Here is a 261,527-nt window from a genome sequence, read left to right on the forward strand (position 1 = left end):
CTGAGTGATTCCAAGGACTTTGGCTTTTACTCAGAGCACTTGGGAGGCCCCTGGAGAATTCTGAGCAGAGAACAACATGGTTTTTTGCAGCGCTTCTGGTAATTGCTTTCAGAATAGACTGGAGGGAGCAAGGGTACAGTTGGGAGAATATCCAATAATCCAAGTAAGAAACGACGGTGGTTCAGACCAGGTCTAAGATTACAATAGATACTGTCAGTTCTCTAACAAATTTCACTCTCCTTTTCTTCCATAGTAACAGCTGAGCACGTGGTTGATCAGCTGGGGACTACACTTCCCAGCCACCCCTGGGGCAAGATGGGATCATGTGACTAATTTTTAACCAATGGAATGTGAGGAACAGTAATGGATTTAACATTACTACATTTGCTTAGAAGAAAATTGCACTCAGAGTTCTTTTTCTTTCTTCCGCTTTACAGAAAGGTGTACGGATGTGCTTGGATGTGGAGGAACCATGTAGATGAGGACAATGCAAGGGAAGAAACCTAGACCCCTGGCTGAGGGTGTGGAGCAAAGCCCTGCATATCCCAACCGGCTCACCTCAGGCTGTCTCATGAATAAGAAATGAACTCATCTTTTTTAATCCACTGCATGTGGGGTTCTTTGTTACAGCAGCTTAACCTTTACCTCAACTAATACACAGACTTTTATGAGAGATATCAGGAGTGCATTACAGCACCGTGTGAAATAGGAAACAACCAAAAATATAATACTCAACCACCTCCATCTGCAAAGCTCCTTAAGGAAGACCCTGCAGGAAACATCTCACTGTCCTTCCCCTCAGCTCCCTGCCTCACGGCATTTCTGTGTATGTGTTCGCACTGCCCCTGATGGACACACGCAGCCAGCTTCCCCATGCCAGAAGACACCTACAACATTTTACTTGGTTCAGCAAATGAGTACTTTTTTCATCTCCGTTGCAGACAGGCCCCAGGACCTTCCTCGGCATTACTCAAACTTCTGGATGGTGCATCCTCAGAAGAGACAGACACATCTAGCTCACATCTCCATCTCAACCCCAAGAACCAGCAGAAATTTCAAAATCAGTTTTCCTTTCATCTACAGTAAATGTGCTGGTCGTTTTTCCCTTCCTTGAAAAACACCCTCCATGAGCAGAAGGGAGTGGAGGTGAAATGCAGGAGGAACTCTATTTTCCTCTAGCCTGAGAAGACCTTCGATTTTTAGATTTTCTCTCTCATTTGCTCAGACACAAGTGTTTATATGCAATGGGCACCCCCAGATGGGCGTGCACGTGGTGCTTTCTCACGTGCACACGCTCAGGCACACGCTCAAACACGCAGGCAGCTGAGCTGTGCAGCAGGTGCTGGGATGTCCAGTCTGCTCTCTGCTTTCAAACTCCCGCTGCCACCCCCCTCCCTGGCCGCCCGCTCTGTGTCCTTCCCGCTGACGGAGTCTTCTGGGGTCTCACCCACATTCACAGTGGGGGACATCACGCCGCCTCATTGCCTCCCTGCTTTTGCAGTCTGTCCTGTTCATTAATAACACTGCAAAACGAGATGTAGAATGCCAGAACAAGGCCTCATCTCAGGGCACCCCCCTGGAGCCAAGCCTGATTTTGGCATAGCCGGGCTTTGCTATTGTACCTGAAAGGGCCACCGTCTCCCCAGGAGATGGCTGTGGTGTGCTGAGTGACCCCACCCCGACCCCCAGCACCAGCGACTCGAGGTGAGGAAACACAGCCCATGGCGCCATGGAGAAGGCCCGCTCCCAAGGCCCGCTCGGGGTCTGGCCGGGATTAACCCCTGCCGCCTCCTGTGGTGTGAGGGAATGGAGGGGAACCAGTGGGGTTTTCATGTAGTTTTTTTTTGTCTCTGTATGGACAGATGTGAATGCACATTGTATACCCACCGGGTGGGTTCTTAATACAGATGTGTCTCCGTCTCTCTCCCTTCCTGTGTCTGTCCGTCTCTGTGTTTCTCTCTTTCTCCCCCTATCTGTCTGTCTGTCTGTCTCTCCTCTCTCTCTGTGTTTATGTTATTGGTCCCTGATTATTTCTGCAGCCCGTCTCATACCATTCTTCTTGCGATCTATGTTAAAACACACGCTCTTCTTCAATTCCTAAATTAAATTCCTCAACTCTCTCAGATCCCTGTCCCTCTCTCGGGCATTCTCTCGGCTTCTTTCTTTCTTCGTCTCTGTTTCCTGTCTGCACCTGTCTCACTTCCTCTGCTTTTCTATTCCCTCCTCCCTTTCCCGCCTTCCCCTCCCCCCAGCCCCCTGTCCTCCCTCTCTCTGGCCTCCACAGTGTCTTCTACCCCGCCCTCCGCAGCCGGCTGACTCCCCCCCTCCCTTCCCTGCTCAGCTCAGCCACCACTTCTGTCTGCCTGGGTGCCTAGACCCCCCTCGCCACCTGGCAGGTGCACCCGCCCCCCCCCCCCCCCCGTCCCACTCCTGCAGCCCTCACCATCTGCATTCTCCTCCCTCCTGCACCCCCTCTTCCCTGCCTGGGGTAGCTTTGCGCTGTGTCATCTTAGTTCAGCTGAAACCACTTCCCCAAATTACCTTCCCTGCGGGGTTCTACATTTGAGTTGTTGCCAGCAGAACTTCGGGTGAGCTTTGGAAAGCAGACATGAAGCAGCAGCCGGCCCTGTTTGTGCTCAGAGGGTCCACAGAAGTTCAGGCAATGTTCCGGCTCACAGCCATTGCCCTGGATCTGGTGACTCGCCTTGTCCGGGGCTTGGGGGCAGCAGACAGGTCCCCGGCTCCTCCACCTCCTGCCACTCCTAGTCCATTCTTTCTCCATGCCTAGTGCCAGGTCTGGAGGCGGCTCCAGGGTCCTCCGGCAAAAGACAGCATCAAAGCAGAGACACTGACGTGGGTCCCAGGAAAAGACAGATAGGGGCTCCAGCACCTTCTGACGGGTTCCGCTGCACCCTGGCTCTCCTCCACCTTTCGTGCACAGTCACTTTCTGACTGCGAGCCGCGCTGACTGCAGGCTCAGCATCCGATGCAGACAGATTTACGTGGACAACACCCCTGCCCCACGGGACCCCATGATCATATAGGGTCTCACCTTATAGCGAAGCCCTTCCACACTCAGAACAGTTCTGCTTCTCTGACAGGACACACGGCCTAAAACCTCCCTGAGGACTAGATTTCGACTCAACGCTCGGGCCAACCCCTTGTTCACTGCCGAGCCCCCAGGGCTTAGGCCCCCCCCTTCATTTGGAAACAGCCCGGTAAGAACGTGCCATGAGGACACGGACGTCCCCACACCGTGATACACGCATGTGTGCCTGCGCACACAAGAGTTTCCATATGGTCCTCACTGGAGCAGCGGTCACACACTGGCAGCCCCGGGCGAGGTGTGTCCCACTCAGGGAAGTCCCAGAGGTGAGTCGCGCACAAACCCCGGGTCCAGGCCAGCGCACACACGGTCCTTTTCTTTATGTCTCAGCCACACGGAGTCCGCAGGGGTATAGGGATGGGAGGGGCCACTCTCCTGTGTTCGGCTCACTGCCCAGCACTCCCACGGGCGTGGGGTCTTCGTGCTGGACTCCTGCAGCTCCCGTCACCCCCTGGGAGCCCCCCTGTCCCCTCCCTGCAGCAGGGGACGTGGGCACCCTGCCCGCTGCCCCCTCATCACAGGCCAGCACATGCCTCTCCGTCCATGGCGAACGCCTCCGACTCACCCTGAGAGGTCTGCACGGTCACCTGGCGTCAGGGCGGGGCAGGTCAAGATCACTGAGCCTGCGGTAAGCCACAAGGATCCCTCTCAGCGTGACAACCCAGGAGTCCCTGTCCCTTCTCATCTTGAGAGGCATGATCTAGATGCCCCTCTTGGTAGCACAGCTTTGGTGTGCACCTGATAGGGGGTCTATATGTGTATTTACATGCATGTGCATTTCTCTATGCATCCTTCCGTAAACATGTAGGGGCTGGTGATTCCGTAGTACGTGTGCTACATGATTCGAAAACACACTGAGTGCGTGTACGTGACACTGTGTGTGTGGGGGGGTGTATTTATGAGAATATCTGTGCATGGAGGGGTTTTCTCTAGGCCTGGAACTGTGCAAGACTCCCTCTGATCTCATCTGATTTGCACAAGCACCGCACAACACAGGTAATACAATCTGCATTTTATAAAGCGGAAATTAGCCAAAAGGGAAGAGTCTTTATTTTTGTTTTTATGGATTTGAGAGAGAGGAAGAGAGAGGGAGGGGGGGAGGGATAGAAACACCCATTTCTTGTCCCACTGATGCGCTGATGCATTCATTGGTCGATTCTTGTGTGTGCCGTGACCGGGATCAAACCCACAGCCTCGGCGCGTCGGGGTGACGCTCTGACCAACTGAGCCACCAGGCCAGGGCCAAAGGGAGCATCTTTCAGGCAAAGTGATAGAGCTGCAGATGCTAAGTTGTCTGCTGTCGGTGCCCCTGGCACCACCTCCCTGCTCACAAATGCTTCCTTTACCCACGTGCCCGTCACCCAGCCCCTGCACGGGTTGGCAGCTGACAGCTCACACCTGCGCGGCCTGCTCAAAGGCCTGGAAGGCTGCACCGCTTCTCAGGGAAGATTCTGGGGCCGCTGGTGGCCTGGTGTGATGGCCAGTCATTTCCTTCCAGGAGAAGGAGAGAAGCAGAGGGAGGAGCTAGGCAAACATGAAATCCAGTCTGAATCCCGGTCTTTGGCTCTGCTTTGGGGGATCCCAACCTACACGTGGCTGAACAGCAGTGGAGCCCAGGTTCCGTCCAACTCCGGAGCCTGGGGGTTGTCTTCCACCCTACCCCGTGCCCCCTTGGTGCTGGCGTCACAACTCCTGCTCATCTGGGCTGATTGTCCTACACCGTGCTCCAGAGGTAGCCGTGAAAAGGAATTGTTTGTTTGTCTAAAAGCAGAGTGGAAGTGAACTGTTTTAGACGGTGACGCGGTGTAATGGTCACTGTGCCTGTTACATTACATTTTATGGGTTTATAGCAATTACATTGCACTTTACGGTGTCATAACATATTACATTTTATGGCTTAATATCAGCTTTAACACAAGGCACCCTGGTCCAGAATTTTAACAAGGGGAGGCATCTCCTGGTGGGACAGTAATGAGCTTTCCACGTGACCACGGGCCCTGCAGCAAGAGGCCAGGAAGGGGAAGCAGGGACAGGGTCCCCTCCATCGGCCTCGATACCTCCCCCCATCCTGGATTTCTTGCCGGGGCTCCTTGTGTAGACCGGTTGGACAGATGCTGCTCTGAGCCTCCAGCAGCCCGCATCGCTCCCTCACTCCCGCTTTCTTCTCCATGCAAAAGACAGGATGATCTTCCCGAAGCGCAGAGCTGACCATGACGCTGCACTGCTCAAAACCCACCTATCGCTTCCCGTTGCCTTCAGAGCCAAGTCCACGCTGAAGTCCAAACTCACCCTGTGGTCCACGGACCTTCATGTTTGATCACCAGCCGAGGCTCATCCGTCCCCGCCCCATGCACCCTGTGCTAAGACCACAGTGAGCTCCCTGCCATCCTCAAATGTGCTGTGACCCTCTTTAACCCCATGGCCTTGCACATGCTGTTCCTTCAGCCTGGAATCCCTTCCTGGATCTTTATTTTTCTATGTATCCATTCAACAAGTATTGATTGAGCACCTACCATGCTGGACATTGTTCTGACTGCTAGGGATGTAGCCATAAATGAAACAGTCTCTATTCTCACAAAGCTCACCTTCTAAATGGGAAAAGGGGATAGTGTATCAGTTCTTCAAAACCCAACTCATGACACCTCCTCCAGGAAGCCTGCGCTGATAAGCCTAGGTAGGGAGGCATGCATTCCACACTAATGCAACACACTTATCAACACAATTATAGTCATACATTCCCTTTTCTGCCTCCCCCCAAACAGGGACAATGTCTCCCCCATCTTTACTCTTGTATTACCCTTACCAAGCAAATTCCCTGGTGCTTGGAGTGTCCAGCAAGTTGGCCATGTGAGTGAGCGAACAAAACAAAAGAGAATAAATGATTCGAGAATAAATGATTTCAGGTGCCGGTAAGACTCCACCCAACCAGGAAATGGCTCTAGCACAGACGCCTCCAATCCTGTCGCTCTGGGTTACGCGTTGTCCACTCTCGTCAGTTCTTTTGAATGCAAGATGTTTGCGTGAATGATTCCAGCAGGACATTTGGCAGCTGGCCAGAGAGGACGAGGCTGAGGTGAGCTGCTCACCTGCACCGGGACGTCGAGGAGAAAAGGAAGGGGGCTTTGCCTAGGCCTCAGGCCCGTCTGAGCTCAAAGCATTGGTTGCGCACATCGGCAAATACGGTGTCTAAAAAGCTTTGGCACTCCTGGCCCTACCACAGAGGTGCCACGGGCCAATGGAACAGCTCTGGGCTCGGCACCAGGGGTCAGCCCTGGCTCTGCTACTGACTTGCTGTGCTCCCCCTGGAAAGACCCTTTGCCTCTCTGGGCCTCAGTTTCACAATTTGTAAAACAGGGAGGCTGGGCAAGATATAACCCAAGCCTTTCAGAAGTTAGCAGAGTTCAGAAGTTCAAATTCCAGCACGGCCTTCACCAGCGGTGGCCTTGGGCAAGCTAGCTAATTTAACGTGCCTCCGTTTTATCATCCATAAAATGGGGAGAATATGCACAGTCCTCAGAGGCTGGCGTAAGGATTTAATGAGTTTACAGAAATAAGGCAATCAGCCCACACCCTGGGATATTATCAGCATCCTGTAAATGAACCACAGGGTCAACACTGAAATCTGTGTTAACCACAGGAGGCCAGGGCCAGAGGAGATTCTAATAAAAATAACAGCAGATTGATGGCAGGCACTGTGCCACGTGCTTTATTACAGCATCTCCTGGGAGCCTCACAGCAGCCCCTACAAGCTGGGTCACTGGGTGAGTCCCGGCTCTCCCAATCAAGCCCAGAGCAGGTGAGTCGTGCACCCAGGTACTCAGGTGGTAAGTGACAGGGCCAGGCTCAAACCAGGGTCTACCTGAGGCCAAAGCCTTCCATCCAATATGGTAAATTTTCAGCCATTCTCTCTTCAAATATTTTCCAATCCCACCTTTCTCACCTCTGCCTCAGGGAAGCCAATCACACGTAATTCACACTGCTGTCCTGCAGCTCACTGATGCTGGGTACTATTTTTTTTTTTAGTTCTTTTTTTTCTCTGTTTGACACTTTGCCTCATTCCTATTAGCAGATCTTCAAGTTCACTAATCTTTTCTTCTGCAGGATCTAATCTGTTGTCAATCCCATTCAGTATGTTTTTCATCTCACACATGCAGTTTCCATCTCTAGAAGTTCAATCTGGGCCTTTTTTTTTTACATCTTCTGCATCTCTACCTAACGTTTTCTATGTATGGAGTACAGTTAAACGTTAGAACAGAATAACTGTTCTAACGTCCTTATTTGCTGATTCTAATTCTGTGTCTGTTTGGGGCCAATTTCAATGGATCGATATTTCTGCTTATTATGTTTTATATTTCCCTGCTTGTTTTTGTGCTTGGTCACCTTTGACTGGATGCCAACCAGGAGTGGCTGAATTCTGGCTAACAAACCACTGGTCTCAACCAGTCATAAAAATTCCATTTGCCTAGCAAGTGACTGGTTTAGGAGTGAGCATGTGACCCAAATCTGGCCAATGAACCATGAGAAAAATCAGCAGGGAGAATTTTGAGAAAGGCTTTCTCACTCTTAGGCAAGAGGCCGGCCCCTCTGGATGGGACCCTTTTGGGATGAGACACCAGGAAGTCCCGTCCTCATTGAATGTGAACAGCGTCCCAGGCCCTGTGCTAAACGCATCACGTCGTTTATTATTATAACCGCGCACCTTTGACATGTTTAGTATCATGACGCCCATTTTACAGGTGAGGAACCAGGTTCAGAGTGATGAGTGCCCTTTCCCACGGTGGCGTGGGTGGCGATGGCAGGGTTACAAAGGCAGAGATGGGATCAGAAGCCAAGTCTCTCTGGCTGTAAAACCAGTGACCTTAAACTCCTACTCTGTACTGTCTGTCTAAAACACCAGACCCAGGCGAGCCTCCCTCCTCTCACTGATCCATATGCACGTCGCTCAGAGCGGAGTAACTGGGGCTGCCGGAGGATGCCGAGAATCCATCCTAATGAGTCTGCTCAGCTCCTCTTCTGAAAAACCGCATCCCCTGCTGGGCCGCGGGGCCTCTTCTGTCAATATTGACACCTGCCTGAGACACTTGGAGCCTGCCACAAACAGAGGAGCAACTGCTGCTGAGATTTAGAGAGAGACATAGAAAGAGAAAACTACAAGACCCCTCAACAAAACTTCCGCGTGGCAGGCGCTGCAGACCCTGCTGACCCCTGTGCATCTGGGGAAAGCGGGGAAGAGAAGGCTAGAGCAGGGGCCAGCCCATCTGCAATGTGCGTGGCGGGGCTCCTGCACACGAGGTCCCACTACCTGCCTGTTCAGGAGCTTCGGGGAGAGCTGGGGAGTTCTGATCTGCATGGGGCTGAGGCTTCCTTGCCAGACACGCTCCTGGAGGAGCCAAGAGCCCAAGCTCCTAGACCTGCAGCCCCCGGAGGGCCCTATATACTCCAAGAGGGCATCTGGGGAGGAGGGATGTTAAGAAATCAGGACGCAGAAAAACAAGGCCTCCTTTTCCAGAAGGATAATGTATGGCTGTGGAGTCACACGGCACTGGGTTTGAATCCCGTAATGAGTGAATGATCCACTCTGGCAAGTGAGATTTATCCACTCAACACATATCCAGGCCTCCGGAGACAGTGGCAGGACAAGGTCACGGGCATATAAACAAAATGCCAAGCAGAGCGCCGGGCACCTAGTAGGTCCTCAAGAACTGCAGAAACTCCAGCTGGACCAAGCAGATGCCACCGCGCCATGGCTGTCCTGTCCACAGGGATAGTCGCATGGCCGTGTAAAAAGAGCCTTGCAGACAGAGCTTGTGCTCCGGCTCTGCCACAGACACTGTCAGGCAACCTCGGGCGATCATTCCACGTGTCGGTTAGTTTCACGTGTCAAGGGGCCCGGGCCACAGGGCGCCCAGACCCTTCACCAGACAGTATTCCAGGGGCGTCTGTGAGGGTGTCTCTGGACGAGAGGCACATTTCAGTGCACTGACTCCATCCAGCAGACTGCCCTCCGGAATGTGGGTGGGCCTCGTTCAATCAGTTGAAGGCTGAGAAAGGCGGGAACTTCTGCCTGGCTGAGCTGGGATTTTGGTCTTTTCCAGCCTTCGGACGTGGACCGGAACATCCGCTCTTCTTAGACCCGGAGCCTAGTGGTTTGTGAGCTGGAGCTTACGCCGCTGGCTCTCTGGGTCCTCAGGCCATTGGGCTCAGACAGGAACTACGACATCGGCCCTGCTGAGTCTCCAGCTCGCCAACTACAACTCACAGGGCTTCGCAGCCCCCTATTTCTCTGGAGAACCCCGATGAAGACACTCCACTTTCCTAGTCCTGTTTCTTCGTCTGCAAATGGATGGCAATCATCCCTCCTCAGTGGAGCTGTGAGGACAGGCGATTACAGAATGGTTACGATGTAGTTTGCAATGTGCTGTGACATGGATAGGTGCAGAAAGCTGGGGGGGCCCAGAGGCACATGTGACCCAGGTTTAAATAACAGCTTCTTATAAGAAGAGAGGGGATGGAGGAGAAGTTCGTACCAGCAGAGGGGGTGGAAGGGGTGTTTCAGAAGGAGGGAAGAGCATGTGCAAAGGCCAGGAGGCCAAACCGTACATGGTCTTCTTATTGGAACACAGAACAAAGCCCAGCATGGCTAGTGCCAGAACACAGGGCCCTTTTGCATCGCGCTAATAGCTCGGTCTTTATGTGGAAGGTGATGGGGAGCCGTGGAAAGTTTCTTAGGCTCAGCAGTGACGTGAATCTATGGGGCTTTAAACCATTAATTTTAACCTGCCTGGTTATCAGTCTCCTTTCCACTTACGTCCAATAGCTCCACCTGCCTTGCCACAGTTTTGTGAAGTTTGGATGAAGTTGCCTGCCTGAAAGAGTTTTGCAAATCACTGAGTGCTTGGCAAATAGAAGGCAGGGGTATCAGCCAGTAAGTCAATATTGTTACATCAACTTCAAGGTTTTTGTGTCCTTGGCAGTGTCTCCAAGCAAAGCCACAAGTCAAATAAGATACTGGGCAAGAACATACTTGGAAAACCCCAGAACTTTTGATTAAAGGTGGAGATTTGTTAGTTGACTCCCTTGCACCTGTTCATTCGGGCCTCCCAAGAAGCAGGTGCTCAAATGGGGTCACACATGCAAGAGGTTTATTAGGGGAAATGCCTGTGCGAGGTGGAGAGGGACCTGGGGGAGGCCGGGGGAGCCACCACCTCGCTGCGGGTCTGATCCCACGTGAAGGGTGGAGAGATGGAAAGAAAGAGAGTGGACGGAAGCATCTCAGATGGCTACGCCAGGCCACTCCACCAGGCCAGAGGGAGTCCGTGAGCCAAGGTGACCTGCCAGAGGATCCCCATGTCCCCCAGGAAGGAGCCTCCCTTGGTCTGACTTCTGCACTCAGCCCCCGGCTGGGAGCCGCCCAGGGGGAGCGTGACCCCACGCAAACACAGGGCTGGATTCCAGAGCACAGCGGCTGAGGCCCTGGACCCATCCTGCTTCCTGCAGAGATGTGAGAGGTGCGTGGCCTCACTGGTCCTCACTGGATCCATTCCCCTTCTTGTGACCACGGCCCTGATGTTTTTTTAAGAAATTTGTTCCTCCCCTGCTCTCAGTCCACATGGCCCAGGTCTGAGATAATGACAGCACCACAGTCCCCTGGCTGCATCTGCAGCTTGAATAAAGCCTGGAAGAGTTGGATATTTGTGCTTCATAGGTCCGACACCACCACCCCCCAAAATTGTGTGAGTTAGGGCATCAGCCCAAAGGTTATAGGGTCAACAACCTGGAGAGCCTAACTTGTTAGATCAAAGCAGAGAACCAGGTCATAGAATTGGTTCCCACGTGGGTATGTGGGTCTGAATTATCCAAATTGTTTTCCTGGACTGTTGTGAGGACAATGTCAAGCATTGTGACTGCCCGCCCGACCACGCAACCTCATAAAGGGACATGTCTCACCCCCACCCCTGGTTAAGAGATAGATGGGCCTAGGCAACCTTGACCTTGGCCCACTATTGATTGGACCACACCTGATCAGACCTACTCTACGCAATGACACCTGACCAGGGGCAGCCACTCAGGGGCTGGCTGGTGACACAGGCCTTCCCCTGGAGAAAGAGATGAGCTGAACCACTCCCAGCCTCTCTCCTGGAAATGTGGAGTAGGCAGTACCCAGAGACAGAAACAGTCAGAATACTTGCATTGAAGTAGCAAGGTCATGAGCTTGACCTCTGGCCAGGGAGGCTCTGCTGGGCCATGAACCAGAAGTGGCCTAGTGGAAGCTGAACCGTGTATAGCACACAGCACAGAGAACAGAAGAAGCAGCTCCGAGGGAACCTATGGAGAAAAGGGGTCACACCAGCACAGACCCCAGCTAGTTCCTGAGCTTGCTTTGACTCCCCAGTGTTTCCACACGTATCCCTGGAAGTAACTTTTTCTTTTCTGAACAGAAAACGTAATGCATTATCATCGGGTAAAAAAGTAAGAAAAGAAAAAGCTCAGAGAGGAGTATGGAAACAACGCCGATTTTCGTGTTCTCAAAGTATCACATTTTTCCAGTCTTTCCCTGCTCTCATAACTATATATTTTTCCCATAAAGCTATGATTGTAGTATTTATTTTCTTTCACTCAACAACATATCATAGACTTTTTGCCCCATTTAATAAATATTCTTCTCTAATATGCTTCAAAATTATTTCCTAACATTCCTTTCGAAGAATGGGCCATCATTAATTTATGTGATTCCTTGTCATTGGACAATTGGGCTTTTCAAGGCTTCCCCCACCCCACCCCTTTGCTTTTATAAATAATGTTGCAAAGCACACAGCTGTAGTTAAATCTTTCCCTTCATGATTATCCCTTTATAATAAACGATTAGAAGGCTGGTTGCTGGGTGAGTGGGCACGCACATCTCTTAAATCTTTTGATAGACATTATTAAATTACACTCCAGGAAGGTTGCAAGGATTTATGTGGCCACCAGTAATATATGGATGTGTTTGATTCAAGGAGGTTTTTTTTAATCTTCACCCAAGGATGTGTTTATTGATTTGAAAGAGAGAGAGAGAGAGGTGAGAGAGAGATCAATGTGAGAGAGAAATATGGATCAGTTGCCTCCTGTGGGTGCCTACACCAGGGATCGAACCCACAGCCTTTTGGTGTTACGGGGTGATGTTCCCACCCACTGTGCCACCCATCCGGGGAGACCCAAGGAGCTTTTGGATTGGATTCCACCACATCTTGGAGACCATATCTTCACTGTTTGGAAATACATGCTGTCTTGGTATACAGCAGGCACTCAATACGTGTTGGTGAAGTCCCCAAACTGAGGACGCCAACAAGGAGTGCCGGAAGAGCCCTTCTTCTCCTGCGCCAACCTGAGGGGTCTAGTGGTGGTCCTTGCAGCCATCCTGGCACCTGACACACTTCCCAGCATGCTCTGCTCTGGGGAAACCACTTCCGATTTCCCAGGCCAGGCAGAATCCCTGGGCAACGCCGAGCAGACCCAAGCCAGAGGCCCTCCCCCTCCTGGAGTCCACGACCTCCCAAGAGTGGAGCCTGTTCTCTCCTGTCTCTGAAACCCATTACTGAGCAGAGACAGGAGAACACGGAACAGATGGAGAGCTCATTAAAACAATCAATCACCGCGACGCGTGTGGACATGACAGGCGTACACCGGGGCGCGTGTGGCTTTAATAAGGCCTGTGCCAGGAGAGCAGCCGGGGGCCTGGCGGGCGGAGAACGAGACGCTGCGTTCTGGAAGGCGCCTACTGTGAGAATGTCACCTGCCGCGCACGCCGCAGCAGAAAATAGATGCGGAATCGGGGAACGTTAAATCTGAGATAATGGGTTTTTTAATTGTTTTCAAATTTTGGATGAGCCTTTTAATTGAAGTGGTTGGGAGGTTAATATAACTTTGGTGTTTGATTATCTGGCAAGGAGCGGAGGAAATGGAGAAAAGTAGGGGAAATTGAGGTAGTCTCCAAAGAAACTCTCATAACACGTTGCATGATAAATTCCATCTCTCCACAATCGTTTTCATTCTATGCGGCGGAGGCAAAGTGATTTCTGTACCTAATTAGTGCCGAGATCAGAGACAGGCAGGCAGGCAGCCCGAGGTTCAACGTTAACCCTCTGCATGCTGAGGAGGGGAATCATCACTCTTTCAATAAAGTTTCGTTAGGAGTTGAGAAGAACCTGGTGTGTTGGAGTGGCCGCCACTGATGGACACAATGCCAGGCCCTTCCATATTCTCTTTTATGTGACTCACAATGACTCTACGAGCCCTTTTATTGCCGCTGCTCCAGAGACGAGGGGCTCAGCCTCAGGAAGGTGAAGAGACTTGCTCAAGGTCATACAGCTGGTAAGACAAGGCTGGAGCTCTGACCCAAACCATACTGACTTCAAGTTCCGCACGATGTTGAAATCACAGAATAAACTCACACAGACTCAGAGTCCAGCCCCTCTCTACCACTGCCTCCATTCTATCTTCAATAAAGTAGTAAAAATAGTTAAAAATAATCATAGTGCCTACCACCTGGGCTTTGTTTTTCACTTTTTATTTTGAGCGCTTGCTGAGATGATAATGATCAAGTACCCGGCGTGGCTCCTGGGACGCAGTAAGTGCTCAGTAAAACGGGACCCTGCCTGGCTCTGTATGAAACTTCTTTTCAAGCTCTCGTGGGCTGAAGAGGTTCTCAAAGGCCTGGTTCCCGACCTTGGGGAGTTTACAGTCTGTTCGGACAAGGAACCGGGGCTCCACAAGGCTCCAGTCTGGGAGTGGACAGAAGGAGGGTGACCAAACACCCCTCCCCCAGTGTTCCAGGATTTCAAATATTCCACCTTAACATCCAAACATGTCCATCTGCCCCCTTTCCCACCGTCTCCCTAGATCTCAATTCTTTATTTTGGAAAATATGACCCCTTTTATCCCTGGAAAAGCGGCTGCAGTGTAAGCCTTCCTCACCTGTGGACAGAGGCCTTTGAAAAGCGACATGGGAAGCCTCTAGCAACCATGGAAGGTTGCGCATTTCTGCACCGGGAGGAGCTTTCTCTGTCAGGGTTCAAGGGAGCAGGTGGTGAGCTCTGTCAACTGGCTGGGGACAGAGGACCACTCCATATTTAGAACTTTCGAAGCTTCTAATCTCCCCCCAAAACTGATGCCTCAGGCAAAGGGGGCTCAGGGCGGCACGTCTTGTATTTGAGCTCCATGACGCATGCAGGAGTCACGGTGGCCGTTTATGGACCACCCACCCTGCGTCAAACTCTGGCCCCATGAGTCCAGGGCTAGAAGGACCCGAGGGAATACGGGCCACCCAGCTGGTCCCTGGAGAGTGCAGGATTTGAACCCTCGCTGGCCCGGCACTGCAACAGCACCTTCCTGCTGTTGCTTCCATCGCCAACGCGGTGAGCCGGGGCTCAGCCCCATTTCTGGCCCCACGCCTGACTCTTCAGGCATGGCCGGGGACGCTCTCCAAAGACCTGAAACCAAACGGAACTCCTCTCTTTACGGGTCTGTTTCCCACACCAGGGAGGGAAATTTCCAGCCTGATGGACATTCGATGCTCAACAAGTGTTTGTTGAGTGACTAAATAAATGGCTACTTCAGATACAGCCCCAGGACGTCCAAGATTTTAAATGCAAATGTTCTGGTTTTGAACATTCTGCACCGTTTTTGATCATTTCATGTTGCTTTGGATCTGGTGAAAACAGGTGCGGTGGGTCTTCAGCTGCAGAGGAAAACAGAACCCGGGGGATTCGAACACGAAGGAGATGGTCCTGGGCAGATCACTGAGCCTTTCTGAGATTCCACTGCTTAAATCTGAGAGAAACTGGCCCTGCACCGACCCCGAGGCCTGGGACGAGCTCCTGTGGCCAGAGGAGGAGGGCCAGGGACTAAAGGAAGCATTCACAAGACCTCTGCTGACTGGACCACGAGAACAGCAATGGAGCCAGTGGCTTCTGTCCCCACCACTTCATGACACGAGGTGCCATCCTGCACCCCCAAGACCGGAAGCTCTGGGAGCCCCCGGGCTTGGCTCCCAGGGAGGGAAGAGTGAAGAAAGAAGAGGGAGTCACCACACTCAAGCTAACAGAACTACCGGAAGGAAACTTGAAGAGATGATGTTATCTTACTCCATGTTGCCTGAGGGCTGACACTCCTGAACTTTCCGGTTGTGTGTCAATGCCTGGAGGGACAGGAGTCCCACAGAGAGCCGTCTGAAGAACTTGGAGAAGAAGGTTCCTTATCCAGGTCACCATCTCGGACCAATCCTGAAGCAAAGAATGCAAGGCTGACTCTCCTCAAGAAGTTGCTTCTTTTAACTATAAAATCTCACCTTTTTTTTCTTTGGAACACTATTGGGGTTTCTGCCCGGATCAGTGCCTGCAGAATAGCTCTCCGTTTGGATCTCAAATAAACGCTTGTTGCCCCTCACTCCGGCCTTCTATTTTCAGGCGGCATGGACGGTGGTATTCTCGCAGTGAGCACAGTGGGGACCAGCTCACTGCTCCAGGGGGCTTCAGGGCTGAGGACACATGGAATCAGAACAGGAGGCAAGGACAGCCGGGTGCCCTGCAGTGAGGGCATCTGCCCTTTGGTCTTTGGGGCACAGGGGAGAGCTGGAGGGCACCTGGTGGAACGGGGCGGGCTTCCCTTGGGGCACAGGTAGGCTGGGGCTTGGGCTAAGCCAGATGGGATACAGGGCCCCTCCACCTGCACCAGCCCCCCTGTCACCAGCTGGACTGAGCTGCCATCATCTGTCGCGCTTGCCGAAGCTCCTGATTGGTCCTCCGGCTTCCTCCTTTGCCCGCATCAGACTGTTCTCAGCGCAGCAGCCAGGGGGACCGGTAAACCCTAAATCAGACCGGATGACCTCCCTGCTCCGGATTCTGCAGGGGACTCACTCAGGATACAAGCCAGCGTCCTTCACCTGTGCCCTTTCTCCCCTCAATCCCTCTGCCCCGGCCACTGGCAGCCTGACGGTTCCCTGGTCCCACCAGGCCGGCTCCTGTCTCAGAGCCTTGGCATCCGCTGCCCTTTCTTGCTGTGACACTCGTCTCCAAACGATGTAGAGAGCTCAGTTTTTGCCTTTTCCGGGTCTTATTCTAAAGTCACCTTCTCAGGGAGGCTTTTCCTTGCCATACTTCTTAAAACTGCGACCTCCCCCACCCCCACCCAGGCCCCCGCCCCGGGCTTTGTGTCTCTCATAGCCCTGCCCGCCATCTGCTGGTTTGTTGCAGCCGGCCCGGGGAAATGTCAGCTTCACACGCAGGGAGGAAGATGTCGCAGCCCCTCTGCTTCTGTGCCGTGTCCCCAGGGCCTAGAACGCCCCGGCCACATGCTAGGTGCTCAGGGAACATTTCAGAATAAATTGAGTGCATGAATGGACCCAGAAAGCGTGACCTTTTTTTTAACTCAATGACAGGTTGGTGAGGGCTGACACACAAGGGCATCAGGAGTGTTCAGTGAGCTGAGGTGTGTCACGCGCCTGGCACGTAGTAGGCACTTGTTCGTGGTCGTCGCTGTTGCGGTTCTCAGTCTCCGAGGAGCCACGCCCCTCTCGGTTCCTCTTCTGATTGGCTCTCCCCTCTTGCCCCACCCCCACCTTCCTCCCTGATTGGTTCTCACTGGGTCTTCTCTCCGCGTTTCTCAGTGTCCATCAGCCCCCTTGATTTTCCTCCCACCCAGCTGCTCCGGGGAGCAGGCCAGCCCTGCAGGTCCCCCACTCCGCGCCCCCACTGCGTGTGCCTCACTCCCCGGAAAAGCAGATCAATGAGCGTCGCTTCCTCCCCGGACCGAAGACCCAAAGCCTCCTTGACAACATGCACTGGTCCCGGCGACCGACAGACCTTTTCAGAGGGGACGAGCTGCAGATCAATTCTCATTTCTTCCAGGTGAGAGAGGAAAGCTGTTCGGTGCCTCGTGGGGCCTCCTCGCGAACCTCCCGCAAGAAATCACTTTGGCTTCGACTTGCCTGCTTAGCTGAGCTGCCGGCTTCTCGGCAAACTCGGATCTTTTTCCAGATGACTCACAGAAACAAATGCTCCCCAAAGGCGGGGGTGGGTTCACCCCTGTGCGCTGGCATCCGTGACAGAGCGGCGCCGAGCAAAAACAACAGCAACGTCACGATGGTGATAATAATAGTTAATCCTCATCGGCACTAACCAGGTGCCAGGCCCTAGACATATACAGGAGCTTATTTAACCCTCCCCGTAATGCTTCATGATGGGTACTATTCCCCCCTTGATAGAGGAGGACATCGAGGCACAGAGAGGTTAAGTAACTTGTTCGAGGTCACAGCTGGTGGGTGGAGAAGCCAGGATTTCGACTCAGGCCAGTCTGGCTACAATGGTCACACAGATACCATCTGGCCCGACACCGGATGGGGTGGTAGGACTCTAGAACAGGAAGCGCAGGAAGAACGGGAAGTGCAGAAAGAACAGAAAGTGCAGCCCCTGCCCACAGGGAGTCTGTGGTCTGTGGGGTGGGCGGGGGCACTCAGCCATGAAACATACAGATCAGTCAATTTCAGTGTGTTCCAGGAGGGGAACAGAGCAGGAATTTGCTGGAATTCACTTTCACTGGGACCCACAGGCAGCTTTCGGACCACAGAAGCCTGGGCTTAGAAAAGCCTGGTGGCTTTTGTTTCTCGGGACCCGCCATGTGCCTGCCGGGTACTAGACGGCATGATTTATGCCCAAACTCCCTTCAGTCATCTCAGAGAGGGAGCTGTTTTTGTGTCCCCTGATGGACAGGGAACTGAAACTCAAAGGGGCGTGGGGGTACGTGCCCGAGGTCGCCTGCCAGTGATAGGCAGAGCCGCCGCCAACACAGCGAAGTCCAGTTCTTCCTACATCAGATTTCTCAGCCTCAGTCCCGCTGGCATCTTGGGCAGATGGTTCCTCATTGTGGGACGCCCTGTGCAGCAGGAGATGGCAAGCAGCACCCCCCTGGGCTCCACTGGCTGGATGTCAGCAGCGTCTGCTCCCCAGTTGTGACAACCGAAAAACGCCTCCTAATAGTTCCCATTGACCCCTGTGTGTGTGTTTTTGGGGCAGGGTATCACTGCTCCTGATGCCCACTCATCCCCACCCCCGGACTCTGTTGACTCGTCCCTGACACCGAACACCCAGCGCCGTAACCGGCCCATAACAGATGCTCAGCCACAGTCTGCTCAGTGAAAGGCTGGAAGGGGGGAAGGAAGGGAGACAAGAGGAGAGGAGGCAAGGCAGGGAAGAAGGGAAGAAGGCCTATGTTCACCCAGTACGCGTATTACTACTGCGAGTCTGCAGCGAACTCAACCCAAGTTGACTTACTCAAGTTCTGTTTGGAGCACCCTGGGGGAAAGTCAAGGTTCGGGGGGATCTTGTGAGGAATCTTGCACGACACGAACAATCTTCCTGTGATATGACTCAGGGTACACACACAAGCACACACTCACAGCACGCGCACATGCACACACACACAGACACACACACACACACACACACACGCCTGGCGGGTCTGGCCTTTCTGCAGTAGGTTTGCCTACAGCCCGCCACTCAGCACGCTCCCTCCTAGAAGCGATTCAATGAATTACCCATCTGAGCACACATCCAGGGACTCCTCCTCCAAGCTTCTTCCGGAACAATACCAGGGACCGATGGTTGTTATGACCGAGAGGGCCCTAGCGGGACAGCCACCCCAGCCCTCCCATTTCCAGCTCCGCAGGATGCGGCGGATAAAACAATGCCAGAACCTCCGCTCAGAGTCCCGCCCCTGCGCTGGAGGACGGCTCCTCCGCCAGCACATTCCCATCAGCAGTCGCACTGGTGTTCCCCGGGCACCGGGCAGATGTTTCCTGCCGCTACTCCGTGTGCATCCCGAGCAGGTGGCCCCGCCGCCGCCGGAGCTGTAATGCTGGACAAGCCTTTCAATCAAGTCTCTTATTCTGGGACCTGAGCGACGGGCCATAGCAACGGGGAGCACTGATGTCAAATCCAGGCAGGAGAGAAGAGCGTGATCCGCCGCCCTCCACGTGCTGCCGCCCGGTGAGACCAGGGCGTGTTCTGGCGTCCGGCGCCTGGGGAGGAGCGCGTGGTGCACACGTGGACTCAAATCCCACTCTTCACACTCGCCAACTGAGTGACTTTGGAAGCGCAACCGTAGCTCTGGGTCACAGTGTTCTCTTTGGTGAAACAGAGACAGCCCTGTTACCAGCTTCGTAGGGAGCTACGTGTATTAACCTTGGCCAGCTCCCAGCGCTGTGGCAGTAGGTCCTTCTTGCTACCGTGAATGGGGACCCTAGAAACAGCGGTATGAGCGGGGAGACGCCGGCCGATTGACTTAGTAGGGTGTGGGACTGTGAGACTTGCTCCTGCCCAGCCACTTCCCGTGATAACACTGACAGGAATTCCTGTGTACTCAGGACAATGTCAACTATGATCTCGCTTCTGTTAGGGTCTGGAGTTTGGGCTGTATGTTTTGAATGTTCGTGGACAGGAAGTTCCCAGATCAGCATGAGGCTCATGAGTTTCCCGGTGTTTTCCTAAGAACGGAGCTGGTAGATGACTTTGAAGAATAGAGGGAAAATCCTTCAGGATTCCAGAGAAGCCTGGTGCTCCCAGCACAAGATCTGAGACAGGACTCTGCGTTTACAACTTGGTCCCACAAGTCAGGGTCCGGGGGACTTTGCATGGGCCTCTCAACTTCCTCACATCACTGGGCAATGGGCCCTTGGGTTGTTTCTCCAGAACGTGTCCTCCCCTCCCACCAAGAGGACTCATTCACATTTTCCTGTCGGCACCTCCCCCGCCTGCCCCCACTTCAGCTCTGCTCTGCTGTTTTCAGTGGAATTCATCCCACCCTCAGCTCCAGGGTGGGCCCTGACTGGCTTGAACTAACATGTGCACATATCCATCAGCCACTGTGCTTGGCGGAGGAACAGGCACCTGACCCAGGCCACGTCAATGACATAGGAGGCAGACGAGGGCTCTGCTTGCCATGAGACCTGCCAGAAGAGCTCATCTGTCTCCCTCTGGGGCACTGTGATGTGAGGGTATGAGAACACAAGGCCACTGTGAGTCAGTCTCAGGAATAAGCCAACGGAGCAGTAGAGAGAATCATCTAGAAACAAAGCCAGATCCTTCCTGAGAGCATGAACCCCTGGATCAAACCACTCCTGAAGGAGATTGTCCCAGGGCAACTCAGTTATGAGAATCAGCAACCTTACTCTTCCCACTCCCCAATTCACTTTTTTTCCTTAAGCAATGTGGGTTTTCTGTTTTGCCTGCAGCCAAAGTATTCTCAACGAGTACACGCCATTTTCTCTGACCCACTCCCTCTCCAAATTTCTGGAAAAAAGTGAAACACGTTAAAAAGGAACGTGGAAGCGATATGTAAACTGTAAAGCGCTGTACCAATTAGACATGCTAACACTCAGAGCAACTGTTATTGCTGCTTCAAGGGCTTCCCGGCCAAGAAGACTCCAATCGGGAGCAGGTGTGGGATATTTCCTCCCATTCCTGTGGAATATATTAGTTTCATTATGTTGAAATTATTAGATCATGCATTGATAATGGTGCTTAATGGGGCTAGCGGTCTTATTCTCCTACAAACAGAAATGTACGTAATTAATAACTCCGTGAAGACGCCTTGAGTGCACTGGCCCTGACTGCGCCCGAGCCCGCGTCGGTGGGAGCAGCCTGAGCGAAGACGGACACCCAGGACGGAAGGACGGAAGGAGGAAGCCTCAGCGTCTGCATCGCCTGCCAGGTGGCAGCCCTTGTTTGGGCAAGAGAGCCTCCTAGGGGTCCCGTGTGTGCTGGACAACGATCCCTCTCCACCTGCCCCTGCACCTCTGGCGTGCTGTTATATTACTTCCGTTGACCTTGACGAGCCTGATCACGTTGGGAAATTGGAACAGTCACCCCCCGTTACAGACGAGCCTCGCGTCAGCTCCAAGAGTGAAGGAATGTCTGTGAGGTCGTCATGCAGCTAGTAAGCTGCAGAACTGGAAGCCAGAGCTGAGGTCTCTTCTCCGCTCTGCATACCAGACTGCAACCGCGACGTGGCTCACTGCCCTCTACCAAGAAAGGATGGACAGAGACACAGAGAGAGAAAAAGCCCCAGACACCCCAAACCTGGCTGGCTCCAGGGCCAGGCTGATTAAATCCGCCTGAACAAATGCCTGCCCCATCCCTGCCGGCTTCTCTCCCTCCCGCCTTCCCATCCCACTTCCCGGTGGAACTTGATTAATCCATTAGGATTAACCTTTCTTTAACTTCCTGATTAGTTACATTTATAAAACTCCATTTGTTTTTGCTTTCTCATCAAGCCAAGCCAACATCCTCAGGAGAAAAAAAATTGGCCAATTTTCAGTGCCACTGATTTACTGTAATTTCCGAAAATCAGACAGAAGTGAGGAGAGACACAACCGGAATGTCAATGTCTCTGGTCCCCGGCGCAGGGCAGGGCGTCTCTGCCGAGTGGGAGAGAAGGCGGCAGAGAGAGCGGCCCAGGAAGGGCAGGCTTCCGGGCCGGACCGAGGTGGCCGAACACCAGGTCTAATTAATACAGATGGTCAAAGAGTTCTGTGATTCCCCTCCTCTGGCCGAGTCACAAAGCCACAGAGGACAATGACAATGACGACAAGCACTGAAGCTGAGAGACTCCGGTTTTTATCTATGGCACTGATATCCGATCTCCTCTCGTAATAAGATGTGGTTGTTGTTACAACACCCCGCGGTCATGACCAACTTGAACCAAGGCCCTTAACAACAGCCATGGCCCTGGGTGTCCCCCCACAGCAGTCTTTGTACCCCCTGATGTGAAAACAGACACCGAGGATTTCAGTGGTGCTGGGACCCCCAGAAATGCCGCGTGAGTGGTGCTTTTCCCTCCTTGAGCCTGGAGGGGAACACAGAAGCTGGGACACAGGGTCCCCCAAAGCAGGGTCTCTCACTACCGACCTTTGGGCTGGAGAGCCCCAGCCGCGGGGCTGCCCTGTGGGACGTGAGCAGCAGCCCAGGGCTCTCTACCCACTGGACGCCGGCAGCACCTGCCTCTAGTGGTGATGCCAAAAGTGTCTCCAGGTGCAGGTGTCCCTTGGGTGCAGAGCCACCCCTGGCTGACAACCACAGGGCTACTTTGGATGGTTGATATGTTCCTGCATCAGCCCTCCACATTTTCGCAATAAATTTGAAATAGAGGGCATTTCTTTGAGGTGATTGAAGGTCACTTTTTTTTTTAAAGATGAGGATGTTTTTAAAAAAGGGGCGGGGAAGGGATATTAACTCCTCACCAGCCACAAAGTTCATTCCCTTTATTTAAAAAATTTTTAATTTTATTTTAGAGAGAGAGGAAGGGAAGGAGAAAGAAGGGGACAGACACATTGATTGATTGCCTTCTGCCTCCTGCAAGCACCCCAATGGGGGCAGAGCACAGAGCCCACAACCCAGGCATGTGCCCTAACCAGGAATCGAACCAGCGACCTTTTGGTTTGTAGGACGATGACCAACCAACTGAGCCACATTGGACGGGGCCAAAGTTCACTCCCTTTAGACCATTCATGTGCACTCTCCCAGGCAAAGGAAGATGAAATGCTGACACCTTCAGTGGGGCCTGCCCCAACATCACTAATCAGAGCAGGCAGATTGGGCCTTCTGGAGTGGATACTTCATTTTCCCAGAACCCTTTGCTTCTTGACTTTGGACATTTAAAACCAGGGGCAGTTCTGAGCCTCATCCTGCCGTTTGGGGCTTGCTCATGGCAATAGTGTCAATGACTAAATGCTCCACCTGAGAAAGTCTGAGCAGGACTTAGCCTCCCACAGAGTTATCTACTCTTTTTAAAGAGTCATTAATGTTAAAAAAAAAATACAGGTACCGCGGTATAGCATGAATGAATGAATAATTGGATGCCTATGTATATTTATCCATTCATTATAATAGGAAATTATAATAAAATTAAAATATTGTCTTACTTTCGGTTCCTCTAAAACACAGGCCCTGAGAGGAGAATTAGGGCGCAAGACATTTATCTGGAAACAATCCCAGGATGCACGGCAAGGGAGAGGGGACAATGAGACAGGGAGGACAAGACTACTCAGGGGGCCATAAGGAGCCGGCTGCCCCTGGCTGCTGGGGTTTGGTCCCGCTGGGGACTTCTAGCAGCCCCTGGAGAACACGCTTCAAAATCTCCCCCCCCCCCAGGGGCAAGGTAGCTGGGGCAGTTGTCCACCTCTCCTGTCCCACACTGGTTGAGGGACGCCCCTAAGAGGCTTCCTCTGAGGAGGGCCAAGCGCACTGCCACGGCCAGAGGACACGCTGAGGCTGAGAGACACGGGAAGCCATCGGAGCCCATGTGGTCAGTCTGCAGACAAGGTAAGGGGTAGGCTAGTGGGTATAGGGCGGCACCCACAGCGCCTGCCCAGAGTGAGCACTGAAGGCTGAGAGAGCCTAGAAGAGCTCCCTGCACTTGGGCCAGAGCCCAGCCCAGGCCGTGGTCTCTGGGGTCTCTGTAACAGCCTCCTAGTCTTCTGTCTTCACTTGTCCACTCTCCTCCCGGCAGCCGGAGCGATCTTTCTAAAACACAAATCTGGTTACTTCCCTCCCTCCTCTTAAAACTCCGGAGGGCCTTTAAGATGAAGCCCACACCTTTCAAGACTCTAGTATCCCTGATCTCAGCGGACTTACTTCTCAGCACTCACCCACTTTCTCCGCGGAACCACCTGAAGCCCCCAGACACAGCACCCACTCATTCCCAGAACTGTACTAAGCAATGGGGTTGGAGAAGGCGGCGAGATGCATCCCCCATCCTCCCTGAGACACCGTGGTCTAGGACGCGGTCTGCTGGAGCGGAGGAGGACCAGCGGGACCACAGTGACAACCAGGATTTCCACCACCGCCTGTGCCCAGGAAGCCGCCACCAAAGGAACGAAGGGATGAAGGAACGCAGGAACGCAGTACCTAGATGTCATCCCCAAATAGAGACGCACCGATTTCAAGATTAACCCTTTCTCCTCTGGAGCTACCTGACAGGAAGTCAGGGATGGGGCACAGGGCTGCCACCTTTGAAAAGAGTCTCTCCTGACGGGTGCCACAGGTAGCCATGGGAGGGTGGCTGCAGAGAAATGGGCGTGCTTTCTCGGCAGCCCACCCAGTTCACCAACCCAGCTCAGCCCTCTGGGGACCCCACAGCTCAGCAGGCTCCTAGACCTTCCACTGATTAGCCTCCACGGTGGCTGGGTGGCTCCGGAGGAGGGGGGAAGCGGGGAGTGGGAGGGTGGATGGGCTGGCTTAGACGCAGGAGCCATTTTCTGTTGACATAAAAATATCTTGAGCAATCAGCAATGATAAGCAAGAGATGGAAAGAACCTGCCCGAGAGGCTGCGCATGTTCTGATCAATTAAATACCGTCTTTCCTAGCATCTGCGGAGAGGGGTTTGAAGGTGGAATTGACTTTAATTTGGCAAAGAAAACAGGAAGTGCTTTTCCTCGGGGTTCCAAAGTGCACGCGTACCTGCCCAGCCTACGTGGCTGGCTTCACAAAGGGTGCATATTCCCTGAGTATGATCACCTCTGTATTTTTAGAATGAATTGAAAAAAGCTTCTTGCCCTGACTGGTGGCTCAGTGGATTGGAGCATCATCCTGTACCCAAAAGGTTGCGGGTTTGATTCCCAGTCAGGGCACATACCTAGGTTGCAGGTTCTTTCCCTGATCAGGAAGTGTACAGGGGGCAACCGATCAACGTTTCTCCTTCTCTCTCTCTCCATCTTCCTTCCTCTAAAAGCAATAAACATATCCTCAGGTGAGGATTAAAAAAACACTCCTCTATATGAGTGCCTACTCTGCCCAGCATTTTGCAAATATTTTTAACCTTGTAAAAACCCCATAACAACGGGCCTCTGTAACTCCACTTCACAGGGAAAGACACTAAGGCTCCAAGAGAGGAAGCGACTTGCCTAAGGTTACCCGGGAAGCTGGAGGGGACGGGGCAGGTCTGTTTTCACAGCTCTGCAAAGTTGGTGTCACTGCCTTGTCTCATGTCCAAAGTCACTGGGCAGCTACACACTCACCACCATCCCAGAGGCCAGAGCTGGCTTAGCACAAGGACCCTACGGTCCCAGCCAGACTCTTCCCTCCCTCACTTCACGGAAGGCCAGGCTGGGTGTATGCTGAGTAGGCCCTTCCGGACTCCCGGGACCTCTGCTTATCACTGGGCTCGGCCGTAGCCTTGGTGCCAAGGAGCAGTGCGTGTGCCAAGCAAGCGGACAAGGTGGAAAATACAGGCACTGGAAGCCAGACGGACCCCATGCACAGGCAAGGGGAAGTTGGGTGGGTTGTCCAACCCCTCTGAGCCCCCATTTCCACATGTTTGAGCTGGAGCTCGTGTGTACTCTGCACATTCAGTGCAACAGTCAGTGTGACGCTGTGTGCCGGGCACAGGGTGGCTGTGATCAAGGTCAGGCACCCCCTGCCCTGTTCCATCCTCCCCAGGCCAGCCCCTGCCTGGGTCCCCATCCCCTGGATGTGGTACAAGTGGCCTCGTGGGCAGCGCTGGGTTCAGGGAGCGTCAGGTCTGTGGGCGCAGCCCGGTCATGCACAGAGGTCACGGTCAGAGCACAATGGGAATTATTATCATGTCATAAGCATCTATGAGAAGACTCACTCTACTTATTATCACCTAAAAATATAGCCCTACCATCCAAAGATGACCCCATTACATTGTCACACGTATCCTTACAGATATGTGGAGTGAGAGACAGGGACCATGCTATTCACATCCAAGTCACTGCATCGTCCACTATGTTTCTAAGTCATCGGCCTCTTTCGGGGTCCACCAACATCCATCTGCACAGTTCTTTAAACAAATAAACAACAACAACATAGTATTCCAGTGCGTTTGCAAATCCAAATACTTCTTGGACATTTCCGTTTACGTTCTTTTAAAAAATGTTTTATTGATTGATTTTATTGAGTGAAAGAGAGAGAGGGAGAGGAAGAAGAGAGAGAGAAACACTAAGCATTCCTTGGTTGATTCTGGCACGTGCCCTGACCGGGAATCAAACCTGCAACCTTGGCATATCAGGATGATGCTGTAGCCAAGCTAGCTGGCTGGGGCCCTTAAGTTTGCATTCTTTTTGCTCTTTCAATGAAAGCTGCAATAAAATCACTGTAGCTGAGCAGCTGTGTACCTGCTTACTTCTATTCATCAAACACAGTGTTTCAAAGCCCAGAAAACGAGGCATGCCGTAATGTATAAATCCATTCACTTATTTAAGCCAGCATCCTACTCTTAGACATTTAGGTTATATACACTTTTTTGACTCCCACATATAATACCAATATGAGCACCAGGATCTTATCTTCACATCTTATCTGTATGTTTCCTTGGGATAAATTCATAAAAAGGAGAATGAATGGAGCCAGGGGAATTTGTATTTTTCAGGCTGTTGACACACTCAGTGACATTGCTCCCATAACCCTTTCGGTTACGGGAGTTGATTCACCCTACCATCTTACTCAGCCACTAGCATTCATTCAACAAACACTGCCTTGTTAGGAAGGGCTCCTAACCGACCCTTCCCTTCTCAGCAGGAAAATGCAGTGATGCACTGAGGAGGACCCAGCTGGCTGTGTGTTGCAGGTCTGCCCCCTTTTTAGGCTGTGTGACCTTTGGGCAAATCGCTTCACCTTCTTCATCCTCCCTACCCCCCCCCCCCGCCCACCTCCAGGTGCGCCGAGAGGATCACATGAGCCATGAGATCTGCAAGAGCTTCGAGGACTTGAACAAATAGTTGGGGCTTACTGCCAACACAAAGGGAATTTCTCATGCAGCATTCTCATTATTTTGTTTTTTTGCAAACACTTTAAGTTTTGCCTTGAGACTCCTTATTAGGTTTTCTTAACTCTCCCCTGCTGTGGTTACCAAGACACAGACTGAATATCATTTCTGAGGGAGAAAACAGGCCCAGAGAGACTCGGTGGCTTTCTCGGGACCACATCGGTCTCGGGACCACTACCCAACTCATCATCAGGCTGCTCTCTGAGCCGTATTTCCTTTTGAGATTAGCGGCATAAAAATGGCTATTACCCCCAAAAGATACACTTGTATTCATAGTGAATCTGATGGTGCCAGCAATTTAAAACGTGAAGGCAATTTACCGTTTCATGCTTTGTAGCCAAATAAAATGCAGTGATCATTTCTTTTGCTTTCCAGAAGATTTGGACTTCTCTCTGAGCGTCGGCAGGGAGGAGAGGAAGGGAAGGAGACTGCAGATTCCTTGAGCATGGAGATCGATGCTCATTTCTGTGGTCGCGGTGGCATGCAGACAGCCGTGGGCCCTTGCCAGGGGCGTGTACTGTGCGGAGGTAGAAGCAGGAGTCTCCAAGCCTAATACCTGCAGCCTGAATGGCTTCCTAGCAGATCAACCCATACCTAACTCACCAGCTGCCTGCTAGGTGTCAGGCACAGCTCAGGGCGCTGGGCCGCTTCGGGCAAGCTAGTTCACCTCTCTGAACCTTTGTTTCTGCTTCTAGACAATGAAACTAGTAACTCCTGCCCAATAAGAGAATGGAAGGAAAGGATAGAGAGAAAGGTCGGGTCCCATGGCGGAGGTTCAAGGAGAAATCGGCATGTGAGGAAGACACAATAAATGATTGTTCAAAGGACACAATAACTCTTAATTGTGCAAATGCATAATGGTGCATGCTATGCGGGGGCTCCCGGGGGGTGCACCCCAAACCTCAGCAAAGGGAAGTGTGCCTGCACTCCTAGAGTCCCTCTTCAAAGCATGTAAACAACACAGGGCCCGTGACACATGTCACACACGTGCACATGCCCCTTCCCTCGCCCACAGCAGACGCTGCTAATCAAACACACTGATCTTTGCCGGCGTCCCTCTCAATAGAGACTTCCAGCCACAAGCCACCAACAGAATGGGGTTGGCTAACGTGATGAACGCGAACCCACCCCAGATTCAGTGGATCTTAACGCCCCCTGGAGAATTTTCTTCCTACAGTTGCGAAAATACAGTGCCCCTTTAAAGAGGACGTTGGAGCAGGGCCATCTCCTCTGTGTTTTGTAACCAATGGGTTGCAAAAGTAGCTTCTTACACACACCACGGAGGGCCAGAAACGGCTCAAGCCGGAAGCCACCCAGCTCAGGCTTACGGAAGACCGGGGTGTGGTCGCAGCTCAAAATGACCCTCTACTGGGCCCACCCTCCCCTCCTCCAGAGAACGTGTGGCCTTTGTCCTAGACATCTGGCCTTGGGCAAGTTGCACAACCCCTCTGTCCCTCAGTTTCCTCATGGAGTATCTGCCTCGCAGAGTGGGTGAGGATATTAGATGAGATGGTGCATCGAAAGCCCTGGAACGCGGTATGTGCTCCGTTAGCGTTCCTTGTTATCAGCTCCTATTATTAAGCACAGCCGAGCGCTGGGCATCTTTCTGCATTATCTTAATTGTCTTGAAAACAACCATAGGAGACAAGTTTTGCGTTGTTGCATTTTTTTAAACGAATTGTGGCTGAGGGAGTTGCACAAGCATATGGTGTTTGTTGATATAAAGCATTTAATGATGAGTTTGTTTTACTCCCGGGCCCACACTGACTCGGAGCCCCCGGCTGCGGGAACGCGATGCGGTAGATGGGACAGCCTGGGTTTCGCGTGGCATTGAACACCTGGTGCGGCAATGACGTGGTGGAGTCATAATCAGACCCGTGGCGTGTGGGTTCTGCGGTGCCACGAGGCCTCCTCAGGTCCTCCACGGCCCCCCACCCTTCACAAATACTTTAACAGAAAACAAAGCCGCAGACAACGACCTCAGAAACCTAGTGTTTGTGTTTGCATGGGGTCATGTCCCATGTGTGGGTCTTCTCTGCTTCAGGTCATTGTCACAACAGCCCCATGTGGTAGCTATGGTGCTGTCGGCGCCCCCATTTTCCAGGAATCCCAGAGACGATGTGGGGGGAAAAAGGAGATAATGGCCCTTGGGAATAGCGTTTCTGGTCTCAGGGCCTCCCCTACTGACTCGATGTGGGAGCTTGGGTCATTTCTTGAAGACCGGAATAACTACCTCTACCCCACAAGACTCTCACTTGGCCACATGTCCACTAAACATGGATTGAACATGTATCGCCGAGAATTGTGCCTCGTGCTTGATGTATACTGGGAAGCAAAGTGGGTATCATCGTCTCTGAGTCCAGGGAGCTTCCTGTCCAGGCTTGCACGAGATTATTTGTAAGAAACTCTTAGCACAAAGCCTGGCAAAGAAAACACGCTCAATAACAGCGAATGTCATCATGACTACTATTATTCTGGCCCAGTCAGGATTGGAACAAAAGCCTTTTTGACTCCACAGGCCTCTCCATAGAAGTAGGGTTTTGCTGGGGGCCAGCATGAGATAAAAACAGAAGAGGCCCTGGCTGCTGTGGCTCAGTGGATTCAGCACTGGCCTGCAAATGAAAAGGTCGCCGGTTCGATTCCCAGTCAGGGCACATGCCTTGGCTGTGGGCCAGGTCCCCAGTTGGGGGCATATGAGAGGCAACCACACATTGATGTTTCTCTCCCTCTCTTTCTCCTTCCCACCCCTTCTCTCTAAAAATAAATAAATGAAACCTTTAAAAAAAAGAATAGAAGGGGACTTGGGACTGTCCAGAGAAAACTTCCAATGCCAGGTCTGTATTGTGTGGAATAGCAGCCTGCATGATTCCTTTTACTTCCCGAGCATTCTGGGACTTCTCACGCTCTTTCCCATCACCCACCCCTGTCAGACCTACGCACGCCTTTAAGCTTCCGCAAACATGCCGTTCCCTGCGGGGATGAATGCCCGTTCCCTTGCAAGTGAACCCCGTGTGTGCGTGTGTGATTCCCCCAGAAAGGTGTGGACACCACCCAGACGGGGTGCTAATGGGATGTGGCAGAACTCCCGGCATCTCCGGGCCTGGGAGGAAGAATGTGGCGGAGGAGAGCTTAATGAGCTTCCGCCCACATTTCAATTATCCTAACGAGCTGCCAGAGGAGCCCCGTTGGCGGGGCTGGAGCTGGAGCTGGAGAGTTCTGACAAGCCCGGGAGGGATCTACCTCTGTGGAAACTGAGAATGCTTCTTAAGGAAGGAGAACAGTCTTCCTCCAGGAGAAGCGTGTGCAGATGACAAGGCCCAGCTGGCAGTTAGCTCTGTCACCTGGAGTTTGAGAGGGCCCTCTGCTCGAAAACACCTCCTTTGGGAGCTCGGCTCATGCCCTTGTAGCAGCTGTCACCCGCCACCGTGACGCTGCATAACACACAAGGACAAAACCGCAGGGGCAAACGATAGCAATGATTACTTTTTAATCCTCATCCGAGGGCACAATTAGAGGAGGACAAGGAGGGAAAGAGAGGGAGAGAAACATCCGTCAGTTGCTGTTCACATGTGCCCCAACCGGGGACGGAACCTGTAACCTAGGCGTGTGCCCTGACCAGGGATCGAACCCACAACCTTCTGGTTTATGGGATGACACGCTCCCACCAACTGAGACCATAATGAGCATTTTTAATCACAAGTCAATGGGTCAGCTGGGCAGACCTGATCACCTGAGCCGAGTTGAGCGGAGTTCATGCCTGTCTCTGGGGCCAGGTAGGTAGCTTTACTGACCGAGGCTGGCTTTTGTCACCTGTTCAGGACAACTGGGCTGGCTTAGCTCTTTTCCGCACGGTCTCTCACATTCCCCTCGGTTGCTCCCAGCACAGCGAGAGGCCGCCAAGAAAGAGGCCAACATCATCAGGGTCTCGTGATCCCGGGCTCAGAAAACGTGTAATGTTACTGCTGCTTCCTTCCATTGCTCAGAGCAAGGGCAAGGTCAGCCGACATCTAGGGCCTGGGAAATAGACTCCATCCTCTGATGGGAGGGGCTGCGAAGTCCCATGGGCAAGAGTACAGAGACGAGAGACCGCTGATTGGGTGGGTGCATGGATACATTCGATCCCTCGCAACAATGCGCAAATAACCACCGCCACGGCTGGGCAGCAGCCCCCGCCTGCTGTGCGGACAGAGCAGGATGGCAGCACGGGATGCTCTGAGTCTTGGTCTCCGCCATGACGTTCAGACGCCTGACGTTTCAAGTGAAGACCCCGGCCTTGCAGAGGTGCCAGGCGAAACATCGATGATTTGTGTCCCTTGGTCCGACACCCACCCGCGGGGCATGAGAAGGCGGACGTGGGAAACTGTAGAGAGGACTTTTTGGGGAGAAACGGTCCATTGTGAAGTGAGCCTCGGTCCCTCTTGGGGACTTGGGGAGGGGGCAATGACGGCTGGCCAGTCCTGTGAGAGGAACTTCAGGAGACACCCCGAGTTTGCTGTGTGTCCCCTGGGATCTGGGGCACTGGTGTCTGACTCGGGCCTGACAACCGTACAAATGATGAGCAGAGGTGGCTGGAGGCTGTCAAGGCCAGAGCGTGAGGACAGAGGGCAGCGGTGAGGGCAGATGGCACGGCCATCTCGGGGCACCAAGGATGCATGGGCTTCCCAGGAGCTGAGCAGGTTGCAGACCCTGGGACGGAGGCATCTTAAAAACCAGCCTGCCCCAAGTAAGTAGAGAAAGGGACGGACACCCACGGCCTGGCCCACCATGTCCCATGGTGTCAGGGGGCCAAGCCATGCAGAAGCCACTAGGAGGGGCCCCGAAGAACACATAACACACCTCAAAACACAGACTCCACTTCAAACACCCCCCGAACCCAGAGGAACTGTGAACACCTGCCGTGCAGAGGGCGCTGACACCGTCCCTGCCCTTGTCATTCTCCCTCTGTGTCCTCAGGCCCTGGGGGACATAGAGAAGCCAACCACCCCCCCCCCCCATGCCTGGGCTGAGGGGGAGCAACGCAGGACTGCAAATGCCCACACGAGCCACCTCAGTCTGAGCTAGAAAACAGTGGCCCCCCTGCAAGCAACTTTCCTTCCCTCTGCCTGAAGTGTGTCCTGCTACACTGTGTGAGTTATCTATCATGGCACAACAAGTTTCCCCAAAACCTAGTGGTTTCAAACCACAGCATCTATTGCCTCCCAGTTGCTATGGGTCAGGGAATCGAGGCGCATGTATCCGGGGCCTCTGGCTCGGGGGTTTTCACCGAGTCACAACCCTGGGCGTGACCTGGGCTGTGGGCTGAGTGGCAGGCTGCACTGGAAGAGGACACACTTCTGAGTTCGCTCACGGGGCTGCTGGGAGCCTGCCGGCCTGAGGCCGCACTCTGGGGTCCCGGCCACGTGAGCCTCTCTCCACAGGGCGATCTGTCTGGCAGCTGGCCTTGTCAGGATGAGCACGAGAGCAGAGCGGAGAGGAGAGACCGGCCAGGTGGAAGGCTGTCTTTTACAATCTAACCTCCGAAGTGACATTTCAGCACTTTCACCGTGTTCTATTAGAAGCACATCACGAGGTCACACAGGGGATAAATACCAAGAGGAGATCACTGGGGACTATCACATACTGATTTTATAATCCACTTTTGCTGTGTTTTATTTTTCATTCATTCATTCATTCATTCTTTTAAAATCATCACCGGAGGATATATTTATTGACTTGGGAGAGGGAGACAGAGGCAGAGAGAAAAACATCGATGTGGGGAAAACCGATCAGTTCCCTCCCACACCCGCCCCAGCCAAGGATCAGACCTGCAGCCCAGGTATGTGCGCCGACTGGGGGTCCGATCCGCAAACTGTGGGTACAGGGGACGATGCTCCCACCCACTGAGCCTCCCGGCCGGGGCTACACTGGTTTTCTTAGGGCGATCCACCTCTTCTATCGGCCGAAGACGTGCTTCGCACACAGACCTGTAATGTCTACGACAGGAACAGCGCCGGCTAGGCCTATGTGCTCTGCCACCTGCCAGCCGCATGGGGCAGCCTGGAGGAGTTGCTTTAACATCTTTTTCAAATGTTTCCTTGTAGACATTTCCGACCTTTTACAGAGGTGGGGCAGACAGTGAAAAGCAACATGGTCCTTCTCGTGTCACGGGTGCCCCAGCCCTTTCTCAGCAAGCCACCAGTTATTACTGAGAAGCCTATCTCGGCCACCACAGTATCTCACCTTTATTAATTCGACGCGGATCCCCACACGCCACACGTCCCACTGCACCATTAGCAACAACCCCTCGGCGTCATGCACTATTCAGTCGGTGTTCAAATGTCTCCAATTATTTCAGAAAAGTCTTCGCCAGCTGGTTTTGTTGGAAAGGACCTTTAACTTGAAATGAAGTTAAACCCCTGAGTTTGAAACATTCCTTCCGAGGCGGCATTTTAATTACTGACTTGGAACTGCTCTGTGGGTAGGAATGACCGCGGGATGTTTTACGCTCCAGGAATGACCGGCAAAGTGGCGGAGGGGGCTCAGGATCCCACCCAGGGATGGAGGGAGCTTCGGCTCCGCTCGGCCCCGCCCACGGGCAGGGGGGAAGTGAGGGAGACCGCTGTCTTGCTGAGCCTCAGGGCGGGGACACCCGGGCTGTCTCTGATCCTCACTACTGCGCTCCGAGGTCCTCACTCCTGTCCTCCAAGGTGGGTGTTACAACCCTCACTTGCACCGGGGAGCAAGTGAGGATGCAGGAGAATTAACTTGTCTAAAGTCACTGAGCTATTCCTTAATACAGCCGACATTCCAACTCAAGCCTGGCTGCCCTTTCCAAGGGACTCTGGGAGCAAACGAAACGCTGACACTGTCACAGCTCCTCGGACATGACAATACTGTGAATGCCTTTCTACTTAACCGCCTCTCCTCTTCGTGAAAGCTTTTTCGACCTGACACCCCTGGCAAAAACTCAACCATGTCTGCCACTCACCTTGACTTCCTAGTCCCTGGCATAGAGCGGGGTACACAGGAGGTGCCTGATAAATGTAGCCTGCGTGAAGTCCGGCCTGGCCCTGAAGTTGCCATCACACAGAACCCTCTACCAGGAAACCCAGCTCGAAACGCCAGACCACCCGTGTGAGGAGCAGTTGCACTCCACGTCCCAGCCGCCTCAGCTTTAGCTCAGCCCTTGTGCCCTTGGCAATGGGGGTGGCTGTGGGGGGAACAGCTGTGGGGGGAGCAGCCGAGGAGGTGAGCGACACAGATTCACGCCCACGCTTTCAAACTCGGAGGACATTCGATCTTACTTGCTTTCTGGAAACTAGGTCTTGAGAAGTGTCTGGTGGAGGAGCTCCCAGAATTGTTGCTTTTTAAAATTTTTTTTTAATCCTCACCCAAGGATATGTTCACCAGTATTTTTTTTTTAGAGAAGGAGGGAGGGAGGGAGAAACACACTCCCGTATGTGCCCCAACCAGGCATCGAACCCGCAACCTATGTGCCCTGACCGGGGATCGAACCCACAACACTCTGGTGTACAGGATGACGCTCCAACCAGTGGAGCCCAGGGTCAGAATCATTTCTTTTGATGGGGCAGCTATGACCAAATGAACTGCATTCTTGCATTCCGTGAAAGCTTCTCAAAAGCTGTCTGAGACTCCCCACACACCCCACCCCCGTCTCCTTGCCTGACAAACTCCTCAACCTCCTCAAGAGCTCAGCGTAAATCTCATGTGCTCCGTGGAGCCCTCTCTGTCTTTGCAGGTGGACCCACCTCCCTCCATGCACCCGGCGTGGGCTCTGCCTGCCCCTCAGAACTACATGCCCCATAAGGCAAAGGCGGCACCTGTCTTGCACCTGGGCACTCAATAAATACTCGTTGATGGATTTTATTTAAAAAATAAGAAAGCCATTTTAAAACTGCACTTTCTGAAGCCTCTTTAAAAATAGCACCGAGCCCAGAGGCATCCCACTCATAAAATAGAGCAAAACTTGAAATTCACTTTTTTCACCCCGTTACTGCTCCCGCTCCACCAAAGTCATTTCATCTATTTTGTAAACTCCCTATATCTCCAGACCTAACAGAGCTGGCTGTTTCTGTGTCCTCTGTCTTTCTCTTCCTACACTGCTCATTCTCTCATAATTAACTTATAGTTTCTCTTATCATCCCTTCTGTCTAATCTGAGCTTTCATCATCCCGATTCTGGAAAGCCAACAATTCGACACCCCATAATCCAACCCCCTTAGAATGCGGGGCGGGACCGTGCCCTTAGAAGGCTTGGATTTTTGCCTGTTTGGTTCCCCCCTGCCGTGTTCTCCTGCTTCAGGCGGCGCCTGGCCCGTCGTTGGTGCTCAGTCAGGATTTAGTGGTTAAACAATGTAAGTGCTCTCAAACTGGTCACGCATTTTTGTCGCTGTGGTTAAATGCGCGGACGAATAAGTACCAAGAGGTGTTTCGGGAGAAGACAGAAGGGAAAGATAGACAGAAGATGTTTTCTGGGTTTGGGAGTCTACGGTGGGAAGTTGGCTGGAAGAAGCAACTAGCCAGACCACGCGGGGCACAGTCCCCTCCTGGTCATTCTCAGCTAGAAGGGCCGTCTGCTGCTGACTCAGCAGGACGCAGCAGTGGGCACACGGGTGGGCAGGGTGCAGCTTGGCGGCGCGGCGGCCGTTTGGCTGACAATTCCCCTCTATGTTTCAGCGTAATTGAATTAGCATCCATGGAGACCGTCTCCCCGACATCCGCAGATGTAATACCGGGAAGCAGGCGCCACCATTCATCTGGCATTATGAGACGTTGAATTGCCATCCAATCCCGCGCCTCTCCTCGTGGCTTTGTGTGTGCTCGTTAGAGGAAATTAGGTGGATGCGACGAGCCTGGGAACAATTAAAACCTTCCCACTTAGCCGGTTCCCAGCAGCAGCGGTGCCCGAGCTCTCCCGATCAGCACTCCGGTTTCGCTTAGCCAGCGTGCGTGACGGTTGGGGGGTGCTCCCTAATTCTGTGCGATGGACAGCGAGGCATTTTGCTCCGGCCCGGGATACGTAGGGATCGCTAGGGAGCAGTGAAAGAGGACAGCCATGACAGGAAGCAACCAGAACATCACCCTTATCAGACCACAAGTCCTGGGGCTCCGTCCAGCGGGAAAGGGTATTTCTCAAGACGAGTCTAAGCAGTGGGGCTTGCTGGTGGGCCAAAGTCAAGGCCAGGAAGACAGCACCCAGCGTTGAGCCCAGAGGGTGAGTTAAGACTAAAGTTGAGGGGCGTGGGGAGCAGGATGAAGTGCGGAGTAGGCCATGGCATTGGGCAAATGCTTCAGTACTAAGGTCGTGAACAGTAGGACAGCCCTAGGTGGACCCCAGTGTGAGGCTAGGGGTGGCCGCAGAAAGGACCGTGTTTTACTGGCCAGAGGGAGTGGCTTACAGGCCCTGGGGTTCAGGAAAGTGTGGGAGAAAGAGCAGATTTTTGGAGAACTAGGGACCTGAGACTGCGTCCTCCCGTGTCCTGCCACGTCCGATGGTTACACTGCGTCACCCCTTGGACCTTCTGCTTCCTCAGTGGAGACGAGAAGACACCCTTACTGCGAAGCGTGCAGAGGAGCAGCGCCGTGCGAAGGGCGAGAGGCTTTCCCTGGGCAACGGGGCTTCGCCTCGGTTTGGGTCCCACCAGAAAGGGCCCTTGAAGTAAGGATCTGAGTGCGAGTAGTTTACCTGGGAGATGACCGAGGGGAGGGGGAGGGGAGAACGAGGCAGGGAAGAGAAAGAAGCAACGGGGGTTTGTCATCTCTCCGGAGACCACCGTGGGCACCGGCAATCACCCCCCGGGGAACTCTGGGAAACCGTGCAGAACACGTGGGCGGAGTCATCCCAGCTCTGGAGGGAGGGGTCTGGGAACTGGTGGAGAGCAGACCAGCTCCCATCGGGCACCGGCTGGGGGCTGCCCCAAGGGGCTGTCCAGTCCGGGGCACTTCTGGTCTGCCTTGGACATGCGCAGACTGGTCAGACTTCTTCATCCTCAGAGAAAGCCCCCCGGCACACAGACGCCAAAACTGGCAGACAAACGTTGACATTTCAGCCCTGACCTGGTGAGTTCTGATGGGGCACGGACAACTGCTACCGCTGGGTGACACGCTGTCCCCATGTGAACTGGGTCCCCCACACAAGCCAAGAACCAAACATCATCTCATGTTCCAAAGGGAGACACAAGACCCCCGACAGGACTGGCAAAGGACTCAGTCAAAATCTGTTTCGTGACCCTTCGCCTCTCACGTAGCTCAAGGGCACGAGAGGTTTCACGTTGAAGTGTGAGGGCGAGTACGGGGCTGGACGGAGGACTTCTTCAGGGAGAGCTGATGGAGTGCTGTGGCAGTTTTTTCTCGCCAGCCCCACGGGGGAAAGGAGTGGGATCCCCTCACCCACAGCCCAGTGTGGGGGGGGTGGAGTTGGGGGAGGACACTGAAGGGAACGCTGGAGAGCAGGAGCTGTGCTCCCTGAAGACCACAGGGCCCTGGGGACTGGGTCGGATTTGCGCCTGAGAAATCTCAGGGGCTCAAGGGCTGTACTCTGTCTGGCAAGAAACTACACTCCCACCAAAGGCTGGTGTTCCCCTTGGGGGAGGAAAGGGAGAAGGAGATTGGGTGGGGGGAAGGAGGGGGGAGAGAGAGGGAGGGAGAGCAGCAAGCTGACCTACGGATAAATGAAACATGCTTTGCCTACGAAGGCCTCCAGGAGGAATGCCGAGACCCCAGGCCGGGGCGGTGGACCATGGAGACCCAAGGTCAGAGGGAATACATCCCTACCAGACAATCAGAGAAGGCACCTTGAGCACCAGAGAGCTACAGGTGGGAGACGTGCACCCCAAGTCCCTGCAGCCAGGTGCACACTCCGTGCACCAAGCAGAGGCTCAGGCTCAAGAGGGTGGGAGTGGCAGGAACCCAGCCCTGGTCAGCTCTCAGGTGCACACACCTGCATGCCCGGGAGGAGCTGGAAATGTCACCGCACCTGGGCGTGTTGTCCTGGGGACAGCCGACTCCACCTGGGGCCTGTTTCTCTTTCTTAACCGTCGTCGTTATTTTCCACTGACACCTTCTCATTTCCTCACAGTTACGTTCAGACAGCTGTGGTACTCGCACAGAATTGAGTGCAGAAAAGGCCAGATCATTTATCGACTGAAGACACTTCCCATTTTGGGCACAAATCCTCAGCTGCGCAGTCTGTAGACAGTGCCGGGGCTGAAAATCACTTCTTCGGGATCAGAGAAGAAGACCTTCCCGTCCTTCCTGCAGGCTGTGCAGGCTCTCCCCCCGCTCCCGGTCGGCCCTGCGGGGAAGTCATGTGGCAGGACACCGGCTTTACAGCCAAAGTGTCATCTAGCATTCCAGTGCCTGAAGGGGCAAGCCCGGCATTTTCACACAACTCCACAATGCCAAAGAGAAGAGACACATTTTTGTTTCGAGCCAATTTCATCCAAGTCCATTTTCTACAGAGTGATGGATCTGAGCCTTGGTTGTTCCATCTGTGAAATGGAGCCAACGATGCCATCCTCTGGCAGGGTGGTTCTGAGTGACCGGAGGACTCGCGTTATTCCCATGGTCACTTCCATCAGCCTCTCTGTGCCAATGGAGGAAATCAATGGGTCTAGTTCATGGTAGCTGGTGGCCAACATTACATTTGGGCTGAATTGATCAAATCCGCTCCATTAAGCAAAACTGACCGACTACAACGCTTTGGGTGAATTCTGATCAAGTACCCCATCTGGTGGTGTGACTGCCAGGTCCTGCTTTGTTTTGGCCGTTTAACCGCTTCTGGGCTCTGAGAGCTGCAGAAAGAACCTGACAGAGAGGCTGAGTAGGGCACCAGGCCACAGGGTCTGTGGGTGAGAATGGGTCAAGGCAAAGCTAAAAGAAGGCAGGATGGGACCGTGAAGGTGAGGAGGCCGGCTGCCTGGTGGAGGTGTCCCAAGAGTCTCCCCTAAGCATCAGGGAATGGGGAGAGAAATCAGACCAGAAAAAAACAGACTCAACCCAGTGATCACAAAAGGAAAAGTGTGGAAAGTCCCCAAAGCAGGAAAAAGGAGAGTGAGGAGACTCCACCTCCGGGAGCCTCGGTGTCCCCATCTGTAGAATGGGAAGCATGTCCCAGAGTGATGGTGAGGACCCTGTGCTCAGGACCCCATGCACAGGAAATGCGTCTGCTGTCCACACACCTCCCCTCTCGGGGGTCTCCCGCCTCATCTTTGCTGCCCTGTAGGAAAAATAGAGACCCAGAAGGCCCTGCAATGGTGAAGGAAAGGCTGTAACTCCCTGCCACCAATAGTCTGTGGGACCCAGAGGCCGGGGCTAGGTCTCATTCATTTCCTTTCCCCACAGGGCTGGTCCCAGGATGGCAGTCAATAAATGTTCCTTCTTGAAACTCACATACACACATGCACACACATGCACACACATGCAGAAAAGGAAGGAAACACATCGGCACATCCCCATTATCTCTGAGTTGTGGCACTTTCTTTTTTTCCTTTCTCATTTGCATCTTGACATTCCTAGAATACACAGGTATAATTTGTGGCATTTTTCATGACCTTGAAAGACACCCTCCCTGGCACTGGGGGGGTTGCCTCTAGGAAATGAGATGCAAAGAACCAGTGGATTAGGGTAGGTTTTCTGTGTCTTGTTTTGTGGGTTTTTTTTACTTTATGTGTATCCTTGCTTTTTGCATCGCTTTTGTAGTTTTTGTTAAAGAGGAAAACGTACACCACGTGCACACGATGGCAGATGGAGCATCGATGTTGGTGGGTGAAACACTTGCCTTCAAATCCTGGCTCATCCATGCAGTGACCTCTCTACACCTTCGTTTCTGCATCTGTGAAATGGGGGTAAAAGGCTATTTGATAGCGCTTGCTGTAAGAATTAAAGATGACGTGGGTAAAAAATACTCAGCATGTAGGAAGTGATCGATAGCTTAAAGCGGATGTTAAGGGCTTATTTGGGGGGTATTTTGTCTGTGTGTTTATTCTGCACAAGCTGGAGCTTCTCTAGGGGCTGATTGGGTGAAAAATAAACCTTTACCAAACACCCAATCAAAATTCTACATTGCACTATGGTAAAAAAAAAAAAAAAAAGCATTAGAAAACTTAAGGGGCATTTGAAAGAAAGTATCTATTTATGTTCTCTAGTATCAAACCTCACCCCTTGGCCTCCCTCAGCTTCGGGGGTCAGTGATAGATCTTGGACTTCTCCAAGGTGGGCGGGAAAATCTGGCGTGTTTTATTTTGTTTTGTTCACGTTTATTCATTGCTTTTTCTGTTCCATCACAAAGTCTTCCTTTGGCTGGAGGATGCATGGAGACCCTCTCCCCTGATCCCCAAAAGATCGCCAGGAAGTGAGCTTTATCCTGGATACAGGGGCAGGGCTGAGCTAATCTCTTCTATTGTCTTTGGGAATTTGCTCGCCTGTGCACCTGGATGCCCTGCGCATGCCCACAAGAGCCTTCTGCCAAACTTCATTAGCCATTTAGGCTTCTGTGATACTATTCCTGGTCTCTCATTTCTCTGGAATTGATTTAAAGTAACATGTTCTCACCTCTGTCAGCAGGCTTCCATGAGTTACACACAGGCTCAGAAATAGACTTGCAACGGGTTTTGTCGCCTATTGCCTAAAATCAAAATGTTTGGTTTCATCTCCTAGTTCATTTCCAAATGATTAAGCCATAGCTGCCTGACACACCTCTTAGCAAGGATGCTAAGACTGTTCCCAGACTAAACAAACAAACAAACAAAAAAACCCACAAAGACAAACAAACAACAACCAAAAACCACCACAGCCCAATCAATGAATGTTTCCCGCCAGTGAGAGACTGATGGCTGCCAGGGGCTGGTGACAGTATATGACATCCCGAATCTAATAAAGCACTTTCTGTTTTCACCTCGAACAAGAGAACTGGTGGCAATCCCGTGTGACACGATGTGGCAGTGACGACAGCTATTGCTGGTGGAGTGCCCTGTAAGCTGGGGGTTTTCCGTACACGGTGCATCGTACAGCAACGCCCCAGTTCTCAGGACGGTGGTGGTCACGAGTGCCAGACAACCAGCTCACAGTAGCTCAAGCAATAAGGGAATCGGTTGGGTTCCTGTAACTAAAAGAACTGAGATCGTGCTTAACAAGGAGTGTTCCAGAAACCAACCTCTATGACTGGCTCCAGAAAGTTCTTCTCTCCCTCTCTCATTTTCACTTCCCTTTGTCTTTGTCTATTGATCACACAGCCTGCTACAAATGGGCCGATTCCATAGGAAGAGGAATGTGGCTACCATTCTCCCAATGGATATACATCAATTCCAGGGAAAAAAACTAATTGGACCATTTGGGTCACATGCCCATTCCTTGGACCAGTCGCTATTTGTTGCCAGCTGATTTGGCCAGAACTGGGTTATAGTCTCATCCTTTCCGCTAATGGGTCTGTGCCTGTTCATAAAAGAAAGGCTTAAAAGTTTCATAGGCAGATAGAAAACAAGGTCACCCTGAAGAGCTGTGCAGGTTGCATGCTGCCCAAGGGTGCCAGCAGAGGGACTAAATAGGGATAAAATCCTGCCAGGGATCTGCTCAGCAAGCCAGGGCACCCTGGGCCCTGGACGAAGGGAGGCCTTTGTCTAGCTCATACCCAGGTGTCCTGTGGGCCAGCAGCAGCCCTGAGCCAAAGCAACAGCAACATCCAGCCACTATAATATCTAGGAAGCAAACGATGATTCTCCCATTTTCCAGATGAGAAAACGGAGGTCCACAGAGGCAAAGTGACTGGTCCGAGGCAATGCAGCTGAAAACAGTAGAATCAGGACCGGAACCCACGTCTGTCTGACTCCAAAAGCCCACGCTTCTCCCATCATAACGCACTCAGCTATGTCTCGGGGGAGTGGGGCTCACCAGGCTCCCAACAGCATGAGGAAGAAGTGGCAGAAGTGGGTTCTTTGTGCCTCTTCTCCCTGAAAACCCAGCTGACAGCACAGGAAGGCAATCGAACCAAGAAAGCCGAACCACACCCGTGACGAGATACATCACAAACACTCTGTTTTCAAGCAGCTTGGAAGTCACGGTATTTCCCTTAAAAAGGTAATTTCTTGCTTGGAACAGTGAGAAATTAGATGCAATCTGTTTTGATTTCTTCCCAATTTAGGACACGCTTTAGTGACCAATCTGAAGACATGCCAGCATCCTTCTGTCTGGAAGAGACGTTAGCTTGGTTTATGTCTCTGCTCATAAAGGACACCTAAATCAGCCAGCAGTGAGAGGGGCCCAGAATTTATACAGCGGCTGTGGAGGCAGGCTGAGTTGTCTCTTCCTGGATATTAATAATAATTATTATTATTGTTGTTCACTGGGCATTTACCATGTGTCATGCATGGTGCTGAAGACATCGATCACCACACACTCCTATTAGAAAGTTGGGCAGGGGCCCTGGCTGGAGTGGCTCAGTGGACTGAGCACCGGACTGCGAACCAAAGGGTCACCAGTTCGATTCCCAGTCAGGGAGCAGGCCTGGGTTGCGGGCCAGGCCCCCAGTATGCGAGGGGTGTGCAAGAGGCAACCTCACACTGATGTTTCTCTCCCTCTCTTTCTCCTTCCCTTCTCCTCTCTCTAAAAGTAAATAAAGAAAATCTTTATTAAAAAAGAAAAGAAAAAGAAAGTTGGGCTGGGGGTAGGTTGCTGGGAAGGGTTTGGAGTAGGGGGTGGATCCTGGCTATTCAGCATCTGAACACTCCTCCTGTTGGAAAATCCTTCACTGGGAAACTCTTGGTGGGAACTGGACCCATTCCCACCATGGAATCAGAAGAGACCAGACCCCATTAGCCTTCCAGAACATTCCATTTTGCTTAAATATCTATCTCTGTTGTTTGCATCCAAGCACCTGCTACATAAAAGTGTTGTTACAACCATTTTATGGACAAGACTCTGACCCTGGGATAGAGCAGAAGACTTAGTCAAAGAATAAAAATAAAAAGCAATGGAAGGGCAAAGCAGAGCCACAGGAAGGGGCCAGAGACATCATGCAGCCAATAAGCATGCCTGTGTGGTCAGGGTGACTTGGCCACCAAGGCCAGTGTCCTTGACACCGCTGGCGGACCTCTAGCAAGTTACTTAACCTCTCTGTGTGACTCTGTTTCTTCACTCAAAACATGCAGTTGGTTATGTCAATAACATAGGATTCTTGAGAGCATTAAATCATGCACGGCTTGCTCTCAACACTGCGTTTAGAACACAGGAAGCGCTTAACACACGTTAGCAGTTGTATCTGTTAGTGCTGTTACACTGTATTCACGTTCATCAGCCTCCTGCTATCTGTCCTAAGTGAGGGTTCTCTGACTGTCGAGTAAGATCGTTCACTTCATTTTTGTCAGCCCTCCCACCTCCCAGAGACGCGGCTGAAGGAAAAGGGAGGGTGAGTAATAATTCTTCGGGGAGTAATACTCCACCTCGATGTGAGGGTGACTTCTGAAACCAGACCTCCACTCTGGTTCTCTGCCGTGTCTCGGGAGGACACAGGCCAGCAGGGGTGCAGCCTGAGCTCATCAATCACACTAATGACGATGGATGTCCATCCCCTTGACATGGATCAGCAGCTGCCTGGGGTTTTGCCACCATTTCCCAGGGCAGAGCGGACCACCCCCAACTCCTGCCCGGTGGGATTCTTTTTTTTCTTATTCCATGTCACCCAGAACAGAGCCAATTAAATAACTCATTTCTCCACCCTCCACCCCTTTAACTACAATGGGGGCTGAGAGTTGAATAACACAGAACAAAAGACGAATGCATTTACCCCAGGATATAAAGAAGATTATCGGAAACAAGCATTCAGAAGCTCTTCTCCTGGGGGAATTTTAATTGGCCGACCCCTGCCTTCCAGAAATCCCTGGTGGTTTCACATAATTATAAAACCCCAAGAGTTTCGTCTGCCTGAGTCATTGGCTGGCACGCACTCAGCACCCCGGCTCCTTGCTCCCATTGGCCAATTACGGGCCTCTCCACTGGGGCTTTAAACCAGGCCCTTGGCGACAATGCAGGCAGCCTGAAAGAAAGGCTGTTTTCCTGGTGAAATTTTCTACTGCAGGCCACCTGCAGTGACTGAGGGAAAATTACACTGGTCAGCATGCTTCTGGTTATACATCATTGAACTGCACAGCAAAAACAGCATTAAGCCAGAAAGGGACTCTATTGGCTCCTGTAACTGCAAAGTCAACCACTGCAGCCACCTTCAGGCACGGCTCCACTCAGGGGCGTGAGGCCTGTCACTGGGCTCCGTCTCTCTGCCCCAAGTCTCACAGGTTCTCCTCTGGGCTGGCTTCCCTCTCCTGGGGAAGATGGCCCCGAGCACTCTCGAGCTTCCGATTTAGACTCGCGTCTCATTGCATTAGCTTGGCCCTGTGCCCACTCTGGAACCAACCGCTGGTGACCGGAGGATGAACGGCACCGACGGGCGAGACCTATGTGACCGGCTGGACCTCACTCACCCAGAAACTGTTGGGTACCCCTCCTGATTCTGTCCTGAGTGCCGGCTGGAGCCAGGCTGTCTGACGAAAATGGAACACTAGCCACCTGTACAAACGTGTGCAATTTTTGATTTCTTGGGAGCCACTTTAAAAAGAAACACTCTTGTAGGGGAAGTTAATGTCGCTCATATATTTCATGTCACTGAATATCAAAAACACCATCCTTCAACACGCACTCAACACGAAAGGCAGGGGAGATGTTCTGGCATCCTTTCTGCCTTTCTCTGAGGGCCGCCTCTGAAGGCCAGCGCGTGTGTCTTACAGTCAAAGGCCGCCTCGGTTTGGACCATCCTCCACACTCCGAGCGCTCGACAGCCACACGCGGCTACAGCCGCCTCATCGGGCAGCCTAGTTCTCAGTGGTCTTCCGGAGTTAACCACCCGCGGGAGGAGGACAGTGGACCTTGGGGAGATTCCTTTCAAGGAAACGTGGTAGAAGCGCCCTCCTGGAGGCGTGCGTGGGGCGGGAGCAGGAGGAGAGAGATGCCCCCGCTCTCGCCGCTCTCAGCCTCAAGTCCAGGAGAAAGGTCCGAAAACAGTGGCAGAAGCTTCTGGACCCGGAGCACCTGCAGATTTAACCGGTTCCCCACCAGGTCCTTTACCCGCATCACCGCCATCCCCTCCTCACTCAGGGACGAGTTATCATTATCTCCGTTTCCCAGACGTGGACACGGAGGCTTCGCAGGAAATTCTTATAATAAATGAACAGAGGCTATGGGTTCTGTTTGTTTGGATTTCACAGAGGGCCACGGGGCCACACCACCTCCCTGGGGCCGGCCTGCCCTGAGGAGTGGGAATCCCCACGGACCGACATCCCGAAATGACCTCAGACCACAGCGTGCAGAGAGGCGGGGCTCAGGCCGCGTGGGAGGCGGGTGCCAGCTCCCAGGCCGCCAATGCCCCCCACTGCCCCCGGCGCTGCAGGTGCCGGCAGGGTGGAGGCAGCCCTGCAGATGTCGGGCCCCTGGGCTCCCCTGGCAGGTTGAAGCCACCCTTGATATCTGCTTCCCTCCTACCACCTGGTGCCCCCAGTGAGGTCCGCAGAGAAGTCGCCGCCTGTTCTCTGCTGCCGCCGCCAGGGGTGGCGAGGTCCCTCCTGTGCTCTGGGGGAGGTGCACAGGGCGGAGCAGCAGCTGGAGCAGAAGCCGGAGAAGTGATGGGCGGGGAGCCGCGCCCCGCGGGGAGCGGGAGGCGGTGGTGGTCCAGACACCGCCCCCGGTCCCCCACCCCCTCCCGGCCCGCGGAACTGACAGGGAGGACGAATCTGTGAAAGGCGCGTGTGCTTCCCAGTGAGGGAAATCTGGTTTACAGAGGAAAATAAAAAGAAAAGATGGAGAAAAAAACAGAAGCGAACTGTCCAGCAAACACAGTGGCAGTGGCATGGCCTCTTAGGATCCAGCCTTAGAAGTCACACAGGGTCATTTCCACCATACTCTCAGGCTCAGATTCCCGGGAGGAGCCAGAGGCCTCACCGCCAGGGGGAGGAGCGTGAGCGATTTCCCAGCGAGCTCATCACACCACCATAATGGCCCCTAAAGCAAAGACAGTTTTTTAGCCCTGGCTGGTATAGCTCAGTGGATTGAGCGTGGGCTGTGAACCAAAAGGTTGCAGGTTCAATTCCCAGTCAGGGCACATGCCTATGTGGCAAGAGGCAGCTGCACATTGGTGTTTCTCTTTCTCTCTTTCTCCCTCCCTTCCCCTCTCTAAAAGTAAATAAATAAAATCTTTTTAAAAAGACAGCTGTTTAATTTTGCTTACCCCACCTTTTCTCAAGGCTCCACTATTGTCCAGAGTTAAGTATTGTGTCTCCCCAAATTCATTAAAGTCTTCACCTCCAGTATCTCAGATTGCGACCTTATTTGGAAATAGGATCTTAGCAGGTGCAAGTAGGTAAAATGAGGTCATACTGAAGTAGGGCGGGCCCCTAGCCCAATGACTGAGTCCTTTTTAGAAACGGGAAATTTGGACACCGACAGGCATGCACACAGGGAGAACGCCATGGGAAGACAAGGCAGCCACCGGGCGTGTGCATTTACAAGCCAAGGAACATCAAAGGTTGCCCGCAAACAAGCAGATGCTCGAAGAGAGGCATGAAGGGGATCCTCACAGCCCTCAAAAGGAACACACGTTGCCAACACCTTGATCTTGGACGTCTAGCCTCCAGAACTGTGAAACAATGAACTTCTGTTGTTTAAGCTGCCCAATCCCTGCCACTTTGTTACTGCGGCCCTAGGAAACGAACACAAGTGTTAGTTCCATTCAGTCACTCACTCACTCGGCCAAATTCAACGCCCTTCACCGCAGGGCCCTGCGGATCGCCACTCCCTTCTCTTCCCCTCACTTTGTTTTCTAAAGTTTACATTTTTTGTGAAGATGAAATAAATAATATACTCTAAATATGCCATAACTAGGAAATGCTGTTTGTCCTCTGTTGGTCATTCCCGTGTGTCCCAGCAGCCCTGTTCCACGGGTTCGCCTCTCTCTCTCTCTCTCTCTCTCTCTCATCAGGCCTTGCATGGAGGCACCCCCTCCAAACACCCAAGCTCCTGTCCCCTAAAGAGGACAGAGCCCAGCTCCTCTCTCCCCAGGCCAGCTCCTCCTCCTGTGAGCCCCAGGCAGCCCCAAGGCCTGGAGAGGGGCTCCCAATGGCACGGGCTGTGGGAAGGCTGGGGGCGGGGGCTGGCAGAACAAGCCTTTGGGACCTTTCTGGGTTTGAAGGAAGCAGCAGAGGGAGCCATGTGGAGGGAGCACTGTTGAGCCACAGCAGGGGATTGTGCTCGGTCCAGGCGCTAATGAAAATGAGCTGTGTGACTTTAGGCAGGCCTCAGAACCTCTCTGGGCCTCAGTTGCCTTTCTTATGCAACTCACATCTGCGGGGATCCTCTTTCCTTTGAAGTCCAGCTGAGGCTGATTCAGGCACCTTTTGTACAAATTGTAAAAGACCTGGTGTCCCTGCCCAAGGTTTCCTCCCAGAGGGGCTTTCCTTTCGCTCTTCGTTCTGTTTATGGGTAGATGAATTTACAGCATAGTAATACAAGTAACATAGGTCCGATATTAGGTATGCTTGCTTCTCGAAGTTGTCTGTTTTGTTACCTCAGGCTCTGCCTCCCTCGGCCACATGGCTTACTGCTCCACTCCAAATTCCTGTGTATTCCCTGGCTAGACTGGTTCAGCTGCCCCCCCTGCAGCACCCCAAACCCCCACAAGTGGTTATAAAGATCGTTCCCCAGAGAAAATCCCCCTCCTGCAGGGAGTGCTACCAGCTATTGAGAAAATACAGTTTTCACCCCTTTGCATAGACAATGAAGAGGCCGGACAAGACCTCCTTCCTCCGTGACTCCTGCCACACGAAGGCTCCGGAGCTCACAACACAACAATAAAGCCATCAAAACTGTGGCCTCGGAGAATGTTTTTCAAAATGCAAGTCACAACCCATTAGTGGGCCTGGAAATCAATTTACTGAGTCATAACCAGCATTTTTAAAAAATGAAAGAGAACGAAACAGAAAATAACAGAGTCCATTATACATAATAGAGGTGAGCAGTGGTTCATGAAACTTTTATTTCAATTATAAATATAGAGGTACCCAACACATACTACACTGGGTCACAGTTTAAAGTATATTTTTTCACGGCGGTGCCAGGAGTGTGAAAGCTAAGGGTGCAAACTGCTACTTGCTGACAGAGCGAGGTGTCAATAAGTTAAAAATCAGTATATTTACTGTGATCTAGTTTTTGTAAAATCGCAGAAGGGATAAGATAGAGCTGTATTTGGAAAAATAGGAAATTGTGTATACCAAAAGGCTAAATTATTATCCCTGGGTGGAGAGATTACGGTGTTTCATTATTTTTTTTAATTTTCGTGTGTATACATTTTGCGTTATCTAATTTTTAAAAATAGATGTGTGACTTCTACAATCAACATTTTCTTCCGGCTCATTTGGAAAGGTAAGCATACCTCTACAAATATAGCTAAAAGAAATACATTCGCCGGGCTGTTTTGGCTTGTTTTCATTTCCCAATTCTTCAGGGAGAGAAAGAAGTTTGCAAACAAAACGTGGGGCATCCGAAAACACAGTCGGGAGCGAGGGGAGGTCCCGGCCTGGGCCGGAGGGTATGCCCATTCTCCGAGTGAAGTGTCCACCTCACCAAGTTCCCTTTCTTCTCTCAGCTGCTGTCTTCTGGCGGTATGAGCTCATATCCAGCCATTATATATTCCACATGTCATACACCTCAATGCCTGGTTTGAAAGAGCCTATGTGATGGAGAAAGAAGTGTCACCGAAGCTAAGAGAAAGAAGGGCTGTTTCTACCAACGTGGCAGGAGCCAGGGGACTGCCAGACAAGCATCGATGTGTGTTTCTGCAGCGGCCCTTGAAGAGCAGGCAGACAGCTGCAGAGGACAAAGCCAAAGAGAGAGGCAGAGAGAGTGTCTCCGAGGAAGATATTGTCAGGAAATTGAAAAATTGGGCCACCCCATCCAGACTATCTAAACCACGATGCCTGAAAGAAAGCAAGAGCGGGAAAATTGCCTCCCGAATGGTTCGTTGACTCGTGAGTTCAAAATTATCAGTTATACGGAGAAATTACAGGGGGAAAGTGGGGTGGGAGGGTTGGTAAGAGAGAAAGCGGGGAGAGAAAGAGGAAACCACAGCGGTAAATGCAATTCTTTGCTGTCATTTTTTCAGAAGAGCAGGGAGAAAGCAGGAGCGGGGAAGAGCCGTGTTTGGGGTCAGATAAACACAAATCGATGGGCATTTCAGCCTTGCCTAGGCAGTGATCACTGTGGCAGCCTCATCGAGACCCCCCAAGCTTTGAGCCTAGAAGATGATGCCATTTGTCCTGTTCTTTTTCAGAAGATAACACTTTTCTCTCTGCTTCTGCGTGTACCATGGGGGGAAACTGCCCCTTACTAGTATTTGTACATCTTTAAAGTAATACACGCGCATGGGTTAGAAAAAAAAATTGAAAGAGGGTGAAAGGCTATCCAGGGTGGAGGAAGTTGCACTTTATGCTGGACAGTCTTTTGCTTGCCCAGCCCCGCCCCCAATCCACTGTCTACCTCTATTGCACCCACGGGCTCCCAGGCCCTTGGGCTTGTAGGTGGGTTGAGCCAATGGGAGGCACTGAGATCAGAGAGGAGAGCCTGTGTGTGTTAAGGTGTCCTTCCTGCAAGGTCGCCTGGGACCGGCTGTGTCCCTCAACTGCAAGTCACTGTTCCTCTGTCCTTTAAGGGCTGGTAACCGCTGCCTCCTCTTCTCCCCTTAGAAATGGTCGCAGCATCATTGATTCTAGTCGTTGGTCACTGCACTTTCTCCTCTGTCCCACTTTGTCCACACCTGTGGTGTCCATGGCCCCTTTGTCAATAAACCCTCCTCATATGACCCTAATGTGAGTCCTGCTGGGCCCTGGTTCACACCCCTTCCTGTTCCTAACTCCTCCCCAGGGCTACTGCTCCCGGCTCCAAGGTATCCACTGGTCTGTCTGTCTGTCTCTCTCTCTCCCCTTCCTTCCCTTTCTCCCTCTCTCTCTTTCCCTCCTTCTCTCTAATACAAAGTTAGCCCATGGTATACCTTGCTTTCCTCTTTTGGTTTTTAAACCGAATACATCTTGAAGAGTGTGCTGGATGCTTGCTATGGGCACAATTTCTGTCCAGCCCATCCCCCACCCTCTTCCAGGTCCATGCTCAGTGCTCCTGGAGGGTGACCGACAGGGACCGCACTGCTGGGCTCCCTTGCCCGGGGCATGGGGTGGGGCCTTGCCCGTGGGACTGGAGGCACTTGTAGAAGAGAGGGCAGGAGGAAAGCGAGCCCTGGGCACTCATCCCTCGGCCCGCTCCAGGTCAGGTTGCTATGGTTGGTTGCTTGCTTGCTTGCTTTGCTCTCCAGCAGGGTGCAGCTCAGTTGCTGGAAGAGCCCTCTTCACAGGCTCTTCTCATTCTGCTCACCACTCCCTCCCTTTGCCCCTGCAGGTCTAGAGTTGGTAACAGCTCCCCCTGTTGCCGGCCTTGAGGAATCGCACAACCCCCTGCCAGGCACCGCTAACTTTGCCTACACCTTTGTAAGCAACCCCTTAATTAAACGCCCCTCAATTACGCTCTTTTGACTGTGTCGCTGTCTTCTTCCCGGGACTCTGACATCTCACAGCAGTGCTTTTGAATCACCTCTTTCTTTTTTTTTTAACAACTGAGAATGGAACGTAGTTTATTTCCCTATTAATCGATATTTGAGTTGAAAAGAAGACTTATTTACAACCTGCCACGTGCCTGGCATATTTTTATATGCATTGTCTCATTTGGCCCTCACATCTATCCGTTACATACATTTTTTGAGAAGAGGAAACTGGGATTTATAGAAGCAATGGTAAGACTCAAGGTTACATGTGTAATGAGTGCAGGCACAGGATTTAAACCTAGCATATTGGGTCCTGGTGTGAAGCTTAAGATCTGCCCTCCATCACAAATGTTGGAAATTTGTTTTATTGTTCTATTGTTAAATGAACTTATTTACTGAATATTACATACATGGAGAAAAAAATATACAAATCATAATACACAGCATTCAATGTTTCCAAAGGGAACATGCTCCCAGAATCACCACCCTGATCAAGAGGTAGAACAGCCCTGGCTGGTGCAGCTCAGTGGACTGAGCACCGGCCTGTGAACTGAAAGGTTGCCAGTTCGATTCCCGGTCAGGGCACATGCCTGGGCTGCGGGCCAGGTCCCCAGCTGAGACCGTGTGAGAGGCAACTGATCAGTGTATCTCTCACACGTTGACATTTCTCTCCCTCTCTTTCTCCCTCCCTCCCCCTCTCTCAAAAGTAAAATCTTTTTTTAAAAAAGAGATAAACTATTACCAACGGCATTCCAGTTACCATTCCTCCCTCTTCTACAAAGATGCTTTCTATTCTCTCTTCTTCTTGGTCTGAAATGATGTTATATTTGTAGCGTACTTAGCTGTAGCTGTGTCACTGCACAGTTATAGGCTCCCTGGGCAGGGTGGAGTGGTAGGAACTGAGTGCGCCCTTCTGCCCCCAAACATAAATGATCAGACAATACATACGAAACAAGAGTTTTTAAAGACACTAGACATGAGGCAACAAAGGACAGTCATCCCTAAGAGACGGGAAACAAACAAAGTAGGTGAGTCCTGTGACTCCCTCGGCTGACTGATGGAAAGTGTCCAGATGACAGACAGCCCGAGGAAAGGACGCAGCGGTCCTGGCACCGGGGAGATAAAGCTGGGAGTCCGGGGAGGGGAGGACATCTGAAGGTCACAGGGAAGGGTCCTGCAGAAAAGGAGGTTGCCCTTGAGTGTCCGGCTGAGCACTGACCCATGTCTGCATGCAAGGAAACTCCCTGAGCCCGTGAGAGAGCCATCCACGAGGACTCGAGGGAGCAACATCCACACTTCACATGGGGCCGGGAGTCGGGCCTGCTCCCACGAGCCAGGCTGGAAAAGCTCATAACCCACGGGGGCATCCGCCTGAGTACTCAGAAGGGGTTTCCTCAGTAAAAGGGCAAGGACAGCCCTAGGTTCAATCTGGGTAACCAGGCGTAAGCAAACACACATCTCAAAAGGATCAAACCCAACTATGTTCCAGAACAAAGTTTTTCAGCATATATAGGAATAATGCAAAAATAACCGGCACCCAGCAAGGTAAAATTCACAATGTCTCGCATGCAATTGAAAATCATCGGGCATACAAAAAAGTAGAACAATGTAATGCATAATCACATGAAAGTCAATCGGTTGAAACCAATTCAGATATAACACTTATTAGTAGTAGACAAGGACCTTAAAACAGACATTAAGTAGCTAGGGGGAAGACCGAGCATGTTAAGTAGGGACGTGGTAGAATTTTTAAAAGACCTGATTGAATCTCTCGAGAGGAAACCTACAATGTCTGAGACAAAAAATACACGGCGTGGGATTAGTGATCACTGAAGAGGGAAAGATTAGCAAATGTAATGACACAGTAACATCTGTGCTTTAAATGCATTAGTCCTAGTGATTGTAAAGCGAGTGCCTGATAACTTGTAGCTGGATAACCTTTGGGTTTGCTTCTGTGGCTCCCTGTTTCTCCTGGTCTTTTGTTGTCTGAGCCTGTTTCCTAGTGGCGGGCAATTTTGTATTGATTGCCAATGGGTGTAACAAAGAACGCCAATATTTTGAGGCTCCAAATAATACTACCATCCTTCAGAGAAAAATACTTTTGATTTCTGGCAGTTAGAAGAGGGAAGATCACCTTAATGTCTTCAGAGACTGAGTTAAGTTCAAGCTGGTTTTTTTAGTCTTTGCAAAGGTTGGTCTATTTCCTGTCTACCATCATTCTTAGAGGATAGCCCATCAGTGGATTCTAACTAGAAGGAAGGAGGGGATGTGGGACGGAGGGATAAAGGAGCAGAGGGAGGAAGGAAGGAAGGAGGCCTTCCAGGAGGATAAAGAACTTGAGAGCTGATAATAGCTAACACTTATTTTGTACACATTACATGTTATGTTTTAGTGTATGTATTAACATGTTTTATCTAATATATTAGATGACAGGGATAAATAGACAAAGATATCGATAATTACATCATTTTAACCCCCTAATGGCCCTTATAACTTTCACGATTTTAGTTTTCTTCTTTGTCATAGGAAAACCGAAGCTTACGTAAGTTAAGAAACTGGCCTAGGCTCACACAGCTAAAATACAGCATTAAAAATCAGGATTTAAATTCAGTTCTGTCCAGCTTAAATCCCAGGTTTCCCGCCCCCTATTCTACATTGCCTCTCGGTGGAACTCACCCCCTGTCCAGGTCTCAGGATGCTGCAGTCAGGATGGCCTGCCCCCCCACCCCTTCGTGTGAGAGGACACTTGGGGAGGCTGGGGCAGGGAACAAACCTTCTCGCAGACACGAGTTAAACTGGTCCACACTTTTCAGTGCGGGTGACAAAATACCAGCTCAAATCAACGTACAGACAGTAACAACCACCACAGCCACGGCAACACACTGTTATTCTCAGACTCGCATAAATGGAATGTTTGGGTGGTGCCAGCCTCACGCCCACCTGGATCCAGACACACAGGTCTCACCAGAATTCGGTCTCTCTCTTCAATCTGCTTCTCTGAGTGTGCCTCGTTTTCGTCTCGTACAGAAAGGCCTTTCCTCATGGCACAAAAACGTACCCTTGAACTTAGCCCACCTCGCGCCCTTCTGGCTCCATGACCTGAGAGGAGGTCCCCTTTCCTCGGAACAACTCTGATTGGCCCCGTTTGGTTGAAATCCTTACCTCCGGTCCGGGCACTGTGGCCAGACGGAAATGGGGATCTCTGCTGGCCAGGCGTGACGATACTCTCGCTGCCGTGACCCGCATGAAAATCCCACGACCCACGTAGGGTAGGACTCGTTCCCCGCTGGAAGTGCAGATTCTGGACAGGCAACAGCAGCCGCTGTCCACCACGTGACGTCTTGGCTGAGTCCTGGCACTAGGTCCCCCCAGTGCGGGGTGGGATAACCGGCTAAACGTGATCTCAGGTCACTGCAACCAACAGAAACAGCACCCCACCCGCATGAAACTACCTGGTTATGGATCCGAGATTAGAATAGACTGGTTCCTGCTGAAAACTAAGGAACTGTTTGGACAAACTGCCAGACGGCCACAACCTTGGGACTCCACCTCAGCAGGCGCTCACTTAAACACCATGTTTAAACACATGCATCCCTAGAAATGAAGGCTGTTTGTACCTTGTTAGGTGAACAAGGAGCTTGCGACCAGGATGTGTGGCAGGGGTTCCTACCTGTGTGTTAGAGTCACCTGGGAACTTTATTTAATTGAAAATTCACTGATGCCTAATGTTTAATTTTAAGCTGCCGATTCTGCAGAATTGTGCCGCGGCCTTCTCCTATTATCCCAGCCGGGGCGGAGAAGCAAATGAAGCTGGAGCAAGATGGGTGGTGTGTTTCTTTCCTGGGGCCGCTGTAACAAATTACCACCAACAGGGGAGATTAAAACAACAGGAATTTACTTCCTTACGGGTCTGGAGCTAGAAGTCCAAACTCACGGCACAGGCAAGGACATGCTCTTTCCGGAAAGCCTAGGGGAGGATCCCTCCCTGCCTCTCCCCAAGCTTCCAGTTGTCGCTGGCAACCCCTGGCATCCCTTGGCCTGTGGATGCGTCACCCTAGTCCCTGCCTCTGCCGTCCCGTGGCGTTCCCTCTGTGTGTCTTCTGTCTCTGTGTCCCAGCTTTCAATCTTCTTTTAAGGACAGCAGCCATGGGATTAGGACACACCTCAATCCAGCATGACTTCATCCTAGCTTGGTTATATCATCTGCAAAGACTCTCCTCCCAAATAAGGGCACGTTCACAGGCACCAGGGTTTGGGACTTGAACGTGATCTTTTGCAGGACACGATTCTCCCTGGACCGGTGGGAAGCAGGCTACAGCAGGGACTGAACAGGACATGACGGGCTACTTGAAAGTCCATGGCAGGGAAATTTCTTCCTACCTGAGATGGGGGTTTGAGAGGTCTTATGTGGATGTTAAAGCAAAGGCTCCTCCCAGAAGTCTAGAGGAGCTAAAGTCTTCCAGGTGGCCCAGAAATCCCCACTGCCTTTGTGGGGTTTGCAGAGACCACCCTGGGGCCATTCTGCTTAACTGAACACACACACACATACATACATCCCTTTGAGTGAGAGACCATCAAGGCAGTATGAAATAAGTCACTCACTTCGGAATCATGAAACCTGGGTTCTCAGGCAACCTCCACCACTAACAAAGGGCTACATCCCAAGGGCTGCAATGTCCACCTTTGTAAAAATGGGATTAATGATTCCACGATTCCAATTTGTCCTGCACCCGGGCACTCTGGGAGATAAAGCATGTGAAAACGGGAAACATCATCCATCAAAACCACTCAGGCCACACCCTAGGTTTCGGGTGGGGGTCACGTACTCAGAATGTTCCTGGAAGCCCCCATCCTTCCTGTGCCAAAGTAAAGAGAGGAAGAGGAGGGGTGGGAGGGTGATATAACATTGTCTTCTTTGTGTTTACAAAGATCCAGCTTCACCTCCCCTTCTTGGGCGGTGGTTTGGAGGTTGGGGTGGGAATGTGATACGGAACCACAGCGCCCCCAAGAGGCCAGGAGGCCAGGAGTGACCGTTCCATCTGGGGAGGTACGGGAACGTCTGTGGGGTGGTGCGAACCCACGCTGCCCAGTGTGATTCATCCGGGCACTAATTCATCGATAGGCTGCCAGCCACCAGGTGTCGGGGGAACCCCAAGATTTCCTGTTGCCCTGGGCTCCACAATTTGTAAATGTGATGCTGACATTTCAGGGAAAATACCCAGAAGGCATTCTCTGGGTGCTAGATGCAACACAGAGAAGTATTTTAAAGATACTTTTAAAAATAATGACTTTTCCAATAGGTTTTTAATGCCAAACATATGTATTATTGACTAAAACTCGTGTGTTGAGCAGACTTGGAGATTTCACTTAGCTACCCCAGCTGGTGTCCGACACATTCCAAAAATGTTCTTCTGCTTGATACATACATTTCTAATGCGTTCGGATGCCTCTCCTTTTGGCAAACGGGGAGGACAGAATGCCTGTCACTTCGTGTCTTTCAGCCTACATTTTGCATAAATCAACCGGGAATTAGGAATTAAACAATCACTTCCCGTCTCAGTTGTCAAATATTTCGCTGTTGGGGGAGTGTTTGCATATCTGAAAACACGTTGTCCTTTCAGGGTTTAAGGAACGTGGAGAGTGTCGAGAAACTCCTAGAGATATCGGAGACAGCAATGGGAAGGCGGTGAGGACGGGGCGGGGCAGTCGAAGACGGGAGGTGGCAAGGTCACATAAGCAGGTGAGGGACGGGGAAACGTCACAGCCTGCCTCCCGTCTGACCTCCCGAGTTACTCCAGTCGACACTGACCTAGCTTGGGCTCCCCAGAAGCAGGAACAAGGAAGAAGATTCTGGATTTAAGTGGTTTATCCGGGAGGCCGTCTGGTCAGTACCAGAAGGGAGGTGGGGATGCAATGGGAAGAAGCCAGTACCGGGTCACTGAGGAGCAGGCAACAGCGTTGCCTCAGAGTCAGTCCCAAGGGGGTCTCTGGGGGAGTACAGAGCACGCTCCAGAATTGTCCTCCCTGAGGGGTGAGGGGGTGAAAAATCTGTCCACATGCTCCCATGAGTCTTTGCTCTCTGCCTACTCCTGTGGGCTTTAACTTCGTGCATGTCCAGGCTGTTCAGCTCAAAGACAGAAAACATCCTTACAGCTCCATGGCCCCCAAACCATGCACCAAGGTACGCCATGATGCCATGGAAAATTCACGGGAGAAGGTAGGGATATTTTAAATCTGGGCCCTGTGCCCTATACATTCATTTCACCAGTCCTCCAAACTGCATACGGTGGGCACGACCATCATGGTTTACGCACATGGTGAAATCGAGGCTCGGAGAGGTGAAGTGACTCGACCAAGATCTCGTTCCCAGTAAACGGCAGAGGCGGGATTCGCACACAGGTCCTTTTGATTCCATAGCTCCTTCTACTCCCAGTTCTCACATGGCTCTGACAGGTGGGTATAAAAGAAATGAATGAACATATACGGAGCACTTCCCTGCTCAATATATGAGATGATATAATCCAACACCAATAGGTTATCCATTCGGTTCTCATCACAGTGCTCTGAGATGATTGCCAAGGCTACCCAGTGGTCAAGCGCGTCTGACTCCAGAGCTCGGGCCTTTGAAAAGAATGCTCTGCTGTGGGTTTCCTCACGCTGAGCCAAAACCCTCTTCCTGTGCCCTGGGCTCACACGGAACTGGTTGAGCCCTTCTTCTGCAAGCCTGTCCCTCAAAGCCCTGTGAATGCAGCTCGTTGGTCTGCTCGGGGCCAACCAGGTCCCATTCTGTCTTGTTCTCCTGTCCCTTCACCCCCCCGCTCCATCTTCTGAACACAATCCAGTGCATCTGCATCCCTCTGAGAGCCCTTGCTGCCTGCTAATGCTGCCCACAAAGGAAGAGGGAAGGAGCAGAACTTCCTGTGAATGGGAAGGTCAGACTCGGCTTTCAGACAAAGGCAAGGAAACAATGGCTTCCAAGCATCAGCATCGAGCTGTGTCCATAGGCATTTTGTATTCTGCGGAGGGTCATCTTGCCCCACGGGGTCTTCTAAAGAGAAGATGAGCTCACTGTGCGGCCGTGATGACATCATAACCCTCAGCAGCTCGAGGTTTCGAGATAAAACATGAGTCAGATTGATCCGGCGGGAAATAACACCAAGGATAAAGCATGCAAATCAGAGCACGTGTAATAAATCTCCCGCAAGCTGGCGATCTACCCCTGCGGGGTTATTGGAAGGATTAAATTAATTAATGTGTGTAAAGTGCTTCGGCGAGCACCCGGCACAGAGGGAGTGATCGATAAATATGAGTATTAATATCTGCTGTGAAATAAACACCGCGCTGTGAAAATGACGATTTCTTCCTGGGGACGGGGTGTCAGGAGATCACGACAGTTGCCACTGAATTAGGACTCCTCGCGCACTGGGACTGTACACGCATGGTCTTTCTGAATCCGCGACAACCTGGGGTAACATTGTTTTCCCCGTTTGAAAGCTACGGCAGCCGAGAAGGCTTCAAGAAGTTAGTCATCTTGTTTGGAGTCGTGCAGCTAGGCAGTTAAGAGCTTGGGTTTTAGAAATCAAACAGGGCCGGCTTTGAACCCCCGCTCAGCCACTGTGTGTGTGGCCTTAAGTATGTGATTCAATCTCTCCGCACCTTGGTTTCCTAGTCTGTAAAGTCGAGTCATAAAATACCTTCCTCGACGACGTTTTATGAGGATGGAATTAATATAGGTAACATAGAGCAGGGGCTAGCACCTTCTAAACGCTCAATAAATGTCTTACACACACGTGTGCGTGTGTAGGCTTTGAAGGGTGGGTAGGAGTTTGTCGGTGGAAAAAGAAGAGAAATAGGCACCTCAGGTTGAGGTAGTGGGGTTTGTGGCAGAGCAGAACAGAGTTGGAAAGGAACCAGTCACTTGTGGTTAGACAGACGGAATGGGTCGAGGTCCTCAGGCCTAAGAGCAGAAACCACAGTTTGGAGAATGTGGCTCCCTGACCAAACAGCCACCTGCTCCCAGCCATCCATCATCCCAGCGCCCCTCAGAGTTCGTAACCCCGCCCCCACTAGTCCCAGCCAATGAGAAAGCCCTCTACCGCGTCTCGTTGCCAGGCAACCCAGTCGGCCGGTCTTGCAGTTTGCAGCCGTTTTCTCTCCCCTGTAGGGAGAACCTGAGCTGCACACTGGAGCCGCCTTAAAACGGGGCTCTGGGGGCCCCTCTACCGGGCCCCCCTCGGACTTTATCAGTGGAGTTTTATTTTTTTTTAGTTCATATTTTATTTTTGTTTATGAGAGAGAAAGATACCTCTTTTCAAAGAGAGGGACAGCTCATGAAAGCCTGAAACTTTCTGAAAAGTGAATAACTTCCGGCGCTCCTTATCCAGTCCGTGTGGACTTCCTCACCCCGTTGGTGGGAAACTTAGATGTCTTGTTTCCCATCGCTCCTGGGTCGGAAACCTCCTTGGAGTCTCCACTTGGCACCCGGGAGTCGGGGTACAATTGCTGGAGCTTCTCGCACCCGTGGCTACCGAGGTAGAAGATTCTGGAAACACTCTTCCCCTGTGGGCACAGGTTAAGCCTGAAGGACTGCCGAGATGACCAAAGCACTAGCCACCAAGAAGACACAGAACCCCCCCAACGCGGGGGCCCTCTGTCCCTTTTACACCTCAGAACTGCCATCGCAGGTGAGTCCCTTCCCCTCTGCCCCAACCAAACCTGTCTTCGGGACCCAGTGAGAGAGGCAGGAGCCTCCAGACCCACGGGGGGGGGGGTGGGGAGAGAGAGAAGAGCTGTGGGGCAACTAAAGTGCCCAGACGCCTGCCTGTTGCCGCCCGCGGCCGGTTTCCCGTAAAGGATGGGAACGGCAGCCAGAATGGTCAGCCAGACCATCCTCTTAGCCAGCAAGTCCAAAATGATGGGGTCAATCGCCAGCGACACCACAGAACGTCAGAAAGAAATTAAGACGAATTGCAGGTTTGCTGTTGCGGAAATCACTTTCAGAGATCCACGGGGCTCGAGGTAGAGGCACATCCTCCCTCTTGTGGAGGGAGTGCGGCGTGCCAGCCTTCGCGTGGTGGAGCCTGACGTTGCCACTCAGCAGCGATTGACACTAGACGTGTCGCTGAGCATCCGTGAGCCTTTATGCCCGTGTTTGCGGGGCACAGCAACCGTGTGAGGACCGAGGAAGGAAAGATAGGGAGATGGTTTAGTGTGATACGAACACTTGATACTGTGTGGAAGTGACATGAGATACTGTTGTGGATTTAAGGACCGGAGTCAAGTGTTTCTATTTTTAGCACTTGAAAAAATGTTTATTGGTTTTAGAGAAAGAGGAAGAGAGGGAGAGAGGGAAGAAGAGGGAGGGAGGAAGGGAGAGAGAGGAACATCGATTGGTTGCTTCCCATTTGTGCCCTAACCGGGGATTGAACCCACAAACTATGTATGTGCCCCGACTGGGAATTGAACCCCCACCATTTCCGTGTACAGGACGATGTTCAACAGAGCCACACTGACCAGGGCCAAGTGTTGTTGTTTCCAAATGATTGTAACTGGGTGGGCCAGTTTCGTCTTTGTTAAGTGGGTCTGGTGTTGCACCCACAAACCCTGACGTCACCACCAAGGTAGGTGATCGGTGGGGAAGAGGCCCCAAGGCCACGCTGGCCCACAGAGGTTCAGGAAGGGGCACCTGGGGAAGAAGTCAGAGCACAAACGAGAGCCTAAAACTCAGCCAGGCTCATGTGGAGTCCAGAGTGTTCCTCGGCTTCCAGTCTCTAAGGGTTAACACACCTTTATGCGCCGTTCCCGGTGAGCTCACTCTGCGAGATGCCGTCTTCACGTGTCTCCTTTCATCTCCAAATGCCACACAGAAGGAGTTCCATCCTAAGCAGCCCCCCCCCCCGGGACTGACCTTTCTCTGCACAGCGGCGGCGGGAGGGGAGTGAGGGAGAGGACGAGGCGCAGGGCGGCCGCCTCAGAAGCAGGGGTGAGTGGGAGAGCAGGGGCAGGGGGCTCGGAGAACCCGGGTCTGAGCCCTGCATCTGCTTCTCAGCGGCCCGGGGGCCTGGGGTGGGCGGCGGCACTCCTCTGCTTCACAGCCTCCCCCCCCCAAAATGGGGACAGCCTAGTGCCTCCCCGTGGGATTGCCGTGAGCACGCGGCGATGCGTCCAAAGCTCCTGGAACAGCACCTGTCACGTAATAAGCACGCAGGGGTGTCCAACCTTTTGGCGTCTCTGGGCCACACGGGAAGAAGAGTTGTCCTGGGCCACACATTAAGTACACTGTGATATGTAACCACCCAAAAATCTCATAATGTTTTTAAGTAAATTTACAATTTTGTGTTGGGTCGCATTCATAGCCATCCTGAGCTGCATGCTGCCCACGGGCCGCTGCTTGGACGCCCCTGCTAGATGTTAGTTAAGTTGTGTTTTCCTTCATCTGGCAAACATTGATTGAACCCTCGCCACGTGTTTTTGTACCAAGTGTGTTCTTGCCTTTCAGGATTTCATAATCTGTCGTGTGTGTGTCTGGGATGGGGAGTAAAAGAGGTAATGAGCAAATAATTACATGCAGGTTGATGAATGGTGTGCCGGGGACATATCATTGGGTGTTGTGGGGACTGAGGGAAGGCCAGCTAGCTCAGGCTCGTGTGTGTGTGTGTGTGTGTGTGTGTGTACATGAGAGAGAGAGAGAGAGAGAGAATCTGAGGACGGAAGAAGCCATGTATTCAAGTAAACACGATAGAGTTTTCTACCTTGAGAAGGAGAAAGTAGAGGAAGACACAGAGGTTAGAATGACATCCATTCTTTGGGACGAGGGTAGGTGGGACTCAGGGATGTCAGGAGAAGGGGAGAAGGATCTGGGGAACTGTCAGATCAACTAAGACCTCGGACACGAAAGGCTCATTGAAATCCCACTGCCCCGCACCACTTTCTGGGGAAATAATGAATATCCTCCAGGGAGCCCTGGGACCGTGCCTTTAGAAATTTCAAGTCTTTGAGCTACTGTAAAGCACAGATCAACCGAAACCAGGCTAACTAGAAACTGACAGGCCACAGGAAAGGACGTGGAGATCAGGACTGACTTCGGGTGAGAATCAGACCAACCGCAGCTGCAGTGCTGGCAGGGGCCGTGATGATGTTGGCATGTACTGAGTATGCACCACGTACCAGGTTCTGAGCCAAAGTCTTCACCTGTGACACTGCAGGACCATCCACAGTACTTCACCGTGTCAGCTGTCACCTCCTCATAAGAGAGAGACGGCAACACCGAGGCTCAGGGAGGACAGGCCCCTCACCCAAGGGCACCCTGCCAGCAAGGAACAGCGCAGGGATTTGAACTCCACTCTGTCTGGCTCCAGAGCTGGAGCCCTCCCTGCCTCTCATGCCAATCATGCCGGTGATAGACAGCACCCGACACCGGGGGTACAAAAAGAAGGGGTGAGGCGCAATCACTGGCTTCAAATGGTTTTTATGTTTGTTTGGGGGGGGGGCGACGTATAAATAGAGAATAACAAATGCCAGGCAGCCGGGTAACTGTCCAATGAGAACTGTTCTGGGGAAAGATCTGGCTTCTGGGGGGAGGAGACTGAGGCCACACCAGGCTACATGATAACGTCACTTACTAGAAGTCCGCCATGCGTTAGCACAATAAGTGACACTTGGGGAAAGCCCCCGAATGGGACCGGAAGCCCTCTGAAGCTGGTTACTTTCTTTTTCCAGAGATGGAAGCTGCGATATCATAACTAATGTCACAGCGGCACCCTGCCTGGGATAACACCTTTATGTAGTTTCTTCCAGTGGCAGGGATATGAATAATTTATGCAAATGCTCTGCTGGAATGTCTTCTCCTGATGAGACCTTCTGTGGGGCTCTGGCTCCCTAACCTGCTACACAGTCCCCTCTCCCTCTGTCTCCCAAGGAGGCAAAAACAGAGTCTGACCGGTCGGCGCGGGGAGCGGGGGCACCGGGCGTGTGTAGATGCCATGAACCCACATTTTCTTCCTTGGAAAAGTAAAAATAAAGGAAGGGCACTAAGAATATCCTATTCGTATTCTGGAATGAAAATGCAGACAAGAGGTTTTGCAAAAACTGTACAAGAGTGCAGAATCGTTTATGCAAGCTCTGTCTCCTGCGTCTCTTGGTGCCCGAGGTTTCTACCTCACTGTCACTGAAAATCCAGACGGAAAAGGGGCTCCTCTGATTCGGGGCAGACCCTAAGGCAGCCAGGAGCCCTGCCACGTGCTCGGCTTGTGTCCTGGCGCGGTGGTTGAAAGGGCAGACCCCTCGGCGCTCTGCATGGGCCCCAACCCCAGCTCCGCCTTTTAACTGGACTGTGTGGCCTTGAAGGACTCAGTTCCTCCCGGTGCCTCAGTTTCCTCTTCTGTGACATCGGCACGCCATCGTTTATCTAATCCAATACCATCTTCCATTGCAGGGTACATCACCACTGCTTTGTACCACTAAAAAAAATATATATATATGCTAAAAACGTGCCCCAGGTTTAGAGATGTTAAAATGTGGGAAGAAAGTGCATGTCTCAGAATAGATGCAATACAGCTGAAAATCCTCCTCGCTCACAGGGTGTTGTGGGGATCCGACGGGTTTCATGTGGGCAGAGCTCTCAGAACAGAGCCTGGCACAGAGCAAGTATATTATGATGTTGTATTTGAGCTTCTCATCCACCCTATGACAGGGATGTATTATTAACCCCCTTTTGCACCTGGGTAGACTGAGGCTTAAAGAGCCCCCAGGGCTTGGTTCTCTGCTAAGAGGGGAGTTGGCAGGCTGGGGAGATGGGAAGGAACCAGGCAGAATTCTAGGTACGAAGAAGACCTGGGTGTGAGCCCGTCTGGCCCCCAGCCCCGTGGTAGAAACGGCGATGCTCAGGGAAGCGCTCAGAAGGCCAGCCCGCTGTGCACCCGGCAGGCTGCCTAGCGTCAGAAAAGAACCCTCCGTGGCTTTAGAAAGACTCCCCCCAGAAGAACCTTTGACTCCCAGCACAGTGTGTTAGCGCAGCAAACGTGAAGTGACGTTTCTCCTTCTCCAGACGGGAGAAACTGTGGCCCAAAGTGGCAAGCAATGCCGGGCAGTCTCTCTGGCCTCTCCTCACTGAGACCACGCCCCCTGCACTGAAGCACTGATCACCCTAAAAAAAAACAAAAACAAAATCTAACCACCACGTGAAATTCAGTTCTGAAGAATGCCCGCCAGATGCACCTTCACTTTTGTTTCACTCGTGACGTAGGCCAGGACAATAGCAGCGAGTCCTCTCTGTCCCAGGAGTTTTTCTGGCTCCGTCGTTGCAGCGGGACACAGCTGCAGGAGTCGATCTGAGGTTTCATCTAGTTCTCTAGCCCTGGTGCTCTGCATGGGTGATGCTCGCCTCTGCAGGTCTTGCTGTGTCCAACTGCAGGCCCGTTCGAAAGCCAGGGCTCTCCACCGAGAGACATCAGGATGCAGGCAGGCTCATGTCCATTACCTCCCGAGACAGGAAGAGCAATGGGCACTTTCTTTACACTGGACAGAAGGAAGCGAGCTCTTTGTCGGCAAAGAGGCCGCTGGTCCCCCTGGGAACGTGACGGTCGAGGGGGGGCGTGCAGAAGAAGAAACACACCTGTGTCCAGTTGATGTGATGTAAGGTTAGTGACAGAGCAGGAGCTCTGCCTTTGAACTCAGACAGAATCGGGTTCAAAGACCCTCTTTGACACTCTCTAATGGTGGTTCTGTGAAGTCGGCTGAACGATACTAGGATCTCCTACTCAGATGTTTTGGAAGGATGGAATAAGATCATGCATGGGAAACACTGAGTGTGACCCTTGGCTCACTGCTAACCCACAACAAGGACTGATAGGGGTTATGATTATTACCTGTGCTCCTCTCTCCTCTCTGATTGGACGACGGTGCCACCATTCCCATCTCAAAGACATGGTCGTGCCCAGGTGTGAAGTCTGCCAGAAGCTGGCATGAACTGTCAAGTCACATGATAAGAGTGGGGTCCGCCATCACAGAGACCACATCCCAGTTGAAGGGTTGAAGGGAAAGCACGGGTCTAGGGATGCTTTCTAGAACTAGTACGAGAGCCCATTTGCAGGAAGGACGAGGTACCTTGTGGGAGAGGGGTCATCCTGATGGCAGAAACGCTTGACTCAGTTAAAAACCTTAGTTGTTGAAAAGGGGCTGCCCCTGAGCATGATTTGAGTCCTCTGGATTTAATTCTCAGTCCGGTTCCATTACTCCTGTTTGAATCCCATGGAGAACCAGAGGGAAGTAAGAAAAAAGGAACACCCCGTGTATCTGTTAGGATCATTTTTGGCTGTAAGATAAAAACTGAAAAGCAGTGACATAAACAAAATGAACTTCTTTTTCTCATATAAGAAGTCTGGAGACGGACATTGGCATTGGCTCAGGAACTTGCTAAAACCAGGATTGGCAGGTCCTTTACCCTCATGGTCACAGAATGGCTGCCCTATCTCCAGCCATCACAATCTCATTCCAGCAGAAAGAGGAAAAAGTGAAGAGTAAAAGCTGTGCTTGTTCCTTTTACAAAGCAAACAAAGGCTTTTGAGAAACCTTTGCAGCATGTTTTCTACTGTCTCAAATGCCAGAGCAGTGTCACCTGCCTTTGCTAACTGTAAGAATGGCCGGGAAAGGATGTATCTGACATGACTGTGGAAAGCAGTGACAAAGGGGAGAAATGAAAGCATGGAGGATGAGTATCGGATTGACTCATCAGCAGTGGCTGGCACAAATGATTTCACCAAAATCCAGACATGGGGGGCCCCAAGCAATACATGGACAGAGAGTAACCTATAAAAGGGAGACATCCCCTACTCTACACAACTTTTTAGGAACCTCAAGAGTACCTAGCCATCGCAGTACATTTAAAAAAACAGCGCAGTAGCCATGAGAGGGCTGTGGGGGTCTGGGGAAGAATATCAAGGCCCCCAGTGGGGACAGCCATTCATTCAACTAATACAGGGTGGAGCAAAAGTAGGTTTACAGCTGTTCCTGTGGAAAACAACACAATAAGTAATGAATAATGATACAAGAATAAACTCCTTCAGGACTCACAACCGTAAACCTACTTCTGCTCCGCCCCGTGTTCACCGAGCTCCAAGGTTGTGTCCAGCGTGATTCCAGGTGTTGGAGATCCTGAAGTGGACACAGACAATCACATGGAAGCCCCCCTTCTGGAAGTCTGAGAGATATATGAGTACATTTGCAGGAAGTAACGTGAAGAAAGAGCTGAGACCATGGGACGTGTACCGCCTTTATTCTTCTGACCTCCCTCTGTTTCCACTGCTTGAGGGGGGTGGGGCTTGAAGAAACGCTGGCTAGACACGCTTTTGCTCAGCTTATAGGAAGAGACCTGTTCTTGACCCCTTTCTGCATTTCCATAGGCTCCAAAGACTCAGCCGTCAGCTGTTATTGTAAATTCACGAGCTGCGGGATGCACGTGGGGTTCCGTGGCAAGCGGCGCTTCCATAAAATCTGACAGGAGCCAATTAAACCCTTCTTGCACTGAATAAGCCGACATATTTTTCTCAGGGATCTTTCTGACAGCTAAATTCAAAACCATCATCGCTGGTAATGGGATACCTTCTATCACGAGATGGTGGCATTTTCCCTTCTAAATTCCTGTGGTTGTTTGTTGTTTTTTTTTTTTTTTTTCTAGACTCTGCTGAAGAAATTTCTTACGGGGCTCAGTTTTGATCGAACGTATACCTGCCTAAATCGGAATGTATGCAATCAGTAGTTTTATCGAATACCTTGAAAATTAGTCACGTCTCGTGGTCTGCAAGCCTGGAAGTGCCTGGGGGGTTCCTGGATTTCACAAAGGGGGAAGGTCATGTAGCTGTGGTGGTCTCTGGAATGGGTTTGGGGTGGTCAGGGGGCTCAAGGGGTCCCTGGTGGATGGTAGCTTGGTGGTAGAAGTGACAGAAAATAATGCCCATTGTAGCATGATATACATGGTCCAGGTCACCTTCTGAGGTCTATAACAACCCTGCATCATAATCGCCTCGTTCTTTGTCTGATCCCACCACTAGGCTTGGGGTTCCCTGAGGGAGAGGACCATCATGCCTTGCTCACAAGTCTGCCCCCGGAGCCCGGCACAGTGCCTGGCACTAGGTGGCAGTTCGATGTTCTCTGGTGGTTATTCTCAGGGCCAAGGACAGCTCCGGCATGACAGATGTTGGGGGGCCCTGAGATGAACCAGACCCGGGGTCTTCTCCCGAGGAATCCACAATTCCATTGGAGAAAATTCATAAATAACCACGAATCAAGATGGCAAAGAGGAAGTGGCACAAAAGAAGACAAAGAATATGCAGGAGTTATAGAAGCTGTATTATGTGTGTGTGTGTGTGTGTGTGTGTGTGTGTGTGTGTTAGAAAATATATGTTAGATAAGCTCTACCACGGGAAGAAGCGTGCAGCAAAGCCATCTGGCCTGAATCTCCAACACTGGCTGCGTGCAGGCTTGTCTCCCGTCAACAACACACTAAACCAAAGCGGAAACGTATTTTCCAATACACGGGGGATGGGGGCTTACTACCATTCCCCTGCAAGAAACCAGTTCTTTCTTGGTTCCCCGACTGACAAAAGGCTCCCCCACGGAGCTCCAGCTCGATCCTTTAATACTCTTTCTCTCCGTGCACAAAGTCGGCTAAGCTCTTCTGTCCCACGGGGCTGTCACGTTAGGGAGGACTTTGCTCCGTGAATTCCCTCTAAAGTCAATACCCAGAAAGGTCTGACATGTCCCTTCCTCCAGAGCTTTGCATGTCAGCAGAGTAGGGTCTCTCCGCCTTGGCACTGTCGGCATTTGGGGCCGACAGGCTGCCCCGTGCACTGCAGGGTGTGGAGCAGCAGCCCTGGCCTCTACCCACTAGATGCCAGTAGCATCTCCAGCTGGGACAAACTGAAAACGTGTCCCGGTGTGGCCAAGTGTTCCCTGGGGGCAGGATCCTCCCCGGAGGAGAGCCACAGCAGCAGGGGACTGCTGAAGTCCGGAATGCCTCCCCCTGGTTGAGTGCTCGTCTGACGATGAAACGTTCCCCATGTAAAGAAATAACGCTGTGGTGGACCCACATGTTCAGGCAGAAGCCTGAACTCCCTCTTGACCCTCCCTTCTCCGTCACCCCTGAGGTCCAATCGTCCAATCAGCTGCCTCAGGGTAGCTGTTCTGTGGGCGCAATCTCCTTCCCCCGGGGCCCCGTCATCTCTGGCCTGGACTATTCCACCTGCTCCCCAAATGCCCACTTCACCTTCAGTCTGACCTTCTTCCAACCCATTCTCTTTCAGTGCAAGTGTGACACTGTCATTCCTCTGGTTAAAACAGTTAAATGACCCTCCGCTGCCCTCAGAATGAAGATTAATGCCTTTCACAAGGTTCAAAGGCCCTGCATGGTCGGGGCCTTTGCAAGCCTTGTCTCCCATTGCTCGGTCTACTCAGAAGCCAGACTGGTTTCTGAATATGCCGTGCCCTTCACCTGCTTTCTCCCAGAATGTCCTCATTCTCTCTGTCTATCTGTCTGTCTGTCTGTCTGTCCCTCTCCCCCACCATCTCTGTCTCCATCTCTCCTTTTCCATGACACGAAGTTCCCAGAGCTCCAAACAGTGGGGCAGGCACAGCCCTCATCTGCCTAACCCCACGTCTCCCACTACCCATCTCTATGGCCCCAGACAAGTCACTTAACTTCTCTGGTTTCTCCATGTTCGTCTGCAGAGCCGGGGAGTCTAACCCGGCAACTATGAGGCTCCCGGCTCGCCCTGCAACCCTGGACACCCAATAACGGCTGCCGCTTACCGAGTGTCTATTGCACCTCAGGTTTCACATATATTATCAAAGCCACCTCCTCGATCCTGTGGGGCAGGTGCTGTCATTACCCTTACTTACAGAGATGAGGAGGCGGAGTCTTGGGAGGGGTTCTTTACGTGGCCCAGAGAAACCCAGATAAGAAGCCGGTGGAGAAGGAATTTTGAATCCAGGCCTGACTAACCAGTCAGAGCCTTTCCAGGGGTGTCGACTTTTGGCGTCTCTGCACCACGCTGGAAGACAAAGGGTTATCTTGGGCCACACATGAAATACATCGTGACACATAATTCACCAAAAAAAAAAAAATCTCATAATGCTTTCCATCAAGGTATGATTTTGTGTTGGGCTGCACTCACGGCCCTCCGGGGCCGCATGTGGGCCATGGGCCGAGGGTGGGACACCCTGCAAGCTCAGGGGCAGCCCGGTTGCCTGCTGTGAGAAGGGGCAACGCACCAGCCCGTGGGAGCAATTTTAAAGTGCCGATCTGAAAGTCTCCGGCAGAAAAGGGAAATCGGACGGTTTTAGCTGTCGGCGATGCGAACGGGGATGTGACTGTGCCCGTGACCTCAGACAAGGACGTCTGGATCTTCTTAAGCTCTTGGTAAAATATGCCCGGGAGCTCCTCTGGAAGAGAAACACGGCGAAGGATGGGGTGGGGTGGGGGCGGGGGAAACTCTGCTCGAGGCTCGGACTCATCTTTCTCCATTACGCTCATTTCAATGAAAATTTATAAGCCATTTCTAATCAAAGTCGCATTTCTGAGAAAGGCCCGTTTTGATGCTGGGTCAGTACGCTGCCAAGACCCACTGGATAAAACAGAGAGGAAGACCGGCCCTGCTAATGAGGAATGAGCTTCTGGCTGAGATGTTGATAATTGTGAACAGCTTAATTGGGTTCAGTAATTTGGACAAATAGCTAGGTAAATGGGTTTCGTCTGAGTCCAGGCTCTGACCCACTGTACTTTTCATTTTCTTCAAAAAAACAAAAATCCCTGCATCATAAGTGCCTATTTCTTTGTCTTATCCCACCCCTAGACATGGGGCTCCCTGAGGGCGAGGACCATCATGCCTCGCTCACCAGTCTGCCCGCGGAGCCCAGCACAGTGCCTGGCACTAGGTGGCAGTTCAATGTTCCCTGGTGGTTATTCTCAGCGCTAAGGAAAGCTCTGCACACAGAGCATCCCTCCGTTAACTGTAAATTCCATCTGGACAAGAGCCACACGTGCTTTAATCGTAGATATATCCCCAGCACACGGTGGGCACTCCCTGGAAATGGACACCACCCCCAAACCTACTATGTATGTGACCTTGGGCAAGTTACTCTCTGTGCCTCAGTTTCCTCACCTCCCACAGGGAAATAACGAGTTCCCGTTCTGAAGGGCTCTTGGGAGGATCATTGAGATAATGCCAGGAACAGCCCCTGGCACATAGCAAGTGCTCATTAAATGTTATCTCTTCCTATTTCCACTTAGGGAGGGAAGCCATTGGCACCCAAATATCAAGATTACAACATTTACATGCTGACATTTCCAGAGATGATAACTCACATGCTGATCATTTTTATGCATTCAGGGGAAGGCAGCCAAAAGGGTAACATGATGAAAATGTTGCATTTCCAAGAGCCCTTGAAGAAAATGCCCACGAGGCAATTAGCACACGACTGCCGCCTCTGTCGCTGCTGCTTGCTAGCTGATCTTATCCTCTGCTAATCAGACTGCTTCTCTGGTATTTCCGGACCTTTTAAAAGAGGTCTTTCCAAATGCAGGAAGCGTTGTTTACGGACAGGTAGCAAGGGATTTGAGAGGATGTGAATCTGGGGTCCTCCCAGGGGAAGGCAAAGTCCTGGAGGGTGGGGCGTGCTGCATGGTGCACGGGAACCAGGGTGCGCAGCCTGGATGGTTCTGTAACCCCAAACGGCACCCCCACCTGCCTTTTCCCTTTTTGCCCTAAACCCGTAAGTATCCCTTTTCCTGCAACGCCAGGGCTTGGGATTTAAACTGTCTCAATAAAAGAGAAGTCGTTGAGTTTTCTGGGCGGACCAGACAAACTCATATCAGGGCTGACTCAGCACCTGGGCTGCGGGTCCCTCCAGGGTCTGGCTGCCGCTTCTCAGCCTCTCTGCCTTGCTTTTCTGAGGCTGAGTTTTCTCGCCTGCAGATGAAGAAATCAAGATGACATCCAGAAAGACGGGGCTCAGAACAATCACTGAGGCTGATTTATGATTCATGTGTTTCCACCTTTTGGTATTTTAGGCGCATCCCCCATGTTCTGTCATGTGTAATGCCAACATTTTTTTTTTTGCTAAAAAAAAAAAGATGGTGTAATGTTGAGAAACATATCTATTTCCTTGTGAATCATCATTCTTTCAAAGTCATCCTGGGGACAGCAAAGTGAAGGATGCTTTTGTGTCCTCCATGCGGTTAAAAAAGATGTGGATGTTTTAAAGTTAAATAGATGGCACATTATACCTATACAAATGGCCTGTGATGATAATAAAATAACTGGTGGTTATTGGCTGAGTCCTTAGTGTATGCTGTGTGCCCTTATGGAAATCATCCAAAACCATTCACTCCACAATGCCAGGAGACAGGCACTATTAACCCCATTTTGCAGGTGAGAAAACTGAGGCTGAGAGAGGTCGAATAACTTGATTGGAGTCCCACAGCTAGTTGCGGACCATCTGGCTTTGAATCCAAGCTGGGTCAACCTGCAAGGTCCCCATTTTTAAGCATTATGTATTACTTAACAAAGCAAGCCAGACTCCGTCTGGGGCTGGGTGGATTGAGGGAAAATATACACCCTGCTCCCAAAAGAAGAGCATAAGGAAGAATGACCACCGACTTTAAGGGGCTGCGGGGAGGAAAAGAAAAATCCTGACTGCATCCCAACGTCCACCCACTTCTGGCTTGTCCTCACTCCCCAAGGTCAAAGTCCAGGGGGTGTTTCAAGGACACTCCACTCAGCCCAGAAGTCCCTGAGGTCAGAAACTGGCAAACACTCCACTGGACCCTCGGTCCTCTCCAGCCAGCTGCCCAAAACCGCACGCAGCCTCCGTCCTATGGCCCGCAGTGTGCACAGCCGCAGAAGTAACCTGTCCAATGAATGAAGCCTGGGATCCGGCCAACATAAGAATCCACCTGGGCCTCTCACTGCTCCATTCAAGTGTGCGCAGTGGGGGAACCTCTCCTCCGGCCCCTGCTGAGAAAAGCGGCTCCCAGTGCCTCTCCGTGGGCGGCAGCCAGACTCACAGTTCAAGTCACAAGGTGGAGTCGTGATGCAGAAACAGGAAGCGTTGATCCCAGATACTATAATATATGAAGCAGCACTTCGACCTTCCTCAAGGGGAAGGGTGTGCTCCCTCTCCTGCTTCTTAAGGATGGCTTCACGCTGGCCACCTGCCCCAGGGGTGGGGCTGGGGGTGGGGCGTGTCCCCCTCCCCTCGGCTTCCTCGCTGTTTGCCCGAAGGGACGATAAGGGGCGCCGTCACCCAACGTCTCTCTTCTCCCCAGACCGGCAGGTGTCTGAAGCCGGTCTTTCTCCTGTCGGCCATTTCCTTCTCTGTGAGGTCACCAGCCCTCCTTAAACACTGGTTTTATTCTTATCTTTAAGCATTTTCCAGTTGCACTGGGACATAAGCGACAGGTGTCACCGTATGTGTTTAAGGTATGCAGCACCACGGTGTGACTGGTGAAGTGGTTGTGAACGTGGACCCCTCGGTCTGTACTGTTCCACCTGTTCGTCTGTCTCCTTCTGAGCCGATGACTGAGGGTTCAGTGTACCAGGTGATGTACAGACATTACCTGGAGGCCTTACAACAACCCTGTGAGGAAGGTGTGGTCACCTCCACTTTGCAGATAAGAAAACGAGGCTCAGAGACACAAAGTCTTGTGCAATAAAGAAGCCGAGACTCAAGAGCAGGCCAGTCTGGCCCCAGAGACCCATTTTTCTCCTTCTGCGAGATCCCTCCCGCCGCTAAAACTCGCCGGACGGAGACCTCTCGGCTGCACTCTCACGCACCCAAGTCCAGTGCCGGACCGCGCCCCTATGGCTGGGTCCTCAGAAGCCTCAGGGGCATTCCGGGGCGGATGTCACGCACCACCCACAGAAATGGCACCAAATCAGCCACTTCGAGGTTCCTGACAAGACAGCATGCCCTTTTTCTTCCTCTTTGACATTGAACGTGGTCCTACTGCAAATTCACTTGAGAGGAAGCCAGACCCCTTTGTCCCTTGTCCACCTGTGAGGGAAGATGGCCCCTTAAAGGACCTGCATTTAATCCACAGGAGGGGCCTTAGTGAAGGGGCAGGGAGGGGGATCAGAGGTCAGGCACCCCGAGCAGCCAGCCCTGAGGCAGGAAAAATCAGAAACTCTTTCATGCTTCCTCTCTGCCTTCCTCTCTCTCCGCCTCCTCCTCTCCTTCCCCTCCTGCCTCTTACTCTCCCTTCTCCTTCCTCCTCCTCCCTGTCTCTCTCCACCTCTTCCCCTTTGTATTATGGCACTGAGTATTTGCTACCTCTTCCTACGCTTCCTTTTAGCTTCGTTAACTATTGTAACAATTCCGTCTGTTTCAAAAGACAGAGCAAACCCTCCAGACAGCCTTTCAGACCGACTGCTCGGCCGTCCGATCCCAAAGACTCGTGGTATCGTCCGTGTTCTTCCGTCTGCCCTGGATTATAACAGAGGCTGTCCTGTAATTTTGTACTTTGGGCAAACAGGTCGTTAGACAGGATTGGTAACGGAGTGGCCCAGGTCACGTTTTACACCCAAAGCAGACGAGCATGAGGGTGTCTCCACATGTAAATGACAGACAGGACCGCAATTCACGCAGTTTCCGTTAAGGGTGTGTCGGGGTTTTCCAGCATAAATTGCCATTTTTCTGAAGGCTTGCTTTTCTGCTCTAACAAAGAAAAGGGAGACTTTCTTCCTAGCTATCCACACAGAATAAGGCTTCAGGCAAATGGGGGGGTTTGTCTTGATAATGAACTTGACATTGAGTTACAATTCAGTAATAGAGAGCAGGCAATGGCATTGCAGCAAAGAACGCCTTCATTTTGCAAAGCCTGGTTCTCAACAAAGCCCAGTAGTGGCTTCAAATGAATAAAAAGTAGAACAGTAGATGCCACAAAGGCCCAGAGGGTTCAAGGTGGAGACAGCACAGCCGTGTGGAAAGCGTGGATCTACCGGCGTGCTGTTGCTGCTGACTCAGCCGCGTCACGAGGCACCCAGACGTCGCCTCTGTTCTCACGCACGGGGAGACTCCAGGCCGAAGAATTCCTCTCCAGGGTTCAGGAGGCAGAACAAACCACACCAAGAGGTTCCCCAGTTCCGAGAAACTCTGGAGACGAGGGCCCGTCCCTTAGAGTCACGGAGACACCTGTGGATGGAATCCCACAGGATGAACTCTTCCCGTGCCCCTGGCTCCTCCCATTCAGCAGGCTTTTGCGGTGCATCCGTGGCGCTGGGCACACCGGCACTTGGGCCCCTGTTCTGCTGCATCGCGTTCCGTCGTGTGACTATGTCAGTGCTGATCCATTCACCCGTCGACGGACCCTTTGGGCTGGTTCCAGTTTTCCATTCTTTTTAATACTGGAACTGCTCTGAGACATCTGCTGGCGCGTCTTCCTGTTGAAACGCATCCTGGCGCACAGAGCAGGGTGTCCGCCCTCGTGGAAGCCCTAGAGGGGGAGATCCGTATCGGACAAGCAATTCCAAGCCGACAAGTGTTGCAGAAAGGCGAGCGCAGGCTGTCAGGGGAGCGAACAGCAGGCCCGTCTAGCTCAGTCCTGGGCTTCGGGGAACGCTCCCTGGAGGAGCTTTCGAGATGAGAATCAGGGACGCCCGGGAGGGAGCACAGTGAGGATTGAGCCTGGGTCTCGGGTGCAACAGAAAACTCGGTGGATGTGGAAGGCAGACACAAATTAGTACATGGTTGAAAATCGACACGGTGAGAGAGAGGCGATAGGTGTTTTTAAACACATATTATTTCACTTAATCCTCAGAACAGCTGTGAGGAGTGTAACAAGCTCCATTTACCAATGCGGAGGCCGAGCTGCAGGGGGATGAGATTACTTGTCCCAGGTGACACCATCAGGGGGTCCATGCAGACCTGGACCCAGCGCTGTCTGCTCCCAAGCTCGTGCTTCCTCCGGGACCCGAGGCCACCCCGGCTCGACTGATTTCAGGGGACACAGAGAGGAAGAGACAGACGAGAGAAGCATCGACCCGTCTCTGGCACATAATGAACATGTTAAAATGCACACCTACTCATTCATGAATGGAACACTTTAGCACCTTGTGTGTGTCTCCTCAGGGGCTTAAAAATATCTGTGAAGAGACTCCACGGAGACTTCCAGATGGGTCAGATCCCACCCACTCTGCCCTCACAACACCACATCGTACAAATGCGGACTGGGTGTGTGTGTTTTGTGGTCGGAGGCAAGAGCCAGAAGAAAGTGGGATCAGAGACACGCCGAGAGCTGTTTACACGGCACAGGGCAGGGGGCCCATCCATTCACCGACGCGAGATAAACAGAAGGGCCAATTACCTCCCTGTCCTCCGACGCGGCGGCGAGCAGAGCATGCTTCCGGAACCACGAGCGTGTCTCGGGCAGCTTTCATATCTGATGTCGCCTGCGTGTAATTGGCTCCCCTTCACACGGAAATACATGGTGTTAACTGGGGGATGTGATGAGAATGCCGGCGGAGCCTCGCTTTGATGGGAAACCCAGGCAGGCGCCGAGCCGCCGGCGGAGATCAGAGACCGTCGCTCTCCGGCAGACTCCCAGATTGCAGGCACCTCGTCTGCTCACTGAGTGGAGGGCGCTGGGCCTGAGGTCACAATGTTTAGGAGACCCAGGCCTCCCACCAGGGGTCCGGGCCTGGCAGCAACAGTGACAGCTAAGAGGCGGATACTGTGGGCCGATTACATTGAGGCCCATCACATGAGCTCACTCATTTTATCCTCCAGCACACCCAGAAGGGAGGCCATCTCATTCTCCCCATTGCAGGGATGGGAAAACCGAGGATAAAAAGGTTCAGTGACTTGGTCAAGGAAGCCCTCAATGTTGGCCTTTGCTCTGTCCCGTGTCCACACCTCGCAGGGCAGAGGGATCAGGGCAGTGACAGGGTGGGGCATATATATAGGACAAGTTCTCCCAGGCAGGGGGTCCTGAGAAACCCCACTCCCGTGCAGACAGAGAAATGTGCTCTGCGGAGCGGGGGTGTGGGGTGGGCGCTCCACGAGGAGCTGAGTCATCGGAGAGAAGCTAACATCCCCATAAAAGGGAATCACATCCAAATACGAGCGCTCCCGGTGACGCTTTCACTGCCCAGGCAGCATTCTCTGCTCTCCGCTTCGGAGAACAGGAGGTCAACGGCAGAGACTGTGGTCCGGAGCAAAGATGCAGGGCGGGAGGGTCTGCCTCTTAGACAAACAGAGTTTCCAGGGACCCACCTCCACGCACCTGTGGGATCAAGGTGGGCCACCCCAGGAGACGGCCCCTCGGGAATAATAGAAGTGACAGCAAACTCTCCTGCCGTACTCACTATGGGCCAGGTACCACTAGTCCACCCTCTTGTACGAAGCATGAACTCATCTAGGCTCCAGACAACCCTCAAGGGTTAAATACTCTTGTCATCTCTCTATTATACACGAGGAAACAGGCACAGAGCAGTTAAGAAGCCTCAAGTTAAGTCTGCCCCTCCCCTTCTGCACAAGAGCCTTCTGCCTCTCCAGAAAGAGCCCTCAAGTCTTCATCGTCCCCTGGCTCCGCCGTGGTCACCATAGCTCCCTTTTCCTGCAGGATAATCTCACACGTCACTACCCCCGGAGCCGCCAGCACTCTGTGTTTGCAGTACAGGAGCTGCCCACGTGTCCTCTGCAACGCAGAACGAGAGATCCACTTTGGTATTTGTGAGCTAAAGAAGCAGACCTGGAGGTCTGAGTCCCAAGTTTGCCCTTAACTGTGACCTTCAGTAGAGGTCAACTGATGTAGGGGTCGACGCGTGGGCTCTGCCCAAATGTCCCTCAGCTGGCCGACGGATAAACAAGATGTGGCATATCCATGGGGTGGAATATTACTTGACCGTGAAAAGGAATGAGGTCCCGATACATGCTACAACATGGATGAACCTTGAAAACAATCTGCTCACTGAAAGAAGCCAGGCACAGAAGGACACATTTTGTAGCGTTCTACTTATAGGAGATGTCCAGAATCGCAAATCTGTAGACAGAAAGATTGGTGGATGCCGAAGGCTGGGAGACTATAGGATAATGGGCTGATACTTAAGGAGTTTCTTTCTGAGCTAGTGAAAATGCCCTACAACTGACTATGGTGACGGGTGCACATATCTGTGAATATACTAAAAACCACGGAATTGTACACTGTAATGGACGAATCATGGTACGTGAGTCGTATGGCATATCACAATGAAGATGCTGAAGAGGGAGGAGGAAGTGGGGGTGTGGGGGGAGAGGGAGAGAGGGAGGGAGGGAGGGAGGGAGGAAGCTCAGCAAGACTGCCTGAGTTCAAACCCCAAACCTGCCACTTTATTTATTTTTTAAAAATATTTTATTTATTTATTTATTTTAGAAAGAAGGGAAGGGAGAGAGAAGGACAGGGAGAAAAACAGTGATCTTTCATTTGTACCTGACCTGAGGCAAAGCCACAACCCAAGCCTATGCCCTGGCTGGGAATTGAACTGGCGACCTTTTGCTTTGCAGGACGATGTCCAACCACCTCAGCCACTGGTCAGGGCACAAGATCTGCCACTTTATAAAGCTGTACAGCCTGGAGCCAGTTACCTGAGCCTCCCTTTTCCATTCTAGTAATAGCCGAGGGTGAGTGCAGGACAGTAAGATGTTTGGCAATCACTAGGCAGGGACTCCGGACTAGCTGTTAACTCTCTTGCTGCTGGATCATGTGGAGGTCCAGGGGGCTGCTGGGACGGACTGGGTGGGGGAGAGGGTGATGCACAGCGCCTAACTCTCTGCCAACCAATAAAGAATTACGCCTTCAGACTCCTGTACTTCGGAGCTGGCAACCATGAGAGAAGCCACCCGAAATTCAGTTTGTCATCAGCAGTGGCCTAAGCCTTGACTTGCAGGAGTCCATTATGGCAGCCAAAGCCCAGTTTTCCATGTCATGAACACAAGTTCATACGTGTGCCCATCTTGGGTTTCCATGGAGACTGCCTGTGCTTAACCAACGTGGCCGGGGCTCCACCTGTTCCTCCATCCTGGCTAACCCCACTTCCTTGCCTTTTTCTCTTTCGTATCCCAAATCTGACCTGCGCTAATTCTTCCTCCTCCTCCCCTACCGCTGTTACCCTGATCACTGTGCCATTCTTTTTCCTCTTTCTTCTTCTTTCTTGCTTCTCATAATTAATAGCTGAGAGGAGAAAGAAAAAAAAGATGGAGGAAAAGACAAAACCTGTTCTCTTTGGGGACGGAGAAAGAACCGGGGAAGGGTGAATTGGCAGCCCCCAGCACACCCCGACTTCTCGGCCGACACAACTCGCCGTGGCTGCAGGATTAGGGAATCGGGAGGTAAAGCCAGGCCGGCAGGCTCGTACAAGGATGTGAAAACCACACAGCCGTGACCTTATATGGGGCCTTTCTTGCCTCCGCTGGAGGAGCAGACGCTCGATCCAGGCCTGAGAAGTCGCCATATTTGGAGAGATACCGGGGAAAGCGTGAAAAAGATTTACAAGGCTCAGCCGAACGCTCTCTCTTTAAGCCCAGAAAGGGGCGAACACGACAAACAGAGGGCTGACAAATGGCATTCCTCGGTGGGCGGGAGGGGCGGTCCATGTCTCCTGGGTCAACACACCCGTGCATCACACTGTGTTTCTCAAAGCTGCAGAGCAGGTGAGAGTCAGAGGACGGCAGGAGTTGAGAGCCAGACGGATCCTTGGAAGCTTATGTAAGCTCCCCCGCAAATCAGTCTAGCCAGAGAAAAGTGACGTGGGCTGGGTAAGGACACGGCCTCGCGAGCTGTGCCGCTACAGGCAAGTTACCTCGCTTCTCTGAGCCTCGGCATCGCCATCCACAGAAGGGGGACCATGCCAGTGCTTAACTTGAGGGGCTCGTTATGAGGATAAATGGATCAGCGTTGAAGCGAGTAGTCACCACCGCTGAGTGTTAATCACTATGGTCCTCCCCCTCGCTGGCGCCCAACCCCCGGGGCACAGAGGAGGGGCCAGTAAATGGTTGTCGAGTGAAGAATGACTGTGAGGACATGGACATCTGGAGGCCAGCCACGGGCATCGGTAAGTGCCTCCGCTGTGCAGACACTGGTTTCCTAATCCACTTCCTGAAAACAGGGATTTCAGATTTAAAGGCCTTCAAGGTCCAGGCAGGAAATACAAAACAGTCGAGTCCGCTTGGGGATGAGGACACAGCCCTCTCTACCAGGCAAGTCCAGGCCAGACCCAGCCTTGGGACCCCAACAGAAACCGTGGTCACTCGCCCTGTCCGGACCCGCCTGAAGCTGCTGAAACCTGCCCGACGTCTGCCTCCGTCCCACGCCCCAACCCCGCTCTTAGATCGTTTCAGACAACGTAGCCTCCACTTTTAAAGTTCAATTTCTCTCCAACCCACACCATCCGTAATGCATTAAGGAAAGCATATCAAGTATAAGTGTGCGTTATTGTCAAGTTCTCGGTCAAGTTGCCAAACATCAGGCAGCTGGCACGCCCATGGTGCGCCCCCCGTCCGGGACCACGGTCTACGTTGTCACAGTAATGAATGGCCATGGTCACTTAGCCTTGGGCACGGAGCCAGGTATCACATTGGGTTGAGAAAACAAGCCTGTCACACAGGTGACACCTTGTGCCTCATTTACAGGGCAACGACCCCGCACACACTCACGGTTGGATGGGCGACAGAAGCTTCACTCGGACACAGCTCTTTAAAACTGCACGGGAGGGTTCTGAAATCTAGGAGAAGGGGTCTTGTGGGCGGAGCATTCTGCTCCTCCCTGCCCATCTTGGCGACGTCCAGCTCTGACGTCCCACCGTCGGCCTGGGACGTGAAGGGTGGAGGGCCGTAGGTCATGATAACGTGAGCCTGGACGTGGTGAGGGCATTGGCCCAAACACTCGCTGTCCAGGTGGTTTCAAGTATGCGGGCAGCTTTTAACCAGCTGGAGCCCTAGTACCTAGAGGTTGGGCGCTTTGACCCTCCCTACCCGATTCCATGTCTTGAAACTTCCTCATATTTCTTCATTCAGAAGAAATGTCACTAGGGAATTGATTCCCTCTCTAGGGAAGCAAGATCGTGAGGTTGTGTCTATATCAGCAAAATAAATACTTGAGATCATTAGTAAAAAAATGCAGGACTGCCCCCCCTCCGCCACCAAGGGATGTCTGTGTCCGGTAGGAGCAGGAGGTGGAGAGGCTTACATCAAGAAAGCCCAGACAGAGCAGTGGCTCAATAAACAGTCGTGGAGTGAAGGAAGGAAGGACCTACATGTCAGGAAAACAACTGCCTTCGTGGTCAGACCTGCATTAGAATCCCAGGTCTGCTACTTACAAGCTATAAAATCTTGGTCAAGGTACTTGACTTCACGGAGCCTCGGTTTGCCCACTGTCAGGCCTCGGCAACTCTCTTAAGCTGCCACTTTGATTTTCTAAAACAAACCCCAGCATCCCCAAGGTCATCCATCCATCTCTTCAGGAGTGCATTTGCCTCTAGACCTCAGGAAACAGACTGCCTTGGGGTTCTTCCTATCCCTCCCGCAGCACCTGCCAGGCCCGCCTCCCCGCCTCTGGGAAGACCCCAAAAGCCACAGCCTGCATCCACTATTGAAATGTGCTTGCGCTGAGTTCTTGTGATGGTCTCTCCCGCTGATCCCCCAGTATCCAGTGATCCAAGGTGGGAGAAAACGTCAGGACAGGGGCCAGGATGCGGGCTGAGCATAATATTTAAGAGTCTAGTTCTGACGTTGAGCTAACCTGGCTGGCAGCTGGGCTCCCCACCTTGCTAGCTGTGCCACCGTGCCTCTCTGATCTCTGATCTGTGAAGCCGGGGTATAATGCCAATCTTTCAAGAGTCTGTGCAGTTTAGAGCTCATGCATAAGGAGTGTGGTGACTAGGAGACATCCTCACATTGCCACGACCTCCAGGGTTGCAGGGGAACATACATCAAGAGACCATCGTCTGAGAAAATCTTAGACACCTAACTGACACATGAAGAGCCCTCCACACCATGGAAGTCAGGCAGTGCCTTGGTCCTAACCTCCTTCTTGAAAGCCTTCAGCATCCTTCCTGGAATCCCCACTCTAAGGGACACCTCGGTGCTTGTACCCTCCCGCCTTGTCAGCAGGCACGACACAGATTTCACACAACACCCAGGCCATGTTGTCTAAAGTTTACGATACAAGCCACCAGGGGTAAACAGGATGATCTTACATGTTAATAATTACATGGTAATTGTGATGGTGCATTAGGGACACTCTAGTGAGAACTTCAAGGGCACAGCATCACGGCTACTAGTGCTTAGGAAGAAGCTAAAGTAGGTATAGTTTTTGGTTTAGCCGTAGAGGAAAATACTAAAGTAAAAGAGGTGGTGCGTGGATACCACCACAGATTGTGATGATCGCACACGAATGTTGGGCAACTTGGAATCAGGCAGAGGGGAAAACGTCAGGTTTAAGTTGCAGAGCAAAGTTCTGACAAGCACGCAAGGTGACTGATCTTGTCCCTGCCCCAGAGCAATTTTAACTCCCCAACGGGAAGTGGGGTGATCAGACTACACCTCTGATTTCTGTCTAGTCATGAAAGGTCTAGCACATAATCTGCACTCGATAAACAATTGTGGTTCTTATCCTGGTGCTTAAGAGGAGGTGGTTGTGGCCAATCGACCTAATGCAAAGTTGGGCTCCGATCTCATTCAGCCTCACCAGCAGGTTTGTGATCCTGAGCAAGTCCCTTAACCTGTTTGAGCCCCAGTCCCCTCATCGGCAGATGGGGGCGTCCGTCAGGCCAGCCCTGCTTGTCAGAGTGAAGGCACTCTCATGAGAAGTTTGCTCCCAAACCACTCACGATATGCATATTCATGTGGCACCACCTGCCTGGCACCAAAGTAAGCAATTTCTGCCCAAGTCGAGCAGTGTGGTGGGATTGAAACCACACTGATGAGAGTTTATTGACTGTCAGTCGGTAGTTATTGGCATCAATTCAAGGCCAACAAGAATCCCCAATTTGGGGTGTGATGCAGAAGGAAACTTGATTCGGTGCAAAACAGCTCAGTTGAGGTGCAGCATGGCTGTGGGACAGCACAGCTGTAGAACGGCTCTGGGGCCAGGTGGCCCTGGGGCCAGGCTCCTCCCGGGCTAGAAGGTCCGCTCTGCTTTGTGCCAGCCTGCTTGGCACGGCCCTGGCCTGCTCCTCTCCACCATGGTCTGGTGCACTCTGCTCTGGTGAGACATGTGCAGTGTTTCAGCTCCGCCGGGGAGACACAGTCTTTATTCTTTGGTGGGAAGGGAAATTGAGCTCCCTGAGCCAGAGGGGAGCTGGCTTATAGGGCCAGAAGGCCCTGCCCTGGTCTCTGGCTGGTCCATCTTCATGCAAATCAGGACTCTATATTGTCACAGTGTGATTGGTCCAAAGGCATTCACCAAAAATAGCACTGCTCTAATTGGTCACAGATGCACAGTTCTGATTGGGTGAGGAAAGTCTCAGTCCTATAGGTTGAAACAGGATTCCAGGAACTCCTTTATAAGGGCTGGCTCAGATGGCAGGAACACAGTGCAGGCAGGCAGTGTAGTGCAGAGGCTTCTCCGTGAAGTGCAGTGTGCATGAAGGCCCCTGTGCAGAAGTGGCTGCTAGGCTCTGCTTTGTTATCTGAGCCCGGTTCACCACCAACAGCCCTCCTTAGAACGTGTCTTTTTCCCTTTTTTCCTCAATGTTTACAAGACCCCAGCTCTGCCACCAAAAATCCATGCACCCTTAGACAAAGTATTTTCCTTCTGGAGGTCTCGGTTTGCTCATCTGTAAAACAGAGGGGTTTCCCTTCGTTTCCACAAGTTCTCATTCAGGAAAGCTTGGCTTGGCCCCTTTTCAAGCCATTCAGATGCCTCTGAAACACACCAGTCCTGACATCGCAGAGACCAAACATACTGCAGTTTTCACATTACATTTGTCATCTAGACAGGCTTTAAGGACGTGGGTAATGAACTTGGAATTCCAAATGAACTTAAACCAGCTTCCTTCTCACTCTCTCACTGAGGCAAGAAAGGTTTCTCTGAAGGAAATGAGGAAATAACCTTCTTTGAAGGAAATGAGGAAAACCTCATCTTTTCTCTGCTCCCGGCAGAACACCTGAGCTTGCCCATGGCTGAACGATGGACAGCTCACTTGCCAGAGGGAGAAGACAGATGCTGCAGCGGGAGCTTAGTGCGATGGTTAGACACAGGCCTTGGAGTCCCCCAAAGCGCCGAGTTCTAGTCCCACCTCTGCCCCTTCCTGGCTGTGACACTTTCATCCAGTTCCTTAAACTCTTGGGGGCTCACTCACCTCCCTCATGTGGATCATAATACCTGTGTCCCTGGGTTCTTATGAGGACCAGCTACCTTAGAGTATTAACTACCATGCATTATACCATTCCTCCATGGCAACCATGACGAAACTACCCTATAAGCTTCGAGGCTCTTACAGTCCCCATTTTATAGATGAGAAAACTGAGCAATGGAAAGGTTAACGAACTTTCCCATCCTCAGAGGTGGTAGGTGGCAGAGCTAGGAAAGGAAACATCATAGAAAGAATAAATACAGGGTGGGACAAAATAGGTTTAAAGTCGTTCATACAGAAAATGACATGGTAATTAGTAAATAATAATGCAAGAATAAGCTCAGTGTTTCGCGTACTCACAACTATAAACCTGTTTTGCCCCAAACCTGCAATCACAGACGATTCCAGTCTGGGAGGGAAAGGGTGTGAGGAGAAGTGCTGTGAAGGGATGGCGGGGTTTAGGAAGAAGGCAGCTCAGGGACGGGTTTACACGGACAGAAGCCTGTGCCCCAACGACGTGCTGGTAGATGTTGACCAGCTCTCTGGGAACCACAAAAACACCCCAGTTTGCAGTGCTCGCCAGTTTCTGTCGTGTAAACACTCCCGCCGTGACCAGCTTTGAGTGGCCGAGGTGACGTCACTGAGCACCGAGTTGGGGAGGGGGCGGGCACGGCCACCGCGCACACAGTCGCTCTCACGAGCGGGTTCCCCGTGCTTCGTTCCCACCTGCCTCCTGGCCGTTTCCCTCGAAAGAGCCCTCCCAGCACGTGCTGATGCAGGGGAAGCGCGTCCACGAGGCCCCGCATGAGCTCTCCATGGGCAGCTCGCTGAGGGCTGGGTTTGATTTCCAACAGTCCAAATAATGGTGTGTGGGCTTAACGGAGCTGGGGGTCGGGGGGGAGCAGTGTCCTTCCTTGACCTGAACAGCCAGCTCCCTGCACGGGACAAAGACATTTTTCAGCACCAGGCACAGCCATGGGGCCATGCAGGGAAGTAAGTGGCTTTGCTGTCATTTGAATTTCATGCACTCCTGGTGCATGCGGAATGCAGCGAGGGGTGGCGGGGTGTGGGGGGGGGGGGGGGGCGCTGCCTGAAAAGCCCAGGGGCCGGTGTTCAAAATGAATCAAGTCTGTAGCCCCTTCCTGCGACGGCCACCGCCTCCCTCAGAGTTCTTAATGTAAAGCCTGACGCATGGAGAGCCGCCTAATTAACTCGCCTATTGTCTCCTAAAAATACCTCTGCTCCTGGCTTTCCCTTGGCGAAAAGAGCAAAGTGGTAATCCGACGGAAAGGTCGAATTACACCACGAACACGGCCTGAACACCCCCTCCTCCACCCAGAGCTGCGTGTTGGACACAGGTCCTCTCTGTGTTCCGTTAATAATTAAGAAAGCACGGCTGCCTGGGTGGAAACCCACTCACTGCTACCCCAGCCACGCTTCCTGGAGAGACCCCTCTCCGAGCAAGACTGGGGTTTCCCAAGCTGCCTTGTACCGTGGGGCGGGGGAGGGGGCGCCTTCCTCAGCCACCCTGCCTCCTCCCGTCCTGCCTGTCCAGGAATGCCTGCAGGTATCTGATAAACCAGGATGAAGACGCTGGCTCACTGCGGCCAGAGGAACGCAGGGGGCTGTGTGCATTCGGGTAACCTTGGGAAGCAGCAACGACCCCCATCGTTGAGACAGTAATGAGGACAGGAGGTGTGTTGGGGTTAATGCATGTGATGGTTGCAAAGGCGGTGGGGACTGAGCAGGGAAGCCTCAGAGCCTCTGTGATGAGGTCCAGCACCTGGGACAGGGGGACTGAGCAGAATCCGTGAAGAGGTCGGACCGCAGTGGGGTCTCAGCCAGACGGACGGAGAGCTCCAGAGCAAAGGCTGCCCATCGCAGGAGCCCCGAGCTGGGCAGAGACGGCCAGGCCCTGGGACCCTCTCAGCACTCCGTCACTGGCTGGGGCTGTCCATGCCGTGGGTGGCCTCAGCTCCCACGCTTTGTTCTTAAATAACTCAGGCGACCCACCCAAGTACAAGGCAGAAGTCATCTCAGGAGGCTGGCTCCATTGGGTCCGTTCCCAACCCTCCCAGGTTCCTATCCTTCCAGCAATTTTTCCCCGTGTATTCCCAACGGTAGACGGCCACTCTGTAGGCAGTGTGGTTCCAGTCGCTGGGGGTGGGGCCGACTGCCCCATTTCAAAATGTGGGGGAGGTGCTCTGTAGCTGCAAGGACTGGGGCTGGAGAAAGACCTTGCCAGGCTGTGGACCAGGGAGTGTCTGCAGACCACCACCAGACCAGCCAGATGGAGATCACCCCTAAATATTCAACCCAAGTCACGAGAGACAGAGAAATAGAATCTGAATGACTTCCCAAACATCAGAAGGCCTCGTCTATGGGGCCCATGAAAATCTGGGGAACGCTAACCAGCTCTGTTTTCTTTTTACTCCCAGCATTTTACACACACACATGATAACATAAGCACATGGCCCTTGAATGTTGCCAATAAGGCTGAGATATCTCTGACCGTCAGCCCACACCAGTTCTCAGCCCAAAAGGAGGAGTCGTTCGCCATTTACTGTGATCTCTTCATAGCCCGCCTTTTACGTACAACTAGTAAATGGGAACACTTGCAATCAGACCCAGGCCATTTGGTTCCAAAGCATTTCCACTTCACCCCTACGCATTTTCTCCTGCACCCAGCGTAGCCAGCTGTGAACGCAGGCTCTCACGCGCTTTCCCAAGGGGCATAAAGAAGTGCCTACCGCCTGCCAGGCACGATGCTGAGTATCTCAATTGATCTCAAGGTGTGGTGTTATTGGTCTCCTTTTATAGACGCATCAACTGAGGCTCAGGAAGGTTAAGTAAGTAAGTAACTGGTCATGGAGCTAGTAAGTGTCAGAGATGGGATTTGAACCGAGATCTGTCCATGCTCTCAACAAACACTGCCCCTGCCTCCCAACACATGGCTGCAACTTGATCTCCCCCCAACAAGCGACAATGCATTGTTGAAATCGACTTCTTTTTCCGGACTCCCAAGGCACAAGCCTAGATAACATCACGGCCAAAAGCAGCAGGCGGCAGGCTTGCTGGACGCGCACACAGAGCCTGGCCCCGTGACGAAATCTGCGCCCGATGGCAAGCCGCTAATCTAAGATGTGGGTAACAATCCAAGCTCAGCCCAGAGCCCACAGTGGGTCTGGGACCCAGGAGTAGGGGGGCACAGTCATCAGACAGCCTGCCTTACCCAGCAGTTCTCCATTCATTCTGGAAACCCCCAGCTGGGCCTGGTGAGGTCATACCGGACAGTGGCCAATTCCAGAACTGAATGGGGAAAGAAAAAAAAAAAACCCACAGTAACAGGAGCTGGTCCAAACCTTTGCTAGGGAGCTAAAAATAGCTGTGTCTGCGGATGGCCGCAGATCATGAGACGCATATGCCAGCATAATAGGCCTGTGTCAAATCGCCCCATGCGGGGTGTCCTCCAAGCCGCTCACAATTAAGCTTAAGTGACGATACAGCGAACATCATTTTCCAGGTGGAGGACACCCAAATGCTCTGTGGCCCAGGTACCCAGGGAGGTGGCGGGTGGACAGGACTGGACCGAGAATGGCCAGGGCTTGCATCCGGAGCCATCCGCAGCCCCACTGCCATCCGTGAGTGTTGCGTGGGGGCCCACAGGACGCACAGCACGGCTCTGGGCTTTGTTTATTACAGGATTAAAGAGAAAGCACAGGACAGCTCAGGAGAGGTGGGTCAGCATCGTATTTCATCCCCGTCGCAAATCCGTGAAACAGACACTATGATAATCATGTCTTGCCTGGCGCATAGTGGGCCCTCAATGAGATGTTCTTTAGACCGGATCTTCCTTGTAAGTGTTTGCAGTGAAATGTGCAAACGGATCAGACGAAGATTTAATTGCCGCAGTAATGCACGGTGATTCACCTGCATCCAGATGCAGATGGTAACTGACACGTGGGAGACGCCAGACCTTGAGAGGTGACGGCTGGTGTGAACTGACCCGGGGAAGCTACTGGAGGGGATAATAACTTAAAAGTTAAGCAGGCGGGAGCCTGAACACCTTGCATGAATACAAAGCACAGCTACAGTTGAGAATGCACAGGAGGTGAAATACAGGCGTGAGTTAAACACAGATGTGCATCAAGTGGACAGACAGAAAGTCAAGTCCAACTTGGACGGTCACTCGAAGGTCTGTGTGGGGAGGCAGGCAGGAAGGCGCCTCTGGAATGGGCATGAATGGACTCGGAATGTGGAATGGGACAACGGGAAGTCCCCTACTCTACCTCTCTCACACGCACGCTCTAAGAGATGGCCAAGTATCTCAGAGGCATTTTGGAAATTTCCAAGTATTGAGTCTAAATCTCTCGGATGCTTACCACTGGGAGGGTCGTGACAGAGGAGGGGGACTGAGCGTATTGAGAGCTGTGGGAGCACCTCACTGGTGAGGGGGTGGAGGGGAAAGTGTATCTGGTGGGGGGGTGGGATCTGTGAAGGCCCCGAGGCGGGAGAAGAGGTCCAGGATGGCCCACGCTCTGGGCTTGGCCCACAGCAGGCACCCAGTAACGTGTGAGAGAAAGAAGGAAAGGAAAGGAAAGGAAAGGAAAGGGAAGGGAAGGGAAGGGAAGGGAAGGGAAGGGAAGGGAAGGGAAGGGAAGGGAGGGGAGGAAAGAAAGGGAAGGAAAGGGAAGGGGAAGGAAAGGGAAGGGAAGGGAGAAAGGAGGGAAGAAGAGAGGATAAGGCAGAGCAGGAGATGATGAGGATGGAGATGTATATGTCGGCCCGCCATGAGGTCTTTGAAGCCTGCTACAAAGAAGTTTGACCTTGATCATGACTTCAAAGACAGGCCATCTATTTGCAGAGGGGTGGCTTTTCTAATTTGCACAAAGGTGCTGCTGGCATCGGTCAAGGTTGGTGACGTATTTTACAGCTAACAGCTTGTTCGTCTCTGACAAGGAGAACAAAGACTTCATGAGGGCGGGGACTGTGGTGGGGATATTCCCCTTGCCTCTCCGGGTCCAAGTGCCACCGTCCCCTCCTCCCTGCTCTGTGCCCTGGGGCGGGGGTGGGGGGGTGGGGAGGACCTGTATTAATGAACTCCCCAGCTCCGTGGCTTCTGGTGTCTGCCGTGTTGACACGGTGGGCCGTGACTCTCTACCCAGGGCCACGGCGCCTGCGCCCTGGAGCTACCCTCATGGGTTCTGGGCTAGGCCTCCCCGCTTTGCTCTTCTCAAATGTAAAGGTGGGAAAGGCTCCTGACTGTCGCTAGCGCGGGTGCTGCACTCTTCATTTCTCTGAGGTTTCGTCACAGCCCGCCCCTGCCTTTCTAAACAGTCCCTGTACTCAGCTACCCTCAAACTCCCAATGTAAACATGCCATCTCTTTCCTACCGAAAGAGACGCTTTGCTTAATCCCCTGCCATATCCCCAGCAGCCAGAACAGCGCCCAGCACAGACCAGCCCCTGCATTTGTTAAATGAGTGCATTCTGACCCCTGAGGTGGGGACAGACCCTCAACATGCTCCCTGCGGCCACGGCCGGCCATCAGACACTGGTCAGTGGGGCCATCCCTCCCACCCCCTCTGTCTGTGCTCAGCAGCCCCCAAACCTCCCCGCTCTCATCCTTATATTTCAGGCGACAATTAGATCCTGCCTGGAAGACTTCTGCTTCTCTCTCCCTCTCTCGCTGGAGGGTAAAAAGAATAAGTGACATTCTTAGAGAAACATCCTTTCTGGTTTTCACAAAAATATTTCCTCCGACATGCCTCAACACCCGTTTGCCAGGCCTCTCCTCCTAACTGAGCGCCCACCGGGGCCGCCCACCAGGGTAACCTCACTCCAAAGAAATTCGGGGTCGCACCGCACCACGGAGCTGCTTCATCTAGGGGGACATTCATTGTGCCATCACGACAAAGGCGCGTGCCTTCCAAGGCAGCCAGTTGGAGGACTGTTGGGCTTAATGACCAGGCGGCGGCAGTCCAGTCCCGGGGACTACGCTGTTCTCCCTCCAGGGTCTGGCGGAAATGACACACTGTCAGAGAAAACAGTGATTGAAAGGCTGCATGACAGGGGCCTTGAGACTCACGGTACCCAACCAGGAACTCGAGCCCGGCAACCGTGGGCGACAACAGGAAGGCAATTACGACACAGCCCGTGCCTGCCGCGCCGTCATTACTGTCCATCTGAGCATTGCGGGAGCCTCCCCCTCCGCAAGGTCAAACCTGCGTGGCGCCGAACAGTGCGGGGAAAGAGCTGGTGCTGGGACACGCCGGGCAGATCCTTCTACACAGATTTCCCCAGAATCGGCCCATCCACCTGCTGTCCCTCTCTCTGTCTCTCTCTCTCTCTCTCATTCAAGTGGTACAGCCCTTCCACTTTGCACACCCAGTTCCTTCGTTTAGGCAGGCGAGGAGATGACTTCGCCTACCAGACAAGGAGCTTTCGGTGACAAACACGGAACGCTGCCCGAGTCCTTGGGCCACACACAAGACAAACACGGGAGGGCCTGGGGGGGGGGGGGGTCTGTGCTTGTTTCCAGGAAGCCTGAAATAGCGGTGGAAATACATAAATAAAAGACCTCTAGCTTGCAGAGTTTGAAACGTCCATCTGTACCTTCCAGCGTTTGCTAGACTTTTCTGTAACGAACACGTGGGGTGTTTTCTGTCCATGGCTTTTGATGACGGAAGTCATCCACGAAATCCATTCGTGCTGCCAAAGGGCAACGGCTACACGTACAGTAAAACATGAAGGAGCGGTCTCCTTCGGCTCTCACTTCCTGCCCGTCTTCCGCCTTTGCGGGTAGTTCTTGTATGTGGCTCCTCCCACACCCTTTCTCTATATGCATCAACGTAGATGGATCTTTGCTTTGAGGATTATTTTGCTTGTTGTAAACGGAGCTCTACAGCATGCGGTAGTTCACAACTTTCTTTTTTTAAGATTTTATTTATTTATTTATTTGTAGAGAGGGAAGGGGGAGAGAGAGAGAGAAACATCAATGTGCAGTTGCTGGGGGCCATGGCCTGCAACCCAGGCATGTGCCCTGGCTGGGAATCGAACCTGCGATGCCTGGTTCACAGCCCATACTCAATCCACTGCTGCTTGAAAACTTACTGCTTGAATGCTGCCTGGAATTTGGTAGTGTTAGCACACCCTTGTTTGTGCCTCCAGGTCACAACCGACGCACATCCTCACAGGGAGACATCCAGGTGACTCCTAACATCCCGGGCAATAAAACACTTCTACGTTGTCTTCCTGGACACGTGAGCCCCTATTTCTACATGGGGGAGACCATTAGGGTACTTTGCACTCCAAATAAAAGAAGACCCAATGGCCTAGCAACCAGGGCTTGTTTTCTTCATGTGGATGGGAGGTCGCATGTAGGTCAAATCCAAAGGTGAATCATTCAGGGGCTCAGTGCCGTCGCCATGGGCCAGGTGCTTGCTTTCCATGTGTATGCACCGCCGTCCTCAGTGAGTTGGGAAGATCTCGCCCAGGGATCACGTGGTGACAGCTGGAGATGTTCTAGGTGACATGTGCAGGCACATCCTCAGCTTCCTCCGGTCCCATTGGCCGGGACTGGGCTGCCAGTCGCTGGCGAGGGGAGTGGGACCACCTGATAGACACTGACCATCCTCACTCCTCCTCTGGGTCTTGGAAGATGAAGAGGAGAAATCATGGATTTCACTAACCAAAGTGCCCCCCGGAAATGTGCACCAATTTGTAGCCTCCTGATAGTGCCCGAGTACCAGTTTCTGACCATATTCATGTACTCTTAGTAAGGTGTGTCAGCTCTTGCCAGTGTGACAGGAAAAGAAGGCACCTCGTTGCTGTCTTCATGCACTCACCTGCTTTCTGGCCAGGCTGCCAGTCCTCCATCCGTCTGTTGTCCAATTATATTTCTCTTCTAAGAAACACTTATTTGTATCCCGCTTGCCTTGTTTTCCATTGTGTATGGTTTGCTATGTTTTCATCGATTTTAAAGGTTGTTAAGAATACAGAGCTCTTAGATCATCTGTCTCTGTCCTTCCTTGGAATCTCAAGGGCCCCTGTCCCCGTTCCGGGGACAAAGGAAGAAGTCCCATTTCATAGAAAAGGTGACGGGCACGTGCTTTCCAAGCCGCGTGCTTCAGAATGAAAGCTCCCGGCCAAAGGGTAAAACTCGATTTGGAAACACCCCATAATATCTCAGTCTTTCAGAGCCCCACGGTGCACAGACGGCACGGAGGCCAGCTCCGCCCCGGCGTGCCCACTGGCTCACTGTGTGAGCCCAGGCCCTTCGGCTCACCTCTCTGAGCCTTGCTCGACTCGCTGTAAAACAGCGCTCACAGGGCTGATGGGGACTGCGGCAGATGCATCCCAGTTCTTCCTGTATCCCCTCGGCTCTTGTGCACACATACGGCTTCCTACAGCGGCACCTGTGGCTCTCCGCCTGGGGCCCAGGCCGTCCAGAGGGGCGGGAAGGTCGAGCCCTTGGGAGCAGCCCTCCTCCGAGGGCAGATAAATGTCGGTGGGTAAGCACCTCGGTTGCACTGCCTGCATGCTCGACTCTGAGTCACGTTCCACAGCCGGAGTCAACAACCTGGAGCTCGCCAGCCCACGCCAGCCCTGCACCTGCTGGTAGAAGTAAAGTTTCACTGGAGAACAGCCACACCTGTTTGTTCACACGTGTCTGTGGCGGCTTTCACACTCTGAGGGTGGCGCTGTGCAATGAGCCGTTTGCCCTGCAAAGCCCAGGATATTGGCTGTGTGCGTCCCTCTCCAGACTCGGGCTCACTGCTCCAGGCACGGAAATCCATGTCAGAGCTTGGACCCTAGTCTCAGACTGGTCTGGACAGGAATACCAGCTCCCACGCTGCACGGCTGTGTGTCCTTGGGCAAGTTACTTCAGCATCCTGAGCCTCAGTTTCTGCCTCTGCACAGTAACAGCGATAATAATTGCTCCCAAAAGGGCTGTTGTGAATGTCACGTAGAAAAGTGCGTGTGAAGTGTGTGGTGGGGGGTCCAGCACACGGCACGTGTCAGCAAAGGACAGCTGCTGCTGCTACTGTTACTGTTGACGTCACTGCTGCTGCCCCTGGGAAAAGCTCAGGGCGTTTTTATGTGCAGGTTGAAGCAGCCCTTCTGCATGAGGATAAGTGAAGGGCTGGTGTCTTTTTCTTCCTTCTGAGCCTTGGAAAATTGGTTGACCCGGGGTTGCCACCGCTGGAAGCCTTCTGCGGTGGGTCCTGCAGCGTGCCAGTGGGTTGCCTGGTGTGACTAAGTGACAAGACGCCTACCTGTGTGCTCCGCTGCTTTGCTCCACTGCAGAGCACGGAATTGCAAAGGGCAGAGGCCAAAACTCCGGACAGGGCCCTGGACATACTCAGAGATCTGCGATTTCAAGATCAGCCAACCCAAGCCCTCTCGGTGATAAGCAACACATAGCGTTTCAGAGAAGCTGGATCAAAAGGGGGAATTTATCCTAAGAACAGGGCTGTCCTGTGGAGTTCAGGGGCTGAAGGTGCAGGGGGGGCTGCTAAGAGTGGTCCCGGACCAGGCAGGCCCTCGGTCTCCTCCCAGCTCAGCATCCCTGCCCGCGTACACCCTCTGCAGACCAGCGTATGTGGAAGGAGGCGACTGCTCCCCGAGACCTTGCTTTTGTTGAGAACTGCCTTCTCTCCCGGGCTGCAGCCAGCTTCGAACTTGGGGGCACAGTTCCTCCCTCCTCACCCCCATCAGTGCTTCCCTAGGAGTTTGGAGTTGAGCACGCGTGGCTGGTTTTCTCTTCTGCAAAATGGTGATGACAATAGTAACGTTTACCTTGCAGGACTGTGGTGAAACGGGATGAGAGAATTCATGCCGAGATCTTAGCCCGACACAGGGTACTCAGCACGCGCTCAGTAGAGCATGACTGATACTATACTGGGTTGGCCGAAAGGTCCATGTGGTTTATTTTATTTCCCTAAAATAAAAGACACAGTTTTTTCATTTTCACCAATAACTTGATTGATGTGGATATTTTGAGTACATCAGCTTTCTCCCACGTGGTATAACATTGATTGTTCTCAATTAGTGCCTTGATTTGATTGCTGTCAGCTTCAACGGGTCTACTGACCATGGAGCATTGTCCAGAGAGAAGTCTCCAGTATAAAACTTCACAAACCACTTTTGACACATTCAATCAGTCACAGCACCTTCTCCGCACATTGCACAAACCTTCCTATGCATTTCAGTTCAGTTTTAACCTTTCTTGAAATAGAAAAACATAACATGCCCAAAATGTTGTATATTTTCTTCCACCTTCAATATTAAAATGGCTACACAAAAATTCACCAGTTGTGATAAATTTTTTAAAAAATGCATGCTGATATATCACAGCTGCCAAATACAATCTAGTAAAATTGTTTTGAATGAAGTTAAAGACAACTAAGCGCTACTAGAGCCATCTTACATGAAAAAAAAAAAATTAACTTTCTGACCAGCCCAACGATTGTCATCCCTAATACCAAGCACCCCAGCACAGGGCCTAGCACACAGTGATGTTCAATAAATATTTATTGAATGGATGAATGAATGAATCAGTCAATCAAACAATCAACCAATTAACCAATAAAAGAATGCCATAACCTTCAGCCACCCAAGTTCTTTGATGACGCTCAGGTATAAGCAATACACTCACTGAAAATTTGTGCAAAATTTCTCCCTTCCAAACACTAGACGTTGCCTCCCAAATACAGCCAAAGTAAACATCCCCAGCCCGGGACCTTGAGTCACGAGGTGCAGGCGCTGTGTAAAAGTGTCGAGTGTTGCCAGGCGTTCACGATACATTGTCCAGGTCGTTAAACCTCTCGAGAGACAAACTCAGTCACGTGTATCCGCCAACTTGAGATGCAAGCCATGTCGAAGGTTAGGCCCACAGTGCAGGAAGTGCAGTTCACATCCTCCTCCGACAGGGGGAGGGAGAGAACGCGTTCCACCAGAGCATCCGGTAGCCCCGCAGCGCGTTTCTCGCCGCCGTATATAGCTCCTGCGGTCCTTCCCGGTCTTCCGCACGGTTCCTTGTTCTGTCTTCGCTATTCCTAAACGGTATTTACTTTGTCTGAGTCTCCACCGACGCCGCAAGTTCAAAAATGCACATCCTGGAGATTTGTACTGGCATTCGACGGGAGAATGTTTATATTTTTAAAATGTGGTTGCAACAAACGACTTTTGAAATCTGCCTTGAACGAATACTAAACCGACATGATTAATCAGCTCGCCCCTGGACAGCCAGTTGCAGGGAAGCTTTGCAAGGGGGATTTTCTCCCAGGTGTTTAGAAAACAGCCTTCAACAGGGTAAATACCTGTGCCCACACCTGGGCAGGTTTTCAGAGGACGGAAGGGTCGGTCTGTAGCTTCCTGCTTCTGTGTGACATTTTCGGCGAATGGATCCAGCAAGGAAAACAGGACTCATGTAAAGGAACTCCCCTCCGAGGGGCGGGCAGCATGGAAAAGGTCAGAGGGCCTTTTCTGGTCCAGCCGGGGCACAAGGAAGCCATCGGATGCTAACAAGTGCTCTGAGGAAGAGAGCGTCCTCACACACCTCCCTCGGTCTTGCAAACAGTATTTGAACAGCCCCAAGCATCTTGGGCTAAAACACTTTTGATCCCCAAGACTCCAGAACAATAGCAGGTCCTTAATAGACCCCCAGAAAATATTCGTTGAATTATAATACTCTTATCACACAGACACACAAAGATAACGTTTACTGACCGCTCGCTACCTGCCAGGCACTTTGCGTACAGCGTCTGATGGTTACACCACGCTGCAAGGCAGGTGATCAGAGCGTCTTCATCACCTTTTTACAGGTGAGAACACAAGAGGCTCAGAGAGGGTGAAGGGCTCCCCCTAAGTGACCTTAAAGTTCCAATCATCCCCTTTTCCTCTGTTTACTGAGCAAAGCGGTCCCAGATGCTCCTGAGCGTGGGGACCAGTACTTAACCAACAGATAGATGATCAGTCTTGAGGATCCCTTTGCAGTCTTAAAGTTGTCCCAGCGCATCCTGGCTCCTTCTGGCAAGGCCTGGTTTAGACGAGGCCTCCAGGGACTGAGGAGCGTGTTGGCAGAGCTCATGGCTGCCCTGAGCACCCACGAAAGGCCAGGTGCTGTGTGAGGGGCCCTGAACTCACTCGCTGTGGTCCTCTCCACATCTCCAAAGAGGAAAAGCCACGTTATGCATGTCCTCACTTTCCAGGGGAGGAATCTGGGGCTCCGTGAGGCTGCAGCTTGCCCACAGCCTCAAGGTGGTGAAGCTAAACTGGAATCCAGGGCCACGGGATGCAAAAGGCAGTTTTTAAAATCACCATCATCATTCTACATTAATAAAAATACATAGGGGGATGGGTTATGAAAATTGGATTCATTCAAGTGGCCCCAGTTCATCTGGACGGCAAAGAAGTCTCCATGTCCCTGGCTTGGGATTAAGAACCAGTTCTAGAAGGGTGAATGACAAAGTAGGGTCACCCCCGCCCCCAGGTCTGTGGGCGACGGAAGCGGAGTCGCACACGGGACCCCCGCCGTCAAGTGAGAGGCCCGGGCTCCAACTTGATTAATCCCCACCTCCCCGCCCGCATCTCCCTCGCCCTCCCGTCTGCTCGTCTGTGCGAAACAAGCCTTTTCCTTCTCCCGGAATTCAGGGACCTTTCCAGTTCTAGCTTACTCAGAATAACGTTCCTGCAAACGAGTGGCCAGTGTCTGTTTTGTTTCCCTTCGAGCCCGATGTGGGAGCCGGCTGTTGAGTCAGGAGACTCTGCCAGCGGAGCCGGCCGTGCCCGGAGCCTATGTGATGTATGCTTGAGTCGGTTTTCTTCTCGTTAAACCCATACCGTACTGGCATGGGTTTTCTTTTCCTTCTTAATTATTATTATTCTTCAAAGGGAATCTGGGACTTTGATCAAAAGATCAAAATCCCAAGAGGCACTGAGTCCCTCCCCAAGGGCCCAACAGGACTCTGCAGACGTGGGGAGAGGGCAGGGGGCACGGTGACGCCACCAGCTCTAGTGACCTCGGCTCTGCCCGTCCCCCAGCTTCCAGAGCCCCGACACTGCCCCTGGGCACCCCAGCCAGCCTTCTGGCCCCCTTGGCATGGCCAGAGTGGGAGGTTACCTTTGGGGTGTAATCTGATAGAGCCAGCATGGGCTCACCCTAAAACAGTCCCCAACACACTAAACCTGGTGCACACCTGAAATCACCCCGTGCACCAAGCAGCCCACTCACCACGTTAGCGTTGCCTATGCCCTGCATGCCCATGTTCAGGGTGAAAATGCTGCTAGCCTGAGTGGTACCTGATGTCACCCCCACGTTAGTATAAATCAGTCTACAGGTTGGTTCCCATAGGTCAGAGCAGCATGAAGATATTTGGCACCTTGGGGAGGGAGGGAAGGAACAGTTGATGTGGGAGAGTGAGTATTTAGACATCCCTAGAGAAGGAAAGAAGAAAAGGGGCGTTCCCCCTCTTGTCTGTGACCCCAGAACTTTCAGGTACTGTAAGCTCCTAAGTGATGCCGATGGGCCACGGTTTGAGACTCGCAGGTCTAGTCACGGCAACCGTATTCACCCGGCTGACCATTGGTTCGAGGGTGGGCCAACCCAGGCCTGTTCGGGCCAATGAAACATGAAAGGAGACTCTCCAGGAGCTTCTGGGAAAGAAGCCTGGACCCAGACTGCTACTGGAAGCCGTTTCACAGACAGGAGAGAAAGAGGTCCGAGATCAAAGCTGACCGCACGAGTGGCTGACTCAGGGGGCAGCTCGGTGCTGTGACACCGCCTCTGGGCCACCCCCCGAATCCTACTCTGACTCCCCCTTACAGGACGTAATGAACCTCCTCCATGTTTAAGTGAGGGTAGGTGGAGTTTCATGTTACTTTTAGCTCCAAGCATCCAGACATTAGTACCATTTTCAAGTAGGAGAAAGGTTCAGCCCCAGCCCTGGGAACCCAGGTCTGTCTGATGCCAAATATGTGTCCAATTTGTCACACTGCCTGAGTGCCTTTTCCTCCCATACCTGAGGTGACTCCCCTCATCTACTCTGGCCCACGTACTTGGGGCCACAGCCATCTAACCTTCTATCAGCAAGAGGTTAACAATTCCATCCATCCATCCATCCATTCATTCATCCACCCATCCATTCATTCATCCACCCATCCGTCCATCTGCCCCCTCATCTATCTGCCGGTCCATCCATCCTTCCCTTCATCGAGCATTTGTCCTGAGCCCGCCGCACCTCCAGCTCTGTGTTCCCTGCTGGGGGTCCGCTGGAGGACGTGACTCACCCTCAGCCCTGAAGGAGCTCAAACCTGAAGACAGAGACGGCCCCACAACCTAGGCACCCCCTCATACGTTCCCGAGATGCTGGTGTCGCATTGGCCCGCTGGTGCCCAGGGGTCCCGTCCTCTTGGGCTGGCAGTAAACAAAAGCCCAAGCCCTGGCTGGCGTAGCTCAGTGGATTGAGCGCAGGCTGGGAACCAAAGTGTCCCAGGTTCGATTCCCAGCCAGGGTACATGCCTGGGTTGCAGGCCATAACCCCCAGCAACCGCACATTGATGTTTCTCTCTCTCTCTCTCTCTCTCTCTCTCTCTCTCTCTCTCCTCCTCCTCCCTTCCCTCTCTAAAAATAAGTAAATAAAATCTTTAAAAAAAATAAAAATAAACAAAAGCCCAATCTTCTCTTCCTCAGCTCGAATTTATACACCTTTGCAAAGCTGGGTTGTTTTTTTTTTTTTAACATCAGTGGAGCAATTCCAGATCTTCAGTAACGGGGATTATATAAATATTCAACCATCACATTTCCATGTTTATAGAGCATCAAAGTGCACCGCACATTATACAACTTCTAATTAATCCTCGTAATGCTCTGGTGTCGAGAGTAAAGGGCGGATAATAACCCTACTTTACTGAGGGGACCAACGGCCACTGTAACTCAGTGACTGGGCTGCCGTCGTGTGGCAGATCACCTGCATTTTACACCTTCGTTAACAGCACAGCTTATTAATTATAACAGTTACATTAACAGCCAGAGTTTATTGGCAGACCCTGTAAACCAGCGCGGGCCTGAGGCCTGACACTCATTAGCGCGCTGGATCTCCGTGACCACCCTCTAAAGTCGGCGTCAGTGCGGAGACTGGAGCTCTGAGAGGTGCCCTGTTTGCCAGAGACCCCGGCCAGTGACCTCGGGTCTGTGTGGCTCCAGATGTCACACGCTGGCCTCTGGTTTGCTGTACGTGCTGGTGGCATGCTGGGAAGTGAGGACCTTATTCTCGTCCTGAGCCTTCTGCGGCTTTACTGTGTGACCTCAGGGAAATGCACCGCCTCTCTGGTGTTGGGGCGGCTCCTCCGTTCGTGGAGCCGGGAGAGCCCAGACTTTGGAGCCAAACCGCAGTTTGGATCTGAACTCCACCTCTGTCCCTTGCTTGTCGTGTAACTGGGGACCTGTCCTTAACCCCTCTGTGACTTCCTATGAGATGACATTACGATCAGTCCTGTCCTGCGGGACGTGTTGCAAGGGTGGGAGGGGCTGATGCACGTAGAAAGCCTACAACAGCCCCGGGCACTTAGGAAGCACTCAGTGAACGTCGGCCCTTTGTGCGGACCTATCATGTGACGGAGGGGTTGTGTTGGGTAATCAGTCGCTCAGCTGTGATGGTCTCTGATGACTCTAACATCACCCTGGCTGGTGTGGCTCAGTGGAATTGAGCGTGGGCCTGCCAACCAAAGGGTCATGGTTCGATTCCCAGTCAGGGTACATGCCTGGGTTGCAGGCCAGGTCCCCAGTAGGAGCTGTGCAAGAGGCAACCACACATTGGCGTTTCTCTCCCTCTCTCTCCTTGCCTTCCCCTCTCTGTAAAAATAAGTAAATAAACTCTTCAAAAAATTAAATTAAATGAATGACCTCCCACGGATTTTGGGTTAGCCACAAGGGAATAGTATAACTCTCCTGGGCTGTAGTTTGAGGTCCTGTAGACAAAATACTTGCAATGCACCAACAAAATCACAGCCGGGACCCTTTTCATTGCAAAGGATAGAAAAACCCAACTCAGCGTGGCCTGAGCGAAAGAGAAAATGGTCTCAGGTAAACAAGAGCCCACAGGTGAATCTAGCTGCAGCTGACGATGCCTGCCTCTCCTTTCCCATCACTACCCACCCTTGCCCCATCTGTGTGCCCCACTTGGACTGAACCATCTTCAGGATCAAGTTCACGGTCACCCCCAGATCTTTGCACACACCATTGCTTATGCCTGGAACACCATCTTCCTGTTAGACCCCTCCTAGTCCTTCAAGACTCTGCTTGGACAAAGAAGTCACTTCCTTCACCCCTGACGGCCCCGTTGCCCTTGCTCGGTGAGACGTGTCCACAGCCCCCAGCCCACTGCCCCCACAGCCTATGTGCCACGTACGGTAATCTGCCTGATCGTCTGACTGCCGCTGTGAGACTCCGAGAGGGAGCACTGGGAAAGTGTGTGCATCCTCACACAGGGCTGGCACCCTCCGATGGGCTCAGGACGCCTTTTTTGCGTGAAAGAATATCCAATACACCCTGGAGAGTGGGGATGAGTCGGTGACAAGTCCAAGGGACAAGTCCAAGGGCAAGGCACAGAGTGTGAGAGAGACATGAAAAGACCCTCATGATTGTCAAGAGACCCCAACGCGGATGGAGACAGGCAGGCAGGTTTGCATGAGGTCGTGCAGAGAGGGTGCCCTTGAACCCCAGCTCTAGACAGGATCTTAGCCCAGCCCAAACACCACATCCGGGGAAGATCTAAAAGGTGAGCCCGGCAGGGGCCCTTTGGAACAAGGGTCCTCCCCACCTGCCCACCAAAGGCACATCCCAGAGGGTTTTACAGAAATCTTTGCAGTTCCCGCATAGAACTGTGTGCTCCAAAAATACAAATGCCCTGCGCCCACCCCTGCGGAGTTGGGCCCACCCCCTTCTCATTCGCTGGCTCCTCCCACACTTGGCCCCAGGAAACCGTGAGATTGAGCTTTTGACACCAGCCAGGGGGCGCGCACATCCCCCGAGGAAGGGCACTCCGTTGGGGCTGTCGCGTTCAGAAACCAGGAGCAGGTTTCGCTTATCACTTCCTCCACCCCGTGCCGGGAGCCAGCCTTCTCCCGTCTCTCCTCACCCCGGGGGCCGCGTTTCCTGCCTACGGAAGGAAGGTGTTTCGCGTCGGCCAACAAGCCTGAACCCCAATTAGTTTCTCAGCGACTTGATACTCATTGGTGGCGACCGCGGTTTCTCATCTAGCGTTGTTTATTGATTTGGTCAGAAGTAATTAAAGAGATAATTCTCACTCAATTACATTTCCCTGCGTTTCCTGAGGTTGCTAACTCTGCCTCCCCGGCTGTACGCTCTTCTCCAAATTAATTTTGTCCGGGCTCCGAAATGAGAATGGATATTTATGTTTGTTAATTTTCATAGGGCGAGAACGGGGGGGGGGGGGGGGGAGGCTCTGTATTTTAATTCCAACCAGAGCTCTCACATGCCTGTCATTTCTTTTTTTTTTTTTTAAAAAAAGGTCACGTAACAGACACAGGTTACAAAAAAAACTAGCCAGGAGAGCCTTTTGCCAAAGAGAAGGGTCCCTCTTCCTCGCCCACTTCTTACCCATAATGCTCTTCCCCGGGCAGCCCCTTCTAGTACTTTCCGTTGTTTCTTCCAATCATCCGTGTCTCCAAATTAGTTGTTTCACCTCAGTTTCTCAGTTTACACATTTACGACTTTAACGACTACCTGCTCTGAAGGCGGAGGATCTGGCTCCTTTGTGCCCTAATGCGCTCCCCACCCCCAGCTCCCGTTCCCAGCAACAACGGAAGTTCCTCTACCGGTGAACTATGCAACTTTGTAAAATTCATCATCGGGGCAGTGACACAATTCCGTGTGATGCTGTCACGATGGACACACGTCCTCACTCCTTTGCTCAGACCCACAGCACGGACACCAGGAGCGGGCCTTTAATGTAAGCCACGGACTCCGTGCGACAAAGACATCTCCGCGGAGGTCCCTCAGTTGTAACAAGCGGACCACTCTGGTGGGGGGTGTCGATAACAATGGGGGAGTCTGTGCGTGCGCGGGGTCTGGGGCAGATCCGAAATCTCTGTACCCCTGTCCGATTTTGCTGTGAACCTAAGAGTGCTCTGAAAACAAGCCTTAGAAGAAAAACAACTAGGTTGCACTTGCATTTCCGGCCCCGCTCACCACAGAGTACCTTGGACCCCTTACTTGGCAGAAGAGCTTAGCTGCTCGTCAGCTCTGTGTCTCTCTCCGCCACTTCTGCATCGTGGAGATTGAGGACGCCCACATTCTGCCCTGCGCCCATCATCCGCTCTCCCGGGCTTTGTCTGGGAGCTGAGTCGAAAAGCTGAGAATCAACGGATGCTACAGTTTCGTTCTCACCCGTCAACCACTCACTCAACGAACAACTGCCAAGGAGCCACCTGTGTTCGGCAGCGCGCCAGAGACCAAAGACACACAGTGACAAGGTCACACTCCCCGCACGCCTTGCGAGGCTGGCATTTAGAGAAGAGAGAAAACACACAATTACGATGTACGCATAATCGCTGCTTAAATCAGCGGCTTTGAAACCTTATGTTAAAAACACAAATGTGGAGCACCAGACGGAGGCCGGCGGAACAGGACAGCAGCAACACTGTTTCATGGGAGCTGCTGGATCTCCTCTCGACCACGTGTGAACGCGAGCGGGGCCCGGCTGCTCGAGCCTCGGCCCGTGTTCCTGCTCCAGTGACCCTCCGGCTGGAGCCAGGGCACGAGAGGAGTCTGCACACCGGGGAATGTGTCCTTCCTCCAGGGGCGGGGCCATGGCGAGCTGTGTGCCGGTGGCAGTTTTGGCTTCTCGTTCACAGAGCTCCTCCGTCCAGGGGAAGGCTTTGTGGCACCAGATGCATCTGTCCAGGACACGGTGACTGGAAACGCCACTCTGAGGACAGCAGGGCACAAGTGTCAGCTTATCCAGGAGAGGGGCTGGACAGTCATGACGATGCCCGTGGGGCCAGCACAGGACACCGAGGGGCGCTCCGGAGCCGTGCAGGGGAGTCGTGTGATGGCCCTTGGCAAGCATGTCCCACCCAGGTTGGGGGAGGGGGGCGTGTGAGTGTTTGCTTATTGTACAAACCCCCTCTGGGAGGACACACAAGAACCTGGTGACTCCAGCCACCTCCAGGGAGGGGGACAAACAGCTGGAAGACAAGTGGGGGAAGTCACACTTTTAAAAACTACATCCCCTTTTGTGTGTTTTTAAACCATATGGAAACACTACCTACTCAGAAAATACAATTTTTTAAAAATGAAATAAAACTTGATGCTTCATCATGGTCCTCAGCTGGGAGCCTCGTCATGACACTATTTTGTGGACACAGCTTCTGGTGGCTTCCGGTGGCTTCTCAGCAGCCCTGCCGGCCTTAGGACATTCTCTCCTTAGTCAGATGGCCCGAGGAGCTTCGTCACCGCCCCCTCCTCCTCATCCTCTGCGTGCCATGTCCCCACGGTCCCCTCTGTTTGAAAGCCTTCTCCCTCCACTTCCCTGTTGTTCTCAGTCTGAACCTCCGAACCCTCAGCTCCAAGCTGACTCCGCCGCCAGTACTCGACCACACTGGCGTTCAACACTCTGTTCCACGCCTGTCTCCTCCGCCCACCTGTGAGCCCCTTGAGGACAGGAACGGTGTCTCGTTCAATGGCATGTCCCAGCCAGTTTCTCACTCGCAGTAGGTCGTTAAGAAATAGCTGAGCTGGTCTTTCCCGACACCCGGGCTCATGACATGGTCTATGTGACTGGGCGCCAAATGGCAGCCCGCGGTCAGCCTCCTGGAACTCACATCTCAGCCACCTCGGGGTCTCGGGGAGGCTCCTGCCACAGGAACTCGAGCCCCAACCAGGCCGTCTGCATCTCGGCTTAAACTGGGCTCTGCTTCCGTGTCTCAGGCGGTAAATGGAGTTAACTGCTATCAAGCAATGAGAGGCTGGGTTTCTCTGGGCCTTCAAAGGGTTCACTTGATTTCTGCAAAAAAGTCGACTTTATCCGCTTCCAGGGAGAGAGGTGCCGAAGCCACATGAGGAGTTAACCCCCGACCCACACACGCTCCCCAGCAGGATGCTGACACTGCGCAGGGGGACCGGCGTTCTCTGGCCGCCGCTCACTTCGCTTCTCCGGGATGAATTGCTGAATTGCTTGTCTCACTTTCAAGAAGGGAAGTAAAGTGTGATAAGTAGCACAGGCAGCCCCCCAGTGCTCTAGACCGGCGAATTTAGGATCCTCCCTCTTACCAGCTGGATGCCCTCAGGCAAGTTACTGAACTAATCTGAACCTCAGGTTCCTCGATCATTTAAAACATGGGAACGGTAATAATGACAACACTGAGCTTTTGGGGTGGTCGCGAGGATTCAGGGAGAAAAGGCGGGTAAAGTGCCCGGCGAGGGAATGGCAGTTGTGTGTCAAGATGCTGCTTTTCCCTCCCGGGACCAGGGCAGGCATTGCTAATCGATCACAGAACACTTTTCCGAGGAGACTGCACCGCAGGGAGCTGCAACCAGCCAACGCTACAAATGGGTAGATTGGCGCCCCTCTGCCGTCTCTGCCCTAGCACGTTTCTAGACACGTGGAAGGTGCTGAGCAGTTAGGCACGTTATGGTCATCCAACAGAAGTATTGCTGGCGAGGTGGTTGTTACGTCCTGGCGCCGGCGGCGTCTGGGTTTCCTCCAGGACTGAACAGCCAGCGGCCCACGTGGATTCCCGTGTGCTGGACTGCCAGCCTCTCATGTATTTGATTAACGTGTGTGTGTGTGAGTGTGTGTGTGTGTGTGTCTCTCTGTCTTTGTCTTTAACTGGGTGGATAGCACATTGGCTGCTGCTCAGTCCTAGAGCTAACGGGGGCTCCTTGATGCTGGTAGCCAATCTTCATTTCAATCATTTCATTCCCACCTGCGGGAGGTGGGAAACGCAGACTTGATTGAAAGCCATGGCATCTAGCGCCACCTACTGTTATGTTGCTGCGTTGCTACCACTGCTGACTGTCTCCGGGATGTTGATGGCCTTTATCAGTCTGCCCGTAGTTTATTTGGTAATCTTTTCATACCTCCATGTTATACTTTTCTATTATAATTTATGATTTCATTTTGTAAAAACTCCAGAGACTCATGATATAGTGACAGTGATAGTAACGTTTCCTTGGCATCTTCACAAAGCCCTGTGTGTCCCGCCCTCCTCCTGGTACCCTCTCAGCGTTGGGCAAAGGCTGGTCAGGTGCCAGGTGGGAGCCCTGAGGTAAAGGGAAAGTGACTGGCCTGATGCCGCGCGGCTGCAGTGCCAGGGGCTGGGACTCTGAGTCCTCGCCCTATTCTCCCCCTGCCCCTGCCACTCCTCCACCCCGGGCTCACGCCTTGCCTAGCCCTTCAGAGCACATTTCCCCCATACAACAATGCCGGCACATCATGTAGACTTTACAGAGATAAACGGGAGGGTTGCATTGCCTCGCATGGAAGAAAGACCAGTAAAACAGTCCTTTAAAAGTGGCACTTTATTTTCTCCCCTGGATGTCAGTTCCTCCCTCCCCCAGCCCCGGGAACCCCTGCCCACCCTCCACCATATATACGACTCTGCCTTTATCAGCCCGACCCATGCATCCTCACTCCGTGCTGCTTCACACCCATACTCCACACTCATCTTCCTCCCCTGCAAGCCGATCACCCACCTTAGAAAACAGGGAGTATTTAAGAAACAAATAATGGCATAATGTCTTTCCCGGGGACATGAAGGATTAGAAAAGACTGTATTTCCAGGGAGGCTGAATAGTTGAGGACCCAAGTTTTAAATACACAGAGACTGGATGTGTCAGTTGGAGTTCTTCAGAGAAACAGAACCAACAGGATGCACAGAGATGACAGATATAGCTACAGGCACAGAGAGGTTTATCGTAAAGAATGGGTTCACATGCTATGTAGACTCACGAGTCCCAAGATCTGCAGATGGCAAACGGGAGACCCAGGAAGAGCCCATGTTTCAGGTCATGTCTGAAGGCAGAAAAAAAAAAATACCTGATGTTCTAGCTCAAAGACAGTCAGGCGGGGGAAGGTTCCTCTGATTGGGGGCAGTCGTTTGCACTAGTCAGCCCTTCAACTGATTAGACAAGGCCCACCCACTGTAGGGAGGACCATCTGCTCTGCTCAGTCTATCGATTTAAATGTTGCATTCATCCAAAAAACACCCTCAGAAAAACACCCAGAATAATGTGTGACAAAATACCTGAGTGTTCTGTGTCCCAGTCAAGTTGAAACACTAAATTAACCATCACACCAGGATTCTAGTCTTGGCTCTGACAGCTGACCAGCTCTGTGGCCTTGAATAACATCCTCAGTGCTTCCATTTCTCCTTCCGTAAAATGGGTTTATTAGTCACCATCTCACTGGGTTGTTCAAAGAAGCAAATGAGACTGATGGCATAAAATGCTTAGCGTAGTGCTGATGGGTCGCCATTCCACAATAACCTGTCAGTTTAGGAGACTTGGAGACTCCCTCCTGCCCCAGCCCACCCAACTCACAACGAGGCCTGCACTCTTCGCATTTCCTGCAACTGTTTTATGCCGCACAGCTGGAAATCTGGGTGTGTGAAAGACCACGGTTTCTAAAGGTAGAAATGAAATTCAAATAATTATAAAGACTGCATAAGGCTCTGGCTGGTGTAGCTCAGTGGATTGAGTGTGGGCCTGCCAACCAAAGGGTCACCGGTTCAATTCCTAGTCAGAGCACATGCCTGGGTTTGAGGCCTGGTCCCCAGTAGGGGGTGCATGAGAGGCAACCACACATTGATGTTTCTTTCCCTCTCTTCCTCTCTCTACAAATAAATAAATAATTTTTAAAAAAGATTGCATAGATCAAACAGATCATGCAGGCCCCCAAACTGACTGACCTCTGTCTCTGGTCCACTGCCCTCACTGACAGGTGGGAAACGGAATCTCCTCAGTTTACAATAGTGGATGAATGGGTGCAGCTGTGCTCCGCCAAAACTCCAATGCACAAAACCAGCAGCAGGCCACAGTTAGCTGACCCCTGCATTAGGTGAGGGTGGGGGAGGGTGTCAAGGAGGACCAGATGATGAGCTCCACCACTTACTACCTATGTGACCTTGAATAAGTGGCTTAACCTCTGGGATCCTGGATCTCCTTTACCATAAAATAGGAACAAGGACAGCTCCTCAAGGTTGACATGAGGATTAAATAGAACAATGTAAAAAAAAAATGCCCCACCCCCAGTCTCACCCCCCCACCCCCAAGTCCAAGGCGAGCCGCTCACGTGGTTGGGCATTCTCCGTCAGAGAGATGTTGCTAGTAACAGACACGGGGAGGGTTTTATGAGATTTACAGGGCCCTTTGATGGCGGGATACAACACTGACACTCACAGAGATGAAAGGCCCGAGTCTTTGTTAGTTACAGCTCCAAAGAGAGGAGGCCTCCAGGCGGGGCCATGCAGGGAACTGTGCCAGGGGACAGGGTAACAGCAAGCTGTGCTGCCGGTGGGAACTCTCGCATGGTGAGCAGGCTGAGGCTAACGGCTTCGCAGGCGCCCTGTGGTGTGGCTGACCGCAATCATTTCATAGGCTCCCAGGCACAGGGGCTGGCCCCAGCTGCCCAGTACCTGGCCCTGGGGCAAGTCGAACTTGTGCATGGTGCTGCCCACTCCCTCATAAAGGAACTGGCTGAGGTATACGAACTCAGTTTCTCAAGAAGGGGGAACTGGTCAGCCTCTAGCCAGGGCTTCAAAACCTGACCAAGACAGCACTGAATAAATGAATGAATGAATGAATGAACCTACATGAGAGGTAGCGACTTATATGATCTGACGGCCCCCAATTTCTCCAGCTTCAGGAGCCTGGGCTCTTTCTTTATTTCCCACCTCCATCCAGGCTCCCACTCTGAGTGTCAGTAAGAAGCCCAGACCCCACCCTTATTCCCAAAGCCCCCTCACCCTGTGAGGCACCCCTGCTTGGCTGACACTGAAGGTGACCCGAGGGAAGCAGCAGAGGGAAGCTGGAGAGTGAGGCTGCGATCACTTATCTTTTTTCCCCCAACTTTATATTATAAAAGATCCTCAATCTGCAGATAAGTCATGGGAACAGTCAATGGGCAATCACATAACTTTAACCGAAATTCACTGTGGTCACCTTGCTGTGTGTTGCTTTCACATTTTGCCACGGCATTTCACACATGTATGGATGCATGCATGTATGGTGTATGCATGTGTGTGTATATACTGTATGTGTGTGTGTAATTTTTTTAACTGAGCCCTTTCAGAGTCAGTTGCAGATACTTCGCACCTAAATATGTCAGCACGCATTAGCTACGGCCCTCTCCTTTACAACCACAATACAATTAACATGGAAATTACACTATTCTCTAATACTCAGGTCATACTCGAATTTCCCCACCTGTCCCGGGAATGCCCTCTCTAGCCTCCTCTTCAGTCCAGCATCCACTCAAGGGCTCATGCATTGCATCTCCTCCTCACGTCCCCTTGTTTCCTAAAGGGACAGGTCCTCCGCCTTTATTCCTCATTCATTCATAACACTGCGCAGGCAAGAGCGGTGTGTCCCCTGGATCTCTGTCCAAGAAAGCACTTGACATTCAGCCACAAGGAGTGCGGGGAGCTGAGAGCCTCCAGCTGTGGGAGATTGCAGGACCCACCGTGGCTTTGATGCTGAGGCCAGGATCTGCCTTGCAATCCCTGGTCACCCAGCTCTGGCCATCTCAGCCCTAGGCTTGGACGCCCCCGGCGGGGGGTGTTTGGCTGAGATCCTGTCAGATCCCCATTGTGGTCTGAGTCTCTCCCCCTTCTCTCCCTCACAGGCTTACCCCCAATTAGCCCCTGGTACTCCTGGCCCAGTGCCTGCTTCCCAGAGGCCCCAGCTGACACAGGAGTTGCCATTTTCTAGGAGTCCGGGCCATCCATTTTGCAGGATGATGCTCACTTTCATTTTTCGGATTGCTCCCTCCTGATCAGACCCAGACCGGGCGTTTGGGGCAGGAAGACAGGGCAGGTGTTGCTGTGTCCTCCCGCCTGCTTCCCTGGAGGGGCACACACGACACCCATTCCAGTCACGGGCGACGCCCAGTGTGCTCACGCTAGTTCGGGTGGTGTCGCCAGACCTGGCCATTATTGTGCACATAATTCATTCCATTTGTAATTAATAATTAACCTGCAGACTGGGACGCTGTCTCCTCTCCACTCATTCAGCAGTGACCAGCAGAACTCGGGGTCAGACCCTGTGTGAGGAGCAAGAGAAAAGCGTCTTTCTCCCGGCAATCGTGCCCTCCTTCTCTCCCCCAGAGGGTGTTTGCTGCTTATTCTGCCCTTAGGTTCTCCGCAGGGGACTCACCACCGCCCCCTCAAGATGAGTCTGCCCTCCCACCACCCCTCCCCACCCATCCCCAACCTCCTTTCTCCTGGGTCCACAGGAGGAACATGATCAAAAAAGGGGCAAGGGGGTTGAATCAAAGCACTTTCTAAAGGATGCACCCTGCCTTCAACGAAGACGGTCTTTAAAGAGTTCAACAGCACACGTCCTCACGTTTCATTCAGCGTGAAGGGTCTGCAGGTGAAAGAGGCCCCCGGTTCCAGGTTACCTGTCCTTAGGCAGGGGCCTGCCTTACATCCTTATGAAAAAAAAAAAAAAAAAACCTGTCACTCTCCCCAAAGGAAAACACCCATCACACCATACAACCAACAAAAGCCCCAATAGCGGTGTGCGAGCTAAGGTCCGTGGGCTCATGTGTAGATTCCTGCCATGGATGCTACCCACACTGTCTCTCTCCACCTTTGCGGCTACTCCAGAAGGAGCCTGGGATTTGTGAACCCTCCCGCTTGCTCCTCCGTTTTCTCTCTCCAGCGTTCCCCCTCCCCGCCACCACTAGACAGAACCTCCCAGCTGTCCCCCTGATGTCTGCATCCGCCCAAGTGCATTTAGCAGGAATTCATTTCCATCTTAATCTGATTCTGTGGAAGTCAATCATATTATGAGAAATAGCGAAGATGGGTTTGGAACATTCTTTCATAAAAGACACGAGAACAACAGATATTTAAAAGGTCGGCTTCCCGGCCGTGACCTTCGACAAATCATTCTGATTTTCTGTCGTATAAAAATGTTTATGACAGAATCTAACAAAATTCAGCAGGCAAGCTTTGGAGGTAATATCTTCAAATTGATAGCTCGCAACTGCAATCCCTTATGTGCAAGAAGGGGGGGGCGGAGAATGAGGTAGAATCAAGAACACATGCTTTCATGTCACTTGAACTTGAGTTCATATCCAGACTAAGCCTCTTAATTGCATGCCATTTTAACCTTCTGCAGCTTGAGGTTGCTCCTCTGTAAAACAGGAAGAATAACACAGCAAGGCCTAAGTGGAATTGCGCGTTTCAAATAAGAACACGCTTAGGATCGGGTGTGGCCCACAGATGAACCATAAATAATGTTATTGGTACGCAGCCTTAGCTCCGTTTCACAGGCCGGGAACCAGACTCAGGGAAGGCAGGCAACTTGCCCACGATCGCTCCACACCTCAGTGACAGAGCCAGGACTCCCACCCGAGTCTTTCAGACAACAAAGCCCTTCCCATTATTCCTGCCACCTCCCACTGCTCAGCTGCCACGTTAAACCAATTCGCTCCCAGATGCTACTATTTAAATAGCCCCAGCAGCACGTGCATGTGAGAAGTGAACATATCTGCCCCCAAACCTCATCCCCGCCCAAGTCTTCACTGTGAGTCCTTGCGCTCCCCACCCCCCACCCCCACACATATGCGGCCGGCACCAGCTTCTCCCCTGACACATCCCAGAATGTCACGAGGCACTTCTCAGAGCCCTGCTCTCAAAGACCCCCTTACAGATCAGCTGGAGGAAGAACACGCACTGGAAAAGGGGAGACTGGGCAGGGATTTGACTTTGTTTCCCAGGAGATAAACAAACAAACAAACAAACAAACATGGAGGCATCCCCCCCAAGCTTTGCAAAGCGTTGGAAACACGGAAGGACCTCGGGGCCCATGGCCTGCCCGCAGGAAGCAAGGACGGAAAACTGCAGTCAAGTGTGCTACGGCGGCTTCGGTGGAACCCGGCTGGGAGCAGTCCCAGAAAGCAAGACAACGCATATCCAAAGAGATGGTGACGGGGTTATACTCGCCTTTTATTTTCTCCTAATTATTTCTCTTTTCCTGGTTTTCTGCCATGTTCATCAGTTCGTTTCATAGCCGGAATACAATCTTACACGTAGAGTTGAATCGCAAATGTGTTACCTGGGCAGGGAGACCCATTCATCAGTGCCAGGAGGAAGGAAATGTTTAGCACCGTGTTGATGTACCAGGAACAGGGACCCAAAGGCTGTGAGCCCCGGGACACACGTTCTGATGCGGGAGGAGGCGGCCCACAGAGACCTGCAGCACCCAGGTCTTCCCGGGGAAAGACGCCGGCGGAAGGGGGAGGGCTCTGGATTCCCCAGACACGCGGGTCTCATTAATGAATTGGACTTGGGGCAGGAGTGGGGAGGAGGGAGAAAGAATTCTGGATATGCCTCTAAGCCATGGAAAATTCTGGGCATCTCAGGCTTAGGATCAAAAGGTCAGGAGGGTACAAAGTTCCCATCTGCAAAACTGTCAGCCAGCTTGGCAATGCAAAGTAGCTGGTCAGCACCCGGACCCAAGGTATTTGCGTGAGCTGTAACCACAGTCATTTGTTCTTGACCTTCATTTCCATTTCCTGCACCCCACAGCAGGGAGCTGGTCCTCATAAACTGCATTTCCCAGGCACCCTTGCCAGCTGGCTTGCAGGGAGGTGGTAGAACCTTCCTTTGCTCATTTCTGGTTTGTCTTGCCATCGCTTATGGGGCTTTTCAGCCCTTCCAACACCTCTGGAGCTGGGCCCCTATGGTAAATTCTTCTACTGAACTACCCGCCAGAGCTCTGGTTTCCTGCCTAGACCCCGCGTGAGCCAGCGCATTAAAATAAACTATTAACTCACTTCATTCCAGACATTTACGTTACACAATTTAAAATGGCAATGAAAAACTACACGTTGCTTGTATTGGTAGAATTAGTCAGAATTGCTTTATAAACATGAAAGACGCTATTCTTTTATTACAGGAGTAATATATGCAAATCATTTTAAAATTAGGAAGAAAGATAACCCAAATTAAAAATTATTAATGTGTAATTCAAACACCCTGAGATAATATCGGTATTGGCAGTTTGCTTTCTTTACTTCTCGCTTGTTTTGTAATTATACACACACCTTGCCATTTGTCACTATTTCAAAACATAATTTGGCCCTGGCCTATAGCTCAGTTGGTTAGAGCATCATCCCCATATGCCAACATTGCGGGTTTGATACCCTGACAGGGCGCGTACAGGAACCAACCCATGAATGCAAATGCATAAATAAACAGAACAACAAACCGATGTCCCCCCACCTCTCTCTTTCTCTCTCCCTTCCTCTCTTTCTCCAGTCAATTTAAAAAACACAATTTGTATCAGGTTACATAAAGTTTTAGAAATTCCTACAGATTTCCATAAGTATAAATCTTAAAACTCTCTATGATCTAAGTTCTTTATATTTTGTAACGTGTGTTTTCACTTGAAATTGTATTCCCTTTCCACATTGGCAAGTACACATCGACAGTGACATTAAACAGTAGCACCAAGTTCAAATGCATCGTATACCGTTGGTTCTCAGTGCCCCCACCCCCAGTGCCTGTTGCTGAACATTCGGATGTTTCTCACTATTATCCGCATTCTGGTACAGACAGCCTCGTGGATGTCTCTTCATCCTCACTGTACAATTTCCTTGGATAGGAGTGGAATTGCTGGGGTAGAAGGAAATGTATTTTTAAGGCCTGTCATCCACATGGTGAAATTGCCAACCAGCAAGGTTGTAGAGAATGTGCTTCCCAGGAGCTCCGTAAACTTCTAAAACACGTTACTAGCAAATGCCATCCACCCGCATCCTGACCAGCAGAGCTCCCTCACTCAGGGCCAGTGATTACTGCTGGCTCACTGTAATTGTCATTAGACAATGGCCGTGATGAAAATGGTTTCCCTGAGAATCCACTGAAATGCCGGCATAATTGCAGGGCTTGTGGGGAGGCTCTTGTCCTGCTGAAGTTCAGTGTCGAGGCGAGGAGACAATTTGGCTTTGCCGAGACACATTGTTCAGCGCCGATTCCGATCGATGCAAATTCACTCTCTTCCCGTGGCATGAATTCCTGGTGCACAGGCCACTAACACAAGGTGGGATTTGAGGGGGAAGTGCTTGAAATTGGGACAGCATCACAGTTTCTTCGTGGAGCGGGTGAAACTTGAGACATATTTCGGAGTGGTGGGTACACGACTACGACCTCAAGCAGGGTTCTGATCACGTGTTTTCAAATTACCTGGCGGGGAGATGTGAGCGCGCTCATTTTTCCTTTGTTCATAAATATGTTTAATTCACAGTATCTTTTAAGAAAGCCACTTTGGTCCTGAAGGAAAGAGTTGATGGGGTGCTTTTAAAAGAGAGAGCGGGATGAGAAAGAGAGGCAACCTGACTTCCTGTGTTTGATCTCAACACTGCCTGTCTCTCAGCTTTCACTACAGAATGCACCGGAAGAGGGTCATGTGATGCTGACATCCCAAGAGGGGGAGTGCAGGGCAACGAGGAACTGGTTAAAGTAATTCTTGATCTGTCCGCTGCCTTGGCACACCGGGGGGAGATATTTCAAAGCAAGATCTTGTGGTTGCAGGAAACAGAAAAACCAAGTCCAATTGGTTTAAACAATAAAGGAAACCTCATGAAAAGTCCAGGTGCTAGGAAAGCTTGACCAGTTTGACAAGGCTCCAGGGATGGCATTTTCTTTGAGTCCCCCGTCTGTTTCCCCACGGCTTTTTCAGCTGCAGGATGGCTCCCCTCATGGTCACAAACAGGCTGCCAGTGCTCCCATGGATGTCTGCTCCTCTGATCACAGTCAGTGAGGCTCCTGAACAGATCTAGGGATCCTGCTTCCTCGAAGCCCCTGGCAAATGCCTGCTTGCATCTCATTAGCTCAAACAGGGTCACATGACCACCCCCAGACCAATCACTGTGATGAGGGATGGGCTCTGCTGTTTGGTTTCAGCCATTCAGGGCCCCGTGGTACCCCTGGTGCTGGCACCACCTAACCAGGGAACTGGTATCAAGAGAGAAGGTGAAGGAGGGGAGGGGTGGGGAGAAAATACGGATAACTGTAATTGAACAATAAATAATTTAAATTAAAAAGGGGGGGTAAGGAATAATGGGGGTGAGAAAAGGCAAATGTGTATTACACAGAACTTTGTAAAAGTCCTCCAGGAGATCCTTGCATGCCTCCTGGGAGGTCTGTCTCCCCACCCATTTCATCCATCCCTCAAGATGAAAACCGATAGGTTGGCCATCTGTTTTCAGCCCAGGGTTCAAGTTGAAACACTTCGGTGTATTGAGATGAGCAAGATGTATTACCTATGTCATTTCTAATAATAGCTCAAGAGATGAAGTTTACAAATGATTACATTGTTTCATATCTCATTGAGCTTATTCAAGGCTACCCCAGACATTTCCCTTGGACCCTTACACACTTCATTCAGTGGGTGGGAAGGAGCTGCAATCACGAGTGCTCTGGGGGACGGCCGTGCACTCTCGGCCCTTCATCTGAGCTGCCCGTGCCCAGCCCTGGGTGAACCAGGAGGGAAATGGGCGAGAATCAGACAGTCCATTCCCTCCACTGAGGACTCCAAGCTCCAGCCCACCACCCTGGCGCAAACACCATTCAACTTCCCTACAACGACACTCCTTACCTTTCACTTCAAAGGCCCAGAGAAGCAGGCGCCACGGCCCACTTTCATTGTCAGGACAGTGAGTGAGGGTGCCGCGGGAAGACACCACGCCCCCCTCCCCATGCAGCCCCGTTATGACCTCTGTCAGTGAGTGCCTGGCCCGTCCTCCCCTCTGATCGTTAGGGTTAATGTAATACTGACACCCGCCATGGTGTACTTGACCTTCACCTGGCCGCTTATTTTAAGAAATCTTTTCTCTTTGTCTGTTATTCAGTTGATTCCTACTCATTGCACAGTAATAGGAAATTCACATAAGCAAAGAAAAAAATAAAATTTGCCCAAAATCCCAGCCCCAGAGAGAATCACTGCATTGGTGGGGGAGCAGGGGGGCTTGGCTTCCCATATCTTTCGATATGCGTGCATCCACACCGATCATTTTCCAAAAAAACCACAAACAGAATCACGCGATACCTACCCCTCCGTGACAGGCCTTCCCGCCCAAAGATGCAAACATCTCCGTGTGTAACGATGAGCGCACCCACATCATTATCTTTAATTGCTGCACGGCGTTCTATTGCTTCGATGCAGCACGATTGTTTAAGACGTGTCGGCGGCTTCCCAAGAGTTGGCGCTTACGAGCGGCAGCGTCCCGGGGAACAGTCTGCGGATGAACCTTGGGGCCCACGCAGGGCTGTCCCCTCCGGGCGCCTGACGACAGTGGAACCGTGAGGCCCGAGGGCGGGCACGCTGCGGCCGCATCCGCAGGGCACTGAGGGAACCGCCCTTCAGAACAGCCAACGGGCAGCATTCCCCCGTAAGGTCTTGGCATTTCCTTTCATGTATTATTTTTTTTAAACCTTAACGTTGCAGAAATTAATTTCAGGACAGGATCGTTCAGATAATAGTTTTGCTATTGTTTTGCCGAACTGGTGGCTGAGAAAAGTATTTTTATGTTAAAATCCGGTTAATTTAACTCTCTTCTTCACGGTGGCCTGTTATCAACTTCTGGGTAATGAGTTTACGTCTTGGGAGGTTTCCCCGATGGCCAGTCGAGGCAAATGAGTGGAGGAAAAACCCATAAACAATTACCTGGAAAATCCACTCATAAAACCCTGCCCGAGGGGTGGGGGCAGCAAGGGGGAGGAAAGCACATTTGCATCTTTACACTGAGGAGCTCGGGGCCTCCGAGTCAGCCGCCTGTGCCGCCAACATGGATGATTAACATTTAATGCTTTGCTCTGGTTGGAATATAATACTAACAATAGGAGCCTCTATTTTATAAGCGCTTGCTATGAGTCAGGAATCTGACGACAGTTCGTTTAACTGTCACAACAAGGTAAGAATTAGGCCCCAGTTCTGCCACTCAAACGGAGGCCCAGAGACATTGAGTAATTTGTCCAAGGTCACACAGCTGGTCACCGGACAGAACCAGAATCAGACCTCAGGTCTTTCCAGCTCCAAAGCCCTTGCTGTTTCTCACACAGCTCCTCATTGATGCAGAAAAGGACCCTGTGTGGCCTGAGACCCCCCCGACCTGCTCAGACATCTCAGAGGAACGGGTGCGCCTCCTGCAGCGGGGCCGCGCTGGTGGCAATCGTACTGACACTTCTTTCCTTCACTTCTCTGCTTCCCAACAGGTCCTGGAGAAGCCAATGAGGAGCATCAAGTACATGGAGAAGGAAATAATAAACCTCAAAAAAGACCTTAGACGAAGCCGGTGGGTGAGCCCAGCACGGAATGACCCATAGGCAGCCAGACGGGGCGGTGAGGCTGTGGGGTGGTGCCTACGAGTCCTTGCCGGGTCCCGGTGCCCCCTCCAACCCCGAACATTAACCAGAAGACGTACCAGAGGGCAACCCTGCAATGATGATTCATGCCTTGTCCCTGTACCAGACTCACAGCCCCACTCCTGCACGTGCCGGTCCCTCCCTAGAATCCCCTCTGCCCTCCTTCCCGGCCGTGAGTCCAACTCTACAGAGTTCCCAAATGCTCCAGAAGTATCTTCTCTTTTCACTCCAGGCCTACAGCATGGCAGCCAAGGGTCGGACAGGCTTGGTCTCAAATACTGGCCCTGCAACCTGCCAGCCTGCTGCCCCTGGAGGGGTTACTGAACCTCCTCGAGTCCCTGTCCCCCCCTCACCCTGTGCAGTGAATGTGGTACGGGTTGTGAGACTGTCCTCGGTGAAATGATGCCTACAAAGTGCCCCTGGTGCGGCCTTGAATACGGTGCTGTTCACATCCCTCCCCGGCCCGCCAATTCCCTCCCACAGTGATAGTGTGAGCACATTCAGGTCGGGGGCCACGGCTGACTCATCCCTATAGGGTAAGATGGGATTGGGTTTCCTCCCTGCAACTCCTTCCAAGGAGCTGGAATGATCCAAGGTGGGATTATAAATGATGCCTCGGGCAAGTAACTCAAGGGAGAGGAGGAAATACAGACCTCTTAAGCACAAAACGCACAAGGATGTGTTCACGGGGGTGTTTCCGCAGCACGAGGTCTGTTGACCTTCTGCGCCTCCCCGTCGGGGCCAGACCACAGTGACCATCACAGTGACGCACTTCACCCACATCCCCCCACCCCGTGACCTGTCCAGCAGTACGACATAACGGAAGCCGAGAGGAGGTGGGAAGGTGTGGGCAAAGCAGGTGGGGAGAAGGACAGGGGTGAAAGAGACGAGGGGAGGGGTCAGGGCAGGGCCCCGGAGAATGGCATCTCCCACTGACCACAGGAGGAATGGCCGCGTCAGCCCTTGGCAGGCGTTTGGACATCCACTGTCCGGCAGAAACACAGTGCAAACCATGACGGCAGTTTAAAATGTTCGAGTAGCCACGCTAAAAAAAGTAAGAGAGGCTGGTGGAAGTAATTCTAACAATACATTTTACTTAGCCCGATACACCCAAGGTATTACCATTCAAAATGTAATCAACATTTAAAAAGCAACCGTGAGAGACTTTGTATCCTGTTTTGGATACACAATGAAAAGTGACGAAAAATGATGGTGAAAAATCGAGTATATTTTGACCCTTGGAGCACATATCCATTTGGGCTGAACGTATTTCAAGTGCTCAACTAGTCATTATGAATTGGATCGTGTCCCTGTTAGAATTCATGTATTGAAGACCGAACCCCAATGTGACTGCGTGTGAAGGCAGGACCATTAAAGTGGTAATTCAAGATAAAGTGAGGTCATAACACTAGGGCCCTAATCCGATAGGACTGGTGTCCTTATAAGAGGAAGAGACACAGGAATATAAATACGCTGTGAAAAGGCTACATGGAGGACACACAGAGAGAAGGTGCCCTTTGCAAGTCAAGGCGAGAAGCCTCAAGAGAAATCGACCCTACTGACACCTTGACCTTGGGCTTCCAGCCTGCGGAACTGCGCGAACAGCTGCTGTTGCTGAAGCCACTCGGTCTGCGTATGCGGTATTCTGCGACAGCCCGAAAGCACTAGTACTCGAGGGTGAAACAAGACCGCAGACGATGTTTCCAGCTCGAGAGGGGCCGACGGGCCTGAGTCTCAGAGTCTCCCACGAAGCCACGCTCGGGGAGGACACGTCAGCTGCGTGGCTGTCTGAACGGAGAGCTGGGACCCAACTCAGACTCTTCTGTTCCTTGTGGACAGACTGTCCCTTCCGTGTTCGAAGCAGGCTGGAGAGCTTTGGAGGCTGATGCCGGGGGAACACCCCCAGGGAGGGCAGAAGCCAGGAAGCCAGGAGGCCTGTGAGTGGGGGTCGCACCCATGCTGGGCAGCAGACACGGAGGAGCGCGTGGCTGATGATGAGCCTCCCGATGGGATTTGTGCTTGGCTCCGCCGCTGTGCCTGGAGGAGCATAGCCCAGGCTTCGGAGAGCGTGGTGCAGAGGGGAACTGGATCGGAGTGAGGGTCGAAATACAGAACCACCTACACGTGCTGGCGTTGGTCAGTCAGAACAGACACTAACCATGCACAGCCATCACGACCAGGTCGGTTCTAAACAGCGGGACATCATCACCCTCGAGGTAGGGGATTCTAGCCCAGATTCCTGGCTACAAACACATCCCAGACTCTCCAAGCCTGGGAACTGAGTGCCTGCAATACTCTTTACAGTAGACGAGAGCTGACAAGGAGAGGTACCAATAGATGCTTTCGTATCTGTGTTAAGTCCCAGATACCAAGTCACACTCAACCCCGCCTGAGGTGACCAGCTTGTAAGAAGAGCCTAGTGCTCAATTTCAGGAAACTTGAAAGCCATCATGAAACAAGCTGTTGTTAAAAAGTAAATTACATAAACTTACCATGAAATAGGTGATATTAACACAAAGGTAATAAAAACTCAAAACTCATTGCTTCCTGATGATTTCCTACATTTTACTGTTGTGACCTTCGCCCTTGAGGTTACTGCTGGTCAAAGTACCTGCCTGGTGGGAACGGTATCAGCGGGGCCGCCGCAAATCTCTTCCCACCTCCGACATTCATTGGCCTTGTACGGCAACTCAAAATCAGCACGGAGGGAATATTTACGTCACAGAAACCCAGCAAATGCTACAAAGCAAGGCTTACCTGTCTCCCTCCCCACCCCAGACATGGCTGTTGAACATCCCAGGACACATGACCCGCCCCCCGCCCCGGAAAATGACCAACGCTGAACTTCCTGCTAACCAGTGGGAAAGGGGGGTCTTGGTTAAATGGTGATAAAGACAGGGTTTCTTCCTGCCCACCTCGAGTTGACAGGCAGGAATCTGTCTCTCAGGACAGATGCGCTGACCCTGGCTCTGAAACTAGCTCACCTTGAACATCCTGCTTGAACAGGTTAGTCTGTCCAAGGCCCGGACATGACGGACAGAGAGTGTGGGAAAGGCCAGACCTAAAAGCCACAAGCAGGAAAACAAGAAATGATAATAAAACATTCCGTCCTGGCCACTCTGCTGGGTCCCACCAACACAGGACCTGTCGCTTCCCCTTCAAAAAGAAACACCCTGTTTTCCCAGGCGTGGGGGGAGGGGGGGGCAGGAAAGTCACCTGTTGATAGAGATGCAAACACCATGGCCCCAGTCTCCCAGTTTTAAATGAGCCAAATTCTTGGCAAAGAAGATGTCTTTTCCACTTAATGTTTTTCAAATCTGCCTTGCCTTGCCTTCTATTAGAACTTGGCCAAACACCTTGACTCCCTACTAGACTTTATTTAATATTTCAGCCCTCTTATAACTCAATCGCACCATCCCTGGCTTCATGGCCAATTTAACACGCTGCTAAAAAGAATAAAATTCTAACTGCTTTCCCCCCACGCCTGTTCCACCAGATGTTCGGCGGCGCTAAGCCGCACGCTGTGCCCTTACTCGCCGAACTCCTCCCCGCCGCCGCAGTTGACAGCAGCGCGTCTGCGCATGCCCAGTTCTTTGACCCCCGGTGACCGTCGGAAGCCAACAACGTACCTTCGTCCACAATTGCTGGTGTTTTTTTTATTGGGAGTGTTTTACGAGAAAAAAAAACTTCTGCAGCTAAACAACTGAAAAGTCGAATCTGAAGCCATGATTTACCCATGATAATGTTTAGTTAGGTACCGGCAATCGCAAATGAACGGTGAGGAGCAATGCCCCCTCCCCCAGCGGACCGTGGCAGGGTGCAGGTTACGTAAGTGTGTGTGAGGTCTGAGACTTTGCTTTCTGGCCACATTTGATAGACAGTTCGAGGCAAGGCAATTAGAAATAACAAAGGTGGGTTTTGGCAAAGGAAGAAGCTATTTCCTCTGTGTGAAGTTAGGCACTTTTTGGTTCCTCCTTGGTTTTCTGTGCTCATTCATTTTCCTCAACGAATAGTTCTTGAGTCTCGGGTCTTGCCAGGGTACACCTGGCATCGTTGTGTATACTGAAAACACAGCAGTGACAAAACAGACAAGGTTCCTGCAAATGAGAGGCAATGATGTGTTAAAATCGGGCAAAGACAACACACACACCAGCAGGAAAGGGAGGATTGGGGGGGGGAGGGTGTTGGCTATAGACCATGAAGAGTATAACACAAGGTGATGCTGTAGCCTGTGACAGGGAGATCTCTGCTGCTTTAGTCAGAGCGGGTAGAGGAGGCCATTCTGTAGAGGGTACCTGGGACCCGACACCTGAATGGTGGGTGAGAAGGAACCAAAGGTGTCGGCGGGGGTGGTATGCAGAGAGTAGTTCAGAGGACAATAGGTGGGCGGGTGCCGAAGTCGAAACAAGACGGAAATGGGGAAACAGAGGGAAGGCCGGCGTAGCTGGCACAGAGTGAGAGAGGGGGAGAAGGCCGGCGTGTGAAATGAGAGAGACGGGCGAGGGCCAGATGGCACAATGCCTGGCGCCGTGGGGGTGTGGTGGGAAGTGTGGGGTTTCAGTGTGAGCGCAATGAGAGCCCATTGGAGGGAGCTGAACAAGACAAGGATAGAATGTGTTTTTTTAAAAAGAACATTCCACCCTGGCTGGCATAGCTCAGTGGATCGGGCGCAGGCTGCGAACCAAAGCATCGCAGGTTCGATTCCCAGTCAGGGCACATGCCTGGGTTGCAGGCCATGGCCCCCAGCAACCGCACATTGATGTTTCTCTCTCTCTTTCTCTTTCTCCCTCCCTTCCCTCTCTAAAAAAAATTTTAAAAAAATAAATAAAAGATCATTCCACCTGCTGTGTGGAAACCAGCTGGGAGGGTATGGAAAGAGCTGACAGTGGCTTGGATCAGGCAAACAGCCGTGAACCGAGCAGAAGTGGACAGACTCAGGACTAGCTAATGGGCCGGATGCGGGAGATGAGGGAGGAGGCGGGATCAGCGTGCTGCAATGACATGCTTTCATCTCTGCCTCCCTCCCTGGGATGTAAAATCTGTCACAGCCTAGATTATACCATGTCTACTGTCATGCCTTGAGACGAATTAATTCTTTTGTCCATCCCAAGAACACAGCAGTTAACAATAAGGGGGGAAGCCTGTATATTAATGTGCAGGGGAAGTGAGTAAGGGAGACGGTTTCTATAGAAACCTGTTGATGAGACGGTTGGTCCATTGCTCTCTCCATCAGGCCCTTGAGGTGAGCCTCCTGATCTCTCCCTTCTATGCTGCCAGTCCAGCAGGACTGTCCACTCTGGTTCATTGGTGAATGGCCAGTGGCTGGCAGGACAAGGTTGCCCTACAACAGAGTCAGTCTGTCCTATGAATCCTGAGAAGCCATAAAGTAGGCACTCAATAAATATTTGCTGATGCTTCTATTTGCATAACATTTTTAAAAAATCTTCCCTGAGGGAGGCAGGAAAGATCTTGTTGACCTATTTCACGGAAGAGAAAACTGAGACTCGGAGAAGTTCAGAGATTTGAAGTCATTGTATCAGTTAGCTATTGCCTCATAACAAATGACCTCAAAAACTCAGTGACTCACAATAAGCTTGTATTACTGATGATGAGTCACCAGTTCAGTTGGGAGGTTCTCTGGTCTCAGTTAGGCTCCCCTGAGCTTTTGTCATCAGCTGAGAGTTGGGTAGGTGACTTTGCTGATCTTGGTCAGGCTCCCTCATATGTTTGGAGGGCCGGCGGCCAAAGTCAGGTCTAGGGCAGCCTTCGCCAAAGCAACATGGTCTCTCGTTCTCAAGCAGTTTAGCCAGGGCTTGTTCTCAGGGTAGCAGGACTCTGAGAGTGGACGTGTGTGCAATCTCTTCAGTGCTAGGCTAGGAACTGACAACACCTCACTTCCACTATATGTAGTCTTGTGGCTAAAATCAGTCATAGATGAGGCACAGGGTAGAGATTTGGGGTCACTTTTCCCTCTCCCACAGTCAGAGAGCCAATCTGAGCAAGCCTTTGAGACATGAGCTAGTATCACAAAGATAACCTGTAGAAGCCACCCTTGGGAATGTAAAGTAAGAACGACGTGGAGAATCAGGCAGGTAGCAGTGAGAGCGGAAGCTGCAAGGCTGTGAGGGAGGGAGGGCTGTGTGGAAGCCGAAGGTGTCGGGGTAAAAGGACTATGGGTGATCAGTCAGATGCTATAAATAGAGGGAAGAGGGGGAAGAAGCCCAAGGGGAAGTTCGGGGAGAAAGGAGCAAGCACAGGAGAAGAAAGTCCTTGAGTAATACCCAACTTAAAGACTTTCGAACTCCTGCCACTGAGGGTTCCTGAAGCTATCTTCTGGAGAAAATCTCCAGTTCCTCTTTATGAGGTTCTTGATCTTGGATTCCTGTGAGACTTTTCGTAACCTCTGTCACCCTCACATGTCCACTTACAGCAAACCCCTCTCAGCTGAACCGGTTTACCAGCTAAGGAGCCAACTAAAATGATTTCTCAGCCCACAAAGGTATAGAAATCAGAGGAAACATGGCACTTTTACCCTCTCACCCCTCTCCTTGGGGTGCTTTCTGAGGTAACGGGGTTTTATAAGGGTCATTCACTCTGAGATATGGTTTGAGTCTGAGCTCGTAGGTAGACCGAGATTCTCCCAACTTTTTTGAAACGAGAAGCCATGAAACTAGTAATTCGTTAAAAGTCAGGTCCAGAATGATAGATGGACATGTACCCGTGCTCCTCTATCCTGTGCCCAAAGCAGACATCACTAATGGATCACAGCACTCTTTCCATTTGAACCCAGACTTGATCTCAACATTTCTGTAACCCTGGCACTCCAGGCAGCTGCTATCAATTAGAGTTGTTGCATGGGGTGAAATTTGCTTGTCATCTCTAAATTAGAAGACTCAAAAGAAGACTCTGGTATCTATAATAACACATTACCGTATTTTGCTGTGTATCATGTGCACTCACGTTTTGGTGCACATTATGCACAGGATAATTATACCCATGGTGTGAAATCATTATAACCATGTATATAATATGCATCCTTGTTTGTCCCTCAAAGATTTGGGCAAAAACATGCACATTATACACGGCAAAATCGGTAATTCAAATAGAAGATTGAAGTGTAAGAGACCAGCAAGAGAAACAGACCTGACCCAAATCCCCTTATGAATGAGGCTGACTTTAATTAGTGAATCTAAACAGCTAGAAAAATGGTTCTTGGCCTCAGACATTTATTGACTGTTCTCAGTAGCTTCTACATTCCATCATTCAACACCCAGCACCTCCGCACCTGTAGCCTGTAACACAGAACTTCCTCATTTAGAAGTTCAAGCCTGATTCTCCCCACTGCCCCTCCCCTAGATGTAAGACTTGCCTCAAAGCCCCAGAATGGTTTCAGATCGTGGATTTATATACCAGTCAATACCTTGCATGCAGGCGAAGTGAAGGCTTCGGAATTGCACTTTATAAATCATTCAAAGAAGACTAAGGTCACCCCCGTGTCCCATCACCCCCATACCCTGTAGCCAGCAGGACAACATTAATAAAGGCAAGTGCCTGACCAAGTGTCCTTAGCCCAGAGCTGGTAAACACAGCCACACACCCAAAGGGCAGGTCACCACTGAGGGCTGGAGGAACTTGGCTCAAGCTAATTGCATTTTTATCATCTTGAATGTGACCTGGGTGCCCTGCCTATTTTTTCCTCTGTTTCTGGTGCCTTCCTGTGTCATTGACACCGCCACTTAACCATAGTTCCAGGGCAAGCGTTCTCATCTCTGCTTTTCTCGCTTCACTCTCCACCGCAGGCAAATATCACTTTAATCCCTTTCCTGGTGGCTAGGGCTGCCTCAGAGGACCCCACATAAATAAAGGATTTAACTGGTAGAAGATCATGTACTCAAATTTAAGCATCAACATATCTTGAGTCCTTGAACCTTTTGCTACCTAAGGGTTTACACAAAACTTTGCTTTCTGAAATTGTTTCCCAGGTGACAGGTAGCATGCTCAGTCTTACAGTCAGGCTTGGAGGACGCATGTAGTACAGTGGAAAACTCACGGGCTTTGGAGTCAGCTGTGGGTTCAAGTCCTAACTCGACCAGTTACTAGCTGGCTGGCCATTCGCTTCCGTAGACCTGTGTTTCTTCGTCTGTGGTATGGGATATAACATACTGGGTGGCCAATATGTATTCATTGAATGGATTAATACATGCTCGTTTCAGAACCCCTCTGGCATCTTCTAGGCCCCAGGCTGAGGGAAGAAGTGGGAGGGTGACTAGCTGCGTCCTTGAAAAGATCAGCAGTCTGGGCCAGGAAGGAACCCAGCTCAGAGCAGCAAGCACAGGCCTGGCTTCTGTGCCATGAGCCCACACAGGCCTTGGGCCAGGCTGCTCGGGTTCAATTCCCAGCCCCGCCACTTACAAGCCACGGAGTGATGAATGACCTACCTACTTTCTCTGATCCCCAAAGCGGAGATGACAAAAACACTTTCTCCCTCTCCCAGGGCTGGTGTGGGGGTTAAGTGAGTTAATACACATAAAGCACTCAGAACAGTGCCCGGCCCATGGTGAGTGCTCAGCAAACGGGAGCTGTGTGTATTACATCATTCATGTGCCCCAAGGGACTATAACAATTTTACTGATATGATGAGCTCATGGATTTCTCCCTGCCCCCAACCACGGGGCTACATAGCCAGCATGTCACGCCCGACCCCAGATTCTGAAACTTGGAAGGCTATGGCTTAGGCACAGCTGGAGCAAATAGGATTGGGGGATGGGGGTCAAGTTCATAAGTGGAGGCTGTGCAAATGCAGCTGTGAGTACTGGATTTCCATATTAATTTTAATTTTAAATCTCTTCCTATTAGGATTGTTCAACAAGCCATTACTCTAATGGATGCAACCACAGGCTGGACGATAAAGCACTAATCCACCACTTAGCGTAGATGCGGCATGCATTAAGCCCTGTAATTTTTTTTGAACTTTTTATTGAAATATAACATACCACAGGAAAGCACAGAAATCTTTAAACACTCAGCTCAACAGAGTTTCACAAAACGAACACATCCACGTAACCCACACCCACGTCAAGAAAGGGAACATGACCGAGACCCTCAGAAAACCCCTTTGAGTCCCCTTCCGGTCACTACCCCACCCCAGAGACCATCACTGCCCTGATCTCTGGGACTCAGGTGAATTTGTCCTGCTCTGACCTCGACATACACGAAACTGTGCAGTTAGCTGCACTCCCGATGTGTTTCTGAGAGTGACCCACGCTGTGCCACTAGGGCAGGCCGGTCCTCTCTCAGCTGCTGCATAATTTCCACCGTGTGCAGACAGCACAGCACATCCGCTCCAGTACTAATGAATACTCAGGTCATTTCCACTATGGGGCTGTTACAAAGGGAGCTGCTATGGACATTCTTACACATGTTCTGCTTGTTTGTTTCTTTAGGGTTTTTTTTTTAATGAACATATGTATGCATTTCTCATGGGAATATACCTAAAAGTGGAATTGCTGGCTCACAGAGTTTTCATAGGTTCAGTTTCCAAAGTACCAAAATAGCCCTATCTTTTAAAGAACTTTTTAAAAAATACACAGATAAAACAATCTTGAAAAACTAGGAAACACAAATAAGCAGGTTAAAATAAGTAATAGAGAACCACACACAATTACATCACCCAGGAATAATCCTTATTCATATTTTGGCATATCAACTTTCAGTATTTTTCTACATACACATGTTCTTTCTTTCTTTCTCTCTCTCCCCCTTTCTTTCTTTCTTTTCTTTCTTTCTTTCTTTCTTTCTTTCTTTCTTTCTTTCTTTCTTTCTCTCTCTCTCTCTCTCTCTCTCTCTCTCTCTCTCTCTCCCTCTCTCTCTCTCTCTCTCTTTCTTTTCTTCTTTCTTTCTTTCTTTCGTTTCCCAAAAACCGTTCTGCACATACATCTGCTAATCTGATACCAGGCGATAACGTCAGGGGCAATAACGGCAATCAACATGGCAGGCAGCTTAAACCCTGTTACTCCAACATCAGTGCTTGTAACTGTATCTCAACAGGTGTTAGCTCCTTCAGGCTCCCAATCCAAAAGCACCTAAGAGCAAGCATCATCTTGAAAACCAGTCTCCCAGCCCCCCGCCGCTGGCCGGCTCCAGTGTACTGACAGGGAGTGTGCCGGATCGGAGCCACGAGAACCAGCCTGAACCCTGGCTCCACCAGGATCAAACTGTGCCAACACAGGCAAGTCACCCCATCTCCCTGAGTCTCAGCGCCTTGCTCCGTGAAGTGATGAAACACACCTCCCCGGGTGGCTGTGGGAACTGAGTGAGTGAAGGTGCGTACGCTGGGCACCTGGACGACAGAAGTGTTCAACACACGAATGCAGCCAGAACAGCCAGTCCTGATGGCTGGTGGTTAGACTTCACCCCAGCTGCTGGACCATGCCACCCTTTGGGTGAGATTTTCTTATCACCTGAGCTGTCTTATCCATGTGTGATTGGAAACTCAGATGCTGGAGAGTCTACAGCTAAGAAGCTTAGGGTGCTATAGTCTGTGCTTGGCCTTGAAAGACAAAGAACGAGATACTTTTCCATGTGGCTTTTAAGATAACATTAGTCAGTACCTGGAAGGGAGTTGCCGCAGTAATGGTTGGCTCTTGGCATTAGTGCTTTTCTTATTACTATCGCTTTTGTTGGAGGCGGAGTCTACAGTTTGACTCAAAGGGGAGAGAAAAGGCTGGATAAATGCTGAACCAACCTATGTCCTCCCCGCATACCCACAATCCCACCACTGAGCAGCTACAACATGCAGACCATTTCTTTTGTAACGTGAACGAGGCTATAAATTCAAGTTGCAGCTAAGAAAACCAGTTACCTGCACGAGTCATCCCATGAATTATTGGCAGGGAGACTAGTATCTCCTTCTAGAAGCTTCACTTCCCCTTTAACTGTCTAATTAACAGAAGGTTCATGGCTTGCCTACCTTACCCAGAGGAGAAAGTTGGAGCTCTTTCCTCCGCTGCCATTGCTTCTTCCTGCCACAAGGCGTCACTGCAGCGAGCAGGTCCTCCAAGACCATACTGGCCGTTCTTCACCGACATCTCACTGACCCTCATCCCTATAGCTCTCAAAACCCACAGGGTTTGATTAGATGACCTCCCCGCCCCCGCCCCAGACAGTCGGGTACCTGCATGTGGGCAGTTACCACTAGGGGCTCCAGAATGTCCTGGTCATGTCCAGTCTGAGGGAAGCTGCCCTGGTGTCTAACCAAAGTGGTTTTCTGGTTCTTTTCTTACCGAGAGCTTGTAGTAGGGAGAGGGTTTTTTTTGTTTGTTTGTTTGTTTTTAGACACTCAGATATATCACATAGGTCTTTAAATAGATTGGCAATGATGTGGAGTGACACCTTTCCCCAAAGTCAAACCTCACCACAGTTTCACCTTGCCACACCCCACTGGACTACGGGGATCCTCCACAAACCAGCTCAGGCTCTATCCTCCCAGAATTCCCCGTGATAACAGGAACAAAGTCAGCAAGAATGCTCACAAAACTACTTTTCTCCCCTGAGCTTAAAAAAAAAATGCAGGACAGCCAAATCAAACAGCCCGAGAAGTATTGTAAACAATGCTTCAGCGAGTTCCCTTACACGGCGTCTGAGGCAGACAGAGTTTGGGGGTCAGGAGATTCCAGATGCCCCAGTACTGCTGTGTCAGGCCCGAGAGCCCCATTTAAAGAAAGTGCATGGCCTGGCCCTTCAGCACACCCAACTGTGGGTGTAGCTTCAGCAGCCTTCCCAAAGTGGATTTGCTCCAACACAGAGCTTCCTGGCGCAATGTGGGCACGAAGTTAAAGAAACCAACTACAACATTGTTTTTGCAAGATAGTTCTTTAAATCAGAAGAGCTTATGCAAGAATCCATTGGAGAAACAGCCAGTTCAAGCAGACTCTGAATCTCCATTTGCGCCCCGAGTCAACCTAAAGTGCACATGAGCTGCGAAGCCCCTCTGAGACCCCGTCACCTGTCCCTGAAGGCCTGGGGTGGGGGCAGCGTCTGTTCAGAGCCGGACTGCCCCTTTGCACAAAGCCAGGGCCCACCTTTCACAGCCGATGCTCCAGGGTGAATGGTGGCCCCAAAGTGCAATTGCACAATACGATGTTACTCACGCCCCTGGGGCTGCACAGCTGAACGGTGCACCTTTGGTGGTAGTTACACAATAATAAAAAGGGGAGCTTAAAGAGCTCTGGGGAGAGGGGAAAGGAGAGAGAAAATCACAGGCCAAATTATTGGTTCAAGTGTCTTTAGTGGTTTGCAAACTAGATACAGCCTTAGAAGCTGTGTGCTCAGGTTCATTTACCTATTAGCAACGCCCCTCTAGTTCCTCGAGTCTGCACCTGTTTGGTCTAGAAAAGTGCATAGGAAATGACCAGGTAAAGGCATATATGGATTTGGGGGAGGTACCCCTCACAGAGAAAAGGATCTACCCATGATCACAGTCAGGACAGGACCTGGGAGGCTGGGTGACAATGGACACTCTGTACTAAGTTCCTGCTCTGTGGCAGGCACTGGGCTGGGAACTGATATAAGGCTGTCTCAGACAGGAGGGGAAGATGAGAGATGACTGCCCGGTCTGGGGGACCAGAGAATTCAGAGCCTGGTTTCGGGCTAATATAGTTCAGCAGACCCTGGAGGAACGGGGAGGGAGCTGGCCCGCAGTCCTGGACAGAGGTTTTGTATCTTCTAGGATTCTCTGAACGTACCTTGCCATTCACAGAATGGCAAGGACAAACAGTAGCAGATGACCACCCGATGTCCAGGGGGCCATCAGAAGCTTCTTCTCATGGTGACAGGCAAGCCCCAAGTTGTGAATTCAGAAAGGAAGCCTTTGACCACACCCCCTGCCAACTGCACCCCATCTCAGGCCCTCCGATCTCCCCTGGGCCGACCCTCAGTGAAAACGCCAGTGCAAACCCCTGCGGGTTCTGGGTCTCCCCCAACTCCTCCCCGCCATCAGTTGAGCAGGAGAACGTGGGTGAAAAGACCACAGGCTGGTGGTCTCACACCTCGTTCCACTGTCTGTCGTCTGCTTCGGAGTCACAAGCCAGGAGTGCTCTGCAAACTGCTGGTGAGCTCCAGCAAAAGCCTCTCTTCCTGCTAATGCATTTTTTATGCCCACACTGGCAGGTCCAAGAAGAATAATCCTCCCATTCATTCCATTTAGCCATTAAGCACAATAGGTAATGATGGGTATTGCAGGGCGGCGGGGTTTGCATTCTTTAAAAAAAAACGCAAAACAAAACAATTGGTTTATCTCGGAACTGAAAATGGACCGCTGAACTGCCTCCAAATGCTATGCCGCGCCTGTCTTCTCAGGCGGCATGACTGTGTGCTGGCAGGTGGCAGGAGGGGGCGTAGCTAAGGTGATGGCCCCTAGATTCAGAAAAACCAGAGCGCAGGTGCTTGCCTCTTCCCGGTCTCATCTGGTGCCTTTGGGCAAGCGACTGCAATCGCATGAGCCTCAGTCTCCTCACCTTTGCCACGGCCATACCTGCCTTGTCGGTCTATCGTAGGGTTTCAGTGAACTAACGCTCGTGGGGCACTAGGGCCTGAGAACACAGAGAAAGTGCTCTTTAAGTGGTGGCTTCCATCAGGATGAGTTCATAAGCCTGAGTTCTCCCCAGAGCTCTGCCCTCAAGGAAGTTGAGCTTCTTGTGCACCCCCTCCAAGCCATAATTTGCTGCTAAGTAAGATGGGGTGAATAGACCAGAAGAGGGACGGGGAAGCGAGGGGAGCAGGACGCGGCACATCAGGCTCCTGCACGAGGCAGGCTCGCCAGTACTCCCTTTCCAGCGAGGTTCAGAGCCCCTGATAGCCGTTGCCTAGAAACCAGAGCCGCGGTGGGCTTCTACTGCCTTCCAGAAACCAGCCTAATTGGGAGGCACGCAGAACTGTTTTGTTGACACTTGGCAGGTTTTTCTTCTTCTTCTTCTTCTTCTTCCAGGAGAGGCGCAGTCCTCCCTCAGAACGCTGCCGACTCACGTTAATTAAAGAGCAGCCCTGGGCTAAGGCACCTTGTAACCACCCAGCAGCCGGCGAGGGCGGCAGCCTCGGTCAGCACCCTCTGACAGAGTGGCCCCTTCGGTCACTATGTTTGCATTTCAGGACGTTGATGAGGTCTGAGGGGACTTACAGGGGGCAGAATGGGTGTGAATGCGGGGGTGTGTGTGCAAACAGTGAGGACACAGAAAGCGGGCAAAGTCCGGGGGGTCGTACCATGCTTCAGAGCCCAGCACACACCTCCCGGGCAATCTGGTGCTGAACGCTGGGTCTGCGTTCCCTTCCGGGGTGTGAACGCCGCTTGTAGTTGTTTGGGATGCGGGAGGCCAGGGACCACGTCGTGAGCTAAAGAAATCATTTTCCTGAGAGGCACGTGGGGTGGGGGGGGGGCTGTTTCCTCTGGTCCCTTCTTCCAGATCACAGCTATTCTAGGACCTATGTTAGGTCCCAGCTGATATACATTTCAAAGGCATCCATTTATCCCTGTCCTGTTTGGGTGATTCAACTTCTGTGTAGACAGCGCTGTACACCCGCTCCATCCAAAGAGAACTGAAGGTGCCACAGCAAAGAGGGCGGCAGCGCCATGGTTCCATGCCCCAACGTAGCACGCATTTAATTAGGGCTTTGGATGCAAGAACTTCTAATGGTTCCGTTATTCCCGTAATAAATATTTTCACATGAGGACTCCCCACGTGCCCGTCCTGGGGATGCAGAAAAGACTTAGGAATCGCTCCTGTCCTCAAGGAGCTCCGTCTGGGGGTGAGGGCTGGAGGGCAGAGTTCACGGGCGGACAAGTCCACCAGTAAGCAGTCCAGGGCCGCACGGACCGGGAGGGAGTGCTGAGTGCAGCCCGGGGAAAGCAGAGGTAGCTTCCAGTCCACAGAGGGGTTCAGGCCCGAGCAAGTGCTGAAGGATGAACAGAAGTTAGCCCGGTGAAGAAGAAGAAGAAGAAGAAGAGAACATTCCAGGCAGGCGCACTACAAGCAAAGGCACTGAGCTGAGGAAGAGCGCGGTGATGCAGCAGAATCTTTGGCTTTGCCAGGGCGTCACGTGGTAAGGAAAAGACCAAGGAGATGGGCCAAGTCCAGCTCACGCAGAACCCTGCGGGCCATACTGGGAGGCTGGACGCGATGTGCACAACGTCGGGGAAGCATGGGAAGGGGAGAAAGAGGTCGGAGGCAGGGAGGCCAGAGAAGAGGGAGTGGCGGTTATCTGGGGGAGAGACAATGGCAGCCTGACTTTCCAGCACAGCAGCGGGATGGGAAACTTTGCTACCTCCCCCACAGAGGGGTGGAGCGCCGAGACAAAGCAGGGCGGAGCCAGCATGGATGGAGGGGAGACGCCGGAGGACTCCCGTGAGCGTGTGCTGCACGTTTCATAAGATGTGCATCTTCACACATAGACGGAAGATGACTCTGGTGCACCACGGGGGGCCAAAAAGTCAGGGGGACAAGCTAAGATGCAAGAGCATTTGGGTCATTCCACTGTCAAGATTTTTGAACCCCAAACCCCCTTGAGTCCTAAGGTGGCAGACGGTTTAGAAGAGAGAGCCTTGGACTGGGAACCCGGAGACCCCATTATTGTCTTGGGTCTGCCTCTGACTTGCCATGTGACACCTCTCCTCTCCAGGCCTCAGTTTCCTCATTTGCAAAACGGGGACTCGGGGCACTCCCCATGGATCTCCTGACCTCCAAAATGCTCAGTCTCAGGTCAGAACCATGGGTCCCAATGCCCAGCTGTGGAGGGGAGAGCTCTGGTCTTCAGGCGCCAACCATAACGCAAACTCTTTGAAGGCAAAGGCCCAATCTTTTAAATGTATGCATCTTTTCTCGGCCTCCCATAGGACGTGCACATAGTCAATGCTCAATAGGAATGCCAGTGAAGAAGGAACTAAGTGAGGTGCATTGCAGGTCGGGCAGGATGCTTGGGAACCGGGCTGGCGAGCAGTGAGGAGGTTTACATTAAACCCTTCCCGACAGTACGTTTGGGCCTCATGAGGAATGTTGCCTGAAGGTGTGGCCTCTCATTTCACAGATCGACAAGCATAGAATTGACCTTCCACAGGAGACCAAATAATCAGCATGATCCTCCTTCTTGGTTTCCCCCTCGACCCCCGTCATTCAATCAACTCTCCATCTTCTTAAATTGATGGTCGAAAATATAATGTTAGGTCCCCACCATATAGCCCCAAACGGGGAGGGGACAGAAGCAATGAGTATACTACGGTGTCTGCCTTCAAGGAATTTAATTTCTGGAGGTTTGTTCGGCCGAAACCCTAAAGCTGCTCTACAGGGAGAGACAGCTCTTTTGCGTATTTGGTTCCCTCGTGACCTACTCACCTGTGCGTGCGCCCTGCATGGATGGGAGGGCTTCCTTTTCTAACTGTGACCCTGGCAATTAGCAGCAACTGGTCAGGAGGTAAGGACCCATCCTTCCTCTTTATGAGGCAGTTTTTTTTTGGAGGGGGGGTGTTTTTTTAAGATTTTATTTATTTATTTTTAGAGAGGGAAGGGAGGGAGAAAGAGAGAGAGGGAGAGAGAGAGAGAGAGAAACATCAATGTGCGGTTGCTGGGGGTCATGGCCTGCAACCCAGGCATGTACCCTGACTGGGAATCAAACCTGTGACACTTTTGGTTTGCATCCTGCGCTCAATCCACTGAGCTACGCCAGCCAGGGTGAGGCAGTTTTGAATATCCAGTTTGGAAATGTGCTTTGTGCTGGCATGACATCTCTTTTTAAATGCATTCATGTCTACTTCCTCATATCTCACCTTTCACGAAAAGTCGGATAAGGCGGTGTTACCTCAAAGCACCGAGGAGGAAGACAGGCCCAGGCCTGGGCACCAGTCCAGGCTCCACCTGAGCCAGGTAGCCTTGCACAAGTCACTGAACCTCTCTGAACTTCAGTCCCCTCACGGTGACATGGGACCAATGATCTTGCTGCCAGCTGCCTTGGAGGATTGCTTAGAGAAGTCAAGGAGACCAGTAGCTTTTCTCACAGTCGTCGCCACATGTTAATTCTCATCTTCTAGTTGTGATGGGGGTGGGGTAGGGGTGGGGGTGGGGGTGGCAGTCCTTCCTACTTACTAGGACAGAGTGGTTCATTGTTCTGCCGGAGTCACACACACAGCCAGTCGCTGGTAGAGTTAGACTTAGAACCTGGGTAACGGACATCAATGCACGTCCCACATCTGCCTGGGCCCGTACAATTCACTGTTGTCAGCAGTGCCTCCCTCTGAACACTCACCGGACTGTGATGCGGGTGCTTGGGATTGCTTTCCCCCTCCCTCTCCCCCCTCCTCCTCTTCCCCTTTCTTCGTTTTCTTTAGTGAAAATCTGAGACGGAGATTCAATAAAGGGGGAAAAAAACAGGAAAGAAAACCACTTCTAATTAGAAGTTTCCTGCATGTCATTTCCTATTCAGCAGAGCAGAGGTTAATTCCCTGGCCCTTTAGCTTAATAAATGCCATTACTTACACGATAACCAAGCATTCATCCTACCGCCACCATGGACGGTAGATTCACAAACCTTTATGAATTACTGAGTAATGCGATTTACCAAATCCCAAAATAACTGCGGTCTAATTAGACTGTTTTGGCCGCCACCCTCAGAGAAGAGAACCTCCTAAGCTTACCACTTGAACCAAGTGCCACTTCCCAGAAGCCTGCGGGGCTTAGAGCCAAACCACCGTCCTGGCTGGGTGCAGAGTGAGAGAGGCTAACAGGCGTTGTTTGTGGCTGCGCTGGTGGCGGTGATGAGGATGACTATGATGGTCATTGTTACCAGGGACTGGATACCTCCAACGAGCCAGGCACCATGCTAAATGTCTCTCATGCATGATTTCCACAATATCTTGGGAGGGCCATTAAAGTATCCCAGTTTTACAGGTGAGGACAGTGTATCTCAAACAGGTGACAATGACTCACGTGAAGTCACAGGCATGGAGTGACAAGGAAATGATGACCATTTAAAACTAGAACAGACCTTTTCCAAAACCAGTGCTTGTTTTCTCATGCAACACTTTAGAATCAGGCTACCCGGGCTTCAATTCCCATTGCACCACTATTAACCCTATGGCTGGACCCCTTGCCCTCTCTGAGTCCTAGTTTGCTCATCAGCCAAATGGGGAGAACAGCGCCTAACTCACAGGGGTGCTGTGAGGATTCACGGAGATAAGGCACAGAGAATGCCTAGCTCAGCGGGTCACCAGTCATTACCAAGCACGCACCTGCTCCCACCGTCCCAGACAGCACCGGCCTCCCCCAGGGCGCCCATGCCTCTGCTCTCCCAGCCCTCCCTCCTGACGACAGGCTCAGGTCCGCCGGTCCCCCATGTCCCAGCTGCCCTAGCACCCTCCGTGGAGGCTCCACCAGACCTACTTCTCTTGGCAGAGCTTCATGCTTCTGAGTTTCCTTGCCCCTTCCCCATCATCCAGACCAACATCTCCCTCCCATTGCATTCCCCTTGTCCACGGCCATGGATTGAGCCGAGGAAGATGGCATTTTAAATGGGATAATCATGACAGATTGGTCAAGGGAAAAGAGACAGCGGGAGACAGACAGACAGAGAGAACAGAGAGATTGCCAGCTGGGACTACATTCTGCCACAGAATAAACAGAGCTCTGCAATTACCATGACTTAAAAAATAAAGGCTTTCCTCCCTGGCTGGTGTAGCTCAGTGGACTGAGCGCGGGCTGTGAACCAAACTGTCGCAGGTTCAATTCCCAGGCAGGGCACATGCCTGGGTCGCAGGCCACAGCCCCCAGCAACCGCACATTGATGTTTCTCTCTCTCTCTCTTTCTCCCTCCCTTCCCTCTCTAAAAAAAATAAATAAATAAAATCTTAAAAAATAAAATAAAGGCTTTCTTTCCTCACATAAAAGGATTTTACCTTCTGGAGGAAGTATGGGTACGGTGGCTTCATCCAGGGCCCAGGTTCCTTTTATTTTTTTAATCCATTGCCTTAGTATTTGCTTCTATCTGCAAGTTTTCCACATGCTCACACAGGGACTGCTGGTGCTACAACCATCACAGCTAAGTTCCAGGCAGCAGAAAGGAGGAAGAAGGAAAAAGGGTGGGTAAAGGGAATACACCACCCAGCGGTGTTAACTGCCTTGACAGAGCTTTCCCAGCAGCCCCTCCCAGTGACTTCCACTGAAACCTCCTTAGCCTGTCCAATCTGCCAGGGCAGCTTGAAAACGTAGTTTTGTTGTTGTTTTGTTTTGTTGATTTTTTTTTGTCTAATGACCACAATAATGTGATCTGTTCCTAAGAAAGCTGGGGAAACGGACATTTGGTAGCAAATGGCACCTTCAGCCATTGGGAAGAAGGGAGACAGGGAAGACCAGCAAATTCCGGTCGCCTGCTTTTAACACCTGTCCTCAAGGCCCCCCCAGTCTGCTAATATAAGCAGACGCTGAAATAGGCATTCGCCATACAGTGTGATGAGCGTACTAATGGGGAACACAGGCAGGGGGAGCTGTAGGGACACAGAGGAGGCACGTGACCCAGCCTGGAGTTTGGGGGGGGGAGGAGGAAGAACAAGATTGAGTGGTCAGCTGTGGACAGTTTTTCCCCCAAGCTTTGAAGGACAAACAGAAATCAGCCAAGTGAAAAAGCAGGAGAAGGCACCAAGCGGAAAAAGCAAAATCACGGGGAATTTTGAGGAACAGAGAGACTGACGCAAACGTCTGGGTAAGTGGTTTGAGATAAAGCTCAGACCTTGGGAAGGAGCGTAGATTTACTTCATCCTGAGAACAGCGGGCAGTCACCCAAGGGTGTGGAGCACCCTGGCAGAAATGAGGAGATCTGAATTTGGGGAGGAGCCCTGGGGCAGCCAGGTAGATGATGGATCGATGGATCCATGGATTGACGGATCGATGGATCAGGAACAAGAAAGACCAGCTAGGAAGCCACTTAGAGCAACAGGAGCAACAATGGCAGTTTCGGGCACGGGCGGCAGCCGCGGGAAGATACATCAGGTGATATTTAGGGAGCAGAGCTGACATTACTCATGATCAATGAACAAATATGAAGGAAGTAAAGGGAACAAAAGTCACCTCTCCATTTTACAGGTGGAACCAATTTTGGGGGCCACCCTAGAGTGACACCCTCCAGGTTGTGCCTTCTTCCAACTGGAACAGCATCTCCTAGGCACATGTTTGCCCAAACCTCAGAAATGCCACGTAGGTTTTGCAGAGGAGCCAGAAAGAACACAGAGGAGCAGCCCAAGCGACTTCTCCAACGAGAGTCAAGCTCCCTGAGCCTTCGTCACAGTCCCCAGGGCATCCTCCTTCCACCCGACTTGTGATGGAAAGGAATCCGTGACCAGACCCTTTTCTCTCTGGGCTGGGTCACGCAGCAAGGAGGGAAACCCATCCGGAACTTTTGATCAGAGAGTTGAGATCCTGACTCCACTCGGCAAAGCTCACATTGTTGAGCATTACAATTAGCAAATGACCTGGGGATGGGAAAGAGATGTTCCGATGTGATTTAATAAGAGCGCGGCTGCCATAAGCACTCGGAATATGTTTGCAGTCAATTTGCTGCACACACAATATGCTACCAGAGCAATCTTTTGTGCGCGGTGTTGACCTTTATCTCTGGCAATCTTGTCCTATAAAGAAGAGTGAAATCTCCATCGCAAATCATTAGCACTGCGGAAATGACTAATTTGCATGCTGACAAAGATATTACCTCGCGGGGTGGGGGGGAGCGGACAACACAACCCGTCCTTTTGTCTGAAAGGCAGTTCAAAATCGGTGTTGTGACTACAGTTGACTGAAGTTCAATTACTGTAATAAATGTATTCCAAATTTCATCTCAATTGTATTTGCATTTTAATGAATGATTCTCACCTTCTTGTCAATTTGGCAGCCGGGCTAGATTTATTAAGTTATTGTATAAACAGGACATTCTAATGCGGGAATTTAAATGCAAAATATTTGCTTGGTGCGCGTTTGAACTGGGGCTGCGTTGTGAACTCGCCTGTTGTGTGGGTTGCCTGAACGTTCAAGAATCTAAGGGCGGAGGTTCGGACCCCCTGGGCCCGTCCTGGTTGCCAGCCCCTCCGCTGAAATCAGCGTGTCCGGGTGGGCTGACAAAGCAAGGTGAGAGGCAGCCAGCCCGGCGAAGGGGGCTCTCCAGGCCTCCCTCCTCCACACACGGAGGAGACACTGGATTATTTGTGGCTATGTGAAAACAATAAAATTTGTTAAGCGAAAATTTCCCGTGTAGGCAATTCCCTTCCGCGAGAGCAGGACATCCCTGAAGTCGGATTGCTGGGAGTGTTGGTTCATAAATGTCAGTCTGCCTTCTCCATGGAAGCACTCCTGGCTTTATAGCCCCATATTTCTTGCAGGCAGAGGCAGAAAATGGGAGTGGAAACCAGCTGGATGCAGAGTCGTAATACCATGGAAAGTCCTTTCCTTGTTGGTATTTGTGTGTTCGTGTGTGTGTGTGTGTGTGTGTGTGTGTGTTAGTACATTTGGGCTCTTGCTTTCTAATGAGGTGATTTTCAGTGGTTAATCCCATGTCCCTCACGATGGAAAGGTTGAATGCAAGTTCCGTGGCAGCCTCCAAAGTCCCCAGTACTCAGAGGCTTCTTGCAAGGCCCCAGGGAGACAGCCGGGACCGTGTTTTAGGTGACAGGCAGTCCTCACTTCCTGCAGGGCCCTGAGGATAGAGGTGGATTCAGGCAGTGAGACGCTCGTGGCGAAATCAGCCCCATTGGCTTCCAGCCCCTGCTTTGCCCCTTTCTGGCAGTGGGACCCTCCTCATGTACTTGACCCTTCCCCTGGTTTCTCCTCTGTAAATCACTCCACACTCCCAGGACCGTTGGGTAGACTGGCGATACGATAGTTCCCAATCACGGAATCCTTTGTATGGATACCAAGCACCCCACTTAATCATCCCACTTGATCCTCCCCACAGCCCTCTGTGGCAAGAACTAGTGTTTTCCCCGTTGGAAGGTGAAGAGGCCATGGTTCGGAGAGGATTTAAAACCTGCCGAAGGGGGCGGTGGAGGAGAGAGCCCGCCCAGAGGCCTTCCCCTCAAGCCTCATCGCTGCATCCACCTGCCTGCAAGGCTGACGGGGCTTGGGAGTGAACCCTGGGCCGCCTCACTTCCCTCCCGTTGGCCTGTCTCGGCGGAGTCCCACGGAGAGCATCCCCATGGCTCACGCGAGCATCCTCATTCATCAGCTCATACCCAGGCTCCCGCTCTGGGCACGCAGGTCCCTCGAAAATAAAAACCCAACCCCACGCACTGGGTAAGAGGAAGTCGCATTGGATGGAGGGAACTTTTCATTTTATAACCTGCTCCTTCCTCCGCTTGCCTGACGCAGTTAATTATTTCACTCCCCACCGTGCCTCCCGAGATGTTAGCCAGGGGAGTTTTCCATCGCGAGGAGCAGCGAGCAGGCGGCCCTGCGTGAGCGGATTTAAAGGCGAAAACCGCTCTTGCCTGCAAATAGCTCCCCTCACACAAATAGTCTGGCAATCAGCAATAATGATGAGGAAAATGTAGGGAGCATACAAGGGAATTAAATGGGAATTTGCTAAAATATTAAGCATTTTTTAATGGGCCTTGGTGGTGCCAGGGGAGCACTTGGAGCTCGCCGAATGAACGCCCTGCAGCCTGAAGTTCCCGGAGTTCTGACTGGTGCGTCTGACGTGGGGGCTCAGACACCCCCCAGTTCCGGCTACCTCTCACCCAGGTCTTCCCAGGAATTCTGGCCGCTGGGAGTTGGGCTGCCTTGGTTGAAGAGGGGCTGCAATTGCACCCTAAAACTTGCTTACTAGATTTCCACGAACTGGTCCACACCCCCTCCCCGATCCCTTTCCAGGAGTCAATTGACAAGATGCTTTGTCACCCTGTCTGCAGACTTGGCTTGTCATGGTGTCCCTCCCATACAGGTCTTTGAAAGAAGTCTCTTCCTACGTTCAGCCCCAGGAATAGCGGGCCATCCTCTGAACAGCTTTTTAAAAAAATCTCATGGTCATTGGGATTGTATTTCCCTCTCTGCATTAGCCACTCAGGTGCTCCAGGCCGAATGTGCGCATCAGACCATGTGGCCTGGGTTTGGAGACTTGTCTTAAACCTGATTTTGTTTCGTTGGTTCTTCCTGCCTTTGTGACTTTCTTTTTCTGCATCTAATTTTTTTTTTTTGGAATAAGGGCATAAGTAGAGAAATATCTTACCAACCTCCTAATTAATACAAAGAAAGCTGAGATACTGAGGTGAAGATTGCGGATTCTTGCAGGATAAGTTCACCTTCACAATGCCAGTGCCTTAAACAGAACTCAAAACTTAAGAAGTTCCTAATACAGAGCCTGACACATAACAGGGACCCCGCCCGGGGCCTGGAACATAATGCTAAAGCCCCTTTGACTTACTGTGACATGGACCACCAGCCTGTCACTTACTATAAAATTAATAAGCACATTGTTAACATCAAAGAAAAAGCAAATGCATTAGGCTGTTCCGTGACTCGAGGCCCAGATACTGGATCAGGCCATGCTCTTGTCCTGAGGCTGCCAGAGCAGGGTCCTGCCAGTCGGGCAGCTCACACGACAAGAGTTTACTGACGCACACTTTTGGATGCTAGAAGTCCAAGGTCAAGGGCTACTTGAGAGAGAAGTTGCTCCGTGCTTCTCCCCCAGCATCCAGCGGTTTGCTAGCCGTCTCTGGTGTTCCTTGGCCGGTGGAAGCTTCACTCCATCGCTGCCTTCATCTTCAGATGGCATTCCTTTTGCATGCTTGTCTGTGTCCAAACTGTCCCTTTTCATAAGATACCTGTCACATGGAACTAGGGGTCAACCCCACTCCATATGACCTCATCTTAACTCATTATGTCTGCAATGACCCTATTTCCAAGTAAGGTCACATTCTGACATACTGGGGGTTAAGACTTCAACCTAAGTATTTGCAGGGTGGGGTGGGGGCGACACAATTCGACATTTCAAGATCTGCAAGGGAAAATGGATGCTTTTGTCCAGTCTCACTCCGAAATCAGAGCCCAAAGCCCACAGAGCTGGCTGGGTCCACGGAAGGTCCCTGGAGCCCCTGCCCCTGCCACGCCCCCGCATCACGCACACGGGGAATGCTCTGCTCTCTTGCTTCTGAAGACGGTGGTCATCACGGGACCTGGCAGGTCTCCCTGACAGCCCGTCACTCTGTGACAGACTCTAAACGACAGCACAGAGGGCTTCACGGCAAGAGGGAGCCCAGACACCTGTCTGTCAGTGACAAGACACCGAGTTACCCAAGGACCTAGTGGCCCACCGACCCTCCGAAGTCGATGAAAGGGGTTTCCAGGACAAGCTTGGGAGACTTTCCGTCTAGAAACGCCCTGTCAGTCAACCCACCAGCCCCGTGTGCGGCCGGGCTTCCCAATGAACCCCTGCTCTGTTCCGTTTCGGCTTTCTGAGCCTCTGCCTCCTCGTCAGTAAATGAAATGCTAACAACGGCACTGACAGCCTACAGTGGTTATGAGGATAAATAAGTTAACTCATGTGCCCAGAAGTGGGGGGTTGGGAGGGCGTGGCACAGAAACGGGGGGGGGGGGGGGGGGGGGGCGCAGGGCCAAGTCCTGCCGCAGGTGTGAAATCACAGCATGGCCGGCCGAGTCCACCACTAAAGCCTCGTCTGGGGAAGGTGTTTGAAGAGCTGTGTCTCGAGGGCATGCTGGACACACCTGGCAAGTGTCGCTGCAGTCCACTGGCAGAAAGGAACCTACCTCTGTAACGGGGGTCCTGCACGTGACAATGTTAGACTGAGGTATTAGCATGAGCTTCTTCATTAAAGTGGTAAAATCTACTGCCCCCCCAGACTAGCACCCCAAGACGGGGGGGGAGGGGAGCGGGTGCCCAGAGCAGCAATGTCACCTCACACACAGTAGGTACTCAATAAATGTTTGATGAAGGTTGGATAGGGACGCAGCTATTCAGGCAAACACTCGAGTCTGAAATCAGGTACGAGAGTCTTGTGATAACTGAGCGTGGTGCCAGGTGGGCACGAAAACATGAGGGGGGCACTTCGCAAAGTATGATTGTCTAACTAGTAAGATGTACACCCAAAACGAATACAAAATAAAATTGAACGTAAACTGCAATTGAACATATTTTTAATTAAAAAAAACAGTCTGGCTCCATTTTTTACGTGACTCGGCAACTTTCAAGCTCTCCCTACCTCTTCGTCCCACCCTGCCCCGTGCCTGGGCAAGAGGATAGAAAGCCCCGCTGCTCCTTCTCTCTCCTTCTCTCTGAGCTTGGCCGTGGGGCAGGGGCGGGGTTCAGACCACGAACAAGGTAACCCTCACCCCAGCCCCTGAAGCCCTCGGCCAGTCTCCCTCCCTGCTCTCGCCAGCGGACTTCAGAACGGTGGGGCCTGCCTGTTCCACCCAGAAAGCCTCCCTCTGTGAGTCACCGCATACCCTCTGGGCGCATGTGGTGTCAGCCTCAACCTCTGAGCCAAATTTTGAGCAAAGGGTCTCTACGAAAGAACGGAGCTGCTGCCACGTCAAGCCCCAGCTCCCAGGCAAGCTCTGCCTTTGCTTTGTTTGCACCACACCACATTTGGAGTAATCCTCATTTGTGAAATTAAGGGGTTGCAAATGGGAACAGTTTTCTTCCTGTCGGGTGACCCTGGAACCTCAAGACACTCTTTGATGATTGGTGGGTTCAGAAGCTTGAGAGCCAAACAGAACCCTCGGGCGAACCCCAGAGAAGGCAGCCTTGGCTGGGCGCCCAGGCCAGAGAACACCGACCTGGTACTGGGGACCAAGGGTGAGCCCCTCTTCCATACCAGGCACCTCGCCAACCCCTTTCCCGGCACAAAGGCCTGTGGGGTGCAAATTGTTATGTTCACTTCACAGCAACTAGCAGACGCCTGGCATGGAGTAGGCACTCGATAAATACTTGCTGAGTGATGGAGTGATGAAGGGACTGACACCTGCAGAGGTGAAGTCACTTGCAGACCCAGAATTCAAGGTCAGGTCTGACTCTGGGATTTTCAAGGTGGAAAGGCTCCTGCCCCACAGGCGCGAGCGCGACCTTAGCAATTACCAGTCCCGAGAAGTTCAGAGAGTGTCTTTTTTTTTCTTCAGGGAGCAAATTCATTTGAATAAATTTTCATTAATGCTTTTTGATTGAGCAAAGAAAAAAGTCTATTCATTTAACTGTTCTCACTCTTACAAAAATAAACTGTATTTTATACACACACATAATTCTATTCACTTATACATCGTAAATTGAAATATATTAATATTAATCAGATATCACAACTAAGGCGCACTTAGGACTAGGCTAAAATTGGTATTTATAATAGTAAAAGCCATTGTACAGTTAAACAGGTAGTTAAAAGAGGTAGAAGATATTCCTTGTGGGTAATCCCACCTGAGGGCGAGGCGTGAGAATAGTCGAGCAAAGCTAGTAGCTCAGACTTAACCCTCCGTGGGTGTAGTGGGCTACACGGTTTACCTTGGAGACACACGTCTGAGTCTCCACCCCCTACCAGTGTCTCTAAGCTCACTCAGAAACGGGGCTGCAGGACAGGTGCACTTGACCTCAGTACGAGGTCTTCCTGCTGTTGGGTCAAGTCCTCCAGCCAGTGGCGGGCGCACTCACAAGAGAAAGGAACGGGGCACTTGCCAGACTGCAGGGAAAGGACCCTGTGAAAATGGAGGTGAAGGTCGGAGCACGCCGCCACAGGCCAAGGAATGACTGAGACCGTGTCTTTCTTCCCAGTCAGCTCGTCTCTCTGTCCCCTCTCTGTCCCCCGCTCTGTCCAGCTTCCTGATCCAGTCCGTGAAGATAGGCCGCGGGTACTTCACCATGCTGCAGGAGGAGAGCGCCTGGAAGAAGAGGCAGCAGCAGCTCCAGAAACAGAGAGAGGAAGAAAGACATAAGTTCCAACCGGCCAAAAGGGTCTCAGACCTCCATTACAGGGATATTCTTTTGGCGTAAGTGGAGGAAGGGCAGCGGGCGGCAGATATGCCTGGCTGGGGGGAGGGGGGGGCGGCAGCTGCCTCACAGTGGGAGCCCCTTCTCGGGCGGGCGAGTGTCTGCAGACCCCACATTATCTGGACCAGCCTACCTTGTGGGCCTCGCCTTCTGGCAGTCTGTGGAATATTTCCTGCTACCTGTGTCTGTCCTCCTTATCCAACTCCAGGAACTCCACAGCAGTCTTGCTGTTCCCTAAATGTGCCTCCTTCCCTCTTCTTCCCTGACTTGCCCCTACCTCTAGGCCTGTTCCCACACTTGGGCCCCAAATGCTCTTCCCCACGTCCTCTTCCAACGAAAGTTCTACTTATCACTGAAAAGCCCAGCGTAAATGCTGCCCCTGTGATGGGAGGTTGGCACTCCCATGGTGTATACCATGTCAGTATGTCCCCGAACCCCATACTTTCGAAATTTTTACAAAGGCTCCAGGGTGTAGGCATGACCTGTCCTTAAGTCTGAAAGTTCCAGGCTCCCAATCATGGCTCCGTCTTTGGGAAGCCACCAGAGCCCACCCAGAGCGGGCTCATCAGAGTAACAGGCAACCCTGTCAGCCAGGAAACGCCAAGGCGTTTAGGAGCCGCCTGTCAGAAGCCAGGATCTCAGACCACAGAGGGGGACAAAAGACGTTCCCAGTGTGGCCATCGCCCAGGACATGGCAAGGGTTTAAGGAGCTCTGTGCCAAGCGCCAGAGGAAGAAACCGATACACATTGTCTATCATTTCACGAGCTCCTTTAGGAAACCGGGAAAGAACCCCCAGGGCTGTGGCTCTGGAACGGGATCTTTAAAGCTGAACGGGAGGCCATCTGATGACAAAAAGACGGCGTGGCTAGACAGACGCCTGTCAGTCCAGCAGAGGTCCCCGCAGCCGGAATTCCCTGCAGGAAGGCCAGGGCTGACGAGGGAGGGTCTGCTGTCTCTCACCAGAAGTCAGAAACAGTGTTTCCCGAGGGGGAGAAAAAAGCAGGCAAGTCTTGACCTGAGCCGCCTCCCTCCGGCCACTCAACAGACCGCCACCGAAGAAGTGTCCCCATGGGACCTGGGAGGGGCGTGTGGTACAGAGAAGGCGGCTCAGTGAGCAGGGGCGCTCTTGCCCTCTCCATGAGCACCCCACGAGCTCAGGGCAAAGCCCGCCTTCCCTGCACCCCATGGAGCTCTGCTGCTCCCAGCGACACCAGCCAGCTGGCAGCCTTTCCTAGATAATGGCAGGGAAGGAACTCGGCTCTTTTTTGCAGGAGCTGTGCTCAGATTAATGGGCGAGGGAGTGGGGCGCTGCAAGGAGGGGAGGGGAGGGGAGCGTCTGTTTAAGAACGCCCCCAGCCCCTACTCCTTAAATGGTTCATGGTAACGACTCCCCTGTTTGGATGGAGTTTGTAGTCCGTGGTCACAAAACCCAGCTCTCCCCTCTCCAGATCCGTGTTTCCGTGTGAGAGACATGGTTTATTTAAAGTTTAATAAGTTTAAATATGCATGAGGTCGCTCCTCTTGTAGACATTGGTCTGGTTATGTCTTATCTGGTGAATTCTATGAGCTGTACAAGGCTGGTTATTAAAATGTAACTGGAGGCAATTACCGTGATGTCGCTGTCAAATGCAGGTCCGGAGGCAGGGGGTATAACATAGCATTGATAGATTATCCTGGCCAATCCAGAATAGCACCTGGTTCAAATCCTGACTTCCCCCATAAGCTGTGGAACTTTGGGCAAGTCCCTGTGGCTCTCTGAACCTCCTTTTTCCTCGCCCAGACGAAGGATGCCCAACTCCGAGGTTTATTACGAGGATTAAATGAAATAACGCTCAGCACAGAGCCTGGCCAATGAGACGTGCTCAGTGACTTGTTAGCTGCTATTATGCAATAAAGAGAATTTGATCTCTCTGGGCCCGCATGACCTAAAATCCTCAGCTTTATGGCTAAAAACCGTAATTTCCAGGCATGCTTGAAAGCCTCTCTAGAAGTCTAATTCCAACCTCGGAAGTATCAAAAATACAAGGGCGAGTTTTCTGAATACTTTCTTAAGCAAGGTGTTTGATCTTGTGCTTTGTGAAAGCAGAGGGGATTATTTTTCTCCCCTCAGGTCTAAGACCACAGGATAAATTCTTTCAGACGGAAGTTTTAAGTCTCACAGACTGTGCGGGGGCGGGCAGGGGGCGGGGCGGGGGGGGGTAGGGGAGAAAATCGAGCTTGTCCCCAAAGATTGCCGCCCACAAGCAGCCTTCCCCACTGTGCTCAGTGACCTGGTTTTCCGGCTGCAAATTAAGCTGAAAAGGTGAGAAAAACAAGGCGTAGAATCCGTGTTATTACCAAGGTGGAGGGGAGACATGAAACCAGAGATTAGGGAGTGCAGACGCTGGGTTAACAGCACGTGTTCTAAGCCTTTGGGGGTAAGCGTGGAGGCCATGAGACTGGGCACTGCCATGGTGGGGGGGTTGGGGAGGGGGGACACCGTGACGGAGGGAGACTCTGGGTGGCGAACACACAATACAGTGATGCAGCCTGTGTGTTATGGAATTGTGCACCCGAAACCTATGTCACCTTATTAACCAGTGTCACCCCAATAACTTCCATGTAAAAAGTATAGGGCTTGTACCCTGAAAGGTACAAAATACCATGGAAGGAAATCAATATTAAAAATAAATAAATAAAGGCTGGGCACTGCCAAGGCGTTTGCTTGAAACTTCCTCAGCTCTAGGGCTGAGAAGGAAAATCAGGCGACCTAGATTCTGGGCCCATGTTTCGGTTAACTCCGTGACCCCAGGGCTGCCCCCGAGTTCCCAGGAGGAAGGCAAATCCCTAACATGTGCCCCCACTTCGTCTCCTGCGTCCCTGCCACAGGCTGTTCTCAAAACAATAGCAGGAGGGGTCCAGCTCAATGCAAGTCGGACCATGTGTTCTCTCGGCCCCAAACCCTTCACGCGCATCAGAGAAGAGGCCCCAGCCCTTGCCACGGCCCCCAAGGCCCCTGTTCTCTCCCCACCCTCCCCACCCCCCTCTCGTCGCTGCTCACCCCACTCCAGCCATACCCCCCTCCTTCCTGTCCCTGCAGCACAGTGGCACCTCAGGAAAGGTGCACATGTCCTTCCCTCTGCCCACAGTGCTTCGCCCCAGCCATCCGAAAGGCTCACTCCTTTACGCTCTGCAGATTTTCCTCAAGTGCCACCTTCTCAGTGACACCTTCCCAATCATCCTACTTAAAATTACAACTCCCAGCACTCCCAGTCCTTCCAAACCCTGTTGTCTGCTTTGTTGTCCCCACAGCATTCATCACTATCTCGTAAGGGGGAGGGAGGCCTTGGTGACCAAATCCAGCCCCCTGATTGATTTTTATAAATAAAGTTTTATTCGAACACGGCCATGACATACTGTTTACACACCGTCAATGGCTGCTCTCATGCCACTAAGTAGTTGTGACACACACCCTATGTCCTACCAATTCAGAAAGGTTTGTCTGGCCCTTTAAGAAAATACATCCAACCATACACCAGTACACCACACAATTTACATATTTATTCTGTTTATTCTCTTGGCTCCTCCCCTAGAATATGCACTCCACGAGAGAAGAGGTTGGTTGTTGTTGTTGTTGTTCCACTTACCTGTGCCTTCACTGACTGCTTCTTGTATGCGCCCTGGCTGGGGATCAAACCTGCAACCCTGACGTATCAGGACGATGCCCTACCCAGCAGAGCTCCCTGGCCAGGACAGAGAGCAGAGGTTTTCATACACTCTGTCTCCCTGGCTGTATCTAGAACCTTCCTCTTTCAAGTGGTAATTATTGCCCGGCACCTATAGCTGGTGCCCAGTCACATCCGCCAGAGCATCCCCGGCGAGAGACATGTGACAGCGATGCTCACGGCCCGCTCTGCCTCTCTCCTCCTGCCCGCCCTCCAGCACGCACGATGGCGAGAAGATCAAGAAGCTGGGGGCCAGCACCCTGTTCCGCCCGTTCACCCCCAGGCACAGCTGCATCATCGCGCCCTTGCTGCCCAAGGCTCACGTGTAAGTACAGCCGCCCTCTGGCTCGTCCGCCTCACGGCTTCTCGAGTGAAGCCGAGCTGAAACGGCTCAACCAGCCACTGCATCTTCGGGAGCCGCTGAGCTTTCCCTTTGTCCTCTTGAAAGGGACATGGGGCCTGGAGCCAACAACGCTGGTTGGCGTATAAAAAATAACAGAAAGCAGACACAGTGGTGGTTTAGAGCTAAGTGACAGATCCTCCGGGGCCGACGCATTCCATTCCTCGCCGAGCCAGGTGCTCTGAATGTCAAACAGCATACAGAGCCTGATTAAATCTGTCCGCAGCCCTCACGGAGCCTGTGTGACAACGTCTCAGCCATGGCTCAGGGGACAGGGTTTCCCCAAGACTCATGCAGCTGTTTCCCAGGGCAGCCATCTCCCACCCACGGCGTGAACTCATCCTTGCGTGGTGTACTGGGCTGCTCAGCCCTCCAAAAAACACTCTGGCTTTCTAGAACCTCGGCCTCTTGCTCCCCTCGGGTCCATGCCAAAGAATTCCAAGCCAAGCTTTGTCTGTATCTCTAGGTAGCGCTTTTCAATGGGAAGATGTCAGGTGCAGAGATGGACGCTTTTGACTTTATGGCAGGGTTTCTCGACCTTGGCACGACCGATATGTTGGGAAGAATAATCCTTTGTTGTAAAGGGTGGTCCTGGGTATTGTGGGGTGTTTGGCAGCCTCCTGGGCCTCTACCCACTACATGTCAAGAGCACTACCCCCACTTGTGACAACCAAAAATGTCTCGAGACAATGACAATGTCCCCTGGAGGCAAAATCACACCCACCCCACCATCCCCATGTTGAGAATTGCTTTTAAGGCAATGAACAGGCTGCAATGAACCCTAGACTTCTCTGTCCACTGTCCACTCATGTGTCAAATATTACTAGGCTCCTGCGGTATGCACAGTAATAATGGGGTGCTGAGTGCTCTGTAGCTTTATCTCATTCAGTCCTCTTGGGTAGATGTATTGCTGTCCCCTCTCGCAGGTGACAAAGCAGAAGCTCAGAGAGGGCTAGAGGGCAGTAGCCTGCCCAAGGTCACAGAGGTTAGTGTGCTTCTATGCTGAGGTTTTAAGGCGAGTCTCACTCCAGAGCCTAACCTCTCACCACTGCATATGACACAGAAAGTATGACATGTGTAGTCGAAGGGTAAAACAATGCAAAAGTGGAATTAGAGGATGAGATGGCAGATAAAAGATCGTTCATAAGACCACTTAGTCCATGGGTGGAAGGTGACAACATCATTAGCCAATCACTTTCATCATCACCACCACCACTGTCATCATCATCATCATCACCTCCACCATCATCACCTCCACCATCACCACCATCATCATCACCATCACCACCACCACCATTACCATCCTCATCATCATCATCATCATCACCATCATCATCATTACCACCACCTTCATCATCACCACCATCACCACCATCACTATCATCACCACCACCATCATCACCATCACCACCACCACCATTACCATCCTCATCATCATCCTCATCACCACCATCACCATCACCACCACCACCATGTATGTGGACACATCCCTGTCCCTCCCTAATACTCCAACTTTTGAAGCTTCACTCCCCACTTTCCTCCTACTTCCCTCTCCTCCTGCCTCCCTCTGATGAATATTTGGATTGGCTTCTCGACAGACTTATTTGTTCAAGGACATTCCAATGGGCAGCCAAAGCTTGACATTCTCAAAACATCACTAGGCCTTGCCATTTCTCCTAGTGTCTCTCGGAAGCCCTTGTGTTCCTGCCCGTCTCTGAAACCAAACAGTGTAGATCGGTGGTTCTCAGGCTTTCACTCGCATCCTAATCACAGGGAGATGTAGGGGGGGGGGGGGGGGGAGGTGGAGGGTTTGGGAAAACGTATATCCATGTGCCCCACCCTTGATTCGTTTGATCTGAGCGAACGGAGGCTCAGATCAACTGTGGAAGCAACTGGAGAGTTTCTTGCTCATCTTCCTCCGAGGCCAGATGGAGAAACTGAAGCCCAGAGAGGGGGCAGGAACCGCCAACGTTCTTCCAACGGATCTACAGCCTAGGTCAGATCTGTGTGTCGGGTTTATGAGACAGGCTACTATCATTGTTATTATCTGTTATGCCCCAGACCAGGAATCAGCAAACTTTTTCTTAAAGGGACAGAGAGTAAATATTTTAGCTTTTGTAGACCAGATGGTCTTTCCTGCAGCTACTTAACTTTGCCGTGGAAGCATGAGAGCTATGATGAATGGTTGTGACCATGTTCCAAAAAAGTGTCATTCGCCAACACAGACAGGAGATCCATTGGCAGTAATCTGCCAATTCCGGCTCCAGATCGAAGGTTGCACTTTCTTCTCCTCGGCTATGAAGAGGCTCGGCTGCATGTGATGACCGTATCAGTACCTCATTGCTATGTCACAGACCATCTCAAAGTGGGGTGGCTTGAAACAGCAACCACTTGTTACTGCTCACAGGTCTACCTACAGGTTAGCTGGGTGGCTCTGCTGGTCCCGGCCGGCTGGGCTGGTCTTAGCTAGGCTTGTGTGTGTGTGTGTGTGTGTCCGGTTGATGGGTGAGCTGGGGGCTGGCCATCTAGCACAGCCTCATTCACAGGTTGTTGGTGATGAGTTGTTGGCTAGGGTGACAGGAGTGACTGAGCCACACATCTGTCACCATCCAAACCTGGGCTTGTTCACACAGTGGACACGAAGGTTCTAAGGACAAGAGGCTAAACATCTAGTCTCTTGAGGCTAAGACTCAGAATGGACCCAGTGACCCTTCTACCAGCCAAAGCAAGATATCACTCCAGGCCAGATACAAGGAATACAGAAAAAGACTCCATCTCTTGAAGGGGGAGAGGCGAAGTCACATTGCAAAGTATGTGGATACAGAGAGGGGTGATGCATTGGGGCATTTTGTAACCAACCCACCAAATGGCAGGGCGTGTCTGGTCGGTTCTCAAATTCTCAGTCATTCTCACATCAGCCAGTGTGGCCTGAGCTGGTCAGTCCCTTCAGTCCCACTGCAGTTGATCCCCAAACCAGCTGATGATTCTGAATTGACGTTGTGGGCATCAATTCACTCATGTCAAGGGAGACTTGACCTTGATCTTTAAAGGGGGAGAACACATGGTCTCCAAGAATGAGAAATGGCCCCTCCTTCCCTCTCTGAGCTGACCGGCCTGTCCCTCACAGCCTGCATCCAGGTTTGCCCTTGGCAGTCCGCATGGAGCGCCTGGAAGGCCTCTGTATGCATTTTCCGATTTCTCTTAGTAAACGGGAAGAAAACACTGTTTCCTTTTCGGGGATGTTTAAGCCCGCCGTATTCCAGTTGGCATGGCAGTTTCAACAGAGTGGGCCATTCAGGCATGCTGACCACGGGGTACTCTGCCAGAGTTCTGTGCACAGGGGTTTTGGATGCAGGCTGCGTGCACCCTGGTCAGCATTCTGATCTATTACACCCTGCATGTAACAGGGAGGGAGAGGGTCAGGTTGGCACCTGTTCTTGCTACCTGCAGACATGAATGGGATGCTCACATGCCCACGTGCCCCTGTAACCAATCAGGCCCCACGTCAACTGTGAACTCCCTTTACTCGCCCCTCCTTCCTCGTACCCACCTCACACAACCCAAAGCTCAGGTCTGCAGGGGCTCTAAGCTGTGAGCAGAGAAGGGGGCTCTCCCCAGATTTCTGGGGATTCTGTGGCATGTGGCATCAGGCACAGGGCCAGGTGCACGACACAGCTAGCTGCTGCTCTCCGTGCAATGCTGGGCATGGCCCAGCACCCAGAGCTGCCGAAAGGTGGTTACCTATAGGGACCAACATGGTGTTAAGGGGGAAGAGACAAAAAAGAGAAAGGCTATGGGCTTGCAGGTCCTTTCAATTAAAAGTAAGGTGCTCACTAAACAGAGTGGTTTCTTGATAGTGGTCATTAATTTGTTCTAGAACTCATGACAAGTGCTGAAACCGACAACTAGCCAAGCAAGCAACGAGTGATAAGGCATTTTCTCTTATTGGGTGGTTTCTCCTACTGGGCTCATAAAAGTTCTAGCACGTGCAATGAGTCCCGAGCAAGTGCCGAGTGCTGGAATATTTTTTCCTCATTAAAGTGTGACAAGTACAGGGTTGGACAAGTTCTGACACTGACAAGTCCTGAGGTATGGCTGTAATTTGTAGAAGGAAGGAAAGGAGGAAGGAGGGGGCTCCAGAGTAGGAAAAAGCATGGCTGACTCCAGTTTTCTCCCTAAGACCTGGTGGACATGGCCACCCCACTACCTAGGGACAGGGCTATGGGGTCCTGGGGGCGGGGAGGCAGCTCCCCTGCAATCTGAGTGAAACCAACTTCTCCCAAGAGCTTTGCAGGGCAGCGCTGGTCAGCCCCACACTGGAGCCCCAGGGTCTGGGCCTCAGCTTCTGAGGTGGTGCCTTCCTAGAAGCAGGGAGGGTGGACTCCTTCCTGCCCCTCTGAGCACTGGGCCCAGGGGCCCTGGGGAGTACTGATCAGGGCTGGGAGCAGTTTCAGAGAAGAGCAATTACCCAGGCTAATAATGGAGGCATCGGCGCCCATTAGTGTAAGAGGAGAAATCCTGCAGGGAGCGGGGGCTGGTGAGGACTCCGTCTCGTTTCCAGGAAAAAGTGCAGCAGGTTAACCCTCTCCTGACCCCACTGTCTGGTGACCAGTATGTTGGCTTTGTCAGTACCACAACCAGTCAGAGCTTAGGCCCAGAAAAGCACAGTCTCTGGGGTTACACAGACCCGGGTTCAAATCCTCACTCATCCCCAAGGTCCACTCACTTACCTCACTTTATCTGTAAAATGGGACCCTTGTGAAGGTTTAATGCGCTGATGCATGGGAAGTATGGCTGCCTGCGGTGGGGCGACATCACTAACTGGGCGCCAGCACAGCTTCCGTCTCTGTGGCCATCATTGTAAAGGGTGCTATTCCGACGGACCCCACTGTGCTCCCTCTTTCTGTCTTTGCAGGGAACCCCTCTTCCGCCAGCTCTGTGCCCTCCACTGGCTTCTGGAGGCCCTGACCATTGACCACACCCACCACACCATGAAGCCCTTGATCACCTGCTGGAACCCCAAGTACGTGTTGGCCCTTCCGCCTGCTGCGGCCAGCCATCGACTGGGCAGTGGGGGAGGGAACGCCTACTTGTCCTTCCCCTGCCTTTGCTGGTTTGGGTGGGTGGGTGAAAGCTTTAAGAGTGTTTCTGTGTGCTCCGGGAGATCCAAACGGGGGGCCAGCTGCAGCCCCAGGGCGTAAGGTCGTGGGAGCCAACTGTGTGCGTGTCCTCCCAGCACCTCTTCCCCACTCCACACTCGGTGCTGTCACCCTGGGAGCTCAAGTCAATGAGCCACGCAGGAGTGTTTACACCACAGGAATCGGCCAGCTGCACCGGCACACCGCCGGACACAGAGCGGGGCTGCCCTCCATTCCACCTCATGGGTCCTGTCTCCCCAGCAATACATTTTATTTGCTCCTCTTTCTTTTCCTCCTCTTCCCTCCCCTGTACTCTTTCCTTTCCCTTTGTTCTCATTTTTCTCCTTTCTCTCAAGGTATTTTGGACTCATATACGTACATTACTTATGTAACATATATTCAGTAGTTTATATATGTGTATATGTGGCTGCTCCTCCACTTGGACCCCAGGGAAGAGTCCGAGTCTGGCCCCGGCAGCAGCCGGGTTTGCTCAGACACAGGCTCCAGAACGTGTGGTCTAGCCCAAGGAAAGGGCCAGGGGCGTCCCCCCCACCCGAGGGGAGCACTCACAGGGAAGCCCCGAGGCCACCGTTGCAGGAACCGCGTGCGGTGCACACACGAGGCAGAACAAGGCACAGGCAGGCATGTAAAGGCGCTGGCTCTTTAAGGAGTCACGTTGCCTGCGAGAATGGAGCACACGAAGGGTCGAAGGGTCGGGAGCCCTGACCTGAGGAGTTGGATGTGCTGTGGGGAAACCCCGGGCCAAGAAAAATGAAACAGCTCCCCCACGCGCGGGCTCTCCCCACTCCCGCCCCCGGGAGCTGACTTCCGCGCCCTCTCACAGCCCTGCCTCGAAGGTGGACTCAGTCTTCTGTCTCCTCCAAAATCCGGAAGCTTAATTAACCCCTTCTCCACGAGGACGTGTACGGCCCATCCCCCGAATCGGCACCCTGTTGCCCCAGAGTCCAGATAAACTAACCTCAGACGCACCCAGAAATAGCCCCGATAGGCCAGTGACTCTGATTGAGTCCATGTTCTTGGTTGGTATAAATTGAAAACTCTCATTTCCTTTGATGCAGTGCTTTATGGCTTTTTTTTTCTAAACAGCAGCAATCCTTTTAAAAAAGAAATGGAGACCCCAATAATGTAAAACAAAAGGTTTAAAATGGAGCTTCTACATAAAACAGGAGGCTGGGGGTCTGGGAGACCTGGGACCCCCTCCCACTCCCACGAGGGCACCCTCATTGTTTCCAAAACATTGTGTCTTTGTGGCTCACAGAATCTGTCTGAAAACCACAGCCTTCAAACAATTCTGACAACGTTTTTTTTTTTAAACAAAACTGCTCAAGGAATACATGAATATAACTTATGCTTATTAAAAGATTTCCAAAAATGCAGCACTCTATAAAATTCACAAGCCTTTATTCCCCACCCCCATCCCCAATTCATTCTCCTCCCTAGGGGAATTTCCTTCTGAAGGTCTGAGGTGGGCCCTTGTAATGCCTTCCCCTTATAAATATATATGGATATGCCAATTTTTTTTGCAGAAGTGGGATCTTATCACGCATGTTGGGTTCTGCGTGATTTCCCCCTGGTGGCACATACAAAGTTTTTGCATTTTTAACAGTTTCCACACTCCTCTAAGAGAACACTTGTATTCTCTACGGTACGGAAGGACCGTAATTTAGAGAGCCTTTTCTCTCTCGGTGGCTCTCAGACTCTTGCATTTCAAGGAGGACTCTCAGAGCACCCTCGTGCGCACATTGTAAGCCCAGTTGGGAATGCTCCTGTTGGCTAGAAATCTGGATTCTGAGAAATCAGATTTCCAGGTCAAAGCAACTTCTAATTTTTTTCACAGCTGACTGCCTGATTCTAAGAAAAAGGGCCCTCAGCCAACGGCTGCCTAATAGCATTTCATCTCCCCACGCGAGCCAGCGGCGGCTACGCTTTGCCTCTGACACTGGAGCACCTGTTCTGCCAGGCTGGGGCGAGAACATTGTGTAGCATTTGGATTGAGAAGACAGAAAAGACCGCCTTTATTTCCTTGGACTGGTTTTAGAAATGTGCCCAGGCTGGAAGGTGACCCAAAAACCTGCAGTAAAAATGACAGTGGCCGCCTTGAGAGTTTAATGCAGGTTCCACCATGACCTCTCAGGGCCGGGACCCGACCCAGAACCTCGGCCACACCTGACGGAAGCGGGCAGCCCAGAAACGATTCCCAGAGGCAGTTAGGGTGCTTGCTGGGGTCTATTTTTTCTAGTGAACCCCTTGCTCCCGGTGGTGGTTTTAGTTTGGGGTCAGCTGTGTGCAGGTAAACGTTCAATCACCAACTCTCCCGGCAGGAGAAGCCCTCATTTATAGTCACACCAACATCCGTGGTGGACAGGGTCATGCCGTGGCCGGTTCCAGGCTTAGTGACATGACGTCCCTGGATTGGGAAGAGATGCCCAAGTTCAGTTCTTGGGAGCCAGGGTGGGCCAGCTCTAGAACACCGCTGTTTGAGACTGATCTTTAAAAACTGCATGAATCTGTGGGTTGGGGGTGGGGCAGGGGGTTAAGTTCCCTAGAAGTCCCAGAAAGGATCTTTTTAGCTATAGCAAGAAAGGAGAAGGGTATCTTCCTTCTCTTTAGCACTGAATCCCTATTTGAGACATTGCATCCTTCTGCCATAATGAGAATTTCCCCAATTCTTCGTTTGTATTTGTTAGAGGCCAGAGTGGTTACGGGGATTACAATCAAGCGCTTTAGCATCAGATGGACCTGGCGGAGTCCGGGCTCTGCCATTAGGTGTGACCTTTGGCGACTCACTTAACATCTCCGGGCCTCTCCTCTCTGCTTCTTCACCTATCAGACAGGTCCCTGCCCTGGCAGAGTTGTGGGAAGGACTCAGAGAGAGAAAGCACGCTGAGGACCCTGCCTGGTGTCTGAGAACACTGGGAGCGTTCGCTGTGCAATAGCTACTCAGGGTCGAAACCCCCATTGTAAAGAGGAGTCAGCTCTATGCTCATCAACGCTGTTGAGACCTAAGGCTAGTCAGGAAATAAACTTCTGAGCTGAATTCTAGCAGCAGATTAATAGATCTACCATGTTCACTGGGCAAATTAGCAAACATACAAAGAGGCAGGAAAAAAAAACTACCCATGGTTAACCAAAATCTGGTTACAAAAATAAACGTCCCAGCCCTGGCTGGTGGGCTCAGTGGGTTAAGTGTCGGCCTGCAACCTGAAAGGTTGCCAGTTCGATCCCTGGTCAGGGCACGTGGCTGGGTTGCAGGCCAGGTCCCCAATTGGGGGTGCACGAGAGGCAACCAATCCCCCTCTCTTTCTCCCTCTTTTCCCCAATCTCTAAAAATAAATAAATAAAATCTTTTTTTTAATTAATTTATTTTTAGAGAGGGAAGGAAGGGAGAAAGAGAGAGAGAGAGAAACATTAATGTGCGGCTGCTGGAGGCCGTGGCCTGCAACCCAGGCATGTGCCCTGACTGGGAATTGAACCTGCGATGCTTTGGTTTACAGCCCGAGCTCAATCCACTGAGCTACGCCAGCCAGGGCTAAAATCTTTAAAAATTCCAGAGGATGATCCCAAGAGGGAAATACCAAGCCTTCCATTCTCCTGACTGTGCTTTTCCGAGTTCCCGCCATCAGGCAGCCAACACCCCGCCCCCCCCCCCCCATTACTAACATGTCCAGGACACAAACCTGGGTGCTGACCCCCACCCTGCGTTTCCTGAAAGGAAACATCCACCCCCAGGGACCTCCAGGCTCCAGAGGCCTCACTTCTCTCAGACACAACGATGGCTGCAGACCCAGCCCCCGCCCCCGATGGACTGGACAGCAGAGAGTAGAACGGTTCAACACCTCAGTGTGGGCTTTTCACAGGCAGAAGAACTTGACTAACCGGCAGCCGGTATGTCGCAAACAGAAGGTGACCTTTGTGAGGTGCAGGAAAACCCCATATTTGGATGGACAGATGACAGATTTTAGGATGTCCTTATGAGTTGCATCTGAATCTCTGCTTTATTTGCAAAAAAAAAAAAAAAAGGAGGGGAAGAAGAAGAAGAAGAAGAAAGAGGAGGAAGAGGGGAGGAAGATGACCTTCCCAGTTTCATCACGTGGCAGTTCAAACAGGTTATCATGCCCCGGCATCCCCACTAGTCCTACTGCTGGCAGGAGCATTTATGTCCACTAACAAGGCGCCCGGGCCCACTGCAGAGCAGAGGCTGAGCCTTCGATAACAAACGTGTTCATTACGCAGAGTGAGAGACGCAGGCCTCTGATGAGGCGAGGTAAGATTTGCTTTGTCTACAGAGACCCACCGGTCCTCCTCCATCTCAGCCGCGGACACGTGAACCCCGCCTAAGCCAGACAAGAGGTCTTCCACTCTGAGAAGCAGGCGCTTTACCCCGAATGTGGGATCAGGAAGAGAGTGAAGTATTTGAGAAAAATCACTCTGATTGCCTCTGAGAAGAGACACCTTCGAGTGACTGCTAGGAACAAAATGTGACTGAAAGAGATGGGACAGCGCTCAAGGCCCTCGTCCCTGGATTTCTGGCGTTAGGATCTCCCAGGAAGCTTCAGCAGGTGGAAATCATGGTCCAGAAATCATGGCCCAGAAATCACAGGCACTTCTCTTCCATGCATCCGCCTTGGGGTCTCCTTCCGCCCTCTGCCCCGCCTCCAAGCCGCACTAAGATCTCTGTTGAAAAAGGCACGCTGATGTTAACAGTTGAATTGTTTTCAGTCCTCTATTCAAGGAACCTCACCAAAGTCTTAACAAACCTCATTCCATTGCATCTTCACAAAATAGCTAAAATGGCTCCCCTCTGTTTTACAGATGAGGAAACTGAGGCTCAGAGGGTCTCAGTAACTTCTACACACACACATCTAGGAAGCAGGGGGAGCAGGTGGTGACTCGAACAGCCAGTCCGCCGGATTCTTAAACCACCACGTACACCACTTCCTGCGCTTGCCTGAGGCCACAGACAAGTAAATTAGGGACACCAGTTAGGTAAACCGGGTTATGAGGCCGTAATGAACAATCCCCCAATCTTGCTGGCTTCACACAGCACAAGCTTATTTCCTGGTCACGCTACAAGTCACCAACACGGAGCTGTCTGCTCACCGGAGCCACGGGTCTGGCGGGAGCTGCACCTGAGTGCACACGCCCACCATCCCCACAGCAGACACGGGACTCTGCCTGGAGGAGGGGCAGATGCGTGCCACCTGCACTCACGCATCCACGAGCAAAGCAAGGCACAGTGCTACGCCTGACTTCAGGGAACTGGGAGACCCGGAGCTGTCTGGTGAATGCACTGAGGACCTCCCCCCAACCCCCGCGTGCTGTGAGGAGGGGCACTGACTTGCTTCGCCCTTCCCCGAAAGGTGTGCAGTCAGCCCAGCACGCACGGCGTTCGACGTTCAGGTTGTTTATTTCTTTTCCTACCCCTATTGATCTTCCCTTTTGGTTTACTCGCCACTGAAAATGAAACAGAGAGATTGATTCTGTCTAACCAGGCCCTTTCTTCATCAATGGCTCTGCAGAGCACAGGGCTTTTAAAGATCTCCGGGAAGCTTGCCGAGTTTTCTCTCATTCAGCCTGAGGTTGCGATAGATTTCGGGTCATCTTGGAAGTCGGTGTCAACAGAAAACCTCCCTCTTCCCGATTGGACCTGAATATTTAAGATTTAGAAAGCTTGGCTTGGACCAGATTCAATTTTAAAAGGAGAAGGGGGTTGCCTTTGAACTTCAAGAAGGAGGCTGCAGGCACAGCAGGCGGGCGCTAGCACTGGGGAAACGCGAAAAGCCCTGTGGTCTTGAGAGAAACGGCCCAAAACGGAAACGCTAAAGCTTCCCGTTGCTGAGCCTTAAATCAGACTTCAAAAGGGCCGCTCGTTTAAATATTGTTTATGGGGCTGAAGTATGGCTGCTCCTTCCTCTGGCTGGGTTTTAAATATTCCCTAATTTGATTACTCGGGGGAGAGGCTGGCGGAACCAACGTTAAATGAGCTTCGGTGTTAATTATTCAGAGGGCTTTTTATTGTGTAATCAAACACAGAGTCGGACAAAAAGCTCGGAGGCCCATTCTCACCCCGCCCGCCCCAGGCCCACTTCCACCCTGGTGTTTGGGTGCGTTTCTTGCGCCGCAGCCGGGAGCCGCGAGGTGGCGCTCAGCAAGGCCCTGCCAGCGAAGAGCGCACACCCGGTCCCCATCTGGTCTGGCCAGGGCCTCTGATTCTGCTCCCCAGACCCCCGCGCCAGGAGAAACCAGTCTTCAGCGAGGTGGGTCTCCATTGCTTTTGCTTCCTCTATCCGAGCACCGCCCCCACCACTGGCACTCCGCAGCCCCCGACAACTCCAGACCCCTGTCAGAGGCTCCCCCCACCCCCTCCGTCAAACCAGTCTGGCCATCTCAGTCCCTCCAGTCCCTCGTCTACGCTAGGTGACAGCCAGCCACATGATCAAAAGGACCTCAGCCATCGGAAGTTGGCAGAGAAAAGGGGAATAACGAAAGAGGTGGGTGGGAGGGTGGGAGGATGGGAGGATGGACAGATGCAGGGAGGAAGGAGATGCATCAGACCACAGGCAGGTAGGGGCCGCCGAGAATCCTCACGCCAAGTCCTCCCTCTTGCTCAGCCAAGATCCGCCGCCGCGCAGCCACAGGCGCAAAACCCAAAAGGCTCCGAAACCTCAGTTTCTCCAAAACTCGTTCGGCAGCAAAATCTGAGATGAACCCAGTGGATTTGAGGGTCAAACTTGACTCGAAGCAATTTATAGCCTTTATTTATCGTGTGAACATTCATTCACACGGACCACTGCAGAAACACTGACGCGTCAGATCGCCGCATGCCGCCGCAGACCACCCCCCCTCCACCCAGAGCGATGACGTCAGCATGTGACCAGGGCAGCACAGTTCCCGCCCAAGATGCCAACACTCTGGTTACTCCTCTGGTCCCTCGGGTTTCAGACAAGGGAGTGTGAGCACGCCACCCACAGGGCCGACTGGGCCTTCGGTCTCATACCCAGGAAACTCCCAACCCAGGAGGGGAGGACCCAGGTTTTGTGGGAGGAGCCCTTTAAGAAACAGAATACAAAGTTACAACACCAAGTTAGGGACAGGGCCCTGGAGAGCCCCCTGCAGGCCAGGGTCATTTGACTCACTGTAAACAGGCATCATGGTGAGAGTGATGACATAAGCCCCGCCCCCTCGAGTTTGTTTTCCCATCTGTAAAAAGGGTGATAGTGACTCCATCACCAGGCTCTGTTGCGAAGATGTAGTGAGAAGGCGCAAAAGCGTCCTGCACGTGGCATCGTATGGAGCTGTTGCTCAGTCAGCTCCCAACCAGTGTGTTTCAGTGTGGAGCCCACCCACCAGCTCCTCCCAGCCTCACCCAGTAATGCTCTCTCTGTGTCACATAGACATGTCCCTGGGGGGCCAAGGCTGGGGGAGGGAGGACCCTTAGTCCTTACAACAGGCAGAGATTCGGAAATGAACAGGGTTTCCGATTCACGCCCAGGAGCAAGCGCAGACCTGCCCTGGGCGGAACCCGAAATGCACCGGGCTGTACAACGCGCACAGATACATTGCACCTCCTCGGCCCCACCCAGCAGGCGGTGGTCTCTCCTAACCTCGGTTTTCACTTCCAAGACCCGGCCACGAGAACTGCCCCTCTCACTCACTCCTTCGTGAGTATACGACGGGAGAAAACATTGTAACAGAGCCCGGCCACCATCCATCCTCTATTTATTGCATTTCTTAAAAGACCTTTGTAATAAACTGAGACTCTGGCAACAGAAAACTCATTAAGCTGTTTCTCACTCAGGGACCCAGGTGGAAGCAAGAGCACGATAAAAAAAATCAACAAAGAGAAGACCACCGGCCAGAGGTGGGAGCAGTTCATCACGGTGCCGAAGGTAACGCGGCCAGCCTGCCGCCCTGGCCGCCCCAGCCTGCGCTGGAGGCGTGGCTGCCCCGGCCCTTCCTCGCAAGGGATCTTTGTGTCTTCTAGTTGGTTCCCTGGGTGGGGAAAGTCAGAGCCACATGCTCTCGGATGGTTATCTGGGGATGGTAGGAGACCCGGCATTTGGCGGGACACCGCTCCACAGAGAAGGGGAGGGTGGCTGAGGTGCTGCCTGGGAGGATGCCACCAGAAGGAAAGGGACTCCACCTCACTCTATTTTTGATCAATGACAGTCATTTCCCCCCTCTGTCTCTGTCTCTGTCTCTCTGTCTCTCCTTCCTCTCCCCACCCCGCTCGCTCTCTCTTTCTCTCCCTCCCTCCCAAACTCAGCCAGAAAATAAGTGTGAGTAGTTCAACACACAGGGCTTTCTACAAACTAGAACACGTGTTTATTAAGAGAATATTGACAGGTCTACTCATTTCATCCAGAACTATGCCTAACCCCCAAAGCCCCCAAATGCACCTACTCAACAAAGCAGCACAATGATAATAAGGGCAGGTGATGATACTGATACATAAAGGCAGTTGAGAGACGTACAACTGGAGTATTTGCTGAACTTTCATCCCCTTCTCCACAAAATGGGTACAATACTCGTCCCTGCTCACCTCCCATTAGTAAAAGTTCCCAGAAAACGATATGCAGGCTCCCCCTGAAACTGTTCGAGTGCTGAGCATTATTGTGGTTATGTAGTTTTTAGAGCCACTTTCTAACGTAATTGCAGTGGACCTGTTTCTGTGCTAAGCAAGCTAGTCTGTCCTCTTAAGAATCCCATGAGGCACTGTTCTCATCCCCAGATGGGAGAGGAGAGGAGGAAACTGGGGCTCGGAGAGGTTAAGTGACTTGCACGAGGTCACGCAGAGGGTCACAGCAGAGCCAAGAGTTAGTCCTGGCCTGTTTATTAAACACTGTTTACGAAACACTGAGTCTTCAAATGCATGTTCTCCATGGCGGCACGATTATAATTGCCCCTCGTGAAGAGTTTCAGCGTTTTCTGGCTCTTTCATCAGGCTGCTCGCAGCTCTGAGAAGCGAGAGCCGGGTTTTTATCACGGAAAGTTGCTATGGAGATAGCGTGTGCCTCCGTCTCCAGAGATGCACAGGCAAAAAGCAGCAGGAGCCACAAACCTCTGAAGAAATGTCCTTCGGGAGTACACACAACAAAAATTGGAAGAGGGCAGCGTGAGTCACTGTGCTTGAACTCTCACAAAATTGAATTCCCCGGGGCAAAATTGAATTCCCCGGGGCAAGTTTATGGGCCAAACTCTGGGCTGCTACGTGGTCTGCTCTGAGGGTGGAGGAGCACGAAATTCAGAGCTGGGAGACCGAGCTCAGCCACCGTGACTCAGCCCACTGTGTGGCATCGGACAAATCCTTTCCTCTCTCCTGACCTTTCATCTCCTGAGTTTCCCCATGTGTACAATGAGCCCTGTGAAAGGCAGGCTCTAATCAGCTCACACAGCAAGGGATAATCTTCTGTATGTGTAGAGCTTGATGGTGATGCCTAGGCAGTGTTCACAACAGCCTAGCAAACTGAATACATTTAAAAAATCAGGCTGAGTAAGGCAATGGGGTTTAGTGAGGTCTGTGGCAAACAGGAGTACTCCTACGCAGCTAAAGGGAAGAACCTCTGCTCAGCACGAGCTCACTTTGCCGTGTGAGAACGGGAGCCCAAGGCTTATCATTTCCTTCTTGTTTTTTACTCCTCACTGAGGACATTTTTTTTTTTCATTGCTTTGAGAGAAAAAGAAACATCAGTGTGAGAGAGAAACATCAACTGGTTGCTTCCTGTGTGCACCCACACCAGAGATCATACGTGCCTGGACCTGAGATCAAACCCACAACCCAAGCATGTGCCAGGCCCAGGAATTGAACCCGCAACCCTTTGATTACAGGACAATGCTCCAACCAACCAAGCCATGCCGGCCAGGGTTTATCGTTTTCAAGAAAGAGAACAATAACCTCGGTTTTCATATAAAAATCTCCTCAATTTGTAAAACCCTGGGCAGCTAACCATGTTTCCCCATAGCCAGCAGGTTGGGGACCCCCACTTCTCAGAGAGTGTAAGGAAATGCTGCAGGCCCTCCTGAGGTGGGACACAGCAGCTGGTGAACACCTCCCTCGAAAAAAAATGCCCCAAAAAATAGAGAAGCAGCATTGGGGGTTGAAGTCAATTCAGAGTCAGTTCAATAAAGGGCAGGGGTGATGCGGAGCCGCCTGGCATGTGCTCACCACACCTTTTACTTTGCTGCCACTCTCAATTCATCAGAAGTGTCCACCCTTTGCTTTGGATTTCCTGGCTGAGGTGGTTAATTGAATTTTAATTAGCGGCAACTTCAGAAGCACAAAATGAAGTCCTAGCCCAAGGAAGACGCACGCTGGGCTCTGGATGTGAAAGGCTCTTCTCAAATCATCCCACTGCTTCCGTCTTTGTTTTATGGACGAGGCACCTAAGGCAAGGCTGAGTGACTTGCCCAAGGGCCCCCTGAGGTCCCCTGGCTCTGAGTCCACAGCACATGGTAAGACCCCAGGCGGCCCACATGACACAGTCCGTCTAGACGTCAAAAACGGCGCTGATCTAAAGCTCCTGGTTTCTGGAGTTGGGATTTCAGTGTGCGGGACACATGCAGGAAGAGGCAACTTCCACATGAATTATCCTTGAACTTGGTTGTCCTCACTCCCCAGGGCTGTAGGGAGTGGAGGGGCTTCCCATCAGCCTAGCAAGCTCTTGACCTGTATCAGGACAAAAGGGACCCTGTATCAAGCTCCCAATTTATCCAAGGAGAGAACATGCCCGTTTTTGGCATTGGCTTTTCATCACAGCCATTTTGAAACCCACACGCCCCCTCGAAGATCTGGTTAAACCCAGTTCAAACTCCAGCCCCCGTCTGTCACATTCTGAAGCCTTCTGTCACTGGTGCAGAGTTGCCCTAACAGTTGTGCAGGGTGGGGAGGGAGCCTGGGAGAGATCACGCCTTAAGCCTGACTGCCTTCCCCGTCCCTCTTCCTTCACTCTCCCCTTCCCCTGTGCAGCCAAGCAATCCCTCCCCTCTTCTCACGCTGGGAAGTTCCGCCCACACTCAGGGCCCCACAAGGCAGCCAATCAAAAACATGACTTCTGATCCATACAGTGGATTCCCCCAAATGACTCCTGCTGGAAACAGTTCTCTCCACCATGTCAGATGTTTATTCAGTGTTGGTGTGGCTACAACATCTCCTTGTGTTCTTCCCTAGGGTAGCGAACACTACGCGTTCCATGAAAAGAAGACCTCAGTCTGCCCCGCAAGGCCCCTCCTTTTAACTGTTCTCAGATAAAGTCGTCTCTATTAATCGAGGGTAGAGTGTAGCCCAGGCCCAGGCTGAGCACTTCCTCCGGAGAGCCGAGGGCCCACTCTCGCCCACTGCGAAGTCGGCATTCTAAGGGCCGTAAAGCATCACCAGCATGGGAACAGGGACATTTTTAATGCCACCTAAAAGAGGCTTTTACAGTATTTTTAAGCCAGGAATAATGGTTAGCTTTGGCATTAGACTGACCTGGGTTTGAACCCTGGCTGTGCCGCTCGCTAGCTGTGTGATCTTGGGCAAGTGAGGAAGCCTCTCTGAGACCTGGACCGCGAGTTAAATGAGGACCTGACTTCACACGGCATGCTCTGAAGTGACACCCAGAGAGCGTGCGTGCGTACACACACACACACACACACAAATACACACAAACACACACAAACACAAATGCACGCAAAGGCACAGAGACATACACAAATACCAATGCACACATCAATGTGCACACAGACACAACAGAAACACAAATGTGCACACAGGAGTTGCACACACATGGAACCAGCCCTCTCTGACTCCTTTCCTTCCGCAAACCCACATTCCCCTCACGGGACTTTCCCTGCCACCTAGAGCTTCTAGGACTTGTCGTCTAGACCTTCCTGCCCATCACAACCATGGGTCTGTGCCCCAAGAGTGCCACCACACCAGGCAAATCTGCCCACCCCCCTCTGGCTCATAAATGTCAGGCTTAGAACTTTCTCCATCTTGTGTTCTTTGGAAAAACCAAATTAATACAAGCCTTCATTCCTGAGGCCCATGCATCAATTTGTTGAATAAGACGCTGATCCACACAATTTGGGGTCAAAGCCAACAGGTGGAAATTAAACCTATCCTCTTCCATGGGTTAAAATCGATTCTGGTGATTATTACAAAAGAGAAGTCAAAAACTGCTCAAAAACCGTGGCGACGTCCCTGGAGTACATGTCAGCTTCCTGTGGTGACTGCTGTGGTGACTGCTGGGGCGACCACGGAGCTCAGTGAACAGAATATGTCTCGTCACCCATTTTTAAATTTTCTCAATTTGCAATGGAAGGTCACCCCAGACTGATAATAACTCGCACAGTGTTTGGAAAAAGCCAAAAAGAATTCACCTTCAGAGCCAGGCTTTCACTGTTTCCTCCCTCCCTCCCTCCCTCCCTCCCTTCCTTCCTTTTCCTCTCTGTCTCCCTCCCTTCTCTCCAACCCCCTCTCTCTTTCTCTCCCGCCTCATTCCTTCTGTCCTTCCTTCCTTCTTTCTAAAATCCCTCTTTCTTCTCTCCTTCCTTCAGACCAAGAAATTTAAACTCCCTCCGCTCCGCATAAGCCGCAAACCCAGCCGGCGAGGCTCCACGCTCAGTCTGTCCCGGGCCAGTGGGGCGTCATCTCCCCAGAGCAGCGTGATCTCCGTGAACGCCGGCTCAGAGGAGCCCGCTAACGTGGCCTTCCAGGGCACGGGCAGCAAGGACGAGGACAACGAATCGTCTTCCACCAAGCCAGAAGAAGAACAACTCCACATCAGTAAGTCCCGCCCGAGACGACACCCACCTGTCCTGACACTCTGCCTTGAAGCCAGATACTAAGAATGCCCCCTGCTCCATGTCTGCCCCCACTCAATGAAAGGAGACACGGGGGCCCCCTCGCCCTGTTCTATCTCCTTGGACCCTCTGCTCTACTCCGGGGAAGATCAGAAATACACCGTGTAACCTGGGTTCCTTGGAGCTATTTCTCCTCGGGAGAGGGCCAATGGCCATCAGTTTCTGTTTCAAACGTTAATAATGTATTCCATTTAGCCTAACTTATATAAAACATTATCATTTCAACCTGTAATCAGGATGTAAGAATGATTAGTGAGATATTTTATATTTTGTCATCATAAGTGTTGAAATTCATTGTCTACTATAACAGATTTTGGGGTATAATTTATATGCCATAAATTCACTCATCTGAGCCTACAATTCAATGACTTTTAGTAAATTTGCAGAGTTGGGGAACCGTAATCTAATTTCAGGACATTTCCACCACCCCTAAGAGAGCCTCCTATCTATTGGCAGCCCCTCTCCCTTCCCACCCCCAGCCCAGCAATCACAGATCTGTCTGTCTCTAAGGATTTGCCTCTTCTGAACATGTTATATATGGAATTCATGATTCCCATTCTGGAACACATCTTTTTTGGTGGTTCACAGATTTGGAGACACAGCTTCTTTAGAAACATCTGTTGAAAGCAGCAGGCTTTCTCTCCAGAAAAGAAATGAAAACATACACACATACACAGTTTCACATACTCCTTCGGGGGGAGCCGGTGGCCCCCCACCAGGTGGAACTGTGAGTGGGCTCCCTAAGTTGTGAGGAAAGTTCATTCTCAGAGCTTTCTGGCCCGAGCTTCAAGGAGACAGGAAAGTGCCGAGAAGGGTTTGCACAGAATGAGGAAGGAGGAAGGAGGAAAACAGGCTGAGCTGACAGGGACTGGGTGTGGCGCAGGTGCAGGGAGGTGGGACAGGAGGCCGAGGTAGACCAGAAAGCCTGATTGGGGCCATCGAAGCCAGAAATGGGTGAAAGTGTAAAATTCCAGTAAGTGGTCAGGACTCAGAGTAATGACGGCCAGAGAGGAAAAATCCCAATATCTCCCCTGTTGACAGGGGAATAAAAAAAATCCCAAGCCCTGAAAAGCTGTTTACGGAACAGGAGTGTTGTCTGAGATGGAGAGGAACTAAGATAAGCCATCAGCAGGTGTGTGACTCTGAAGGATGTCTTGAACCCTCCTCCAACCCACAGGTATCTGCTGACCAGCTACCGAGTGCCTGGAACTGAGAGGGACAGTATCTGCCCTCCCTAAGCTTACATTCTAGGAGGAAAAAGCAGACAATAAATAAGAAAACCATATATAGTCAGATAATTGCCTACAATACATGATCAAAAATAACAATAAAACAAGACATTGGGCTAGAGAGAGACTGTTGGTGGGGATGGGGCTACTTTAGCCAGGGTGGCCAGTGAGGGCCTCCCTCAACCTTGACATCTGAGCTGCGACCTGAAGAGATGAAGCCGGGGAGGGAGGCAGGGGCCAGAGCCTGCACAGCCTTTGCAGGGCAAGGTAAGGGTTTCAGAACTGTTCCCAGGGCAACAGGAAGTCTCTGGAAGGTTTCGGCACAGGAGTAACAAGACCTGATCTTCTTCTTGTCAAAAACGTCTGTGTGGTTATTAATGTTATATTCATGCTGTGTGTCTTTTAACTCTAGACGGCTTGCTCTCAAATAAGAACAGAGGAGTGTCTCCAGCTTCCAGACTCAGCCTCTGTCCCAGGAATTGCGTGTGGTTCTCCCAGGGGCAGCCAGCGCGCTGCAGGAGGGAGGGGGCAGCGGGGGATGGCACCTTTGCAGTGAGGGGAGGGGTGGCTAGTGCCACCTCGCCAAGCGCCTGAGACAGGGCAGACCCTTTCCCGATGACCTCTTCCCCCCCAGCCCCTCGCACATAACCAACTGCCTGCTCCAATCGGCATCAGCCTCTCTAGATGTGAAGTCCTCACAGTGCTCACTTGGTCCTCACTTTCAGTCCTCCGTAAATCCTCAGCAACTTTTTATGCTATTTTGCAGATGAAGAAACTGGGGCACAGAGCCAGAATTCGAAACCAGTCCATCTGACCTCGAGTCACATTTCATCTCTATGCTTTCCCCAAGGGTCTGAAAAAAGCTGGGGGAGAGACCAGGGGAGCAGCCCGATTTCCCTTAAAACAGCCCACACCACTCACTTCCACTGCCTGACCCACGGGGCCCTGGTCCGGATTTTCATCACTTCTCACCTGGATGAGAGCAGTAGCCTCCCAATTACTCTCCTCGCGCCTGTCTTGCCCTCGTTTTCTCACCAGTTCTTCTCCGTGTTGAGCCAGAGGAGACTCTCTGAATGAAACATCTGGCGCAGTGCTCCCCAGCTGCACGTCCTTCAACAACTCCCCATCGCCTCTGAGATGCTGCATCTGATCTCGTCCCCAATTGGCTCCGCTCTTGCTACTTCGTACCCTTTCCCAGGCATTCTAACCTCACCAAAACACTTTCTTCTTAAATCATGTGCCTTCTCTTGTGCCCTGCTCTGTCCGCAATGCCCTTCTCTCTCCGACCCTTCAGTGTGGTGGGTTCCTACTCAACCTTCAAGACCCAACTCAAATATTCCCTCCACTGTGAAGTCTTCCCTGACTCTCCTGGGTTCCCTCCTCTCAAATCTCTTAGTATGATGTGGTTGCTCGTATTGCATACCTAATGTTAATTTATAACTATATCACACTGTATTGGGTAGGAGTTTCTTTTGGCTGAGTATAGAGATCTGATAAATAATGGTGTAAACAGGATACAAGCTTATTTTTCTTATAGATTAAAGAAGACCAGTCCATGGCTGGTGGAGTAACTCCAAAAGAGTGTCAGGGATCCTACTGCCTTCTGTCTAGTTTCTCCACCATGCTCAGCATCACTTCATGATACCAAATGGCTGCTGCTATACCAGCCATCACAGCCACAGTCCAGCCTGGAAGCAGAAGGAAATAGGCGAAGTATAAAAAAGCTCCCACTCCAAGCTGAGTTAGTTTAAGCAGCTTTTTCAGAAGCTCCATGCAGCAGCACTTCTATTAAAATCTCATTGCCCAGAATTTAGTCACAGAGCCACACCCAGCTACAAAGGATACTGGGAAACTGGGCTAGGCAATGCTTCCCATCCACCACACATGAGAAAGTACATGCACATGTGGAGACAGACAGACAGACACACTGTTTGTTTGTTTGTTTGTTTGCTCATTTTCTTCACTAAGGAAGAGAGGGAAAGGGAAGGTGAGCTCTCCCCAGGCGGGGAACAAGGCCTCACTCACCTCCAGCCTGGCACACAGCAGAGGCACAACAATGATCAGGAGATACGTCTCCACCAGAGAGAAAGTCTCCCTACACCTGCCTCCTCATCCTCCTCCTCTGTCTGTACTTTAACCTCCATCCCATGTCACAGCTTTGACAAAAGTAGATTAATTTCTCAGACTCTCATTGCCTTCTAAAATCTCCTCAGATTAATTCTGAATTCATGAATCCTATTCTGAGAGACACACTGTTTGACCAAGGTTTAATTTCCCTGGCTGGGTGCATAATGAAGTCTTTGCAGATGCAAATCAGTGGACTGATCCCCTCCCCAAATCAATGAGGGGGGGTGGATTCCCAAGAAGCCAATGCTCAGGTAAATCCCTCTGCAAACCTGGAGGCCCCCAGTCTTGGAACCATCAGAGGAGAAACTCACTTGAAAAGCAACTCAAAGAGAGGGGCCCAGCCCCGGCCCCGTGATTCCGTGGTTGAAGCATCATCCCGTGCACCAAAGGGTTGTGGGTTTGGTCCTCAGTCCACATACAAGAGGCAACCAATCAGCATCTCTCTCACATCAGTGTGTGTCTCTCTCTCCCCCTTCGTCTCTGTGTAAAATGAATAAATATATCCTCAGGTGAGGATTAAAAAAAGAGGGGATCTATACTATCTACTGTTCCCTCCTCAAACCAACCTCATACAATGAAAAGGTCTCCTTTATTTCCCTCTGAAGAGAGGAAGAAATGGGGTTAGCCACTTAGGACTGAGACTCCTAGACAGGCTGGAGATGGAAGCCGGAGGGAGGAAATCAGACTTTTTTCTTCCAAGACAGAGTTTGGTATTTGAAAGCACCGGATGCCCCCGTTGCTGAGAAACGGGTCACGGCATCCCATAGCCCTGGGGACCAGGCACTGAGCAGGCTCCTGTGATGCGGGGGTCCGTCCCGGGTCGCTCTTCCTTGGGGCACCTCTGTGTCGTGGTGGCATCGACACTCTTTCAAACGAGCCTCTTCTCCCAGGAGGCCTTGAGGGGCAAACACGCCTCACAGCCTTGAGACTTTGTCCCACTGCACACCCAGGCAACCTCGGCCACAGGATGGATGGAGGTTAATATCGGGGGCACCCTTCCTGCCAGAGGCAGTACTGGTCGGCAGAGAAAAACTGCGGTGCATTAAGTGATGTGTGGAGCTCTAGGCATGATTTCCTCGGAGACCTGCCCAGTGTGCCAGATCACCGGGCTCATTTGCTGGGACCCACGCAGCCCCAGGCCAGTGGGGAGAAGCCGGGTGCTGCCGCGTGGTGTCCGGGAGACGGGAAGAGAGGGCAGTCACCAGCCGCAGCTCTCTCACTCACAGGCCTCTGGACACACCCACCGTTCTGGGATGTGCGGCAGTAGGAGAGGTGGGCATGACAAAACACAGTGAAGGTCAGGTTCAAGTCACGTGGAATCGTGACCACAAATGCCGAGGAAAACAAACTACGTGAGAATAAGGACGGTGGAGTGGAAATGGCCCCGTGTTGGTGGTTCTCACAGCCCAGAAGGCTGCGAGCTCACCAAGGGGAATGCCCTGCCCCCAGCACCCCGTGACTGCACCCAGGGGGCCTGGCTGAAGGACACGGCTAGAATGGGGAAAGGTGGGGCAGAGGCCAGACCCATCCCAGGTCCTTCTCTGGGGAAGCTGCGGGTCTGGATTTTTACGGGGAAGCCTTCCAGTTTTAAAAGGTTGGCCTCGACATCAAATCGAACCAAACCTATCTGTGAGCGAGATTGGTCCTGGAGGAGACCAGCTTGGAACGTCCGGTCCATGGGATCAGAGACGGTTTCCTGGACAAGAGCATTGGAAACAGTTTTCTCTGGCTAGAGCAGACTGTAAGGTCGGGGGGGGGGGGGGGGGGGGGGCGGGGGGTGGATGTTAGATGAGACCGGAGTGAAGAAGAGCAGCCAGACCCTGCTACCAGGCTCAGGGGCCATGCGGAGGGATTTAGAGGTCGCCCGGTAGGAAAAAAGAGAGTCACTGAGGGTTTTAAGCGGGTGAGGGGCGGGGTCAGATGCACACCCTGCGCCGCCTCTCCTGGCCGCCGCACTTGGAGGCAGGGGCGATAGCAGGCTAAGGGCCGGGCCCCGCGCCATCCTGTGTCAACAGAGCCCTCCGGACCATGACCTTCTGTGTTCCCATCAGATCTGCAGAAGCTCCTGGAGATGGTTGGGGAGGACGCCCGGAGGACGGTCACGATGGAGAATGAGATGCGAAAAGTAGCGCCCAGGTACGTGCCCTTGACTCCGGGGGCAAAGGAAGGGCGTCAGCGGGATAACAGGAGTGTGGGCCACAGCCGGTCCCAGTTACTGAGCGTTTTCTCTGCCACAAGCACTGGCCACGCCCTCTTTCACAGGTACCATCTCCCCGGGGTCCTGCTACCACCCTAGGAGGCGGGTACTGTCATCTTTATTTGACACATAAGGAAATAAGGCTCAGAGAGGCGGAGTAACTGGTTGGAGGTCACCCAGCTAAATAACGAAATGCTACAACTTGAATCCCGGTCTTTATAACCCTGGAAACCATTCTCCATCGGGCTGTTCGTTCATTCTGCTGGAGAATGTTGATGGGTATGTGCGGGCTAGGTACTCCCCACAGAGGGAAGTGAGCAGCAGGGAAGCTCACCCCGTGAGAGGAAACGACCCAGGCATCCGATCTGGTCTGGGAGGGGCGTGGGGGTCAGAGAAGGCGCCTCCAAGGAAGAAGCACTAGGCCGAGATTTTGAATGAGGCACAAAAAGTAGCCAGCCAGCCAAAGCTGCGGCTGGGGAGGGAAAGGGAGAGCATTACAGGCAGCACACATGCACACGAAAACCCTGTTCAAAGGGACTATGGCCCCTTCGAAGAGCTGAACTGCAGCCAAAGTGGATGGGAAGAGGCGAGAGTCTGTCTGGGACCTTGGAGGCCACCTCAAGGATTCTCATGTGTGTGTCCTAAGAGCAACAAGCACGCTTTGAAGTTTCAAGCCAGCATTCAATGCGATTGGCTCAATTCGATTGGCTTGAACATGAAGTGTCTTCCTTTGGGTGGGAAGCCTTGCCCACGGAGCTTCTAAAAACCACGGACAGCACCTGGGTGGGGGCCGCAGTCCCCTTCCCGAGTGCGGACCCCTCCGAAGAGGCAGATTGCTTCCCGGAAATAAATGAGGCACTAGAAGAGGTTCGTCATTGCCTTCAGCCTACCGAGATGCCGGCTGTAACGTATTAGTTATTGTCATTACCATAATTACAGTTCACCGAGCACTTTCACCTCTGCTTGTGACGATGAATTTGTCTGCTGCTGCCTCCACTCGCACTGGGGCTCCAGAGGGCAGCCCTGGCAGGCACTCGGAGAGAGTGCCACCGCCCCCCCAGCCCCCCGTGAGGCCCTGACTACTGTGCTGGTTCGCCAGCATCAGAGACAGGCCGTAATGATGAAGAGAGCTCTCCAAGTCCCTCCCTTTGTAAGAACTCACAGCTCGAACACTAGGTTCAACAGCTGGTGCTCGTGGGCAAGTCCCTCAGCCTTCTCTAAAACTCAGTTTCCTCATCTACAGAACGAGACTGGGTGGCATCAGAGCCTTGGCCCTGGAACCAAATAGACGAGGGTTCACCTCCATTCTCATCGCCTCATTGCTGTGCGATGTTGGGCAAGTGGCCACACCTCTCTGAGCCTGGCTCCAATTCTGTAAAATGAGGCTCGTTAACCAGCTATCCCAAAGGGTTGCGGTGAGAATTAAATGATGCCGTCCTAGCAAAGGATTATCGTTACTGTCATGAAAATGATGTCTCCTCCAGTGAGCTGTCCGAAGCATGTGGCAAGAGGCAGTGCACTCAGAATGTGCCTGACATCTCGGGAGCACTGGGCAGTGGCCATGGCGGCGGTGACGGCCGCTGCTCCCGTGTCCCGCAGTGTCCCACCGAGTCCTCACAGCACCTTGACGAGACAGGTTTCCTGCCCACCCCCACCACCCCGGCTCATCGGCGTGGAAGACTGGTGATAAGTGACTTGCATGAAGCCGTGCAAGACCAGACCACTCGAGGGCCTGGTCCTCGCAAAACTCACCACTTGCGTGGCCCCTGCATTCCCTTGCATGAGAAAATAACCATGGTTACCGAGCAAGAGGGACCTGTTGGAGTTTCCCATCCTCCCCTGTTGCCTCGGGGAGGAAAGTCTCCCTAATCCCTCGCTAAGGCAGCAGGCGTCGAAGGCTTCTCTGCGGAGCCGCAGGGAGACGGGCAAGGCTGCAACGTCTCCTGCCCTCCTCACTTCAGAATCCGGGTCCCTCCCCATTTCAGACGTCAGACCTGCTCCTGTCGAGCCTGGCAGAGAGTTCCGGGGTTCTAGCGACCCCTAAAAGCCAGCCTACCCAGCCCCCGGCCTCTATCATCTGAGTCTGTGCGGGCTGCTGGAACAGAACACCGTCCACAGGGTGGTGTGTACAGAACAGACACTCCTCCCTCGCAGCCCTGGAGGCGGGACATCCAGGATCCAGGCGCTGGAAGGTGTGGTGTCCGGTGCGGACCCGCTGCCTTCTCACAGTGACGTCACACGGTGGAAGGGACAAGCGAGCTCCCGGGGTCTCTTCGGAAGGACACCGGTCCCATTCATGAGGGCTTCAGCATCTTGATCTGATCACCCCCCAAAGGCCCCGCACCTGACCATCACCTGGGGGGGGTTAGGATTTCCATGCACAGATTGGGAGGGACACAAACATGCAGACCTTAACGTGGTCTAGGGAGACGGCCTCTTCCGGAAGTCCTCTAGCAGTGTTTGCCGAAGGTCCCCGCCCGTCAGTCAGGGTCAGCTGCGGCGCTGGGGGAAAATGCAGACTTCCGGTCTTCATCCCAGACTCACCGAATCAGAATCTCCGGAGGAAATCGTATTTGCCAACAAGCTCTTCCAGGGGCCAGCACTTCGCAACATGCTGAGCAATGCTACGGTGTCAACGTGTGCTCTCTGCACACACGCTTCAGAAGTGTGTGTATGTATGCGCGAGCTTGTGTGTATGCACACATGCATTTGCGTGGCTTTAAATGCAGCTTCAGGGGCGGGGCTCCACTCCAGACCTCTGGGAGTGTGGCCCAGGAATCTGCATTCTGAGCAGTCGCCCCGGGTGATTCCTACCCCGGCAGAGGCCAAGGAGCCCTGCTCTAGAAAGAGAAGTCTTTGTCCTTCCCCAGATAATAACTGCCTCAGGAGCACCACAGGTTCAGTGCCTTGTTAAGAGACTCATCTTGTTTTTGCAGTTCCTTGTCTACGATGAGACAAAAGAGCGATTCTGCCTATAAAGACATGCAGACCACCCGCAAATCAAGGTAGGAGGGCCCGGGGCCCACAGCAGGTGGGGCGGGAGGCACCCCTGAATTCCCAGGCATTTCTCCCCAGCAACGGTGTGCCAGCCACGGAACTGGAACCCTCCAGCAGTGCAGGGGCGAAGCAGGGAGGACGTGGTGCCGAACCAGGAGGGGAGGTCTGCCCCCACTCCATTTATTCACCTTGAGGGTACTCATTGAACCCCCAGGTGCCAGGAACCGAGCTAGGTTTTGGGGGGATTCCGCAGCACATAAGACAATTGTTGTCTGCCCTCATGAAGCTCACTGTCTGGCCTGGGGTCCCCACTTTTCTGGCGCCATAAATCCCGTGACAGCCTGAGGACGCCCATAGGAACCCTTTCGGAAGAAAAAAAATAAAGCGTTTAAATGAATATGGTAAATTACCAAGGTTCACGAAGAAATCTATAGTAAGATAAACTGCGATATCACAACCACATTTGGGATGCGGCCACCGGTGAGCTTCTGCAACAAGCGCATGTGTAACGAGACTCGGCAACAGCTCCAGAAGCGACTGTGAGTCTGGGTTAGTGTCGAGGGTAAATGATCTTCCAGACTGGCTCCCACAATTGTAATGTGATGTGCAGATACCTGTGATTTCCACTTCTGCTAACCTGGCTAGTGCAAATAAAGGTGTGGCTTTCTTCCCACCTGCATTCGTGGACCCCTGGAATCCTGCCCGTGGTTAAGAATTGCCGGTCGAATGGGGCTGTCAAAGAACCCCACAGAACCGGCCCTGTGACCGTGGCTATGGGAAGTGTTCTGAAGGGGAAGCATGGAAAGCTGGGGGATGCTGAGCACTGGGGCCCCAGCCAAGACAGTTTGACACTTAGGCTGAGACCGGAAATAAAAGAAGAATGGCCGGGCCGGTGCCTGGGGAAGGTGGGAAGAGCATTCCAAGCAGAGGGGATGGCATGTGCAAAGGGCCAGAGGCAGGACGCAGCTCGGAGGCACTGAGCAAAGCCCAGTGTGGCTGAGACTCAGTGAGAGGCGAGGGAAGGGAGACAGAGACGGGCAAAGGGATCTTTTCCACACTGGTCCTGGGAGGGGGTTGGTGCAGCTTTCACTTACTCCTCTGCCACAGAGGAGGATCTCGGAGAAAGGATCTTTTGTTGTTTGTATTTCTGTTTGTTTATCATACCTAATAACAGCTACTTCCCTCACCTCCCACCTCCTCCCTGAGTCACACTGTCAGCTCTAGAAAAGAAGAAAGCCATTTACAAGAGGAAGGTCAAAGCCAACACCCACCCCCTGCAAGAACTCATCTGTAGGGGTTGAGGCAGCTGGCTGGAATTCAACACAAGGCCTTCTGGGTGTTAGTCCTGGGGCTCTGCCCCCTGCTGAGTGGGATAAGCATTTGCTAGATCACCTGCCAGGCCTAAGACTCTAGCTCCAGTCCCATGAGCCTCTGGGAAATGCAGAAAAAGCCAGGACCTTTCCTATGGGGCGGGGTCTAGGGAAGGGGTCAGGTGTGACTCCTCAAAGAAGCCCAGATGTCACGAGGCCAAAAGGAAAGGGCGAGCCACCCATCACAGAGACACGAAAAAGTCTCATGCTCTAGAACCGCACAGATGAAGCCGTCAAGTCCGGTTTGGAGGCGTTTGGAAGAAACCAAGGGCACAGGGAGAGAGGCGGCGCTGACCTGGGGCGGACCTGGGGGAGGCACAGAGCAGCGTGGGCTGGCTCGGGGCAGCTGCCCTCACTCGCCCAGAAACCCCGGCCCGGCCAAGTCACAGGAAGCAGAAGCCACGCAGGGAATTCCGTCAGCACCCACGTCAGAAAGGGTCACATGGTGTGAGGAGCTGATGGGGCACAGATGAGGACACTGACCGTCCACAGCAGAGTTCCTTGTCTACGGGCCAGCTCTGTCTGCCTCCAAAGTCCAGTGAAATGTGTGTTCGGCTCAAGGGTCCAATACGGAGGAGAAGAGAATCCTTGGGTATTCCTGGCCCCAGGAACAGTCAAGACAACACGCCTAGGAGGACTCAACCAGCCCTTCACCAAAGCTGCCCTCGGCGTAGACAGGAGGGCGGGAGGGTCCTCAGAGAACCTATCCTCCAGGCAGAAAGACCCATTTCACCCAAATGAAAATGCAGTCCAGGAAATACGTCATTCTGCCAATATACAGAGACAGAAGGTCAAGGTTAGACCGGAAGAGCCAGAGCAAGCAGAACCTGCTGTAGACCCCGACACACAGCAGGATCTGAGTAGGGGGAGAAGAGACAAGGGCTCTCTAGGCACGGAGCAGGGGAGGAGCAAAGGTGGAGAAGAGGTGGGAAAAATGCCCATGGAATTCTCTAACCAGCATCTGGATCAGAACCGCCCCCCTCACCTGCATCCTGGAGGCTGGCAGGTGTCGGGGGGACTCTGGAGGTGCCGTTTGTGTGGCAAGCAGGCCCTCGGCAACTTGAAACCACCCTGTGTGTTTCAGTGACAGATCCAGCAGTAAAAGCGCAGAAAGCCACAGCCAGCCCACTCAGAAGAAGTCTAAAGGGTAAGCCAGGCGGGCAGTGGAGGGAGGCGGGCGAGAGTGCCGGTGGCGACCAGAGCCTGCATCTTCCCCAGGGTGTGGGAACCACCCCGTGCACACAGACTCCCCAAGGCCACAGACCCTGCTGCAGGACGAGGGACTCCCGGGGCCCGGGCTCATGGTCCAGGTGCCAAGCCACAACATAGACGATGACAAGGACTTCTTCCTCTGTGCCACTCCCTGGGCAAAGCATTTCCTATTCTCACTGCCTGCCTTATCCCTCAATCCTGGGAGGCAGCAGTATTGCCGTATTCTACACAGAAGTAGGCTGGAACTTGGCCGACGACCATCTTGCCCAACCCACGCAGCTAGGAAGTGCGGCCTTGGAGTTTGACCCCAAATCTCCCAGCTCCCAATTCCACCTTTATCTCATGGGCTCTAACATTGGCTGAGCTCAAGTGGCCAGATGTCTCACAGTGGGCTCGTGGAGTAAGGCCTGCACAGCCCGTCTGATGTGGTTGGGGAGACCTGTCCTCCCTCCATTCAGGGGGTTGCTGGGGGTAGGGGGAGGCTCCAGGGGAGGACAGGGAGCCTAGGTGGGTCCAGGGAATCCCCACTGCCAAGCACCTTGGAGCCCAGAGAGGCCAGCCTCGTGGGCCCGTCTCTCAGGCCTGATGCCCCGAGCCCTTCCTGGTCTTGTCTGCAGCCGCACCAATCGCGACCTCATCCACTACAAGAGCAGCGTGTGCAGCACCATGAAGGCCAAGTTCTACAGTGTGGCCCAGGAGGCCGGCTTCTGTCTACAGGACAAGATGGAAATCCTCATGAAGTAAGGGCACACGTAGACGCGGTCACTCCAGGGGCCATTCACCGGGCGCCGACTGGGTGCCCCCCTCCCCCGAGGCCAGGTGCAGGAGCCGAGACTAGAGCAGGGGACAGTAAGGACCTGGTCTCTGCCCTCGGAAGGCTTCTAGTCCCTCCTGGAAAACGTGGGCAGCGAGAAAGTAATCAAATGAATAAAGGCATGGGTACGAATTACGGCTGTTGCCACGCAGGAAAGGAATAGGGTGCAGTGAGAGAGGGAGAAAGTGTGGGGTGACAGTCGTTTAGGTTGGGTGACTCTATGGCTGAGCCCTGAGGGGTAAAGAGGAGCGGGTGGGGTGGATGGAGGGCGGACAGACCCTCCAGGCAGCGGGACACCTGCGCACAAAGTCCCAAGGCTGAGAGGGACGGGGAAGTTGAAGGGGACGGAGAGGCAGTAGATGGTGGCTGCGCCACTGGGAGCTGGATGTCGGGAGCGCGAGGAGGCCGTCGGGAACTTTCCTACTCTGTTCTGACAGCCCCGTGGCTGCCTCTCGCCGCAGCCTGCCCCTTGGCTGCACAGACCCTGATGAACACGTCCACCCAGCAAAGGCTGCGGGTAGCCCTTTGCCTTCTCACCCTGTCACTCTCTCACCTATGGAGGGACTGGCTGCTCTGGGCCACGGAGTCAGGGGTGATTTGTCCCCACCTTCTGGGAGCCCCCAGTCTGGCCAGGGAGACAGACACACATACACAGGCTGTGACCACACAGGGTGATGAGGACCAACAGGGAAGTGATCAGGGGGCCGAGGGGACAGGGAGACAGGATGCCCTGCCCCCTGCGAGCAACAAGGTCCTCCTGGAGGAAACCACAGTTTCGGCTTCATAAAAACAGACGATGCTTCTAGGGCCCTTGCTGTGCACCAGTCGCGGGTATAAGCGACTTGCGTCCGTCTACCATTGAGTCCGCACAGCAGTCCCACGGGGCCGGCACTATTGTTAGACCCATTTCAGAAATGGCAAAAGTGAGCTTAGAGATGTCTCTTGCCGAAGGTCACCCAGGAGTTAAGCAGTAAAGGGGGAATTCGAACCCAGAAAGTCACATAGACAAAGTAGGGGGGCAGAGAGTTCTAGGGAGAAAAACAGCAAAACCCTAGAGCCAGAAGGGGGTGCTGTGGGCCAGGAATTTCCAGGGGCCAGGGGTGGCTGGGGCTTAAGCTGCTTATGAGGTTCTTAGAGACAGACAGAGGCCACATCATAAAAGGCCTTACTAGTCTGGCTGTGGAGGTTGAACCTTGCCACAAAGACATTGATCATGAGCCAAAGCGTCAAATTCTGGGAGAGGAGACATGGGCAGGACAGGGGTAAAGCTGGAAAATGTAGCGGCTGAATAATCCAGGGCCTTGGAGGGCACGTCACTCAGAGGCACTCATTCTGAGTAAAAGGAGAAGTCGTTGGAATGTGCATGTCGGTGAATGGCATGGTTAGGTTTATAACACAGTCTCTTTCTGCAGAGACTGGGCATATTTGCAAAATGATAAGGGGGCGGTGGAGAAGAGAGGAACCAACCCGAGTTAAACGCCTACCGTGTGGCTGTCATTAAACACATTATATTGTTTCATTCTCACCTCTGAGAACTAGGAACCATTACTATCCTTCACTTTATAGACGAGAACACGGTGTAAATACCATCAAAATTAGAGAGACAATGAGGGCTGATTTTTTTTTTAAAAAAGAGTCTATTTATGTCCGAGGGAGGGGAAGGAGAAAAAGAGGGAGAGACACATCGGTGTTCCTGGCAGGCCCCCAGTGGGGCACCTGGCCCAAGAGTCAGGCCTGTGCCGTGACCAGGGGTTGAGCCTGGTGACCTTTCAGGTCACAGGCCTGTGCTCAGTCCACTGAGCCACACCAGTCAGGGTGAGAGCTGACTTAAAAAATAAACAAATAAAAATAAAAAGTTACTGGATCTAGCAAGAGAAAAGCATTTCAGGACTTTGGAGACCGTTGTATCATCTCGTAGCCACGCTGGAGAGTAAGTTCAACAGTGGCTAGCCGGGTGAAGGAGGACCTCACGATGGAAAAAGCGTTCACGTCCAATCTCAAAGGGCAGCCGGCGTGCTTGAAGGAGACAGGAGTCTGACCCTTCCTCCTCTTTCTCAAACAACCTGTGACGCAGGCGCCAAGAAGAGAGAGGTCTCCAGAAGTTCCACGCTTTTGTCCTCGTCTCGAATTTCCAGAAGGACGTAGCAAAAATGAGACATAGAGTCTCCGTGGTAAAAGGACGCGTAGAAGAGGTTGCCGACCACTGGTAAGGATCCCAACAACCAGGTGAGACAGTCCTGGAAGGGGTGGAGGGAGGGCTGCTGTCACAAAGCCCCCTTTGATCCCGTTTGCGCTCAGGATGTCCTTGGCCAGCAGGAAGGGCCCCCACACGGGCCATCCCCAGAGCACAGTCAGGCAAGACTCCTTCCGGCCCTGAAGTGCGGACAACCCGGCTGGCTCTGTTCTCTGTATCTGCCTTCTGCTTGATTCAGACCTTCGCAGATAAGGACTAACTCGCCAGCCCCTATGGGAGCGGCGGGTGAGGCAAAGCAACCTGAAAGCTTCTACAGAGTCAGAGGCCAGAGTCACTGTGTTCCCCAAATAACTGAACCCCCAAAGGATACAAAAGCAGGCAGGCGTATCCTAGGAAGGTGGTGCCCAGGGACGATCTTAATTGCACAGCCACACGAGCTGAGTGATTATGGGATGGCAGACACCCCCGTCAGCAATGTTCATCAGCGATCTGTTTTATTCCCCGAGAAAACCCTGGCGGGTCCGTATTAATCCCTACTTTGCAAATGAGGAAACGTCAGGATTTAAACCCCCGTCTGACCCCAGTCCCTCTGCTCATCTGCAGCCAGAGCTGGAGTCGGATGAACTATGGTTTTATGAACCTAATCCCGGCGGGGCGAGTACACCAAGCTCTCAGAGTGAGATGAGAAAGTCTAAAAACGTACCCAGAATTCCTTCTGTGATTTTAGTGATGTGGAACGGGAGCTCCCAAAGAGACATGGATAAATATGTATAAATATAGACCATAAAGTATAAAGTATAAAAGAGTACGAGGAGCCCAAAATGTATGGTGGGTGGTCAATTTCTTCAAATTTTCCCACAGTCGGTGCATATATATTGGGGGTCCTTTTATCTTAAGAGATGCCAACCCCCCTTTTTTAAACGGATGCCTTAAACTCGGACCACCCACCTCAACCACCTCCAGGTTAGAATCCACCTTGCTCCCACCAGGAATTACCATGAGGCAACCCCCACACTCGGTCACAGCATTTGAAGAGGTTCTCGAAGCCTAAGAAACACACAGAGCCGTGGCCTGAGCGTATTCACTACAGAGCCTGGCAAATACACACACACTTCCTCCCCTCTTCCCCCAGGCCCCCTGCCCCCTCCTCCGCCCCCTCCATCGTCTCCTGCGGGAGAGCCTCCTGCATCCGGGAACGTTTCCCACAGGTGTGTCCATGTCCTCCCTGGACTGAGTCACTCACGAAAGGGAACCTTCACAATCTCAGTGTCCCTTCCTGTCCTGTAAGCTTTTCACATTGTCTGCTTGATAGGAAAATCATAAATGCATCTCTTTAAAGCACGTCCCTAATCTGTTTGTTTAATGAAATGCCCCGGCTCCTCCTACCCCCACACATGAAAGACTCGTGGGATCCGTGGGCCCCTTGCAGGCGGGATGGAGGAGAGTCCCCCAGAGGAAGCCTGATGCCGCCCCGCAGACATCCCACGAGGGGCAGGAAGAGAGTGGGGGCACAGGGCCGGAGGGACCCGGGCCCACCTCCCAGCAGCTTCCCGACTGACCCTCTCTTCTCCGCATCGCAGGTACTTTGATCTTCTGTCCAAACTCCCGGAAGACCTGAAGAATTTCCGCCCCGCCAAAAAGATCCTGGCAAAACTGCAGAAGTTTGGGGAAAACCTGGACCTGAGGATCAGGCCCCACGTCCTCCTGAAGGTTCTGCAGGACCTGAGAATCTGGGAACTGTGCTCTCCTGACATTGCCGTGGCCATCGAGGTAACTGCCCCGGCCCTCCCCCACACCGCCTCCTGCGCCCTCATTCCATCCATCATCTCTCAGTCCAGGCACGGGTTGAGGGCTGGGAGCACCATTAGAAAGGCAAAGATCTCCGCCTTCACGGAGCCTTGATCATCACCTGACCCTGTTTGTTCAGCTCCAGGCGACATCATATTTGCTTTGTGAATGGTGTCCCCTGGAAACCTGGAGGCTTTGGAGAGACAGAAGTAAATGGGCCAGTAGATAAAATAAATAGAGGTCATCACCAGCAGCTCTCTAAATCTGGCTACTCCATGACCCATGACCCCACAGCATGGACTTCACCCACGTGCTTATTGGGAATGCGGGGTCTCAGGCTCCCAGCCAAACCTGCCAACTGGGCATCTGCATGTAGAGGGGACCCCCAGCGATCTGTAAACACAACAGAGTTTGAGGAGCACTAGTCAAGGCCAAGGTAGAGGGGGCCTGTTTGAACCAGGGCACCTGGGGAAGGTGAGCGACTTTTAAGCTGAGACCTGAACAAGGAAAGGACAGCCAGGGAGAGAAGGGGAAAGGCAGGTCCGGCAGAGGGGAGAGCACGTGCAAAGGCCCCAAAGCAGAACAGAACCGCAGTTGTTGGAGGAGCTCGCTGGGTCAGGAGAGACTCCAGCCAGCTAGCCCAAAACTGACCATGGTGACTGCTCCGCCTTCACTTGCCAGTTAAGGGCTCCACCTTTAACCTTCCGGTTAGGGGGCAATCTCTGAATGGGTAAGAGGTGGGGGGTGTGGAGGCTCCCCCAGTTCTCTGAGGGGAGGTCACAGCCCCAGCTGGTAAAACTCAGCATGTTCCTCTCCGACGAGGGACATTGCAGACTTCTGATAACCTGGGTGTGGGGTGTCCTGACCTACAGCTACCCGAAACCACATTCTGTGTCTTCACCCTTTGCTGGGAGCAAGCCCGCGGTTGTCATCCATTCTCAAAGGGGCCTGTGAACCAGGAAGTTCATGGACAGAAGATTTTTTTAAAGATATTAGAAAAGAAATATGCAGACAGCTGGGTTTTCCTGATCTCACCAAACTTCTTTGGGTCAATAGAAGAGGCTTAAAATCAGCCTCCTGAACCAGGACACTAGAAAGGGATCTCTTTCTTGAAAGAACCCGCCCCACGCCCCACCCCGGGCACGATGCGTGGGGCATTAGAAATGCCCGAGTGGTTGGAGGCCTCCTAAGACCACCAGCCCCGACCACAAAACAATTCAGGATCTTTGGGGGGCAGAGGGGGAAGGCAAGGAGTCTCGCTTTCAGACCCACCCTGAGGCCCCGCTGTGTGTGTCTGCCCCACAGTTTGTGCGAGAGCACATCATCCACATGCCCCAGGCGGATTACATCACCTGGCTGCAGAACCGGATCAGCAACCCCATCCGGCCCCACAGCGTCCAGATATAGCTGGGGCCTGAGTCGCCCAGCCGTCCCCGGGGAGGAGGTCTCCACTGTGCTCCTGCTCCCTGCCTCCTCTCCTGGGTGCCCCTGAGGGAGCAGCAGGGTCACCTGGAGACTATGCAATGACGTTCTGAAGGGATGGACTCCCAAGCAGCGGCTCCGATCACCCCCACGCCCCAGGCTCAACCTTCCAGCTGCTCCCAGCTCCTCATTGGTGCAGCCGGACTCTGCCCGCGCCCTCGCCAGACTCCCGCGCTGTATTTCTCTTCCTCAAATCCCAGATAATAAAATTGAGCTGAATGTTGGATGTCTGGCTGGAAAAGAGTTGGAGCGGTGGGGTTTGGGTGTGGCGCTCAGATACTAACAGGAACAGCAGTTACACTTAGCGAGCGTCTGTCATGCAGTGAGTGGGCCCGGGGCTGGGTGACATTACTGTGGCAGAGCCAAGTCCAGAACCCGTCTGTCCCGGTCTAGGGCAGGGGAGATGCTGAAACCTCAAGACTTACTCCACCCACCTGCTTGCCTCTATCTGAGACTATTTCTCAGAGCTGTAGCACCACCCAGTGGTTCCTATTAGTATTACGTGCCCCTTGTCCTTGCCGGCAAAACAGACCCTTCTACCAAAAAAAGCAATGAGACCTACTCTGCTTAGGCCAGGGATATTTATTCAAACAAAAATCTTTTACAACTCAAACAGATTAGGGACTAGGAGGAGGCAATACATAACCCATCCCCCAGCTCCCGGGCCCAAAGAAGAGCCACAGGGAGAAATATTTGGAGGGTTTTGTCTCAGGATTTAAGCTGGTCATCTTTTAGTTGGGAGGCAGAGCCAGAGATTTAGTAGTGACATGTTTCTGAAACCATTTAAATCCTCCAAATGGCAAAATTCACTCTGCCCAAACCTTCCCAAAGTTGTGAAGCTGTTACTAACAGTGTGAAATCCTTCTCATCAAAGAATTGGAAGTGGGAGGGCATGAGCCAGAGGTGCCTCGTGGGGCACCTTCATGCCCAAGGCCCAAGAGCCAGGAGCAGAGGTGGAAGAGAAAGGCCGGCCAGTGGAGCACACTTTCAACTTCCTGTGGACTCGGAGGTGTTCGTGGGAACAGGTGTGTGCAGGTGAAGAATGACTCCTACTGACTGGAAAACAAGTTCCGGAGGGGGTGGCCGGCAGCAGGGGTGCCGTTTGGTGGGTGGGCAGCTCACCGGTGTTCATGGGGTGCTTGGGCCAGGTGAGACCTGGTCATCTCCTTGAGCTTGAGTATTTACTGAACACTTACTATGTCCCAGGCCTGTTGAGAGATGCCGGATGTACAAAAATAGACACCTACACCCTCTCCTCCAGGGTGGTGTGGAAGGGTTAAACAGTGGTCCTGTAGCATCATGGGTAAAAGAGAAGGTTCTGGCGCCCGATTGAGAACATTCCTAACTGCTCTCACTAGCTGCGTGACTTTGGAAGGTGTCTTCGTGTCCACATACCACATCTGTAAAATGGGTAAAACACTAAGGAATCAATGAGAGAGCATGTAAGTCCCAGGAAGACCCAATACACGTGAGCTATCACAGTGGAGGGGGGGACAGATGACAGGGCGCAGGTGGAGCATCCAGAAAGCCACCTGGCCGATCTGGCAAGTCAAGGAAGGTGTATCAACAACGTCTGCAGACGAGGAAATCTGATTCCGGCTGGTTTCACCCTGAGTCTTTTATTTCCCCCCAAACTATAAGAGAAAGCTTATTTAGAAAGTCACAGAGGTAGAAGCGAGCCATAGAGGAAATGGGTGCAGAGAGGAGTTACAGAGGCAAAAGAAGAGCCCTTGGAGCTCAGGAGAAAGAGAGGCAAGGAGACCACACCTGGGGTGAGGGAGTGGGGGAAGGCATGCATGCTCCATGGAGACAGACAGCCGCCAACCCCGAGTCTCGACATCGCCACCTCCGACAACGCAAAGGTCTGACTGCCAGAGCCTAGGCCACGTGATCACATCCGAGCTGCATGAAAGGCTGAGAAGGCAAGTTCTGGCCCTTTTGACTTTTATAATAGGAGGAAGAGTCATCTCGTAAAGTGCAAGATTCCCCTCCCCCCCCCAAAAGGAAAGGAATTCAGATGCTAGCACAAGAAAACTAAGCAAAGGTGTCCTCTAGAGAAAGCTTCCTGAGATAAGAACCATCTTCTTTGAGTCAAAACTGATCTATTGGGTTGGCATCTGTTTTTTTCCATAAAATAAAAGACACCTTTTTCATTTTCACCAATAAGTTTATTGACTTGGGTATCTTGAGTATATTGGCTATCTCCCGCTATTGGCTTCTAGTGGGTAGAGGCCAGGGGTGCTGCTAAGCATCTTCCTGTGCGTAAGGCAGCCCCACAGGGAAGAATTACTTGGCCAAAATGTCAGTAATACCAAGAAACCTCACAGAGCACTTTTGACACGTGTAGTCAGTCACAGCACCTTCTCTACACACTGCACAAACCTTTTTTTGCATTTCAGTTGCATTTTTACCTTTCCTGAAATAATAAAGCATAATACGCCAAAAATGTTGCATATTTTCTCCCATCTTCAATATTGAAATGGCTACACAAAAATTCACCAATTTCAACAAGTTTTTTAAAGCGCACGCTGACATGACAGCTGTCACAATACAATCTAACGAAATTGTTTTAAATGAAGTTAAAGACCACTCAGCACAACTAGAGCTGTTGTATGAAAAAACTAAACAAACTTTTTGGCCGACCCGATACATCCCGTATGTTACTGATGAGGAGACAGGGACACACAGACGTGGGCTTTTCCAGGCCACAGCTTTGGGAGGAAGAGAGAATGGGGCTGGAAATGGGGCCCCGGGGGGTCCCGGAGGAGACCCAGGAGAGACCTCTGCTAAGGCTGTTGGGGGAAGGTGCCGAAAGTCTCAGCCAGACACTGGTGCTGGGTGTGCACGTGGCCACATCAAAGACCCCTGGCGGTGGCCAGTGGTGGCCAGGCAGCCCGAGAAGGAGCTGCGACCCAGCCTGGGAGACGGTCGGGTGACAAGGAGGGTGTCTGGTGTTTAACCCCCAGCTCCTGGGACTCAGCCTCTGTTAAGCCGCTGGAAGCTCCCAAGTGATAGAGGTGCCCTTGTAACTGCTGGTGGGGCCCTCAGACCACACCCGAGTCTGTGTTAATGAGGTGACTACAGTGGGCCCCTGCGGGGGTGGGAGGGGCCTGCACTGGCCTTACTCAACCACCAGCCATGTGAATAGAGGGTGAGGCCTTCAGGTCATGGGATGTCAGTCTGTCCCTCCCGAGGGTCAGGGAAGGCAGGGAGCTATAGTTCAGTCACAGGGTTAATGATGCGACCAGCCGTGCCTGTGTAAGGAAACCCTAATGAAAACTCGGAGTGCCGGGAGCTCCAGTGAGTTCCCGGGTTGCCAGCCATGCCCTGACGTGCCGGAAGGGTAATGATCTTGGGAACGCGGGAGCTCCACAGCCGCAGCCCTCCCAGGGCCCCGCCTCCACCCCTCCCTTCGGAGGGTCTTGACTGGCGCCCTTCACAATAGAACTGGAATCACAGCGTCGCACCGGCCTGAGTTCTGCAGGTGGTTCTACTGAATTATTGGGCCAGGGGGCTACTGGCAACCCCCAAACTGGAGCCCACTGGTCGGATTGGATGCCTTTCTTAAATGTCCTGCCTGATTAGTTCTAGAACGTGGACGGAGTCCATCAGATTGGCGTTGCTCTCTGTACGCCGGTGATGCTCTCGGGCGCTGCCGGGACATGTGCTCCCTGAACCCATGCTCCACGGCTCCAGAGAACCGCTTCCCTGAGCCGCCCCCCCCCCCCTTCCCCCGCTACCCCGCGGCTCTCTGGCTGCTCTCCCAGCACGCCGCCGGGGTTGCCAAGAGAAACTTGGACCACGCTCGTTCAATCAGAAAGCTTCCTTTTACACTAAGGCCCAGGTTCAAGGGTCCCATTTCCAAATGGCTGCGACTACCAGGAAGTTGCAGGATGGCCAAGAACTTGAACTCAAGAGCATGAAACAACACTCCGCGATGTCGCAGCGCCCCAAACCGGCCCTTCCGGGCACGTGATGATCGTCTTCCCAGCCGTGGCCACACTCGGGGCTGACGCTCCAGGCGACCGAAGCAGCAGACGACCCACCCCAAACGGTTTTTCCTCACGGAGGCACAGACGCGCCGCCAGCCGGCTCTGCCCGCCCGGCAGCGGGCTCTCACTCGTGGGAAGTGCCAACTGGGTTGGGGGCGGGGGGGGTGGGGTAAAAATTTACAAAAACCATCCGTTCGATCTCTTTTCTCTTTATACCGGAACTCGTAAGAGGATTCCATTACGCACCCAGCAAGCAACCCTAGGGCATTTGCAATGCGGTCTCCTTTACACACGTTCTATTTGCACTGTATTATTTCATGAACCGCGGATTACATAAAGCGGATTCACTTTCTCATCTCTTCTTCAAGCTAACATCACCTTGCATTTTCCAGAAAACGCACCGGTGAGCAGCAGGAAGCGGAGTGGAGCCAGCCAGGAAGTGGGCCGGAGGGCAGCAGGTTTAGTCTTCTCCTCGTCCGGGGCCTCAGTTTCCCCATCTGTGAAACGGGAGGGTTAGATCACGAGGTCCCCAAACAAACACATCTGCAAACCAGGCGAGAAATAAAAATGAATGCAGGGAACTGGTGTGAGGTAGTGTGTCTGACCCCTCTTGGAGGGACGTTTAGGGAGAAAGGCACTAGGAGCGGACGGACGGGCAAGCTGTGGTCCCTGCCCTGAGGATGCCCTTGGTTTTGAGAGGGAAACACCTACATGGACAGGTAGCAAGAAATACCGTACAAGCTACGTTCAAGTGCCATGTGAATCCATAGGAGGGTGGGACTCCCTCTTCCTAGATAAAAGCTGGAAGATGGTCAGAGGAGAAGGCATTTCCGTTAGGATTCAGGGAAGAGGTTTTCTAGTGAAGAGCGGAAAGAGACGGCGTGAAGGGAACCGCCTGTGCAAAGGCACGGAGACCTGGGTGACCAGGATGTGTTTGGGAGGGAGGAAGATGTGTGTTAAGGCTGGCGGCTCGCGCACGGAGAGGTTCTGAAAAGGCAGTCTAGAAAGGTGAGTTGGGACCCAATCACAGGCGCCCTGGCGGACTTTATTTTTTTATTGGTGTTCAATTACAGTGGTCCCATTACTCTCCCCCACCCTACCCACCCCACCTCCCACATCTTCCCCCTGCCTTGACTGGATTTTGAAAAGCTGACTTTTCAGGAATTTCACTCTGGCTGCAGGGTGGAGAGGCTAACTGTCCAACACAGTGGCCATCGCTCACATGTGATATGAACTCGTGAAACGCAACCAGTCCAGGCTGAGACATGCTGCAGCTGTAAGACACTTTGTGGCCACAGGACTTTGAACACTTCACGTGGAAGAAAAGGAATGCAGAATATCTCGTTTAAATTTTTAATATGGATTACATGTCAAAAGGATAACATTGGGGGTATAGTGGGTTAAATAAAATATATTGAGATTAAGTTCACACTTTTTTAAAGAGTTTATTTATTTATTTTTAGAGAGAGGGGAAGGGAGGGAGACAGACAGAGAAATATCAATGTGTGGTTGCCTCTCAAGCACCCCCTACTGGGGACCTGGAACGCAACCTAGACATGTGCCCTGACTGGGAATCAAACCGCGACCCTCTGGTTCACAGTCCACGCTCAATCCACTGAGCTACCCCAGCCAGGGCTAAGTTCCCTCTTTTACTCTTTAGATGTGACTCATGGAAACTTCCACCTCACACATGGAAGCATGCCTTATGCTTCTGTTGGACACAGCTGAGGTCGAGGGCCTGGGACGGAAGGCAAGAGGCCCAGTGAGCAGACTCAGGAGACACCCAGGAGACACCCAAGAGAAGCCACGGGAGAGGAGGCGTCCACAGGCAGTGGGATGTGGGCCGAGGATCCGGGGCGGCGCTCAGGCCTCTGTCCGGGAGGCGGTGAAGTGTATCAGTTGTAGGGTTGTAGGATGATGAGCAAGAACTCTGACATCTACCAGCCATGTGACCCTGGGCAAGCCACTTAACCTGCTTGCCATGCCTCAGTTTCCACAACTGCACAATGCGGGCAGTCACGGCTCCCACTCCAGAGGCTCGTTGTGAGGGTGGAATGAGTTCATGCACCAGCTCCCGCCCTCGACTGCACATTGGAATGCCTGGGGAGGTCTTACCACTCCCGATGCCCAGCGATCCTGAACTCACAGGTGCCTAGTATGGCCTGAGTATTGGGACTTCCTAAAATTACCTAGGTGATTCTAACATACAGCAAACTCAGTGAGCCTTTGAGTGAGCACGTGCAGAGTACTTAAAACAGCATCTGGCACAGTATAGCCCTGATTTACACATTTGCTGATATTATATGTTTGATGTCTGGAATAATTTATAAAATATTTGAAATAACAATTGAGATGCTGCCACTACATGCCACTGCAAGAGCAAGACACCTTCCCAGGTAACTCACAGAGTTCACAGTGAGTGTCTCAGCGTGTGTCCCCCGGTGAACACAGAGGTGCCCACTGAAGATCAAGGCCGGAGCTGGCAGCTCATTCGGCAGTTCTAACTTTTTACAGCCTCAGCTGGTTACATAATACAGCCCATGTCCCCACTTGACCCCAACAACATGGTTTTAGCGTCTGGCAACAAACACACCAGCCAAACGCTTGGAGCTGCGCGCCGAGTGCCTACCAGGTGGGCCGAACCAGGTGGGTGCGGTGAGGTGAGGCTCTGTTGAGGGTGTGGACCGAACCCCTCTGTGCCTCCAGCCCCGACGGGGGAGACACCTCGGTGAGACCTGGCTACAAAGGGTGAAGGACCTTCAGAACTCAGATTGTCATCAGAGAAGGCGACATGGCTGGGGTTCACAAGGACGGACAGCACAGAGGCGCTAGCGTCATGCAGGATAACCCTCTCGTGGGCAGAGCTGTGAGAAGAATCCACACTATCTCTTCTTCTTCAGCACACAGCCCACGCTGGGCATCGGGAGTGGTAAGAACTCCCCAGGTGTTCCAATGTGCAGTCGAGGGCGGGAGCTGGTGCATGAACTCATTCCACCCTCACAACGAGCCTCTGGAGCGGGAGCCGTGACTGCCCGCATTGTGCAGTTGTGGACACTGAGGCACGGCGGGCAGGTTAAGTGGCTTGCCCAGGGTCCCACGGCTGGTAGATGTCAGCACCGTGGATGCTGACTCAGATAGCAATCATTGTTAAAATGTACCGGACCCGTATCATGGGCCAGGCACTATCGTCAGCATTTTGTATGTCTCATGTTTAATGCGCAGAACAATTCTATTATCGTCACTTTATCACGAGAGATCTTGGGCTCCAGAGGTGCAGCGATTTGGTTGCAAGGGATGGAACCCCAGCTCAAGCTCACTTGGACCAGAGGGGAGTGTGTTGCCTCACAGAACACAGGGGAAGGTCGAGACAAGCAGCTAAGGCACAGATAGGTACATCTGGATCTCTGATGCACCTGGGGCCGGGGGTCTTTCTTTCCGCCTCCCCTCTTCTTTTTATGCATCAGCCCTGCCCTAGCCTGTTGCCCGCCCGCTTCTTACACAGGTGGCAGTACGCCTTCTGGCCCCCGCCAGGCTCTCCTCCGCGCTTCTGGTCTCAGAAACTCCAGGGAAACGCTGGCGTGGGTCCGCTGCCCACCTTCAGCCAATCAGCGGTGGCCAAGAGAGAAAAGTGTAAGAAACGTGGCAGATCACTCAGATCACAAGGGTTGGAACTGGGGGAAGGGAAAAAAAATCTTCCCAAAAGATGGGCGATACGTGTTCCGAGAAGAAAGGAAAGACAATCTGTCAGAGTCCAGTGCTTCCAAGAGCGAAAGCCCGCAAGGCTTTTAAGCCGGGAGTCAGGTGGCCTCTCCTTAAGGTTACGCCCCTCGGAAACTCCTTGGAGAATCTGGGGTTCAGACCACCTCTGGCATTTCAATTCAGTTTAGCATTAACTGGACCTTTATGGTGTATACCGGCACTCTGTTTCAAGCGGACACTTAATGGGCTCAGTAAATATTTGTTGAATGAATAATGCAAAGACGAGTAAGGTCCCAGTGCCCAAAGAACTTACAACCTAGTAGGGGCTTCAGGCAACAAAACAGTACGAAGGGAGCATATATGAGTACTCCGACAGTTCAAACCAGTTGAAGGCCACGTTGATTTGCGAGCAGATGGAGGGACAATGAGTCAGAAAAGCCCTCAGGGAAGGAGGGACCACGCGAGATGGGCCCGGAGGATGGGAAGGGATTTCAACGGCAGACACAGAAGGGAAGCAGTGAGAAGGGTGGACCGTGTGAACAAAGGCGTGGAGGCCAGATGGACAGCGTCTGGTTCACTTTGGTTTCTTTTGTGGCAAAATATCCATAGCCTAAAACTTGCTATTGTAACCATTTTTGGACTGCAGTTCATTGGCAATGATATTCACACTGTTCTGCATCCATCACCACTCCAGAAACTGTTTCAAGACCCCAGACAGAAACTCCACCCACCAAGCAGTAACTCCCCACTCCCGTGTAGATGGTAACCGCTACTCTACTTTCTGTCTCTATGAATCTGCCTACGCTCTACATATGTCAGATAAATGGGATCATATGTTTGTCCTTTCATGCCTGGCTTATGCCGCTTAACACAAGGTTTCCACAGTTCCTTCACGTGACAGCATTGATCAGAACTTCATTCGCCTGCACGAATGAATAATACTCCATCATGTGACATTTTGTTGATTCATTTGTTGGTGGGTGCTTGAGTTGCTTCCATCTTTTGGCTATTGTGAACAATGCTACAGTGAATCCTGGCATTCAAGTGTGTGTTCAAGTCCCCGTTTTCAGTTGTGTTGAGTATGGACCTGGAAGTGGACTTGCTTAGTTGTGTAGTTATCCTAGGCTTAGCTTTTTGAGGAACTGCCAAACTGTCTTCCACAAAGACTGCACCTTTGTATTTTCCCACAGACAATGTATGAGGGTTCCGATTTGTCAGCACCCTTGCCAACACTTATTATGCTCCGCTATATATAAACTATAGCTATACGTAGACACAGATATATGTGTGTGTTTGTGTGTATATAAATTCCATTTTCTATATATCATCTATTCTACTATATGTATTTGATATGCATATCATGTATATACACACACATATATATGATATATTTCTCCATCCTAGCACCCAGTAAGTGGTACCTCATTACACCACTTGGTTTTGTACCAGTTGGTTTTGACTTGCATTTCCTTAGGGACTAAGAATGTTGAGTGTCTTTTCATGTATGTACCAAGCCATGCGGTTTTACTCTTGCCCAACCCAAAAGCGATAAAGCCACAGTGTTTAGGTTTTATTGTGCAGGCAACAGGGAACCCATGACGGTTCGGGGGAGGAAGAGCGACATGATCACGAATACACAATCTGGCCTGAAGAGTGCAAGATGGAGTCTGGGGACTCATTAGAAGCCTATGTCAACGGTCCAAGGGAGGGGCGGTGCCAGCCGGAACTGGGGGGGGAGGGCCATGCTGATGGAAGGAAGAGGACAGATGGGCCCCAGGGCATCACCCCTTCAGTGCCCCGGAAGCAACTGGAGTGGCCCGTGCACCATCCTATGGGACACAGAAGTGCGGCCCAGCCTACGTGCTACATCGCTCTGCCTCCATCAGATGAAGATGCAGGTGAATAAATCATGAAACAGAAAGATGTTCACAATACATTAAGTGGGCGAAATAAGACTGCAGCCCAGAATGCTCAGTGGGACCCCATTTTTAGAGAGATGGTACCTAACAAGGTCAGGAGGGAAGGGAAGGGAAGGAGCAGCTCCGAGGGGAAAGGCCTTGAAAGCACCCCTCCCCCCGAAAATGTGAGGGAGAAATCATCCCTTGCTAAACTCACCTTGTACCAAGTTACTCTGGGATCTGTTTTATTCTCTTCACTGCCTTTGCCACTTTCTGAAAAAATCTTACTCGTTCGTTCGGCTGTTTATAAACTCCAGGGCGGAGGAGGTCCATGCCCTTGTCCCTCTGTTCCCGGAATCTGGAACCTCACTTCAGGAGAAGCTCCATAAGTTTTTTTTAAATGAAATCACTCAGGGTCGGATTCCATTTTTTTTCCTCTTACCTGTGTTTTTTAAATGTACACACTGAACTTATGACTTTCATCACAAGAAAAAGACAGCAAAGAAGAGAGGCATGCACAGGCACGCTCTCACCACTGCCACTGCCATCCTGGCACCCTGCCCATGCTGCTGGCTCTTCGACCACGGCTGCTGTCCCCAGAAGGACCTCACGGTCAGTGGCTAACCGGACACCACCGGGGCAGCATCGAAGTGCTCTGCTCAGCCCACGAACCCACCCCATGCCTCTCTGGCCTTCCTCCAGCTTCCGGGGTGCCCGCCTCATCCGTCGGTGCCCACTCAGCACAGGCGATGTTGTCCACACCACGACACCCCCCTAGACTCAGGGGCCCAGAATCACCTGCCACCGGTGGGCCATACACGTGCAAGAATGTTTCCTGGAAGATGATGCCACCAATCTGTGCCCCAATGTCCTACTCTCACCCCCTCACCTCCTCTGTCCCCCGTCCTGGGGACCCTGGGGCCAGCTGAGGCTGGAACGGGAAGCCAGACCATGGGCTGGCATGGAGTGAAGTGTGGTCACCCACTGAGAGAGTCGTCCCACGTCTCTGAGCGTTAGCACCTGCTTTCAGCCTCAGTTAGTTCTGAACCAGAGACTGGCCACCCCTGGGTCGGAACCCCTATGAGGTGACAGTCACTGGTAACTGACAACAAAGTTCCAAAGTTTTTAAACTAATTTAATGTTCATAGAAACTTAGTATGTAATTTATTATGTACAGCAAATATGTTTTACTATATGATGGGCTATAGAGAAGGGTGTATGTTATACACTATGTATATTATATATGCTATATAAAATTATATAGATTCTATTTGGCCATATTCATTCATTCATTCGTTCATGCTATGAAGCTGGACCCTGATATGTGTACCATCTTGGAGGCTTAGGTGGAAAGCAAACCCCTCTTTTAAAGCCACCGGTGTTTTTTCAGTAGCCCCTCCGACAGAGGTGAGTCCACTGTGGGGAGGAGAGGAGGGGAGACTTCTCCGTGATGTGGGGAGAATCAGTCTCGGAGGGGCAGAGACACTTCGTTCTAAAGACACTTCTGCGTCAGCGGGGAAGGAAGGACTCTCCCCGTTCTGGGACAAAGTGGGAGTGGGGGCTTTGACCTGATTTGCAGGGGAGAGATGGCCAAAGGCACCGCTGACTGTGGGAAACAGGCTGCCCCCCCAGGGGGCAGGAGATGGGGAGCAGCAGCTGCAGCGCCCCGAGGGTGATGATAAGCTCTGGGCCAGGTGGGGTTGGGATTCAGGGTCCTGAACCCCAACATTTCTGTGACACATTCTCCTGCTCTCACTCCCAGTCTCCTGGGCGTCCCATAAACGGGTTGGGGCTAAGGCAGAGAGAGAGATGCCCCACAGAGAGCTCAGGGGCTGGAGCCCAGAGCAAAACCCTCAGAACAGGTATGGGGAGCAGGCAGGCTTTGCTCAGGAACGCCCCCCACCCACCCACCCACAATGCCTCGGAAGGGCAGCCTGGTGATTCCAGCAGGTCAACCGGGGAAAGGGAGTGACGACTGCAGCATGATCGTTCATAGGAGACAGAGAATTGCCGGACGTCAGGGTTACAGTGAACTCATCAGAACTGTCATTCCACACCCAGATCTAGAATGACAGCGGTGAGCAAGATGCCCATCACAGGGGTGACAGATCATCAACAAACACATCCAAATACGCAGTGGATTCCCATAAAGAGGACAGTCTGAAAACTGCCAGCAAACTTTCCTTCTGTACATGGCCACGTAATAAATACTCGGGGTTTTGTGGGTCCTGGGACAGCTGTGGCAATGGCTCAGCTGTGTCTCCGTAGGGAGAAAGCGGTCAGACAACACAAGCAAATCAAGGTCCCACCCAGGTTTATTTACAGACCCTGACATCTGAACGGCACACAATTTTCACAAGACACAGAATACTCCTCTGTGTTTTTCCTCTACTTAAAAGATGCAAAAGCCATCCTTAGCCCTTGGGCTATACACAGACAGGTAGCAGGTGGATCTGGCCCACGCGGTGCAGTCTGTCTACCCCAGACCGTAGGTGGAGCCTAAAATATGCATAATAATAATAACTTCAAACAGCATATGCTTTTGAGAATGTGCTAAGCTTCAGGTACTATTGGTAAGCATGCTTCCCTATTATAACGTTACACTTCCAATCTGGCTTTCCAGCGGACTCTGATGAGTGGGAAAGAGGCGGTCAGGACTGCAGCCACGTTCCCCGAAACTGAGCATACCTGTGTTTGCTGTCACCCTATGACATCACCCATCATATCCGTCTCTTATCTAAGAAAGTGTCGGGACGGCTGCCCTAGCCACCTCCTCTCAAACTCTCCAAATCCCAAGTGAGATGCGATCATCAAGCCCAATCTTGGCACTTCGCAAAAGCAAGTCTGAGTCTTGGAGCGACAGAAAATGCGCCCAAACGCAACCGCATCCAGCCACCCCTCCTGGCCCCATTCACCGTGATCTCCCCCCACCCCCCGGACATCGCAACTTCTGGCCAAAGCTGGCAAAGGGTATCACAGGAATCCAGGTCTCCTTGAGTCGCCAGAGCATCCTTCCCAGCAAGGGAACATTTGGCCAGGGGTGACTGTCTGTAGGGGAGAGACTAATTTAGTGGGCGGCTGGCCAGGAGGTGCCGCCATGTATTGATGGACAACGGTTGGCAGAAGCAAGCGCTCTCTAAAGACCTATGAAGACGTCTGGCAAGTCCCAGTCCCCAGAGCGACTGTGAGCTCAGAAAGGACCCATGGGCCTCTGCAAAATGAGCAGCCAAGAGGCTACCTCCCCAGAAGCCTCATAAAGGAGCGGCATGAAAACGTCCTCATCCAAGGGGGATGCATGGGCATGAGCTACTGTGTCTTTAAGAGACGCCCCTGGTCCAGGAACTAGTCAGGTCCTCCACCCCAGCCCTAGAACTTCTCCTCTCAAGCAAGGTGTACAGCTAGTTAGTTATTTGTATGCATCTTCCACCCACGAGCTCCACGCCTGGCCACTGCACAGTGCCAGGCACATGACCCAAGCATACTGACCACCATGTTTTGCCTCACACCCACAAGGATGGCTATGAGAAAAGGAAACCAAAAAGAACAAGCATTGGTGAGGATGTGGAAGAACTGGAAGCCTTATGCAGGGATGGTGGTGGAACGGTGTAGCCACTATGACAGAAAGCATGGCGGTTCCTCGGAGGAAACGAGAAACAGAATCGCCACAGGACCCAGCAGTCCCAGTTCTGGTGCGTAGCCGAAAGACGTGAAGGCAGGGTCTCAAAGAGCTACGTGGACACCCAGGTCCCAGCAGCCCACTCGACAGCCAAAAGTGGAAACAGCCCAAGCGTCTATCGGTGCATGGATGGATAAGCACGTGGCACGCACACACACACACACACACACACGAGGCTATTATTCAGCCTTTAAAAAGAAGGAAATTCTTACACATGCCACAAGGTGGATGAACCTTGGAGACACCACATTTAACTGAAATAAGCCAGTTACAAAAAGACAAATGCTGTGTGGGCTCATTTACATGAAGCATCGAGAGCAGTCAAACTCACCCACCCAGAAAGCCAAATAGATGTTGCCAGGGGCCGGGGGAGGGGCAGTGGGAGTTGTTGTTAGTGGGTATAGAGTCCAGATTTGCAAGACGGAAAAGTTCGGGGGATCAGTTGCACAGCCATGTGACTGTGCTTCATGGCACTGAACTTCACACTCCAAAATGGTTTTTTAAGGTGATAGATCGATAACAAATGGTTGAAAATTCTTACAGCTGATAAACAATTTCACATCCCACTTCCTGGAACTCTGCTGCTACGTTCTGGGTCTCGTAAGGAAAACAAGCAGACAGAGCAACTCACACTGCAAATCACAAAACGAAAGAAAAATACATATGCCCCCTTACGTCCGCTTTGCAAAAAGATCACAGGGACAGGAAGAGGCAGAGGGAGCTGGGAGAGGAGACAGTCAGTGGGGAGGAGGGAGAGAAAGAAAGAGAAAAGGGTCCAACAGGGGCCCCACTCAGTGTGGTTCTAAAGTTTCTCTTCTTTTTTTTAAATTAAACTTATTGGGGTGCCGCTGGTTAGTAAGAGTATACGGGTTCCCAGGGTGCCTTTCTACGATACACCATCTGTATGTTGTATGTGTGCCCACCGCCCAGAGACAAATCTTCTTTTGTCTGTGTGTTTAAACATCCACTCTCACTCGTACTCAAAAGGTCCGTACATTTCCCCTTCAGCAGGAGCATGTTGGATCTGCATTAGCCAAAAAGATCCAGGAAATGTTTAATCCTTGATGCGTGAAAATTCCCCAGGAGCCCAAGAAGAGCTTCTTGGCTGAGCTGTGGTAGGAAGCCCACCCCTTCACGTCTAATGGAAGACATTTGGACCAGCATTACAGCCCTTCCTGCTCACACGCGGAGCCGCCTGCAAACCCTCGCTAATGCGCGGCTCTCCCAGGAAGCTCTCTGAGCAATTACGAATGGTCACTGGGCTGCCTCGCCAGAGCCTGAGCTCACCCAGGCCTTTGTGTGGATCGCAACAACACAATCGGCAGTTAATCCCTCCAACGGTGTTCATTCTGCAAACTTTCCTCACTGTGCTAGCTGAATACGCGGGTGAGGCTCAGGAAATCATGCTTCAAACTAACGCCAATAATGAAATGACTGGTTCTGATTGAGCATTCCCTTGTAATGTATCCGGTTGGTTCCTAACTCGCCCAGTGTAGGGAGTAAAACTGGATCACGTGCGGTCCCCGGCACGCAGGGACATTCCGCTTCTGGAAATTTAATGCTGGGATCTCCATCTTCCACAGAATGGGCATAATTTAATTTAGGGCAAATGCTGTACTGAATGAGATGTCATTTTGCTTTACAAGTGGGATGCATACAGTCTCCAAAAACGGAGGGGGAATTTGGTTAACTTATTAGGCTGTAGTTTAGAGCCGTGTTATTCAATGCGTGCTTCCCAAACCCACAGACCCAGCAGCACTGGGGAGCTTGTAGAAATTAAAAAGAAAAAAAAACGACCACTGCTTTAGAGCAGGGATGCCCAGCTGGAGTGACTTGACCTCCAGGAGACACTGGGCAATATCCAGAGGCATTTTCGGTTGTCACGACGGGGGGCAAGGGTGCTGCTGGCATTTAATGGGGAGAGGCCGGAAATGCCTCTCAGATCAACGTCCTGCAAGGCACAGGGCAGCTCCTATACAGCAAGGGATCCTCACACCCCCAGTGTTGACAGTGCCGCTCCCGAGAACCGCTCGGTTAGAAGAGAGTGGATTTGATTGAAAGAGCGGGGTGGGAGGAGAGGGAATCAAAAGAAGGTGATGCGAGCTGATACGGCCTAGAGGTAAAAGAAGGAGAAAAGAAAACTTTGGCATGAGAGTGGTGGGACCTGGGCAGCAATCACGGGGACTGTGTACCGCTGGGGAGGTCACTTACCCTCTCTCGATGTCACGATGCACATCTATACAGTGAAGGGGGGAAGAGGGACCCAAAGGAATGGTGGTGTTTTTAACTCTACAGTTCAGTAGCATTGCGTACATGCCCATGATGCATAACCATCACCGCTATCTACTTCCAAAACTTCTCATCAACCCAAATAGAAACTCTGTACCCATTAAACAGTAAGTCCCCCATTGCTCCCACCCGCCCCAGCACCTAGTAACTTCTCATCTATGTCTTCTTTCCATCGATTTCCCATTTTAGGTACTTTGTATAAGTTTGATTCATACAATGTCTGCCCTTTTGTGTCTGGCTTGTTTCACTTAGCACGGTGTGTTCAAGGTTCATCCGTGCTGGGGCATGTATCAGGATCTACACTGAAAAATGGTTAAAATGGTAAACGTCATGTTACTCATATTTTACCAGGAGTTGAGGGAAGGTAGACAGGGATGAGTCGGTGGAACACAGGGGGTGTGGGGGACAGTGAAACTCTTCTGTGTGACATTGTAATGGTGGCTTTAAAAAGGAAGAAACTATGACAATCTATTGCATGATATTGTTTGTATCATTTAAATACATATACACAGGAAACAATAATATCTACTTTACAATGATACACATAGATCACAGATGTCTCCAGGCATGTCTGGCAAATGCATTTGAGGGGGTGTCTATGTCAGGGGCAGGTGGGCAAGACAGGGAAGGGAAGTGAGACCATGAGAAGGGAGGGGTCAACAAAATGAACTGAGGAATATGATTAACCCCTCCCTCTGCACCTGAGATCAAAAAAGCATGTTTCACAAGGAGGAACAACGACCAAGAACAGCTGAGAGAATTCCGAAGGAGACCAAGGTAGTTGTATCTGTACTGTCAAACATAAAGAGTTTTTATGAAAATACAGCAATGAAGACAGGAGCAGTAAAAGTAAATCCCAACTGACAGCTGTGTACTGGACATGGAAACAAATGGCCTAGATTAGAAGAGGAAACCAGGGAGCTCCAACAAAATAAAGTAGCAAATACACTGACACAGAATCTGGATGGACTAGATACAATGGGATGCTGCATAATGAAAGTGACAACAGCCAAATGATGGCTGCAACACGCTGTGTCCACTCCTCTTCCACCCGCTCCTCCCAGTTTTCGTTAATTACATCTGCTCTGAAACACACAGCTCGGACGACACAGGGTCGAGTCCTCGGGAAGTCCAACCACTCGGCTCGACTCCCCAGTAAGTGATGTGCACACGACACTTTTGAAACTATCACTTGATGTTTTCAATTTAACCTCTGGACGAAGCCCAAAAGAACTAATTCTCTATACGAGAGAGAACAAAATGTAAATGTTATAAATCTTGGCCATGGACAAATAATGGAAAAAAAAAAAAAAAGCAGTGATTTGGTAAAGTGACTTGCCCCTTCCAGGAACAAGTGACAGGCGCACAGCTTCTGGGGGAGGCTGGTGCCAAAGGGCCTGTCATCACCCCAACCCGTGGAATGCGGAGCAGGCGCGCAGAGGCGAAACAACAACGAGAGGGCCGGGAGGAGGGGATTCAGAAAAGAAGAAAATCAGGCTCCCCACTGAGGTCACAGAGTAGCAGAGACCCAGCATCCAGGTTTGGGTGCTTTTGCTACAAAGTATCTCAGAACCCACAAGAATGACTGTGAGGGGAAAAAAATACCACTTTCTTCAAATTTTGAAGTGCGTCAACTCAGCTGTGAACAGCCCATTGTTAAGGTCACTGAAGCCTGGTCATTCACAAGGCAACACGAGTATTTGACAGTCAGTTAACTTGAGGCCCTGAGGTTGAGACTGTCACGGCCGTTTCACAAGATGCCTTTGGAATTCTATCCATTTGGAGGGGGTGTGGCCAGTTCCCATCAGGTCCCCCTTCTCTGAGTTGTGTGTGTGTGTGTGCATGCATGTCTGTGCATGTATGCATGTGTGCATGTGGTGTGTGCATGCCTGTGCATACGTGTGTGTGTGTGTGCATCCGAGACCTTTCTCACTTCAGAGCCTCTGCTCCTAACACGGCTTGTACATAGTGGGCTTATACTATACTCCTTTACCATGTTCATATGGTCAAGTATACATGATATACTATACCATGTGACTTGTTCTTCTGCCACAGGTCTCTATGAAATACTGCTGTACCCCAATATTGGGGGGGGCTGAACATCAGCACACACAGGATTTCTCTGTGAAACACTGCCATAGCCCAATGTTTATAGAAGCCTCCTTGGCACCAGCCTGGGTGTAGTCTCTGGACATACAGCTGTGACCAGATCAAGAACCTGCCCACAAGGAGCATTCTGAAATAACTTGTTCATTTTTCACTGGGGAAGGGGCTCCCTTCCCCTTAGGATAAAGGGTCCATGTGAGCACTGACAGGTGGTTTCTCTCATCATAATAGGCACCCCCAACACGTAGGGCACCGCCAGGCATACATTTGATGCAGTATTGGAGAACAAATCAAACAGGTGATGGAACAGGTGATGTGCTTGCTTTACCACAGTGGACACCACTTGATTGAAACCTAAGGGACACGAGACCTGAGTGAAGCTGGACTCTCTCCCCCAAGAGTCTGGGTTCTGATCCACACACGCAGAGACTGGTTGCTGGGGGCCGGATGGACAGAGACAGACTCCTACGGTGAGCCCTCAGCTCTGCCCTGGCTGCTGCCTCTCCCAAGGTCCGAGTGTCTAACTCTTCTTGGAGCTCATGGAATAAATCTTCCTGCCAATACACCGATCAAAAGCAAATTAATTTTCTCTATATCTGGCAACTCATTAATGCAACTGATTAGCACACAAGATAATTAATCAGCTCACATCAAAATCTGTTTTAAAACACCTCAATAGCTTCCTGTTGATTTTTTTTTTTTTTAGAATAAAATCCAGATATCTTAACAGTTCTGAAAAGGCCCCAGGGTGGCCCTGCTTACCTCTCCTAATTTACCTTCTTCTTCCTGGTTCTTAAGCATCCTGAGTTCTTCTCCACCTCAGGGCCCTTGCACATGGCTGTCCCTGCTGCCTGGAATGTTCTTCCCTCAGCTCTTCCAGTGACTGGCCTCTCCTTAGCCATTAGATTTCCACTCAAATGGCACCTCCCCAAAGAGACCTTGAAATCAGCCAAGGACCCAGCATGCCTCCGTGGACACATCCACACTAGAACGTCAGGGGAAGAACTACTCACAAAGGTGTGGGGAACCACAAGGTGTAACGCAGTGCCCCCAGAGCACGGAGGGCTGGTATCACGCTCGGGCCTGAGGGAAGAGGGCAGGGGGCTCTCTAGAACCCAAGGGGAGAGTTCTGTAGAGAGGGCCGCCCCAGAGGGGCTGTGACCCTCAATCCAAGGTTTCACCAGCTCACGGCAGCTCAGCCCTGGGGGAGCCAGGAGGGAAAAACACCCGGACCTCACTCCCCTCCCTCCCTCTGCTCTCCTGCCGGGAATCCCCGTGGGCCAAACCCATCTGAAACTGGAGGGCAAGGGTATAGGAGAAGAGGGGCTTGGCGAAATGTTTCTGTAAAGGGCCAGGAAGTAAATATGATCAGCGTTTTGGGCCATACAAACTCTATCACAACCGCTCTGACACTGTAGCACGAGAAAAACCACAGACACGACCTAAATGAATGAGTGCGGCTGTGCTCCAATAAAACTTTATTTACAAACACAGGCAGTGAGCCACGGCTTGCTGAGCCCAGAAGCGGAACATTCGAGGTGGCACCCAGTGTCGCTTCCGCAGCCACACTGTCTAAGGCACCAGTCACCATGGCAACATCCTCTTTCATTGCCGGTGTCACAGGCTGTGTGTTTTAGCTGTGTGTCCATAAGGGGAGGCACCACGCCCCTCTTGTTTGCCACTGCATCCCCAGCACCCAAAGTACTGCCTGGCACATGGTGGGTTCCTGAACAAATATTTTCAAGAGAACAAGAAGACTTAACTGAGACAGTGTGATACAGGTTGACAAGGCCAAAGAGCTGGTGTCCTTAACTCGGCCGCTCCAAGCGATACGCTCCAAACAGAAGCCCAGCCCTCCCTCTCTGGTCCACACGTAACTGTGATTCTTACTGACTCCACGCCAGGCTTCCTAACACCCTCCCCAGCCCACGCCTGCACCCCACTACCCATCACTCTGGGTTGCAGTTCCACCTGTCCACTTTCCATCTTTCCAGCCCAAATGGTTTACAGTCCAGCTTCTCTGGAAATGATTCTGCTTTAGGAGAATCATTTCTCCTAATATTCTAATATTCCTAATATTCCTAATATTCTGCCTCCTGAATATTATAGATTTGGGGACCCCCAGCACAGCCAGAAGGAAAGACCTGCTTTGAAATTCTCCATTTTATCTGATGAGGCCAAAGGACTTGGCTTGGTAGGGCTGGTGCAACTCAGTTGGTTAGACCATTGTCCCATAAACTGAATGATCACAGGTTCAATTTCCAGCCAAGGCACATGCCTGGGTTGCAGGTTCAGTTCCTGGTGGGGTGGGCATGTGCGAGTGACAGCCAATCGATGTTTCTCTTCCACATTGATGTTTCTATCTCTCCCTTCCTTTTTCTCTAAAATCAATAAGCATGTCCCCAGGTGAGGATAAAAATCAAGAAAAAAAAATTGTGCATATGCTTTCATTACAAGTGTGTAGAAATGTACCTGGATATACACAAGGACTAGAAGAGAACATGGGAGATAGGTAATTTCTGTCTGGTTCCTATGATCACTGTTATAAAATTTGCTAATTGTTACGAGTGGTTCATCCATGAGTTGCAGAGTATAGTCTAAAACACAGCATTATCATTATTATACATGATCAATTATATCATGTTGTCGATGTATTATTATATATGTCATCCCATTAGCAAGAAAAGTGAGTCATGGGTGCTGTTCTTCTCTGGGGCGATGGAGGGCAAATGGATTGCCTTTTAAGTCTGACAGCGTTTGTGTGCTCCGTCCCTCTGTCTGGGAGTGGTTTTGTTCAAAGGCACGGCTTTTAAAATGTACAGTACAGAATCTCTTCCCCCTTGCACGCCTGCTCCCCTGTTTTGCATTCCCCCCACCCCTCACCCCCACCTTGTGAGAAGATCACAGTTGTTGGGAACTGGAAAGGTAAATGATTTGCTAATAATATTAGCCAAAAAGATACTGTTCTTTGTAGCAAACCCCCGAGACCACAGCAGTTCCTTTATGGCCGCTAAAGGCTGCTACTTGAGACTAATGCAAACCTTGGCAGCAAATGCACTCGACCTCTTACAGTTCCTAAAGATCTGGAATCTTTCTCTTGCATTTTCATGGATCAGCAGAATCTCAGGGCCGCCTCCTCCCCTCCCAGCCTCCCGCCCTCCTTCTGTTTTGGAATCCTAGACGCGGCTACGATCGGACAGCATAGATTTCCAGCACATGCTTGTAGATTCAACATCACCCCACTGGAGATTATAGATGTGGGCATCCACGTGGCCCTGGGAGGTTGTTCTGTGAACCCGTTTCATTTCATCTCGTTTCTGTAGGCCATTGATTCTGGGACTGTCTCCTTGGCCTCGGTCTGAATTTTACCTTTGGTACGTATCTTATAATACAAATTCTCAACCCGCCAACGCCAATCTGAGTTTTCTCTGCCATTTCAAAGTAATGAACCCTGTAAAATCACGAGTCACAAAGAAATGATCACAGATTCAGATAAGTGGGTGCAAAAAATGTCCATGACAGCATTTTTCATAACAACAACAACAAAAAAACCACTAAACCTAAATACCTAATAATCAGAGAATGGTTATATAAATAATAATCCATCTAATCAATGGCAAATTATTAAGACTATGAAAATATGCAAAAAAAAAATATCAACCGTCATATAACATGTAGTGAGAAAAGCAGGAAAAGAAATTGCATGTGACCTCATGGTGTTGAAGAAAAGCATACACATGTAGGAAGAACTAGAAGAAAACAACCCCTTATTTTTATAGTGATTACCACTGGTAACGTCTCTTCTTCCTTATGCTTTTCTTCGAAGCATAAATGAATGAGTGAGTATATGTTCCTTTTACATTTGGAAATAAAACTTTTTTCAAAGGTCGAAAAAGGCCGGATGCTTCATCAGGATCCAGGAAACTGCAGGAAGTCTGTTCTCTCTCCTCCACCTGCTCTTTGGGCGTCAGCTTCTCCTCTGGTTTTAAAGAGGGAAGGTACTGCCACATCGAAAGCAATCAGCCAGCAGGGTTCTTTTGAGAGCCATAAACTGACCTCTCAGGAGGAAATTAGCGAAGCTCAGGAAATTAGAGCTGAAAGCCCCCACTCAGGGGCCTAATGCGTCCCTCAAGAATCCGCACCATATACCTCACACTTTCTGGTGCAGGCACTTTCTTTTCCATTTCATTGTAAATATTTCAAGTGACTGCAATTTCACTGCTACTTTTTAGCCCAGTCAACAAGCTATTAATCCATCTTCCCTGAGCAGAACACAGTAACTCCAGCGAACTTCAGAGCAGTCCATCTAACACTCTTGCCTGGACCTGCCGCCTGAACAAGTAGATTAGACCTGGTTCGAATCCTGGCATCCCCACTTCCTTGTGTAACAGGCGTTACAGAAGACCCTTTACCTGTCTGATGCTAGGCATCTTCATTTGTAGAAAGGAAACATCTCCACCTTCCTCACCTATAGTGTTGTGGGAACTAAGGGAGATGATGCATCTAGGAAATGCACACACTAGATAATCAATAAATGTTTGGTGGTTCCCGGGCATTGGACCAGAGTTGACCAGCTGTTCTCCTGGCAGAGGACATGGGTTCCGCTGAGCCAAGCACCCATTCTGTTGTGTCTCCCCTGGATGACACAAGTGGGTGGGAGTGGACAGCAGAGCTGATGATCTTAAAAGAACACCATTCCATGTGGGGCCCAAACCTGGGGCTCAGCCCACCAGACTCACCAACCTCAGATCACAAATGCGGCTCCGACAGTGCCCACTGAAACTTCCCTCTGTGGGTAAGGTCTGCAGTTGGAGCACTGGCCATGGGGGACGCAGAGAGGGGCTGGAGTGAGGAGTCGTGTTGGAGGTGCAGTCCACAGGGTTGGGTGGGTCCTTCACGTGGAAGCTCAAGGAACAAGAAGAATGCCTCCAAAGCTGGATGACTCAATGCAGTTTATTGATTCAGCAAGTGTCTACTGAGCACCTACTAAGGGCCAAGAACTCTTGCTGCACAGAGGACACCACAGGGAGACCAAACAGAAAAAAAATAATTCTCCATTCTTGTGAGTTTACCTTCTGGTGGGGGAGACAGACAATGAAGAGTAAACAAATGAATAAATGAGACAGTTTCTGGTTGTGATAACTGTGACGAAAGGAATAAACAGGGAGGTGGGGTGGAGAACAGGAGGGTAGGAGGCTACTTTAGATAGGATGCTCAGGGAAAGACTCTTTCAGGGTCCTGTACATGAGGTCATGGGCCCCGAAAGATGAGAAGAAAGGGAAGCCTTACAGGAAGAAGAAACAGTGGGTGTAAGGCCTTGGGGGGGTGGGAGGAGGCGCCATTGAGGAAGGGGGAAGAGGCCCACAGAACTGGAGCAGATGAGAGCAGAGAACTGACAGGAGGGAGGGTCGGAGAACCAGGCAGGACCCATTCGCCAAGGACTAAGAAGCAGGTCCTTGGGGGAGACACTTTCCCCTTTGACACGCTGAATTTGAGGGGACGGAGGGGATCTCCAAACTAAAGACCCAGGACTATGTCCTGAGAACTAGAGACAATGATGGGATTTGAGAAGTTGTTCTGTTGCATCACAAACATTGGGGAGCGTTCTAAAAATATTGATTTCTCAGGCATTAAAAAAGATGGATTTCTGGGGTGTCACCCAGGAAAATTTTAATTCAGGTAGGTCTTGGTCAAGACCTGGGAATCATTCTTTCCATACTCCCAGGTAATTCTGACCCATTCATTCAAGGAATATTTCTTACATCCCTACCTTGTGCCAGGACAGTTCTGAGTACCAGAGATACGTCTCTGATGAGGTTACAGAGCTCACAGAAAAGAACATTTGGGCCCTGGCTGGCGTAGCTCAATGGATTGAGCATGGGCTGGGAACCAAAGCATCGCAGGTTCCATTCCCAGTCAGGGCACATGCCTGGGTTGCAGGCCACGGCCCCCCAGCAACCGCACATTGATGTTTCTCTCTCTCTCTCTCTCTCTTTCTCCCTCCCTTCCCTCTCTAAAAATAAATAAATAAAATCTTAATTAAAAAGTCTTTAAAAAAACTAACTAAAAAAAAGCTTTAAAAACAGAACATTCAGTGAACAAGTAAACAGAGTTCAGTAGTGACACATGTTGGGGAAAAAAAAGCTGGGAAAATATAGAATCATTTTGGGAGCCCACACTAGATAAACCTAAAGAGAAGGTCTCTCTCCGAGGAAGTGACATCTGAGCTGACAGCTGAGAAATAAGAAGCCGCGTGACGGTCTAGGGGAACAGCATTCCAGGCAGAGGGAACAGCCAACGCAAAGACTCAGTTGAGGACTCAGTGGATGAATCTAATTGTTTGGTTTATTCCCACCTGCTTAATCAACCGTAATGAGGGAGAAGGCATATCGGAGAAGGTACTATTTCATTTTTTGCATGATCGCCCAGCAGGCTACACTAAGCACATGCTTCCTACCAGGCAATGTGCCAGGTGGTGACAGAAAGATGAGCAAGACGACCGTCCCCTGTCTCAGGGAGTTGCAGCCCAGTGAGGGAGGCGGGTGACGACACCAATGAGCCCCTTGAGACAAGCGAGGCACCCCAGACACTCAGCTCACCTTCTGAGAAAGCCAAGCAGATGACTCATGCCTTCGAGTACGATGCTGTGAGCAACTGTGTTTGAGACTGTACGTAATACAATGATTTGCACTTCTTTGTGATGCTACCCACTCAGCACATCGGAATTTCTGGTGAAATATTTGCAACAATGGGTATTGCATCTGAGGTATTGTATGATGACTATATTTTGGGGAAAGGCTTCTAGTAGTAATAGGTAGCATTTATTGGGCACTCAGATATACCTGATGGGAGATGCGATCTCAGAGTCTCACAAGGTCCTGATGAGGCAGAGGTTCCTTTATTCCACTTTTTTGGACGAAGAAATTGGAGCTCAGCAAGGTAACGGGAGTTTCCTGAGGTTCAACCCAGATGTGACCATTTCCCAGCTCTGTCTGGGTTCCAAGTCTCTGTTCCCGTGCCTACCCCCTTTCGTGAATTGCTTAGCCACTGATGAAATTGCTGTCTTCACCCTTGTTCCCAAAGCGGGTCCCTTTCTCTTCTCCCTGTTGCAATCATTCACCTGGGTTGTCTACACCTGCCAGGTCTGTCTGCTTCTCTCTCCAGGGACCCTACAGCTGGGAAAGTGGAGATGAGAAGGATTCCTTGTTTCCACGCTTGGGAAAAAGTGGAGGGCCGTGCCTACTGGCGGACTCCGGACTCCAGTCTCCAGGGGTCCCTGGGCAGTGTGGAGAGGGTTGGGCCCAAGGCCTGGCACCTTGCTCCCTGCCCACCTGTGGAGGAAATGACTAGGGCTCAATGTTCCAGGTCTGAGTAGAAGAAGGGACTGGGGCAGTGGAGGCAACTTACATCCCTCGGGAACCAGGCAATAAATTGCTGAGGTCTAGCGGAAGTAGTAACTCTGTAGCCAGCTGGATAGGGTTGGGTCATCTCTTGTCCTGTCTACATGTATTCAAATTCAGCTGCTTGAAAAAATGGCCTGGTCTTAAAGGGGCTTTTCTTGCTGCTTCCCTGAAACTCCTTTCTATCCCGGACTTCTCTGAGTGAACCTGGGCGTCCGTCAGAGGGTCTCCGGGCGTCGTCAAAGTGCGCCTTTCCTCTGTGTCTCGGGCTAGCAGGCTCCTTCTCCTCCCCGCCGCCTCCCCTCACTTCCTTGCTCTCGCTTCCTCCCTCCCTCTTGTGCCCAGGCTCTTGGCCCAGGTCCCTGAGCCCGGGCGGGTGCCAGCGGAGGACGCAGGAGGGGTGAGGTCACGTCTCCCGAGCCTCGCTCCACTGGCTTTTCAGAGGCTCGCCAGCAGCCGGCGGCCAGAGGTCCAGACCGCGCCGACCGTGGCTCCTCTGCCCTCCCTGCGCCGCCGCCGGCCTCGCCCATGTCTCAGTACGCCCCCAGCTCGGACTTCAAGACGGCTTTGGACAGCAGTCCCGAGGCCAACACTGAAGATGACAAGACCGAGGAGGACGTGCCCAGGCCCAAGAACTACCTGTGGCTCACCATTGTCTCGTGTTTCTGCCCGGCGTACCCCATCAACATCGTGGCTTTCGTCTTCTCCATCATGGTGAGTGCGTTAACACCGGGAGCGGCCAGGGAGAGGGGCATGGGTGGCACTGCGGCCCTCCTGGGGACCCGGTTTGCTCTCCACGGTTCCCTTCTGCAGGGCCCTGCGTGCCCCGGGCTTTTCGTTCTCGGGCTCTCGGAACTCGCCCCTCAATCCGCCGCACCTCCTCTCAGCTGCGCTCCTTGCGGTGCTCAGCCCCGACCAAGCCTCCCCCAGGGCCGGCTTTCCGCTTCCTTCCAGCGCCCAGGGTGCACTCTCTCTCCAATCCGGGGAGATTCTGCCGTAGAGTTTGCGGTCTCTCTCCCCGCCTCCCCCCGACATTTCTGGGCTCTCGTCCGGGTCTTCTCAACCCCGACTTCTCTAGAAGCAACCTCAAAGCGCACCACCTGGCCAGGCAAATACACTCCGCGTCCCCTGCGCGCGCAGGCGCTGCTCCGTGGTCTCCCGCTGCGCCGGGCGCACCCGCTCTCCAGCGTGCTGGATCGGCTGGCGCTTTCAGCGTCTAGCCATTCCTCCCTTTGCTGCGCGCAGGGCGCCGCCTCGGCCACCGTGCGAGGGCCCCCCAGAGACTCCCGACGCCCTCCCCTAGACCCCAGGCCCCACGTTTTAGCTCGTCCTCTCCGGGGCAACGGTCCCTTCTCACTTCTTCCTTCTCCTGCGCTCTCTCCAGCCCGTCTTTTCCGCGCGCCCGCTCTCTCCAGGCCTTCCTGGAGTGCGCGCTCGCCTCTCTTTTACTTTCTACCCCAACACGTCGTAGTTCTCACTCATTTGCAGCGCACGGGCCCTGTCCCTCCCCTTGTCTTGCGACCCCCAAGGGCTGCCGGGCGCCCCTCCACCGCTCTATTCTGCGACCGGGGCTCTCCCTGCAGCTCCACGCGCCCTTAGCGCTCTGGCCTCCCGAACTGCGCGTCTCCCCAGAGGACAAACAGCAGTTCTTCGAGTCCGCCCTCCCGGAGTTCGCCTCCATGGCCCTCCTCAGCTCTGGTAGGAACTCCCAGGCGAACCCCACCGGGAAGGCGACGAGCACCCGCGAGGTCCTCGCCTTATTGACTGGAGCAGCTGGCCAGGGGGTGGCGGCGGGGTGAGGTTCCCACCGGAACTGTCCCGGGACAACCCTACCAGTGAGCTCCCTCCCCCACCGGCCCACCGCCTGTGCATCTGGGTGACGGAACTCCCCAGCCCCAGCCCGGGAGACTCGGGATTCAGCTCAGGGCAGATCAACAGTTTCCGCAGCCCGCCACCCCGCCCCCCCATTCAGGTCTGCCCGGACTTGCCCATGGGTGACACCACATTCGCTTCGTGGGTACCCACAGAGTCTGATGTGCCCCCGCCGACCTTCCTTTTCCCAAGCCCCCCTCGTAGGCTATCCGCAGCAACCCCCAAGCGCGCCGCCGCTGGACTTACTGCAGCCAGGGTTCAGACCTCAGTTCCCCCACGCTAGCTGTGCGAGGTCCAGAAACCACTGCATCTCTTAACCTCAGCCTCTTGGTCTGTAAAATGGGAATAATCGTAGCTGTGTTTGAGCGGTTGTTGCATTGAGAAAATTGTCAAGACGCTTGAAACCGCGCCCGGCAAGGTGTTATTAGATCAAGTGCCACTCCCCGAGGCTTTCTTGGATCACTGTTTAAAATCGAAACGCCCCAGAAGTTCTCTGCGCCTGGCCCTGCTGCCTTTCGCCTGAAGCACCTCTCCCCACCTGATGACGCGTGGTTTCCCCTCTTCATGTGCTTACTGCCTGTGTCTCTCTCCTTAGAATGTAAGCTCTGTGAGGGCAGGGGTGCCTGTCGGGCTGTTGCTGTTACTTCGCCTAGAATAGGTTCTGGCAGGGGGCAGATGCTGCGTACGTGTGACACGGATGCGTGGTGAGTGAACGGTGTTCACGGATCACGTGTGCTCCTTCCCGGTGCCAGAGCCCCGAGCCACCTTATCAGGTTCCTTAGAAACCCAGCCAGCTTCCTCTCTTCCTTCCTCCCTCAGGATATCTGGTCTTGGTGTTTTGTTGTAGTTTGTGTGTTTGTGTTGGGTTCCCCCCCACCCCGCCCCAGCAAAGCTGGGGAGGACCAGCAGCCCAGGTCTCCAGAGAGCAGCCGGGGTCTCTGGCTGGCGTGGGTGCCCACACAATATCCTGGTTTATAAACGAATCAGCAGCCAGTTGACTCCCTTCCCAGTGGGGGCAGGGGCACCTGCCTGCAAAGCCTCCTACCCCCACCTCCACCCCCACTGATCTGAAATGAGCTCCAGCAGGTAGTGACAGGTTGAATTCTGATGGTGCCACCTGTTGTGTCCTGAGGGACAAGAGCTGTGTATGCTTTCAAAAGGAACCTTTTTTGGACCCCCACCCCTGCATGTCCATTCCCACCCTCAAGCCTTTTAAAAATAGGTTATAGCAGGAGACAATTCTATTGCCAGAACACAGACCCCAGAATCGGAAAGTTGGCTCTGAGCAAGTATACCTCTTTTCAAAGCCTAGGTTTCTTCATAAAGAAAGTGAGAATGTGAATTTTTTAGGTTTAGCAAACCCGCTGTAAGGATGAATCAAAACAATGCCCCCACCCCGCACTATGCTAGGTAAGTGTGACAACTGTCAGCTGGACGGGCAGATCTGGCGCTATGTCACCCATGAAAATAAACAGAACAGCAAGGAAGTGGAACCAAATTCCAAAAAGAGCTTCCTGCATCCCCCCCCATTGCGCTCCCTCTGAGGTACTGGAAGCATCTCTCAGAGCAACAGGGGCTGCACGGGCGGAAGGTGGCTGAGCAGCACCCCCAGGTGGCTGCTGTCCTTGGGGTGTCTTGTGATGTCAGGGCCTGGCTCTCTTCAAATCTTGCATGTCTGAGAGTTGTGATGAATTCAGGCACACCATCGCCCGAGGAGGCGTGTGGAACTCTGGGGAGCACCTGTGGTGCCTCATGGGCTTGGGGCACTCCTGGGATTTCTGTGAGGGACCAAGAGTACTGATACCCCTCAGTGCTGTAGACTGTTGCCCCGTGAAGAACCGCCCTGCCCTAAACCTCAACAGCAACCCGATATCAAGAAATACTATAAGATAACGCAAACTGATAGAAACATAGATGTATGGAAAAATATTGACAAGGCTCAAAATAACTAGTTCCCGGAACTGTGTGAAGGGCCAACAATCTCAAAACAATCATCACTATTTATTAAACAAAGCCTGAAAAGCCTTCTATAAAATGATGAAGTTGGAGTAGGTACTTGGGAATGATAAAACCACCTTGGAAAAGATATGCCTGAGTGTCCTTCAAGCTGTGGGTGTCTGTGACCTTTGCACCACCCCTGTCCTGGGGGCTGTGAGGCGGGGCACCGGCTGTGCAGCGGGGCTGGTTACACAGCCGTTGGTGGGTGGAGCATCGCCAGCAGCGGGATCCTGGAAGTCTTTACTTCTCCATGTGTTCAAAGTCTACTTGTTGAAAGTGCGCTTAACCTGTCATCAGTCTCAGGCACACATACGTCCAGAATTTCCGCCCAGGCTGGGCCACTGCTAGCCTGAGCTGCACATGCCTGTGAATTTGAAAATGGCACCCCACTCTCCATGCAAATTCGGTGCATACCAGAAGCACACAGCTTGGAAAGCGGAGCCCAGGCCGGTTTCCAGGCCTCATTCATCATGCTCCCACGCTCTCCGGGTGCACCCCTGGTTATCGCTGTTTATCCCCAGTGAAAGGAACATCATGTTTACTGCACACCTACTGTGTGCCGGGCTCCATCCCAGGCATTGGTGTACTCCCTTTACCTCTGCCAAGGGGGGGATTAAGATCAGTAAGGTCTCTGCTATCTGTCCGGAAGGAGAAAAGTTCCCAGCAAGTCTCGGTGTTGGAAAATGTAGCTTGAGTTCACCATCTGCTGGTTTGGTAGCTTGAATTTGCTCCCTGACTCAAGAGACAGGAGCTGAGTCCACAGGGAGCCTCCTTTCTGTATCATGTCATTTGATACAATCATTTGCACAGCTGAACCAATGAGGTCACCGTAAGTGTGGATACAGCAGAGCCGATGACTTTCGGTTGGGTGATTTGGGAGACTTCTTGCATCAGAGCTTCTTCCTCATGCCTGCAGAACTGGCCTAGAGACCAGCCACTGAACTTTAAATGTTTTTCTTCTATTTGCTGTGTTTATCGTCTCATGCAACTGTCTCAGTCTCTCCAAGGCTTAGTTTGTCAACCCTGTAAAGTGAGTGTTGGGCTAGTACCTACTCAGGAACTGTTGTGGAGCTTAAATGGTAAAAGTTAAATGTTTTCATCTCATTGCCTAGAACATGGCTAGAACTCATTAAGTACTGATGATGATGATGATGATGATGATGATGATGATGGAGAAGGAGGGGGGAGAGGAGTATATTTTAAGGACACAAGCCACTGTCTTTTCCAACAGCAGTTTTTGTTTTTATTGAGACTTACAAATCTGGTAAGAATAAAAGTAGTGACCAGTAAACATGTTACTGGAATAGAAACCGTTGCAGCCTAGAGGTAAATGTTAATGCCAACTGAAACACCTACAAATAAACTAGAGTTTGGGTTAAGCACGGAGTATTGAACACACCTGTTCTTCTCCGAGCCCTTCTGAAACCACTTAAAGTGATAGTCAGTGAATTGTAAAGGGTACAAACACCCAAGGACAAGTTAGGAGAACAAGAACAGGGGTGAGAAAGGTGAACAGATACTGGAAGATAGAAAATGGCTAGTTGAGCCCTGACTAACTCCACAGAGCAAATAACACTGGAACGTAAATCCTGCGGAAGAAGGAGCCAACAAAGAAGAAGTCGGGTTTCCCCGCAGAACTCTGGGAAGGCTCAGAAAGTGGAAGTACCCACTGACACCGCCTCGGAAGGAAGGAAGGAAGGAAGGAAGGAAGGAAGGAAGGAAGGCTGGGGCTGGAGAGAAAAGGGGCCTTTGAAAGTCTGGTTAAGAAGTCATTCAACTCCCAGAGATCACCGACCACCCATTGCAGTAGCACCTCCTTCCTCAACAACGCTGATAGAGGACGGGAGATTTGCCGTCTGGTGACATTCAACAGAGTGACTGGGACACCAGGCACGGGCAGAGAGGCCAGTGAAGGCGCCACACTGAAAAGGGGATTGATGCAGAGGGTCCATGCAGAGTCTGCCTGTTGAACAAAGAAACCCCCACCGCTGCCCCTCCCTGACGCCCTTGCCCTGGCATCCAGGCAGGAGGTCGGAGGATGTCTCTCCAAGGACGTGGTGGTCCAGAACAACAAAACCTACAGGTAACACACGTACAGGAGTTCCCCAGAGAGACGACGAACGCCCCCCGCCCAGGGACCCCAGGATGCCTGCCCATTGACAAGCCCCGTCCTCTAGAAGTTTTTCAGTGTCTCACTTTCAAATAGGAAGAGGTGGGCAGAGATCAGCAGACATTTGAGAAATTCTTCTAAATCCAGAGACCTGTGGTTTTCGAAAGAAATGAAGTATAGGGAAAGGAGTAATGTGAGAAGTAGAAGAAAATGTCAAGGATAGATGATTAACACCCTTAGAGAAATAAGAAACAGTGTTGTGTCCACAAACTAAGCATAGGTTGGAAAAAATAAAACAATAAAAACAGAGCTCTTGGGAATTAAAATAGGAGGGTGGATTTAAAAAAAAATAGCAGAAGAATTAGAAGTTAAAGTTGAGGGACCCTCAAGGAAGTAATACAAAAATCAAAAGATGGAAAATAGCCCTGGTTGGTGTGGCTCAGTGGGTTGAGTGCGGGACTGCAAACCAAAGGGTCACTGGTTCGATTCCCAGTCAGGACCTCAGTTGCAGGCCAGGTCCCCTGTGGGAGGTGCTCGAGAGGCAACCACACATTGAAGTTTCCCTCTCTTTCTCCCTCCCTTCCCCTCTCTAAAAATAAATAAATAAACCCTTTAAAAAACATGGAAAATATAAAAGCAACTGAAATGTCCATTGACGGATGAATGGAAAAATAAAGTGTGGTATATACATACAATGGAATAATATTTGTCTTTAAAAGAAAAGAAATTCTGACACATGCTACAACGTAGATGAACCTTGAAGACATTATGCCAAGTGGAATAAGCCAGTCATGAAAGAAAAAATATTGTATGACTCCACTTATATGAGGTACCCAGGGCAGTGAAATTGCCCTGGTACCCAGCCAGAGACAGAAATAGAATGGGGGTCACCAGGGGCTGGAGAGAGGGGCAGTGGGGAGCTAGTGTTTAATGGGTGTGGCCTCAGTTTGGGAAGATGGGAAATCTCGCTCTGGAGGTGGATGGTGGTGTTGGTGCCCCAGCACCGTGAATGTGCTGAATGCCACTGAGCTGTGGTAGAAATGGTTAAAATGATACATTTTATGTTATGTACATTTTATCACAATAAAAAAGTAGAGGAAGCAAATATTCCCCCCAAAGATAGAAACAGTCAAGAAAATATAAGAAAATTTAAGAATAAGTCCAAGAAATCCAACATCTAATAAGAAAACTAAAAAAAAATAAATTTAAAGAGAGGAAATTATCAAATAGATAATTTAGGGAAAATTTCCAGAACTGAACATGTGTGTTTCCCAATTAAAACGGTCCTACAATACCCAGTTAAATGAATGCAATGAGATGTACATCATAGCACGTCGTGGTGAAATTTCAGATATTTAGGATAAAATTTCTCTCTAAACCTACAAACTTTCCAAAAGATGCCACAGATGGATTCATAGTGGCTTTGGAATTCTCATCAGTTATGGTGAAAACTACACCGTAGTGAATGAATGACTTAAAAATCCTAAAGAAAAATTATTACCAACTTTGATTTTAAACCCATCCAAATAAAACATAAAAGCACCTGCCACACACCTTTTCTCAGAAAGCTATGGGAGGATGTGCTCCCCCAAGATGAGGGAGTAAATCAAGAAAGACAAAGATACAGTACCTGGAAAAAGTAATCCAACACGGAAAAGAGGTAACAAGAAATCCTCCTCAACACAAGGCAGTGGGCCTCACAGACCACAAAAAATGCACCTGATCATGGGTAGTTGGTCTAAAACCGCTGTCAAAATCCACTGCAAGGTCGTGGGCTGGCACAGTTAGCCACAGCCCTGCCCGAGCCTGGCCACACCTGCTCCACAAGACAAGGTCTGTGGTCAAAAAGAAAATAAATACCCAGCGGATGGAAGACAGGCCAAACTGGGTGTTCTCCCACCTGACCCAGGTGCTCATCCATCACAGCTGTATGTCTCCAGTAGACTTCAATTAGGTCTCAAGGGGAGAATTTTTTTCCCAGTGGACAGGGCAGAACTTGGAAATAGCAGGTTTTGGTCCAGGCAGCTGACCCAGGAGGCTTAACACCATTCACAAGTTGGAGCTCTGAATATTGCCACCCATCGGTCTCAGTGTGGCTTCTCTCAGCCCTCTCCAGCTCTGTCCACACGACTGTGAGCTAAGAAATGGGCTATTGGAATCCTGGATCCCTATGACTTATTTCTTATGAGTGCCTGTCCTTGCAGCTCTGAAGAGCAATCAGATGGCCCCAGATGATAGAGACCTCACCTGAAATGTGTCGTTGTTGGTATCTGTTCTAGATGTCCATAGATTTCACAGGTGGGCACGTTGCCCAAACAGCCTTTGCCGTGTTGACCACTTTAAAATTTGTCCCCACTGTGTGGCAGAGGGTGGCCATGGGCATTTGGTGTTCGGGAATCTAGAATTTAAACTGTCGTTGGAGACTTTCAGTCCTAGACTGTTGGAGGTACAGCCTACGTCTATTTCAGGATGTTAATCTGTGTGTTCCTATAACAGAAAATACATTGTGTCACTTTAATTGACTGATAACATGATATCATGGCTCTGTCATAACATAGTGTGGGAGATACGGGTAAAACAAGATTGGCCACTGCTGGATGGCTGTGGAAGCTGGTAATGGGAATATGGGGATTTGTTACATTACTCTATTTTTCATATGTTTGAAAATTTCCATAATAAAAAGGAAAAGAAAGAAAGAAAAAAATCCAGCCAGAACTTTCCTTCCAGTGTCATTAAACGCTGTCCTGGTAACAAAACAGCAGCTATTAAATGAGTTGGCAAAATAGGCCGTGGGTGAGATGGACTTTGTAATTAATTAATAAGCAAACTGTTCCTGGTTTACAACGTGTGAATTTTAATGGTGTCTTCAGAAAACCATGAAGGGGAGCCAGCCAGGTAGGATGACTCACATCCTACAGCACTGCTTCTCACACTTGAACCACCTGAGGATCTTTTAAAATGGCAGATTTCACTCCTCTTTCAAAGCTCAACTGGAAAATCACCTTCTCCATAAAGCCTTCCTTGATTGCCCTCTTTCCCAGACCCTAGATTGTACCCCACTAAACTCTACATAGATTTTTCTTGGAGCTCTTTTAGTTCCTTCCATTGTTAGCCTCAGTGCCTAGCCCAACGCCAGGTACATGACCCATATTGTAACAAACATTCGATGGATGAAAGACTGAATGGCTACAGAGGTTGAAGTTCGCTCCTACTTTTATCTCTGAGGATTCCCCTCCTTCCCCACCTATGTTCTGAATTTCTGCTAAAACTTTTTTGGAAAATATCCAACAGACCCAGGCTCATTCCAAGGGCACTGAAAGGCTGAGCAAGGCTTAGTTCCCAAGGGCAGTATCCCCAGCTGGTCTGGACTCACCGACACCCTCACGCCACAGACCACAGTGTCCACACTTGGCAGCAGGTTCTGTTCTCCACTAGTCAGTGCAGGGCTTGACACTCTCTGAGTCAAAGCCTTTTCAAAACCGGGCTTCTCAGACAGGCCTCTCAGACAACCATTACTGCCTGGTGTTGACAAGTTTTACCAAAAAGGGGGCAGAGAACAGGAAGATGAAACTGAGATGTTAGCCCTGGCTGGTGTGGCTCAGTGGACTGAGTACTGGCTTGTGAACCAAAGGGTCACCGGTTCGATTCCCAGTCAGAGCACATGCCTGGGTTGCCAGCCAGGTCCCCAGTAGGGGGCATACAAGAGGCAACCACACATTGATGTTTCTCTCCCTCTCTTTCTCCTTCCCTTCCCCTCTCTAAAAATAAATAAAATCTCTTAAAAAATAAAGAAATTGAGACGTTAAATGCTAAGTAAAAGCACACTGTGTGCTTTCCTTTGGGGTTTGCTGAAGCCTCTGGCCCACCACGGTGCCCTGTGGCTCGTCACAGAACAGGAAAGCAAGGTGCCTTCACGAAGCGAGCTGCCCAGGATCCTTCGGTCCTGGGACAAACACGCCAGAGAGCGCACTTTGGGGAACACTGTTCTCACTGACTCGTTGGTTCCCACGTTGAATGAGCTGCGTCCTGTTGACGCAGGGATATTGCAGGGAGTTCTGTCCTGACAGTCTTGCCTTGCAGGCCCATGTCTCCCCTTTCCTCCCACCTCATGGGTCTGTCAGGAGTCTCTCTCTGGCCAGATTTTGCTGTTCTTCCTCCCTCATTCCCTTGTATCTATAGATGAAATCCAGAGATTTGTTTTCATGTTTCCTATACCCTTCATATCATCTCTCCCATCCCCCCAAGTGAAGGAGATCTGTATTTAACTCTCTCTCCTGATAACTTCATTTGTTCTTTATTCAGGACAATTCTGGTAGTGCCGCATTGCCATTATTATTACTATTATTATTACATATGCCTGTATGTCTTTACTTTTCAAAGCATTTTCACAGTTTCACTGGTTCCTTGCAAAACGCCAGCAAGCTATGCAAGAAAGCTGTTCTCCCATTTATCCATGAGACAATGAGGCATGAAAAGGTGACACGAGGGGACATAATCAAACATGACAGTCCCTGCCATGGAGTCACAATCTACCCTGTTGGAGCATTATAATCAGGCCACTCTGCCTTGCTTTTCTGATAGGGACACGGCTCTGATGCTCTGAAAGCTTTTTCTTTTAATAGACCTGCCCCATCGATATGAGAAGCCTCACATAATACCCTCAATCAAGCCTGGCAGAATTCCTCTCGGGCGTTTTGGCTTTAATGATAGACAGGCAAAAGGACAATTCTTGCTTTGTCCTTGAAGATATTTATGGGGAGAAACAGCCAAGCATGAAGGAATGAATGAATGAATGAACAGCAATGAGGGGCAAGTCCATCTTCCGATCTGCGAGCCCGGTCTGTGAACTCCCTGCACTACCTTTAGGCTCAGAAACCCCGGAGCAGGCAAAATCTAAATAAGAAATCCCGAAGTCCCCTGAAAGCTCAGCTGTTACAACTAAATATTTACTAAGTGCCAACATGCATCCAGCGGTTTTGAGGAAGCCTGCTATCTAGGAGTTTGTGAAGTAAGACACATCGATCTAGCTTGAGTCCTTGCACCTGGAAAAAGTATCTCAGACAATGTGCAGGCATCGAGGTCGGCCTGCACAGGTGTGTGAGTGTGGGAAAGGGAGAGGCAGAGAGAGGGGCACACACACACACACACACACACACACACAGAGACAAAGCTCACGGACTTCCCAGTGGCCAACACGCACACGTTCCAGAGATAGCGGCAAGAGAGAGCTGGAGACAACTTTGAAAGAGAGAAGAGATGTTTTAAAGAAAAGGCAACATGTTATAAAATTAGTATTTTAGGATTGACAACTCAGTAGATCAAAGTACTGGCCTACTGATGGTAGCAGATGGAACTTTTAAAATAACAGAAATAAACCTAGGAAACATGCAAGACCTAAATGAAGAAAGATTAGACCTCATTTCTAGTCAGGAATAAGGATTTTTCCAAAGGTGATAAAAAAGAAAAAAGTCTTCAGAAAGAAGGAAGGGGTTGGTAAATAAGTGAATTCTTCCCCATCTCGAAGGGTGATTCTCACTCTAAGTCATGTTCCTATTGGGCTGAAAGGGCTGGTTCTACAGTTAAAGCAGATAGATACTGGTTTATTCTGATGTTTTGTTCTAGACCTGAAAACCTTTCAGGATAGAGAAACTGCAGCTTAGATGCCCCGATTCCCCTCTTTCTCATGGCCACAAAGTAAATACTTGGAAAATGCCAGAAGTTGTATTATTTTGACTACACTTTTACCAGGTTTTTACCTAAGCAGAAACTCACCTCTTCTAATATAAGCCCACTGTTTTTTTTTAATTGAAATATAATCGACATGTAATTTTGTGTACGTTTTTAAGGTGTGCAGCATGTAGATATGATACAGATACACTGCAATGTGACCGCCACAGTCACATCAGCTGACACCTCTACCATGTCACAAAATTATTTCTTGTTTGCGGTGGGAGTGGTCGGCGATCTAGTCCGTGAGGTCTTTGATGATGAGAAGTTTGAGGTTTACAACACAGAACGGTTGACTGGAATCGCTGTGCTGTGCATGGGTTCTCCAGGACTTCCTGGTCTGCTCTTTGAAGCTTGTACCCTTGAAACAGCATCTCCCCAGTTCTTCTGTTCCCCAGCCCCTGGTCATCAGCATTCTATTCTGCTGTTACAAGTTCGGCTCTTTAGAATCCACATAAGCAATATCGTACAAAATGTGTCTTCTTCTCATTTATCGTACTTGGCATGACGTTGCCAAGGTCCATCCATGTTGCTGCAAACAGCAGGATTCCCCTCTTTCTCACGGCTGAGTCATATTCCACTGTGTGTGTGTGTGTGTGTGTGTGTGCGCGCATGCACGTGTGCATGCACACCACACCTTCTTTATCCAGTCATCCACACTCGCATCCAGATCTTGGCTACTATGAAAATAAACAGGAGGGTGCATCTATCTCTCCAAGATCGGTTTTCATTTCCTTTGGACAGACACCCAGAAGCGGAATTTCTGGATCCTGTGGTAGTTCTATTTTTAATGTTTTGAGGAGCCTCCATGCTGTTTTCCATAGTTAAGCCCCCTTTTTTGTTCTGGCTCAGCCCCAAAGAGGGCCCCTGATGCTCCTGAGATAAGTCCTTCATACTTTCGAAGGACATGTGGCCCCTAATATTGTCCCTTGAGCCACGTTATCTCCATGGTATCCACCAGCAGAAAGAAATGACAGACCCTGGAGAGAAGGTCTCCATCACTTCGAACATCCCCAGAGCCCCCCGAGAAATCTCTTCCATGTTTGTGTCGGACGGAGGCAAAGCCCAAGGCCCATTTGGAATGAGAAGGAAAATGGGGGAGTCCGGGAGTGTGGCAAGTAGACATTTCTTTGCTTGACCAAAGGCAGAGCAAGCCTGAGTCCCCAGCCTTTTCTCCCACTGATGGCCATCCCTGGCTCCTGCCGCCATTGTATAAAGCTGGCTCTCAAGGTCAAAGAGAAAATCTGGAAGGGGGGATTAAGGTGAGGGGGGAGAGCTTTAAGCCAACACAAAGAAACCTCACTTGAGTGCACTCGGTCCCTTCACAGAAGGTGCCTCGGCACCTGGGAAACTGCCGCCATGTCTCATGGGTAGAAAGCAGGTGTGGGGGCGGGGTTCTCCCACATCCATTCATTCATGCAATAATTTTTGAGCACTTACGATACACCCGACACTGCAGTGATCCCGTAGATAAACGTGAGCTTTATACAGCTGCCAACTGGGGCGCCCGCTTGCTAAATGGTCCCCAGTTAGAAGCGGCTTATATGTTGGCTCAGCAGATTAACGGCTCTTCTTCCCCTCAAGAATTCTGAACCATTAAGAAATGAGACACAGGGAACCAACAGGTCAGCTCTTTGGAGAGTGTGGCTTCGGATCTATAGCCAAAGGGATTCATTCCCCCCCACACTGGGCAGACTTACCCACCCCTCCTTGGGCAGCACCGGGCAACCACGGCCTTCTCCAGCTTGTTGAGTCAGACTGGCCCCAGCTCTCTGGAAACTTAAGCACGAGCGGGGGGAAGACAGACCATATAAACAGGGAAATGTGAGAGAGGACTAATGAGGCAGGTGGCAGAGAAGAGATTCTACCTTTAAAACTGTGATTGGCAAAAGATGAAGGATGAGAGCAAGCCTGCCGTGGGAAGACCTGGTCTGAGCCAGGACATGCAAAGGCCCTGGGGTGGAATAAGCTTGGTGTGTTCCAGGAACATGTGCTATGGCCTCTATGTCATCTGCTTAAAATGGACATAACTGCCCCAGGAAGGAATCCCAGAACAGGCCACCAGATAGAAAGCTCGGGCTGCTACCCAGTGGGGGTCACACAAGAGCTCTTAACAGACCATTACTTTTGCCCTGCTCTCAAGCTAACCTGAGACCGAATACTTGGTTTATTTTTACTTTTAGCCTGAATACTTGGTTTATTTTTAACATTTAGCACGGATACTTGGTTTATTTTTACTTCAACCCTCATTCCAAACTACAACAATTACTCAACGCTAATGGGGTCACGGAAGAAGCAGGATCTCCTCTTGCCTGGGTCCCGGTTTCCCTAGGCAGCAGTGACCTGTGGGTTTACTGGGGCTTGGAGTAATAAACAATAGCCCAGGCTTCTCCGGTTCTCGTCCCTCCCTGCTAGGTCAACTCCTCGCAAAACTAAATTCCTTTCTATGTTTCTAGGAGGCACGTCTCTCACGCTTACACAAAAGTCTGATCTGCTAACTGTTAACACCTGCAGGGCCGGCTGCTGCTTCCGGTGGGCCCTGGGGTAACTCAGGCGGCCTCTGAGCCCGGCCAACACCTGTTGTCAGGCCCCACCCACTTCTCTGGGCTCTACCAATGGCCCCCTGGAACCCACAAGGGGCAAAAGCTCTGCCTCTGGGTTCTTGAAAAATAAATCCAGAATAGTGTACAAGTTAGTGATTTTTAGTATATTCACAAGATTGTATTATCATCACCACTATTTAATCCCAATAAATTTTCATTACCCCAAAAGAAATCTCACGCTCATTAGCCGTCACTCCCCAACCCCCATCCTCCCAGCAACCTCTAATCTACTTTCTGTGTCTATGAATTTACCAGTTCTTGACTTTTCATGTAAGTGGAATAACATGTTATGTGATCTTTCATATTTCACTTCTTTCACTTAGCATGACGTTTTCAAGGTGCATCTGTGTTGTGGCGTGTACCAGTACTTCATTCCTTTTTAAGGCTGAGTAACGTTCCATTGAATGGAGAGACCACGTTTTGCTTTTTCATTCAATTGTTGATGGACATTTAGGTTGATTCCTTTTTTTTTTTTTTTTGCTATTATAAGTAATGCTGCTATTAGCACTCATGTACAAGTGACGGAAATTCATGGGGCTGCTCTGGGCCTCTCCTCGGAAGTGTGGATACCACAAGTAGCCTTACCCATGGGCAGCCCCTTCTCCGAGAACCAGAGGAGGGAACGAATTCATAAGAAGACTCATGGGGAGAGAACAGTCCAAAGCTGATACTGAGGGAGGTTTTTCATCTGTTTGTCAAGCCGAACTCGGTCCCATTCCCAGAATCACTCCACGCCTCCCTGGTGAGCCCCAGAGAGAGAGATGGTGGTTTGCAGAGAGGAGGGTCCCATACGAGATGCCAGACTGGCATCAGGTGATGGAGGCTGGGCAGGACTCGCCCCCGGCACGCACTGCACCCACACGCCCCTCGGTCAGGTCGGCTGCTCGGTCACAAACAGCTCGAGTGGCCCGGAAACCCTGCCTCGAACCTGTGCTTGTGGACAGAGACACACGCAGACACAGCACCGTGGGCTGCTCCTCCCACTTCAGTAGTCGCTGCTGCTGAGAATGTGCAACTCGCTTTCCACCCACACAGCTAGGAGTTGGCAACGTCTGGGGACAGAGGAAGTTTTTCACTAATTTTTCCTCTGGTTAGAGCAACGCTAGCACATCGCCACGACTAATCTCAAAACTGGGTTTTCCAAGGTAGCACAGTAGAGTGATGATCACTTTAGGAAGGTCTGAATCTACACAATTTTAAACTGGACAATGGGCTCAAAATCTGGGGTGCTAAGGTTTGATGCACCAGCTTTGATTGTGAAGCCTCTAAAATAAAGGGGACTCAAACTTTGGGTCCCCAAAGATTTTGCTCCATAAGTGACAGAGTCTGATCACCTATGATTCTGATAAGCAGCCCAGATGACTCTATTGAACCCCAAGGGTCTCAAGTTTTTGAGGAAGAGCAAGACAGGTTGTGACAATTCACAATAAAAGCTAATACTTATTGAGCATGTGCTTTGTGCTAGGCCAACGCCGACCACTCTGACCACATTAATTCACTGGTTCCCCTGATGTGCAGGAGGTGCTATTACCATTGTCCCCAATTCACAGATGAAGACACTGAGGCTTAGGAAGCTGGATAACTTGCTCTAATTCTCACAACCAATAAGATGCGGGTTCAAACTCGGATCTCTCCGAGTTCAGAGCCCATGCTCCATTACATACTTCCTTGGGATAAATCTTAAGGGGGTGAGCACAGTGACCTTGCAGGACATCCAGGATAGCTGCCAAAGGTGTTCAGTCCTGAGAAGCTTTAAATAAGTAAGTAAACACCGTGTTGGCCCAGGTGCCCACCAGTGCAGCCGTGGGGAAGGACATGTGGTACAAGCACACGACAAAGTGCCGGTCCACCTTTGAAAGGAAGGAAATTCGGACACTCGCTACTGCACGGGCGAACCTTGAGGACGTGATGCTACATGAAATAAGCCAGGCACAAAAGACAAGTACTGCCTGCTCCACTCGTGTGAGGACCCAGAGTCGTCTGTTGCACGGGGGCAGACCCTCCGGCGGTGACCGCCAGGGACTCAGGGAGGGCGGGCAGGGGAGTCAGAGCTCAGCGGGTACAGAGTGTTAGTTTGAGGTGATTGATGGGCGACCGTGATGGCTGCGCAGCAAGGTGAACGTACTTAACGCCGCTGCACTGTACGCTCAGAAAGAGTTAAAATGGTGCATTTTATCTCATGTGTATTTAAAAAAACAACCCGATGTCTGGTCCCCACACCAGTTAAATCAGTCTCTCCAGGACAGGGCCCAGTGATCTGTGTTAAAATAATAAGAAGAACGCCCTGGCTGGCGTAGCTCAGTGGATTGAGCGTGGGCTGGGAACCAAAGTGTCCCAGGTTCAATTCCCAGCCAGGGTACATGCCTGGGTTGCAGGCCAGAACCCCCAGCAACCGCACATTGATGTTTCTCTCTCTCTGTCTATCTCCCTCCCTTCCCCTCTAAAAATAAACAAATAAAATCTTTTTTAAAAAATAAATAAATAATAAGAACAACAATGACAACAATAACAACAGTGGCCAGATGTATGGAATGAGCTCCCGGGGCTGAGGAGTCGGGATTCAACCCTGGGAAATGGGAGCCCACCGTCCCGGCAAGTCCCTCGCGTCACTGCGGTTCTGGCTCGCCCATCCCCACGAGAGCGTTGAAATCAAATCCTCTCCGTTGCCGAGTCCCCTGGCCTATTGCTGACAAAGGTGGCCTGGGTCCAAGAATTAATGGAAAGTTCTGGAAGCAGAAAGCTCTGTGGTACACTGGGTGTTTCTCAGGCTCGTAATTGACTGCGTATGCCCAGCCCCTACTCAACAGTGCAGGAAGGGGAGTGATCGCTACTCAAGGGCTGTGATTTCGGGCCGAAGATGACAGGTTCCCACTGAGGTCTACAGGGCACGGCACTGAGGGAGTCAAGTCCCTCCGCCCTTCCTTCGTGAATGCACATGTCCAGTCTTTGGGCTGCAGCCCAGCTTTGGGGGCATTCTCCACAGTGGGGGTCATTATAAGAGAGAATATAATGGCATCTGGCATTCTCTGGGCACCTTCCCTTTGCCGGGCACTGGGCTCAATTCCAGGGGGGCCCCAAGATGCCCTGAACAAACTCACAGTCCATAGGGAAACAGACATATTCATTCAGCCTGTGTTTCTCGAGCTCCTACAATGGACCAGACACTATTTGAAGTACTAGCAACAAGAGCAGTATTTAAAATATTTACAGGTTTGGCTGGGGCTCAGAATCAGAAAGGATGCTCTGCTGGGCCCAGTGGTAACCCTTAAGTGGCTGGACCGCAGAGAGGTCTGGGGAAATTCAGAGGAGGGGCCACGGTGTCTGGGACATTGTGAGGGACGGGGGGTGGGGGGGGGGTGCTATTTACCAGGCAGTACACAATATTTCAATGTTTTAACATCCAGGAAAGCCATATGAGTAGGTACCAGGTGAATGACAGCTTGACTTGGGCATAGAGGTGAACAGTTCAGCCAAAATCCCTGACCTCAGGGATCTACCTTCCAGTGCAGGAAGAGGAAAACCTTTTGCATCGTGGACCAAATAAATATTTTAGGCCTTACCTAAATAAATGTGCCTGTTTGCCAGTAAAACTTTATTGATAAAACAGCAGGCTGAATGTGGCCCATGGGTCATAGTTTGCAAACCCTTGTTCTAGTGGGTGACACAGCCTTTATCCTTTCATTATACAAACATTTATCACACATCTCATCCATGACAGATGCTGCTCTGGGCACTGGTGTACTACGCTGAACAAGACCAGGGTCCCTGCCTACATAGCACTTGCACTCTAATGGGAGAAGTGAAATCAGTCATTTTAATAGGCTATGGTGAATACTAAGATGGAAGTAATCAGAAAATACAGAAGGGGAAGTTAACACAGCCTGGGAGTTCAGGGAAGGCTTCCTGGAGGAGGTGTTGCCAGCACTTGTCTATCCCTATGGATTGTCTGTCATCGCTCACTCTTCCCTTGTGTCCCCCAGTCTCTGAACAGCTACAACAATGGAGACATTGATGGATCCAGGCGACTTGGGAGGAATGCCAAGTGGGTGGCCATCGCCTCCATCATCATTGGCCTTCTCATCATCGGTATTTCGTGTGCAGTTCACTTCATAAAGAGGTGAGTGGGTCTTTTTGAGTCCCTCCCAATGCTAAAGGGCTTTTCTCGAATGCCCACTGGAATCTGTTAGGACAGGTTGGGTCCTTCTCCGGTGGCAGACCATCCCAAACAAAAGCGTTTTCGTTTTTGCTTCACTGTGAGTACAGGGGCCACAGAGGTCGGGGAAGGGTCTCTCCTCCACAGTCACTCAGGGCCCCGTGCTCTCCAGAGCTCCCTCCTACTGCAGCTGCTCTGTGTGGAAAGGGGGTCGACAACTTTTCCTAGAAAGGGCCAGACAGTAAATCCCTTGAGGGCCACATGGTCTCTATCACCACCTCCATCGCAACTACTTAACTCTGCCATTGTAGCACAAAAGCAGCCACTTACAATATGTGAATAAATGGGCGTGGCTGTGTTCAACAAGACTTTATTTACAAAAACAGGTTGTTGGCCTGTGGACCCCAGTTTTCCAACCTCTGGTCTGGAATCTGAGGCCTCCTCAGGCTAAGACAGGGGAGAGAAGACCCGAGAATCACACATGGGTTCTCACTGGCTCAGCCCTGGAGTGACAAATGTCACTTGTGGCTAAAACAAGTCGCAGTGCCACCTGACTGTAAGAAGGTGAGACCTGGGGGAGAATACATGGGATATTCGGGATTATTGCCGGTTCCGCCTTACTGCCTGGTCTGCTTGACTTCCTGCGAGGTTCTGCACTCAGCCAGCCCACCCATTCCCCAAGGGCAGAAGGGTCACCATGGAGTTTTGGTGTTGCTAGTGAGCTCTCGCTCCTAAGGAGATGGATGCTGTTGCTGTTTCCCTCTGGATTTGGACAGATTCATTCTGGTGTCTGGCCAGCTGAGAGGGGCTCCGCTCACTAGAATCAATGACATTTTCCATGAGAGGTCTGACGGGGGCAAGGTCATGTGATGAACGGCCGAGCCTCCGAAACAAGAGGGCCACATCCGTCGCTGTCTCCCTGTGCAACTCCTGGGAAGGCAGATAAGAACTCTGAGAAATCCTCTAGCTTTTCTGCCAGAGCAGCACGGTTACTCCCATCCCATTTCCCACAAGCTGAGAAGGTCAGCCCATTTGGTTTGATTTTTGGAAGGGGTCAACGGGTGAGTGAGGGAAGAAGAGGACACCCTTTAGCCTTCCAGATCAGCCAAGCCAACCTCGGTGACCAAGAGCATAGTGGACGTCACAGCAGGCCAACTTCCTACGGGACAAGCCAGATCCAGGAGCAATCAGGGGCCGCTGGATGGAGGAGGAAGTGTCACAAAGGAAAGAACAGAGGGCTTGGGCCACAGAGCAGATGAAAGGACACTAAAGCATCAAAGCAATCTCAAGGCTTCTTGCCTGCAAGATGGCAAATGGATGATGCTGGCCTGTGAAGGAGAAGACAGCCAGGGAGTAGATGTGAACACACCCGGCTTTGTTCTGTGAGGAAGGCGCAATGTGCTGTGCGTGTGAGAGCCTGGGGCTGCAGACCGTGGGGTCAGTGGTGCACGTTCCCCCTCTACCGCTCGCTCACTGTGAGACCTTCGGCCATCTGCTTAGGGTCCCTTGACCTCAGTTGCTCCCTCTGCAGAGTGGGAATTATAATAGAGCCCATTAGCTATTGGGAAGGCAGGTGAGATGACCTGCAAAATGTGGACAGCTTGGTGTCTGTTCCTTAGTAGGTGCATAAAAGCATGCGAACCATTTATTAATCCTATTACTACTATTGTTATCATCATGACTGAGAGAGGCCCTGAGAATTTCAGATGCCACTAGAGTTCAAGGCTTTGGTCACATGAGCCAGACTCAAAGGATGGTGTTCCAGGGGGACAGGCCAAGGCCTGGCGTGACTCCCGGGGACTTCTGAAAATACATCCTGCCCAGGTCAGTGTTTGAGCTAAGCGGGTCATAATCACAGTGGCTGACCCTAACATAGAACTTATCACATCCCAGGCACTGCTCCAAGCCCTTAAATGGCTTGAATTACTCCTCACTGGCTCCTCACAGCACCCCTCTAAGGTATTATCATCCCCATTTCACAGATGAAGGAATTGAGGCTCTGAGAAGTGAAGAAATCAAAGATGTGCCTGATGTCTCACAGCGAAGTAGTGGAAAAGGCGGGGTTTAAACCTGGGGTCTCTGGTTCTGGGAACTCTGTTCACCACGCAGTCCCTAATCCAACAGAAGCCTTCTAGTGCACTCAAGAGCCGAGGCCAGTAAAGGGCACTGACCCTGGGGCTACCTCCAGAATTGATTTACATTCAGTGGAACGGTGAGGTTTCAACCTGCAAAACAACATGGGATGAGTCAGAGCCAAGAGCGACAAAATCAGAAGACGCCCGGAGTTAGGCAGGGAGCACACACGAATGAAGCAGCCTGGGTGTGGGACAATTGGGAGTGGGGGGGACCACGGCGAATTAGCACCGTTTGAGAGGAGCAGCCACCCGTTGGCTCCAGCTAATTGTTACCACTTAGAATGCAGGCTCCATGGGCCCATTTTTCAAGACATCGGAAAGCTGGGTTTCCATGGTGAGGGGCAACAACACACAACACCCACATCGGCAGCCTGGAGCGTATCTACGTTGCAGTCTCTGGTGGGCAGTCTGCCTTTCAAAGATCGCTTTGCTCATTAGACAGCACCGAGAAACTTTACAAAGGACTGGGGAGTCTTCATAGATGGGGACCTTCTCCATTCTTCATACAAATATATTTCTGTCTGGAGACAAGCCACTGAGGTGTGTGTGCTTGTGACGGAAGTTTTGTTAGTAGCTATAAAATATCAGAGCAGGTCCCCTCTTCACCCCTCCTTCCTGAGACGCAGTTCATGGTCGTGACGGCACGGTCTCCAGCACCAGTCTGACCAGGGTTCAAATCCTGGCTCCGCCACAACCTCTGTGCCTCAGTCCCCCTATCTACGGAGTGATGGTAGAATTACTTCCCTATCTGTATGGCCGGTCTCCTTTTGGATCAATTCCTTTCCCTCCATGGTATCAAAGAAGGCAACAGTGTCTTCCAGAATTAGAGTCCATGGAGAAGCTCAAATCTGTAAAGGCTTTGCGTGTTGGGTGGGGAAGCGGCGGGCGAGACGCCGACGGGGGAGAGATTAGAGGATGGAATCGATTCTATCTTCCACTTAGACCAAGAGCAAAGCCAATTTCTCAGTCATCCTTTGAAATAAAAGTTCCCAGCCACAGGAGAAATTGATTGGCAAGGCGGAATTACAAGGCAGAGGTTCCCAAACTTGGGGCTGCCTGGCCGTTACCTGGGGAGGTTTCGGAGATGCTGACATACATCCGAGCGCCACTTCCCTGGATTCCCACTTGCTTTGCCAGAAGTGAGGTCCAAGAACCTGCATTTCCCAGCTCCCCACTCCCACCCAGGAATTTAGATACAGGTGGTCAGCGGAACAACAGTCTTTGCCAAACCCTGGCATACTCTCTCCATCCTCAATGCAAAAGGAAGAAGGCACTAACTGTTGCCAGCCATTAGTGGAGTGGTCAGTTTTCATTACATCAGCAAACTCATCATCCAAATGTGTTGTGTCTAAGCCTGAGCCAAGGAGGGGAGTCAAGTGCCTGCCTGGAGATGCACCCGACAGGGAGGCTCTTTTGTAACCGTCTGAATGGCAGCAAGGACTGGCCCAGCCCAGAGATTAGGCAAAAAGCCTTGAATATGTGAATTCTCTGAGTTTCATTTCAAAAACTGTCTGGAGTAAGCGATTGCCTTTTTAAAAATTGTGAAGTCCTGTCTTTTAAAAAAATTATTCTTTATCCACATCAATGAAAATGTAACCAGTCTCTAAGTCCCTGCCTTTTCTTATTTTCTTTTTTTAAGGTTTTATTTATTTATTTTTAGAGAAAGGGGAAGGGAGGGAGAAAGAGAGGGAGAGAAACATGGATGTATGGTTGCCTCTCACGCACCCCCTACTGGGGACCTGGCTCACAACCCAGGCATGTGCCCCGACTGGGACTCAAACCAGCAACCCCGTGGTCTGCAGGCCCATGCTCAATCCACTGAGCCACACCAGCCAGGGCAGGTCCCTGTCTTTTAAAAATGATTTGGTTTTATCCTTATAAAAAAAAAAACCTGTACCCAATCTCTTCTCCCACAAGTGACCAAAATCCCAGGTAGCTTATTTTCCCAGAGCAGGATGGTCTTCACCCAAACTCACAAAACGGTCTCCGTTCACCCCAATTTTACAGGACATCTCTGTAGGCCACATGGTGCTTGTGGAGCAAAGAAAGGACAGTTTTGTGACATCAGATCCAGAAGAGCTGGGCATCACTGAACTAAAGTCCCCGCCTGTTTCTGACAGAACGCTGGGCGGACAGAAGACAGCCAGTGCATTAGAAATGTCTGGTGGTCATTCTTAGGAGTCCGGCCTTCGTGTCCTGAGTTGCCCAAACGGAGTCAGACAAACCTGAAGTCTCTCAAAGTCAGAAAATCCCCTGCTCTCGGGCTGCCAGAGGAAGTGGAGAAGCGAATCGCACGGAGGTGGAACCTGTAACTGCTGCTGCGGAGATCTGGGTACCAGCGCTAATCTCTCACGTCCCCGGCCACAGTCTGCATGCCTTCAGGTCTGACTTTCGGCCGGCGCCGTGGGCGTCCAAGCGAGGTTGGCTTGCTCCAGCCGTGTTTCTCAAAGCCTCGGAGCCACCTGGGACAGACTTGGCCGACGTGCTTGGGGAAATGCAGATTCTTGGGCCCTGATCAAGACCCTGAGTGGCCCTGAAATATACATTATCGTGAACACAACCCCCCAAAATAGTTCTAAGTATTCTAAGGTGGTAGGACCACTGTTCCAGGGCTTTGCGTGTAATGAAGAGCATTCTTGCCTGTGTGGACACATGCCTCAAAATAGGGCATTTTTACATTCCTAAGATGCCTGGCAGAAGCTTCCTATGCTCCCTGGGAAGTTTACACACCTCCCGAGTTTCCCCTCCCTTCTCTCCTCGTGGGCAGGCTCACGGTCACATATCTGGTGCTCAGTGCAGTGGAGTGGAGCTTCCTTAGCAGCAAAACCAGCTGGCCATGACAAAGCTTGGGTGTGAAGGAGACAAGGGTTGTCTACCATGAAGATGACCGGTGACACTTCATGGAGCTCCATCTTACTCGGGGGATAGGTTGTCACGTCAGGGCGCTCGGTGAGCTTCGAGTAAAATCGAAATTGATCTTGGAAGCATCCACGGGAGGGTACCCTGTTCGTGCCTCACACACCAAATCTCGATCACCCCGTTCATGTTTCCTCCAGTGTTGGAGGGGGTGCCGTTCCTTGGCGTGAGCCTTACTGGAGCCACAGTCCGAGCTCACAGAGAAGGAACAGGGGTCACCTGCCCCCTGCTCGTGAGCCCAGAGCCAGGCGGGGCCAGACTCTCCAGCTGCATCTAAACAGCGGCTTTGTTTCCTTCTGGAGCCACGTGAACAGCTGATTTGCCATAAGTTAAACCCATGTCATGCAACCTCACTGAACTCCCATCTGTGTTGGTTTCGCAGGCACCTAATGAACCAGGCGCGCCCCCCGCTGTGTCTTAAAAACACTTGTCATTTTTAGAAATAAGAGCCTTCTTGCACCAAGGTTTCCATTAAGGAAGAACTTGACTTCTGAACAAGGTTAAGGGTCCCAGCACCACCTCCCACCAACAGGCACAGAATTAGCAGATATGAGCCCGCTCTGCACTGGGTAAGCTTCTGTCTCACAAACCGACTGGAATGAGCCCTCTCTTCATTGCGTTAGGATTGGAAGTAAGCATATGTGTCAAGGTGGACAAGAAGTTGGCCTTTTTACAAAGCCACAAAAGCCAATTCATCTTTTCCACTGGAGTAAGGCCTTCAGTGAATTATTTTGCACAAATGTGTCTTCAGAGAATTTCTGTGCTTCCGTGCTGGAAAATGGGGCATAGTGACTATTTCCAGAAGGTCAGGAGGCCTTTCTTTGTTGGTCTAGATAAACTGAGGTACAGACAAGTCACACTGAATCATCGCCAACAAAGGAAGGATTTTTGCTTTGAAAAGAATGTGAGCTGGTGGACGTGGACAAAGAAATCAGAATAAACACAAAAAAGATGCCCGACCTCACTGGTAACCAGGGAAACACAAACTAAAGTCACAATGAAACGCTGTGCTTCTTTTGTCTGCCAGATTGAAACCATTTAAAAGATGGCTGGTACCAAGGTTGATGAGAGTGTGAAGAACTGGATACTGTGGGTGGAGGAGTACATTGGGGCAGACTTTGGACCTCGATTCTGATGTATCCATTAAACTTTAAAATCCCTGTGCTCTCCAGCCCAGCAAGTCTACTTCTTAGTAACCACCCTAGACACAGGTGCACAAAAAGGCATGTAAAACAGTCATTATTTTCCCTGAGCTGCACATCAGAATGGCCTGGGGAGCTTTAAAAAAACACCAGTGCCCAGAGCCCATCCTGGACCAGTCAAATTAGGATCCCCAGTGACAGAGCTCTCCAATGATTCCCACGTGCAGCCAGGGTGAGAACCACAGGTGTGCAACGATGTTCCTTGCAGCTGTGTTTGAAACAGCGGAAGCCCTGAAACGACCTAAATGTCCATCAGTGGGAAAATGGTTTAATACACAGTGGTTTACTTGCAGGATGGATTACACACTGTCATTCAAACATGGAAATCTCTTCCTCGCTTGATACGGGCCCATGCGGTCTCTTTCCCAGCACTCTCCCCTCACTCCTCCACCTCAGCAACAATGAATTCCCCTCTCTTCTTTGAGCGACACAGATAGGCTCCTGCCACAGGGCCTTTGCCCTTGCTGGTTCCTCTGCCTAGGATTTGTTTCCTCCCGAAATCCACATGGCTTGTTCCCGTCTCTGCTCCGGGTGCCTGCTCCTATGTCACCTGAGCAGAGCGGGCACCCCGGACCAGCCTTGCTAAAACAGCACCCACTGCCCATTCTCCTTCCCTCTGTCCCCTTCGCCAACCTCACTTTTCTTCCTAGTACCACCCCCTCAGAAATTGTATGTATATAAATTTATTTATATATTTAATATACCATTTCATAGTTATATGTATTATAAATTTATAAATTACTATATAAATTTATATATAGTGTACAACTATACATTATATATAGTTATGTAATGTATAATCCTGTATAATTTATATGTAACCACATATATTTATATATAATCATACATACTTTTATGGTCTGTCTCCTCCTACTGGAATGAAAACTCTGGGAACGTTTTCATTTCTGCCATTGCCCATAGTAACAGAACAGAACACTTCAGGGCACTTACTTCGAAGCTGGACTATTGGGGTTTAAATCCAGATTCCGCCTCTAAGTAGCTGTGTGCCCTTTTAACCAGCCTGTGCCTCAGTCCTCTCATCTATAAAATGGGGATAAAACAGTACCTATCGCATAGGGCCGTGAAGGTCAAACTGTGTCAGGCGCAGTGGCCAGCGCATGGGTCTCATTATGTAACCATCGTGTGGAGGCATGATCACCAATCGAGAGCAGCACCTGACATGTGAACACTTATTAGATAAATAAGTAAGTTACACACAAAGACACAGAGAAATAGTGCGATCCCATTTGTGTAAATATACCCACAAGATGAATTTCTAAGTGCATATTTATAGATTTAAATGCAGAGGGGAAAATGCCTGGAAGGGGCACACCAAATGCTAACAGTGCTTCTAGCCCTTAAGGAGAAGGAGATTCAGAAATGCTCACAAGGCATCTTGTTGCATCTGTATCATTTAGTGTTTTTCACATGAGCCACGTGTAGAATAAAACACATTTCCAAACGCAATCTGTTTCTCCGAAGTGCTCGGGCTCCGAAGGGTGCAGTTCCACTTGCCCATGTCAGCACTGAGATCATCAGAGTAATCGCTGGGGGAAAAGGAAGCCCTGGGTGAGGAGCCTGGGCCCGCCATCCTTCTCTCTCTCACTCTGTCTGTTTGCACCGCACAGCACCGCCTGAGCAGCCGGCAGGTGGCCGAGCACGGAGGCCGGACCTCATCCACGCACACCCCAAAGGAGTTGCTGAGGAACGAGCCCTGACTTCCGACTGTGAGATCTCTTCCTCCGGGACTCTCCAGAGGCAGGTCCCTGGCAACCGAACTTTAAAAAGAGAGTCCGACAGGCTGGAAAACCAAGCAGCGCAGCCAGGTCAGCCGGAGTCACTGTTTCGGTTTAGCAAAAGCCACCATGTCCATCCCTCTCCTCTGGAAAGGAGCCTCAGGAAATCTCATTACTTTTGGGGTGGGGGTGTTCCAGATTTGGGGGGGCAGAAGTTTCTAGGAAGAGCAACAGATGATGGCAAGACATTTGCAATGTCAAGGACAAACATTTGCAGCACATTTCCAATTGTCTAATAGAGCTGAATTTGTGCGTTTTTTCCCTTTTATTTTTACGTGTTGTACCTTCCCTTCAAGCTTCAGCAGTTCCTCCCTCACCACAGACACAAACCCAGGCACCTGCTGGCCTTTTTCGCCTTGGCCCCACTTTTCCTGAAGGCCCCCACCCTTGCACACAGCTGCCATGGTCAAGTAGACCTCAGCCTCACTGTCCCCTCCGACAGACCCCGAGAACGTACTCAGTGGTCAGTTCTAGGTACACGCGCACCTTCCCCGTCCCAGCCTTGGGAATAAACTGGCTGTGTTTCTGGCACGTGCTTCTTGCAAACTCCTTCTCTTTCTAGCAAATCTCAGGCGAGATCTTTGCTTCTCCTGGATGCCGCCTGGCAATGCCACCCTTCGTATTTCTTTTCTGTCAAACATAAACCCTTTCAGAGGAAGGGACTGTCCCTGTTTAGTGATCGCCCTCCCTGCCAGACTCGCTCGCGCAGTGTTTCACGGGGTGCCAGGCCCACAAGGTGCCTGGAGGTCCATGAGGTAATTTTTATGTCGTTTGTGACACGTTCAACGCCACGGAATGGCGAAGAACATTTCCCCTTTTCCGTTCTTCCTCAGCCCCGATGACAGGAAGGAGAGTCTCTGTGTAGTGCCCGTGGTTCCTTGACCCCTTCTCGACTCGTTGGCTCTTTTCCTGTCTCAATAAAGAAAACACGAGCAGGCCTCAGGTTCAAAGGCTCGTGTCTGGACAGAATTTAATACATCGTTTTGTTGTTACTGTATTTCTCTATTAATCACCTTCCATGTATGGTTTCTTCTTAGGATGTGCTATATCATTTCGGTTCAAATCAGTTGACTTAAGAAAAAGTAAGTGGACTCTTTAAAACAATATCAAGTGATTAAACACAACAGGTGATACGTGTACACATGGCAAAAGTGAGTTCAAGCACTCATATTAGAAATACAGTGAATGACGGACTTCCCTGAGGCAGCTTATTCTAAGGGGATGCACGTGGGTTTGAGGGTCAAAATGCTGACTGTGCACATTGATGGCAGGCCGGTGTCTCAGCCTCTGCGCGAAGTCTCTCCATCTGGAAGACAAGGGGAGCGACACCGACCGGCTTGCCCGGATGCTGTTATGAGAGTTAATGGCCGTCACAGATGTGCGCGCGCCTGGAGGGAAGTCCCCGGTACGACACACACACACACAGCACCGTTCTTAGACTACTCTGACTCTCAGGCACTGTTAAAATTCCTGGACCCCTGCAAAAAATAAACGTTGACGGAGAGCAGATGCCACCCGTCACTTCACCCAGGAGTCCATGGGGAGCCGGCAGGGGGGCGGGGACACGCTGCGTCAGGGCCGTGAATTCTCAGCAGGCGGAGGTCTTGGTGCCGTTCCGGCAGCCTGGAGCCTCGTTTCTGTTTCCGACGTCTCGGCTTCTGTGTGTGTCTGGCTCCCTGATCTTTTACCCAAATCAAATGCAAAGTGTCGCCAAGCGGCAGAATAAAAATGGTTTTAAGGAAGCCTGTTTACTATAGTGTGCAAACTGTGTTTTCTTGGGGGAGGAACCTTCTAGAGATTCTCCAAAGTGGGCTCATGGATGCCAGCTGAAGCCAGGGGTTGGGGCTAGAGAGGTTATCAACGCGGAACTCACTCACTGCCGGAAATGCCCTTCTCGGAGGCAGTGAAAATACAGACCCCACTAAGGTCACTCAGTGAGATCACGGCAATCGAGCGGGGGTCTGGTGTTTGCCGGGTCCCAGGCCAGCAAAGAGCTTTCATACTGACACAGCAGGGGGAATAGGCCTCCCCTCCCCAAGGCCTCTGCAGGGCTGAGATGGCCCTAGCTCCACCCCAAAAGCACAAAAAGGATTGACCAAGTGCATCAGCCAGGAGACCCTTTCAGCAGTCAATGACCAAAAAAAAGAAGTGGTTAGAACAAAAAAGTAGAGTTTACTGGCTCATACCACTGAAAATTCTCGGGAAAACTTCAGGTGTGGCTGGATCTTGGTGTTCAGCCATTATTAAGAATGTCACCCTATCTGTTTCTAAGCATCAACTTCCTGAGTTCATTTTGGTTTCATAGGGGCCGATGGCTACCAGCTGCTTCCAGCTTCATCCTCCCAGCTCAGCTATGCATGTAAAAATGTCTCTTCCCTAATATCCAGTAGCTACAGGGAAAAAAGGGTTCAGTTCGAAATAATGAAATAATGCACAATTGATTCTGAACTGGAACCAGCCTATCAGAGTGGACACCAGCCATTAAGTAGCAGGTGTGGGCACTCTTCCCACGCAAACTGCTACAGTGGCAGGGGCAGGGGGGTGGGGAGTAGTGCCCTCTCTAGCCAGTGGAGCACAGGGTGAGGTCAGCTCCACCCACATTTATGGATTGAGGGTGTGGGAAGGGTGGTTTCCCAAAGGAAAAATCAAAGTGCTTTTACCAGAAGAAGGAGGGATGGATGCTGAGCAGAACCACTGTCTGTATTAAGCTTGCTGCTTCTTCCTAGACCTGCCACAGCACGACAAGAGCAACCTAATAGCTTTTCGAACAATTTCCCCATTCTGTCACCACCCTCGCCCATTTCCCCATTCAATCATTATTTGCAGAGCACCTGTTCAGCCACAGAAACTGGGCTAGGCTTTGGAGAGGACAAAGAGAGACCCCTGGGAAGGGTTCTCTGTCTCTCAAGGGGGAATGTACATACACAATTAGAAGGAAACTTGACAGTGCTAAGACAGAGGCACGGACAGTGTCTTACAGTCACTTTGCAGGAGGGAACACTGGCTGATTCCCAGAGTGGAAGCCTCGAGGAGCAAATGGCCCTGTCCCACCGCTCTGCATGTTGCTAAGAATGATATGGCTACAGCCTGTGAATGGTGCCCTGTCTTTGCCCACAAGTTATCGGCAGAAGCAGATGCAAACATAAAATCGCTGGCCTCAGCTCCTGTATCAGCAAATTATCTTTGGCCTACACCAGGACAGCTGCATTCAGCAAAACAGCATTATGCATGTATCTTGATATGTAACCCTAGACCCGGGCTTCTAAATATAAGATGCTGTTTCTGGGCCACTGACTACAAAAAAAAAGAAGGAGAAGAAGATGAAATCATTCTAAGACAGCATCCACATTCATTGGCTACTACTAACCCTTCAAAAATACTCATGGATATTAAATATTTGCACCTGGGGAGCTACCCTATTAAAATAGGTCTCTAAACCAAGACATTTTGAATTGAGATTGTGACAAATACAAAGAGAGGCAAAAGGACTACCCAAGCATCACCCATCATCTCTGGAGAAGCCACAAAAAGAAAGAATCCCCTTTCCAATAGAGACCGATTTATCATTTGTTCCAATAGAGATTACTTATCAGGCGGCCAGGAGACAGAAGGACAAAGTCTCCCTTGTGCACGCATGCTTTGTGTCATGCACTTGAGCGTCTGTCACCTGAGCACCGGATCTGGAGCTCGGGTGCGCAGCCAGATCAAATCTGCGACCACGGCGACCGTCCCCTCACCACTTTCATCCCTTTCTGGTGCGAGTGGACCTGAAACACTTCTCACTCTCATGCCGGCTCTCCAAGACGCTCTGGCATTTAGTTTTCCAAAGCCGTCTGCCCTGGCACCGTCACCCAACTGTTGACTGGCCAGGTGGCGTGGAATCCCATGCATGGGGACGGGTTGTGCTTCCCAGCGAGTATACGGGCAGGAGCTCGAGAAAGGCCAAGTCCTGCCTGTGCAGAGGTAACAACAAGTGGCCTGCCGAGCAGCAGGAAGCAGGACCTAACACACAGAGCAACAGCTTGCAGGGAAGGTGAATAATTACAGGGTCCAGCAGAAGTCACGCCTGCCTGAGCGTGGTCGGTAGGGTACGTGAATGGCTCCCACGAGACGGACAGCAATTTGAACATGTCACTTAAAATGTCATATGGTGTGCTTGAGTGTGACACTGTTATGGTACAGAATGACATGCTTATGACTTTGTAATAAAAGATTCTGTAAAGGAAAATTTGTGCTGGGCCCTGTATATCCTGAGCCCGTACCGAAGCTCATCCACGGCAGCCTTCTTACAGGCCTCCCTGTGCACTAGTTTCCCACTGGTGCTGTAACAAGTACTACCAACTCAGGGACTTGAAAACAGCCCACATTTATTATCTTGATACTTAGAGTTTAGGAGGTCAAAACTCTGAAATGGCTCCCACTGTGCCAAGGTCAAGGTACCAGCAGCATGGCATCCCGTGCCCAGGGAGGCTCCGAGGGAGACCCCGTAGTCTGGCCGTTTTCAGCCTCTAGCGCCGCCCACGTTCCTTGGCTCCGGGCCTCCTCCCACCTTCAGGGTCTGCCACGGCCGCTGGACTCTTTCCCACCTCCGATCTCTCTGGTTCTGATTCTTTGGACTCCCTCTTGCCCACGTAGGGACCCTTGTGATTGCATTCCTGCCACCCCAATTCAGGATAATCTCTTTATTTTAAAGCCAGCTGTTAACAACCTTCATCCCATCTGCTACCTTAATCCCACCCTTGCCTTGTAATCTAACATATTCACGGGTTCCAGGGAATAATACGGGGTGTCTCTGGGGGCTTGCTATCCCGCCCCCCCACCCCGCACATTCATCCCACTGCAGCACACGCTACAGCCCTGCTGACCTCCGAACCTGGGTGGAGCCACATTATTCCTCTGCTGAAACCCGCCCCGCCCACCCAATGGCCTCCCGTGCAAAGAAAGCCCAAACGTTTAGCCATGGCCCACAAAGCCCCCTCCACACCATGAGACCCCTGGTGCCTCTCAGAGCTCATCTCCTACCACCCCCCCTTCTGTAGCCACACACTGGCCTTCCTGCTGGCCCCCAAACATGACAAGATCACTCCTGCCTCAGGGCCTTTGTACCTGCTATTTCCTCTGCCCAGAACACTGTCTCCCGGATTTTCACAAGGCTGGCTCTTCCTCTTCCTCCAGGTCTAGGCTCCTCCTCTAAGGCAGCTGCCCCACCCCCAGTCGCTAGCCTTCCCATCACCCTATTCTATTTCCTCTGCACCTAGAAAAGAATGGAGCACGTACGTGGCAGCTGCTCTATACCTATTTCTTGAATGAATAAAAGCTCCTCTCCCATAGCCCCCCCCCCCCATGTCCACTCCTTTGCCTTGGATTAAATGCCACTCCTTCAGGGAAGCCTCCTCGGACGTGCCAACTCTTCAGGAGGGCCAGGGTCTCCTTTCTGCACACCCACACGGCTCTGCACTTCCCTGCCAGGTTTATCACAATGGCCGTGCGAAAGGGCACTCGACTGCGTGATGACCCTCTCACGTCCGTCTCCCCCCGCACACTGGCGGCCCCTCCGAGAGCAGGGACCAGGTTCACGCCCCTCTGCACGCCTGGCACATGCATGGCTTTCGGTAACTACTTGTTGAATATAAGAATGAGTAAACATATTAGCTAGTACGGGTACAAAAGCAGGGAGAGCTGGAAAAAGAGAACAGAACCAGATATTACCTCATCACCTCGGCCTTACTCATTTCACCGCTATCTGGCAGCTTTAAACCTTATTTTTGAAGGAAGACGTGATGAACCAAGGACTTGGTTCAATGTCCTGTCCCAGAACATTCTCACTTGTTTTTCTATCACTTGTCATGATGGTTTAGAAAAGGGAGATTATGAAAGTACATGAACACCTGAAAGTTATTTCAAGAAGATATAAACCCAAATGAACCGCGACTTGGGTGGGTGGCCTTTCCCCACGGCTTCCTTTGGGGCTGGACGGCCCCCTAGTGGAGGCGACGGAGAAAGGCACGTTAGGGGGTCCCTTGGAGGAACGGATCACCACTTCGCCTTTTATCACCCTTCGTGTTTGTGTTGACAGGAGCCAGAAACAAGCTGAGGGATATCACACGACTTTGGTAGAGAAAACAAGCACCAGTTTCCGGAGTAACTGCCATACAGCAAAACAGAAATGTAGATTGTGCTTTTTAAAAATCATACTGTGCCCAGTACTGTTCTCAGCGCTTGAGCCCTTTAATCTGCGTGAGAACCAACTGACGAAGCTGCTCTTCATTGTCCACTTTTGACACACGGGGAAACTGAGGCACGGGAAGGTTAGGCCCAAGCACCGTAACTGGAAAGTGGTCGATGGAGGATTGGGACCGGGGTAGGCTGGCCCCAGGCCCGCGACCCCCCACCGGGCCGCACTTGCCCGCAGTCACTAGTTCAAAGCGCCTCAGTGCAGTCTCCTGCCTTTGAACCAGGCGTCTGGCTGATTTCCAGGGTAATTTTCAGAACAGCTCACTCTAAGACTCAGTGCTGGCCTTAACATCCTCAAAAGCAATGTAGGTACAATTATTCACGTCTCTGTCCTTTAGAAGCGCCAAGGTAGATGAGACAGTAACATTCTCAGCGGACTACCCCAGGCAGAGCCTGGCTCAGTGGGGCTTATTCTCAAGTTTCTATGCCCCGGAATTCTACACTTAACTACTGTGCTCCCCAAAAGTTGCTTAGTCATTTTTTTTTAAAGTAGGTAACTATAAAAATAATATTGTGGCAAACTTTATGCTTGCTATCTTCTAAGTATTGTGCGGAGCCCTTAAAAGGCACTTTCACTCAGCTGTCAGTAACAACCCCAATATAAACACTACTGTTGATCCATCTTTTCCTCCGAGGAAACTGAGGCACGGAGGAGTTCAATTATTCATTCAAGGTCACCCAGCTACGCAGAGTTAAGATTTGAGCCGCGGCAGTTCGATTCTGCAATCCACGGCCTTCGTCGCTGCATTTGACGAACTCCCGTCAATCATGAACTGGCCTTCGTAATTCAGTTCATAACTAGGAAGAACTAACAACGCCGCTTTTCACCAAAAAAAAAGAGAAAAAAGCAGAATGAAAAGACTTAACTTCCTGTTTCCCGTTTTCCCTCATTAATTGCAAGCCTGATGTAAATTTGTGCAGACTAAATTTTGGGGACAGATTTGTACTCATTACAACACGTTTTCTGTTTGGAATCTTGTCAGATATTTAAGGTCTCGCCTCTATGTCTAAAATTTCTTTTCTAGGTACCATAGTTGATATCCACAGAAGAAAAATACTGCATTCCTGTTGTTTGAGAATATAAGCTAATCTGAGTGTACGATTTTGAATGTTCTTGGTTGTAAGCAACAGAAAATCCACCTGACGTGAACAGTGAGAGAAGTTACTGGTTCTCACTCGGGAAATTTCAGGCAAAGGACAAACTTGAAGACTGATTTGCTCCAGCGGATGATGGAGTCAGCGGTCTATGGCTTCTGTTCCCCTTGGGTTCTCTCAGTTCTGTTCTCCTTTGTGTATAATTCTTTGTTCTCAAACTGCTTTCCTCACACAAGGGGAGAGGAGCATTTAAATTTTTTAAAGAAATATTGACTGAAATCTTTCTCAAACTGTATTAAAAATATCAGCCCACATACCTAAGAAGCTCAGAAAACCCTAATCCAGATAAAATCCTAGGGAAACACAAACCGCTAGAAATGAAAGATAAAGAAAAATATATATATACAAAGGCAGCCAGAGGGGGGGAAATACATTATCTATATGGAAATGAGGGTAAAAGTAATTCACTTCTCATCAGAAACAATGGAATGCAGAATACGGTGGAGTGACAACTTTAAAAGGCTAAAAGAAAAAAATACTGTCAGGCTCCAGTGAAAATATCCTTCAAAAGTGAAAGTGAAATAAAGAAATTTTCAGCTAAACAGAAGTTTAGAGGGTTGGTTTCCAGTTGATCCGCAGCCCAAGAAATGCTACAAGAATTCCTCTGGGATGAAGGGAAATGAACCCAGATGGAAATTATATCTATAAGAAAAAACAATCCTGGAAATGTTAAGTATGTGAATAAGGAAAGAGACTATAATCCTCTTCAAAATCTCAACAAGACTATTTGCAGAAATTGATACGCCCAGTCTCAAATTTACAGGCAATGGCAAAACCTAGAATAGCTCAAACCATTTTGAAAATGAGGAGAAAAGTTCTAGGACGCACACTGCCTGCTTTCGACACTTACTAGAAAGCTACAGTTACGGAGAAAGTGTGACGCTGGCGATAGGACAGACACACCGAGGAATGGAGCGAGACACAGTCCAAAAGTTGACCTGCACGTACACGGCCAACCAACTGTTGACAAAGGTGCAAAAGGAATTCAACGGGGAGAGAATAGTGTTTGCAACAGACGATGCTGGAAAAATTGGGCATCCCCGTGACAAAACATAAACCCCAACCCATACCTTACACCATACGCATAATGGACTGAAAAGGGATCACAGATTTAAATGTTAAACTCTAAAATTATAAAACTTCTGGAGAAAATATAGGAGGATGAGAAGAAACGGAAACCCTTGTGCACCGTTAGCGGGAATACAAGCCGGGGCAGCCATTATGAGAACGTTAAGAAATTGTGGCAGTTTCTCAAAAAAATTAAACGCAGAATTACCCTATGAGCCAGGAATTCCAGGGCCGGGTATACAGCGAAAAGAAGTGAAGGCAGCACTTGAAAAGCTGCTCGCACAACTACATGCACAGCGACATTGTTTACAACGACCCAAAGGTGGAAGCAAGCCCACCGCCCACCGCCCACCGCCCACCACCCACCGCCCACCGCTGGACGAATGAGCAAACCGCACGCAGTGCGTACGCACGACGGCACGTTACGTCCGGCCTTAAAAAGGAAGGACGTGCTGAGACGTGCTACCTCCTGCGCGAGCCTTGAGGGCTTTACGCTCGCTCAGTGGCAGAAGCCAGACACAGAAGGACGGATACCGCGATTCCACGCACACGAGGCAGAGAGTGGTCCCACTCATGGAGACAGAATGTGGAATAGCAGGTTCCGGGGGCTTCACGAGGCACAGGAAGTCATTTGACGGGTATAAGGTGTCCGTTTTTCCAGATGGAAACAGTTCTTGAGATGGATGGTGGTGACGGTGGCACCACAATGTGAATATGTTTAATGCCATGGAACTGGACACTTAAAAGTGGTTAAAACGGGCCTTGGCCCATGTAGCTCAGTTGGTGGGGGCACATACCTAGGTTGTGGGTTCGATCCCCAGTCCAGGTGCGTACGATCTAATCGATGTTTCCCTCTCTCCCTTCCTCTCTTTCTAAAATAAATCAACAAAAAAGTTCTTCGGGTGAGGATTTTAAAAAATTGGTTAAAATGGTACATTTGATGTTATGTACATGTACTGTTGTGTACATATTTTTATCTTTATTTTCTATGCTTTATGATGCTTTGACGTCTTGGGGCTTCAGGGAGGGGGAGAGACGCCCCTCCCAAGGGTGACTAACTTCTAGTGATACAGTAAATGACTTGTCTGGAACATGCAGGCCAACCAGTGCAGAACCCCTACTCTGAACTACCTCTTTTCTCTGGCTTTTACACGCCAGGAGGCAAAATTCCTCAATCCTAATCATCCCAGGGCCAGGGGCCAGACAACCAGAGACCACCCCTCTATAGCCCAGAGCCCATGAAATTACTGACTGTCCAATCCAAAACTGCTGATCCTGCCTTGCCTGCTCGTTCTCAGAAACCACAATCAGGGCGTTTAGAACGTGCTTTCCCCTTACTCTCTCCACCTGCAACCAACTCAGGGTTCTCCTGTATGGCCGGAGGTCCCCCAACCCCCTGGCAACTGAGAGTAATAAACTCTCTTCTCAGAGGCCGTGGTCTCCTGATCTGCTGGCCTTACCATGCATACATAAAAAACCAAAATCCTGGGTATATTTCACAACGGTATATTTTAGCCTGACTGTTAAAAGATAACCAATTTTTAAACAGCATTGAGAAAAGACAGATGTAAGTCAAATAGGGTACATCTGTGCTACAGTAGTTTAACAAAGTAGTTTCGAATGCAGACTCGGAGGCCCTGGCTCAGTAGCTTAGTCAGTTGAAGTGTCATATTGACACGTCAAAGTTGTGGGTTCAATTCCTGGTCAGGGCACACACAAGGATTAACCAATGGATGCATCAATAAGTGGAACAAGTCTCTCCCTCACCCCCCCCCTTCCCCCCCCCCCCCCCAAAAGTTAGTGTAGACTCAGGAGTCAAATGCCCTGCATCTAATGCTGACTCCACCATTTATTAACGATGCCTTAGTTTTCTCATACGAAAAGTGGGGATAATAACAGAATGCACCTCTTAGGGCTTCATGAGATTAAACGGATTCAAACAAGGTGGGGTGCTTAGGACAGTGCCAGGTATACAGTAAGCACTGTATAAATGTTAACATTACTGTTATGAAATCTGCAGCCATTTAAAAAATGAGGGAGATTTGTATGTGCTGACAAGGAAAGATATACAAAAGGGGGCCCCAGCTGTGTCAGTTTCTTAGAGGAGAGAGAGATGAGCAAGTACTTTTTCTGGAAAAAGTTATACAACTATACCAAACTATGTCCCCCCAAAATAAGAAACAGTTTATTTTGGGGAAAAGGAAATAGGGATTTGGATAAGATGTGAGGGAGACTTTTGGGGTTTTTTTTTAATTAATACCTCTTATAGAACTTGACGTTTTTACCATGTCCATTCATGTCTAAAATCAGACATTTCATTTTTTGGATGATGGAGTACTTCTCATTGCTCTTTATTGCCACCTAGGGGATGCTGGGGACATTGCCTGCCATGATCATTATCTTGGACGTTAACCTTCTTCACTATTTAATAAATGACCCCACTTTCCTGATTTAGTATCTTACACCAAGCAATGCATGACCTCCAACTTTCAGATTTAATGAGTTTGGTAACAACCAGAAACATGGATCCCTAATTATAAAAGTCTATGGGTGTTAAAACAAAACAAAATAAAAAGCAAAGATACCTAGTTTGATCTCCACTGAGTGACCAACCTTTCCAGCTTTATACGTATAATACAATGTTGATCAGCCCAACCTGTTGGCCTGCCCCAAATAATCTCACCTCACCCCTCACCCACTGACCTGTCCACATGCCTACATCTTTAAATCAGTCTAGCTGCCTGCCTTTGAATGCTGATTCCGTAACATCCCAGCTGTGTGACCTTGAGCAAGTCACTTCGCCTCTCTGAGCTTCAGTTTCTTCATCTATACAATACAAGGGATAACAATAGTAGATCCCTCACAGGACTCCTGGGGGGTGGATTACAAGTTGATGTATTAAGCACAATGCCAGGTGCATAACAGGACTTGATAAATGAATTTCACTGTTAACACCTACAGTCTTCAAACCTCTACTTACTGTCACTTGCTCCAAGAAGCCCTCCCAGGCCTCCTGACTTGGTCATGTCCCTCTCACTAGGTCACATTTCATCCTCCCATGTGTCACTGATGACTGTTGGATGGGTGTTTGTATAACACACACTTTTTTGCCCAAATTTTTGAGGGAAAACTAAGGATGTGCATTATACATGGGTATAAAAATCCCATGTTTAGTGTGCACAAAAACGTGGGTGTGCATTTTACGTGGTAAAATACGGTATCTCTTCCCTCCCTGATCATGAGCACTAGGAGCACAAGCATGGGCCTGGTTTTGTCTGTCATTTGACCCCCAAGTCTGCCGCCGCGCCTGCAGAGAGCAGTCATGCCATACATATTTACTGATAAAGAAATGAGTTAGAAAACGGAAGCCCTCTCAAAAACAAGATGTTAACGAGATCAAGTGTCATGAGCCCAGGTTCTGACGGGCTGGGTGACACAAAGACAGTGTGCCTAAAATGAATTGGGAAAAGGATAAACTATGCACCCCTACCATTTGTCCTGAGGACCAGCCCCAGGTTTTATTATTATTATTTTTAAATCAAGGCCAGGCCCCTGCTAGTCCTTCTTGTATATGTACACAAATTAGAAAAAGGCACTTGTTCCGTCAGCAGGTGGAATCTCAACACCTACTTGCCTCCTCGGGTCAGTACTGCCATGCAGGGCACGCTGCACAACCCCAGCTACTGGGCTGTCTCATTGGTTGAAAACCACAAAAAGCACCCACAGGATTCCACTTATCTTCCCTGAGCCAGAGCAGAAGTCTTGAGACTTTCTTTGTGCATGAAAGCATCTGCACAGCTCAGATTAGGGGTCCCCTCCTCATGTGCTCTTCCTAATCTCTCAAGCTGTTTTGGAGAGAACCCAAAGTTCAATGTCTTCATGTCCAAGGCTTCCCCACTAACTACTGTGAGTAAGAAAAACAGCTCAAAGGATGTATACTGGGTTATCCGCTGGCCTGGCCTGAGTCCCTCCTGGGCTCGTGGAGAACCCTTGCCTACCTATATTACTGCCTTTCTGTGACTCTGTTTCCACTTCTACTCATTGGGGCTGGAACCATGTCTTACTTATTTTGTCTTTCAAAAATTCTTTTTAAATTACAAAAATAACCTTGAGGCAGAAAATTTTTCAAACAATAAACTAAAGAGTGAAACTCCTCTTTCTACCTGCTTATTTTTCCAATCCCACTCCTACTCCCAGAAGGGCCACTATTAATAGCACGTTGTCTTTCCAGGACTTACCATTTGCAAGCATAATGATGCCAGTAAAAGTGCTGATGTTCATTCAATGTTTGCTAAGAGTCAGGAGCGATTGCTAGGCACTTTTTGTTCTCAATTAATTCACAAAACAAGCTTACACGGTGCGTGTTCTTTTTGTTCCCCGTTTCACCAAAGAGAAAACCAAGGTGACAGTGACGAAGGGGTAAAGCCAGAATTTGAACCCAGGCGGGCTGACTTCAGAGCTCATTCTCTTAACCTCTCCTGCTCTGCCCCTTGCTTTGGGGATTTGGAACATCACAGACACGCCTCCATTGTCACCCGTGTGCTTCTCTTCCCTCCTTTTTAAAGGCTGCTCAGTGTTCCATAAAACAAATATATTTAATTCATTTGGTCATTCTCCTACTGACAGACATTTTAGGATTTCACAGTTTTTCATCTCCTTATTTCAACGAAGCTAAGATTCGACTGACTGTATGAAGCCCCCGGTTTCAGGGAGATTAATGCGCATCTCGGAATTAATATATTACGGTGTTAGAGACAATGCTGCAATAAACATCCTTACATACAAATTTTCATGTGTGTATTTCTGCAGAAGTTTCCGAGAAGCAAAACTGTGCACCAAAATGAAGGTGCATTTTTTTTCTTTTTTAAATTTTGATAGGTACTGCCAAAATTCCTCTCTGGGAGACCATAGTCATCATGTCTCCCATTTGCTTATCACAATGTACGGCCCTTTGCAGGCATTCAATGAAGGTTTGTTCAGTGGACAAAATGCATGACCAGGCCCAACAAGTGCACAGTATTTTGAGATAATTCACACCCAAAATACACACATACACAACCAAGAAAACCATGGCAGTGCCTGTCAGTGAGGATACTATTTTACTATGACGTGTATCCACACTTCTTGCCAAAGCGCTGGCCACAGTAAATGACAAGCATTAATAAACGCATTTTATGCGGAATAATATCTCCAAAGTGATTGCAAAATTATCTAGCAAAAGGCTGTGCACTCCATTTTTTAAAAATACACAAATAACTCCCTGTTACAACTCCCCAGCTATTAGATGTGAGAAATTTCCAGAAATTTTATGGTATGTATTAAGTGCACACTCCGCTCCAGAGCTTCGAGGAATCCTAGTTTCTGGGGACTAGGGCCCGAGAATCTGCATTTTCAACAAGCACTCGAGGTGATCCTGAGGCACTCAAAGGCGTGCGAGTTAGTGCATGACAGGGATTTTGGAAGAAGAGTCTCTTAATTAAATTCGCCGTGTAGAACGAGCCCCGTGGCTGTAGTGTGTAGAAAGTGGAAGTGTTAAACATATCCCAAATACCTAATGGCAACACTCACCCCTAAAACAGGGAGAGCCCCCCAGACGGCTAACGCGCTGCTGCGCCTCCTGCCGGCCTTCCGCAACCTCGTGCAGGGCCGCCCGGAACAGTCCACTGCGACTGCGCACTCTGGAGCTCACGAAGACCGCCTCAGGGACCCTGCGACCAAGCCAATCCCTACCGGAAGCGGAAGTAAGGAACAGTTAGCCTCGCAAGCTCCGTGGGCCCCAGCCTTCCTCACCCAGTAGACCCCGCCAACTTGCAGAAGCCCCGGAAGCGGAAGTGGCTTAGAGGTGGGGGGAGTGGTCGGGAGTGGGTCGGATCGTCTTGCGCTGCTTGGGTTCGCGCAGCTGCTGCTTGGGCGGGGAAGGCGGGAGCGTGAAACCTCGCCCCTCCTGCTGACCTGGCTCAAACCGGATTCTTGCCCGGAACCCTAGCCTGAGGGGTGCGGTACCCGGTGCTCCAACTCTTTACCTGGGTCCTGTGATTCTCCCCTGATTCCGGAAGTCCCCTGTCCCTTCCTTGGAGTGAAGCCCGGCCCGTCCAGCTTCCCCGTGTCCCCTCAAGCCCCGCCATGGGCAACACGAGTAGCGAGCGCTCCACGCTGGAGCGACAGGGCGGTCAGAAGACGCCCAGAAGGGATAGCTCGGGGGGCACCAAAGATGGGGACAGGCCCAAGATCCTGATGGACAGCCCGGAGGACGCCGACCTCTTCCACTCCGAGGAAATCAAGGTGAGGGGAGGTGGGGGGATCCGATTCCATTGACTGATGTTGAGGTCTACTAGGCGCCCCGCCACAACGCCTCTAAAACTCATCATCAGAAGTGGGAGGGAGGTGATACTTCACCCTCTTGATTTAAAAGCCCTGTGGCTTTGTAAGATCCCTCTTAGCAGTCCAGGAACCAGTGTCTAATTACCGATATGAGAAAGTCATCCCGAGGGAGGAGGAACTCACTTCATTTAACATCATTAAGGAGAAAGCGGCTCTGGGACAGAGTTTCAACTTCTTAATTAAGATCGTGGAGCTAGCAGTAACTGAACTCCAGTCTCTGCTTTTTCTCCTAGGTATACTAATTAATTTCACTTTGAAAAATCTTCGCTCCCCTTTAGGAAGACTGGCAGTTTTTGTAGTTGGTTTTGAGTTTATTGCTCAGTTTGGAAATAAACCAAAGCAACACAAGTAAGTTGAGTTGAACAGCTGACAGCAGTTGCTAGAGGTGTTTGGTGCCCCCCTAAAACTTTTGGTTCACCCTGCCTGCTGAGAGGGGGTGGAGAAAAGTAAGTCCACTTCTGCGGGTGGGTGGGTGAGTGACATGTTGGTCTGAGAGTTGCAAATCAGCTTCTCTCCTGGTGTTTGAATAGGACTTCATATGTTAAACAAGCTAAAGCAAACATTTTTGCAGACCATATGTGGGCTTCCTTTTGCAGTCTGCTTGAATTTATCAAAAAGTCTGAAAATGATTCTTGACTCCTTAGCTTAGGGGCAGTGAGGACGCCTGGCCACCCATCTCAGGCCCACATTCCCCTGGGAGCGCTCACCTACCTGTATGTTACTCATCACCGGCCATTGGGTGATCTCACTCACTTGGAACTCGTTCCAACTTTATTCGCATTTTTTCTCAGATGTTGGGCTGGGTGATCGAGTTATTACCTTACATTCTCACTTGGATCTTGCCTTTGAAGAATCTGCTTTTACTTGGCCTTAGATCCTGTGATTTGAACTTGTTTTCTGAATCTTTTGAATTCCTAAGAAGCTGTGTGCAAAGTGAACTTTGAAATCCTGGTTCTCCAACAACTTGACATTCCTTCCCCTGGTAATCATTTTGGCCCCGAGGGTGGCTGTTTTTAGACATTGGGAGAATCAAACAACTTTCTTCAAGAAGTATTTGTTCTGCTCCCATTCCAGAGCTTCTAAAAGAAATGTGTAGCTTACACAGATGACCTGTGGGAAGTGATTTTAAATGGTGTCTATTTTAATTTTCTCAGAGGTTACTGAAATGAGGTAGCAGATACACTGGATTGCCCCAGATTAAAAAAAAAAAAAAAGGTCATGGATTCTTTCAACCACAGTAATTTGCCCTTCTGGCTGCGGTGAGTCATCACGTCATCACGTCCCCAGCGGATCCGTCTCCAGCCTGTTCTTCAGCACGCAGGTCTTGCTAAGCTCCAGGAATGCAGGCATCTTCTCACAAGCGCTCATGTTAGCACTCGAAAGGCCCATTCCACTCCTTTCAGGGTCACTCCCTCCCAGGCTGGACCTCCGGCTTGTTCAGTCTTTGGCCTCTGACTGGGGAAACTGTAACAGATCTAAAGCCACACACAGTTCCCCCAGGACTGGAAATGTCCGTTTCTCCTGTTTCTCTCCAGAACACCCCAGTCAGACCATCGCTCCCCTCACTAGCAGGTGCTGTGGACCCTCCTGAGGGCCGCTCTGTCTCGGCCGTTTCTCCCCAGTGTCTGGGAGGCGCTCAGTGAATGCAGTTTTTTCTCTTCCTCAGAATCCGGATTTGCCAGTGTTCAGTTTCACGGCTCTGGAGTTGTCCTAATGTATTTTCATGTACTTCAAAATCTTAATTAAGGGAGGGTAGATGACCTTTATTAAGCTAATCTTGAATTACCTTCCAGCCTTCTTCCAAGCGAGCTTTATCATCTCTCCTGGAACGCTAATGTCGCCCTCTTTAACAATAGCACTAATGGTGGCTAGTCATTTTTAAGCACTTGCTGTGTGTCAGGACACTCTAAAGAACATTTTACTTGGCCTTTCTCACTTCACAGCGATCTGAAATTGTTATTTTTACTATCTCCGAGTTGCTGGTGGGGAAAATGACACACAACTAGTGAGTTACTGGGCCTGAGTGTGAACCTAGGCAGTAACAGCTGCCTCTTCAGAATGAATTGTCAGCCTGAGGGTAACTGAGTCTGTAGGGAGCTCCCTGATGCCTTCCTGCCCCTGAGTGAACCGCTCTGTTTCCAGGCTCCAGAGAAGGAGGAGTTCCTGGCCTGGCAGCACGACCTGGAAGTGAACGACAAAGCGCCCGCCCAGGCTCGGCCGACCGTGTTTCGGTGGACAGGGGGTGGAAAGGAAGTGTACTTATCCGGGTCCTTCAACAACTGGAGTAAACTTCCGCTCACGAGAAGGTAACTTGCCTGGGAGTATGCACGCGTTGTCTCAACCCCGGGATGCTCGTTCCTGAATGCTCTCTGGGTGAAGAGAAAGGGACGTTTTCATAACACAGACGCTGAGTAGAAAAACACTCTTGCTTAATAACTCATAGGGGTCACTTCTCTCACCTGCGTAGTCTCTGGGTTTGGAACACGGTTGGTTATGAGTATTTCTATTGCAGGCATCTTCCATTGCAGAGATTCAGCCGTGTGTGTGTGTTCAGGCAGGACTTCTCCTTCAGAAAAGGAAATCTGTTCCTTAGTGCTGTAGAGAAAGCACCCAGCTAGCAACCTGCAAGACCAGGATTCGAGTCCACAGTGGCTGAGCTAATCTGTCATTAACACAGGAGCCTCAGAATTCCTGTCTGAAAGGAGCGAGTGTTGGATCGGACGACCTCTGAGGTCCCTTCTGACTTTGGCTCTCTGTGTATTACTTTTCCCTGAAAGGCAACATGTTGTGTAGGCATCATGAACAACACACAGAAAAGTAGTCCATCAGGAACCCTAGCGTGGACTCCTGTCTCCAAGTGTCGGTGAAAAAGCACCCTCTCTAGGCCAGGCCTGAGTGCTGTCAGGAGGCCACCCGCTCTTTTGGGGTAATGCTGGTGCAGGGGATGGCCGCTGGGCACAGTTACAAGTCACTTCAAGTCAGAGGAACAAAACAGTCAAATGCAAGAGGTTTTCTGGAACCTTTTTAGCAGTTACGTTTGTTCAGAGAACTATTCGTTGTGCATCCTGTTAAACTGATCCCCCGCCATGCTCAGGGCAGGCTGACACAGAGGAGGGCCTGGCAGCGGGCTGTTGGTGGCCGCCCTCCCTGGCATGAGCCTGCCAGGTGTTTATCTGCAAGTGGAGAAGGGCAGATGCCTGTTAGCTGACCTTTTGAGTAAAGGGCATTTGCAAGAAAATGTTGCATTCCTGCTTCCTTGTCCATTTCGTAAATTAAGATCACTTGAATTGCTTAAAAATGCTTATACTTGTGCAGCTTACGTGGGAAGGTTTTGTTCTGTGCTATGGCTGGTTTTGTAAGTAAGCTGAGAGGGCATCCCACCCAGCTGAAAACCTCTGCTTCCTGTCCCTCCCAGCCACAATAACTTCGTAGCCATCCTGGACCTGCCGGAAGGAGAGCATCAGTACAAGTTCTTTGTGGATGGCCAGTGGACACACGACCCTTCTGAGGTACCCTCCTCCTCCTGCCCTTTGCCCTCCGACTGAGACACAGTGCAAACAGTCCCTTACAGATCGTTGCCAGGTCCCTTTGTCCCGCTGGTAGAAGTCCCTGTGTGTGGCTGAGCTAGGGGAAAACGGTGCTGGTTATCAGACTGTTGGCGTACTTGACCAGGAGGAGCAGGTTGGCTAGCCGGGAGCCGGGCCCTTCCAGCTAGGAATTCTGAATCCTCTAACGAGCAACCACAGAGACTTTCTGTGTTATGATTTCTGCCTGTCTGTCTCTTCCCAGCCCGTGGTAACCAGCCAGCTTGGCACAGTCAACAACATCATTCAAGTGAAGAAAACTGACTTTGAAGTGTTTGATGCCTTAATGGTGGATTCCCAGAAGTGCTCCGATGTGTCTGGTATGAACACGGTCATTTTATACCACGTGTGTGCCGGTGGGGCTGTGCAGGCTGGAAATACTGTTTCTCTCTCCTCTCACTCCTAGACTCAAGCTGCCACGTTGGGTGGACGTTTATAGCTCCCCGAAGAGCCACAAAACGAATTCCTAATTCTGTGGGGTCAGGTTGTTGAAATCTGGCCCCAAGGGAGCATTATACCATTTGGGGGTGGGGGCATGTCCAGGACTCAGTAGGTCTGCTTGGCCACGGAGGGCAGACCCTTGAAACAGAACCAGAGCTTGGTCTCGTGCCAGGGGCCGGGCCCAGGAGGCCCGGGGCTGCTTCCTTGGGTCAGTTACGAGCTAGTGCTGGGAAGCCTGCCAGCTGACCCGGGTACCTGGAGAGTTTCGGCCTGACAGGTGATAAATGGACACCTCCATGACCTTGGCCGTCACTTGTGTGGTACATTAGCACCTTGTCAGGGGAGAAGGAGCCTCACCACGGGAAATAGGCAACACAGCCCAACCTCCTCGGTACAGACTGGTAAGACTTTCCCGTCTCTCCAGAGTCACCCAGTCATAGACCTTGGAATCAGTTGCTTTCCATCCAAACGCACGGGAAGAAACCACCAGGAAACGTAATGCGTGCCGTTCGGGGGAGGAGGTGTCGTCATCTGAAGTGTCAGCGGCGGCTGCCCTGCCGGGTTTCGGCCGTTCTTGCAGAGGGTCAGGCCCTTCCTGGGCCCTGTGGGCGGCAGTGAAAGGGTTCCCCAGACTGTGCCTGCCAGTCTGAGAAAGTGGGTTCAGTTCAGTCCATAAGATGACTCTTCATTGTCCCCTGGCCCAGCCTGGCGGTCCTGGCTCCAGGACCTCTTGTTCTTGTCAGCTTAGAAATGACAGTCGGGGACTGACTGGGGTGGGCTTTCTGGATCATCGTTGAGTAGGAACTGGAAGTCTGAACATCACGTTCTTCTGTCTGTCTCGCTACCAGATCTTTTAAAGAAACCATTTCCTTCTTTTTCAGATAGGTGGAAACTGCCCAAACATCCCCTACTTACTGGTAAATGTAATTTTGAGCCATGCTGCTGGCAAGCCCACTTCGGCTCTCTGTAGCCTTCTCCTGTGTAGACACTTCCTTACATCTGCGTCTGCCCCGGTGGTCCGTTTTCCGCACTGAACGCTTCTCTCAGTTTCCCGCTGTGGTGTGGTTGGGGCGTGTGGAGGGAGCCTGTTCCCTAGGGAGTGACGGTGACGGAGCCGGCCGCAGCCAGCCGTGTCAAGTTCGTCCCAGCCAGCCCAAGGATCCGGTGACCAGCCCCATATCAAGCGTCCTGTGAATGGCCTCTCAGTCCCTTCCGGCTGGCCAGTGAGCCACTGAGTGAGCTGCTTCCCACCTCGGGAAGTGCCACGCTTCCAAAGCTACTAACACATCTCTATACTGGAGATGCCCGAGCAGGAGTTTGAAAGGAACCTGAGAGTGATAGAGTCACGTGCTTTTATAGATCGGGTTTTCGGTTTTGTTTTGAAATGTGCCGGTGCCTCATGTAACCTGTTTTCACCACTGCCTCTGTGTAAACGGGCCGCCTCATCTTCTGTTTTGTTCTGGCTGGTGGTGCCCATAACTTGGGCTCAGCCGCGTGAGCCTCACTTGATGCCTTGAGCTTCTTTGCAGCATCAGCCAGCCCAGCCCGGAGCGAGAAGCAGCATTCCTCCGCGCGGCATGTCCCACTCGGTTATTGTTATAAACAGCTTCCTTATTAGTCTGGCCCGGGCCCCCTGGCTTCGCCACAGCTGCTGGCTGCTGCCGTGGACTCAAGTTCACTGCTGAGTTTTCTGCCAGTCGCCCAAGTTCCAGGAGGGTTTTCTCACTGCCTCCGCTCTCTCCCCCCCCCCCCCCCACCGGGGCCTGTGTGTCCTTCAAGAGAGTATCTCTATCGAGGGAACAAGAGCCAAGCAGCACTAGACTGTGCTGCAGATTAAATGAGACTGCTCCTCACCTCCTGATTTTCAAAGTAAATGCCGGGTCCCCGTCTCCCACAGAGCTGTCCAGTTCCCCGCCTGGACCCTACCACCAGGAGCCCTACGTCTCCAAACCAGAGGAACGGTTTAAAGCGCCGCCCATTCTCCCCCCACACCTGCTCCAGGTCATCCTGAACAAGGACACGGGCATCTCTGTGAGTACACGGCCGCTGGTGAGAAAGCGCAGCGTCACCCGTCGGTGCCAATTGCTGGGTCCGCCTCTGCCCTGGTAACGGGCTTCTAGCAAGTTGTTCTCGAGTGTGGGTGCTGCCTCCCCGTCCAACAGAGCCGGCCTGGGCTTTTCTTCCTTGCATTTCACTCCTGCCTCGGCCCAAGTCCCACTCCTTTAAACTTTCATGGCAAAATATATAAATTGCCCCTTCTCGGTAATCTATGTAATGGAATTCCTCGTTTGGCCCCCCCAATTTTAGAACCTTGTTTTAGTCACCAAACTGCTTTCAGAAGCATGCTTGCTCTTGGATCAAAAGTTGGGGTGTCTGGGTAACACACCGGCTCTGGGAGGTTCGTGTTGTTTGCAGGAAGTGGGGTGGGGCACTCCTGGAGCGTCCGGGCTCGCGTCTGGCCCGACGGCCAAGACAGCTTCTGCCCCACGCCTCTTCTCTCCTGAGTTAGCATTTGTAAAGTTGGGGGGTGGTGCATTGAAAGAAAAAAATTTCCAGTTTCTTAAAAAGTTGGAAGGCGTGGCAACATTAAGTGCCAGGCCTGTGTGAGCCTCTGTGGAGTAGTAGTGCCCCCTCCCCCGGTCATCCACATCCTCCTCCAGACCCCCCGTCTGAGCCCCACAGACAGGCGTTTGCAGCCCACCGCGCAGGCGTGTTCGGTAGAGCACGCGTCCTCCTGCTGTCTCTGCAGAGGCACTCGTTGGACAGCCCTTTCTTCCTGCCCCTCCAGTGAGAGGCCAGAGCCAGGGGCCACACCTTGTAGATAGAGGCCGAGTTGAAGCCTGGCCAGAGACGCACACCAGTGAGCCCAGCGCGCACTCAGGGGCTCCCCTCAGTGGGAGCATGAGGCCTGACCCCCTCGCCTCCCCGGTCACGGTGGACGGGCCCTTGCGCGGCCTGGCTTAGGAAGAAGGGACACGAGGGGCCACCACCTTTCCTTTACTACCCAGTGCTATGAGATAAAGGGGGAGGTCTTCCTGATTTGCAAACCCTAAATCCTCAGGTCTGCTTCTCTCCCCTCACAGTGTGATCCAGCCTTGCTTCCGGAGCCCAACCACGTCATGCTGAATCACCTGTATGCGCTCTCCATCAAGGTAATGAGTGATGCGTTTGTTGCTCTAGGGGCTGGGATTCTCCAAACATGTTCCAAGGCCCCCTAGCCACAGAGTGGCCTGGAGTTCCCATCTAAAGGTGCTGCAGCTGCAGCCCTGCAGGCGAGCCCAGGAAACTGTATTTGTTAAGCTCCCTTGGTGATTCTCACGCACTCCAAAGTGGGAGTCCCTGGTCATTTGGTCATTTCCGCCCTCTGTCTCAGGATGGAGTGATGGTGCTCAGCGCGACCCACCGGTACAAGAAGAAGTACGTCACCACCTTGTTGTACAAGCCCATATGAGGTGCTGGGAGCCAGCGGCGGGCCCCAGGGAGCAGTGCACCACCAGCTGGGTGCATGCGTGCCTCCCGCCGGAGGGAATGGACTGTAAATTCTCCATCTCACACTCTCTAGAAGCCATTTCTCACCCGCCCTAGTCCTTCCCGCAGGTCTGCTCCAGGTCCAGCAGCTCCTGGAGCACCTCGGTCTGTAGTCGTCAGCTCAGCACACGGCGGCCGAGGGCGGAGCGAGGGGCAGGCGGCCTGCAGCCGCACCGCGGGGCGTGACGGGTGCAGCTCAAGTACACGTCCGCCGAACTGGCCGCAGAGATTTTCCTAAAGCCAAAAACAAACACTAGCCTCTTTGGTAGCAAAAGTCTGGGAAGCAGGATCAAGGCCACACAGTTTCTAATTGTATGTCTGTGTTTAAGGCCACCAGCGTGTCCCTGTTGAGGCCTGGCTGTGGCACTGACAGGTACAGCGTTGGTGCTGTCTGTCCTTTGAAGTCAGCCGTTCTGTCGCCCATTCTCTGCTCCAGCGAGGTGGACTTTCTGTAGAAATTAGAGCCTGAGTCCCAGGGGAAGTTTTACAATTGTTATTTACGCTTATGTACACTAAGTTTTGCTTTGTTTTTAACCAGAGCTGGCTGACTCTGCAGCCCTAGGTAATTTTCTACTCGTCCCAACTAGAACACAGATCATGTGAACAGACTGCTCAGCAATAACCTGTTCTCAGAGCAGACTTCGGGAACCTGCTGCCGGACTTCTCCATTAAGCTGGGTGTTCCTGAGGACCGACCACAGTTAGCTGGGAGGTCGGCCAGCTTTTTCTTACCGGAACGGGGTGGCAGTGTTACCGTGAAAACTCTGGAGACCCAGCCTGTGCCGCCTTGCCCAGGACCTCTGCCCGCGCCTGGCAGAGAAGGCCGTAGCAGCTGCTGCTGTTTATTCCGCAAGGAACTTAGAACCCGACAGCAGCCTTCTAAATTTCTGTCAGGAAGACGTCCTTTGGACCAAAGCAAACCTCTACGCTCGGCTTGGTTTCCATGGAGATGCCACAGCTGTTCCCGTTAGCACAGGTTCCTGTCCCCAAGTCGAGAGAAGCTGTCATTGCACCCTCCATTCCTGCCGGGAGATGGAGGAACAAGCTTTCTGGTTTCCGGTCCTTGTTTGGTAAACCCGAATCCGGGATACTCTTTTTTTGCTACTGTTTTCAAAACACTGAATTGTTATCGACTTGACATACAGGTTTCAATAAAGCTTTTTAAAGATAATGAGACATGTACTTAGAGAAAGCTTTGATTTCTTTTTTTTATTATTTCAGTTGTTTGGAAAAGACTGGAATTCTTCCAGAGGTTTATTCAATTAACATGCTTTTCAGTTGTTTTTCTGTCTCGGCACACGGTGCAAATGGTACCGTGCTGGGGAGGGGCTGCTGCTTCCTCACACACAGTTTGAAAGGCTGTTAGTGGGCCTGGAAAATCGAGCCCCTTTGAACAGCTCAGTCACAAGGGGAAGCGCAGGAGAGGTAGCCGTGAATGCTGCTGATTTAGGCAGCTAGACGGCACCCCCAGGTCAGAGGTTTTGCTTCCTCTTGCTCATCATCACACACCGTGAGGAAGTCTGGGATGCCTGAGATCGTGACACTTGCGTGGACGCCACCAGGACAGTCTGGAATCAGCTATTCTCGCCAGCTAAACGGGGCTCTGTCCCTTCTCCCAAAAAGATGCGAGGTTATAGGTATCCCTTTAACAAGGCTTTCTTCCCAGGCATCAGGAAACATTTTAAGTGAATTTCAGAGAAAGGGGATTTCTGGGACGTCTGGTCCCCTGGAGATGGAGAGCATCTTAGAAAGTATTCCTAGCTGGGTAACTCGCTGTCTCACCCTAAAAATGCCAGCAATGTGAGAACCCTAGATTTTCAGAACTATAAGGACTGAAAAGTAGAATAAGGAAATATGTAAAAATCCTCTTTCCAAAACTATATGTGTTCTTAAAAACACAATTGAAAATACACAGCTAACTTCAAAAACAGAAGGTATATTCAAACACCAGAAATGAAGAAACCATTGCTGTGTTGGCGGGCCTCCGGGGCTGGGGTCTGACACCCACTCCTGGGTGGGAAGCCCCCACATGATTTGGGGGGCGTCTCAGCACTGCCCTTGGTGTAAGCGGGATGAGACTGGCTGCTGGCCAGGCCAGGGCTCAGAGCCTTCAGCCCTGGCTGCAGGGGGAAACGGCAAGAAGTGGGAAAATGCCTGCAAATTGGCTGTACCCACAAAGTTCAGCAGAAGCCACACTGAAAATCCAATGTAAAAACTAATTTGCAGCCAGGAAACCCAGTGATTGTCCTCCACAGCCCCGGGGCCACCCCCAGAGGTGACTGCCACAGCAGAGCACAAGCGCCAACCCCCAAACACTGGGACGTGGTGTCAGCATTCACCACAGCTGTTTGTGTATTTAAACGGCTTCATTTTCTCTAAAAAGCAACCCGGAAAGGAAGTCCCCTGTGGTCCAGGAGATTGCTCACAGACCCAAGGGAAAGACTTTACACCCAGCAGGTGATGGAGATTGTTTCACAGATGTGGAGGACAAGACCCTGCTCTGCCCAAATCCCAAGGGCAGAGCCACGCGTAGAACTGAGGTGTCCGTGACCCAGGTAGTGTCTCCTCGGTTAGCATACCGATTGTGGGTGAGGGCGGTCACATGGTTAGTTCAGATTGCTTGTGGACGGAGATAGATTTTTCCCTCCAAAGTCTACATGCAAATGAGTTTATGGAGGCAAAGGCGAGCCTTTAAATTACTAACATGTGAAATGGTATTGCATGATGAAATAGAACCATATATCAACATGCCGAAACAAAAGGTCAAAGGCCCCCGGCAAGGCCGCTTTCTTCCCTCGGGCTCCGCGTGTGGGTGTAACCGAGGCAGACAATAGCGCTCCAAGACCTCGCCATGCCTGGCGTTACATTGGAGTTGGCCATTCGCCCGGCAGCCCCTCTCTGAGTGTGGACACAACCGAGATTAGGGACAGCCAGTTCGGCTGCTGACCACCAGGGTGACACACTGGGCAAATCACATGACCTCTCTGATTTCTTCCCTTGAAAGAACGAGAAACTAGCTTAGATGGTCCCTAGGGCTCATTTCATTTCACATCAGGAGCCACAAAGCTTTTGCAACACGAATGGGATATGGGCACAGACAGGAAGTTAAGGGGCCAGAAGTACCTGCACCGCGAGCTCAGTGAGACGACCCCCGTGGCTCCAAAGGCCAAGCCTCAAACCCAGGACATCAGAGTGATCCCATCCACAGCTGAGGTCCGAGACACCACCATTTTAGAGAAAAGCAAAATTTCATGTCGTTTAGCTCAGCTGCTTCCAGATGAGCACAGCTTCATTTCCAAGCAGGCGCTCGGTTCTGATGCCTGACCCACCGACAGGCATCAGAACCGGTGGGTTTGAGTGAGTTCATGAAGACTGAAGGCTATGGACCACTCATCTTCGCCCAGCTTCTGAGCAGTCCCGCCTTAGCCCCTCTCTTGATCAGTAAGTTAGTGCAGGAAAGAACACTAGATGATTGTAATTGTCTTCAGGAGAAAACAAGGAAGATCATACACGCGTTTCTTCTAAAGCCCAGGTCATCCAGTTAATTATAAAAATAGCCAGAAGGGCTCTCCTAAGAGTCGTCACTGCTGGGAGCCAGACTCTTAGGATCCCGACAGCTGGGGCCCAGCCCTGTCCGTGGGAGGGACCACTGAGCCCTGCCAGCAGGGTCACCCCCCACACCCACCTGGTATTTGGCCTGGATGAGGATGCTGGCCCTTCCCACTCTCCTGGAGCGAATTCACCCATCTCACTTGGAAAGCTCAACAGCGAGTGAGAACAAGAGACAGTTCCTGCTGCCTGTACCCTGGGCCAACTTATTTTCCCTCTTTGTAGTTTTCTGAAAGACTGCCTGAGTTAAGTCATTTTCAAGGTTTTTTCCTCTAACAATCCCTTCCGGGCAGAGTTCCATTAATCATTGATAGACTCAAGGGAAAGCCAGGTGATCAACACTGTTTTATTTCCACTGCCCCCACCCTCCCAGCTTCAGGAAAATAAAGCTTCAGGAAAACAAAGACATTTGATTAGGCAAGTGATAAACCATTTTTCTCAGAGCAACACGGTGTGCCTAGAGCCACTGTCCCCACGCCTCAGACATTACAATCAATATTTAAAGTGCAATAAAAGAGACCTGACTAGGACAGGCCAAGGTTCCTTGACCTTGGCACTACTGACACTTCGGGCCCGAGAATTCTGGCGGGGGGGGGGGGGGGGGGGGGCGATGGGGGAAGCTGTCCTGAGCATTATAGGACATTTAGCAGCATCCCGGGCCTCTACCCTCTAGGTGACAACCAAAAATATCTCCAGACACTGTCAAATGTCCTCGGGGGAGGGGAGCAAAGTCTCCCCTAGTTGAGAAGCATGGGAACAATCCTCTTTAACTGTTGTATTGAGACTGAAAATTTAACTAGTCCCACCTACCCGTAGGCATAGATTTGATGCTTTAGACTTAAATCTAAAGCCAACCACGTTCCAGAGACGGGATTCTGAAGACAAGCACACGAGTTCAGTCCTATTAAGCCAATCGTCCCTTTTTGGCCTAAGTCCCCAAATCTTCAAGGGTTTTCAGGGTTAGGGGGTCTGCTACGCAGTCAGCCTCTTTAGTCTTTTGAAAACTAAACTAAGAGCAGAAACGTGGCACCGAGTTTTGTGCTTAAGTCACAGGAATGCGGTGTGGCTGAGTAGTGTGTGGGTTGTTCCTCGGAGGTCGTTCCTGAGGGTTCCAGGAACCTTCCTGGCGCATTCCTTTTGGAACAAACCGCCTTTACTGACGCTTTGGAAGTACTCTGTGGCCGAGGAGACCCTCGGGGCAGTGCCTGAAATGGCTGGTTGACATTTCATGGGCTTTTTCTAATACAAGAAAGGTTCCAACATTTCACGGGCTCATTTTCTCAATTATTTCGTTATTATAGTTATGACCTTGGGCAGATTTTTATTCCTAACAGTAAAACAGAACAGAGGATCAGAATTACAACTACGGTTCCCGCCGCCAGCCATGTGAGATACACCGCTGTAAGTCGGGTTTTAATTGTGGTCGGGTTACTTCAGCAGAAAACAAACAAACACCAAAGACTAAAAGCAGCAGGAGCCGTGAGAAAAATCACCAATTGCCAAAACTGATGTCCTTACCTGGATCAAGGAAAATTTTAGTAAAACTGGGGAAAAAAATCATAGAAAAAATTTTTCCTTGTAGACTATAAAAATTCAACTAGTTAAAAATAGGAATATGCCCTGGCTGGCAGAGCTCAGTGGATTGAGTGCAGGCTGCAAACCAAAGTGTAGCAGGTTCGATTCCCAGTCGGGGCACATGCCTGGGTTGCAGGCCATGGCCCCCAGCAACTGCACATTGATGTTTCTTTCTCCCTCCCTTCCCTCTCTAAAAATGAAATAAAATCTTTTTAAAAAATAGTAATATGTATACTTTAAATTACCTTGATCTGAACTCCTCCCTCCAAGGAAATCTATCTACATCTTTAAGTTACTATGGCCTCCTAATGGATGAGAGGAATTTTAAGGTGGCTTTTCCTGGTCAGCTGCATTCCAGGGAAGCTGGGCAATCCTTTCTCGAGTA

General features: G+C 51.3%; 3 protein-coding genes and 1 long non-coding RNA gene across 6 annotated transcripts; 3 read left to right on the top strand and 1 right to left on the bottom strand.

Annotated features, from left to right (window-relative positions):
* Nucleotides 1-58,672: 58,672 nt before the first annotated feature.
* Nucleotides 58,673-182,000, top strand: CCDC60 (coiled-coil domain containing 60). Of its 2 annotated transcripts, XM_036014933.1 has the most exons (14): nt 58,674-59,221; nt 115,327-115,406; nt 142,308-142,478; nt 146,402-146,509; nt 151,500-151,607; nt 159,542-159,632; nt 164,281-164,509; nt 169,994-170,078; nt 173,076-173,144; nt 175,591-175,653; nt 176,336-176,458; nt 178,607-178,738; nt 180,307-180,496; nt 181,820-181,995. In XM_036014933.1, exons 1-14 carry the CDS (start codon nt 59,132-59,134, stop codon nt 181,919-181,921), a joined length of 1,641 nt encoding a protein of 546 aa, XP_035870826.1. In that variant the 5' UTR covers nt 58,674-59,131; the 3' UTR covers nt 181,922-181,995. The 2 variants fall into 2 exon arrangements, with proteins under 2 accessions (XP_035870827.1, XP_035870826.1); XM_036014934.1 differs by lacking the exon at nt 178,607-178,738 and having other exon boundaries at nt 58,673-59,221; nt 181,820-182,000.
* On the bottom strand, nt 181,950-190,919 carry LOC118498069. The gene is made up of 3 exons (XR_004900593.1): nt 190,909-190,919; nt 187,093-187,097; nt 181,950-182,030 (listed from the first exon to the last, which is right to left on the bottom strand). It is a non-coding gene; the product is annotated as an uncharacterized LOC118498069 (long non-coding RNA).
* A 16,526-nt stretch (nt 190,920-207,445) lies between these two features.
* TMEM233 (transmembrane protein 233) lies at nt 207,446-235,704 on the top strand. Of its 2 annotated transcripts, none has more exons than XM_036013850.1 (3): nt 207,446-207,770; nt 225,347-225,483; nt 233,401-235,704. In XM_036013850.1, the coding sequence occupies exons 1-3, from the start codon at nt 207,585-207,587 to the stop codon at nt 233,408-233,410; spliced, it is 333 nt and encodes a 110-aa protein (XP_035869743.1). In that variant the 5' UTR covers nt 207,446-207,584; the 3' UTR covers nt 233,411-235,704. The 2 variants fall into 2 exon arrangements, with proteins under 2 accessions (XP_035869743.1, XP_028384627.2); XM_028528826.2 differs by lacking the exon at nt 233,401-235,704 and adding an exon at nt 229,662-232,416.
* Nucleotides 235,705-247,859: 12,155 nt separating this feature from the next.
* Nucleotides 247,860-257,149, top strand: PRKAB1 (protein kinase AMP-activated non-catalytic subunit beta 1). Its single transcript, XM_028527731.2, has 7 exons — nt 247,860-248,307; nt 250,549-250,712; nt 251,822-251,915; nt 252,196-252,310; nt 254,329-254,462; nt 255,515-255,583; nt 255,805-257,149. The coding sequence occupies exons 1-7, from the start codon at nt 248,149-248,151 to the stop codon at nt 255,880-255,882; spliced, it is 813 nt and encodes a 270-aa protein (XP_028383532.1). The 5' UTR covers nt 247,860-248,148; the 3' UTR covers nt 255,883-257,149.
* The last annotated feature ends 4,378 nt before the right edge of the window (nt 257,150-261,527 follow it).

Source organism: Phyllostomus discolor, chromosome 13, assembly GCF_004126475.2.
Source record: "Phyllostomus discolor isolate MPI-MPIP mPhyDis1 chromosome 13, mPhyDis1.pri.v3, whole genome shotgun sequence".
In the NCBI taxonomy this organism is placed as follows: domain Eukaryota; kingdom Metazoa; phylum Chordata; class Mammalia; order Chiroptera; family Phyllostomidae; genus Phyllostomus; species Phyllostomus discolor.

What these genes read in the sequence shown, in the direction of transcription:
- CCDC60 (XM_036014933.1), top strand. Translation starts at nt 59,132, where the DNA reads ATGACCAAAGCACTAGCCACCAAGAAGACACAGAACCCCCCCAACGCG. An exon ending in TACAGGGATATTCTTTTGGC is followed by an intron (nt 142,479 to 146,401) that starts GTAAGTGGAGGA and finishes CCCGCCCTCCAG; the next exon opens with CACGCACGATGGCGAGAAGA. An exon ending in ACTCAGAAGAAGTCTAAAGG is followed by an intron (nt 175,654 to 176,335) that starts GTAAGCCAGGCG and finishes TCTTGTCTGCAG; the next exon opens with CCGCACCAATCGCGACCTCA.
- TMEM233 (XM_028528826.2), top strand. Translation starts at nt 207,585, where the DNA reads ATGTCTCAGTACGCCCCCAGCTCGGACTTCAAGACGGCTTTGGACAGC. An exon ending in CTTTCGTCTTCTCCATCATG is followed by an intron (nt 207,771 to 225,346) that starts GTGAGTGCGTTA and finishes TGTGTCCCCCAG; the next exon opens with TCTCTGAACAGCTACAACAA.
- PRKAB1 (XM_028527731.2), top strand. Translation starts at nt 248,149, where the DNA reads ATGGGCAACACGAGTAGCGAGCGCTCCACGCTGGAGCGACAGGGCGGT. An exon ending in AAACTTCCGCTCACGAGAAG is followed by an intron (nt 250,713 to 251,821) that starts GTAACTTGCCTG and finishes TGTCCCTCCCAG; the next exon opens with CCACAATAACTTCGTAGCCA. An exon ending in GAAGTGCTCCGATGTGTCTG is followed by an intron (nt 252,311 to 254,328) that starts GTATGAACACGG and finishes CGTCTCCCACAG; the next exon opens with AGCTGTCCAGTTCCCCGCCT.